Raw genomic sequence first — 229,643 nt, 5'->3', positions numbered from 1 at the left:
CACACACTGAACAAACCAGTTTGTCACTGGTTTTTCTTGGGCAGAAACGACAGTCAGTACACCTCGTTCAATCCCTCGCCTGGTCAGAGGTCTCAGGTCACATCGGAACGCCACTGCTGGTGGGGTCTCGTGAGCTCTGGACGGGAACAACACACTCACGAGCAGACGTGAGCCGCACACACACACCTCGGCTTGTCGCGGTGGTTGACGACCCTGTAGTATTCATGGGGAGACTCAGGGGAGGGGAGCGTGTCGTGGGGGGGGGTGGAGCCACGAAGCATCAAGTGCGTATTTTCATGCAGAAAGTTCCCAAATTCACCAGTTTCACACACCAACAGTCAATTATGCACTCCCCAAGACCAAAAAAATCAACCATTAACTCAAATTGTAAAACCAATTCATTGAATTCTGTGAACTGTCCATTTTAAAAAGTACAGTCGTAGTTGTTGGTGAAATATCTGAACTTTTGCAGGAAGTTCCTGCAGGTAGAAAACCAATTTCTTTCCTGTGAAGGGCTGGAGCAGCGTGTCCGTTGGTCTTTTCGCTGGTATCTCCTTCAGAAAATGGGATTTCTCTGGGCAGGAACATCAGTCAAGCTCTGCCAAAAGACAGAGGCAAAAACAGGAGCGTCCACAGCCAAAGATGACTTGACAAATTTCACTCGAGCGTTTCTGGGACTCAAAAACCAGGACTTTCTTTTGAGAAAGTTCTCGCTGGCATGTGCACGAGTCTTCGGTCCTTCCTTTGACTATCATCCGTCTCTCTGTTTTGTGTTTAGTCAGTCGTCGTTTTTTTTTTATGAAGATGATTAATAATTCATCATTAAACGTCTGCTTGCACTGTCTCTGGGCTTAAATCACACCATGTCCCCGTTTCTTCCTCTCGGGACATTCAGGACTTATTCACGCCTCTTTGATGTTCCAGAAAGCATGTAAATTCGGCTGGCGAGGATTTCTACTTTTACGTCTCTCGTCCAGAGCCGCATTTCCTGTGCAAGTCGTATGTACCCATTGGACAAAGCATTCATTACGGAATATGCCCAGACTTCAATAATATCTGGTCTCTTACGAAAGGCAGGTAGCATAAATTGACCTGCTTAATTTTATTATTGCCAATCGTAAGCATCAGCCAACGTTATTAATATCTAATATCTATTGGAAACAGCACTTTGCAGCATGACCTCAATAGTTGCTGCAAACGACTTTAAATTAGATGCTTTGTAGGAGTTCATCAGCGTGACACTGGGTCAGAACCCTTGAAGGTGTTTGCATGTATCACGCCCAGAGGCCATTGGGCGCTCACGGCAGTCAATCATGCGCCTGGTTAGAAGGTCCTGATGGCTTTCAGATGGTTCCAGTGGAGGAGCAGGAGGGACCAGGAGCCATCAGTAGGCTGCCACCAGACATGGCGGCGACACTGACGTGGAGAGACTGACTCAGCCTTCTGTTTGTTCTGACGACATTAGGTTTAGGTTTGATTTAAGTTCCTGTTCTGTTCTCCTTTGTCCTGGCCCTTGAGTTGGTTTATGTTGTACTTTTGTAATAAAACTATCAGCCACAATGTCCGGTTTCTGCACCTTCGTCCCTCACCGACCCTGAGACGTGACAGCATGTTTGTGTCGATGATTCTATTGTGTGCACTGCATAGAAATCCTGACTGGACGGAGAGAAGTTTAGGGATAGAGCTTGTGTTGAACTTTTTTGTATTACACACACACACACACACACACACACACACACACAATTACATTATTGGTTTATCAAGCAGCAATGGAGTCGTCCTTTGGGCAGTCAGACCGAGCAGGGAGCATATTGTCAGCTTACTGTACCATTTAAATTGGATGTTGTCAGCCTAGTCACACACACACACACACACACACACACACACACACACACATATAAACACAATGAACTTGTGTGCTGCTTCCCATGGTCTATGACAGATGGGTGGGAAAAACAAACACTGGGCTGGAACATGGCAGAAATATGAGTATGGTGGTGACACCGTGACATTTCTACATTTCAGCTTTTTTTTTTTTTTTTTTGTCTTTCATATTTTGCAGTCCTTTAGAACCCCGAGCACTGTTCCCTGTTCTTTTAATTCCGTTCCCTCCTTCACGCAGAGAGTGTTCTCCTTCCAGCCAGGAAGAAGACACCAAATTGTGTTTTGTGATATATGAGGAGAGCTGGTAATATTGGGTACTGTAGCTTACAGTAGAGGCTGATGGGAGGATTAGGGCGTGGCTCTGCTTTCTCTGAATCTGCTTTAAAGGGTCATTGGCTAACTTTTTCCCAACATGCTTTGCACTAAGCTGTGCTGGAAGTTATTGCTCTTGTCATTCCGAATGGAGATGCCATTTAACACACAACACCACCAGTGTTTCTTATAAATATTATTTTGATAAAATATTGTGTATTAAAAAAAAAAAAAAGTAGCTTTCAAGTTAAAGCATGAGTTAAATAAGGGGGAAGATGAAAGATAGACATTTGTGTGTGGGTGTTGAGGACCATGCTGAAAGACACTGTGTAAACCATTCACACATGAAACTCATATCGCTCTCATTTAGTCAGGCTGACAGTTTGTCTCTTTCTCAGTGACAGACGCTAAATATATTACCTCTCAACGCGTCAAGCGATATCCATTTTAATTCTTGCCAGGGAGCTCAATCAATCCAAAAAGTCCTGTTTTAATTTGACAACACACCTTTGTGAAATGTGCCACCGTTGTCTTGCCTCCCCTGCCTGTCATTATCGTCCTCTAACACAGCAGGGATCTATAACTAAAGTTGGTGACATTTCCCCACCGGCACCTACACACTGTACACATGTAATTGGATGCCGTTTGGCTTGACGTATTGACCGTGTCTGTCAGGAGGGCGATGCCAGATCTGGCGTGCCGCATCAGTGTATACTGACGGTAGACTGTCGGTCTACAGAACGTTGGCGAGAGAACGGGTGAATGTGAGGACCTGTTTAGACGAGTGCCATACCTGGATCCCCATACACAAACATGGCTGCCATGTTCCCGTCTAGGGGGAAGGAACGTGGACAATTTGTACAAGCTCACTCCCACTGCTCACTCAGGGTGATGGGTTAAATGCAGAGGACAAATTTCACTGTGTGCACCGTGTGCTGTGCTGTTGTGTATCACATGTGACAATCACTTCACTTTATTTATTACTTTAGCTGGACAGTGGAAAGGAGCAACACACAGGCCAAGCAAAGGTGCAAAACGTGATCTATACAAGGAAACCAACTAGTGCTACATACCCCACCACAAAAACTTCAACCAAACACACACACAAACTACATACAACATTGGCACAGAGACAAACATGCTGGCAGAGGGGAATCCGCAGACATACGAATACACCCACGGGCATATGGGGGTTCACACAGGGGGAACCAACACTGGAGACGAGAACAAAGCGCACCAAACTAGGACTATAGCACTATCCTTCTCTCTGTACCACACACCTCCACTCCAAACTCTAGTCCAGTTTCAGTCGACTAGGAGTTTGAGAATTTTCGTCTTAGTTTAGTCAGATTTATTTATGACTTTATTCATCAACAAAAATACATGATATATTTCGGTATAGTTATTGTCACATTTACGTTGCATTTACGCTCTCGTGTCTCGTCTCATTTCCATCACGTTAAAAAGATTTGTTGGCAAGGATATTTTGTCGGAAATTTTGTGCTTTTTAAAGTAAGCTTTTTTTTATTTAATGTAAATCTACTGATAGTAGGTTTGTTAAGATTACTTACATTCCGGCAATGCTAAAGTTTGAGTTGTGACAGATTATACAATTTTTGAGCTTTTTTCAAGCTGGTAACAGACAAAGGTGGGTTAATATTATGAATCCTGAATAACACTTGATTGTCGGCTGTGTGATGGTACACACAATATTTGGATCAGAATCTTAATGAGCATCTGTGGGAGGTGGTGGGAAAATGGTGGTCCCATCTGAGGTCCCATTGCACAATTTGTAAGGCAGATACAACAAGACACCCTCAGCAGTGCTCCAGCGCTTTCAAGTAAGTTTAACAGCCAGCTATGGTAAATTTTCATGGAATGAGCTCTCCGGCAGACTCCATCAGACACACTGATTTGACACAGAAAGCACAGCAGCCGGGTCTTCCGCGGCTTTTGCCTGGAGCCAGAGTGCTCAGTTCCGTTTCTATAAAGCATGGGCGACTTTTTATCATAATTGCACCGAAAAAGAGAGGGCGCATTAAACTAACCTGTCTGTTTTCATTTACAGAGTCAGCTCCTGTTCCAGCAGCTATCTCTATCTGTCTCGCACTGGCCTTGTGATGTTGTACATCTCTCGGAATTGAATGTTGCCAACAGAGGCAAAGAAAGCATACAAAGTACTGCTAAAATTGCAGAAAAGATGGATTCTTTTCAATTCCATGTCCCGTGGTCAAGGTAAACTAATCCATACATCTTTTATTTGGTTGTAGGTTTATTGTCTAGATGGATGGCAACCTAATATTCATTCCCATAAAATTGAGTTAAAAATCTGTAAAAATGCAGCATGTCATGGTATCTTTTTGGTGTAAGTTGATGGATAACGTATTTAAAGTACTTTCTGGGCCATCGATGTCATTTTGGGAAGGTCACATTAAGCCAGTACCAGCCTGATTTATGGTGTCTCCAAAGCTTTACCATTCAACTGCTCTGTTTGCATAGCCTTTTGCCCCTTGATGGTTGTGTTTTTGGTGCTTTCTACAATTTTGGGATATTTCTAAAATTAAAAATAACAAAAATAACGTTATTTCAGCAGTCATGCAATCCTTACTCATTCTGTGAGACTTTTTTGATGTGACCATAATTGACTGTACACAGTATAGATCGATCCATAGATGGCAGGGGTGGAAATTATGGGTAGAAATGGCCCAACCTTGACATCAAAACGTCACCATCTAACAGCAAATGACATGGATGTCTCCTGAGACCTTTGTGTAAAGCCTTCAGCAAACATTGTTTTCAAGGTGTTACATCAGACCAGGATTTGGAAAGTCTGGGACAGTTTTAGTACTGTTCCTGACCATGACAAGGACACAATCTGTCTTTGGGAAAACTAAAAAGACAAAACAAAATTTTCCTCATCAGATTATAACTAATAAAATAACATTTGAGACTAAAAAATTGTATAGCTATACCGCTATAGACAACCTTAAAAAACGTTTTCTTGTCTCTGCCACAGAGATTCCACGTGCTGCTACTTGAACATCAGTTCTGTGTTTGCATGTGCACAGTGAGGACAAACTTCACGAGGGGTGACAAGCTTCAAACAGGTTTGATATTCTCACGACTGGCTGATTGTGTTGCGGTGAACTTCTTTCTCAACTTCTAAAAGTTTGATTTATAGGGGCAGGACGTTTGAGTAAGGGGGGGCGTTGCCCCCTCTTGCCCCATCTGCGCCTAAAATCCATGCTCTTCACTGATGAGTCATGTTCTAATGCTACTATATTAGTAGCCGTAAAAGCCTCTCTCATCTTCACGGATATTTGTTTCACATTATCGCGTCTTCTCTCCATCACGGCCCAGTATATACCAATTAAGACATGCGTGCTGTGATTGACACAGCAATGAGGCTGTCATTAGCTACATTGTCGGCGAACGTGTGTGTGCAAATTGAGCGCATACATCTGCTGTCTGACAGCTATTTCGAGACGGCTCCTTCGTGCATGATCAGGGAGACAGCTGGAACGCATCGCGCCCCGCCCGGCAGAGGCTATAGCGAGCCGATTTGTTCAATTTCAGCCCGGAGAGGCGCCATTCAGTGCGACTATTCACAATTCATCGGCAATTACACACCACGCGCTGAAATCCCTCCACTCTGGCAATGCCAGCTGCTTTCCCATTCACATTTGCATGAAAGAGAGAGGTTTTGAGAGCCTCGTGAGAACAGAGGCAAAGTGAGCCCAAGGGATATCAAGGTGTAGTGCTGGGATCACCTAAGATTTGCCAGAGAGTGGGAAATCATTACATCTGATTGTACACATGCCGCTGGCGCTGACCTCCTTCTCTCCAATGAGTTCATCAGTCCTTGATCCTGTTCTTGAAGAGCCTTGCGGTTTTCAGATCAGCACCACTGAAGTCTGGTAAACCAGCTTTGTTAATGAGATTTCATATTACGATGGCCAGGATGCTCTCCTGATGCTACCAAGTGATTCCACCATTGTTTTGGTTATGTTTATGTTGGTTATGTTTCTCAGTCTGCCCACCTCACCCAATCGCAGCTCTACGGGAGACTAAATTCTTCTGTGAAGGATGTTTTTTTCTGGGTTTTCAGTTTTTACCCATTCAGTAAGCCCTGGAAGAAGGACTGGTAGCAGGTCCACCTCTATTTTCCATCCATCCATCCACCCATCTATCCCATCTAATCCCACATCTAATCCGGTTTTTCGCTGGATGCCCTTCCTGACACAACCTTTACCATTTTTCCCGGGATTGGGACCAACACCAAGAAACACACTGTCACCTGCTGAACAGCCTTATTCCAAAATGTATTAAATTAATTTTCACCTCTGAATTTTACACACAACAGCCCATTATGACAATGTGGGAACAGTTTTGTCAAATTTATACCATCCCTTCTCCGATGCTGATGGGTCCCCTTCCTGAAATCTAGAATAACTTCCTTTGTTTTCTTAGAGTTCAGGACAATATCGTTGTCATGGCTCCAGCACTCCAGATTCCTGCCTCTTGTCTGTAAGCCATCTCGTTGTTGTTGGAGATGAAACCAATTAGAGTTGTATCATTTGCAAACTTAGACTAGAGAAGCACAAATCAAGCATCAAAGTACCTGATGTGCTGATACGTATGTAGGTCCCGTACGGCTATTGTCTGTTTTTTTGTGCACATACTCAAAAATGTACAAGACGTATACGGATACGGATGCAATACCTACATTTTATAGGGGCAGTGTTGCAAGACCTGCACTCAACAGATAACAATTTTAATGGGCTCATTAAATCTCATTGTGTGACTGGCTAAAATGGGCTGTTATTCTGCATCAATTCTGAAATTCTAAAATAGACCTCAGATACTGTATTAGTGTCATGACCCGGTCCGGAAGGGGTTTCACGTCAGTCCTGTGTAATGTTTCTTAATCGTTTTCACCCGTGTCTAATGTATAAAGCTGCCCTGTTTGTTTCTGTTCTCCGTCGGGTCTTGGTTATGTTACATCCGATAACTGGTTATCGATGTCTTCCCTGTCCTGTTCTTCACCCATTAAACCCCGGTTTCGTGACGTTGTGCGAACGCGTCCTTCTTCCTCGTCATCATCTCCGTTCACCTGCCTTGCCATGTCAGATGGTTCTGACAATTTGGGGACCACTAAGACTTACATACAAGCAAATAAAAAAGGCTTGTGGCATCATAATCAAAAACACTGGCTATATTTGCTCCCAAAGGTGTATGAATATGTATGTGCTTTCTCTGTTTTTGTATTTTTAATACATTTGCAGACACCTCAAGTTAACTTTTTTACATTGGGGTGTTGTGTGTAGAACTGAGGAAAAATGGATGAATTTAATACATTTTGGAATAAGGCTGTAACATAAAAAAAATATGGAAAAAGTGATGCGCTGTGAATACTTTTCTGGATGTTCTGTACCTGCTATGAAAATCGTAAAAATCGTAACTCTGTAAAGCATTATGCTTTATTAATGTTCTATTGATGGATTCACGGTGAAAGTGACGGACACATGTCTCCTAGAACGGCGCTAATAGGAGCTCAAATATAGAAAAATTCTCTGCTCTCTCCTCTGACTCGTTAGTGTGGTGAAATGAGGCCACTGGGCCTCAGAGCTACCTTTGTGAGGAGGGAGGAGAGTTCAGTGACTGAGGGAGACAGACTGAGGCGTCGGCTTTGATGTGGTAACACTTCAAAGGCCCTTGGCCCCCATTCCTAAATATGGTATGAAAAACCTCATCATAGTGCTCTTCATTCAATCTTTCTTGCTTTCTTATTACATATGTCCAATGCTGCACGCCTTTGTTCCACAATCACATCCTCAGGGGGATTTGTTCTGTTCTTGTTCGCCATCATTGTGCCGAAGTTGTGTTCGTGTTCGGTGTTTGATGTTCCCCCTTATTTCATATTGCTTGCAATCGTTTTAAGACACCCGTCATTTGGAGAACCAAAGTTTGTGCAGGGGATTCCTGCTCAACACTTCAAATGCAAATAGTGAATGTAAGACAAACTAACCCTTTAGAAGAAAGAACAAAGTAAAGAGCTTCAAATGGTGGTGAAGTGAAGTCTCAAAGATACAGTGATGCTTTTCAGCACTTTTCAGTAGTTACCTCTTGGCCAAATGGACAGCCCTGCAATGTTTTTTTTTTTGTAGTTGGGCTTTACAGTACCTCACACATTTAACAAATTCGTCCACTAATGATTTACAACATTGTTTAACTGGCACATTGGTAGCAGTAAGATTTTGAATAACTGATTTAATCTAAACATCAATATTGTATTGTCCGCTAGATCTTGCTGTGCAAAAAGTCCATGCTAAAAGCAAGGCACCAGAAGCAGAGCGCAGCTCTGTGGGAGCCTATCTATGTCAGGCTGGTGCAGTTTAATGGGAATTAGAGACTTTGGCCTGAGGCAAATGTACAGCAGGTCTGATTGGCTGAGACAGATGACGTTGGATTAGGCGCAAAATCAAATGAGCATACAGGCCTTTAATCCTCTGGTACTCGAGGCTTAGACACCATTGAACATTCCTTATCCACTCATTAATCGATCGACTAATTAAAACACTGAGCAACTGTTACATGTGACACACCGTAACTACCAACGACAACAGCTAAAATGACTGTTAATGACTGGCTATTATAGCTAGCTAACAAGCTAGCTAGTAAACCAGCTACGTAGATAGATAGATGCTGTGTTAGCTAATGAGATCCCTCAAGACACAGTCTGCCTAAAAGTTAGACAGATACAGGACTCCATCAGGGCTCATACATACACACTCACATACAGACACTAGGAGACAAAGGCGATTCGTTTTAAACGGCGTCATTTCATGCACACGCACACACCAGCACAACACACACAGACTGTGTTGTGTATTCATTAGAGAAATGAGTCTCCCACTAACTTTAAACAACAATAAAGCAATAAAGTAATTTCTCTCACACTGACAGTGTAATTTTTTATTGGTTTCTTTTCAAATTTCACCCACTCACTTTTTTATTGCTGTCTTTTGTGTAGAAATAAAAAATATGGTGAGGCAGATTAACTTTATTTTTAGACACAAGAACGGCATTTAATTGCCTACCTCTATGTACCATCCGACCTCTACAACTCATATAAAATGCAGCAGCACGACTGATCTTCAACCTTCCCAAATTCTCCCACACCACCCCTCTACTACATTCCCTCCACTGGCTCCCAGTAGCTGCACGCATCAGGTTCAACATACTGATGCTGGCCTACAAAGCCAAACATGGAGTAGCACCATCCTACCTCACAGCCCTTATTACACCTTGCACTGCACCTCGTATACTCCGAGCCTCCAGTACTGCTCGCCTGGTCCCTCCATCTCTGAAGGTAAAAGGAAGACGCTCATCTAGACTCTTCTCCCTCTTGGCCCCTCGGTGGTGGAATGAACTTCCCCTCGAGGTCAGAACAACTCAGTCACTGAGTATTTTCAAACGGCCGCTCAAGACCTTCCTCTTTAGAGAATATTTAGATTAACTTGTAACCTTCTTATTGTCGAACTTTTGTATAGAAACTACAACAGAGTGAATAAAAATTGTTATATTCATGTTGTATTCATAGCACGTTGTAAGTCGCTCTGGATAAGGGCATCTGCCAAATGCCTTAAATGTAAATGCCTAGTTTAGGAAAACCATGTCCAGTTTTACAAAAAACTGTACTGGTGAATTTGTTGATAGATCTTGCCATTTTTCAGACACCTTTTGTACCTTGAATTGTGACACGACACACACATCTGTATTGGGTACACCCTTGGCAGAACACAAACACTGTTGATGACATCATGGGTATGTGTACCATAAGTGTACCAATGTTAACTTTGAAAACATTTTCATGCATTTTGATTGGCTGAGAGAGCCAGATTTATTTATCATTTTGCCCCATTTTCTTCATTTTACTGGGGCAGACATGTATCATCTACCTGACAGATGACTAGTTGCTAAGCAACCACTTCAACAGTTCATCAAGGAATGAAGGATTGTATAGTTCTAAACTTTACAATTCTAAACAGTCATTATTTAGGAATTATCAATGGAATGTACTGATGATTTAATTGAATGGCTCAGTGCTTTGGATGATGCATTTCATATCAAAATATAATTTTGTTGTGTTCCTTTCTCTGTGGGTTCCAGCTGAGCTCAAATGGCGATGAATCCCTCAGCAATACAGCAATGTCTGTACACCAATTTTCTATACTGTCTGAGTGTGTGTGTGTGTGGTTATTACAGTTCCATGGTTGAGTTGTGTGGATTGGGTATTGTTAAGTGTGTGTATTTATATCTATGTGTGTTTTCCTTTGTTTCCATGACAACCATGGAGACAAAGGATCACACTTATAGGTATATACAAAGGAGCACACCTTTAGCAAGTATTGAAATGTGTACAGTGCAGCTGCCAGATGTGGCAGTTTATATTTGTATATATTTTTGTTTTAGTGGCGTGTACAATATGCACTTTTCATAATTTATGTTTGAGTAGTGTATTTGCAGGTCATGGTGCCGAGCACCACGGTGCAAGGTAAGCGTCATGGCAACTCATTCCTGCACAAGGAGGCATCTCTCTTTGGTTACCACAGTGATTGTTTCCACAACGACACCTAACGCCGCTAACACCCATGACTCCTTTCTTTCTCTTGTTCAGTGGGCTTTACGTAAACTGTAACTGGCGCAAATGGGACCAAGCAAAACCAGACGCATTTCTTCTGGTTTTTAAGCTATGGAGACAGAGGCAACGAAATGCTGGCCTGGCAGTTAGCCGTAAGCTCAAGAGGAGGAGCTAAGTATACAGTCAATACTTTGTTATGTGGTTTATGGTACGTACAATGAAATGTACAAGGGAATGTACTGTGGATTGGCCTCAGAGCTGGGGGGGCAACAGTCGAGTGGTAAATAAGCTGACCCAGGCGACCCAAAATCATTGTTTCAAATACCACAGTGTCACCAAGCCCTGCGTTGCCCCAGGGCAATTGAACCAGTCATCTGATCCAAATACATGTTTGTGTCAACCGCCAAAGCCGACATTTTTGAGTCAGCCTAAAAACACTGATATTCAATTAATCCTTTCTGCATTAATTGGCCCAATAAAATATTGTCCATTTAAATGTACTATTAATTCATTTATGATGTGGCATTTAGACATTTTGAAATGACACATTTATCCCTGCATGTAAATCTGAAACTGTTAGATAAGACACGTGAAGCAGACAGGAGATCCAGTGGTTTCCAATTCCAATTTTCTGAAGCTGTGTCAGACAATTACCTCTAATGTTACCAGGTTGCACGGGGACAGATCAATGGATCAACTTTACAGATTTTCTCCCATTCCCACATGGCCAGACGACCCCCATAATGACAAAATGGCGGCTTTCGCTCCTGACGGGAAGGGGCCGTTTTCTGTTATTAATCCCCTGTGTGCGACAACATATCTATTTTGCACTCTGCGCTGCTTGCTGTGCCTGTATTATTACCGTTATTTTTCTTGTGCTGTACCGGACATTTTAAGGTGATTCCCTCTCTCTCACTCTCGCCCATGTTCGACTGTATTTTCTGGCCCGCCCTTCCCCTCCTGCCTTGCGCCGGCAGATTCTGAGGCCTGTGCAAATAAAACTAATCAGCTGCTTTAATGAAAAGCTCTGGAGCATTGAGACGGACGAGAGGCCGGCTTAGCGTATCACCGCTCCTCCCTCACCTGAAACGCACACACAGACGTCTCCTGTCCTCCACCGCCTCCTGTTCCCAGTGGGAGATTCACAAATTGTTCAAGCCGTTGTTACGCGTCGGTAATATACAGTGGAGAGTTTCTATTGCATTTCAGATTTACCGTGATCACTAGTGCTCGTTAACTTCATAGTATGTGAAAGTGAAGTGATTGTCATTGTGAAACACTGCAGCACAGCACACGGTGACACAACGAAATGTGTCCTCTGCTTTTAAACATCACCCTTGGCGAACAGTGGGCAGCCATGACAGGCTCGTGGGGAGCAGTGTGTGGGGACGGTGTCTCAGTGGCACCTTGGCGGCTTGAGATTTGAAACGGCAGCCTTCTGATTACGGGTCCGTTTCCATACCAGGCCACCACTGTCCCAATATGTGATAGCACTGTGACATGTTGTGTTATTGTGACAAATCTCTTCATTTAAATATAAGAAAGAGAATGCCAGTACAAGAACTAATGCAACAAAAGCGTTGGTGGACTAATTATGACATGAAATTAAAGTCATATATTAAAGTCATAAAGTCATATTGTCTAAACCCAGGTCACAGTGACAGAAAGCATGCGGACTGGGACTTAAACCAGTAAAGCAGCAGTCACAGCTCAGTGTGTGACTGTTGCAGTGGTGGCAAAGTACCCCGGGCACCTTTCATGGCTGCCAACTGCACACTAAGGTGCTGGGTTGAAAGCAGAGGACTGTGTTGTGTGCTGTGTTTCGTAATGACAATCACTTCACTTTCACTTTTATTGCGTAGAATTGGGATTGCACTACATTGCCAAAAATGCTTTGATACATCTGCCTTTAATGTGGAGTTGGCCAGCCGTTTGCAGCCATAACAGCTTCAGTTCATCTGGGAAGGCTTGCCACAAGGTTTAGGAGTGTGATCATGGGAACTTTTGACCATTCTTCCAGAAGAGCTTTTGTGAGGCCAAGCATGTTGGTCGAGAAGGACTGGCTCGCAGTCTCCACTCTAATTAATCTCAAAGGTATTCTACTGGTTTTAGGTCAGGGTTCTGCTCAGGCTAGTCAGGTTCCTCTACACCAGACTTGCTCATCATGTCTTTATGGACCTTACTTTGTGCACTGGTGCACAGATATGTTGGAACAGGAAAGGGCCATCCACAAACTGTTGCAAAAAAGATGGCCGCGTAAAATTGTCCAAAATTGTATCAAAATTTCTTTCACTGGAACTAAAGCAGCCAAACCCAGGTAACCTTTCTCCTGGCGTCTGCCAAACTCCAATTGATGCTCCTGAGAGCAAAGGCCTGTTTAAGCATTATGCATGCATAGGAGCTTGAATTTTTACACCTGTGGGCAGAGTTATTAATGGCTTGAATCTTATATACAGTATGCTAATTACATGTGTTAACATTGATATCATGAATAAAAAAAGCTTAATTATAACACTAATTCATTAATCTACAGAAAAAGAATAGAGGTCCACTTAGCTTATGGCACCATTCAACAGGTTTGTGCTGAGTTGCCAGGGTTTGTGTGTGGTCATGTGGTTAATGAAGCAGCTCCGTAATCAGAAGGTTGCCAGTTCGAATCCCGGTCTGCCAAGGTGCCACTGAAGTGCCACTGAGCAAAGCACCGTCCCCACACATTGCTCCCCGGGCGCCTGTCATGGCTGCCCACTGCTCACTCAGGGTGATGGTACTATCCACCTCTGCTTGTGACCATGGATGTGATGGGAACACCTGAATTCAATGTTCTGGAGGGAATGTCCCAATGTAGTGACCAGGGGTGGTAGTAGCCTAGTGGGTAACACACTCGCCTATGAACCGGAAGACCCAGGTTCAAATCCCACTTACTACCATTGTGTCCCTGAGCAAGACACTTAACCCCGAGCCTCTCCAGGGGGGGACTGTCCCTGTAAATACTGAGTTGCTTTGTATAAGGGCGTCTGGTAGTAATGCAGTAAATGTTAACGTGTATCGTGTGCACACTGCTTTGCATGGAGGATGGAGGAGTGAGTACGGGGAGTGGACTGTGCTGTTGTAATACTATTGGAAGTCTATAATAATTGAGTGCTTTACTGTTTGGTGCCCCGGCTGCCCTGTGTGTGTTGGAAGAGCCGACAGAGGCATTTAATGAGAATGTCAGCCTCCACTCACTATGTCTACCTGCCAAAACACACATACACACACACACACACACACACACTGGCCAGTATTGATCCGATCAGGTTCAAGCAGTTCAGCTTGTTGTGTGTGTCTTTGTTTGCTTGCTGTGCTCTAAAAATACTCTTGTGATAAATGGCTAAGGGGGTATCCAGTATCTCAAAAGGACGCTAATCTCTGTACCACAGGCCTGCTTTGCCAGTGTGTGTGTGTGTGTGTGTTTAATATAGCAGACATATACACGTACAACCATTCCAATCTGCATCCTTTTCTCTTAAAAGGGATGTGTTCTGTTTTTTCTATTCTTAAGCAGCTAAAAGTGCTAAATAGATACAAAATGTTGCATGGTTCCTGCAGCAGAAAAAGCTGAAAACTCACATCAGTAACATCGTCCATGAACCAACCTCAGCCCAGGCCTCGACTGAAAATTGCTGTGGATTTTTTTTTTACAATTCGAGCATTTTCATCCGAATTCAACATAACAAAACAGAGAGAAGGAAAATCCACCTTGTCAGTCGCAAGCTCAGACCTCCCCCACCCACTAGCAATATCAGCGTGATTTCCTCCTCCCGGAAATTTCTTTCTAAACCAATTCTCTGGGGCTCATTGACTAAACACACACGCACACACACACACATATAAACAAACAAATAAATATATATATATACATTCACACACACATGTACCTACTCTGTGGAGGTTATGGAATCTAGGAGGAAAATAATGCAGGAAAGATAGCTTTGGTTCTTTTAACATGAGGAAACGGAGTGCTTCAGATGAATCCGATTGCCTCTCTTCACCCTTTACGACTGTTCTGCACAATATAGTCACCATCCATCTTCTTCCCTCTTGCTCTACAGCCCTGATGTATGCATTTAAGTAATGATATATTTGTATCATGACAGGTGACACTGCTAACTGCTGGTGTGTAAAGTGCCTGGTCTATCTTTATCACACAGCTGCTGTTTGAGACCCACGAGTCTCAGTGGCATTTTTTTAAAAATTTTTATTAGAGGCAGAAATCACCACAGCTCTTCTGCCGAGTTTATGAGGGAAACATACTGCAGAGGAGGAAAGGATGGCGTAGAAGCTGGGAACCTAAACTAAACGCCGATCCACATTTACGCGCTGATAAAAAAAAGGAGACCTCGTCTCTGAGGGTTTTACGGGAGGTGAGAAGTGCTGTTAAGGTGCGCAGGTGCTCTCTGCCGAGAGAGCGCCGCCGTGCCGGGTTTTGTTGGCCTCTTCACTTCAGCATGTTCAGTGTTCGTTGAGACTCACTGCTCTCCCTCTTCCTGACACCGAGCTAATTAGCCTGCGCTCTGAAACTACAGCACGGGCTCTCTACAGAGACTCCAGCCCTTTCCCTCCTACACACACACACGTTCTCTCCTATAAGTACCAGTTCGAGAGCAATTTCAGCACATTTCCTATATACAGCATATTCATCGTTATATTCAAACTCGTGAAGCGTTTTTTGTCATCTCTACTGCTCTATAACAATATACAATACAATATAATAACATCCATTCATATTATATCACATTATACATACTGAATATACTAAATATATGGGGCAGTGGTGGCCTAGCGGTTAAGGAAGCGGCCCTGTAATCAGCAGGTTGACGGTTCGAATCCCGATCCGCCAAGGTGCCACTGAGGTGTGACTGAGCAAAGCACCGTCCCGACACACTGCTCCCCGGGTGCCTGTCATGGCTGCCCACTGCTCACTCAGGGTGATGGGTTAAATGCAGAGGACAAATTTCACTGTGTGCATCGTGTGCTGTGCTGCTGTGTATCACATGTGACAATCACTTCACTTTAAATATACCCCTTTACTGATATACTTTCATATTGCTGATACCTGTCTGTCTGGTATACACCATGTTTTTGTGTTGTGTGTCATTTAAAATTTTCATTTGCTTTGTGTCTTTTTGTGCACTAGATCCCGCAGCTTTGCAATCTCGCCTCTCTGCGTACTTTGTACAGTATATGGTGAGATTACAAAGTTCACTACAGCAGTGTTTCCCAACCCTGGTCCTGATGGAACGTCCGCCAGCAAGTTTGGCTTCACAACCTGCCCCACTCATTATTAGGCCGTACTCTTAGGTCATAATCCCTGAGGGTTGTAGTGTAGACGTTTCGGCAGACGTTCCTCCTGGACCAGGGTTGGGAAACACTGCACTATTAAGTCAAGTGCTGGCGTGTTCACACCGCCGTGTTTTTTGTGGCTGTGTTGCTGTTGTTTCCAACTTCGTTATAACAAGGTGGACCCCTGTCATGGTACCGTGCTGGAATTCAGAAGCATTCTGCATGACCAGGTACTGGATTTTATACACCTGTATGTAATACACCTGTATATGCCTGGTCATTTTGGTGTTTTGGTTGGTTGCCCCTCCAACCAGACTATCTACATGAATGGGGCCAGCCACCAGACCCTGAAAAATAGGGTTCAGAAACAGATTTCTAATGTCCATGTACAGTTGTTCAGCATCATGGGCTTTTCCTATAGATTTCTTCTCAGGACTCGCATCTTAGTCCAGCTCTGTTTAAAATATCAGCTTTTTTTTATGCATGAGAGACCTTTTTTGGATAAAACATATTTACATATTTTTTTTGTTGTTGTGGGACTGGCTTATTAGAGACCAGTATTTACTCCTTTGGAATAGGTAGCACTACACAGCTATTATAAGGGACGTGCTATTATTGGAAGGTATGACATTATTCTTTTTTTTTTTTTTTTTTTTTGAGACGTGCAGGACTTGTTGACATTTCTTTGAACTGTGACTTTAAATGCGCCCCACTCAGGCCGAGCAGTTTAAGTGCTCGGTCAGAAGGGCTGGTCTGTAATGGACCTGTTTTCAGAGATGAAAGGTCTCAATCACAGCCCCGGCTGGGAAGAAGGTGCCTGTTTGTACAGATGCTGCTTAATTAATTTCTGTAATATCAGTCATCATGAAAAACACAGGCCCCCTTCTCCTGGCAGACAGATTGTAGCCTTGCGTTGAACCCTGATTACGTACACACTGTCGGGAGTATGTGTGTGTGTGTGTGTGTATGTGAGAGAAAGTTAAATAAGAGACGATAAAAAAAGGAAAACGAAGGGCTTATAAAACACTCCTTCATTCCTTGTGGGTGCACAGGGGGGTGTCCTAGTATGTGTGTGTGTTTGTGTGTGACCTTGATCATGCTCTTTAATACACACCACAGTGCACTCTCTCAGGGCTTTCTCACCATAATTGTAATTTCTTTTAGAGGGTGTGAAGGACAGTGGACCACAGGGAACCGTGTGCTTCAGCGCGCGTCCCATGGGGTGTATGTGAGCATGTGTGTGTCCGTGCGGGAGGCACATGCGACTCAAAACACGTCCATTTGCATGTGTGTAGCGGTAGCGCGTGTGAACTGGCGTGTGAAGCGGTGGCTATTTTTAGCACACAATGCCCCCCCAGGTAACTCTGCCCCAGTGCGAGGCGGCCTACCCTTGCTATGAGGACACACACATTCACACACTCACACACACACACAGGTGGCGATGCATCGCTCAGAACGAGGGAGATCAATAATCGTATCATCCCGTCCACAACACAGCTGCTCCCGGCAGGCCGTAAACGCCCAGCGCCTTGGCGCACGAGCGCAGTTGGCCTCTAACCGCCCGGCCCAATCCGCTCTTCATTAATAATGCACTGCAGTTGTTCGGCTTACGGTCCCCCGGTGCCATTTCCTGCTGTATCTGTCTATTTGTCTGCTCTCGTGCGGAGCGGGGCTGGCGTGCCGCATCGAGACGGGCGCCAGGGCAGTAAAAAATAGGGCCCGTCAAAAGCAATGCATTAAAACGGTGTTAACGGGATGCGTGCGCGGTTCGCCACGCGTCCGCCGAACGAGGAGACGCGTTAATCGGGGTGTGCTAACTCTGACACCAATAATCAGCCATGTTTTCACACCAAGCCAGCCCCTGGCTGAACTGCATGTAGCGTCCCTTTTAGGTGGGTGATTTAGTGCGAGAGATTTTGACAAAAGTAACGTAAACCAAATTGAGATGCAAAGATTTCGTAAATGTTCCGTTCAGTCATTGGCTTCGTGGGGTCTTAAGCATGGATTTGTTTGGCTATTCATCTGGACAACATCTATACCTATTAGAGCAGGGTCTCCCGAACTGAGCGATTCTCCCCAGTACGAAGCAGCATCGTAACGCATGCAGTGCTCTTCAATATGTGCTTCACGTCTAGCTGATGGCCTGAATATAACTGGCTTGCTTTTTCTGTGTTGTTTTCCCGCCGTTATTCTGAGGGCAGTACCATACCGCAGAGTGAAGTCATAATAGAATTTTTTCGGCCTGTGAATGATTTCCTTGGCTTCTGGATTGAAACCTGTGATAAGCGTGTTCTGCGCTATTGGATTCTCGGCCTGAGCTTGGCTGCGGGATGTTATTGGGGGGGGGGGGAAGAAAATTAGAGCGCAGTTAAAGCACAGCTTACGTCTCCACAGGCCGGCAGCTGCTGCTGAGAAGAGCCCTCCGGCTCTTCTCCAATCAGACGCTGGCTAGTATCTCCACAGCAACAAAATGAGAGCGCGCGTGCAGGGCCAAGCTGTGCGTATCTGGGGGCTTTCCACACGCAGGTGCATTTCCCCGGAATGCTGAGGAATGCACAATTTTTTTCCCGAAATCTGCCATTGTCTAGGGACCGTGGTATTTGCTGTGAGAAACCTAACTTTCTTGGGTGACTTATTTATGTTTGATGTCGCCCTGATTGCATGATGGGCCTCCGTGTTCATCTGTATAACTGTATCCTGATGTGTCATGTCCGTGTCCGGTCATTGATGTCTTAACACTGTTTTGTACCGCTGCTTCACTTCACGGTAAGTCTGTGCATTTTTTATTTCTTTTGTTGGTTTCTCCGGCCCTGATGAATGTCTGACAGTATTTGTGGACCGGACTGAGATTATGGGCGTTCTTGACCCGGAGATTATGGGCGTTCTTAACTACACTGCACAAAAAAATTAAGGGAACACAAAAATAAAGACATCCTAGATCTGAGGCTCAGTAGTGTGTGTGGCCTCCATGTGCCTGTATGACCTTCCTACAACGTCTGATTAGGTGGCGGATGGTCTCCTGAGGGATAACCTCCCAAACCTGGACTAAAACATCTGCCAACTCCTGGACAGTCTGTGGTTCAACGTGCTGTTGGTAGATGGAGGGAGACATTATGTCCCAGATGTGCTTAATTGGATTTGTCAATGCCTTCATCTTGCAGGAACTGCTGACTGACTCCAGCCACATGAGGTGTAGCATTGTCTTGCGTTAGCAGGAACCCATGGCCAACATGGGGTCATGTGCACTTCTGCAGGTAAATTTGTACATTGGTGGAAGTAGCTGTCCTGTTACCCTCCTTCAGCCTCATCATTGTCTCCTTCTTGCCACAGCTCGCATTTATGTGCCATCCTGGATGAGCTGCACTACCTGAGCCACTTGTGTGGGTTGTCAAATGCCTTAAATGTAAATGTAAATGTTGTCTAGTCCATCTCATGCTACCACTAGAGTGAAAGCACCGCAAGCATTCAGAAGTGACCAAAACATCAGCCATAAAGCATAGGAACTGAGAAGTGGCCACCTCCTGCAGAACCACGCCTTTGGGGACGTCTCTTGGGGACGCCTGTAATTTCCACCTGATATCTGTTCCATTTGCACAACAGGATGTGAAATTGATTGAATCAGTGTTGCTTCCTGAGTGGACAGTTTGATTTTACAGAAGTATTCCCTTTATTTTTTTGGAGCAATGTATTTAATAGGACTGCTGGATTTGTCACGTGTGCACCATAGGAACTAGTTCTGGGAAAAGCAGTTTTGGAGTTCTTCTCTACCACCACTGAAGTAAGTGTAAGTTATAAAAAGCCTTGTAAATGCACAGTTTATGTGCTAATGTGTTGACATTCTCTGCATTGTAGAATTCCATTTTACAGAACCCACTGTGGTCTGAATGCAGCCAGAGGAACAGACCTAGGAAGAGGTTAGTTCTCATTAGCTCCACAGATGACTGGAATGAATACAGTAACTGCATTTCTATTATTACTCACCTTATATGACTTAATGGCATCTAAGAAAAGTCAGTGTGAGACAGCAATAATAGTGAAAAGGTCACAGCCTGTGTAAATACCATTGGCTGGGAGGTCTCCTACCTGTCAGTTTGTCATTGTTTGCCCTTCAGCTGTGACAGAAGTCAAGATATTATAAACAGTGTACATTCTTGAAATAGGACTGTAGGAACATTTTTGACAAATTTGGTCTCTTTGCATAGTATTTCTTTGCTTATATTTCTCGACTTCTGAAGCCTTTTTGCCTGAGAATTTCAGGGTAGCTCACTCTCATCCTATAGCTTGCTGATGAAAACCCGCAGTTGTAGGTTTTGAGACGCAATGCCTTAAAGTGATACTTAATATACTAACGGTCTGACATCAAGCATTATTTCCAAAGTAATTCTTCTCATATTGTTCCTTTTTGGAGAACCCCTTCATTGATAATAGGACACTTGACCATATATTATGAGATTTTTTTTTAGTTTTTTAGGTCCTTATAAATAAAACAGAGCAATATTGAATGGTCGGCCTTTTTCAGAGTGGCGCACCTTTGGCCTTTCTGTTCCTCTGCTCACCTATCTGCCTCTTTCCAGATCAATTGTGTGGCATTTAAGCATTACTAAATGCCAGTGCAACATAGAGTAGGGCACATTGTGACGAACTCATCAGCACATTCTATCTGTGAAACCGCTCACTCAATACAGTTAAATCGAAGCGAAGTGGACAGAGCTGGATTAGTGATCCTCAGAGGGGAAAGTAGTAGATGACTGACTTAATGAAGACTTTCCATACACCGAAAGTTCATTGACATGCCACTTGAACCAAAGGATGTTAAAGCCACCTTTCTAAGCCCCTTAAGTCCATTTTACAGCAATTGGTGTACAGCATTTTCGACCTAAAATGTTATTTAGTGTACATGTGTCAAGACAGTATGATAAGATTTTAGTTTTTCCTTTCCTTCCTGTAAGGTCCTGAGGAAGCCCATCAACACTAACTGTGTGTGATTTGGGGATAAATAAGAAATGAATGTTATTATGGCTGTCATCAACATTGACACCCTCACCCTCATTGACTAGCCTCTTGATTCAAAGGATGTTTAACCCACCATTCTGAGCCTGTCTGCACTGAGTCAATGAACATATTCAACCTAATGAATATCAAGTCCCTGTCGCATTTGCACACACAGCGACGTTTTTGTGTCATTTGTTGAAACTTGTATAAATTATTTTTTCCACAATGTTGTTTAAATACAGTACGTAATAAAATCATAAGGATCATAATGTATACGTAGTTAAATTATATTGACCGTAACACCGGAATTAATATATCTTGACTAAAGGTTACCATCGATCCATACATTCTCTTTCCAAAGGTCCTTCTTTGTCTCCACATCAGTCTGATTGAACAAAAGTTTTGTTAAAACATTATTACATTGTGTGTGAAATATTTAATAGAAATTGACAAACCAACCTTTTCTCTTTCCCCTCTTTTTCTGTCAGATTTCTTTCATGACCAAAATCCCTCTACAGCAAACAGGAGTGGAGTGATCCCTCACTTGACCCAGAAGGTCAACCTGACATGCAGGGAGCCTCTCCGGCTCTTTCCTCAAATCAAATCCGCTTGGATTTAATAGAGAATCAGATTGGAAGCCCTTGCTTTCCCCCCCAGACACGGTTTGGTTATTATGACGAGCCGGGGGGGTTGTGAGTCTGGGAGAATTGTCTTTAAGCCGAGAGCCTTAGTGTTGAGGGGTTTGAATATGGCCGTTCAGTTGAGTTGAAAAATCCAGTGAGCCTGAGGAAAGTCTTGATCTGTCTTTCCGAAACAGCGCTTCCTGTCAGGGCCCAAATTAGATTGTGCGCCGCGTGTTGGACACTTTGAATTGCACCTCCTGCCAAAACCAAATGGCCAAATAAGTACCCCCTACCCCTAACCTAACTGCCCCCGGCAAACCCCTGTCGGGTCCAAAAATGCGTCAGGATTAGACCTCTGGCTCTGATTGAGCTGGAACGTTCCAGAAATAAACCGGTTCTCCGCGGGACCCTTCTTTCTTTGTTCTCGATGCCTTCCTGTCTCTCTCTTTCACTCTCGCTTTCTGTGCTCAGTCTCTGTGGGTCATGGCAGTGGGCCAGTAGCACTTCTCCTCAGCAAATTGCCCGTGATTACATCGGCTCCAGAAATTCACAGACCGACTTCACAATCAATAAGTTCTCAGCAAAAAGCACAGAAAGGACACCACCGTCTATTTGGTTTATGGTTTATGCATTTCCTTTTTTTCCATAATTATTGCTCATTATCGTCCTTTGTATTTTTCTGCATGTTCGCCAGACATGAGATCACTGGCTGGAAACTTCTTTCGTTTGTTGACTCGCCTGTCATCCAATGTTTCGTTCTTGTTGAAGGTAAATTCCAGGTGAGGAACAGAACAGTGGGATCAATAAGAGATTATGGCACAATGTTTTCCCAGAGTTTAATACAGTGTGGAAGGCCCTGCAGGCTGTCCTGCTCTAATACTGCAGGGCCGGTGGGAGATAGAGCCCCCCAACCCCCCCCCAAAAAAAAATCGATACCAGGATATGAGCATACCAATTTTAATACGGTGAGAATCAGTCTATAACCAATCTAAAGCCTTAATAGCATCAAATCTAAGAAGAAACCATTTTCTTGCATTTTAGTAGACATATGTACAGTTCTATAGATTTTATGTTCCTTAAATAGTGGATATTATGATAAATATAATAAGTAAGTAAACTAAGTAAGTAAAATGTATTTATAAAGGGCATGTAATGAAGACACAAAATGCTGAATATAATTTTTTTTTTTAAATATAAATGTATGCGGAACGCATGTGTAATGGAATGCAAGTAATTCTAATTGAAACAAACAAAAAAAATTGTTTTGTTTTAGGTCTCAGAGACATTAAATATCACAAACCTGCAAGTTTCTGAATGCTTTCTTGTTACGATTCAGGCAAACCAAGTGTTATTTTCTCCCCCATCTTTGAGAGCCAGAAGTGTCACCATGGGAACGTGTCGAACGCAATGGGTGGAGTCTGTAGTTGTCTCCTCACTCCTCACGGCCCGGAAGCACATCTGCACGTCCCCACACCTTGTACTTGCTCTGATCTGTCACCTTATTAGGTCCCATTCGCAACAAAGCAGTGGCACTGACATGATCGTGGAATATCGGTGGTGATAGACGTTACTGACCAAGGATTAAGGCCCGAGAGACGTCAACACAAACTAGACATGGCACAAAGGTGGTACTAGTCTAGTGGATAACGCCTACTTGCCTATGAACCACAAGATCCAGGTTCAAACCCCACTTGCTACCATTGTGTCCCTGAGCAAGACACTTAACCCTGATTGTCTCCAGGGCGGGGGACTGTCCCTGTGACTACTGATCGTAAGTCGCTCTGGACAAGGGCGTCTGATAAATGCAGTAGATGGAAATGGAAGCAGGTATAATAACTGAGTAAGTGGTGGGTGAGTGCGAGTTTGTCTTTAACTTTCACCGCACCGAGAGACCTTTCCATGTACAGATGCATGATTGTGATTGTGCAGTTCTCTGGAAAGGTCACCAGCAAAAGGCTGAAGATGATTGTGACTGAGATGTAATGGAGGGCTTTTCCGCTTGCCTATGTGAAGCATCAATATTCAAGAGTTTTAATCACAGTCTGATCACATTTGCATTTCAATTTGCACCCCCGCGAACGTGTGGCCCACGAGAGCCACGGAGAAGCGGCAGAGCAAGGATCTTACCTCTCTACCCCCCCTCTCTCTAGCTCATTATCTGTTTTTCTGCTCTTCTCTCACTCTTGTCTGCTCCTCTCGTTCTTCATGTCATTTGCAATCTCCAGCATTTTTTCTTTTGTCTTTCATCTCACCTCAGTGTGTCGACCCTCATTTGCTGGTTTTGCCTTTCTTTTGTGTGCAGAGTTTGGTTCTCTTCATCTATTCTTTTTGTGTGGTCCATGTGTCGTGAATATGATAAAAATGCTCATTGGGACTGTTTGCACAGTACATTAAATAAACCAGTAAATCAGTATGAACACATATGTACTTGGGGGATTAACGCTGACCATTTCCACAGTCCCCGGCTTGAGGGTCAATTTTGAAATCCAAGGTAATTTCTTAGAATTAACAGAATTTGGAACATGACAGGAATCCATATCTTACTTCTGTACTTAACCTATGAATGTGTGGCTAGTCAATTGTTGTAAGAGTTAAACAGGCCTGGGCCGCCTATTGCTTAGCATTAGTTAATGCCCAGCTCTTCAATGCCCTAGTGTAGCAATTTTTGAGAGGCAATTTCCGATTAATTCATATCTTGCACCCACAAGCAAGTAGACCATTAACAATTAAACAAGAAAAAAAAAAAAAACGATGGTTAAATCCTGTAGCCTGTTTACCAACCTGTCTTCACTGCCAGTAACAAAGACCATTTTTGATGTCCATAGCAAGCCCTTGTTTGACCCATGTATGGCTGAATGAGATGTAAGTTCTTTTGTAAATCTTTAGAATTATAATTTTGCATTATAACAGGGACGTTGATGTTGAATGGGATTTTGTTTCACCCTGTATGGGCTCCACCCAACAGTTGTATGAGATGAGGTCAAAATCTATTCTTATTACTAGTAAAATTGATGTCTAATTTAGATATATGTTTTTCTAGAAAAGATTTCTGCCTAGAAAACATTGCCCCAAAGTCCCGACAAAAAAAAAAAACATTTAATTAAATGGTATTTCACAAAACCCTCAGTTCTTAAATGGACTGAAGCCAATCCCCTTTCGCAAATTAACAAGCCAAGACACAATGGACTCGTTTCAGCGAGGGACGTTCAAACAAACTCCAACCGCCTGTTATATCGGTTGGTACTTCGCATGCTTCGTATTCCTGGAAATTAATTAGCGCTGCGAACGTGCTCCGTTGGAACCGAGTCCCTCCGAACTGGCAAATCATCTTGATTAGAAACGATTTTAACCATCAAAAATGCAAGCGATAGAAATACCGCTCGCCAAAGAGTCTTTTAAAGAACAGACACACACACACACACACACACACACACACACGCGATGGCGGAAAGTGTCTGTGTCTGCATTTTGTTCTTCTTCGGTAGTAAATTGACTTTGATTGTGCCTGGCATTTTCCTGTAACAGCGGAGTGTAAGAGTCGACATAATGTGCCGCCTAATTAGTTTCTCCTCGTCCCCGCACCCCCCGCCTTGTCCGCCGAGCGACGTGCCCCGTCTCTCTTGTCGCCGCTCCCTCCCACGTAGCACCGTGTAATAAAAATGTAAGAAAAGAAAAGGAGCTGTGCCATTTTCTGGCGGCCCGACACCGACGCCATCGTCAGTGTGGCGCCCGCGACCCGCTGAACTTGCGAAAAACGCGAGGGCGACGGGGGGGGGGGCAAAAGTGACAGAGTACACGGGTGGGAAATGTTATGAATTAATTTGGAGATTAAATAATTCATCGGCTTCAATCAGCATAAAGGTCGCACACCGTGACTTCCGGTGTTCGGCGGCGATGAGGGATTAATGAGGAGCGAGAACCGCACAGCCCACACGAAACCGTTCCACGATTCCACAGCCTCGGGACACAGCCTCGGGACACAGCCTCGGGAAAAATAAGTGATTCTTGTTTTTTTTTTTCCGTACGTGTGGATGTGTTTGCTTTTAAAAAAAATACTTTGCAGGAATGAGGTCTTTTTAAAAAAAATGTGAATATTAAAAAACAACGAAAGTGAAAGTGAAGTGATTGTCACTTGTGATACACAGAAGCACAGCACACATGGCGCAACAAAATGTGTTCTCTGCTTTTAACCATCACCCTTGGTGAGCAGTGGGCAGCCATGACAGGCGCCCGGGGAGCAGTGTGTGGGGACGGTGCTTTGCTCAGTGGCACCTTGGAGAGTCGGGATTCGAACCGGCGACCTTCTGATTACGGGGCCGCTTCCTTAACCACTAGGCCACCACTGCCCAAACACACTCTGTTAACACAACTGTTAGTGGAGTGTTGGCCTAATTGTCTGGCTGAAATGTACACCTAAATCTGTATCACAGACACACACACACACACACAGCAGGCCACAGGTGCATTTTTATTGCCTCCTGTCCATACAGGAGTGTGTTCATGTCGTCAACTACATGAAAGCAAGTGTGCCTTCAATGCTTTTTGTGGCCGTGTGTGCGTGAGTGCGTGTGTGCGTGTGTGTGTGTGAGCCCTTGCTGAGCCTTAGCAGATGAGCGAGAAGTGGCACAGACCTCAGGCGTGGAGGAGCTGCACATCCAGCCAGACACAGAACTGTCACAGCGCCTCAACTCAACGCACCACGCCGCCCAGAGAGAGCGGGCGAGAGGCGGAGGAATCGGGCGAGAGAGCCGGTACCCTGCGAAGGAGAGCGAGAGAGAGAGAGAGAGGGGGGGGGAGGAGGAAGGGAAACAGAGAATGTTAGGAAGACTGAAGGACAAAGGGGACGCGAAAGAGAGGGCGAAGGAGTCGATAAAGGAGGCCGACTGCCTTCGGGCACGAAGGCCCTCTGGGAGACGAGGCCGTGTCAGCACCGTACAGTCGCCGCTCGCCCCTCCCCTGTGTTCCTAGCTGTGTTGTGTGGCGAGGCCTGCCAGCGTTATCTACTCCGGTTATTTCAGGGCCGCGCAGCAAATCAGAGATCCGCCGCTCTGACAGCCGCACGCTCGGTTAAATCGGAGATGCGCTGCGGAGGGCGGGGGGGCGCCGTCTCTCTCCCTCCTCCATTGTGCTGCAACAAAGGCGCCGCCATCCATCCGGTCGTGTGTGTGTGTGTGTGTGTGAAATAAAAACGAGGTGGGACGGTTTATCTCTCACACACCCACACGTGGCCACGTAATCCGGGTCAAACTGGGTTTGATCTGAGCTTCGGTCCCGAGAGGGGGGGGGCAGCTCCGGATTTGCTGCAGCTACTTCCAGAGAGCTCCGACTTCAGCCTGCAGTAATGAGGTCTTTCCACTCCCTACTTGAAGTATCTATTTCCTTTGGCCATCAGGAGGGAGCCGAATCAATTACGATCTTCCAGATTTCTGCTCTTTCTCACCTGACAGGCTTTTCCGGAGTCCGTTTCTTTTTTCTTTTTTTTTTACTCGCTTTCTTCCTGCCCAGCACTTGATGCAACTCGCAAGTCTGTTAACTGTATCTTCAAAATGCAAAAGATCAAAGTGGGTTGTGTCACAGCACTTGGCCTGGAGACTGAGCATGACAGAGATGTGAGGCAGCGCGCATTTCAAAGAGTCAGATTAGAAATCTATTAAGACAGTAAAGTGTTGCCAGACGACGATCGTGGTTGTGTGCTGGAGGTTCGACGTGTAATGCGAAATTTCGTGAAAAAAGGCAATGCAGAATCTTTCACCCACAACTGGTCCATTGCGGCCCTCCAAAACAGCACCCGGCGCCTCATGAAAACGTAAAGTGACAGAAAGTGATGGCGGCCTTTCGCAGAAGAGGAGATCTGCAGGTCACTCTCGCGCGACGGAGTGGATTGGGAAAAGTCAAACGTGGCTCGTGACCATGCACGTGCACCATGTCTTCATTTGCCTCTGACCTCCAGCAACCTCAAGGTCGGCTTTGAAATCGTATTGTGAGTTTTTAAAACCGAAAGAACACCTATATTAATAAATATAACACGAGTTTGACCTTGTGACGAAGACGTCTGTGCAATGTCCTTTTTTGTCCGGCCTCGGTTTCAAAAGTTAACCCGAAGCAACATTGGCTAGAGTGCGCTCTGAAATGGAAACCGAAACAGATAAACCGCACCGCAGACCAACAATCAGCTCTAATTGCCGAAGAGAAATGCTAATGCCCAGCGCAATAAACGTAAAGCACGGAGCGAGTTCCTGAGCTGGTTCGCGTGGGTTATCCTCCGCCCGTCGTCCCCGATTCCTCCCTCCGCCCCTCTCCGTGTCGGGGGAATACCCAGCCGGTGCGTGCCGTGACGGAGTTGCTTCCGGGCGCTTGTCTCTTCGCGTCCCTGTCACGGGTTTGGCCGCATGGCGTGCGCTCCCACGGCGTGCTTTTTAAAAGCGCCGCTGTGGGATCGCTCGCTGTTTACCCAGCACTCTTCACCGGTACATTTTATGTATAATTCCCACGAAAACAAACCCAGCGGTGTTATTATCACGAATTATCACTGACAGTGTCCACTAAAGGCTTCTCAGCATTTAGCGTCTCCAACCCAACATTTAAGCAAATTAATTTGTCACATTAAATGAAACGACGATGGTCCACGGTACAAAATTCTCTCCAAATCAGGAAACCACCGTCTTAAGTGGGGTTTATGCTGAGCACTTCCTTATCATTCACTCGCGTTAATGCAAACGTGCCAGGCCTCACAGGTAATGGGTTCTTCAGGTAATGGGGGAATGGAGAGTGACACATTCCAATGGGCCACCCATTTACAAATGAATGGTGATTGAGTTTCTAGGTTCAAATCAAGGTGCCATTTGGCCTACCTCTGGAAAACCTGGGCATTCTAGGCTTTTGATGATGACAATAGTGAACAAAGCAGCCATGAAGGTAAAAAGACGTGACTCTGAGCAAAACAGATTCATCAAACATACTTTCGACTGGTATTGTAATTAATTAGATGGCTACTTTTGTGAGGTGATTTGGTGCGGGTGACGGATTTGCGGAGGTATAAATGTGAGAAAAAAGCTGCTGTTGCGTGAAGGTCAGGGAACACACGGATCTACAGGCCGCAGATGAACAGATGGACCTTTGGCTCGCTCTTGTTCATTATTTCCCGTCCCCTGTTTTCCTCGCTCCGCCAGTGCTCTCAAGAATTCGAGATTAATCACCTTTTCAGGAAGGGCTAAGTGCGGTAATAGCCAAAGCTGCCACAGCAAATGAGACAATCTGATTTCAAACGAGGAAAGAGTCACATTTTAAAAAAAAGCAATTGTGAGAGAAGAGCGTGGAAGTCACACATTAGAGATGAACGGAGTGCACTCAATGGCGGGAGAGACTTGACTCTGGCTGTAATTAGATGTTGGACTATGGTGGAAGAGTCTGATGTGAGGAGATGGACATTGGGGCCGTGTGCACTCGCTGCCAGATGTCTGAACTCCATCCGGGCCGATTCTTGTTCGCCCTCAACATTTAGTTAAACCACTCGCGGTGAGGCTGGTGCAGATGCAGCCATTGTTCATTCAATGCAGCCCCCAACTTCCCGTGAGTTTCATTTTTCCTACAGGGACTTGCACAATTGTAAGTGAGCCATGTTTCAGCGTTTGATTACATGTAATCCAACGAGGTGAACAACACCTAACAGAATTCATACATACATGTTTCACTTTAACTACATTATTACTAAATCCGTCATTCTTTTTTACTACATTATTACGTAGTGACAACTGTTGCATAACTCTTTCTTATCTTATAATCAGCTGGGCGACATAATAACATCAAAATAACATTGTTTTTTACTGTGCAGACACACTGTTTCAATATTTAAAACCTAAAATCCAATAATTAGAACCATAACAAATCATTGTGATTTTAGGAAAATACCTTTGTAATTTTGTGGTATTTTAAAGGGAGGACTTTTACTAATACTGGAGTAAAATTTTATATTATGTATCTCAAAACTAATAGATAATTTTAAGGGGGCTTTTGATTCTTGAACGATTTGGCAGAAGATAGCACCCAAACATGGGAGCTTTAACAGCACCCAGTTCTGAATCTGCTGTAGACACATTCAACAAACTCCGCAATAATGAGGTCTTTTCACCCACCCCCCCCCCCCCCCCCCCCCCCAGTGCATGAATGATCCCTTTCCCTTCCACATCAGTAGAAAGACAGATTGGCTGTGATTGGTATGGCTCAGGCATTGTATGACCTGTCTGGATTTTGTGCTCCATTTGGCAGGACTTATTATTGTTATCATTAATATTATTGCCTTAAAATATATAGGAAATATTGGGCAACATCAAAAACAGCATAGGTGTCACGATCACGGGCTGAACGGGGAAGGAAGCACAGGTGAAGGACATTTGGGCAAATGAGATTTTATTAAAGAACACAAAGAAAATTGCACGAGGGCCAAAAACAGGGGAAACAAAGGGAGAACAAAAGAAAAAAGCCTCAGGCATGAGGTGATTGCCAGGAAACTGAAAACACGCATAAAGGTAACAATGAGAGTCCACATTAATGTAACCGCATCCTCCAGCGGAGTCTCTTCCTCCTTTTATGGAGGCCTGACTGATCAGGCCTGATGATGCTCAGCTGTAATCGATCAGGGCTCCCCAATCAGGTGAAGGTGAAGTGATTGTCATTTTGATACACTGCAGCACAGCACTCTGCTTTTAACCATCACCCTTGGTGAGCAGTGGGCAGCCATGACAGCCGGCCGGAGAGCAGCGTGAGGGGATGGTGCTTTGCTCAGTGGCACCTTTAGCAGTTTCAACCTTCCTCTGCCGGATGCCTGGTGTCCTGCTGTAATGATCCAATGGCCTTGGGTGTTGCAACAGGAATGTTTGGAATGCATTAAACTTAAACTAAACATTAAATCTGGCGTCAATGCCATGTCAGTTTTTTATGAATAATTATTAATTCTCATTTACTGTTTTCCATACAGTAAAGCAGGGTATTACCCCCCCCCCCCCCACCCCCCTTATATCACCAATTAACATCTATATCCACTATGTATCCACCACTGAAAGGATGTGACTCGGATATGTTTTTGCAAATTGAAATGAGAGAAGGAGGAGTTAAAGGGTCGTGCATGTGTCCGTTATGTGTGTAGATGTATGCAATCCTACATACTAATCACACGTGAGGAAGCATACATGCAGAAGGCAGTTTTCTTTCTCCGGAAAAGTGCCTTCTAGGAAATTTTGATCTTTACGCTGAATTCACCCTGAAGAAATGTCAAAGTTCCCCCCCCAGCGCTTTGGCGAGTACAATGTAACGTCTCTCACTGTATATCAGGCTTTGCATAATTATGTAATAAATTTCCTCTAGGCACATCATGCTGTCAAAACATTGTAGTTATCTTCAGTTGGATATGGACCATTGACTAACACTACGCATTTACTGAGATATCAAAGGCTCAAAGGGAAATGTGAGTTTTTATACCATTTCCAAAACCCCCAAAATTCACTACAACCTCAATGTGCTCAAACTTACACTTTAACGCCCTGATAACAGTATATTAAGACGGATTACGGTTCTAAATTGTAGTAATTGCTCAAACTCGTTTTTGTGCATGGTTGTTAAAACCCCAATCATGTCTTTGTAACCATTCAGTTGAATTCTTTTGAAAAAGCACAAACTATTCCAGTTTGGAGTGTCACAAAGGGTCTCCAAAGATAATTGGCTGCACCGGCGCTTGTGCCGTCATAACACGGTTAAATGGGATTTCTTTAATTAGTCACGAAAAAGCATACTTCTTCACCATCATAGGTCGCATTCAGAAAGCTCAGAATTTGGGTCTATTTTGGGTCTATTTTGATTTTCACGTCATACTACATTAAAACGAGCGTTTCTTGGTACATGCTTCTGCTCATTACATCGCTTGATGATTTGTGTGGCCTGTGTTCTGTGCTGATGTGCTGGGTACAGAGAGGCATCCTGAAAGGCCAATCATAATTAACTCGGTAGCGATGATGAGGGAACGTGCACGCAGAGAAAGCTGTGGTTGTACAACAGATCTTGGTACACTGCACAATTCCGAATGCCACTTAACGATAAGGTCATTCTCTCTCTCTCTCTCTCTCTGTCTGTCTGTCTCGTTTTCCCTCCTGTGCCCTTTAGATTCTTTAAGACACCCATTAAATCCCTTACCGCAGCCACCATCTTCACGATAAATGCATGTTTTGCTGTAAAGACTTCATGGAAAAATAACGTGACACCAAACCTGTATTAGTTGCTCATCTTCAGTGACACTAGACCGGTGAATTTCACGCTGAGCAGCACGGACGACCGTAAAGCAGACAAAAACGGGTGGCCTTACATCCTTTTCACAGTGAAATGCTTTTGTGGCAACGAGCCTCTTGTCAAGAATCATAACAGATTTATTAGCCAGCCCAACCCCCACTTCTCTGACCCCATTTGTGTAATCTCTCACAGTGGCAATGGTTGACAAAGGAAACATTTAGACCTCCAGCCAACGCCTTTGCCGTTGCACAGAGAGCTAAGTGGTAATCCAACAAGAGGTGAAAGTCAACATAACATATTCCCACAAAGGTGTGTTAATCCAAAGCACATTTCAATCTGAAAATGAGAAGCCAAGCCAAAGCCCAGGAGTCAGTAATCTAAATAGCAGAACTTGATGGATGTCATCACCTGAGGCCGGAGCTGGTTATGCTGCACTTGGGCTCCACCTGGTGGCTGGGAGGCCGAGCAGTCCCTGCTGTTAACCTTTTTATAGCATTGGTACAAACAAGACCCCGAAGGTACTTGGGGTGTGTCTAGCATCCCTTTCATCCTCTTGCAGTATGTTATATAAAACCCCACATGCAACGGAAGCAAACACACATACACACATCATTCACTTGCACACAAATACCTATGGCCAATTTAGAATGACCTAGCTTGCATGCATTTGGGTGGTGGGAGGAAGCTGAGGATCTAAGAGGAAACACAAGCAAACTGCAACCCACCACCGAGCCAACAATTTAAAGTTAATGTGATTAAAAAACTCTGGAGTCACGAATAAAGGAAATAAAAGCAAAGTTCATCTTCCTCCGAGAGGCTGAGAGCAGAATTACAGACAAACAGGCATGATTTTGTCTAAAATGTTAAGTGCATGACAGATCAAGACCACATTTAAATCTTGGTGGAAAAAGTACTACAGATAGAACCTGAAGTACTTTTACTTTTTTTTTTATTTTTTATGTGCATTCTAAAAGCACCTTTTATGAGTGTATTCTGCCAAGGGACTAATGCTGATCCAGAAATCCCACACAAAAGAGAAATGAAGGTCTGACTGAACACACTTTGTGAGTTGATGTTTTCCCCGTTGGTCTGCACTTCAGAGGAAACCTTTTTTTTTTTTATTATGGCTGAGGTGTCAAAAGCATTCAGCCAGCCGGGCAGCTGTCAGGCCGATTTAATTAAGTGCTTATTTGCCAATTGGCTATGAATGCGGCATTTGCAAAGCTCCATGCAGAATGCTAGGCATTTAGAAGTAATCAGCTTTTTAAAAAAATGGAAACGGAACGAAATATTTCTGAAAAGTCTCTTTTCGAGACCGTGTCGGGAGACCTCAGCCTTGCCGCCTCCTATTAATAAATCGTGTAATTTAAGATGTACAGATTGCCATTATTATTTCACCTCTCCAGACTCGAGCTTTGTCGAGCATTCATCTATTTCCCTCATGTATGAAATGATCTCCTTCCAAGCCAGGTCCAACTATTAGGTTTGGACTTGCTCTGATGCGATAAGGGAACTGTTATTAAATGATCTCTAAAGCTTCCTTTCTTTCCTTTCGCACTGAGCTTTTCAGCTCGTCCTTATTCAGAACGAACACTAAAGTGCTTCTGGACCAGAGGAAGGCTGGTCTTTGAATACAGGGGGGAAGTCTCCGAAAATTAAAAATATTCACAGCCAACTTGTGGGCCCCTGAATAAGCCCATAATTTGATGCGGCCGCTTGTTTCTTGACGTTTCCTGTTAGCGAATGGATTCGGTTCAGAGGCTACGGCTGCCCAAGCAGATGGTATTCACGCTGTCACGGATTGAGAAATCATGCTAATGCCTTCCCTATTCTTCTTCTTTCTTTGCCCCTCTTCCTTTCCGTTTCCTGCTAGATTGTTAGGGCGAACAGGAATAAAATGAAGTCCCATACATCAAGAAGAAGACCAGTTTGGCAATTTTTAGTTCACAAAGGGATCTTTTGCATTATTCAAACACTACGAACACTGACAAGCGGCCATTTATTTCAAGTATAACATTAACGTCTGTGATCTCCGCTGGCCAAGATCGAACCCCCAAGAGGCCGGAAAGAGCCGTGGTGGACCGGACCTCAGAGCTCATCAGTAAAATGTGTTGATTCGCTGTGCTGGAGTCTGCCGATCAAATGGCGAGAGAAAATGAGTCTCATTGATTTTAAAAGGAGGCCTTAATCTCCTCCTACGCGGAGTAAAAGCGTAATTTACTCGGCCAGCTCATTAGTAAATGAGAGATGGCTTTGAGTGCCATACCTCAGCAAATTCTAAAATCCAAACCACCCCCTTGGGTTCAAGAGGGTATGTCTTCATTCTCTATGCAGCGGTTGTGTCCCTTTGTTACATGCACTCTTCAAGTCAATTTTTTTGCTTGCACTCTGTGAAGTCCTGTCAGTCCTGTAGCACGTTACACGACAGTCCTGGTCGAACCATTGAAATGACAATTAAAACATACATTATTGTACACAGAGCACCCCATACAAAAGATTGCTGTGGCCTCCATAAGCCTTAAATGGAAGATTTTTGGGACGACCAGAACATTTCCTAGAGCTTGCCGGATGGCCAAACTGAGCTATCAGGGGAGAAGAGTCTGGGTGAGAGAAGTAAAGAACCAAAAGATCCCCGAGGCTGAGCTCCAGAGATGCATTCGGGAGATAGGAGAAAGTTGTAGAAAGTCAACCATCACTGCAGCCCTCCACCAATCGGAATGGCCAGACGGAAGCATCTCCTCAGTGGAGTTGGAGTCCTTGACATTAAAAACCTGAAGGACTCAAACATGGTGAGAAATAAAATTCTATGGTCTGATGAGTCCAAAATATAACTGTTTGGTCTTAATTCTACACGGTATGTGTGGAGAAAACCAGGCACTGCTCATAACCTGCTCATCACCTGTCCAATACAGTCCCAACAGTGAAGCATGGTGGTGGCAGCATCATGCTGGTGAGGATGTTTTGCAGCTGCAGGGAAAGGACGACTGGTTGCAATAGAGGGAAAGATGAATGCGGCCAAGTACAGGAACCTTCTCCGGAGTGCTGTGGACCTCAGACTGGTCCAAAGGTTTACCTTCCGACAAGACAAGAACACAAAATAACAAAGGAGTGGCTTCACAACAACTCAATGACTGTTTGTCTACTAAATACTGAGCAAAGGGTCTGAATACTTAGGACCACGTGATATTTCAGTTTGTCTTTGTTAATAAATATGTAAAAATTCTATCCAATTCTGTGTTTAACTGTCAATATAGGGTGCTGTGTGTACATTAATGAGGGAAAGAAATAACTTGTAATAATGATTTTAGCAAATGTTTACAATATAGCAAAGAGTGAAAAATGTAATGGGGTCTGAATACTTTTTGTACCCACTGTACATGTGTAACATTTTGTGCAGTAACTAAAATGGCTCATTGTTATACAGCAATAACCACTGATCAGTCAAGTTTGATTGGCTGTGAGCTCTTCTTGACCACACTGCTGATCAGGATTGTTGTGGCTGGAGGCCATCCTGGGACATTGGGACCCAGGTAGGGGCGCCTTCAACTTCTCATACACTCACATCTTTGGTCAGTTCACCTAGTGCACGTGCCATTGTACAGTGGGAGGAAACTGGAGAACCTATAATTATAATAATGGAGAACATGCAACAGACAAAGCCAGAGTCTGGAGTCGAACTGCATTCAGAGGTGTAGTCACCACGCCACCCTAAATACAATTCTATGTTGTTTTACTGGTTTTTGATCCCTGCTTGACTGCTGGCTGAATCAGGTTGCTTGGCAACGATACCAGCCGACAATTCAGTGCAAAAGTTCTCATTAAGATGTTCTGTTCGTGTAATTATTTATCATATTAACATCTCATATTGCAAATGTTGTTGCAATTGCACTGATGCATCGGCTATGTGAATATGGTGCTCAGTATTCTGTTTACATGACGATATTTTTATGTCAATGCCAAAACAGCCCGAGAGCAGGCTGAGGTCAGAGTGCATGGTCAGCCATCCCATGATGCCCGTGGCGCACTGAGGCGTTAAGGGCTTGCCCAAGGCAATGGTCACCCATGGGAACTCCTGACCTTCTGCCGCACAAACTGCTTTTAGATTGTGCTTGTGAGAATCATTGTGTCATCTTTTGCCTAACCAAACCATATTTGCGTTTAACAATAAACATGATTCTTGAATGCAACTTGTCTTAATGCAGCTTGTTTTAGGAAGGGATTATAATTTAAGATGAAAGCAAACTTCTTCCTCCTCTTCTCGCTTTCTGAAACAAAATGTGCCAATTAGTCAGGATTCAGACATCAGCATCCCAGGCCAGAGCCTCACGCTCCAGTCGTTCATCACTCTGACAGCCAGGCATTAGCTCCGGCCGCAGCCACAGGGTCGGGAAAAATGAACATAGCCACAGAAAACAAACAATAATGAGCTGTCCAGTGAGGCCTGCCCTAATTCCCCCACTGGTCAATACGTCTGCTGCTGCAGCAGCAGATCTGAGGATGGGTCAGCGCATCCCCGCTTTTTGGCTCCGGTTGGACAGGGGGACCTCGCCTTTCTTCTGGACCCGGGAGCGGGAGAGTAAATCACGTCACCCACCTGGGTCACTTGACGCAGAAATAAAGGAGGATTTCAGCAGATGCGCTTCAGTTCCATTCACAGTGTGACTCCAGTAGCCCAGATTTCAGGTCCAGGTGAGAGAATGATGAAATTCATGGGAAACCCATGAAAGTTCGGGCTTGCGCGATCTGAAGATTGTGGTTTATCATAGCAATTGTGTTATCGAATAAATTCATTGATAAAAAACGCATACATTACAAATCACACCGAATCAGGCACACTTAGATTAGCTAATTGGAGTGATCCCAGGGCCAATCAGGGTTAAGTGTTTTGCTGAGAATTCCCATCTTGGACTTTGCTGGTTGGTTCCGTGGACGTCTGCAGGTCAGGGCGACTCTTAACCGCTGAAACTGCAAATCACCTTCAACATTGCACACTGCACTTTATGTACACTTCGTATTTAGTTTTTTGCCTATTTATTTCAGTAGATATAGTTATTTATAAACAGCACAAACAAATCCCACAATTTGTACAATAACACTTTTGCACATCTTTGTTGTCTGTTGTTGTTGTTGTTGTCTTGAGAGACACATCTACCAGAATCAAATTCCTTGTATGTGCTTGCACTTACTTGGCCAATAAATACGATTCTGATTAACGTTTCACCTGGTTTATTGAAACAGTCCGTTTCATTGCTGGTTAAATCAATATGCAGCTTGTACGGGATTTGTTGTATATAACGAAAACAACAAATGTCCATTATCCATTCGAGGTCTCTGGGATCACGAGAAGGCAGTGTTCATTCAAAACAGTGGATGGCTGTCTAATTTTCAACACTACACGTCCTTCGTGGATCCGTCAAACAGCAATGGAGCAGAAAACAAATCCAATTTTGATTGGTGAGCAGAAACCCGTGGTTTGATGGATTCTTTGTTTTTCTTTCCTTTAACCTTGTCTTGCTGTTCACCTTCTACAAAGTCTGCACTTTTGTGACAACACCCTGTCTCACACCGTCCCGCCACGGGGACTTGTTTACTGCCAGGTTCTTCCGGAGCAAGCAGGTCGGGAAGTAGCGGCGAAAGCCGCGAGACACAATCTCACCCGTCCTGGCCTGCAGCCGGCCGCGGTGAGAGACGCGCTGCAATTTCGCACCTGCGCCGAGAGGACGTGGGACGTGGGACGGGGGGTTGTCTTCTGAACGAGAGCCAGCAGGAACAAAGAGACGAGCTGTCTCCGGGGCCTTCGGGGTTGAACTAGCAGCCGCTGTCTATGGAAACCCGACCTTCACCCTGAATACGTTTTTTTCCCGTTCTTCTCAGTCTCTGTTTTCAATTGGGCCTCTAAACGCGAATCGTGAATTTTTCATTAGGTCGGTTTAATAACGTAAGTGAGAAGAAAACATTTGCCGTGCGTGCGAGAACAACAGCAAATAACAAGCTAGATACGCTTCCTCTGGATATTTACGCTTCTCTTCGCCCTCCTCTCCCCTCCCTTGTGCAAAATGGTGGGTTTTTTCGTGCCGCACAGTAGCTGCCGGGGGCTGACTTGACCTATCGGTTAATGAGCGCCCGATTTCCCGTAGCCTCTTTTTGGCGTTCAGCGCGGTTATTACGCAGGTTCCCGAAAGGAGTTAGCGAGGAGCCAAGAACGCGGGGAAGCTAATTAAGCGCCGCCGTGAAGCCAAACACGCAGGAGGTAAAGGTATTCACTAAATGCCAGCAGCAGCGGGGCCTTGTAACGCCGCGCTTTGGTGACCCTTCCGCCGGACTGATTGAATTCCGCCGACAGACGCGCTCCATTTACAATTCATGGCCTTTTTATTAGGAACACCGACCATTGAACCGTCCGGTGTTGTACAACGGGGAAAAATAAGTCCTTGTAAGCAGTCACACTACCTTCTCGTGCGTAGGTTTTATGACTTAATGATGCTCCGTTGTGTGTTGTCTTGTAAAAAAAAAACGGAAAAGTGTGTGAAGAAGATTTCGGTTGCCGTCTAAAGGCATGTACACTGGGCAAATCGGCTAAATGTCAACGGTGTGCTTTCCCGGCGACCAGTTAGTGACCGAGTATTTATGGAGGGTGCGCGAGTGAGTGTATCATCATTACACGTATTCTGTTATTACCCACCACCCACCACCATGTCCAGACAGCAGCGGATCTCCTGGGGTTTCTGTTCCCTGTGGGTTGCCTGCGTAAGCTATAAACCATCAGCAGCATTCAAAATCTTTACGGTCATTTAGAAAGGAAATTTAGAACGAAAAAACAAGAAAATTCAATCTATTGAATGAACTGTAAAAGACTGCACCTGAATAAGAAATGATCCTTGACAAACGAAACCAATTCTACTTTTGGCTGAGAACCCCTCCTTGCAGCAATTAGAGCCTGGGCAGACCTTGGACATGCTAGGTGTTTAAGTGACAGACCTGAAATCTCAGGAAGAAATTCTCGACAGTTGTAGATAATGGTAGACAACGGTAAATGTCACACACAAGTTTAATACAAAGTTTAATACAAAAAACACAGGCACCTAACGAACAGGCTATGGGCACAAATGTATACTACTAGACAGATGCAAACAATCAGGACAATCAGGAAGACAACATTGGCAATACGAAACTGTGGACCGAACCGCGGGGCCGGAGTCAGACAGTACCACCGGTCCTAGGCGTGACTGCCTGCACGCCTCCGAAGTAGAACTAGACATACCACATACAATGAGCCGACAACCATGTCATACAGACGAGGCCGTTTTATACAAGGTCGACACAATTACGAATCAGGGAAAGATGGGGCTCCAGAGTACCCCACAAGGTCTGTTCATGACAGTACCCTCCCCTCGGGGCAAAACTCCTGGCTCGCCTACGTCAACACCAGGGTCCAGAAGACAAGCGATGGCATCTGACGACAACAAAACACTAAACAACACAAACAAAGACAAGGAAGTGACACGACAAAGATGCAATGCTGCAGGCGTCAGATCATGACACTTTAACAATGTCTGGGCGAGATTTTTTTTTATCAATTTGATGGACCAACATTGTTTTCAATCAGAAGAGGGTCATTGTAGTGTACTGCATATTGACGGTCTAAAGCCATGGCTTTCAAGAGTCGGGCTAATCTAGTTAATGAAGAGTTAACGAAGAGTTCAGGACTATTGGGGAGCCGTGCTGTAACTTGACACGTGGAAATAGACGTCACCAACGTCATGACATCAGTCCATGTTTCACGTTCAGTTTTCACTCCCGGTTCGATTTGCCATTTTCATCTCTTCCTCTGCCTCGACCTCACCATCCCTTCATCTCTTCCCTCCATCAAGCGTCAGCTGCGTATTCATGTGTGTGTTTTATGGAGCTCTTTGTGACATATAAATATTAATGGCGGCGCCGGTGGAGGTAACGACACCGTATGAATTTAGCCCACGTAACCGCGGGTCACCAGCCGCGCCAGGGCTGTGCGCTTGCCTCTTCTGTGGGGGGTCTGAGCCGCACCCCTGCTTACCTGCCGCCCAGCGGCGCCCGGTGCCACGGCGACATTTCTGTATTGAAGAACGCGGGTGAACGGAGTAAGTAGCGGAGTAAGTAGCGGAGTAAGTAGCGGAGTGCGCGCTGCGCCACAGAGAGCAACAGAGCGCGCTCTGACTCATTCGTTTAAGCCGCTCTCATTACTCAGCACTACTACTGGAAGCCGTAGGAGCAGGAAACGCACACACACACACACACACACACACACCCAGGCTGCAACAAGACTTCTCCGTCTCGTACTCGGCCTACAGTGGAGAGAGAGAGAGAGAGAGAGAGAGGGCGCGCTTGTCTGTCCTGAAGATGTTTCGTCTCCTCTGGCAGATGTTGGGCAGCAGATGAGAGGAAACGAGAGCGACGGAAGGGAGGGAGAGAGCTTTAGAGCTCACCTCGGGAACTTTAACCGTTCACGCCGTCGTTTCTTAATCAACAGAGGCACACACACACACACAAAAATAATTTTTAAAACGAAATGAAAACAGGACGGCGTGAGACGTAAAAGGGGCTGCAATCTAATCATCTGTCAGCCGGAGACGGGTAGACGGGAAAGAAGATGTCGGAGCAGCTCAGCCGGAAACGCTGCAGCCCCGCCGAAACGTCGGATCTCTGCCTTGACGCTCGGTAATAAGGAGACCCCAACAACACCCTTCCCCCAACACTCAAACTGATAAACTCTTTTCTATCTGTGATTTTCTTATTCCATGATTATTACCTTGTTATTAATATGTTATAGTTCCCATTTTGGGGACCACTGTCCAAACATCCGTGGAATGGTTCTCAACACAAGACTGACACTGGCGCGGTTGTAGGATGCCGCTTTAAAACAAAAACGTCGAACAAAAATGAAGGCTGCAGTTTTCCCGATGTCACAAAATGAGTGCCAATGAACATCCTCGTCTTTATGGAGCTCTTTGTGATAAAAACATATTAATGGCAGTGCCGGTAGAGATAATGACACCATGAATTCAGCACACGTGACCGTGGGTTACCAGCCGCCATGCGATGCTCCCCGTCAGAGCTCCCCACAGACGTCTGGACCCTGAGAGTAAAACCACAGTATTCAACTCTTATTCCATGTAATTATTACAGCAGTTATTGAATGATAAACTGGAACAGTATAAATGCGGCTAATTGCAACAGTGAACCCTTAGAAATGATGATGATCATAATATTATAGAATGCCACCCTTTAATGTCTCAACGTCCTGAGACTGGTTTGCTTTAACGTCCTGACACTTTCAAATTTTGGATATTTAAACAAACTTATTACGATCAGCCAGAGTTTTGTGGTTATAACCCCTTGAACATGAAGGGCATGTTATTAAATTCACAGCTAGTTATTATTCTGCAACCAAAATTAAACAATCAAGAACCTGGACGCTGACCTGCAGTATCATATCGCCTCCCTCTCTCCTCCTTTTTCCTTCAATGCTTAAAACAAAACAGACATCATACAAAGGGTTTTAATCATATGTAGTCTTCGAAATGCATCAGCTTTTATGTGTGTAGAATTTATTAAGTGATGTACATGTTTTTTGGGGTACAGCCCCCCCCCCCCCCCCCCCCCCCCCATTTCTGTCTGTGTTTCTGTATCTCTGTATCTGTATTCCAGTTTAACAGTAACATATGAACATAAGAGGAATAATGGAACCAACGCAGCAACCAGCATGGCCGCTGGTGCGGTACGGCGTGTACTTTTTGTTTAATTCTCTGAATAGAGTAAATACCCTAAGACCAAGAGATATATTCTTGCATTGGACATCTGCTGGGGAGAGTTTGAACTGAGCGAGCAATACAATTTAGCTCCGGAGAGTGGGAAGGAGGCAGAGAGAAAGTTCCAGATTGAGTAAGCAGTCGGCTTTAACACTCTGCATTATTCTGGGCCTGAACGTCAGCAGGGCGCTGCCCTGACTCCGGCGTAAGCAGCTTTTACAGTCAGACTAAGAGCCTGTCGCTCTCCCTCCCCTGCTCCCTCTCCACCCCCTCCGGCTCTATTCTTTTGCATCTCTTAAGTATCTCAAAGAATGGCAGCTGAGGGCTGCCACCATGCAATGAAGGAACTGTGATGTCCTTATTTTGCGATAGTGAAATAGTTTTTGGGCGCAGCTCAGTTACTGAGGACAGGATAGCTGGTGGCTGGATGTCTTTAGATGGTCCTCCACCCAGCAGTAACGCTCACGTCCTGATTCAACAATCAAAACGTGGATAATGAAGCGGCCATTTACACACGAATTGATCACGAGCCACGGCCTACAGAAGGAAGGCGATTTGCTGTATCTGATGATGACGTAGGGGCTGGTGTGCATTCTGGCCACGCCCACTCCCATCCAATCATCGCTGTCCCCCGCGCCTTGTCTCGTTTCACAAATGAATCTAGCTGTATCGACCCGTGCTTGCAGTTATACAATCCCGCCTCATTTGTCTTGTCTTTGTTCTGTGTTTTGTCTAACCGGGTCTTCTCAAGGTAAAGGTTGCTTTCTTTTTACTTGCGTGTCTGTGGTCTGACCCTAGCGCCCTTTTGTTTTGTTAATGATGTATGTAAATGAACACAATTAGAATACAAAAATTTGTGCTTCCTGTGTCAATCTTGCTAAAAACAAACAGATATGTTTCTTTCATGTCTTCCTTGATGCCATCGTCAGAGAGAAAGGCAGGAAATGTCACGTCCATGCGGGCATGACGAGGCGGGTGCACGGAGAGCAGGACGAAGAGACGAGGAATGAAGGACGCTATCACCTGACATCACGGAACAGGGGTTTAATGGTGAATCACAGGACAGGGGAGACATCCGAGACGTAGACACTGGTGAACACGGAACATAACGTTAAAGACCTGACGGCAAACAGAAACGAACAGGGCAGCTTTATACAATTAACACAGGTGAAAACGATTAGGGAACATTACACAGGACAACAATTAAACTCCGGTCCGGATCTGGATCAAAAGCATGCGGACCGGAGTAACCCCTTTTCGGACCGGATCGTGACAGGAAAAAGTTGTAAAATGGAAAGGTATAAAACGGGCACCCCCAGATAACGCTAATCTACGGCTACATAGCTGGTGTCTCGAAACTAAACTATACAAAAGATCAAATGGTTTGCAAAGGGTGGCGCTGACCGCTTGTTTTTCATCCCCCCTGTCTTATCGACATTGGCATGTATTGACGAAAGAGGGGTTGGATAACCTTGATCGCACCCTGACTGCTCGCAGCTAATTACTATGGCGAGGCGCTGTCCGTTCGGCCTGTTGAGGCAGGGTAATGCAAGGAAGGTCACTTTCTCCAGTCTGTCTGGCCTGACATGTGTTCCCGTCTCTGTATCCGGGCCTGCTGGTGACTCATCCTCTTCCTCCCCCCGCTTTCTTCCTCCCTCTCTCTCTGTTCCCTTTCACTTCATTAGTTTGGACTGAGGCGATGCGGTCTTGGCTTGTGAGTAACTCTGACTCCTGGCATGAGTGATATATCCCCTACTTCAGCCTTTCCAAGGCAGAACAAGCTAGGGAAGAACACAGGACGGGAACATGGAAGACATTGATAAAGGAGCGAGGTTCCCCGTGGTACAGTCTACCCTCAGAAGCGTGGTTCACTGTTAATCAGGGAGAATACTGCAGCAAAAAAAAATACAGAAATAAAAAAAAAAAACGCATCAAGGGATGTGGTTTATTAGAAAAAAGGAAGACTGTGCCAACGCTTGACAGTCCATGGCACATCCTGCAGTAAATCAGTCTAGTTCTGACCCGCACAGCTCTTGGCAGCGTGTGCTTATTGGTAATGGCTTGTAAACGTCGGTGTGGCTGAATCCGTACAAAGTGACCCCTCCTCACCCCTCCCGGTTGTCATGCTGGTTATAAATTTATTGGTTATATATCTGGGCAAATTTGTAACTGGTGCCAGAGGATGGGTGCTATGAACATTTGCCCACCAGTGTGCGCTTACAGTCAATAGGGACAAAGGTGTGATCTCACTGATAAGGTATTCCAGGTAAAAAAATATATATAAAAAAAATAGTGCTGCGTTAACGTGAGACTCTTATGGGGCGATAAAAAAAATATCGCTGTTAATCTATTCACAAAGTTGGGTTGGGAGCTGAGTCTATACCACGCAAGCTATTGTGCCAGAGATAAATGGTTACACTAGATTTATAAGTATATTTCTTCTTTCTTGTGTCTTTTATGTTCTTATTTTCTAAAGACTTTTATTTTGTTTTTGAGACCCGGTTTAGTTCTCTTGGACACATGGCGTGAGCTGTGAGAGGTGCGTGGGGTTTGTGTGCAAAAGGTTATTTCTTTCATTTTAATTTATGTACATATTAGGAATATTTTGCATGTGTGTTATTTTGTGAATATTTTTTAATGTTCTTTTAATACTGTATATTGTAGAGAGAGGTGCGGAAAGCTACGATGTGTGACGCAATGTTCTGACGCGACCTTGCTTTTTGTACAGGAATGCAGTATTGTAAATTGTGAATGCTTTATGTTAATGTTCAGTTCTCTTGGACACATGGCGTGAGTTGTGAGAGAGAGAGGTGCAGAAAGACGCGATGTGTGACGCAATGTTCTGACGCGACCTTGCTTTTTGTACAGAATACACTTTGCACAGAAAATCTCTTGGGTGTCAGCTCATCATTTGTGGTTCAAGAAACGGAATCAAAAAGTTACACAACGCAGAAGAAGAACCGCTACACTATGATGACTTTCACCTTGATATTTTAGCGTGGATGTATACCTAGCCGAATTGCACTGTAGGGGGCGAGAACGAGTCTTCGAACTGTGAAATTACCACATCAAACGTGACGTGGTAACATGGATGCAGCTATTTAACTGAATAAACAGTTGGTAAACACAAGTACATCTTATTGAACATAATTTATTTTCATCACCATTTATCATAGTAGAACAGCTTTCTCAAGCAGTTTGTGATGCATTTTGGAAACAGGAGATGAGCCCCTGGTCTAATGCGCCACCTGGCTTGAGAAACCCGTTCTCAAAGACTTACTTTTAGTCATTATTTGGGTAGCACACATATTCTGAATGCCTTCGGCAGAATTCAAATGAGCCATTTTAATCTAGATTAATTCCACGATTACAGTGAGATTAATCTAGATTAAGAAAATTTATCTATGCCCACCTCTAATAAAAAAACAAGCCCAGGGCTGTCAGGTTTATCAGTATTCATCGTATTTTGTCACCAGGACTTGGCAGTATGCACAAGACTCACAAAAGACTGTAGGTAAGGCAGTAGCATGAAGTAACAAAGTTAGGCACACTTAAGCACAAATGAACTTAAAATAAATTTTAAGGCATTCTAAAGTAAAATACAAGTGGAGACAATTCCAAACCAGATGGAATAAAAACGAACCGATTTAATGGATCTGTTAACAGTGCACGGAACAAGTAAAGTGCTTTATCACTTCTTTGCAAGTTAATAAGCAAAATTATGCATCAATCATTCTGCCTTGCTGAGACACTGATAAAAAATCTTATTGTATTGGAGATGTTACCCAGGTTAGAAGTTATGTCCTAGAAGAACATAGAAGTTATGCGATGCAGAGTGTTCTGAATGAAGCATTTTTGCTCCCTTTTGTGACATTCCTTCACTTTTTATGTGCGCTGGAGAACAGGCCTCATTAAAACATGATAGCTAAATCAGAAACCAGAGGAAAGTGCAGACTCTGGTCTATTATGGCAAGTAGCGGCCACTAGTGGCAAAGGGATGCCATGGCAGGAACAGTTGCCGTATTTAACACACTTCATTATGTGCACAGTGGGCTGTGCTGCAGTGTATCACAATGACAATCACTTCACTTTCACTATTGTCAAGTTTATATTTAATATTTAAACAAAATACCACATGACACATAAAATCCTGTGAATGATTTACTAATGAATTACTGTAATACATAAATGTCTTGTATTATAAGTTGTGATGTTTCAGCATTAAGGGTTTCATATATGAGCCCAACTCGGTGTTTTAGATTCTTATGAGCCCACAGGCTTCTTATGCTTACTAGAGGAAAAGCGGGCTTTTGTGGGTGGTGAAGAGTTGTGACATGAGCTAATGCCTCCCTGGGTCAGATTTCACCACCGTCACCTATTAAAAACGGCCCTGCTTCACTATGACAATATTGTGACATTAATGCCAGCTGTGAGCTTAAAAAATACAATTGCACCACACCGTTTGCTGCTGTGCAGGTTTAATATGCACAAATCCATGGCTTCAGCGCCCATGCAGAGATTTCTGTAGTGGCTCTGGCAGTGTGTGGGGGGTGGCTCTCGCAATAAACGCATGTTCTGTGTGCACAGGTGAGTGTGGGTAAGTTTTCCTTCTGTGTTTCTAGGGGTGTGCAGGCTTCTTGTGGTTTATTGCTTTATTGGATCAACGAGGCATTACTGACGTCATGTAAGACACCATGGCGGTCTCTGTATCAGCTCTAAAGGGCCCTGAACCCGGGTCTTCCCCCGTCCCATCTCCCGGAGGGCCGGTTGTCCAGGTGGCATTCGTTCCCGCTGAGCACCTGCAGAAGGCAGCTGACTCCTGTAATTAGCCTGGCTAATTGAAACAATGAGATCTCATTAGAGCTCTCCGCGGTCAATCCGAATCCACCAGCCCTTCAGACAGGCAGAGTAAAAACCAAAATGGCAACTTCCCCACCGCGCGTACGGACGGCCTAGGGTTCACACGCCAGCCATCGTGTTTCAGATACGAGTTCAGCAGTCTCGGCTCAGTGAAGGGGGTCCCTGACATTTCCAGGTCACATTTGGTGAAATCAATTTAAATGTTAAACAAAAAAAAAATTGAAAAATGCCCAATTATCTTTTGACATTTTCCAAAACAGAGATAAGTCACCACCCTGATTTATTCAGGTCCTTCTAATCACTTATTATAATTAGTAATATGTATATATATGTGTGTGCGTTTGTGTATATCTATGCGTGCACACATATACATACACTTTCTGGCAGCCCATCACAGATCAATCAATATCAATAATAGGTTTAATAAAACTTTAATTCAAGTGTAGTAAGCAACACCGGCATCTTTTGCTCTATGTGACGTAATGTACATAAAATAATCTATAGCATTGCATCCTTTTCAAATTATTCAATATCTGTAATATTATTTGATTCTTTTGCCAGAGGGGTCTGCATGTTTTCTGGCTGTCTCTTTAATTGGGTGTTCTAGTGTTCTCCCTCCAGGGTCACGGGGACAGGGTCTCATACAGACGTCCTCTTTCTCCGTCTGGCCAGAACTGATTTTGGATGGGTGGGTGGTTGAGGTCAGCTGTCTGTCAGACTTCTGCTTCTGTCTTTGATGCAGGCCTTATGGCCAGTGAAACAGCAGGAGAGAAAATGAGGCAAACAAAATGGCAGCAAAGCGACAAGAGAGGAGGGATGTAATTGCACGGCGCTGCCAGCTCGCTAATTGAACAACCACAGCGGTCGTCCCCGAGTGGTAACGCTACAAGATTGGATGGATGGATGCACAGTACAATTCTCAAAGACACACACACACACACACACACACACACACACACACACACACACACACACAGAGTGCTTAAATCACAGCATTTACATGCTGTACACACATAACACGAAAGTGAAGTGATTGTCATTGCGAAATACTGCAGCAGAGCACAAGGTTGACACATGTGTTCACCCATAGAGAGCAGTGGGCAGCCATGAAAGATGCTCGGGGAGCAGTGTGTGGGGATGGTGCTTTGCTCAAGGGGACCTCAGTGGCACCTTGGGGTTCAAGATTCAGACCCACAACCTTCCGATTATGGGATTATACCCTCTAGGCCATCACTGCCCCTCCAATATCAGTCATAGTCATAACATTAGGGCCAGCTTGTTGATATAGAGCAGACCAAACCTTAACCACCAAAACAGCTCTGACCAGCTGAGGTTTGGACACCACCAGACCTCTCAACGTTCCATGTGGCATCTAGAACCAAGCCGTCAGTACCATTTTCTGTACGTCCTGTCACCAGTTCAGCACGGGCCAATGGACCAAATTTGGAAGGTCCTCACTGCAACAGACATGGAAAGCAGTGATGGCCTAGCAGCTGTTTAACATGTGTGTGGATTTTGGCAGAAATTGGCAGAAGAAAACATTGCATGCAACATTATTTGACGTCATCCGAACGTGCAGCCGATGCTTTGAGGGTCCGTGAGGATGCTTTGATTTGCTCCAATGATTAGAAAAATGGCCGCCGTTCACTCACCTGACAACATTAACGGCAGAAAAACACAGTGTGAACGAGACCTTAGCTCTCATCTCACTGATGTATTTCAAAACATAATGCGAAGTAATGTAGAAAGTGAAAGTGTACACCTCTGGTGTATTATGTCCACTTACAGTAGAGGCCAAAAGTTTGGACACACCTTCTCATTCAATGTGTTTTCTTTATTTCCATGAACATTTACGTTGGTAGATTCTCACTGAAGGCATCAAAACTATGAATGAACACATGTGGAGTTATGTGAAATAACTGAAAACATGTTTTATATTCTAGTTTCTTCAAAATAGTCACCCTTTGCTCTGATTACTACTTTGCACACTGTTAGCGTTCTCTCGATGAGCTTCAAGAGGTCTGCCACAACACTCCATCACTCTTCATAGTTTTGATGCCTTCAGTGAGATTCTACCAATGTAAATGGTCATGAAAATAAAGAAAACACATTGAATGAGAAGGCGTGTCCAAACTTTTGGCCTGCACTGTACGTGCACGTATACACATCTGGACACAGGGGTAAATAATAGCAGTAATCAGCTTTCCCTCTCCAAATTCGATTATCCTCCTGCCAGGATGCTCACAGATGCTCCAGGTCGAGAGCCTTGACTCCAAAACCACCTTTGAAAGAATATAGAAAGCGGAATGTGTTTCCCAGCTGTTTGAGCACCGATAGCCTCGCGGAAAATCATGTATATTTCATGTGTGTGCTCAAGGACAGATGGCCCAATTAAAAAAAAATAAAAGGCTGGGCAGAACTTCAAACGTGCCTGGTGAGGGGAAAGGCGGGGGGTTGAGATAGTCACTCTCCAAACCTGATTAATCCGCAACCGCAGAGAATTTAAGGCGGAGTAGCAGGCGGAAGGAAGCAAGTAAATCGCAAGGCGTCCAGGCTGATAATCCCACATCAAGTGAGACTACCTCTGAAGTGCGCCTCCACGACTCTCCTGGACCCAGATTAGCATATTAGTCCTGTGACTTGTGACTTTAAATGACAGCCTAAAGACTCTATCCTTCCCCCGTTCACCTCTATGGGTCTGCCGGAAAGGCCATTTTGTCATTTTACTGCATTTCACGTGGTGCAGAAGGGGTCTTGAAGTGGCCAGTTGGCTTGAGTTCAAACGCTTAGCCTGGCTCCCGCTGAACCCCCACAAGCTGGTGAACTTGCAAGGCAAAAAGTGCAAGAGGAGCACTTTGCCCCAGCAGGAGGCAAATCGGTGGAGCAAACGGTCGGTTTATGAATAATAGAAAAAAAAAAAGACAAGCGTGTGCGTCTCATCAGAGTTAAACTAAAACACAGACACACAAAACTTCTTTTCACAGGAAAACGTAGGTGGCTGCATTTGTCGCCTAAATCCCCTTCATTGTTATTTTAAGGGGGATTGTCCGTCCATTCCCATGATCCTGCGCTTTCGGCCTGTGCTCTCGGTGGATTGATCCTCAAAGACAAGTGTCACCTCAAACTCAATCAGGGCGCCGTTAAAGGAAATCACAGCGTGACACTCGCCTTATATGTGTCACTCCCCATTAAACAGGACAAACTGCCTGTCCTCTTGCAATACCAGACGGAAAAAAAAGACTACGCTAATCTCACCCTAAAGGTTGGGCTAAAGCGTCCGACAGAAGCGCCAGGAAAGTTTTTTTTTTCTCTTTTTCCTAATTCCCTTTAAAAACTGATGACCGGTCCTTTAGTAGGATTAGGGATCTGTAGGACAAAAAAATATTACAGACGGGGTTTGTGCGGCATAAAATTGAAGTCGTGAGGCAATGAATAAATGAAGTAGGCTGTATTTAAGTGATAATATGCTAATGGGAATGCCTTGCTCTGTGTGCTGTAGCTAAGCTGTGTTTCTATTTACGAATGGCTGTTGCAGCAATAAAGTGATTAAAAAAATGGTAGTTGGTACTGGAGCAATGAAAACCCATTATATATCAGCAACCCTGGTATGCCTTGCAGCCAATCAGAATGCAATGTAAAGCATTAATGGAGTGTTTTAATTAGAGAAACACAAATTGGCATCAAAGGAATTGAATATAAAATGATAATATTAAATAATATTAATGATGAGCTCAAAAAATGCTAACTACCTAATCAAATTATTGTGTTTTTGAGACACAAACCCATTTTGGGCCCCACTCTTGGGAACCAACTACCAAAATCTCACATATTTTACCTGAATACATCGTCGTTTAGGCCTTCATGACACGCCTTTGTGACACATTATTTGATGTTAGTCAAACTAGACTTTTTTATTGGACTGTATCCTGTGGCTCAGCAGTTAATAAATTATGAGCGTCTGAGTTGCACACTGACACTATCTGTGCACTTCTCTGGGGGGGGGGGCAAAAAACACAAAATGACATTTCAAATGGTCACCTTGCACATTCGGGCCCCTCCCCTGCATTGTAGGACTCGGAGACACGAACGCAGAGAAATGGGAACAGTGGTGGGGAGAACGCTCAACCTTCAGTAGCAGTCAGCTCAAATGAAGGCTGTCCTTCTTTCACCAAAACCACGCAGGATTGTCTTAAACTCCAACTTCATGTCTTTCCATTAATGGGATGAAGCCCAGGGAAATGTTTTGGTCTACAACGATCTTCCTGTGCTCACTTTGACCTCCTGTTATGTAGCATATGCATCTGTTTTTTTGATTGTGAGGTTTATTTTCATTTTTTTCATATTCAGTGAACCAAAAGAAAAGTTGCTGCCTAGTTCTTGCTCATTAGCGCAACTGTTTTTAACAAACACGCTCCTCATTAAAATGTCTAGTGTCTGGCTCTAATCGATGTAAGCGAATCTCTATCTCCTGGGAGTCATTAATCAGAGTTTCTCACAAGTAGTGACGATTAAAGTCTTTTTCACCGGAGTGATGAAAGGCAAGGATGGCCGCATCTGTCCAACAGCCAAAAGAAGCTGTCATACCATTTCTGCCGTTTCTTCATCTCTACACAGTGTTCTATCTATCTATCTATCTATCTATCTATCTATCTATCTATCTATCTATCTATCTATCTATCTATCTATCTATCCTTCTATCTATCTATAATTCAATGGATAAAATGCTGATCCAGTTAATTCAGTTAATTGGATCATGAACACAACATATTGACGGCACCATTGACTAAAGATGAGTACACATTTGAAGGTTCAGTGGTGCTGAAAAAAATAAACTGATCAGATGAATTGTGCTTCAAATTTCCATGACATTAACCCAGCAAATGGTACAGGCCTGAGCAATAGAGCCCTGCAGTGAAGTGCTATTGCTGCTTTAAAGGGAACAATCTCTTGCCATGGTTGGGTCTTCTTATCGACTGAGAGGTAAAGGTCACTGCAAATTGGTGACAGCGATTGATCACCTTTGCACTATGATGACACATTTCTCTCATGATGGACGGGGGATTTCCCAGGGTAATAGTCATCAACACAACAAGTCCTGAGCATCAGTGGAGGTGTGAACATTCACTGGTCTCACAATTCGATTCGAATTATGATTATCAATGCCTCAATTATTTTTTTACATACATTTTTCTACATTACTTCACATTTCAAATACAAGACTTAAGCTGTTGTTCACCCACGTGGATCCTTAGATATGCATCAATGAGCAGAAACAAATTGACGTTCAGTCCGTGCACACCCTTCAGTCCGTGCACACCTGACGTTATAAAAACACCTGGTCCAGATGTCCATGCCGTCAGGTGAGCACGGAATGAACTGCAACTTTTTTCTGCTCATTGGAGCAAGTCTAAGCGTCCACACGAGTGTTCAGCACCAGCGATTGGACGGTGCTGTACTCATATCAGGCAGCCACAGTCACAACCAAAAACATTCTTTAACTAGAATGTTTATGCCGCTGCCAGAAAATCACCAAGCATGGTCATCATGATACAATCGATCATGTTTTGCACAGCATCAATGCACAATTGTCCAAGTGACTTTGGAGCAACATCTTAGACAGCGTCTCCACCACCACCATCAAAACATGAATAATATCCATGCCAACAACAGAGGTCAGCAGAAGCTATTTTTTTTTTCTCTCCAGAGAATCAGGTCAGGACATTGTCAATTGTGGCCCTTCCGCTCACAACATTAGATTGATATGTTCTGACCTTATGCTACATTTGGTTTAGTTAGATTGGTTTGAGAGAAGAGGGTGGTGTGCACTAGACACAATATGATGCATGAGAAATTGTGGAGATCAGCTCTCTTTCTCGACATTCCCTGAGCTTCCTGATCTATACCATAGTACACCTCTAGTAGCTCTAGGCTATTTCTCAATGAAGATAATCTGTGTTTTAATTAATATTGATTAGTCGATTTAGTGGATGTCTTTAGCAGCAGGGAAATATTCTCTTTCAAGACATCTCCTCACCAATTCTTTCGCTGACAGTTGGCACGGATGTCCTTCTGTACAATTATCACCTTTAGTCGTGGCACCTCATGAGACATCGGGCAGCTGAGCTCACATTCGCATGTCACCAACCCTTACATAACACACCCGAGGCTCTATTCAGGGGTCATGCTGCCTCTGCTTCTATGACTATTTTGTTGTTCGCCTATTTTATTAGATTCCCGTTTCCATTCCATCCTCTTCTTTCCTTCCTTTCCTTTCCTTTCCTTTCCTTTCCATGCTGCTTTTTTACATGTGCTGCGTTCTGTGTTTTACACACAGTAAATTGGGCCGGTGTTTGGGCTAACAGGTAAAGGAACGGACTCATAATCGGATGGTTGCAAGGTGCCACTGAGGTGCCCCTGAGATGGGCACCGTCCCCACACGCTGCTCCCCGGGCACCAGTCATGGCTGCCCACTGCTCACAAAGGGTGATGGTTAAAAGCAAAGGACACATTTCGTTGTGTCACTGTGTGCTGTGCTTGCTGTCTAGCATAATGACAATCACTTCATTTTCACTTTCAGTAATCAAATGTGGTCCATATGTCCATCTTCTTGATCTCTCCTTCTCTCTCTCACACACACAGAGCTATGACAAACTTTGAGCTCCATTTTCTACGAAATATTATTATTTTCCATTCATCAACAACCCTTTTCTCTTCTCAGTATTTCTCTCAGGCTGCACACACACATACAGACACACATTCAAAATACAGACAGGCACAAGCATTATAAATAAATGGAGGTCCCGCTAATCTCTCTGTTGAAACCTCACATGTATAAATTTATGAAATGTTGCTTTATAATGTATTCATCATATTCACTAGCTGCGTAACCGCTTCATTTATAATTCATAAGCACATGCACAGTGTTATGCAGGGTGACACGAGATGCTTATGTATTTTGTTGGGCTATGTGAAGCAGGGTCCTTTACGAAGGGCCATGTAAATAATGCTTTCTGGCAAGTGACAGGGCCATTATAATATTATGCAAGCTGTGACGTGGTACCATCTGAGATGAAGCTGAAACAGATGTTCTGGAACTCTCCACAGTCTTGTTCAAGATCTGCCATGTGTCGTTAAGTACAGGACCCCCAGAACATACTAGCAATTGAATTTTTCTATTACAAATCCCCTTACTGCCACTGACACAGCACTGACTTGAGCCTGTCTTGCTCCAGGGGGCTGAATCTGTAATTAGTGAATGGAACACGAGCTGGATAAGAGCCTCGGAACATAAAAGCCTGTATAATGCACCGAATATGTTGCCATGTTGGAGTCTGTAAACACGCAAGTGGATGGCAAAAGCCCAGGGCAACATTAAAAAAGAAAAATTTGGTGGTCATTTGGAGACAAGAAGCATTATTAACTTGTTTTACATGTGCATTTACATGTGCATTCTGAGATCATGTAACTCATCTACATCTGCATTTGGTTGTGAATGATGCATCGTTTGTGATGACGTGCCATATAAGTAAATTCTAAAGGGCTGAGATGCTTTAGCACCCATTTGTGGTACTTCGCGTGATCAGCCTCTTTGCGTGAGGTCAGACGTCTGAGATGAACAATGTTTGTGACTCTTTCTGCTCAGAGAAGCTTGGTCCGAGGCTTTATCCCACTCCCAGAGTGCATCGGGGCCGTGATGAAGCCGTGTTGGCAGGCGTGCGAGAGCTGATCACATTAACGGCAACAAGCTGGCAGCTTTAGAGACACCGCATTGCTAATGAGGTGAGTCACTCAGACCAGCATCAACACACACACACACACACACACACACACACACACACACACACACACTATTTAATGACTGTATTCCTGGCATCCAAATCCCATAAACATTTTTACTGTATATTTGATTGAATGTATAAAAATGCATTATGAAATACATTGACATAATCAATAAAAATGATTATTTTTCCTGTAAGTAGTACCCTTGAGGTTGATTTAAATAAATAGCAAGTTAGTTTTCTGTATGTTCAAGATGAAAAACTAACCTTTTTGTTGCCGTCAACCGGAACAGTTTACAATGGCAGGGGCCTGGTGATTGACAACTCTCACGTGCGCTACTTGCTCATTCTGGATGATGGACAAGTTCCTGAGGACATCTTTGCGTCTGCAGACATGGTGGATTGTGGATGAGACACAAGGATAGGAGGCCGAGGCACTGAAAGACTGGGTCTAGAGACCGGGGCGCTTGGAACGGCGGGCGTGGGCGACTCCGGGACAGGATGAGTCTGGTTGAGGGGAAAGGGCACGGGCGCTGAGAAGGGTCTGAAGACTGGGACTGACAGGTGACAAATCAAACACAAGGGCGGCAGGCTTAATCAACGTCCGAGAGCGTGGAGAGTCAGGTTTGTCAGAGGGCTGGCGTTAGGAGCAGAAGCAAGGTTTGGCAACAAATGATTTAACATTAATACGAGTTCCCCTAGCCAGTCTATGGTCCTGCAGTGGCTAGAAATGGCGATAGGTGTAAAGAGTGCTTTTGCAATTCTGCTTTGGAATTTGTCCCATTGTGTCGTTTCTCATGCTTTTTCCGCCCAGAGAATTTCCCACTAAAAACATTATCTCAACTGACCGTCATGGCTTCCTAACGTGTGAAGCGTTGCAGTTGTTCCGTGATTGGATGTAAAAATGAGCACAAATGTATATTTTTACTTCCATCACACGAGCCTCTGAAGAACCAGAGGGTTTTCTGGGGAAAAGACTTGTTTGCGGACATCATTTCCACGAATGCCCGCGCATTTAAAGCTTCCTCGCCAAGGCTGATGACTAGGGAATGACTATGACCTATATTTGCAACACGGCCTCCCCCCTGGTGCATTAAAAACCCGACGCTTGGCCAGCGCCCTTCGCCATCTATTGGCAGCAAAAGTAAAAAGAAATTCAATGTCAGGGGACCTTTAATGTAAAATATGCGTTCTAAATGTGAAGCTACCTGTCCCCCAAAATTTTCCTTTTTTTATGAAAGTAAAGGTTTGACACACACCACCGAAAATAAATGTGGCTTCTGTGCACAAGCTGTGTTCTAGGGAGACACCGACTGGAGCAATTAACCAATTGTCTGAGGCTTTTTCGCTCAGAAAATTTTAGGACTCTAATGAGGAGAAAGAGATGTGAAGAAAGAGAGTGAGAGAGAGAGAGGGAGGCGGCAAAATGGCAGAGACTTCCGGAAGGAACAGCACACTTCACGAGAAAACGTTGTATTTAATGAGCAGAGGGGAGAGACTTTAGCCTCTTCAGAACACAGAGAGGGCAAGGACGTCTGGTAGCAGCCCAATTTCCTGCACCACTGGCATTTCATGCTAACAGATACGAGCGTATGTCTGTTTGTCTTCTTACCTCACCTATAACTGAATATAAATTCCACTTATTTATTCAAGCGTTTGATTCCAGCTCAAGAGTTTGAGTTTGGTACACCACTAGTCAAATGTCATGAAGAAGAAGAAGAAGTCAAATAATTGTCATTGTTAAATACTGCAGCACAGCGCATGGTGCACACTCTGCATTTAACCCATCGCCCTTAGTGAGCAGTAGGCGCAAGGTGTGTGGGGATGGTACCTTGATCAAGGTGACCTCAGTGGTTTTGAACCCAAAACCTTCCGTTGCTTTGCATTCGTGTGTAATGACAGGGAAGTGAAGGACCAGGATGCAGAAACAGGCAGTTTATTAGAAATCCCAAAACAACAAAATAACAACCAGGACGTGGCCCGTAAACACTCTATGTGAAAGTGAAGTGATTGTCATTGTGAAGCACAGAACACTGTTCACACAACGAAATGCGAGCTCTGCATTTAACCCATCAAACTTAGTGAGCAGCAGCGCCCGGGGAGCAGTGTGTGGGGACGGTACTTTTTTTCTCAGCGGCACCTTGGCGGATCGGGATTCGAACCGGCCACCTTCCGATTAAGCAGAAGGCCACCACTGCCACGTAAACGATTTTAGATTGACCACACAGGGATTCAAACTTCTACAATAGGACAACAGTAGGAGAGTTCAGTTACGAAAGGCTGGCAATGGCGACGAGGAACTGGTGATGTCAGTGAAAAGAAGTTGGTGAGCGAAACGGACAGACCCAACTGTGTTTACATTTGCATGATGTGGCACCTTGGCGGCTCGGGATTCGAATCGGCAACCTTCTGATTATGGGGGCCGCTTCCTTAACTGCTAGGCCACCACTGCCCCTGGTCTGTTGGAGAGAGTTGCGAAGCACAGAGGAGTTGAGTGTTGGTTCCGTGGTTGCTGCTGATTTAATAATACAGAACTCACCAGCTGCTCACCTTCCTGTCCCATGACACTCCTGACGTTATGGGAAAGGTGGTCTCGGAACGAAGACTGGACTACTAGTACTGGGAGAGGCTTTATACTGTGGGTGATCGAGTAGTACACGAGTGCTCCATGGAGCTGCAGGGAAGGTGCAGAGAGTAACAACATGTTAATGAGCTGATAATAAACAATGGCAAGCAATTCAGGCACAAAGCATGGTGAGAATGGTGGAACGCTGAAGGATCGCTATAAAAATAGTTTCACACATAACCAGCCGTGTGTCAAATGTGCCAAACATTTGATGTGTGTCAAAAATAAGCTTGTGGCACTGCGCGCAGTGCAATTTCAAAAATAGCACCTATTGCCTGTCAATGTATGAGAAGGGCTCCAGAGTATAGGATACACACTCTTTTGTCATAATGATATAAATTAAGTATTAAAATATGTAGCTTCCTCTATTCAAATGTTTTCCTCTCTCATGAAAATAAAGATTTCCCACAACCTTCATCATAGAACCTTAATTTTCTCTGTAATAAAATTATTTATATGAAAGAATTGCAATATTACACTCAATATGGTTGTATGCTATGACTTGTTGTACTTGTGAGATGATCTTCTGAATACCACAGCTCAACATTATCAAATATCCTGCAGTTTATCACTACCTCTTGTTCATTATTGCTTAATTATGTCTGTCACTTGAGCTGTAATTATTAACAATCTTGATCATCATGTCCACATAATTGATCATTAAGTATGTCATTTGCTAGATTAAGGAAGCACCCCCGGTAATGAGAAGCTTGCCAGTTTGAATCCCGATCCGCCAAGGTGCCACCCTTGGTGAGCCACTGAGCAAAGCACCGTCCCCACACACTGCTCCCTGGCCTGTCATGGCTGCCCACTGCTCATTGGCACCTCAGTGGCACGTGGCAAATCGGGATTCAAACCAGCAACCTTCTGAAGTGTTTGTCATTGTGAAATGCAACAAAGTGTGTCCTCTGGTTTTTAACCATCACCCTTGGTGAGCAGTGGGCAGACATGACAGGCGCCCGGGGAGCAGTGTGTGTGGACGTTGATTTGCTCAGTTTCTGATGGTCAAAAGCAGAGGACATATTTCGTTGTGTCACCGTGTGCTGTGCTGTAGTTTTTCACAATGACAATCACTTCACTTTCACTTTTGGAGTAGCCTGCTTTGTTAAGTTTTGTTTTTAACAACATAATTTGCACTAAGATTGTTTTGACTGAAAATAAACATCATGGAATAAGATCCTACCCAGAATCTGACATAAATATTTAAAGGGTCTGTGATTCGATAACTGGCTGGAGGATGTGGTTGTTAAGTAGTTCTAAATACAGCATATGCATAAATACAACAACTTTTACCAGTGGAAGACAACTGCACTCTTTTGAGCATCTGTTCTTTTAGCATCTATCATTAGCTCATTGAGGACACTTCTTTACAAATAAGTGCTTTTTTGAAATCCAAACGTTTCCTTCTTGCTGTGAAATGTATGCCCTGTTCATGTCCTTTCTATGTCCTTCTCACTTTCACTCTCTAGTGATGTGCGAAAGGCAGAGTGGCCAAAAATTTGACTCAAGTAGCATTACTTCAAAAAGAAAAAAGTAGTCATCCAAAAAACTACTCATGTAAGAGTACAAAGGTATCTAGTGATAAAACTACTTGTCACGTCCGGCGGCTGATGGGGGGAAGGTAGTGCAGAGATGGGACATCTGATCAAGCGATTTATTGAACATAAACAAAAAGGAAACGCGACAAAAAAAACAAAACAAAGGAACCAACATAAACCAGCCGCGCTGGCGTGTGGCAATTGCCAGAACTAAGGACGAAACACAGGGTTAGTCATTCGGTGCATGTTGATGCTGCTAAAAGGTTGATTTTAACAAGGCCCTAACCATGGACGCCCAACCAGCGGCACCTATCCATGATCAGAGCCCTGCTGTCAGGCTGACTGGTGCAGGCTGTGGTCCCATCTCTGCACCCAGCCGTGACACTACTCAAGTACAGAGTAACTTTCTGGTATTTTTGAACAGTAATAATAACATTAATTACTTATTATGAAGTAATTCATGGACCAATTCTGATCATACAAACTATCTTTCATTACTCACTTACTTACTCACTTTGTACATTGATATATTATATAAAACAGCTAAACCCTGATCATCACTATTGTCAAGTGGGTTGCATGTGTCTGCTCCCCTGTCAGAATTTCTTTGAAGCAGCCCCTTAAATTATACATTTTGTGGAAATAAATGAACAATATTCAGACACAACAAACCCAGTATATTTACAGCAGCATTTGTGGGCAGAGGACCAGAGCTGATGAGACCCTGGGCCTTGTAGGCCTGCTCCGTAATCCATCTCTGCTTTTAACTGATCACTTACCTGCCCAGCTATTGAGATACTACAGCCATAGCAAGAAAGGTCAGCACGTAGTAATCCACAGCAAACTAGGAATTGATTAGTAGCCATTGAGTAAAGGACACGACAACACTAAAGTTTATTCAGAACAAGATGCTATTAAATAATTGATAGATCGTCAATACAAAAAAAAACTGAGCTTTCTTTAGCTTCTCAGACAGAGTTTTTTTTAAAACGTGAGATGCTCTTTGTAGCTAGACAGCTCACATGCTGCCTCCAGATGGACAGATGCACGAAGGTGAGGTTATCATCTGATAATTTCTTATATAAAGTGACAAGTGGATGAGCGATACTAAATGACAGGTCATGCTCAGCAATGAAGGACGAATTTTTAAATTAGACACCCAATCGGTCAAATTAACATTTGGTTAAAGAACTGACACTTATTATAACTAATTTACCTCCCATTCATTTCTGACCCAACTAAAATGATAAAAATAGAGCCTGAGCCCAGACTTACAGCTCTAACATGAGGTTGACAGAATTTTTCCCCACTAGTTCCAAAGAGCAGCTTCCTTGCGCACAAAGTGCAAAAGCCTGCTCCTGATTACCGGAGCTGTTGGCACCAGCTTCCAGAGGGCTTTTCGCCACCCAGTGCCATTTATTCCTTATGCCCTTATCGACATCTTTGGTGTCTTCCCTGGCTTTACAAACGTGCTGTACATGAAGTTGCCAGTGTGCAAAAGACAAAAACACATTCGCCGGTGGAGCGACTGCTGGATCTGTATCTGTTTGGCAAAGACCAAATGCCCGACCCCCCTTCCCTATTTCTGATTGGCCTCTGATTGCACCTCTAAGATCACTGGACGAACGTGATTGTTATTTATCAATTGACTCATTTTCACAGCCACATTGATACACGGGCAAACCGGCGTGCCGCCTGAATGCTATCAGCCCTGTTGGTGAAACAGTGTCATGTGATTAATGTTGCTGCGTCTGAATGGTGAAACGTGTTAGATCAACTGGCACCAACAAGTCGAGTGTTGCCCAGTGTAGTAAAGTAAGATTCAAGTTTGCTATTCACAAATGTACTCAAGTAAAAGGAAAAATTATTGTGTTGTAGACCTACTCATCAAGTACCTTTTTTTCAAAAAGTTACTCAAGTAAATGTAACAGAGTAAATGTAACTTGTTACTACCCACCTCTGGCAATTGGACTGATTTCAAATTAATTAATTCATAAGGAATGAGGGGTGTTATAATACAGTGAACCCGTCTCTCTCTTGTCCTACTTTTCTCTCCTCACCTGTGCCTCTCTTTTCCTACAACACTCCTTTTCTTCTCTGCCATTGCGCTTTCCTCCGTGTTGTGTGTGTAAGTGCCGCTCGTTTCATTAGTGCTGCTTAGTCACGTTATAGTACAACCTCAAGAGGGGGAGGAGGATCATACTCACGGCAGCAATTACACAAACACACACACACGTGTCGGCTCAGCACTGTGGTGAGCAGATGACATGGTGGGTCCCATCACCAAGAGTGATGAGTCAGTATTACAGAGAGGAGGCGCAACGATTGGTGTAAGGTCAACAGTCAGAACATGGAAAAAACGGAAAGGAAAGAGATGACTGTTGACTTCAGAAGAGAACAGAGAGACCACTCTTCACTGAACGTCAACGGATCTTGTGTGGAGATTGTCAAGAACACAAAGTTCCTCTGTGTTCATCTAGAATAGAATCTCTCCTGGGCTCCCAACATTAGCTCAACAGCCGAGAAGGCCCAGCAGCATCTCTACTTCCTGCGAAGGCTGAGGAAAGCCCTTCTCCCACCACCCATCCTCACCACCTTCTATAGAGGGACTATTGAGAGCATTCTGATCAGCTGACTCTTCCTTGGCCTTGTAGGAAAGCATCAGTATTTTGAATCTGATGTGGGCACCTACAGGAAGCCAGTGGAGGAAACACAGAAATGGAGGGAAGGCTGAAAAGAAGTGTTGCAGTATTCTGGATCAACTAGAGATGTTGAGTAGAGCTTAGAGACAGACCAGCCAGTGAGTTACAGTAGTTGTTGAAGGGTCACTAGAGGCAAGCTGGAAGTGCAAGGTTTCGCCCATCCTCCCACTGCTCTGGCGCCACGACAGCCAGAGTGAACACCACTCGCTGGAAGGCACACACCACCCCCGATGCTGTGTCTGATGCCCCGGCCAAAGCTTGCTCTGACTCTCCTCTTTCCCTTCTCCTCAGGCAGGTAATGGCCGACCTTGCTGCTGTCACCATTGACCAGCTGCAACACAGCATGGCTGAATTAACCACTGTGGTCAAGCAGCTGGCTGAATGGGTCGGACAGTTGCCCCGGACCAGACCTGAGAGGACCCATTATTTTGTTTGTCCCCAACGGGCTGGGAATCGATCCCAGGTCCTTCAGTAAAGGCTCCCCTGATAAAGGGTCCTTATGACCCTCGGGTGCATATGTTTTGTTTGGGTTAGTTAGGACTGACGTTTCAGTTGCCCTTTAACTGCACTCCCCCCCCGTCGGTCCTTCACCCACGTTAAGCTCTGATGCTGTGGGTCTTTAGCTTTGTTGGTGTGTGTATCTGGTCGTCAGGCTTGTTTATTTTCATATATGATGTCGTGCTCCTGTTCCTCCTTATTCATCCGACATTGCAGGACCCAAAGTATCTATGTGGTATTGCTAAATTTTTTTGCTGGGAAAGTGCAATACAGCATTTTGTACAGCGGACTTTGAGTGATTGGAGAAGTGTGGATAAACAGATCAAAGTAAAGGAAAAGTACACGACGATGTCCCAGAGGCGTTTAGGATAAGAACGTGCCTGAAGCACCGTCTGGAGCATTCAACCGTTATTTTAACAACCCTATACGTGCTGCTTGTGTGGTTATATATGGCAGCATGAGTAATTTGTATTACAACTGTGCTGTAACTCAGTTATACTAGTTCACAGCATAGTGTTCTCTGATTCAGCGTCATGGTTCCAAACAAGTTAAGCTGATACAAAAATGTAATGCGTCAGAGAGTATCATCACGTTTGTTAAGTCTGACTGGTCCTCACTTAATACCGTTTGTCACTCCCTCACTCAAAATTACTGACAGCTTCCAATTATAGTGAACGATGATGAAACTCGAGAGCAGTTTTTCTGCAATCTGTGTCCCGAATGTGCAGAAATAAAGAAATGAGAAGGAAACAAAGAAACACAGAGTAAAAGACACTCTGAGAAATGAATTTTGGTCAGGCAATCATGCCACCTATCTCGAAATGACATCTCTGAATTGCCCCCTCCCTTAGCGCAAGCGGAGGGCCTTGAAACACAGCAGTTGTTCCTTGGCTTTTTGGAGGAGTAACACCCTCCCCACATCTCAGATCCATACGTAATGGAAATGACTCAGGGATTAACTGCGAGCGCTGGGGAGGGCAGCCTGATCTGAGTTGCTGCCTCGGCAGAAAAGCCCCCACCCGGCACGCACCCCCGCTCCCAATCCATTTAATTACAGTAATGGCTCAGCCGTCCTTGGGGATTGCCTAGAGGTCGAAGGCCGCCTCGACAGGAAATATACAGCCACCCAAAGTACCCAGGGATAAGGAGAGAGTTTAGCAATGAAATCAGTGCTATATTGAACAGTAGGAAAGCAGCGCTACTCTGTAAAATGATCTTTTCTAGAAAGCCTGTCATTGCAATGGTAAAATGTGATAAAATACCCCTCATTCCTAATTCCACAGAAGAATGGTTATAACAACAGATTCAGTATAAGAACAGTTCCGTGTAAATAGGCCTTGGCACACAAGTCCCCACCTGGTGCCTGTTCAATGATCCTCTTAATTAGAATTATTAGAATAATAACAATTAGAATAAGATATTAGACAATTACAATAAGAAAAAAGTAGCAGTTCCAAGGTTCACTGACCAGATCCTAAAGCCACAGCCCTTCAGGAAAATGGCACAAACTCATGGCTTTGCTAGTCCCTCCCAAAATGAACAGTTCACAGGGAACTACGGTGCCACAAACACAACATAAACAGAAAAATTAGATAAAGAAAACCAAATAAGATTAAAAAAAAAACAGATATATGCCTAATTACTCAGCTTCTACCCAATTTGCAAGGTCCAGCCCAACGATGTAAAAATGGTGCATCAATCAATACTGCTACTGTTCTTCCTTTTTCTTGCGCCACACACCTCCTTCTCTTCCATTCACCATGGCGAAGCATTGGGTGTACGCGATTACGTGTATGTGGCAGAAACATAATTTTCAAGCATTTTGCCAAGAGTCATGTGATGATGTTCACTTTTCATGTATTCTATACCCAATATGGACAATGCTATATTTTAACACAGCTCAGGGGGGCAAAAAAAAAAGATCCGGTCAGGAAGGGGTTTCATGTTTGTCCTGTGTCTGATCGTATAAAGCTGCCCTGTTTGTGTCTGTTCAATGTGTCATGTTACCTGTTAGTGTATGTCTTCCCTGTCCTGTTTATCACAGATCACCCTGTTTCGTGACGTCGTGCGAATGCGTCCTTCTTCCTCGTCATGTCTTGTAATCATTTCAGATCACCTGACTCACCATGCCAAACGCCATGCCGTGACATAAACTTGAAGTTTGCTGGGTCTCGCTGGGCAGCTTTGCCATTTACAGCTTATTTTCTGTTAGCTGCCTAGCTAACTAGCTAGCAATGCTTTCCAGTTTATTCGTATTTATTTCCAAAAATATAGGTAATTGCACATAGTCCTAGCACCATTAATGATGCGGCCTAAAGAGAGAGGGCTAAACTGAAGTCAAGCTTGTTCAGCCAGCATTGACGTGAATGTGCACTTTACTTCTCTCTTTTTCCTGACAATGCGCACTGGCTAGCACACGCCAGATGGAGCATATCGCTAACATGCAGAATCAGGAACTTTCAGCCTCTCAAGCATAAAGTGATTACACAACAGTCCACGCATATTGCACACACACACACACACACACACTCACACTGAGACGACACAGAGATTGACTCAATTACTGAGCACTGTGCTGAAGTCTGCAGCCTTTTTTTTACGTCTGGGGAATCGCCTACTGCCACCTTACCATTGCGATCATATGGCCGGGACGTGCAAAAGGACCCCCTTACCCTCCAGGACCAGCGAAGGTGGTCAGTGATCAAAGACAGATCCAGGATGACGCTGCCCTGGACCCCAGAACGGTCCTCATGACCGTAGACCTCCCAGTGCACAAGGTACTAGAAGACAGGGTGTGGATCCAAGGTGACTGTGGGAGGCTCAGACGGTAAGCGAATGGTTTGAGACGATGGAGAATCAAGGGGGGAAGGGCGGTGAGTTTCCAGGATTCCGAGGCAAAGGTGTTCAATGTGTTTACAACGTTTGTGGTGTTGATAATGTGGACAATGTCCATGGCGGACGGTTGAAAACGCTGTCAAAAGGAAGAGAATAGACACCATTTTTACACATCAGTGAAAGCGTTATCCAGAGTAAAGGATTTGTAAGCGTTACACCATGCTTGTTTAACTGTTTAGCTTGGTAGATGGAGAGGAGGTTTTGGTAGTCTGTCCAAACCAGAAATTAAGCCACTGTCGGCACTCCCGCAGAGCCCAGGTGATGGCCAGCGTTTACATTTACATTTACATTTACAGCATTTATCAGACGCCCTTATCCAGAGCGACTTACAAATCAGTAGTTACAGGGACAGTCCCCCCTGGAGCAACATAGGGTTAAGTGTCTTGCTCAGGGACACAATGGTAGTAAGTGGGATTTGAACCCGGGTCTTCTGGTTCATAGGCGAGTTTGCTACCCACTAGGCTACTACCACCCTTTCACAGATGGGAGTGGTTTGATAGGTGATGAGGCCAGGCGCTGGCCAACCACAGTGGTGATGGAGATGGGCTGGAAGCATGGTTCCATCGCTACCCCCAACCAACATGAAAAGCCCATGTCTATGAAATTCCCTGCTGCTCCGGAGTCCACAAAAGCAGCAACCAGAACCCACCTGGACCCCAGCAGAAGGTTGGTCTGCAAGGTGATATGGGAAGAGGTCAGCAAGGTGCCATGTGCTGGCTTGGATCGGGACAACAGCTTACGGATATAAGGATTTGATCTTTGAACATATGTTAACAACAATGGGTATTCCAGCTTTTCTATGTATGCATTCAAAGATCAAAAGCGAGATTCACCTCCACGATTGTGACGTGCAGATGGGTTCACCATCTCACGACATTAATTCCTGCCGTCATATTCACCATGCTTGTCATGACAAAAGTCCTCCTAGAACGATGCAATGACATTGATATCTGTTAGACCCCTACATCAGCAGTGGCGCAATGAGTGTTAAGGAGGTGACCTTCAGCTGACCTCTCAAAGGCTTTACCCAGCGTGTGTTACCACTGGACTGAAAGGGTGTGAGAGAGAGGGATGGCAGGGAAGGTGGAGGACAGCAGTCATGGACAGGCAAGTCTGGGGCTCATTACTCGGAGCAGCAGTGAAGTCCACCAAGCAAATCAAATTTATTAACTGAGCGAAGGAGCAGGGTGGGGAGTGCACGAGTATGTGCCCACACACCCCCATTCACATTGTGTTTCACCTACACACCCACGCACCAAGATCCAATCATCTGCATCCAAGACATATACTACATTTACATATACAGCATTTATCAGACGCCCTTATGGTTAAGTGTCCTGCTCAGGGACACAATGGTAGTAAGTCGCTTTGGTTAAAAGTGTCTGCTAAATAAAGTAAAGTAAAGTAAAGTAAAGTAAAGTGCAATTTGAACCAGTGTCTTCTGGTTCATAGGCGAGTGTGTTACCTACTAGGATACTACCCACCCTAATCACCCTACTCACACGTACATGTACATGCAGAAACATACAAAACAGAACCCTCTATTGCTCAAACATATAAACAATGGCTCACACATCTCAATCCCCATTCTGAATATCAGAAGACACACACACACACTGACAATGGGCCTAATTTAGCGATCAAAAACGGAAAAAAAACTGAATACGATCATTCTTCCGTACATTTCGGAATTTCTGAAATTTCAGCGTACTACTGTATACACAATACTAATTCTACACGTACTATACAGCTGCTCTCAGATCGCATACACACGTTCCTGTGCTGCAGCAGAAGAAATCAAGCTGTGACAGGAAATGTTACATCATAGTTAGTTTTAAATCATGTTGACCAGCCAGGATTTCAGGTGCAGTGTGTCATGGGCTATATATGACTAATGAGCCTTTTTGATCGACTTATATAATTGTGTTAGTTTTAGTTAGTTTCGTTATTACAGACATACACATTCAGGATAAATGAAACCATTGTTTAATTGAGGTCACATTAAAAGCTTAAATAAGAGCAACGACAGTCATCATATTCACCCGTGGCAGATCTGTTTCAGTCGCCACGGAGTAGCTAGAGGAACTCAGTAGGATGGTAGTAGCCAAGTTGGTAACACACTCGCCTATGAACCAGAAGACCCAGGTTCAAATCCCACTTACTACCATTGTGTACCTGGGTAAGACACTTAACCCTAAGTGTCTCCAGGGTGGGACTGTCCCTGTAAATACTGATTGTAAGTCGCTCTGGATAAGGGCGTCTGGTAAATGCTGTAAATGTAAATGTTCCATAAGCCTGAAAAAGTGTGTGACATCATTTTGGCCTGGCGTTTCTGTACAAGGCAGCTCTGGAGAACCAGGTTCCATTTAAAGTGCTCCAGCATGCTTGACAGAACATCATTCAGCAGTCCTAAAATGTGTGCGATAATTACTTTTCGTTGCCTTGTTAATATTCGTAGAGTATTCGTTTTCATTATCTCCACTAATTAACCACACATCAACAATTGCCTCTCTGGAACACACGGTCGTGGTGGCTATCTTGAATGGCCACTGGTGCTTGGTGCTGAATCATCTGGTTTAATAAAATTCAAAAAGATCAATGTTACATTTGTCTGTGTCTAATGAAAGAAACACATTAAAATGTATTTTATACTTTTAAGTGCTTCTTATGCTTATGTTTTATTTAAATGTAAATCATTTTGAATTTAGTTCAACTAAGCTAAACACATTACCTGCATTTCAGTTAAACATGTTACCAGGAAATTGTAAACTGCATTTTAATACCTCAGCTGGAGTTTGGCAAATTACGGTGCGATGATCTGCTTCCATACACGCAATTTATCGCCTTTTATTCCGCTTATTAAGCTGCCAAACTGCACAATTTTTTCCTCTCTACCTGAATAAATTAACATCTTCATTCTTCACATCTTCATGGACACACCTTCTCATTCAATGTGTTTTCTTTATTTTCATGACATTTACGTTGGTAGATTCTCACTGAAGGCATCAAAACTATGAATGAACACATGTGGAGTTATGTACCAGTACTGGCCTGTACTGTATGCATACACATATTCACATACTGGCACATATCAATGCAAACAATCATAGTCTTTCTCTGACTGACTGACTGATTGACTGACTGACTGACACACACACAAAATTCAACCTGTCAATTTTCAATCAGTGTTCAGAGCTGTTCCGGCTGTTGTCACCCACTTACTCCAGTGCAGCATAGCTGGAATGTTAAACCAATAAGCAAATAGATCTTAAAACCCAAAACAGTAGATATATTGTGAACATAAATAAGTAATAAATCAATAGTCCCACAAACGTCAGTAAAACAGACTAAAAGAAACTTTCTAGGGGTCACCACAGCCGGGCCCTTGGAATTTCATTCCGAACTGGCTGTTGCAGGTGGTGGGGAGGGACGAGCGGGGATCCCGCGTGACTCGTTTTTTGGCCCCTGAATCAAAGGTGTGATACTGCCATTGCATGATGGGTGATGACAACTGGAGTGCATACTTGTGCAGACAGCGTCAGCACTGCTGTCTCAGACTCGCCTCATGCCCAGTCACGATGTCCCCAGCTCCTGTGGAGGCCTGTTACCGTGGCGACCACCAAGGCCAAGGGATTATGCCGGCAGGTTGTTATTCCCAAGATGTATACACTGATCAGCCATACTATTATGACTGGTCAAGTGAATAACATTGATTATCTTGTAATAAATTGGGAGAGGGATGTATTTAAGTCGCTTTAAGATGATGTGTTAGAAGCAGAAAAAAGAATTGAGGTCCACGTTTTGAAGGATTGCTGTCTGGGACGCCAACTGCAGCAGTCAGGACCTACCTAAAGTAGTCCAATGAAGGACAGTGCATTGCAGCTTCTTGCATATGGGACTGCATAAGCACAGACTAGTCAGGTTTTACATGCTGACCACCACCAAAGGCACCTACAATGCTGCTGCTGCAAAAAAAAAAACATTTCAACAATGGTTTGAGGACCACACCAATGCAGCCTGAGGTGTTGACTTCAAATTCAAGCATAAAGTGTTGCATAAAGTGTTTTATTACTATTATAGTAACAGCACTATTATGTTATTTATCAATAACCTAATAATGAGCAAAACAGTGATGGAATGGTATCGTTTGTCATCGGGATGTATATTGTATATTTACTTTACTGCTTTGTGCGGATGCTGACATGAGATTTGTGATTATGACTCTTTTCTGGTAGGGTAGTAAGGCGCGGTAATGCTTGTACTACTACAGTACTACTGCTGGACCCTAGACATCGATTTTAACGGTTAATTGGAGCACCAGTCGGCTGATCGGACTGACGAATGCTCTGTTGCCTTTTAAGGGAATCACTCATGAAGATGAATGTTCCAGCCATGCAGTGTGTTGAAAGGGCTAGTGACCCATGCCTGATTTCTCTCTTAAGGCTAAATCAGTTTTGACGTGTCTTTGTGCTTGCAATGTGCACGGTTGTGTGCGAGTGTATGTGCAACATCTGGTTTCGCTTGGGCGTCCTTCTTTTACCCCATGGAAATCTACCTGACATCACCCATCCTATTTTAAATCCCATCAGTCTCATAGCTCTAGAGACACAACATTGGCTCTCGTCGTCTTTGTTGGTTTTGCCTTAGTTCTAGTGTTAAATGCAGCCCCGATCACACATTTGTCACAATTTTCAATTTACTGCTCATTATTAGCTAGATGCATAGACTGTGGCATGTTGCATTAATTGACTTATTCTGATTTATTCTTTCACAGGGGCACAAGTAGTATTATTCTTTTTTACACCCCCTTTTGTTCACACTGACATGTTCTGTAAACAATTGTTTTAATTGCTGTAATTCTTGCCATTATTGTTAAGAGATTTTTTTTTGTGTGTGATTAAAAGTGAGTTTTCCCACTTTCCCTCCACTCAGCAGTGAATTGCATGAAACACCAGACCAGCTAAATGATCCCGGAAGTAATCATCATGTCTGTGAGACCATCTGGAGGTTTGCAGATGTTGGATTCTCAGAGGCAAAACACAGGCATCTGCCTGTAGCCATTTTGGCTCAGAACTGTCACTGCATCTACTCCCGAAGTCATTGCAGCTTCACAATGGAAGCCACTTCATCTCCATTGGAGGCCATAACGGCTCAACAGAGACACAGCCTCTTGTTCTGGGTGAAATATTGTGCTTGCCATTGCAGTCCTCCAGATTACGATGGAGCATAAAACTTTGACCATACATTTGACAGTTAATGTGTGTGTTTGTGAGTGTGTGTGTCTAGAGTGGCCTTTTTAAATTATGGAAAGGCTGAGAGAGCACCCTGCTGGCAGAAAATGATTGTGTGTGTGTGTGTGTGTATGTGTACACATGGAGGCCTATGACATTTAGCATCTGCTGCTGTGTCTGTTTTGCTCTACCTCTGGCTATTGAACACTCTCTCTCTCAGACACACACACATACACACACACACACACCCACCCCTTCTGGGAGGTATCATCAGTAAATGTCTATGTGCATATAATAATAATGTAATGTAATCAGAGACAAAATGTGTTTTTTCGTCTGTTCTTATTAAAATTAAATTCGGTCCAATTTACAGATCAAAATAAACTTTCAAAACTGTATTTTAACACATTTTCTGTGCAATTACATGCAGGTTTTCCCCTTTGGAATTATGATCTTGTAGTAAAAATGTAAAAGCAAGTAATGACAGTTGGATTTATCAGGTGTGTACATTTCTGTGGACTTTTGGCCTTCAAGACACATAGCAGTAATGTAGTGTGAACTGATGCTAAATGGGGTATCTGGGTGTGATTTCTATGCTTAGACATTTATTAGAAAAGAAAAAAAACACTCATTTTCTGTTTCTTATTTCTTGAACATATTTCTTATTTCTTGATAGAAAAGTAATAATAAAAAATTATAAGAAATAGAAAAGAAAAACATTTCTACAACATGATAGTCAGATCATCTAAATCTCAGCAATCAAGAAAAGATTTTGAGAACAACTGCTTTACCCTTATAGTTAATCCTGTTTTATGTTTATTTGGGTTATTATTGTAATTATTTCATTATTATTATAATATTAATGTTATTGTAACATTATTCTATTTTTAATTGCATTTTACACTGCATTTACACATCTGAGCTTATGACAATCACTAACTGAATGAAAGGTCCAGGGCGAGACAGCAACAGGGTCTGTGGTGAAAGGTGCTTAGACACTCAGATACTCAGTCAGTCTCAGTTTAATTCTTCATTAACCTTTCCCTTTCGTTGACTCGGTAATGCTGGCGGTCCCACTTTCTCAACAGGGGACAGACAGTGGTCTCCAACATCTGATGTGTCTCATTTCCCCTCTGTCACCCAGGGGTCTCATTAATGTCAGCCGAACAGAGAGAGAGAGATCGGGAAAGATCGAATAAATGAATAATAAAATATTGCATATATATTTTAAATGGTAGGTTATGAAATGGAAGGTAACGAAGATGTAATGTTCCTATGTGTATTTTACATGTTGACATTGGTTCTTGTATAATAGATAAACAATTATATTTTAAATCAGTTGAATTAACTGTAGTGAAATATATATATATATATTCTGATTAATTGACCTGTCTAATAATGGCCAGAAGGACCTAGTTTTCCAGAGAAGCTGTATGTCATTGTTAAGCAATGGTTAATTTCTGGCATGCATGGTTATCTGTATCAAGACAACAGCAGCCAGACAAGAAAAAGGAAACAGAAATGGTTCATGTTCATGAATTTTATTTGCAATCATCTTTATCTGTATTCATGAAGATCACAGCATGTGCTGGAAAAAGTTTAGTTCGGGTTGCGTTTTTCCTGCACTGACCTTACAGCAATGTTGCCAGATACAAGACTATTTCCAAGCCGAAAAACGTCAATAGAACTGACAGTGTAATTCCAAGACTACATACTATAGTAAACCATCTTTCATATATATTTTTTTAATGTTTTTTAGTTTAGATTATTATTTGCACATTTTTGATCCCATAACTGTTAATACATCATTTGGGTAGTTGCAAAATGATTTTTTTTATTCCAACTGTCGTGCATTTAAGTGATTTAAGATTTTATTACTGAGATCATTTAAAGGTATTATGCTGCCACTCCGTGGCCAGTAATAGGTAAGACAAGAATTAGAGCGCCAACATTTGTACCTCACCTCTGGTTTTTGGCAAATTAGTGAATAGTTATGATCTAGTACAATACATGAAATATTCATACAGTCAATAATTATAATATAATATAATATTTATAATATAATAGACTCAAGAAATTTGACTCAGCTCAGCTTCTCCGCGTCCTTCTCTGACCAGAAGCTCTTTGGCCAGGTCCGGGCGTCCAGCGAGGGTGAGGCCGTGGGCCAGAAGGGGCACTTTAGGAGTGTGGGAGGGGAGGCCTCTCCTCCAAAGGCCCAGGATGTGGTAGGCCTGGCGCGGCAGGCTGACGGGGGCCCTGAGGCGGCCCAGCTGCACCGAACTCCTCTTCACCTGCAGGGCCGACAGCAGCCGAGCGGCTTCCTCGGCACACAGCTCCTCACTCAGCCAGCACAGAGCCTCGTCCGAGGGTAGAGGGTCTGAGAGAGACAGAGGTCAGTTCAATGACAACCGCAGCTGCAACATTTCAGCGCGCATCTGTCAGCAAATCTACTTTTTTTTTTGATTTTCGGTTTACCTGACCCATTTTTTGATGTGACCTTTGCACTCTCTGGTCGGCAGGTGACTCTTACTTCCTGAAACCAGGAACCAGTTAAGGAGTAAAACACACGCACTTTTCCACATTGCTTCATCATTCTGCATCTGGTTGCATACCTTTGGCAGTGTGAGGCACAACTTGCAGACAGACCCCTCAGGGGGGCGCTGTGCCGAGACAACAGCTGCGTCGCCCACCCGCACCAGTTGGGCTCTCCTGATCCGGTGGAAGATGGCCGTTCCTTTGTAATGGGGTGAGCTGTAGTTCCCGAACGGGTCCTTCACGGTCAGGCGCAGGTACACTCTACTGCTGCGCTGGCTGTGGAAGGTGATCCGGTCCGCTGTTCCTCCAAGGCGGCCTACACGCGCACACATGAAAATTAACACTTGTGACATTGTGATTCAAGGAACGTAAATTTGCATTTAACCATTTACCCTTAGTGAGCAGTGGGAATCCACGAAACCTTCAGCAGTCTCACAACTCTAATACAATTACGTTTACAGCATTTATCAGACGCCCTTATCCAGAGCGACTTACAATCAGTAGTTACAGGGACAGTCCCCCCCTGGAGACACTCAGGGTTAAGTGTCTTGCTCAGGGACACAATGGTAGTAAGTGGGATTTGAACCTGGGTCTTCTGGTTTTTACTTTTTTTTTCAGATTATGTTTTCAGATATGTTTGATATGAGGGTTTTCTGGTGTTCGTGGCATCAGATGAGCACAGACTGAACGCAACCGTTTTTATGCTCATTGGAGCAAATAAGAGCGTCCACACGGGCGTTCAGCACCAGCGTTCAGTGGGCTGCACGTCTGAATTGCGATGCATCGGTTATGAGATTCATTTCAACACCGCTTGTGGGGACTTCAGTGGTACCTTGGCGGTACCTTGGCCCGCAACCCTTCACTTCCTTACACTCTAGGCCACCGCTGCCCCACTACCCACACCTACCCTACCCCTACCCCACTACCTCACGCCTCTACTGAGACCAGAACAGGCCTCGGGTACAACACTAACGCTATCACAAAATGAAAGCCATGCGTTTAAATCACACGTGGGAGGGGCTCTCGCGCCACATCATTTCTCTCTTTCTACTCCAGGCTGTATGTATGTGCGTGGTAAATCAGTGCAGATTTTGCAAGTCTGTTGTCAAGAATACACAATCCATGGAATGCATACACAAGTATGAACATGATTAATGATCCATTAGAATGCATAAAACGTCCCTGGAGGGGCTTTTTCCACAAGGCTTGGTAGCGTCAGGAGATGCTGCCAGATGCGGACCGGAAAGGTTTCATGCATTATTAACTATCTATTGACATTATTAAAGTTTTTTTGTGACTTATGGACTTCGTTTGATGGACTTTGAGGGTCGGGGAAGGTGGTGGCCTAGCGGTTAAGGAAGTTCCCCCATTATCAGAAGGTTGCAGGTTTGAATCCAGATCACAGCTATGCTTTGTATCACAATGACAATCACTTCACTTATGTATTTAATTTGATTTTCAGAGTGATGTAATGATGTAAATTGGTATAAATGAGTGAGAATTAATATCGGTTGAAATAAAAATGAATTGTGATATAAAGCAAATTTCTCAACCTCTCACTCAAAACCTCTCACTAGAAACGTTCGCGATATTTGTGACCGTGTGTACCTGTGGCCGTGAGGTTCCCGCTGAAACTCAGCAGTAGCAGCTCCCCTTCACACATGAAGATCTCACCACAGGCCTCAGGGGGACTCCAGCGCTCCAGGGCCTGAAGCCTGTTCATCTCCCAGCTCAGGTCCCTGCTGGGCAGAAGTGCCACCATCACGCTGCGAGGGTCGTCCCTCTCGTGCTGGAAGATAAGGGTTGCCATGACGTCCTGGACTGTGTTCTCAAGCTCTTGCACCAGGCCAGCCAGACCGGAGGGACTGCTTGAGGAACGGAGACGCACTGCTATAAGCCTGCAAAGACATGTAGAGGGAGGTTGGGAATCTCAAATAGACTCATTCATTAATTTTCATTGGCACATTTTTTTGCCAATTTTATGTTTTTAATCATTTTGCACTTTTCCCTTCCTGAATCATAATGTTCTACTGGAATTTCTTTGGTTTACTTAACCTCTCAAAGTTCTCCAGCAGCTCAAAGGAGACAAGTCCATTCTGCAGGTTCCTCACAGAGACCCTGTTCAGAACCTCCCACTGTTCCTTCCTCCAGACCAGCACAGCCAGATGCTCACTGGCTGATTTCACTGAAGAGCTCACCGCCCTAAAAAAAAGACATTTTAACCAGAGCAGGGCAGCGTTTGTTACGTTTATTATTCTTATTCTCCTCCCTGCTTTTCAGAGAGGAGGCGCCAACGTGCCAGCATTCAGAGGCCTCTTCTCCCGCCCTTCGCTGGTCAGGGCTCGGGGGACAGGGCAGGGTAAAGGTCATAGGTCGGCGGAAAGGATGGTTGCAGGGGTGAGTGAGGTACACCAGTGGGCTGGTGGATTGGACCGGTCCGAGCTTCGCAGTCACTCTAGACAGCAGGCTGCCATCTAGTGGCTGAACCTGACAAAATGAAGAAACATACTGTACATTCACTCCAGTGAGCTTTTAAATATACTAGAGTCTCAAGATTGAAAGAATCACAGAGAAAAACAGAACTGAAACCAAAACATTTCTGCAGGTTTTTCAAGTCATGCAAAGCTGCGAAAATTCATATAGTAACATTATGGCATTAAATAAAATTTATTTAATCAGAAAAAGCAAATAATGTAACCAAGATTCAAGAAAGGTTTATTGTCAATACCACAACATACAGAGTATACAGTCTTTTTAAAAGTGTATTGTTTCACTAAAATAGCCATAAAATTGAAAATCATATGGTAAAATAAATAAAAAACCTGTACAAACATGGGAAGAGGGTGTAAAGTCACACACACACACACACACACACACACACAAAGATGGAGCAGGATTCGGAAGAATAGGCTTAATAACTGGATTATAAGTTTTCAACTGATGTAATAAGATATGGTTGTATTAAATACAAGCATTGGAAACATTGAAAAATTTTATCACAAGAAACAAAATCAGTGGACTTATAATGAATACATTTCTATAAGTAGATGCAAGAATACTATCTTATAACCTATAACAACTGTATAAAAAAAAAGTCAAATAAAAATGTCAAAGCTGTGCTATAAAGTAGATTTCTGTACCATAGCTTGTACAACCACTGGTGTGGTGAAGGTTCCAGGCAGGTAGTCCACGCAGATCCGGGAGTCCATGTCAAGCTTGTGTGACAGGCCTCTCTTCGGGACAGTGTAGGTCTCCCTCCTCGGACACGACACGACCGCAAACACGCCCAGAGCGTATACCCGGACCTCTGCAAAGGATCCCTGAGACATGGGGTCACAAGGGGTACAGATAACAAATGTGACAAAGTTCCACACAAGAATGTGTTCCAAAATATACCAGTGAAAACTGGTGATGTGTAATGAAATCCAGCTTGTGTTAAATATCGATTTTCCATATTTTCATTAAACAATGACATTATGTGTATAGAGAATTAGACTCTGTTATCCTATTATTCTTTGTGCAGTAATACAATACTGTTTCTCGTCTTCAGACTTTTAACGTAGGAGATTATTTATTAGTTTTCTGAGTTGGGAGAGACCGACACCCAGTTCTTCTCTGCATGAGAAGGACAGACAGCCACCTTTAAGTGTTTCTAATTTCTATAAATGCACTTGACTTCAAGGTAGATTTCAAGGTCCTTAAAAAATGGATCAATCCAGCTGTAACGTCTTAACAAATGTCATGGTTTTCAAGTAGACCCCCTGTCCTCTGAGCATTTTTTTATCGCACTGTGTTGCCACAAAATATGCTATATAGAAAAATTTGAAGTGATTAAATGATTGATTGGTTGATATTTGACCTCTGTTGACACAGGGCTGATGTAGCTGACCCTTGACAGGCTGTCAACCACCTTCACTTTAACATCCCTGTAGTTGCCACGGTAGCAGGCCGTAAAGAAAACGGATATGGTGAGCGGGAAGGGACATCTGACGTCACCGGGCACAGAGATCTTCAGGACGCTGCTGAGCAGCTCCTCGCGGTCAGACACCATCAGGGGGCTCAGCTCGTCCACCAGGTCGCAGGCCACAACCTGTTCCACCTCTGCTGGAGCTGTGATGTAGCACACTGTGGGGCTTTGGGTTGACGGGTGCACCAGCTGAGCCTTGAACCTGGGACAAAATGACATGGGACCATGTTCTGAATTGATGAACAAATTCTATGCTTGTTATCCAATCTATACAACCACAGAAAGCACTTTATTGCAGGTCTAGATATATAATTTAACCGCCATTAACACAGAGAAGGTGTAAGAAATTGTTCAGCTAAAGATGTTTTATGAATTGTGGCAAGGCTATGGCATAAGTTATTATAACACCACCTGTCAGTGAGTGGTCAATACTGGTTCAGATACAGTGGAGTAATAAGTCATATTTAATGGTGTAATGGATTTAAATTGAGCAAACAACACTCACGCCCTGGTGGCCCAACCACATTTGACTTCCTGCGACCTTCCTGCTGACCTCACGTCCGTCTCCACATCTCCTCCTTCCTGTCTGTCCGTAGAGGTGCAGGGTACAGAGTCATGGCCGGTGGTGCCAGGCCCTACCGTTTCGACTCGTTGCATAACTGGGGTGTGTGTCTGGGCCGGTCCAAGTGTGTCAGCAGAGGCCGTGACCTGCTTATCCTCCACGTTGGGGAGCAAGGCATTCTGGGCGTCTGTTGCATCATGGGAGCTCTCACCCTCCACATGTACAGGTGTGCCTGCTGGATCCTTGCTCCTCATCTCAGACGCAATGTGAGCACTAATGAGTCCAGGTTTAACATCCCTCGGTGGGTCATCGGGCGTCCCACTCGAGAACTTTTCCCCACCCAGTGCGGCAATGGCCACATCCAGTTTATGGCTCATGCCCTTTAGACAGTTCTCTGCACCCCCAACAGCCTCCACAATGATCTGTACCGTTTCACTGAAGAGGCCGAGACTCTGACCGCAGTCCTCACAGGGATCTGGACATGACAGCGAAAGATTCACGTGTCATATGACCATATGAAATGTCCCCTGACATTTTGCTTTTATGTCTTTGTGTCACGATCCGGTCCAAAATGGGGTTAATGTGTTAATTGTATAAAGCTGCCCTGTTCGCCGTCAGGTCTTTAACGATATGTTCTGTGTTCACCAATGTCAACATCTCGGATGTCTCCCCTGTCTTGTGATTCACCAGTAAACCCCTGTTTCATGATGTCAGGTGAAAGTGTCCTTCATTCCACGTCTTCTCGTCACTCTTCGTCCTCCTCTCCGTTCACCCGCCGCGTCATGCCCGCATGGACATAATGTCAAAGACCTGACCGCGAACAGAAACGAACAGGGCAGCTTTATACAATTAACACAGGTGAAAACGATTAGGGAACATTTCACATGACAACAATGAAACTCCGGTCCGGATCCCAATCCAGACCGGAGTAACCCCATTTCGGACCGGATCGTGACACTTTGTGGTCCCCTAATACTGTATCTGAAGACACTTTGAGTCAGTTCCACAATGAGATTTCCCCAGGACAGCTTTAAATTCTAATGAGGCAAAATTAATTTCCAGTTTACAAGAAACAACTACCTTGTACATAACATGCCTTGGACAATTTATTAAAAACACTTCTCTTTTACATGTAGGTATGACAAGGTCCTCTAAATTGATTTTTTTTGTCTACAATGTTGTTACTGTGATCCTAGCATTTGCTGTATATACCATATTCAATAAACTTCTAATCTGAGCAATATTTATGCAATTGGTCTCCAAATCTATTTTCAATTAAAAATGCATTATTGTGTAAATAACATACATTTAACCATTCTCATTTTTTTTCTTACTGGTTCTACAAATTTCTGAATTCTCAAAAAAAAATATATATATATACACACACACACACACACACACACACATACAAGCTTGAACACACTTTCTCAGTCAATGTGCTTTATTTTCTTGACCATTTACTTCTCACTGAGAGCTTCAAAACTACGAATGAACACATGTGGAGTTATGTACTTAACAAAAAAGGTGAAATAACGGAAAATATGTTTTATATTCTAGTTTCTTTGCTCTGATTACTGTTTTGCACACTCTTGGCATTCTCTCGATGAGCTTCAAGAGGTTTTTAACAGTCGTCAAGGAGTTCCCAGAGGTGTTTAGCACTTGTTGGCCCCTTTGCCTTCACTCTGTGGTCCAGCTCACCCCAAACCATCTGAATTGGGTTCAGGTCCAGTGACTGTGGAGGCCTCTACTTTTTGTTAAGTACATAACTCCACATGAGTTCATTCATAGTTTTGATACCTTCAATGAGAATCTACCAATGTAAATGGTCATGAATATAAAGAGAACACATTGAATGAGAAGGTGTGTCCAAATTTTTGGCCTTACATATATACACACACATACATAAATATATATATTAGTGGTGAGCCGTTATAGGCGTTAACGTGAGACTCTTATCGGGCAATAAAAAAAATATTGCCGTTAATCTATTCACAAAGTTGGGTTGGGAGCTAAGTCTATACCACGCAAGCTATTGTGCAGGAGTTAAATGGTTACACTAGATTTATAAGTATATTTCTTCTTTCTTGTGTCTTTTATTTTCTTATTTTCTAAAGACTTTTATTTTGTTTTTGAGACACGGTTTAGTCTCTTGGACACATGGCATGAGTTGTGAAGTGCGTGGGGTTTGTGTGCAAAAAGTTATTTCTTTCAATTTAATTTATGTACATATAAGGAATATTTTGCATGTGTGTTATTTTGTGAGTATTTTTTTTATGTTCTTTTAATACTGTATATAGTAGAGAGAGGTGCAGAAAGACACGATGTTCTGACGCGACCTTGCTTTTTGTACAGGAATGCAGTATTGTAAATTGTGAATGCTTTATGTTAATGTTCAGTTCTCTTGGACACATGGCGTGAGTTGAGAGAGAGAGAGGTGCAGATAGACGCGACATGTGACGCAATGTTCTGACACTTTGCACAGAAAATTTCTTGGGTTTCAGCTCATCATTTGTGGTTCAAGAAACGAAATCAAAAAGTTACACAACGCAGAAGAAGAACCGCTACACTATGATGACTTGCACCTTGATATTTTAGCGTGGATGTATACCTAGCCGAATTGCACTGAAGGGGGCGAGAACGAGTCTTCGAACTGTGAAATGACCACATCAAACGTGACGTGGTAACATGGATGCAGCTATTTAACTGAATAAACAGTTGGTAAACACAAGTACATCTTATTGAACATAATTTATTTTCATCACCAATTATCATAGTAGAACAGCTTTCTCAAGCAGTTTGTGATGCATTTTGGAAACAGGAGATGAGCCCCTGGTCTAATGCGCCACCTGGCTTGAGAAACCCATTCTCAAATACTTACTTTTAGTCATTATTTGGGTAGCACACGTATTCTGAATGCCTTCGGCAGAATTCAAATGAGCCATTTTAATCTAGATTAATGTAGATTAATCTGAAATATAGATTAATCTAGATTAATTACATGATTACAGTGAGATTAATCTAGATTAAGAAAATTTATCTATGCCCACCTCTAGTATATATGTACCTATATATATACACACACACACACACACAAATACACACAAACTCACACATATACATATATATCACTTTCATACATACCTATATATACTTAGGTATGTATATAACCCTAGGTATATATAGGTATGTATTAAAGTGATTGTCATTGTGAAACACTGCAGCACAGCACACGGTGACACAACAAAATGTGTCCACTGCTTTTAACCATCACCCTTGGTGAGCAGTTGGCAGCCATGACAGGCGCCCGGGGAGCAGTGTGTGGGGACGGTGCTTTGCTCAGTGGCACATCAGTGGCACCTTGGCGGATCAGGATTTGAACCAGCAACCTTCTGATTACGGGGCCGCTTCCTTAATCGCTAGACATTGACAATAAATACTTTTAGGTGCTCATTTTCTTGGCCCACCACTCTATTTACCAGACACAGTCTGGCCTCTTACTACACCATGTCTTATTTAATGGCACAGAGAAGATAGTATAATGTCCTTTTTACCTGTTGCCAGCTGCATGTGTGCCCCTGTGTAGTTCTGCACCTCTAGCCTCTCTGCTGTCCTCCTCACTGCTCCTCCCCAAGCTGAGACCCTGTGTACGTACAGCCGCCCCAAATCCTTCAGGACCCCCAACACCCGGAGCTGGGCGTCGGATGTGCCCCCGATCCTCATGCCAGGTGTCTGGCCCTGCTGCAAGAGTCCAGTTCGACTTCTCACTATGATGGTCTGGTCCAGCTGATCTCGCAAGGAGCGTGTGGAGACCTCCAGCAGCTGCAGAAGGTGGTCTTCAGTGAGCAGGTCATTCCTGGGGTCCATGCGTGGTTCTGAATCTGCCAGACAAATCTAAAAAGAAATAAATGTTCCTTCTTCTTCTATTACCCTCCTCTGTCTAGAGCTGGATTTTGTAGATCTCTCCCTCTATTCCCCCACCTCTGACCGCATTGGTCACGCTGGTGCAGTAAAAGTGTCCATGGAGACAGGTGGGTGTGCCTGGACACAAAAGGGACCGTTTTACAGCAAAGAGGAATGTCTGCGGTGCAGAATAAAAAAACACTGGCCATGTCCTGGTTTAAATAACACCCAAACAGGCCAAAAAAGCACAGATTAATATAATGTCTACACTCACACATATAAACTCAACAGAAGTTCTCAACCGGAAGCTCAGCGCCGCTGGAGCTACACTGGGTTGAGTTACAGCTGAAGCTGCGGCACTGCCTGTGAGGGTGGGGTTCACGAGTATCTAGGGGCGACAGCACCCACTTTGTTTCATTTCTGCACTCCACTCGGACGCTTGTTGGCCGCTATATGATCAAGGCCAGCCCTCACACCCCCACCTAGATACGCGCACACACAAACACACAAGATTTACAGTTTTGTTTCTCCACTTTCCAGCACACATTCCAGCCATCTCACATTCTCACCCACTGCCACTGCGTCTCGCCCCTGTTACGAAGCACAGACTAATTCAGGTTTATGTAATTATTAACAGAGCACACACAACACTACGTTTGATTGTATGGCTCACGGCAATGACCTCACAGTTCCACACAAGATATAAATGCATATATATGCAATGCAAATAATTTTTTTTTTTGATCAAGCCGCTTTCATTATCTCTACATACTAATAAATACAAACTCCATCTGTATGGGAGAGTGAAAAGTTGAATTGCAGTAAATGTAATGTAGCAGCAGCAGAGCAGATGCAATGTGCATGTTTGCAGTGTATGTGTTAATGAGTTAATGAGTGATATTGCCTGGTTGTAAAAACCGCCCCTCATGCTGTTGCAGGTGGGCGATGGAAGTGTGGAAGCTTTTTTTATGCAATGGTGCCGTTCAAGTCTGGGTGAGACCAATTTTTCAAAACACTTATGACCGGTGTAAGTGTGACAGGTCGGTAGACTTTGAGGCTGCTGATGGTGACCTTTTTGGGCAGTGGGACGTGTTGAAAATCCTGGTGACTGCCCCGGCCAGCTGGTCACTCCGCCCGCCTTCCTAGGGTTAGCTGCCCTCAGTTCACCCTTCACCTCGCGCTCCTACAGTGTGAAGCCGGGACTGCTGCAGCCTGATGTTCGGGGCAGTGGCCACGCTGGGTCCAGCGACCTTGAAGCGTGCGAAGAAGTGGTTTGTTTCTTCAGCAAGTGTGCCATCGCCCTCAGCTGCCATGGTGTTGTGTTCCCTGCCACATCTGGCATGTATTGTTGTTGTCATAGTGACCCTCAGTCCTCCTCTTATATGCAGCCTTGGCCTCTTTTCACATTGGCTACAATCTGAAAGCGCCATTAGCAGATGGCCTTGTCCAGTGCAACTTACAATCAGTAGTTACTTGTCCTTGTCCTTACACGCACTGCAGGCTGTCATGTGTGTGTGTGTTTCACTGGTGGCGAAAATGAACAATCGCCGCTCTATTGTGGTCAAAGTCTAAAACATTTATTAGAATAAATTGGATAAGGGCATGTGTTAAAAGATTTTTCATTCTAGTCTAGGTACAAATGATGAGTAATCATGATGAATAATGCATTAGAGAATAAAAAAATTAAAACATACATAGTTAAAAAGGTGTTCTATCTGTGTAAAACGTTGCCATTTTGAATGTCAAGAGCAATTCGATTGATAAAGCATAAATTGTTCAGACTTCCCAAGAACCAACGGAACATTACGACATCATGGACATTCATTCTGCAACAAAAGCTGATTTTGTTTAACCTTTACAGTGTATCTGGAAAGTATTCGATTTTCTCACATTTTACATTACAGCCGTACGTCAAATAGCTATTTTTTTCCCTCAGAATTCCTTATTACACCTCGCACTGCACCTCGTTTACTCCAAGCCTCCAGTACTGCTCGCCTGGTCCCTCCATCTCTGAAGGTAAAAGGAAAACATTCATCTAGACTCTTCTCCGTCTTGGCCCCTCGGTGGTGGAATGAACTTCCCCTCGAGGTCAGAACAGCTCAGTCACTGAGCACCTTCAAACGACAGCTCAAGACCTTCCTCTTTAAAGAATATTTAGATTAAATTGTAATTTTCTTGTTGTCAAACTTTGTGTACAGAATCTACAACAGAGTGAATAAAATAGATGTTTTCATAGTTGGGGTCCTTGTGAACAGGAATTGATCTCTTCATCGATGGTAACTTAAGCACGTTTTAAGTCGCTCTGGATAAGGGCCAATGCCAAATGCCGTAAATGTAAATTCCTGAGACAACACCCCATAATGACAACAAACTTTATTAAAAATGAAATACTGAGAAAGCACATGTACACAAGTATTCACAGCCTATAAGTATTCAAAATCGAGCTCAGGTGCATCCTTTTTCCCCTGATCATCCTTGAGATGTTTCTGCATCGGAGTCCATCTTTGGAAGACATGGACATTTGACAGTTCATGTCAGAGAACAAACCAAGTATGAAGTGAAAGGAATTGTCTGTAGACCTCCGAGACAGGATTGTCTCAAAGCACAAACCTGGCAAAGGTTACAGAAAAACATACTGCTGCTTTTAAGGTCCAAATGAACACTGTGGCCTCCATGGAAGAAGTTCCATGCTGACTGGCCACCTAACCTGAGCAATCAAGGAAGAAGGCCTTAGTCCGGGAGGTCACCAAAAATCCAATGGTCACTCTGTCAGAGCTCTAGAGGTCCTCTGTGGACAGAGGAGCACTTTCTAGAAGGACAACCATGTATGCAGCAATCAACCGTCCAGGCTTGTATGGTAGTGTGGCCAGACGGAAGCCTTAGTAAAAGGCACATGGCAGCCCGTCTGGAGTTCGACAAAGGAAGCCTGAAGGACTCTTTCTGGTCTGATGTCACAAAATTTTAACTCTTTGGTGTGAATGTCAGGTGTCACGTTTGGAGGAAACCAGGCACCGCTCATCATCAGGCCAGTACCATACCTACAGTGAAGCATGGTGGTGGCAGCATCATGCTGTGTGGATGTTTTTCCATTCATATCCTGGATGAAAATCTGCTCCAGAGTGCTCTTGAACTTTGACTGTGGCAATGGCTAATTTTTCCGCAGGACAACGACCCTCAGCGCACAGCCAAGATATCACAGGAGTGGCTTCAGGAAACCTCTGTGAATGTCCTTCAGCGGCCCTGTCAGAGTCCAGACTTGAATCTGATTTTAAAATGTCTGTGCACCAACCCTTCCCATCCAACCTGATGGAGCTTGAGATGTGCTGCAAAAGAGGAATAGGTGAAACTGGCCAAGCTTGTGGCCTCGTAATCAAAAACACTTGAGGCTGTTATTGCTGACAAAGGTGTATGAACAAAGTATTGAGCAGAGAATACTAATGTACACGTGTTTTCTCTCTCTTTTTTTTTTTTAATTTGCCAAAACCTCAAGTAAACTTTTATTGTACGTTGTCATTACTGGGTGTTGTGTGTAGAATTCTGAGGTAAAATGCATTTACTCCACAATGGAATAAAGCTGTAACATAACAGATGTAACATTACAGATGCACTGCATTGTTAATAATGTGATAACTATGTAGATGGTCCCAACAAGCAGGAGAAAGGGAATTATGTTTGGGTTTTTTTCTTTTTATCTTCTTAGCTGCTTTGTTCACTATTGTCACCATCAAAAGCCGCTTCTTGAGATGCTCATCAACATCATTTCATAGTCCTTTGTCTTCATCTAGCAGTGAATGCTTGTGGAACTCCTCCCACCCACAATCCTCTGATGACAAGGACTACTGCAAATCACTCACTCCTCCATCCATTGTACATTTACCAGACGCCCTTATCCAGAGCGACTTACAATCAGTAGTTACAGGGACAGTCCCCCCCCTGGAGACGCTGAGGGTTAAGTGTCTTGCTCAGGGACACAATGGTAGTAAGTGGGATTTGAAACTGGGTCTTCTGGTTCATGTTAACCACTAGGCTACTACCACCCATCCAGGTGGAGATGGTAATTAACAACATCTACCCTGCCCTGCCGTGACCTCCCGAACCCCTAGCACACAGACTCAATCTTATCAAATATGGCACCAACCAGCTCCTCAGCTCCCTGACAAGGACTCACATGACTGGTAAGAGTAACACAGTTGGCCTGTTCAGCAATGTCAACATTTATTTTTGGATTATCTTTACTTTGGTTCCATGGTGTAAATGGGAGACATGGGTGTTATAAACCATGCGTAGAATGTTTTCATCAACATTTATTAACTTCAACACAAACACTTAATACATTAACATTAACCCTAGCAACCGCCTTAGCAACCCTGACCTACAATCCACTTCATTAGGATTCCTGCTCCTGTGGCTAGATAGACCCATTAATATTTCCTCAGGAAATTTGGTCACGTTTTTTTTTATTTTTTTTTATCATTATCGGTTGAAATAGACGTAAAATTTCATTTTCTTAAAAACACTTGGTCATGTTAAGGAAGTGGCCCCGTAATCAGAAGGTTACTGGTTCGAATCCTGGTCCGCCAAGGTGCCACATACACTGCTCCCCTTTCAGGGCTGCCCACTGTTCACCAAGGGTGATGGTTAAAAGCAGAGGACACATTACGTTGTGTCACCATGTGCTGTGCTGCAGTGTTTCACAATGACAATCACTTCACTTTCACTTTAAAGCAAGCGCCTCCTGCACGCGCCTGTCCTCTGGTGTCGTTTTAATGTTGATGATAGTGAAAAACTCTTCCCACAGTCTACACACTGGTAGGGCTTCTCTCCTGTATGTACCATGTAGTGTTTATTACGCTGCGATACTTCTGTAAAACTCTTCCCACACTGCGCACACTGGTAAGGCTTCTCTCCAGTATGTATCCTCTGGTGTGATTTGAGGGTTGATGTTTGTGAGAAACTCTTCCCACACTCTACACACTGGTAAGGCTTCTCTCCAGTATGCGTCCTCTGGTGGGATTTAAGAGTAGATTTTTGTGAAAAACTCACGCCACATGCTACACACCTGTAAGGCTTCTCTCCAGTATGTATCATCTGGTGCGATTTAAGGGTTGACGCTTGTGAAAAACTCATACCACATGAACCACACTTGTAGGGCTTCTCTCCAGTATGTATCATTTGGTGTCTATTAAGGAGCGATACTATTGAAAAACTCCTACCACACAGTGCACACCGGTAGGGTTTCTCTCCAGTGTGTGTCCTCTGGTGTGCAGTAAGGTGTGACGCTTGTGAAAAGCTCTGGCCACACTGTACACAGAGGAAGGGATTCCCTCCAGTATGTATCATCTCATGTACTTTAAGGGTTGATGATTTTGAAAATCTCTTCCCACAGTGTCCACACTGGTGGGGCTTCTCTCCAGTATGTTTCCGCTGGTGTTCCTGAAAATCTTCTACTTGTCCAAAACCCTTGTAACAATGCTTGCATTGGAACATCTCTTCAGTTGATACTTTGTCTTCGCCTGATGATTTTGCTTCCATCTATAACAAAAGTACAATATTTTAAATAAAAAAATTACTACATTAATTTGAGACAAAGAATGATTATCATTATCTTCGGATGTAAGTAATTGCCAATATTAGCAATTAATCAGTAATTATTTTGGTTTCCAGGATAAATTATTATTAAATATTTTTGATCACCACATTGAAGGAAATATGCTTTCAAATCCTGCTGATACTTCTTGTTGGGCAGAGCTAATAGATGTAAGTGTGAAATATGTGTGAATTGAGGACCGGGGTTGGGGAGTAATGAGTTACATGTAAAAGTGTAAAAATTCATTACAGTTGCAAAAGGAAAAGGTGAAATAAAATTTACTAATTGAAAAATTCATCTTTTTTTTTTTTTTTTAGATTTGCCGATAAGTTTTATAATTGTAAAAAGTAAAGTGGTGCAGTGGGAATCAGCCAGTCAGTGCTCAGCAGTACAAATCACTATGAAGCGGACGTGGTTAGGTGAATGTGGCGAGTCGGATGTGGAACCGGATTTTTTGCAATTCGTTGCGATTTTCAAATGGCATTTATTCAAATATCCGATTTCGGTTACATTCAATTAATCATTCAGCCCTACTTTTGAATGTCAAATATTTGCTTTAGCAATGGTTTATAACTGTATGAACTTAAGAGTAGAATAAGGCCTGAAGTGTGACCTTGTTGTTGGGAATACTTTCACATGGAACAATATTTGCTAACACATTATGCTAGCTTTAATGCAAAAAAATCCCTAATTACACTAAACTAATGGAGATGGAACCATGCATCCTTGCTGCTGCCAGACAGGAGTGGACAGGTTCACAGTCCATATCGACTGGGTCTAAATGAGAGAATAATTTGCTGCTCTTTCTAAACCATTTAGAAAACATATTTGGATTTTGGAATTTGCAATGTTATTGGAATGAAATCAAGTGAGATTAGTTGGGACACTTCAAAATGACATTTTGTCACAGCAAATACATCCTTCAAAGAAATGGCACAATGGTTTACTTTCCATGGTCCCCAGTAAAATGATTTTACTAGGTCAGTTATTGGTAGTAGCGAGGTAAATGTATTATTTCACAAATCACAAATAGAAACATGAGGTGGTAGAAGCCTAGTGGGTAACACACTCACTATAAGGTTCAAATCCCTGTCCCAGAAACTAAGTCAATCTGGCTAAGGGAGTCTGCAAAGTGCCATAAACGTAAACGTTAGGAAATATTAACATGTGTATTTTATAGGCCCTTCCAAAAGGGTATTCTGGCCCATATGGTGTCATATTAAGGTTGATTGTGAAAAACTCTTCACACACTGTTGGGGCTTCTGTCCAGTATGTATCCACTAGTGTCCTATAAGATGTCTTTCATCTGAAAAACTCTTCCCACTATACACTACGGCTGCATTATGAAACTAATCGCAATCATGATGTTGGATCGCACACATCTGCTATTCTCTCGAAACTGGCTGCTCAGTCTCACTTCAGTCTATTAAGCGTTCCTACCAGGACTGTCAGGCTGGGCCAGGTCGAGCTTGTACGGTAAATGAGCAAGTAAGTCCTCAAACACAAACTTCTGGTCTATAATATGTATGCTTCCCGTATGATTCGCTGCTTGTAAATTTGTTTTCGTTTGTGATGGCTGGAGCCGAAAAAGGTATACTATATATACAATATACATCTTTCGTTAATTGTTTAATTTTGAGAAAATGCTTATTGAATTACTTATAACATATTTTACTAAGCTGCAGTATGGGGGCAAATAACATTTTAAGTGATGAAAAGATTTAGCAAGTAGTCATTTTATGCGGGTTCCAATCAGACCAAAAATAAACGGACTGTTCACAACATAACATGGCAAACAATTCCAAGCATATCAGGTCCATACTCCCAGCCAAACGTATTAGAACTGTAGAATAAAACCGGAAAGCAACACAATTAACATAAAACATAACTGTTGTCACCGAGGCAGCATCAGATTCCTCGTGTTAATTAAAAGTAGCATACATTCAACTGCTGTAATTTTGAGCCTGTTCATGTTAATTGGAAAAATGAGGTGTCTTGAATTTGCTATTTCAACATAGTTTGGTCCATACTGGGCCAGTACATTTATCGCACATGTAATGTGTTTTATCAATGCAAATCAATCCGTGCATATTTGATCTGATCTATTAGTATTTAGAAAATTGTGGTACTTTAATTGTAACAATTACAATGCTATATAGTTAAATTATAGTAATAAATCGCTATAATCACCCAAACAAGCCCAAAATCACAGGTTGGATTCCAAATAGATTTTGTCCTCTCATGTCTCCTTTTTAGCAATATTTTTTTGGATCGGGTAATGGTTTTTGCTATTTCCAATATTTCCTAAAAGCCTGATTCAGATGGCGGAATCACTGTAGAAGTGTTCTTTTTGTAATGTTCATAATGTTGTAAAATTAGACTAAAAAGCCCAACAGTAGCTGAGATCTTCTCAGTATATTTAGGGTAGGTAATTTCAATTACTGGACTTACTGGCAAGTAGTATGACAAAACACTTCCTTCTTGCACTTTCCCAAACTCTGAATCAACCAAAGGCACATCTGAGGACACAGCCATTGTTGTTATGAGTGGAGCAGCATCAGGGGGAAGGCCACCGTAGATCTCGTCCACTTGGAGCACGGAAAGGTCAGGCAGGGGTGATGTTACTCCCTTATACAGGGAGTGCAGAATTATTAGGCAAGTTGTATTTTTGAGGAATAATTTTATTATTGAACAACAACCATGTTCTCAATGAACCCAAAAAACTCATTAATATCAAAGCTGAATATTTTTGGAAGTAGTTTTTAGTTTGTTTTTATTTTTAGCTATGTTAGGGGGATATCTGTGTGTGCGCAGGTGACTATTACTATGCCTAATTATTAGGCAACTTAGCAAAAAACAAATATATACCCATTTCAATTATTTATTTTTACCAGTGAAACCAATATAACATCTCCACATTCACAAATATACATTTCTGACATTCAAAAACAAAACAAAAACAAATCAGTGACCAGTATAGCCACCTTTCTTTGCAAGGACACTCAAAAGCCTGCCATCCATGGATTCTGTCAGTGTTTTGATCTGTTCACCATCAACATTGCGTGCAGCAGCAACCACAGCCTCCCAGACACTGTTCAGAGAGGTGTACTGTTTTCCCTCCTTGTAAATCTCACATTTGATGATGGACCACAGGTTCTCAATGGGGTTCAGATCAGGTGAACAAGGAGGCCATGTCATTAGTTTTTCTTCTTTTATACCCTTTCTTGCCAGCCACGCTGTGGAGTACTTGGACGCTGTGATGGAGCAATTGTCCTGCATGAAAATCATGTTTTTCTTGAAGGATGCAGACTTCTTCCTGAACCACTGCTTGAAGAAGGTGTCTTCCAGAAACTGGCAGTAGGACTGGGAGTTGAGCTTGACTCCATCCTCAACCCGAAAAGGCCCCACAAGCTCATCTTTGATGATACCAGCCCAAACCAGTACTCCACCTCCACCTTGCTGGTGTCTGAGTCGGACTGGAGCTCTCTGCCCTTTACCAATCCAGCCACGGGCCCATCCATCTGGCCCATCAAGACTCACTCTCATTTCATCAGTCCATAAAACCTTAGAAAAATCAGTCTCGAGATATTTCTTGGCCCAGTCTTGATGTTTCAGATTGTGTGTCTTGTTCAGTGGTGGTCGTCTTTCAGCCTTTCTTACCTTGGCCATGTCTCTGAGTATTGCACACCTTGTGCTTTTGGGCAATCCAGTGATGTTGCAGCTCTGAAATATGGCCAAACTGGTGGCAAGTGGCATCTTGGCAGCTGCACGCTTGACTTTTCTCAGTTCATGGGCAGTTATTTTGCGCCTTGGTTTTTCCACACGCTTCTTGCGACCCTGTTGACTATTTTGAATGAAACGCTTGATTGTTCGATGATCACGCTTCAGAAGCTTTGCAATTTTGAGAGGGCTGCATCCCTCTGCAAGATATCTCACTATTTTTGACTTTTCTGAGCCTGTCAAGTCCTTCTTTTGACCCATTTTGCCAAAGGAAAGGAAGTTGCCTAATAATTATGCACACCTGATATAGGGTGTTGATGTCATTAGACCACACCCCTTCTCATTACAGAGATGCACATCATGTAATATGCTTAATTGGTAGTAGGCTTTCAAGCCTATACAGCTTGGAGTAAGACAACATGCATGAAGAGGATGATGTGGACAAAATACTCATTTGCCTAATAATTCTGCACTCCCTGTACAAGTTGGTCCTAGGAGGGCGGAGAAAAAATAAATAAATGGGGGATGATGGGGGAACTTTTTTTTGTACTGTTGTATTGTATATGTATCTGTTAATTTTATGAAGACATTTAATTAATTTTACTAGATTAGCTATTTAAACGACTTAAACCCAAACAAAAGCATTGACTATAAAAATTAAATAATGAAACAAGGAACCTGACACCGTCTGCCAGTCTTCTTTTTTTGGATGAAAGAACCACCATGCCATTCACCAAACCAGGTTTGATACCCTGCAATGAACAAAAAAGATTATTTATGAACATCAACAAAACTGATATATACTTGGTATGTATAAATATAGGCATGATAGGTTTCGTGCTAATAAAATTACTGACCACGGTTGTAGGTTTATGGAATTGTTGAGTCTCTGTGCAGCTTTGTAACAGGGAACAACAGTGAAAATAAATCAAATAAATATATATAGTATATGTTCTAAGTGCTACACAGGGACTGTTAAATATAACTTATTGACTTTTAATTTTACTTTACTCATTCTATACTAAAAATAAGTGAATGGAAGAACTCATAGCTCTATTACAAGTCCCCTGACACAAACATTTCAGTTTGTGAGCCTGTCTATGGTCCCGAAGTGGCTAAAAGGTGTTAAGAGTGGCCATTCCAAGAGCAGCAGCTCAGACGGCCGGATCTGGAGTGTCTCCCCTTATGTTGACAAAAGTGGCTTCCTGTCTGTGACAAACATTGTGGTTGGTAAATGGTGTTGATGCTTTAATTTCCGTGAATGTCCCCTCAACTTCTATAACCACTCTCCTCCTTGTCCCACTTCTCTCCTCCCCAATAGCATTTGAAGCTACAGACACTGAAAATAGCACTTCCTGGGGCTGTAATTCTGCAGTTTTGATGCCTTCAGTGAGAACCTACCAATGTAAATGGTCATGAAAATAACGAAAACACATTGAATGAGAAGGCGTGTCCGAACTTTTGACCTGTACTGTATATGCTATGGCAGTTGTGACCTTACTCGCTGTTTTTTCAGGAGCCTGAACAAGCCTAGTGGGTAAGACACTAGTCTACAAACCAGAAGACCCAGGTTCAAATCCCATGCACTACTATTGTGTCCCTGAGCAAGACACTTAACCCTAAGTTGTTTCAGGGGGGACGGTCCCTGAAACTAATAACTGTAAGTCGCTCTGGATAAATGTAAATGCCATAATACTTGGATACGAGTACATACCACAGGCCTGGTAGAAACACGAGCAACAAGCAGCCGAGAGCAGGTTAAAAACGCGGGCTTGGCTACTTCGGCAGAATATATATAAAAAAAAAAAAAAAAAAAAAACACTCGGAGGCTCGCAACGTGGACGAGAGGAGGAGACGCGCTTACGAGACGCAGGTTCGCCTCCAGATGAGCGGCGCCCGGCGCTCCATGCAGCGGTCGCGAAACGAAACCGGATGTCGCGGCTTGTTTCCGGTGCGCGGCGTCACGTGACCACCGCTACTACTACTACTACTAATAATAATAATAGTAATTATTAACAACAAAATTAGAGCTTTGTTGAAAATTTGATGGACCAGTCAGTACCCGAATGGTGAAGGCAGTTCCGCTGTGGGTTTTTTTCAGCAGATCCTTGGTGGTGGGAAGGTACAAGCTTTAAAATGTCGCGGGAAAACGCCACTTCTCGTCTTCCAGAAGGCCGCTGGGTCTCCTTTAAATTGCGCAGTTTATGCGTTCCTCTGTGCGGCGAACAGAATACTTTCTCAGCGTGAGAAATGTGGATGGAGGAGGAGGAGGACCTGATGTTCCACACCCTCCTGGCCTTATTCGTGATGAATTGTATCTCTGGTGTATAGACTTGGGTGCATAAAAGTTTCCTAAAGTAACATAAAGTAATAACCTAGTGGGTAACAAACTCGCCTATGAACCAGAAGACCCAGGTACATACCCCACTTACTACCATTGTGTCCCTGAGCAAGACACTTAACGCTGAGTGTCTCCTGGGGGGGACTGTCCCTGTAACTACTGATTATAAGTCGCTCTGGATAAGGGTGCCTGATAAATGCTGTAAATGTAAGTAATGTTAATAATAAATGATTCATAATTATGAATTATTAGTGTACTGCTGGCTCCATCTGAAGACTTTACTACAAACCCAACAATATAACCAAACATGATCAACACGTGCAAGAATCTCTAAAACAGGAAGCCCACACTAAGGAACGAGACCAAAAAGTCTATTTTTAGTTTACAGTAGCAGAAAAATACATGGGGGGTTTCAGCTTACATACTTACAGTACGAGAAACACTAACGTATAAAATCTGCGAATTCTGGTTCACTAGCACAGATGCAGGCGAGCAGTACTGGAGTCTCTGCGTATACGAGGTATAACGGCTGTGAGGTAGGATGGTTCCAATATTACAGAAAGAATGAGAAAGCTCCATAGAGCAGAAACAAGAGAAAGACATTGTTCTCCAAAAAAAAAAAAAGTCTCCACAAGCTAATTGGATAGTCCTTGTTTCTGCCCCTGACACAGATAGGCAGGACTGTTCATATCCAATGGTGGCCTGGTGGTTAAGGAAGTGGCCCTGAGGTGAGCACTGTCCCCACACGCTGCTCCCTGGGCGCCTGTCGTGGCTGCCCACTGCTCACCAAGGGTGATGGTTAAAAGCAGAGGACACGTTTCGTTGTGTCACCGTGTGCTGCGCTGCAGTGTTTCACAGTGACAATCACTTCAATTTTGTTTTTCGGGGGCCATAGTTTACATTTACGGCATTGACGGAGGCAGTGTGTGTGGTTAAATGATCACATGGTAAGTCAAGGATCTGAGATTTCATGCCTTGCCCCAGTATGTGTCCTCTGGTGCAGTTTAAGGCGCGCTGATAGTGAAAAACTTTTCCCGCACTCTAGACATTTGTGGGGCTTCTCTCCGGTATGTAGCATCTGATGTGCTTTAAGGCTTGACGCTTGTGAAAAACTCTTCCCGCACGCACCACACTGGAAGGGCTTCTCTCCAGTATGTGTCCTCTGGTGTGCTTTAAGGGTTGACACTTGTGAAAATCTCATACCACATGCTACACAGTGGTGGGGCTTTTCTCCAGTGTGTATCATCTGGTGCCTTTTGAGGTCCGATGCTTGCGAGAAACTTCCACCACACTGTTCACACCAGTGGGCCTTCTCTCCAGTATGCGTCCTCTGGTGTGCTTTAAGAGTCGATGATAGTGAAAATCTCTTACCACACGCTGCACACTGGTGGGGCTTTTCTCCAGTGTGTATCATCTGGTGTCTTCTGAGGAGCGATGCTTGCGAGAAACTTTCACCACAATGTTCACACCAGTGGGGCTTATCCCCAGTATGCGTCCTCTGGTGGTACTTGAGAGTAGATTTTTTGGAAAAACTCATGCCACACGCCACGCACTTGTAAGGCTTCTCTCCAGTGTGTATCATCTGGTGCCTTTTAAGGTCCGATGCTCGAGCGAAACTTCCACCGCACTGTTCACACGAGTGGGGCTTCTCCCCGCTATGTGTCATCTGGTGGGACTTAAGAATAGATTTTTTAAAGAACCTCAGGCCACATGCCGCACACTTGTAAGGCTTCTCTCCAGCATGTTTCATCTGGTGCGATTTAAAGTTTGCCGCTTTTGAAAAACTCTTCCCGCACTCTACACATTTGTGGGGCTTCTCTCCGGTATGTAGCATCCGGTGTGTTCTAAGGGTTGACGCGTGTGCAAAACTCTTCCCGCACGCACCACACTGGTAGGGCTTCTCGCCAGTATGTGTCCTCTGGTGTGATCGAAGGGTTGCCGCTTCAGAAAAACTCATACCACATGCTGCACAGTGGTGGGGCTTCTCTCCAGTGTGCGTCCTCTGGTGTCTTTTAAGGTCCGACGCTTGCGTGAAACTTCCACCACACTGTTCACACCGGTAGGGCTTCTCTCCAGTATGTGTCCTCTGGTGTGCAATAAGGTTGGACACTTGCAAAAAACTCTGCCAACACTGTACGCACTGGTAGGGCTTCACTCCAGTATGTTTCTTCTGGTGGAGTTTAAGGGTTGATGCCTGGGAAAAACGCTTCCCACACTCTACGCACTCGTAGGGCTTCTCTCCGGTGTGTATCCTCTGGTGTTGTTTAAGGAGCGTTGGTCGTGAAAAACCCTTTCCACACTCTGCGCACTGGTGGGGCTTCTCTCCAGTATGTGTCCTCTGGTGCGCTTTAAGGGACGATGCCTTTGAAAAACTCTTCCCACAGTGTCCACACTGGTGGGGCTTCTCTCCAGAATGTATCATCTGGTGTTGTTTAAGGAGTGATGCTTGCGAGAAACTGCTACCACACAGTGCACACCGAAAGGGCTTCTCTCCAGCATGTGTCCTCTGGTGTTCCTGAAGGTCTTCTAATTGTCCAAAACTCTTGTAACAATGTTTGCATTGGAACATCTCTTCAGTTGTTTTGGTGTCTTCTTCAGATGATTTTGCTTCCATCTATAACAAAGGTACAATATTTTTAACTATTTAATTACAAAATAACTGCCACTGATTAGTTAATTACTTACATTTTAAATTCATGATTACAATTCTAGGTACATTTCAATATTGTATATAAAATCTTGTCAATTTGTTTGGCAATATACATTTTGTCACTCAAAAATAATCAGCTTTACTTACATGTTATCGAACATGCAGACACATGCGACAGGAACACTGCTAATTTACCATCAAAAATTTTATTTATCTTTATTGAGGACGAGGAACTAGAGAGGACCTCACCTGGTCTACCACTGTGTCACACCAGGCCGGTGAGTCTCCTGGCCTAATGCTGCACAACAGAGGACAGGAAGACCAAAAATGATTAAATCATCCTTAATTATGGATTTAGCTGGAATCCTTACCCTTTTAGGATGAATGTATGTGACCGTGGCCATAACAAGTTACAGTTTGATGGGACGATCGTATTTTGTGTGGTAGTCTAAGTTGGTAGAGTGAGACGAACAATAATAATAAAACGACATAAAAATTGGCATGTGCATATGTATTTCACCCCATTTGACATGAAGCCCCCAAAAGGCTCTGGTAGAAACGATTAACTTCAAAAAAGCAAATTGTGCCTGCTGTTGTTTTGTCCTAGTTGTTGTTTGCTTCACAGAAAAAGTAACTTTCATTCTAGCAGCAGGGCTGTGCAAAGATGCAGAACAGAGTTGATGCGCGCGTTTTAGAACAGCAATAAATATAAACCGAGTGCACTCATTTAACCCACCTGTTATGTTGTGGGTCAAATTGACCCATTTTAAATTTCAAATATCTAAAAAAAAAAATAGTTAAAAGTATTTTTTCAGTATGAAACTACTTGTGCTTGGCTTAATAAGAGTAATCAACATATAAAATAAAAATGGTTCATTTCACATATGTGCAATATGTGAGTTCCCGTAGGCAAACTCCACCCACACTGAGTGGGCACTTAGTAGGGGAAGAGCCAAACATATAAAGATTCTCTGCAAGGGGGTCCTACAACATTACACTCGGCAGCTACATATGATCTAGTCTCTGTCAGAGCACAGGAGGCTCTGGAACTAATCTTTGATCACGACAGTGAAATAGAGGAGGATGTGTCTGAAATGTGTCTGAAGATGAAGACCATCTTGAGGTCAATTCTGAGCCTGATGATTCTGATTATGAGCCAACTGAGGAAGCTTCTATTCATATTCCTCCTAGCAAGGAATTTACATCAAAAAATGGTGAAATACAGTGGTCTTCATCCCCAAATATGTGTCAGGCAAAACTGTCTGCAGAAAACATAATAAAGACAGTGCCAGGGCCCACTAGGATGGCAGTGACTCGTGTAATAGACATCAAGTCAGCTTTTGAGCTTGTCATGCTCAACTCAATACAGAAAATCATTCTTGAAATGACAAATTTAGAAGGCAGGCGTGTTTTGGGGGAGAAGTGCATACATGCATATTTGGGAGTCCTCATCCTGGCTGGGGTCTATAAATCAAAGGATGAATCAACAGCCAGTCTGTGGGATGCAGAGACAGGCAGGGCTATATTTCGTGCCACAATGTCTCTGGAGACTTTTCACATTTTCTCCAGAGTAATCCGATTCGATAATCGAGAGACAAGGACTGTCAGATGTGAGAGAGACAAGCTGGCAGCTGTTAGGACAGTGTGGGACAAGTGGGAAGAGCAACTTCCTCTACTCTATAACCCAGGCCCTAATGTCACAGTGGATGAAAGGCTAGTGGCATTCAGAGGTTGCTGCCCTTTTAGGCAACATATGCCTTCCAAACCAGCCAAATATGGCATAAAAATCTGGGCAGCATGTGATGCAAACACCAGCTATGCATTAAACATGCATAAAAATAATTTTTTTAAATCATCAATGTCGTGTAAAACTATTTTGTTTTATAAGTAGGTATTTCCAACATACATTTAAAAAGTTTAAAAATGCAGTTTTTATGAAAAAAAAGTGAATTATCCTCATTGAACCATGATTACACCAAATATTGATTGAAATGGTTAGTAATGGAGTTAATAATGAAATATAAACGATGTTTATTGGGATTTTTTGGTTTCTGACACTTTTGGATAAGTAAACATGTCCCGGGTCAAATTGACCCAGGAACATTATTGGTGTTCCTAAGAAACGAACATAACAGGAGGGTTAAGACACCCCAGAAGAATAAAAAAACTGCGATATGGACACAATGGAAAGATGCACTTACCACGCGTTGCAGCGACGAATCTTGACCGGATGTTGAAGCTCGTTTCCGGTGTTACACCAAATTATGTGGCCGTCGTATCTAGTCACCCTAGGGGCTCTGTTTTGGTGCATTTGTCGCATTTTAGACGGTTATCTCCTTGTTATTTCCGGTCCGTGCTGTGTGGTTTGTAAAACGGGCTAGGTATAAATATATTGTCAGAAAGTGACGCGTTACAGTCGGCAGATTCGCCGCGCGTGTTAACGCGTTAAAAGCATATACACTCGTGTAAAACGGAGACCACTTTCCTAAATATGTGTAACGGAGGAAGGCAAAGGCTGACTAAGAAAAAACGAAAATAATAGCGTTAATAGCATCGGATTTGTCCGATCAAATCAACGAATTAGCGCCCCCAGGGGTCACAAGATACGACGGTCACAGAATATGGCGTCACACCGGGCCTCGGCGTCACGTGACTGTCGCGTCGCTGATTCGCGTCTCTGTCATGATTTGTAACACTGGTAAAACTATTGCTATTATTAATACTGCTTGTACCTCTACAACTACTAATAAAAATAATGAAGAGGAAGAAATCCCCGTTCCGTTTTAGTTTAAATGTTTAAAAAATATATGTTTATTCGGTCAACAAAAGTAGATCTTGTTGCATTGTGCCCAGTTTGCTTCCCTCTTCAACCATGCAAATACTGAGAATTTCACCTATCTATTTCACAAGTTCACAATCTATTTGTATAGATTTGTATAAATTTTAAATGGATGACTGGTAAAGGCATGGGACTAGAGAAAAAAAAATGCACAGATCTTTGTTGCATTGTGCCCAGTGTGCTTCCCTCTTCAACCATGCAAATACTGAGAATTTCACCTATCTATTTCACAAGTTCACAATCTATTTGTATAGATTGCTTACTGCAGAAATTTTAAATGGATGACTGGTAAAGGCATGGGACTAGAGAAAAAAAAATGCACAGATCACTTCTCAGCCTTTTTGCCAGCCGAAAGTTTATATATGCAGGAATTTTTACAGAAGTTGATCTTGCATAATGAGTACAAACAGCAGCAGGCATAATCTGTAACAATCTCTTCATCTTTTCCAACCATTTGCTAACAAATCTAAAAAGATGGAGGTCAGGCCAAGAGAAAGCCAAAGGAGACAAGGCTGGAAGGGCGGAGTCTGTGGTTTTGTAGGGAAAGAGCTGGAAGAAAAGCATGTAATGATGAGTATGGACTGAGCAAAGAAAGCAAAGGCGTTGAAATGGCTTAAAACTTAGACAAAGGAATGGGAGGACACAATGGCAAAGTTCCCAAATGCTCGGGATCTAAAAGACCCACTGGGTCTCCCCTGGAAACAATGTAGAAAGAGATGATCCTGTCATGAGGAGTCTTTTTTAAGAGGACAGAGCTGAAGTCATAAGTGAAATTCAAGTGAATGTGAAACACTGCAGCACAGCACACGGTGACACAACAAAATGTGTCCTCTACTGTTAACCATCCCCCTTGGTGCTTTGCTCTGGATTCGAACCGGCAACCGTCTGATTACGGGGCAGCTTCCTTAACCGCTAGGCCACCACTGCCCCTTTAGGCCACCGCTGCCATGCCAAAGACCCAGCGAGAGCAGAACTCATTGATAATAAGAGGTGTCACAGGAGATGTTTAAACTAACCATTTATTCTTCGTAGTGCTGCAAATATTATGTATTATATTATCTCTCCTTTTAGTTTCCCCCCATACCATCAGCATCACCAACAGTTGACCTGTACATCATCTTTACATTTACTATTAATACTCTAATAACTAATCCACTATTCTTTAAATCGGACTCTTTTGTCACTAGCACTTCACGTTGTCTCGTTGTCTTTTTAATTTATTGTAATGTATACGCTAATGCCACTGTGTATTGTCTACACTGACTTTCCACGGTTTCTGCATATCATGTTGCTGGAAAGTCACCAGCTGCCGGAACCAAATTCCTTGTGTGTGTTACACACTTGGCCAATAAATATGATTCAGATTTTAGCACGAAGGAGCCCAGAGGAGTCTCATTAAGGCAATCAAGATATCTCCGGCTATGGAACTACTTCTCAAAAGGCCCCCGAACTACATCTGGCACCTGGACTCGTATGACAAATTTAAGCTCTATGGCATTTTGGTTAAGGGAAGCATTGGTGACCCCATTCATACGCAACCAATAGTGACCAACAATTAATTGGGGTGCCACCAGGCTGTGACAGGAGATCTTGGAACAGAAAATGGCTTTGTCAGATACCCTCGTATCTACACAGCAAGACAGCACCCTTAGCAGGGCCAGCACTGCAAATCAAAGTACTGAATACTGGTGGGGTCACTGGTGCAGAGTCACAGGGTCACAACACCATTTTGGTGTCATTTCTACTCTCCAGTTGGCTGCTATAGGCTCAAGGCCAATCCTCACACCCCCACCTAGATACACAAACACACAGTTTTGATTGACAGTTTTGTCATCTACTTTGCACATATTCCAGTCATCACACCAGCTGCCACTGTGGTTCTCCCCTGTAATGAAGCACAGACTATTTCAGTTCAATGTAATATATTAAATAAATATATTTTCGTGCGAGTAGCAACGTTCATTATTTCTACAAGTTTAGCTGATAAAGCTTGAATGAGCATGTAAGAGTTGTAATAAAAGCTCATATGCTCTGTATGCATCAGCATGCTGTGCGCTTACCTGACTTGTACAATATCAGACGGATCCGCCCTTACCTGTCAACCCAGGCCACCCAACTACTGGTTCAGTCCTTAGTAATCTCAAGACTGGACTACTGTAACTCCCTTCTAGCTGGTCTACCACTATGTACCATCCGACCTCTACAACTAATACAAAATGCAGCAGCACGACTGATCTTCAACCTTCCCAAATTCTCCCATACCACCCCTCTGCTACGTTCCCTCCACTGGCTCCCAGTAGCTGCACGCATCAGGTTCAAAATACTGATGCTGGCCTACAAAGCCAAACATGGAGTAGCACCATCCTACCTCACAGCCCTTATTACACCTCACACTGCACCTCGTATACTCCGAGCCTCCAGTACTGCTCGCCTGGTCCCTCCATCTCTGAAGGTAAAAGGAAGACATTCATCTAGACTCTTCTCCGTCTTGGCCCCTCGGTGGTGGAATGAACTTCCCCTCGAGGTCAGAACAGCTCAGTCACTGAGCACCTTCAAACGACAGCTCAAGACCTTCCTCTTTAAAGAATATTTAGATTAAATTGTAATTTTCTTGTTGTCGAACTTTGTGTACAGAATCTACAACAGAGTGAATAAAATAGATGTATTCATAGTTGGGGTCCTAGTGAACCGGAATTGATCTCTTCATCGATGGTAATTTAAGCACGTTGTAAGTCGCTCTGGATAAGGGCGTCTGCCAAATGCTGTAAATGTAAATATAAATGTTGTCCCTACATGTACCAGGGTGGTAGTGGCCTAGTGGGTAACACACTCGCTTATGAACCAGAAGACCCAGGTTCAAATCCCACTTACATTTACATTTACAGCATTTAGCAGACGCCCTTATCCAGAGCGACTTACAATCAGTAGTTACAGGGACAGTGTCCCTGGAGCAATTTAGGGTTAAGTGTCTTGCTTAATGGTAGTAAGTGGGATTTGAACCTGGGTCTTCTGGTTCATAAGCGAGTGTGTTACCCACTAAGCCACTACCACCCTGGTACATGTAGGCCACTACCACCCACCACTTACTACCATTGTGTCCCTGAGCAAGACACTTAACCCTAAATTGCTCCACGGGGGACTGTCCCTGGAACTACTGATTGTAAGTCGCTCTGGATAAGGGCGTCTGACAAATACTGTAAATGTAAATGTACATGCACTGCCGACTGTCAAGCATAGTGAATGTGTGCCAGTATGAAAATGAACAAATGCTGCCCTCTTGTGGTCAAAAGCAAAATAGAAATTCTGAAAGCCTGTTACTTATTTAACGAATTAAACTAAACTTTTGTATAAAAATACCTTTAATAAATGTTTTTAAGAGGTGCTAATTAACAAGAGTAAATTGTGTTCAGCGTAAACCTGCCTGTCCAAGAGAAGACGAGAGTGTGAAATGCTCCCCGATTTGGAGAGACGCAAATCTTCAACTTTTTGCTTTGTTTACTGTATTATTATATTTTTTTCTACATAACCTCACGTGTGTTATAAAAAAAACAAAACAGCAAGAATGCATCCAGACTTTTGACCGTTAGAGTATTAAAAAGTAATGAAATAATCACAGGAAGAAAAGAAACGAGGAGAGGAGGCAGGATGTCCGTGCAGCCGCATTCCTGCCGTCAGAAAGCGCAGCCTCGGGGCCTGTAGCGCGCTGTAACTTGCACACACACACACACACACACACACACACACACACACACACACACACACACACACATTTATAAAGTTAAAACACGCACAACCCGGGATTAATGTAACACGGTCCGACCAGCGAACCCACAGCCGCGTGGGCAGCGTGACGTCACGGCTCGTCGCTGCGCGCAGGTCGCGGCGGACGCCCGAACTCGGGCCGCTTGAAAGCGTGTAAAAGCGGGACCGATCCACGGCGGGAGCGCCGGGAGGAGCGGAGCGGCGCGGACGCGGAGACCCGGAGGTAAGACCCACCCAAAATCATCCGGGGGACCGTTCCACGCCGGGCAGAGACGTCTACCAACAACATCAACCAAATATGCATAAAAAAAAAATTCATTGTCCTAAAAACCGAGTTAAATTGTGCATTTTTACAGCAACAAAGCTATAGTCAGATTGATCTTTAATAAAGAGCAGTTCGGTATAAAACGTCAAATTCCAAAAACTATTCCCATCTATGTAATTTGCATCAGTTTTTTTTTTTAACTTTGAATTCAAGTAAATTTTCTGTGCAAGTTTACAGTTTAATGGGTGGAAAAGTTTAGTTCCTGACCTATGAACTCCGCGTAGCATCCCTGTGTTTCCTCGCTGCTCCATCAACCTGCTGGCCACCCTGGGCGCTTTCGGTATGGGGTTGGGGTTGGGGTTGGGGGATTGTGGTTGGGGGGTGACGGGCCCGGTCCGACCCACCTCTGCGGTTGGGCCGATCGACGGCGCGTGAGGTTGGACTTTGCTCTGGTGGCCACCTGATGAGGTCCTCCACGCATGCGTCTCACACGCCCACACACATCCAGACTGCCTACCACTCCTAGAAAACCATGTTTGCAAAGTGACTGGCCTTGTGTGTGTGTGTGTGTGTGTGTGGAGGCATGCGAGCATGCTTGCACTTGTTTTATGGGCGTTTATTGCCACACAGCATCCAGAAAAGCTCTCGCCGACTCCGTAATCAGCGCTACGCTTCGGGAAATGTGTCATTTTGTCAAACGGGTCAAACGGGTCCTAATCCACCAGATTCCACTGGCGGAACGTGACTGTGTCTGACGACCTCTGACCTTCAGTCTGTGCGATAGGAGGGATCTGTGTGACGGTAGAGGAGTGAGTACTTGAAGACTCTCTTCTGCCTCCGATCGAAGGTCCTTGCGTGTTGGGCCGAGAGGAACGCCTTCCACTGCTGCTGCTCCTGCGGACGTCCACTAAGGATCTGGTTCTAAGAAAAGTGTGTACGTAACGTCTGTGTTGTCTTTTGACGCTGTGAAACTGTCCTTAGCCTGATCTTTTGAACGAGACTCAAAGATCTGGTTGGAAGTGTTCTGATTTGGTACCGAACCTCCTGGGTTGAAGCCATTTTGACGCTGCTTACTATTCATTACTGTGGTTCCAGTGTGAGGCTGGTTCCAGAAGATTGTGGCCCATGGTGAGGCCTGACCTTTCAATGAAGTGAAAGTGATCGTTTTTGTCATAGTGACGCACAGCACGCGGTGCACGCAGTGAAATGTGTCTTTGGCTTTTAACCCGTCACACGTAGTGGGCAGCCGTGACAGGCGCCCGGGAGCAGTGTGTGGGGACGGAACCTTCCTCCAGAGCACCTCAGTGGCACCTTTGAATTAGAGTGAATTGACAGTTTGGGATTTGGCAGTCGCGAAGAAATTCGGTAATAAATCCCATTTGCTGTGGGACCAGTAAGATAATAAATATGTTTCACATGGCAAATGTGGTGAGAATTATTGCAGGACTCCCATGAGTATGATAAGTGTACAGTAAAATGGCGGTAACGGGTGAAATGACAGGACATCTGATCAGTTTTAATATGCAAAGATTGTCATCCATCACGTGTGTGTGTGGTGTGTGTGTGGTGTGTGTGTGTGTGTGTGTGTGTGTGTGTGTGTGTGTGTGTGTGTGTATATATATATATATTCTCCCTCGAATGTCACGTTTCTTCTATATGAAGAAACATTGTCCCAAGCTTCCATGCAAGTGAGTTACCCGTCCCACAAACACAGAAGCCACGCCCCCATTTTCACTTTTTAAATGTAGCAAAGCTATCAAAAGAACACTCAGATGATGTGCATTAAGTGAGGTGGTCAGTAATTTTGGTGCTACTTTACCTTCACTGTAACTCAAGTTTACAAGCATTTACATAACTATGAAAATTTATAGACAATTATGTAAAAAATATATAAATTGTGAAACATTTGGGTGCACCTAAAAAAAAAAAAGCCATGGGTGGTAGTAGCCTAGTGGGTAACACACTCGCCTATGAACCAGAAGACCCAGGTTCAAACACCACTTACTACCATTGTGTCCCTGAGCAAGACACTTAACCCTAAGTTGCTCCAGGGGGGGGCTGTCCCTGTAACTATTGATTGTAAGTCGCTCTGGATAAGGGCGTCTGATGAATGGTGTAAATGTAAATGAAAGCCGACTGGAGGTTGATGACTTGTTCTGAAGGGCAGACTGCGCTATTTTAAGATCTAGTTTCTGCTGGCCAGGATATTCTGCAAGTCGAATCTATAATTATTCTGATGGTTTATCAAATTATCCATACTATGCATCGTTTAACCGTTCTAGTTCCGTATGTGCAATGGTTCGTCTATTGATGAAGTGGAAATAAGATCCATATATCTCGGAAATCATGGAACAGACAGGGCAATGATATTTACTCCTTTTCTCAGTTGGAAGTCTCTAAGATTACGTTCTCACCCTTGAAAGGAAACACCAACCCCATAAAGTGTCTTTTTCAGTCTTTGTGTGTGTTTTTAGTCTTCACCGCCATGTGGAAGAAGGCATTGAAGTTTGCAGGACCACAAAACAGGAAGTTCTTCCATTAAATGCAGAAGCAAAACCCTCATCATTTCAGAGATGTCTGCAGAGTACCGTGTTGTGCATTCGGTTTACGCAGATTACAAAGGTTTACTACATTAGTAAGTGGGGGGTGGTAATTTTTTTTCCACCCGACCTTCGGTGTTCCCAGCCTGTTACATGTTCATGGGCCTATTAAGGATGAAGGGATGTGCGATGATGGACCTGTAGGGAAGGGGTGCTGAACGGGATCGCCTCATGAAGTGAGGGGAAACTCGTTGAGGGCACCAGAACTCAAGCGTTTCCTGGCATAGAAAGGAAGCTAGTCAGCTGTTAAGCTGCACAACCTAGGGTGTTTCACAAATCCGGTTCCTCAGCTCAGTTCGGACGTTGTGTGCAGCTTTTAATTGTGGTTGGTGGTGAGAAAGAACAAGGTTAGAAGGATGAAAAGCAGGCTGGGTGTGGCGGGGGCCATTGTAAAATTCGGCCGTAGCATAATACGCTTTATTCTCTGACAGCAACGACTCAAGAACATCTGAAAGGGGTTGGTTAAGAGGTAAAGTGACCCAGCTGAACCACACGTTCTTTCCGCCCACCCACACACGCATTCATGCAAATCTACAAGCACGGCATGCTTGGAGCTCAGGCCACAAAGAACTTCATCCAAAAAAAACATAACAACATCGCAACTTTGAAAGATGAACACCGTTGGGTTGGGTTGTTGTCTCCGTCTTCTGCATCCAGCGCCGAGGTTTCCCACAAAGTCTTCCACTTTATCAGAAATGAAAGCATGGGCAGGTTCCTCTCTGGCCGCACTGTTCATTTCCAAACGCCCGAGGACTGTCTGTGGTTAGATTCAATTCATTCAATTAGCTTTAGTCATCAGCTACGTGGTTTCACTGTGACGTAAGTTAATTGGCGTATTGGGGGAAATCGGATTTGTAACGATCCACTCCCAGTCTGCTGGATTTGACGTCAGTCAGTGGTACTTTCTAATAGAGCTGTGCTCACTGTATCAGTATGAGAACATTTGTTTAATAATTAAATGTTTTATAGGATGAAAAACTAGTTTATTTTTTATATATATTTACATTTACAGCATTTATCAGACGTCCTTATCCAGAGCGACTTACAATCAGTAGTTACAGGGACAGTCGCCCCCAGGAGACACTCAGGGTTAAGTGTCTTGCTCAGGGACACAATGGTAGTAAGTGGGGTTTGAACCTGGGTCTTCTGGTTCATAGGCGAGTGTGTTGCCCACTAGGCTACTACCGCTGCATTTTTTTTCTTGATTCAGGATATAGTTATCTTTTTTTTTTTTTTTTATAGAACCAGAATCCAGGATCCCTAGCTAGGGCTGTAAGTTAACATTAACTGACCGTTTAGTAAAATTAAATTTTTTTTTTTTTAATCAGAGCATAAACACAATTTCGCATCCTGTTGTTTACACGTTTTTCTCGTTACTTGGCCCGTCCTTTTAGCCAGATGTGCCAAAATAATTTTTTTATCTGAATGCTTTTGAGATACTGTCTGACTCGTAATTACAGCCTCATTGCGGTAACAAAACGAACGTTTAAATTTCACACTGGATCCTTACTGAGGGGAATGAACATGAACAAAGTGTCTTTTTCGCAGCCAAGGCCAGGGGTTTTATTTCAGCCTAATGACTGCTAAGTGCTGAGCTGGGGCCAAGTTAATGCCCGACGCTATGGACGCCACCCCATTTTGTGTTAGTGCAAAAGTGTGTCTGTTTTTGTGTGAGAGCAATACAAGAGAAGGCTTGAAACTTAGAACGGGGGCTACATTTTGCTTTTTTTTTTTCCCCAGCTGCATTTGTCTGATCAGGACTGACACCCTCAGATTGGTACCGAAGGAAAGTCTCAGAAAAAGTGGTCAAGCTTGGAGAGTTTGTTTGTGTGTGTGTGAGCGATGTATGCAATCTTGTTTTTCGGAGCCAGCGGGTTGCCGCCGGGACTTGCCTCGCAGGGTTAGTGATGGAGAAAATGGAAATGGAGGGAGGGGAGATAAATAGTTTAGAAAGAGCCGCCGTTTCCCCTTGTGTCTGTCCGTCCATAAACAAGCACACAACGGACTTGCATTGCCGTAGCTTTCATTCTGATCTGTCTTCTGTTGAATAGAGGGACGGTCTGTCTACTAATTTTCAAAAATTCTCCTCAGTAGTTAGGTAATAGCAAGAGGCAGTACTAAAAAGTAGTCTGGCAAGAAGTATATCTGGATCAGGCATCAGTGAGAATAGAGGCCGGCTTGCTGTATTGTTCGGTATATTGAGTTTTGGTGACATTTATTCGTTTAGTTGAGGCTCATGTGGAGCGACTGCTACATTCACTAACAAGAACCACATTCAGAGACTGCAAAGCACCACCATTGCCTAAATAAATGCGTATGAAACACTAACCTACCACTTGAAGAGAAACTAACTATTTTTTCACCAAGAACACGATTCTTACTCTAATGGGAAGAGCCAGATGATTGACAGCCCTCGCTCATGCTACTTCTTCATTCTGGATGATTTAAACTTGTGCTTGTATATCACATTGGTAATCATCATTTGAATATCTTCTTTCTTTTTGCTTTTTCTCTTCATTTTATGTAAACCCTTAGGACATCTTTGACTTTGCACGTGAAAGAATTCTACTAAGGGAAATGCTGTTTACTGCTAAAGTGGAACTATAAAGGTCTGCCCAGAGCCTTTAGATTTTCATCAGAATTATTTTTTTCTAGGCCCAAAACCAAATTTTATTGGAATAATCATTCAGTCATTTGGTTTTGGTAAGCTTCCCTTGGCTTCTACGCTTGTCTAGAAGATACAAGGATCCAAATAGAGTTAAACCATATACGATGCATTGAGCAGAAACCCGACGAAACAGTTTTGAGATACACTGACATGCCAAAGCATTTTGCACTGTAAACCAGACCTTTCGGATACCCTAACACAGAGCTATGGTATACATGATGTGATGGAAGTCAGTAAATGACACCCCAATTTTTCGTTTTCTAGCTCTTTATTAAATTGTTTTAATAATCCGTTTAAACATTTGATAATGTTCTACACAACACTGTCTTAAAGATGACAAACTTTTTTTTTTGCTTTTTGTATCGGTCTCCCTTAATACTGTATCTGAAGTATCTTTCCAAAATTCAGCCTTAGTGCAGAATTATAGGGACTTTGATCAAGTCCCACAATGTGATTTCCCCAGGACGTGCAGTTTCGGTGTCTATAGCTTTAAATGCAAATGAGGAGGAGCGAGGCGCGACGAGGCATATACTCATTCACCAACCATAATGTTTGGTGGTGGAGTTCCCTTTTTAGGTGAGGGATGACAGCATGAGAAACAGGAAGTTTCTCTTAGGACAACATAAAGGGACAAATTCCAGATCTGACCGTCTGAGCTGTCGCTCTCTGAGCGGTGAAGTGGAATGACGAAAACACTCTTTACACCTATCGCCATTTCTAGCCACTGCAGGACCATAGACTGGTTGGGGGAACTCATATTAATGTTAAATAATCCCAGAAAGTGAAATTCTCATTACAGAGGACCTTTAAGGGCTCAGTACCAAAACCTGTAGGTGGCTGTGTGTGAAGTGATCTGAAAGAGCTGTGTTCTATTTATATAGGTCACAGTTGACTTGTGGTCTACTTCCGCGGCTTTAGCCACCATTAGACTGTTCACATGAGCATGAGAGGTACCTCAACCAAGGACATGTTTCATTCTATCTGACTTGGTCTGCTGGTTTGGAACGTATTGACTTATGCTCCTTTTTGCAGTATTTCTTTGATGTTTCTCTTCTCAGTTGTCATCATCCAATGACAAGTCACATTGACTTGTCAGTATTTTTTCAGACAAAGAATGCATAAATACGGTCTAATTAATGCACGTTTATTTTCTTCTGTAGAATAATTTCTTTGAGACCTCCCCGTTACTGCTTCTCTCTCCTCAGCCGTTCTCAGTCATGGATCGCAGCCTGGTGGGCTCTCCTCCGGCCTCTCCTCTGCCCACAGAGGATATTATAGATTGGCTCACCAGCATCCACCTTTCCCAGTACGCCGCTGTCTTCGCCCAGGCGGGGATTCAGAGCTTGGGGGACCTTAACGGCTTGACTGAAGAGAACCTGCGGCAGGTGGGGGAGTTTCCTACGGGCCATTGGAAGAGGATCCTTCATAGCTTGGAGGTCCTGGGACTGGATGGTTCGAATCGGTTAAGGAGGCCGCCTGTTCCCTTTCCCCGGCACGCGTTTCCAAGACGCGGTACGTCCTGCCCAGATGCACAATTGTGTGGGGATGCGGAGATGCAAAGCGGGGCTGTAACTGGATGGGGAACGAAGTCACTTCCTGCAAAGTGTCACATGCCCATCTCTGACAGTGAAAACCCGGCTCCACGCAACTTGACAAAGACGGATTCTTCGACCTCTGACCCCGCCTCCTCGTCCGGAAGTGAATGCCTTTCAGAATCCTCCCGCTCACAATCCTCCGATAACGAGGAAGACTACGAAGTGCCCGCGCCATCCACCTCAATCCCTCTTGCTTCGATGGATGTAACGTCCCCTTCGGAAAGGGCGCAGTCCTTCCGGGGGGAGATGGTAATTAACGACATCTATGAGTCCACGCCCTGCCACGACCTCCCGAACCCCTTCGGTACCCGCACCACCCGATCCTATAAACTACGGCACCGACCAGTTCCTGAGCTCCCTGACCAGAACTCACATGACTGGTAAGTGTAACCTAGTCCTAAATAAGACATAGGGCATTTTGGGCGTGTTCAGTAACGTCACTGCATTGATTAATCTCTGTTTTGGTGAGAAGGTGTTTGTCACCCAGAAGACATGTTTTAATAATTCTTTAAATAAACAAAGTTTAAAATGATAGGAGTCCACAGGGTTGACTGACTGCTCTCAGAAACCGTAGCTTTTATTCTGGACGATGTAACAAACCTGTAAATCCTTGTTTTAAAAAATCTACGATGCAGTTTCACCATTTACCTTTTAGCCATTAACAGTCTTCTCAAATGCAGTCTGAAAATTAAGTGATTTGCCATTGTGAAACAGTGCAGCACAGCACACGGTGCACACAATGAAACGTGTCTTCTTGGTGATGATCACCTCAGCCCTCAGCCACGAAAGGCGCCCGGGAGCAGTGTGTGAGGACGGCGCTCTGCTCAGTGGCACCTCAGTCCGTTTCCTCACCTTCCAGGGCACCACTGCCTTACAGAGTTTTCACATTTTGTTAAACACTCAAACCCATGCACATTGGGGCAAACCCACCACCCCTAGTGTGATTGGAACGGTCTGGGCTGTTTCGTTCTCTTCATTGAAATATTAGTAATTTTAAAGTCACTTTTGTTTCTGTATATAAATATATTTTATTGCTTGATTGTACAGTCCCTGACAAAAGTCTTGTCGCTTGTGTACAAATTGACTTCAAATGCCTTTACAAGCTAATTTCGTTCCCAACATTTGTAATAATGTTTCAGTGCAAAACAAAACTGTCAAAAAGTATTCTAATATTCAAATCTCTGTAAAGCCCATTGAGTCCATTTTTTTCAAAGACATAAGTGTTGTCGCCTTGTCATATGAGCTTCACCAGTGACTAATAATGGATCAATTAGGTCTCAGGTGGGTATAAAATGTTCCCCAGTACACTAGACCTTCACATCTACTGCAACTAGACCTCTGCAAACATGCCTGAGATTCACCCTGAGGCGAAAGTGTTGATTATCAAGAGGCTGAAGACCAGATCCACTGCTGATGTGGCAGAAACCTTCAATGTCTCAGCGTCAAGTACAGAGGATAAAAAAAAAAAATATTTGAAGAGACTGAACAACAGACATGAACATCTTTGAGCATGTGTGGGGTAGGATGAAAGAGGAAGCGTACAAAACCCAAAGAATATTGATGAACTCTGGGAGGCATGCAAGACCGCTTTCTTTGCTCTTCCTGATGACTTAATCAATAAATTGTATGAATCCTTGCCAAACCACATGGATGCAGTCCTTCAAGCTCATGGAAGTCATGCAAGATATTAAATTTGGAGCTCACAGCACCACTACTTAATTTGCTGACATATTTTAGTATTTGCAGTAAATTTGTTCAATATAGGTGACAACTTTTGTCTTGCCAAAATTTGACCTTGCTGTTTTGATTAAATTATAAATCTTTTTTTTTTTTTCAGTGAAACTAATTCATTTCAATGCATTAAACATCATTTGGTAGGGTTTTAGCTTTTCATACGAGCTATTTCTAACACCAATTGATTAATAAAAAATCAGGTTCATAGCAGAAAATAGATAAGCGACAAGCCTTTTGTCAGGGACTGTAGTGTGCATGTGTGTATGAGAGACAGACAGACAGAAACGCACACACACCACCCCCCCAATTCTTTACTCAGGAGTGTGAATAGGAAAAGCGCTGAGCTCCCAGCAGCACCGAAAGCCGATGACTCCCAGAGTCCCAGTGGTGGCAGCAGGCAGAAAGGTACCCCCCTCCCATCCACATTCCCCTCTCCCTCGCTCTTTTTTAATGTGAATATTTCATTTCCTACATTGTGGGTTGGCTGATTCAGAGCTGGTTGTAAGTTTTGTAACACGTTTCAGGGCCTGCTCTGTTTGGGCAGGGGGTGCGATTTCCCATCAGGAAGCAGTCGCTGTGAGTTTGTCTCCCTCCATCATTCGATCGGACAGTGGCGAATCGGTGTAGGGGCTGTCTTCTAGGCGGCCGAATGCGGTCTGTGTTAATAACGCTCCTGTGTGGACTGCAGATGGCCGCAAGAGGAAGAGTTATATGGAAGAAGATGGATGGTGGAATTGGGGCGGGGGGGTGTCGGGCGAGCGAGGGGCGGGGCTTTTGAGGAAAGAGGCGGAGCGAGGCGATGTGCGCGTCTATGTGTGCTACGAAGGTCGGCTATAGATACTGATAAATGGCGGCGGTCTTTCTAAATGAGTCCTGTGGCCGTTAGAGGCCCCGCGATTTGCGGTGGTGTGGGCTGCGCCCGAGAACCGCAGTACGCCGGTACTTCAACTGGTGAATGATCTCCCCTGCAGGGTGGCCTGTCCGGTCAGTCCAGATCTATGTGCCTCTCTGTCTGGCGGGAGCGCGACGGAGCGTGCGCTGGTCCTCATTGTTCCCGTGGCGATGTGAGGCTCATTTTTCACCCTGACAGCCCATCTCCATGCCGGGAAGCAGCGCTTCCTCTCCTCTTCTCTGTAAATGTCCTTGCCGAGAGCCTCTGTCCGTCGCCGACGCCACGTAGATAAAACTTTCGAAACTTTAATTAGTCCTGCGCATCTCATTTTAATGCGGGGGCTCGATATATATCAAAGCTGCTTTGAGCAAGATATCGGCTGTAGATATCTGCTAAAAGGTTTCTGTATGTGTGTGCGTGTCTTATCTAGCTCCTCTACAAAGGAAAGTGTCTTCCATTACTCCCTACGGAGAAGTCTTTCTCTATAACAACCCCGAAAGCAGCCCGGTGAGTAGACAAACTAAGTGAACACCCTTGATTTTTGCGTCTCAATTTCATATCCAGGCGTCTTCAGCGAGCTTTGGCTCTGAAACCCTTTAATTAGACGCCACTTAGAGTTATATTGAGCTTTATGGAGCAAGTGCACCGTGCTGTGTTTTCTCTCTTAAACTCTCCAGCTAAAAAGCTTGTACCATTCAAGTACAGTGGAAGATCACACAAATGTCCCTCTGGGATCATTAAAGTATCGATCTAAAATTTTAGTAATGCGATATTCTTTCATATACACTACAGGCCAAAAGTTAGGACACACCTTCTCATTCAATGTGTTTTCTTTATTTTCATGACCATTTACATTGGTAGATTCTCACTGAAGGCATCAAAACTATGAATGAACACATGTGGAGTTATGTACTTAACAAAAAGTGGAGACCTGGCCTCCACAGTCACCGGACCTGAACCCAATCCAGATGGTTTGGGGTGAGCTGGACCGCAGAGTGAAGGCAAAGGGGCCAACAAGTGCTAAACACCTCTGGGAACTCCTTCAAGACTGTTAAGTCCATAACTCCACATGTGTTCATTCATAGTTTTGATGCCTTCAGTGAGAATCTACCAACGTAAATGGTCATGAAAAAAAAGGTGTGTCCAAAAGGTGTGTCCAAACTTTATGCTTTATCTGAGATGTACTGTACAATGTACTGTGCATAGACTCTATGTAGTCAAACGTTTCAACCAGCATATAATGGCCAAAAATTGAGCTGTCCTAAGTCGAAGTCTGTGACTGTGTCTTCAGTCTGAGCAGATATTTATGATTGTGTCACAGCATTTAGCCCGTGGCCCTCATAGATAAGCGCAGCCGCTCAAGCCAACAGCACTGATAACAAGAAAGGACTTGTAGTTTTGGGGAATTCATTTCTGGCATAGCTGAAATGTAAAGCAGCGTTCCGCTGTCGTAGTCAACATGGTGAAGGGGAAAAAAAGCACTAAAAGCACACTTAGAAATGTTTTTTTTTTTTTTTAAGTAGACCCTATTTTTATCAAGTCATCAAGTAATCATTCACTATAAAAAATATTTTATGTTTTAAATCACCCCCCCATTACCTCAAATCAGGGTTGTGCAACTACTTTCAGTCTTACACAAAAATGACACAGAGAGGCAAAACGAAAACTGCGAATGATCTCCAGTGAGAATTGACATGAGGAACTGCTGAACCGCATTACAGTAAATTGCATCTTATTCCACGCAGGACGGAGGTGGCAAGGACAAGCCAGAAGAGGACACTGGCAATCTTAAGAAAAAGAAGAAGAGGAAGAAGAAAACACGGTAAAACAAAGTACAATGAGATGTCCACCCAAAATTCATTGGCTTCAGCTTTTTTTTTTTTAAATCCACTTGTACGCGGAAGGTGCTGTCAATAGACCAGAGTGTTCTCACTCAAACATACCTATAAATACACTATCATACGATCAGATCAGGAAAACGTAGGAGGTTAGAGCTGTTGCTTTGCTGGTGTAACAGTGTGCGGCCTGTAGATTAGAGAAAGTCAAAGGTGGCACAACTGCATAAAAGAATTCCAAAAATGGGCAACAAACACAAAGTTTGTCCAATATAAAAATAATAACATGAACATTTACCATTCAGTCATTTATTCGGTTCCAATTCTAGATAACCAGCAAATAATAAAACACAACTGTAAGCACAGGGGTGGGATGCATGATTCACTGATGTGAATATTGATTTGATCTGCTGTGAGTTGGTGTGAAAAGGGTAAAGCCAGTAATACAGTTTCTAAATATACCTTGCATTTAATATGTCCTACCAGAAAGGACCGTTGACTGTTAAAGGGACATTTTGGATGTTCGGGTGCTGTAATTTAGCACAAAGTCCCTAAAACCTGGAAAGCTTGTTTTAACAATGCATGTTCTGGTGATGCACTTCTGCAGTATATAGCTCTGGGGTGAAGGCTTCGTTTTCACTCACTACACCTCTCTTCGGAAACAGTAAGAAAGATGCCAAACAGGAGGAAGAGAGACGGCAAAGCAAGGACCCAAGAGAAGATCTTTTCATGGTGTCTTCCCTTGTGGACAATGAGATATACTCCACCGTACAGGCATTCAGCTCCAATCTGGATTCCACCACTGAGAGCAGTCCCCATGCTTCCTGGACCAAGTCTCCTGGACCTCAAGTCCAGTCATCATTGGTGACTTCAATGTTGCCCTTAGCGAGGAGTGAAGTGCACTCTGAACCCATGGAAACCATTGGGGACTTGGTACAAAATACACTCCCCTTCAAGAAACAGCTGGATATATCTCCCTACGCTTGCTTCTATGGAGCCCCAAAGTCAACTGTCAAGACGGGCTGGCTGGACAAACTTTCTCCCCAAGGGTATGGTTTGCTTTTTCAATAATTGCATCCATCTAAAGCTCACGCTAGTATATTGGGGTACACGCATATATATTGGGATAAGCTTATTGTACACTGGTTGGGTTCACTACCTCTTTAATGAAAGTGCTGAAAATCATTATGCATGTTTGGTTTAGTAAAGGGTGGGGTCCTGACATGACAGAGCTCGTGGCACCAGATTATACAGCTCTATGTTTGGTAGCAAGACATTGCTTGTCAGAATAGGTTTGGAGGAGAGACCAGTTTATAGTATAAGTAGTTAAATAAATATTGTGTGTGTTCTGGTGCATTTTTGGAAAAAATGTAAGGTAATGTAGTGAGCGGCGTGGGTTTAAGTCGTTCAGAATGCATGAGAGACATTTTAAACTCTGTTTCTAACCTCTTTCAAATACACCACCATTTGTTTCATTTGTTCATTCATGTAAATCCTGAGGGCGCCTTTGACCTTACGCTAGTGAACAAGCCCCGCGATCAACGTCTGGTATATCACTTTGAAAACAGGGCTCATTGTGTTCTGATTTGGTGTGGTAACAACGACTTTCTTACTTCTACTTGAAACTTGAGTAAAGTCCAGTGCTGCCCAGAGATAACATGGTGTTAAAATATGGTGAACCGGAAGTAGGTGTGAATTAATTTTTTTATATTAACATGGTGGATGTTTGCTGTGCATGGGTATATAGAAAACCATGTTATCTGTCAGTGCTCTCTTCTCGTTGTCAGTGGACTCAAACTCAAGGCCTTAACGCTTCACAGATTAAGTTAAAGCATCTTCTGCGCTTTCAGAGGGATTGGGCTAACTTTAGAGAGGCCTGTGGAGAACGGATGATGGCGCTTGAGTGACTTGACTTGAGTCCTACAAACACTAGTCATTGTGAGACACTGCAGCACAGCACACGCTGACACAACAAAACGTGTCCTCTGCTTTTAACCATCACCCTTGGTGAGCAGTGGGCAGCCATGACAGGCGCCCGGCGGACCGGGATTTGAACCGGCGACCTTCTGATTACGGGGCCGCTTCCTTAACTGTAAGGCCACCACTGCCTCAAGATGAGGTGGTCTCAGAAAGGAGTTGGACATGGAGTTGAAGTCAAACGAAGGCCGCAATTCATATCCGTTATGTTGTACAAGTTTATATATGGCATGGATTAAGTGAAACATCACTATGACATCTCTGTATCACTATGACATCTCTATATCGCTTCTTCTACATTCCCTTTAGGCCACGGTGTTCGGTTTTGATTGCAGTTGATGTTCCAGCCCCAGCTGAAGAGGGAGAGGTTCTTTGTGGCGAGTTGACTTTCGCAGTTCTCGTCTTTGTTTTTCCACCTTGTGATAAGAGCTCGGGGTTTGTTTCGACAGGGCCCACAAGTTGTTCACACCTCTGGATTCACACCGGTTCTGCTGAGAGAGTGGTGTGAAGCTCGTTGCTGTTGTGTTGTGTATGTGGGTTTCATGCAGTGTCCGTATGTTTGCTATTAAACGAGATGCAGAAAATTGTGAATTGAAAGTGAAGTGGTTGTCATTGTGAAACAGCGCACATAGTGCACACAATAAAATGTGAAATAGAAAGTAAAACCCGCCGATTCTAGTCTTGCTGAGAGCTTCATAATAAACATAACAATCACTCAATTACCAGGTTCAAAGGAGGGGTGAAATGTTCTTCTCCTAGTCCATCCAAGAACTGGCCTGGCCCGAACCTTAACTTAAAGTGTGATCCAGAACAGCTGCAATAATAATTGTTATTTTAAGTATTATACACTAATTAGAGCAAGAACATCCCACACAATCTGCAGTTTTGTCTTACTTGAATCCTTTAATTTGCCATTTGTTGTAAACAGCTTGAAGGAGAAAAGGTTAAGGTTAATCGGCTGCCTAATATATCCCACATGCATACTGGTGCCACCATTGTTACAAGATAATCAATGATGTTCACTTCACCTGTCAATGGTCAGAATGTTAATCAGTTAATGCCTTTAATCAACTTTATCAACTTTTGATTCACATGTCAAGTGATTCTACGTTCTGCTGTAGAACCTCTCTTTGTTGTGTGACTGTCGCACTCTCTTGATCGACTCCAGTCGTTTTGGCAGAACAGGGCGGCCTCCTTTGAAACCTTTGACCTCGCATATAGGGGAGCATTTCAGTCGGAGGACAGATGCTGCATAGTGCTGTTACCAGCTGGCCAGCGTGAGAAATCCTGCCTCTATTACTGTGTGCGTTACTATGTTTGTTACATCTGTGGCCTGAACGTCAGAGCTGATCCTGGATCAGCAGTGCAGGGACACCTTGGCTTGTGACGGGAACGTGGACTCATGGATGAACACCTGTGTTGTTTGCAGGAACTGCGTCTTTCAGAGAAGATGGGTGAAGTTTGATGGAGAAAATCTCACTTACTTCAACAACGACAAGGTCAGTAGACACACACACACACACACACACACACACACAAAATCCTCATTTCTGTCATGCTTGCACATTTTCTATTATTTCTATTATAAGTTCACAGTTCAGGGGGACATCATATCAGCCTCGCCCTGACACAGAGCACTACAGTGACAAGGACTTTCACAAGGTTGCTTTTGAATGGTTTTTAAAGTGCACACAAGTATGGATTGTGTTGTGTTGTGTGTGTGTGTGTTTCTGTGTGTAAAGGTATGTCTTTCCTTGTGGGTTAGCGAGCACAGGGAATGCGGCGAATATCATCAAATATCTCACTCACACGCATTTTTTTCATTCCCTATCCGGCATGAAGGTTTCAATTATTCAGACCACTAACTCCTTATAAAAAAAAAAGTGACAGAAGGGATGAGAAAAGGTGACAATAATGACATAATGACCAAATTCTTCACTCAACGCCCCAAGTAGCTCCTGGTTGTGGGACCTTCATAACCAAAGTTTCATATCACTCATTTTTATAATTACAAACACACCCATTGTGGTAATTTTACGAAACGAGTTCTTGAATTATTAGTATTTTTTAGGTAACCTCGCTGTGAGCTTTTCTTTTTTTTTTTTTTTTTGCTGCAACAGCATCACAATCAATGCTGCTGGCTGATGGGCGCTTGTTAATCACCTACTAATTATAGCTCATCCCTGGTTCTGCTCGCGTATGGTTTCCATTTTCTGGGTCACGCCGGCCTGTGTCTGTATTTTGTGCGTGCAGAAGGAGATGAAGCATTGGAGTTTGTCACCATGCTCTGTCTGCTGTCTATTGATAACGCAGCAGGGGCTGGGTTATAGGAAACAAACACTTACCTGTCCCACAAATTACGGACTTTCCCCTTACTTACGTTTGCTAATGAACTGCTTCTCAATCTGTGGTCCTTCAGTCTTGACAGTGGATGGGTCAAACCAAATTCTCCCACACTACCCCTCTGCTACGTTCCCTTCACTGGCTCCCAGTAGCTGCACGCATCAGGTTCAAAATACTGATGCTGGCCTACAAAGCCAAACATGGAGCAGCACCATCCTACCTCACAACCCTTATTACACCCCGCACTGCACCTCGTCTACTCCGAGCCTCCAGTACTGCTCGCCTGGTCCCTCCATCTCTGAAGGTAAAAGGAAGACATTCATCTAGACTCTTCTCCGTCTTGGCCCCTCGGTGGTGGAATGAACTTCCCCTCGAGGTCAGAACAGCTCAGTCACTGAGCACCTTCAAACGACAGCTCAAGACCTTCCTCTTTAAAGAATATTTAGATTAAATTGTAATTTTCTTGTCAAACTTTGTGTACAGAATCTACAACAGAGTGAATTAAATAGATGTATTCATAGTTGGGGTCCTAGTGAACCGGAATTGATCTCTTCATCGATGGTAACTTGAAAGCACGTTGTAAGTCGCTCTGGATAAGGGCGTCTGCCAAATGCCGTAAATGTAAATGTAAATGTAAATGATATTCACATTAGGAATATAATTACCTCTTATAATAATATATATTTTTTTATCATAATAATTCCATAATTATACTGCTGTACAATTATGCATTAAGGGCTGATATTTATGTATTTAAGTATAAAAGCATTTGTGTAGGTGCTGTTTGTAAAGTCTGAGGAGACGTTTCATATGGCACCAGACACAGCAGATTTCCGTCCATTAACCCAAATAAGGAATGTTCAATTTCATTGTAACGGCCGGGCGGGTCCTTGAATAAATCGCTAAAAAAATAGTTGGCAGCAAATTTCAGTATGGATTAGCTGGTCTGTGTCATTATGCATGCTGCGGTGCACCATCATTGACATTTTATTGGACTAGGACAGCATTCAGGGAACATGGAACACCTCCACAGGACGTTTTGTTGAAAACCATTTGCAAGATCCTGAAGAGCCACTGTATTTGTAACACTTGCTGTGTTTCTTCACAATTGAACTGTACTGCCACCTACATGTGAAGAAAAGTCTTGCACTGTGAAGGCCCCGTCCACACGGGAAGAAAACCGGAAAATTACGACCTGGCCTCGAAGATGAAGATGGCAGTTACAGCGCCGCTTATAGGTGTGGAGGGGGGTAAAAAGAGTGTTTTGGTCTTTTCTCTGCATCTCCATGTGGATGACAACCTTTCAGATAACGCTACAAACCGAAAGCAAGTTTTAGAGAAAAGCGATCTCGTGTGGACGGGGCCTTAGTGGCCATTTCCTTGCTTCATTCTTGTTCCATATTTCATGGACGCTTTCCTTGTAGGTTTTGTTTTTTCCTGCACACAGACAATTAGGCATAGTTGTTGGCCTAGAAATTTTGATGTGTCACAGACTGTGAGAGATCAATACTTGTCCAATCAATATGATTTGTGACCATGTCCGGTTTAAATTTTATAAAACGTATTGAGTTTCAATTGTCCATTCATGAACTAAGCCTAGTCCTAGAGTAAAAGAGAGAGGAAGTTAATCTAGGACTAGGCTTAACCCATGAACTGGCTATTGGCCTGAAACAAATGGCCCTTATTCCAGTGTGGTCCAATGTAGTGGCTGATGTAGAAGCAGCTCATGGGGCGCTGAACCCCCGTTCCTTGCGTTGCTACAATTTTTTTTTTTTTCTCCCCCCACTGGTCTCTGCCATCGTACAGTCTCTCACATTCCGGCTTCATCAGAATCCATGGACTCTGTCTGGTTCTCAGACCTTAAACACACACACACACAAAAAAAAAAGGTTTTAACTGATGCAAGATCCCAGACAAAGGTTAATCGCTCCTAATCACGACATTGAATCCTGTCCTTGTCATCAGGCGCGGGTTTGGCCCCAGGTGGCCCCTGGTGGGGTGGGAAAATGGGTAAAGCGCCGCTCTCACTCAGCCCTCGGCGAGACCCTAGAGGCCTTTGCGCGCCTTACTGCCGATTTCGTCAACCCGCAGAGAGTGTCTTTCGCAAGGGGACTTCTACCTTCTCCCAGGGCCCCTCTGGAGCATTAGCGTTCAAGGACGAAGCTTTTGTTTGTGTAGCTGTGTGACGGGCTTGCCCGTCTGTGTGGTTATGTGCTCCGTCAGCGGCGCTTTCAAGGGTAGTTTGATGGGGAGGATCGGTGGTGTGCCTGCCGCTTCTCCGAGCTCTTCCGCACATTTTCCCCTCTCATCCATGCGTCCTCTTGAAGACCCCCCCCCCCCCCCCCCCCCACCACCACCCCGGTTTCTCTTCCTCTGTCATGTCTTCATCGCTCTTCCAATCCCTGACCTGTTCATGTTTTCGTTAGACCTGGCTTGATGGTTACGGTGATTGTTACCCGCCCGGCAGACTCCAGAAACAAACATGTGGGGAATGTACATTTATTCAGAAGTGCCTGTATGTTTTTTTTCATACAGATTAATATCTTTTGAAGAGCGAGGGAAAGGGGGGGATTTTATTCGTTTTCTTTTCAGCTGCAGTTTCAACCCCTGACCAGCAGGTGTCCCTGTGGCTCCATCATAAGAAGAGCTTTAAGACTAAGCTTTAAAACTCATTCACTCGTCTCTCTCTCAAAATGCAACCTTCATCAATGAGGGCTTTTAACTCCATAGCACTTAATTGCCTCCTGACGTGTGTGTGTGTGTGTGTGTGTGTGTGTGTGTGCATGCGTTATATAGTGGAACACACAACAAACCCTAATGGACACGTAAACACAATAACCTGAGAGCACACGGGACCATACCCTTCATACTAAATGGCCTACAGAATGCTGAGATGACTTGTGAGTATAACGTTGAGTGTACGTGTGTGCGTGCACGTCCATTAGTGTCTTTTAGTTTTGTGCGTCTGCAAGGAAATGGCGTGAAAGAATCTCGGGAACGCGGAACAAGGTTATCTACGGCCTAATGACGTTGAAATAAACTGCACTACGCTGGCTCACACGGACGTTTCATTGTCCCGTTGAATTGGGGGGGGGCACTGTGCGAATGTTGGCACGTAAACGTGCTCTTTTTGTGGCTTGGTTCGATCGAGCCATTTTGCATTTACAGATAAACTCGCTATTAAAACGCAGGGGGACAAAACGGAAGAAAAAAAAAAAACTCCTTCGCCTGAAAAATTGCAAATAAAACGGTCATTAAATCTGCTCCAGATTGAGCTCAATTACCAGCGCATGGTTTCTCGTTTCGACTCTCCGCCACCTTCCTTGGCCGCGGTCCCCCCTTCCAAATTTAGACAGAGGGGCCGAGTCGTGGGAGAAAAAAGAAAAAAAGTATTGATGTTCGCCTTCCTATCGCAGCCTCATCACGCTGGTGAGGTGGCGGTTTTCCAAGCAGCGCGTGTGTGCAACCCAATTTAGGCCTAGATGTTTGCCGCGAGTCTCATTTGAGGGGATCGTCCATCACTTAAAACGGTCCACATCGTGATATATTTAACCAGTTCGCTGCTATGAAAAGGCCAACATCGGACGTGTTTGCATTAACAATATTCACATTTTACATTTACGGCGTTTACCAGACGTCCGAGTGTGTTACCCACTAGGCTACTACCGCCCTATAATATATATTATAGGGTGGTAGTGGCCAATGTAGATTGCGGTGTGTGTGAATGTAATACGGTGCGTTCGGATTCGTATTCAAACAGTTAGGACGAAGGGGAAAGAAACCGGAGACTGTGGTAGCCGCGGGCTTATTCATGGTCGTAACTCTGGAATTACCTGGGGGAGTCGGGCTTAACGCTCGGCGGCCAGGTGTTATTTGTTTGGCTTATGCTGATTTTAAAGGTGTTGTGGGAGAGCTTAGTAACCTGTGTGTGTGTGTGCGCGTGTGTGTGTGTGCGCTATTGTTTATGTTGCCGATCCTGCATCGGTTCAGTGTTCCCTGAACGTTTCTTCCTTTCCTTTTCTCTTCCTCGCCTTTGCTGTAGGCCGCCGCCCTGCCCGCGCGCCCCTCCCTGTAAACACGAGCGGCCGATTCTTGACCCCGGTCAGCTCGGCCTTCTACCGCGTGCGCAGCGTGTTGTGCGATGGGAACCACTGGGTGTGCACTTTCAAGTACGTGGCAGAGAACGGGGGGGGGAATTTCCTTCAAGTGAACCCTCGCGCCACGTAGAGTCGAGGGGCTCCAGTCCGCTCGCTGGGGATTGGTTCAGTAAGGCTTCACTACCCAGCTCCGATGTCGTCAGTTTGGCTTTTGTTGCCGTGGATATGTGCTCAGCGTGGGACCTCTGATTTTAACCTCTGGATTGTCATTGTGAGCACAGCACACGGTGACACAGCGAAATGTGTCCTCTGCATTTAACCCATCACCCTTGGTGAGCAGTGGGCAGCCACGACAGGCGCCCGGGGAGCAGTGTGTGGGGACGGTACCTTGCTCAAGAGGACCTCAGTGGCACCTTGGCGGCTCGGGTTTGGAACCAGCAACCTTGTGATTACGAGGCTTCCTTACATGCCAGGCTAACAGCGGCCCGAAAATTGATAAAACAGGAAAAAAAAAGACGATTTACCTAAAATGTCCTTACTTTCAGTAAACATTTAGCAGAAATATAATGTTGTTTTCCATCTGTTGACAATCAGTACAGTTACATTTACCAGACGCCCTTATCCAGAGCGCCTTACGATCAGTAGTTACAGGGACACAATGGTAGTAAGTGGGATTTGAACCTGGGTCTTCTGGTTCATAGGCGAGTGTGTTACCCACTAGGCTACTACCACCCAATAACTATTTTTTTTAACTATTGTGGAGCAAGCTGTGTGAAATATGTTCATTGCAATAATTCTAGTTTTCACAGCTAACACTCCAGGAATCAGCACCGCTCTTTGTTCTTCAGTAACTACATATTTCAATTAATATGCAATTAATTTTCCTGCCCTTCTGCCCACGCTACCTGTGTGATCAATGTCCCTGAGTGGTTGTCTCTGCACGTGTGACTGAAAATTTGCAAATGAAATTTGGAGCTGTGTGTGTGTGTGTGTGTGTGGACATGGTTTGGTTATATAACCACCGCTGTAAAATGTGTGTATTTCATGGTGTGAGATTTGTGTGTGTGTGTGTCCCACAGGAGATGTATTCTAAAGGCCTGATCACCGTGTGTGCAGTGAAGCAGGTCCGAGCTCAGGGAGACAACAGGCTGGAGGTCGTGACGTCTCTCAGGACCTACGTGTTTCGCGCGGAGAGAGAGGGTAAGGAGAGCATCCTGCTCACCCCCTGCAGATGTCATGAATAGCAGGTGTCATGTCGTATTTTTAGTCATTTGTGATGCTATCACGATGTGAGAATCAAGAGTGTGATATTTGAAAGTGGAAAAAAGTGGAAGCGTGACACACTGCAGCACAGCACAGTTGTACATTGTGTTATTGTTGTGTTATACTGTGCTGTATTTGTGTGGTTGGGTAATGCTGTGTTGTAGTTTGTGTTTGGTCTGTGTGGATTGTGTTATGCTGTGTTGTAGAGTGTGTTGTGTTATGCTGTGCTGTATTTGTGTGGCTGTGTAATGGTGTGTTGTAGTTTGTGTTTGGTCTGTGTGGATTGTGTTATGCTGTGTTGTATTTGTATGGTTGGGTAATGCTGTGTTGCAGTTTGTGTTTGGTCTGTGTGGATTGTGTTATACTGTGTTGTATTTGTATGGTTGGGTAATGCTGTGTTGTAGTTTGTGTTTGGTCTGTGTGGATTGTGTTGTATTTGTATGGTTGGGTAATGCTGTGTTGTAGTTTGTGTTTGGTCTGTCTGGATTGTGTTATGCTGTGCTGTAGGGTGTGTTACTGTTGTGTTATGCTGTGCTGTATTTGTGTGGTTGTGTAATGGTGTGTTGTAGTTTGTGTTTGGTCTGTGTGGATTTTGCTATGCTGTGTTCTAGAGTGTGTTGTGTTATGCTGTGTTGTATTTGTATGGTTGGGTCATTCTGGATTGTGTTATGCTGTGCTGTAGAGTGTGTTATTGTTGTGTTATGCTGTGTTGTATTTGTATGGTTGGGTAATGCTGTGTTGTAGTTTGTGTTTGGTCTGTGTGGATTGTGTTATGCTGTGCTGTAGAGTGTGTTATTGCTGTGTTATGCTGTGTTGTATTTGTATGGTTGGGTAATGCTGTGTTGTAGTTTGTGTTTGGTCTGTGTGGATTGTGTTATGCTGTGCTGTACAGTGTGGTTGTGTAATGGTGTGTTGTAGTTTGTGTTTGGTCTGTGTGGATTGTGTTATGCTGTCCTGTATTTGTGTGGTTGTGTAATGGTGTGTTGTAGTTTTTGTTTGGTCTGTGTGTGTCGTGTTATGCTGTGTTATATTCATATGGTCGCGTAATGCTGCATCGTAGTTTGCGTTTAGGCTGTAAATTGGCGTCTTGAAATGCCTGTGCCCGTTGTGCTATTGTGTCTTGCTCGTGTAGCGCGTGTCTGTCCTGTGCATCTGCGTTGTGGACTTGGATGTGTTTACCTGCGCTGTATAGTGCTGCTCCCGCTGTTCTGGCACGCGGTGCTTCCCCAGGCAGGGTGGTGTTTATCCAGCTGGCAGCGTGCCTGCATCTCTCTCTCTCTCTCTCTCTCTCTCTCTCTCTCTCCCTCTCCCTCTCCCTCGCTCGCTCTCTCTCTGGCCGCAATCAAACAGAATAAAGGAAGACTTGCTCCATGTAAACATCTCCTTCAATTAGAGCGGTCTCTCGTCTTCCTTTAACAAGGCAGAGCACCGGCGTCTGCCGCCCCTCCCCCACCGCCAGCTTCTGATGTTGGTCGGCGAGGTCAGACTAATGCAGGCCGCTGCCGTGCCAAAACACTGCAAATGGAAAGTTTAAAGCGCTAATTATTCCGTGCTTAGTCGCTGCACTCGCGTTGCGATTGGCTGAGAGGCGTTCCGAGGGCGAAGGCTGAATCGCACGGTACTCTGGGCTTCGCATCGCGGGGAGCCGCTTTTTTTGTGGATCCTGCATTCCCACATTCGAAAGGTCCGAGGTCCCATTAGCAGCCTGCTTACCGACGCGCTTCGCATCAGAACCTGAGCGCGAGCATCGCCGTTGAATGGGGGGCATCGCCACGATGGGGACCGGTCCTGTTGAACTCACGCCGACAGACTAGGCAGCCCGACTCCCCGGATTGATGAGTCCTGCAAATGTGTCATTCTCCCCGATACAGCGGCAGGGATTGATCGGTGTTGTCGGAAGTATTGCCTATCAGCTCTGAACTAATGACTCCTGATCCTGAGAGCCTCCGACTGTGGGCGAATGCAGCGGTGAGGGGCGGGCGGGGCGGGCGGGGCTCACGGGTGCGGGCCGGGTCTTCGTCTGGCCGGCTCATGCATTCTTAAACAGCCTTACGCCAGACTGAAGGAGTCATCAATCTTTGGGCAAACATGGGCGGGACAGAGGTGGAGGGTGCGAATGGGCAGGGGAAGGAGAGAGAGAGAGAGAGAGAGAGAGAGAGAGCAGATATTGTTAATAATTCAGGCAGTGAGAGTTCGGAGGGGGGGGGTGGCAGGTATCTGGGCGAGGCAAATCTACTGAGCAGCTATTACAAGGAAGGACAGCCATTGCCGTGGTGGCCACCGGATTGGTAACAGTAGGAATAAAAGACAATGTTTTCATGCGGCCCAGCCCTACATGTCTGGATATATTCAGAAATCGATATTAAGAAGTGGCCCAGGGTGACTGCTTTTCATAAGTTTGATTTAAAAAAAAAAAAAAAATGTCAAACTACATTTGTGACTTAATCTGAAACCATATTCATCTTTCAATCCATCATGCAAGACACTGGTGTTCTTTGAATAAAGGAGGGGAATAGGGCAAACAGTGGTTCATTTATCTCTGAAAACAAAATGAATTGCCCCACTGACGATTTAGTGATAATTCAATTTAGTGATGACCTTTATCTTAAGTCATTTTTATCAATATCTTGTTATTTTTTTATTGATGACCACAATACATAAAAAAACAGAAGCGTGTTCTCTACGATCCAGCAGTGTCAAGGCCTACAAATCATTTGCCCTGATTGGCTGTGTAAGCTGTCACTCATAATGTTAAACCGGAAAGAGAGCCACAGCTTAAATTGGAAAGCAAGCTGCTTTAAGTGCCAGGATGGGTTGGCATGAACCAGCTAATCACCTGCGACTGCCATGACGGCCACTCACCAGCCTGACCACCAAAACGTGTCCAACGAGGTGGGAAAGGCTCTGTTGCACAGTAATGAGAGTGAATATCCCACCTTTGTGTGTGTGTGTGTGTGTGAGTGTGTGTCGTGCATTGGCACAGCTGCTCTTATTTCCTGGGCAGGATAATTAAAGTTAAACTGGAGTCAGAGCCAGTGTGTGTGAGAGAGAGAGTGGGGGGCAGAGGAGCTGGGGTCTGTTGAGAGTGGTGGGTACAGTCTGTTTGCACGACAGATCAGGTCAGTGCATTTACAACAACTTTTCTTTCTCATTTAGTCAAATATCACAAGAGTTGTGTCTCAATGGGCTTTGACAGGCCCTATTGTTGATACTCCGCACACTTAATGAATGATGGCGAGGGTGCACGTTATTATGGATCTGAACCGGCAACTTTCCGATGACCTAACAGAGTTTTAACATTTTGCATTTTGACAAGTTCAGCCCTTACAAACACAAACCCATGAAAATAGTTCATTGGCAACACATATACCCATGCACGTACACTACAATAACACATACACGACATACGTTTATGCTCATACACTTTCTGTGAAACATTTACAGTTACTCAGAGCCCTGCCACGTCAAAGATGTATACACTTTTGCAGTGATGACAGACAGACAAGTCACACATATTTGATTTGTGGGGACCAATATATAGACACATTTACAGCAATTACCAGACGTCCTTATCCAGATCGACTTACAGTCAGTAACTACAGGGACAGTCCCCCCCTGGAGACACTCAGGGTTAAGTGTCTTGCTCAGGGACATGATGGTAGTAAGTGGGATTTGAACCTGGATCTTCTGGTTCATAGGCGAGTGTGTTACCCACTAAAAAAAAAAAAAAAAAAAACTAGACTACTACCACCCATGTAGAATGTCAATTTTTATATAGTAATTCCCTGAAAATGCCCTTTGTAATAAGAAGCCTACGCTTAATACAGGTAAGAACAACAAACTAATTTGTGTTTTTAAGCATAATGAAATTTCATTAATTCTTCCTATAAAGACCTTCTATGAGGACATCTGATATACACAACACACACGCACAAACTCAAACTCCAGACAAGGCCAGGAGCTCAACAATAGATAAAGAAGCACATAAATAATACACACACACGCACATTCACACCACCCGCACTGCCCCTCTACTCTCTCCTCTACTTGCCACATGCACGGCTGTTTGCTTAATCTTCAATTCAGCCACACCCCCTCTCTGTCTCTGCGTCTCTGCTGGACAGACAGCAGTTCAGCGTGTCGAACGTTCTGAAATTCCCAAACACTCCATTCGCCAGGTCAACAACTCAGGCAGAGAGGTATGTGTGTGTGTGTACATGTGAAAGTGAAGTGCTGCAGCACAGCACACGGTGACACAACGAAACGTGTCCTCTGCTTTTAACCATCAACCTTGGTGGGCAGTGGGCAGCCATGACAAGGGACCTGGGAGCAGCGTGTGGGGCCTGACTGCGCTAGTGGATTGTTTACACAAAACTGGTGTTCAGTTTAAAAAATAAAAATAAAAAAAAATCATATTTTACGCCACTCTTTTAGGTAACACGTTAAATGAGTGGTGAACTGTGGCAGCTTTGTTGTTCCCTACAGTCAACCCATCGTCACCCACACCCCCACCCACCTTTTTGGTCCTTGGTGTTAGCTGACACATTGACACGTGGAATGGGAGTGTGTGGGTGAAGCTGCGCATTGTCTATTGGTGCTTGTATATATTTGTATGTAATATGTAAGTGTGTCAGTGTGTTTGTGCGCTTGGCAAAAGTGTGAGCTCCTCTTATCTCTCCGTCTGTTGTTTTTACATTTACATTTACAGCATTTACCAGACGCCCTTATCCAGAGCAACTCACAATCAGTAGTTACAGGGACAGTCCCACTGGGGACACTCAGGGTTAAGTGTCCTGCTCAGGGACACAATGGTAAGTAGTAAGTGGGATTTGAACCTGGGTCTTCTGGTTCATAGGCGAGTGTGTTACCCACTAGGCTACTACCACCCCTCTTTCCACTTTGTCTTCCTCCTCCTCCTCACGCGGATGAGCCTCAGAGCGGTTGCCAGGTTGTGTGCCCCGCCCCTTCTCCCCAGTTGCGGCGCTGCTCTCTCAGTAGGGTTGCCAGTTGTGGTCGGACCTGCAGCGGGCCGCCGTTAGCAGCTGTCATCTGTGGCTGTAACCCCCGGAGACTCTTCCTGCACGCAAGCTAGATTCCCCCCGGTATCCGTGTGGGAGTCCGGGGGGGCAGCTTTTTAATGCACCGCACTTTGTTTTTGAACGTGGAAAGTGCGCGAACGGCGGAGGAAAAGTACACAGCGAGGCAGAGGGAGGGCTTTTGTTCCAAGCTGAATTCCCATCTGCTGCTCTTTTGTTGTACATAAATACGCACTGACGGCCCCAATAAGTGTAACTATGCATACATACACCCACTTTCAGAGTTTTGTGTGTTGCTTTAATCTTACACAAAGCCCATATGCGCTCAGTAACTCGAGCAAGACCTGGGCATTTATTTCATGGTATTATACTGAATGTTTTTGGTTTAAATCATCTGTTCTGTTATAAACTATATTTTGGTTGTAGAGACATGTATTATGCATACAAATATTGGGAAAAAATGTCTACATAAAATAAAGTTTATTGGACAACAAAGGTTGATGCAAATAGCCAATGCAATAGCTCTGTTAAGTGAATTCTGTGAATTTTGACAATTCTTTTTTTTTTTTTTTTTAAATACAGTATTACATTAGGCAATAGCATGCTATTGAACATAGTACTTAACAGTGTAGCAGATTAAATAGCAAACTGATATCTTGGTAACTTTATAACATACTACTACAATTATTAATACTGTTCGAGACATATCTATTTAGAATGATATTTTGGAGACAGTCCTACAGAAGTAGATGAATTTCTCATTCTACCAGGCTGAAGCATAATCTCCTTCTCAGCCCCCCCCCCTCTATATCTCCCTCTCTCTCTCTCTCTGGCTCTCCGTTTAATTAAAATGTGCTTTACTGGCTGGTATAAATTTACATGCATATGGAGTATACAGTCCGTATCTGTTCATAGAGAGAGATTCAATAACAAAGCTACATTAATAACCAAGTGGGCCGCTCGTAAACAGATGGTAGTAACGTATATGCAACTGTGTGTGTGTGTGTGTGTGTCATCTCTCTCAGGAGAGAGGCAGGAGTGGCTCGATGTTCTACAGGCAGCGCTCGGCTCCCAATCCTCGATTTCCCAGAAGCCCCTGAAGAGCAACACAAACAAGTGCGGCTACGTGGAGCTGCGCGGCTACAAAGGCAAAGTCTGTGTAGCTCTGCAGGGAACCAAAGTCAGGCTGTGCAAAACAGAACAGGTAACTTTTTCTCCCCACCTCCACCTTTATTTTGGTTTCTCGTATTACGCCTGTTCAGACTTCACACCCGGTCGGCACCTGTTACACTGGAGCTAATAAAAGCCCGAGATGGGAAGCGGGGACGGGAGAACGGAACGGCGGGAAGGAAGCTACGGGCATGATAATGTGCGAATCAGAGCGTCCCCGTGGATCGTCTTCAGGATTTTTTTTTTTTTTTTTTTTTTTTACCCACATGCTGACCTGAGGCGTCAATGCCTTCGGTCGTGGTTTTGTGTCCCCCGTGGGAACACAATGGGATGCTAGCAGTGCACACGCAATTTAAAATGAACCGATTCGGAAACTGCTCCACTACTGTGCATGCGTTCACGCACATTGATTAGTGTGCACACACACCGGAACATGCATGAATGCATGCATGCACACAAGTTTGAATTCATTTCAAATGTATTGATACTTTGCAAGCCGGCAGGGCAATTGCTCTCACGCAAACACGCGGATGCATGCATGCATGCACGAACAAGTCGATTCAAATATATTCCCACTACGCAAACTCACACACACACACACACACGCACACACACACACACACACAAGTTGATTAAATTGAAATGTATTGATACTGTGCAAGCAGCGAAAACACAGACACACACAAACACACAAATTCTGTCTCTGTCTATTTCCCCTCAAAGCTTTTCGCTCTCGCCCTGTTTGTCTTTCATCATTTTGTTCATTAGTGTGTGCAAACCCCTTTCAAAATTGTGCCGGGGAAAATATCTACGCGTCAGCCCTTTCTGCTTTTTGGCTGGCGTGTTGGAGAGAGTGAGTGAGAGAGCGAGAGAGAGAGAGAGAGAGAGTGAGCGAGACAGAAGTGGCAGAGGGGGAGAAGAGCAGTGGGGAAATTGTAATGAATCGTATTATTTTTTATTTATTTTTTTGCCTCCCTCCCCGAACCCCCCGCATAACAAATGAATTGGTGACGGCACGAGAGCGAAAGGAGGCGGAGGACGGCGGCGGTGATGGAGGGATGGAGAACAAGGCGAGGACAAGCAGAGGGAGCGATAAAGAAAGCGCAGAAGAGAGAGAGAGAGAGGGAGAGAGTGCAGGTCGTCTGCACCGCAGTTCATGTTCAGTGGAGTGGAGTATTTAATTTAACAAGATGAACGACCTGCTCAAAAGATGTCACCGTTTTTCTTTTCTTTTACCTGCAGAGGGGGTACGTTCTTTGGGGACAATAAAGTGTGACGCCGAGCTGAGTGCTGAGTGCTGAGGTCGTTTCACCATTGTTTTCCAAGTTCAGAAGCAGGGACGTGATGTTTTACCAATATTTAGCCTGCGCAGGCTTCTCTGAGCATCAGTCGCCAGTCAGGGTTCACAGTTCCGACGTTCAAGGAGCTCCCGGGGCCACCGGTGAAGGCTGACCAATCCCAACACTGGCCCTGTCGTGATAGCCACTCTTTACCCAGACTTACGCAACTGGGAACTAGCACTTCATTTACATTTACAGCATTTACCAGACGCCCTTATCCAGAGCGACTTACAATCAGTAGTTACAGGGACAGTCCCCCCCTGGAGCATCTTAGGATTAAGTGTCTTGCTCAGGGACACAATGGTAGTAAGCGGGATTTGAACCCGGGTCTTCTGGTTCGCAGACGAGTGTGTTACCCACTAGGCTACTACCACCCCCATTCGGTTTAACGAACTTGTTGCTGACGAGGGCGTGCAAGTCGATGCCGGCCTCCATTTCTTTTCATTTCTGCGGTATTATGAAGTGCGGCACTTGTCACGTCTAACTTCAATGCCTTTTATGCAGCTATTACTGGCCGCAGTCATTTCTAGCTCCACCCCCCCCAACCGTGTGTTCCAATGACAAAGCACTAGCTTTTATTATTTATTATCCTCCTCTTGTCTGTCTGTCTGTCTGCATGGAATGGACAGTATCCATGTTTTTTTGTACGGTGATTAATGCAGTTCTCTGTCCATTAAAAAATTCGCAATCTGTGATGTGCGATGTCATGCGTTACATTTATATTTGTCATTTACCAGACGCTCTTGTCCAGAGCGGCACACAATTGCCGTAGTATTTACATGGACAGTCCCCTAGGAGACACTCAGGGTTAAGTGTCTCGCTCAGGGACACACTGGTAATAAGTGGGGCTTGAACCTGGGACTTTGTGGTCCTCTGCCTGGCAACACGGGTCTCCTTTAGCCCTACTCCTGATTGAACAGAAATACGTTGGGTGTCAATCACACGCAGGCGAGTTGGACACGCTTACTTCATACCCACTTAGGTGGAGTTGGCGTGAATTAGTGGCATGTTTGGAACCGCGATTCACCGCGCTGCTTACCGCAGTTTGACGGTGGTTTTACAAGAGAGAGCGTTAAACTGGCCTCTGGGACGCCTCTTTAAAAATGGCTTCGCTCTTATCGCCACCCAAGGAAGAAAAAATCACTTTCAGTAACAGATCCAAAGCTCACTTCCATGTCCCCGGGGACTCGGCCATTTTGCGCCGGAACGATAAGACAAGGGAAGTCCTGCCTGACGTTTTTCTTTTTGTACATTTTTAATTCCAACACAAAGTTTGATGGCAACAGAGGTTCAGGGCTCTTCCTGCGCCAGTCGCTGTGCAGGTGACTCGGCGGCGGCGGCGCCTCGCCTCTCGCCTTGAGGGAACCGGCTTAATTCATCTCTAGCTTCATTAGGTTCTTTTCACCGCTTTAGCCCTGCAGTCGCCACGGTAACAATAGATTGTTTCCCAGGGTGACGCGGTGCTTGTTTCAGAGTGTCGCGAGTGACACGGTGGATTAATGACACTTAGCGAGTGTGTCTGGCCCCTCCGCTCCCCTCCACTCTCGCCGCTCCTCTTCGCCATGTAAGGCTTTATCATCTCCTTGTTCTTGAGGTTTAAGTGGGGCCTTTTATGTGCTGGCGAGTGAGTGATGGAGCGTGTCTTTGTGTGAGAGGTGGAGTAGGATGGAGCAGCGTGGACATTGTGAGGGGGCGTAATAAAAATAAAAGCCTCAGAGAGTAGAGATCATACCGTGGGGAATTATGGGAAAAGCCGGGCCGCAGTCCTTCAGGGCTTCTCTGCCAACCAGGACGTCTCAGGGTGAATGGCCAAATATGCAGATGATTTGATCCTGGTGTTTTAGTGTACTTCTCAGTGCCAGAGCGCATTAATAAATGACAGCTCCTCTGGTGGAGCCAGCATGCCAGTGTGGGTAAAGGCCAAAGGCCACACTGATCTCCTGAGAATGGGGTCCATACATGTTTAGCTGGGTCTATAGGTCTGTATGCAGGTTCTCAACAGGACCGGCTTTACAGTATACATTTCAGCCACAGCAAATTCCAAAATTTTGAATTACAACCAAAAATATGTTGAATGTTGGTGACGGTCCTTTTCTTAACGGTGTCATTAAAATATTGATAATCCAGTGATATATAGTGTTTTAGAAACATTAATTTATTAATCACAACCAACATTAAATTCAATTGGGCCAAATATATTGTTGTCTTATAGAGACCACAAGAGGTCAGTATGAAATCTACATGGCTTATATAATACGTTAGCTTGCTTTCCTTGTTTTTTTAAGTGACTCTTAGTGCCAGTTAATACAAATGATAAGGTTTGTCTTTAAAAGTTTTAAAAATGTAGCCATATCACTTTAGTTATTCTCCAATTGCAAATTTGTAATGTTGTGATTCCAGTAGATCCAAACAAATCAGGGGGACGGCGAATTTTATCGTTTATCAGACATATTTTGTGCTTATGACAGTGCACATGGTGGGAGACCAACTGTGTACCGTTTTTATTGCTTAAGCAAAAATATGCTGATTATTAGCTCTGTTGGTTTGCAGTAGTGAAGGTGGAAGGGCCACAGTGACCTCATAGTAAATTCACGTATTATTATTATTATCACTACTACTACTACTATGTAATAGGCTTTGCTATACAGGTAAAGTCATGTGGGCTTGTTCTTTTCACAGCGCAGTCGATCTAGTTTAGTCTGAAGATCACAACTGTGCAGTTGAAACACACCGCATACTGCTCTGCAAGAACAAAGTTACTTCTGAACTTCGGGGATGGTTTGCAGAGATAAATAAAGCAGCCCTTCATCTGACACTGGACCTCTATGGTTCCAAAAGGCTCTGAAAATTTCAGATATTCAATGGCCTGTGCGGAAGGCTTCCGCCTTAATTAGCTTGGGTGCATTTCTCTGGGCATGACCTGTCTTCTGACCCTAAGGGGACATCATCTACCTGAGGCTCCAGTGGTCTCTCCTAATGGCTGTGTGAAAATGCTGGACCAGTTTCTCACTTTTAATAAGGCATGTCATGCAAAAAACAAGGGTTTTAAAATGCGACGTGCCATGTTATTCATAAGGTAAATCAGTGTTGCATCATGGTCCGTATCTGGTGTAATTGGGCGAGCTCAAGTAAACATTAAATATTAAAACTTGGCGCAATCCCACATACCCCCCACCTCCACCATGTGTCATAATTGAATGGGGCGTAGGAGCGCGCGGCAGATCTGCGCGGTAACTTGCGGTGAGCAGCTCGCCGGTGGGCTGTAATTGGCTGCCAGGAGAGATGAGGGGCATTAGCACCATGGCAGGTCGTAACCCAGCATCTCGGCTGACGCGGCGTTCCTCCGCACGCGGCCACTTATCAGGAGGCTTTTATTGTTGTGCTGCCCTGTGATGGTTTTCAGCCAAGCAGCTGTAAAAAAAAATATATATATATATAATAAAAACTACATTAATAATAGCAGTAATAACTGTATTTGGGACACATATATGAAGAACAACCAAAAGGGGAAATTGGACGTGTGAAATCCAGCAGTTAGGTTGCAGAAAGAAGATCTCAAAATTCACATTTCGGAACTTCAGAACCAATAAACACGAGTCGAAAGGACGGACACACCTGGTCATTTATGTTTTTTTTTTTTTTAGTTTTTTTTTTCCTCCATGAAAATGACCATTAAAGGGCTCTAGAGTGCGACAAAAACGGAGGTCGCACCATTGAGAAATTAGGTAGCGCTCCAGAGCCCTGGAATGGTCATTACAGTGCATCCAGCCGCTCAGGGGGCGAGTCCACATTCATAATAAAAAGCTAGCCTCCGTTTCACCGCTTCAGCATTCATTTTTGCGCTAATCGAAACACATAACCCGACTGCTCATTTACCACGCAAGCCAGAACCCGGGTAAAATGCTAGAAATTAAACATTGAAAAAGCACAATGATTCTACAAAATGCATTACATTGCAGCGATAAATGTGCTGGCGCAGTGTCCCCTCTCCCTGCTGCAGCAAAGCAGCAAGCAAATAATCAGGTTGAGTTCAAGCCCTTAAAACAAAATTTCAGCTCAGTGAAGCACTTTAAGCACCAACACATTTTCAGTAAGTCCCCCATAATCAGAAGGTTGCCGGTTCGCATCCCGACCTGCCAAGGTGCCATTGAGGTGCTACTGAGCAAAGCATCGTCCCCACACACTGCTCCCCGGGCGCCTGTCATGGCTGCCTACTGCTCACTCAGGGTGATGGGTTAAATACTGAGGACAAGTTTCACTGTGTGCACCGTGTGCTGCTGTGTATCACATGTGACAATCACTTCACTTTATCAAATAAAGACGGCAACCAGATTGTTATTTAATCATTTACAAGTCAGTATTGCCTATATGCAATATCCAGGGTGGTAGTAGCCTAGTGGGTAACACGCTCATCTATGAACCAGAAGACCCAGGTTCAAATCCCACTTACTACCATTGTGTCCCTGAACAAGACACTTAACCCTGAGTGTCTCCAGGGGGGACTGTCCCTGTAACGACTGATTGTAAGTCGCTCTGGATAAGGGCGTCTGATAAATGCTGTTAATGTAAATGTAAATATGCACCAGTGCAACAAGTTAGTCTAGAGCCCATCATTCACATGAAGTTTATCTTATTTTACAAAAGAAATACTCTCTAAATAACAATGTCCATGATATTTTTTTGATCCACTGAGTAGAAACGAAAAAATGTAGACATCCAAAATAATTAGCCCCCTGGCCAGTAATTATCAATTGTGTACCCTTTCTGAGCAACATCAGACACCAATCTCTCAGAGCAGTTCTTTACTAAGTCTGTACCGGTGTCCTGCAGGATTTTTCATTTGCAAATTGGCCTAGCTGGTCCAAATTGCATGGTGTCCAAGCATGGACATTCACTTTGAGCACCCGCCACAAATTCTCAATAGCGTTGAGGTCTTTGCTCTGTGCGGGCCACTGCAGGATCTTGGTTTCTGTATCTTTGAAGATGTACTGGTATCAGAGCGTGGGATGTGGGGCGCACCGGCGTCTGACGACGTGGGGGAGTCGAGGGCGCCCTGGAGTGCAGTGAGGGCCGTGGCATCGCTGGGCTGGGCGAGAGAGATGTGAAGCAGGAGGTGAGAGTGTAGCACCAGCCTATGCGTACTGGTGGATAAAGCCTGGGGACGGATACGTCATCCGAGAGAGAGCAGAAAACCGTGTCGTGGTTGGAAGAAGATGTCGGCAACATCAGAATCAATCAATGGCAAAGTCCAAAAGGCATAGTCAGGAAACAAAGATAGTTTGCGTGAGGCAGTTGATGAACTGATAGAGAGATGTGGGTGCCTGTGTTTTTGGGGTGTGCTCATGTGTGAGGATACATGTTCGTCGCCAGTATTTTTCACCGATCCTTCCCCCCAAAAATGTCTCATTTATAGAAAGAAAGGAAATAATGTACAAGACAAAATGTATTCGTTTTGATGCTGACGCTATGTTTAGGGGTTCTCTCTGACAGGGGCAGTGGTGGCCTAGCGGTTAAGGAAGCGGCCCTGTAATCAGAAGGTTGCTGGTTCGAATCCCGAGCCGGCAAGGTGCCACTGAGGTGCCACTGAGCAAAGCACCGTCCCCACACACTGCTCCCCGGGCGCTTGTCATGGCTGCCCACTGCTCACTCAGGGTGATGGGTTAAATGCAGAGGACAAATTTCACTGTGTGCACTGTGTGCTGTGCTGCTGTGTATCACATGTGACAATCACTTCACTTTTTTTTTTTTTTTTTTTTTTGACTGTTATAATACATTTGTTATGCTGATATTACTACAGTTATTACGAATGAAAGGTGATAATTGTGTGTTGTGAGTAAGCTGATGAAATGAGAGGCCTGGTTTTGATGCTCTTTTTTTTTTTTGTAGGACTTCAGCGCCGGACTGGCAGTTACCATCATTGATCTGTACGCAGCCAGCGTAAAACATGTGGATAAGAAGGGTTTCGAGATCAACACGCCATTCAAGAGCTTCTGGTGAGTCTGATGCTTTTGTGTTGCAGGATCCAACAATCCAAGGTTATGCTGACTTTTTCTTTCGTTTTTTTGATCAATTATTCATCACGTTTCACTCTGTGCCTCTGAAAGTCGGTCATAAAGGCAGAACAAGGGTTGAAGTTACATAAAGATGCATTAAAAATGCTTAATGTCTCCCTCATCTTGTACTGCCTTAAATTTGAAGTGCAAACACCCTGTTTTTGATTCCCTTTACATTGAAGCTGCTTATCCACCTGCTCTTCAGACGCGTTCAAATGATTTGTGTTGTAACCCCAGGCTACTGTCTGCTCGCTACATGGAGGTGCAGATCTTGCCTTTAAATAGGACCTGGTGATAATAGATGCATCTCAGCACCTTTTAAAACCCCCATTCATTTAAAAAGCCTGAAGGAGGATTTTTTTTTCCTAAAGGATGTAATGCTCAGTTTTAAAATAATTACCATGTAGGTGGTGCAAAATGTGAATTAAAACCACAGAGCTGAGCTTTCCATGTAACACACACACACACACACACACACACACACACACTGTTACTGCTGCCATGGGCTACTGGACTGTAAATCCTGGTTTTGATTTCAAAAATTAAATAAATAAAATATATAACTATTTGACGTTGTGGTATGGTGTAATAAATATTGCACCATAATGATATGTCACTAACAGTGCAGTGGATTGAGTATAACCTATTTATATAATAATATGAATAGAATAGAGAACGTAATCAATAGTGCTGTACAGTACTGAAAGGCAGTGTTTGTTTAAAAATACATTCATGTTAAAAATTCTGTCCTTTTCAAGATTATTTAAACTTCAGTTTGATTGTTGATCGGCCATATGGATTGGTTTCTATTTTTCAGAAAATGGGTCTGACTAACGCTGTAATAAAAAGTAAATAATATTTCATACTGGATATATTCATGTCATTCTTTCCCACTTCTGTCACCTCCACGGGAAGTTGGGTGCAGTGTCAAATTTATATATAAAATAAAATTAGTAAGCATACGCCTTCAATAAACTGGACTTGGTCAGTCCGGAGTTTCAGGGGTTGAGTGAGTTAACTTTGGATATAATTTTTTTTTATGTGATATTCTATTCAAAATCACAGGACAAAATTGACAGAAGACTGTTGCTGTGACAGAAATGAGCCTATCGCACAATTAATGAATTTAAGTAAAACTTGTTCAGGTAGAAATGGAGTGAATATGAAACTGGGAGGGGGTGGGGGTGACTGTGGCAGTTACTGTCTGGTCGTGTCCCAGCGACACGTAACAGCTTGACTATTAATGTAAATCAGCGAGAAATCCCGTGGGCTGCGGGCATGTGAGGGAGAACAGCTGCACTGCAGCAGTCTGCAGGTAAGAACGCTGGAGCTGAGGATGGCAAGTTAGAAGTTAGAGTGTTGGAAGAAGCCCGTCTCTCTTCAGAATGCCTTCATTCCAAATGGCCATCAAGAATCGGTGCTGCGCTACAGCTGCCAGGAGAAAACGTCATATTGATTGATATTGGTATTGACTGACTTTGGTGCAGCATTTGGCTCCTCTGCACCAAGGGTACATGGGATCTTACTGTGGTTCAGATCTCAAAAGTCACGCAGGTTATATGAAATGATGACATTACATTGGCCCAGGTGGGTGTCTGCCTAGGACATACAGTAACAGTCAAAAGTTTGGATGCACCTACTCTGTGTTGGTTATGGTGAAGCCGTTTTGACGAATCCAATGCAAGAAACCTATGTTTTTTTTTTTTTGTTGCTTCTCAGTCGCCTCTTTTTACCTTTGTGGCTGCTTTGTTCACCATTGTCATCATCAAAAGCTGCTTGATGAGATGCTAATTAACAAGGGTGAATGATAAGAATGTTGGAAACCATCCCCGTTGTCTAACTGAAGGTGGTAGGGACAGGCCAAGAGTGTGAAATGCTGACAGCAGAGCAAAAGCACCCTGCTTTGGAGAGGCTGTTTGCAATTGTTTTTTGTTTATTACATAACCTCACGTGAGGTTTTTTTCAGTTTTGTTGTACAACATAAAAAAATCCAAGACCAATAAATGTCTCCAAATATGTCCAAATTTTTGACTGGTAGTACAGCTTCAGGTTTCTCAGCAACCCTAACCTTAATGGTGGGTTAGAACAGGGGTCCCACATTCCAAACTTCATCATCGGGTTGTTAATGATAACCAGATCTCAAGGGAAACTTCCTGGAGAAATGTTAAGAGCCCCATGGAGGAAATGGGTAGATTTGTATGGATTCTATACTTAACAGACTAATACAAGCATTAGTTACAGTTACTGAATAGTTACATCCTTATATTCAGTTTATTTTGTAAGTGCCTGTGTTTTTATGTTTTATTGACGTGTCTCCCACCGAGTTTCCCCTCAACAGTTTGTAATGACCGCCCTGTCAGGCTGGAAGGAATAATTATCGATCGATGTTTTTCTATATCCTCCCAAGATATCCGGCCAGCTGCTGTACCCATCTTCCCTCAGCGCGCGTACGCATTCGGCCGACTCGCTCAGACGCCGACCCCTTGCCACCGCACCCACCGCGAGGCCCTCATCGACGACAACGTTCTGCCTTTGTTGGTACCTTTCAGCCTCTTCTGAGTCATTGAGACGCCGTCGCGTTGTTTGTTGCGGCGCATGACCCTTGAGGCTCTGTAAAGATTTTGGCTTTCTCTCCATCCAGTTGATGGCGATGCTGCCCAGCATCGATTTGCTTGGTTTGCCCATTAAGCGTCTGCGTTTTGTGCCTTCATGTGTAAATTCGTTGAACATAATTGGGGATGTTTTTTTTTTTTTTTAAGGATAAACTCCAACAAATGGGAGTGGTGGGTTTTTTGCAAATGGAATCGATTTGAAGGCCTGTGGTTCCTCTGTATGGTGATTTGGGGGTTTAAGAAAGCCCATTTGGATGGTGTCTGCAGTAAGGACCCGTGTTATGTGGAATGTACTACTTTCCTTGCTGCACCAGAATGGAGCAAATCAAACATTCGTCACTGCGCTTTTTCTCCCATTTCAGCAGAAATTGAACAGATTGGGAGTCATTTCAACTGCATCAGAATGCAATCTTTTGCTGATGCGTAGAGAATAGTAATACATATTGAATTTTCAAGGTGTTTGTTAAAATTACTTTGCTCCCATTCCTTGGAAAATCACCAAGGGAACAGACTAATGAAGACACCATTTGTCCAACTAGATTATAGGGCCATATAAAGCTGAATTATGTTTTGGAGCAGTTTAGGATGATTAGGTCCCCTCATGGACCTCCAGGCTGAGACCCATGCTAGGCTGCTTTGCAACTACTTGATATGTATATTTAAGCGGCTCTGCAGCTATGGTAATGTCAGCTGTTTCGGTGCCGCAGAAGAGGAGGCCATCTCCGCAATGAGCACCAGAGCCTGTTAAGCTGTAATGTCATTCCCATGAGTTAATGTCCAATCACTGGACATTTCTGGACCCATTTCAACATGAACTGCAAAACCGAAATCCCACGGTCCATAAGGGCATGTTGGACTATGCTGGGCAGAAGGTGTGTGTGTATATGATATTTTATATAAAAAAATCTTCAACATTGATCTGGGTAACAGCCCAGTTGAGTAAATGAAACAAAAAAGGTGTTGCAGGGTCTCATCATGCAGCTCAAAGCTGAGGCCCTTGGTGAGCTTTTCTAAAAGATCTTGCAGATCTGTTTGATTGTTAGAGGAGATAATTTGACCGTGCTGTACAGGGATAAGTCCAAATGGACAGTTAAGCCATAGCTTGTTTTTTGGATGTCTTCATTCTCTGTAGACATTTGGCCCATTAAGGCGTTGGTATTTTTCCAGGGTCTGATTGTCTTTCCTTTTAAAAAAATTGTAGTGGGTATTGATCAAGACATCAGTCTTTTACCAAGATTGACAACTTTTTGGTGTGACAGCTACCCTCATGTAGCACCGAGAATGGTCTTTGGTAGGCAGTTAAGAGGACTAGTTGATGCCAGTTTTGTTCAAAAGGTTGAGTTTATCAACCTTGTACAATACAGGAATAAGCCCACACCAACAGGTGAGCAGCGAGGCATCGGTGTAGTCTGTTGCCTCATGCGTCTCTTTGCTGCAACCATATCCCTCCAAAATTCACAAAGAAGACTGATTGACCCTTTAACGGCTTCCCATTGAAAGCACACAAACAGCTGAACAATAGTTCATGTGGTCTTGCAGATCTTTTGTTGTGCTGGGTCCCCTGGTGCAGCTCTGAACTGAGACCCTCTGTAGCCTGTTATGAAGTAGTTGATGCCACTGGAGCAAGGTTACTATGGACACCATTGAAGTTTATCACTCACTGTTATCTTATCCTTCACAGTTATCCTTCGCTGGCCACTTTTAGAAGGTCCTAACCTCTGAATACCAAGAGCAACTCACAACACGTGCTGTTCAAATAGGTTTACTGGCTGTAACCTCAAGGAAGTTCAGCCTTAGATGCTCAGGCCTATTAAATCATGTTAAATAAGATCCCAAACCATTTAGGGAATGACTGAAAAATAATATGTCACTTTGCAAAATTACCCACGATTCATTGCGTCTTTCTGTGGCATTTGATAAATGCCATTAATGTGAATGCAAGCGCCAGAACGAAACTAAAAATGAACTGGTGTCGTTGCAACTATCGCAATGTTCTGGACTTTACCTGTTGGTGAGTTTTAATGTTTTGGATTCTTAACACAGACTGACTGACAGATACAGTGGTCCACTTCAACCTCTTAAGGTCGTCTGACCAGCATATTTACGATTCGAATGACTCACACTGTTTAATTGGTGTTTAAAGCTAAATCGATAGCACAAATGTTGCTGAATAAATGAATAAGTGCACAAATAAAGAAAATAAAATAAAATAATCGCAGCTGTGAAAATCAATGCCCGCAGCTTCACAGCAGAGTCGGAGCGCGAGCGCGAGGACTGGATCGAGGCACTGCAGGAATCGATTGTGGAGACGCTGTCCGATTACGAAGTGGCCGAGAAGATCTGGTACAACGAAGCCAACAGCAGCTGCGCCGACTGCCGAGCGCCACACCCCGAGTGGGCATCCATCAACCTGGTGGTTGTCATCTGCAAGAAGTGTGCAGGTAACCCCGGAGACCACGTTAGGGTGTTCTAATCCCACATGCCACAGAGCTGTCCTGACCCGAGGCTCTGCTACGTTTATTTATCCTTCATTCATTTCTTCAACTTGTTCCTTTCAGTTCTACACAATTTTCTTCTTGTTTGTATTACGTTAATATTGAAGCCATACAAGTCTAGTGTGCCTGCTGGCTGGCCGCAGTACTATTGTTCAAACCCCACTTACTACCAGGTTCAAATCCTACTTACTACCATTGTGTCCCTGAGCAAGACACTTAACCCTAAATTGCTCCAGGGAGACTGTCCCTGTAACTACTGATTGTAAGTCGCTCTGGATAAGGGCATCTGATAAATGCTGTAAATGTAAATGTATTGTTATTGACTGCCCGGATGTGCCTAGGATGTTATTAGCGGTACCAACTGTCCACTCAATTTTTTTTTTTTGTTAAACTTTATTAATCCTGAAGGAATTTGCTTCTCTGCTTTTAACCATCACCCTTGGTGAGACGTGGGCAGCCATGACAGGCACCCGGAGAGCAGTGTGTCTGGACGCTCAGTGGCACCTCGGCGTATCGGGATTCGAACAGGGAACCTTCTGATTACGGGGCCGATTCCTTCCTGCATTGTGCATTGAGCATTAAATGAAACGACGTGGCAATGGGATTATGCCTTCAGTTCTGTAGTATGGAAGGCACCGCAGCCATGGCGGTTTTGATCCATGATCCATGGTCCCAGCCTTTACCACGGGAACACTGTGCATGCGGAACATGGTTCTGAGCAGAACCATGTTCTTGTGTGCGTCTCGGGCGGCAGGGCCACAGATGCAAGACAATGCAGCACTCGCCTCCGTTACACACACATGTCTCATAAATAACCTGACCCAGAATAGAACGCATCGCTTCTGGCCTGAAATTGGGTTCAAACTGCATCCGGCTCTGAGCCTCCGTCCCGTGGGGGAAGTCCGGGCCGACCTCAGCTGCTGGAGCCCCTGACATTTCCCTCCTTCTGATTCGCAGATTCACCTTTCATACCCGCCGTTCATACAAAGGCGGTCTCGCTCTCTCTCTTTCACTTTCTTCTACGTTCTCACCGCCGTTCTTTTATCTTTAATTCGCACGTGCATGGTTTACCGCAAGTCGCTTCTTTCACGGTGTGCCCGAGCGGCCCTCCTCAAATTTCCCCGGCAGCTTTTATCCGTCGCGAGCAGCGTCGTTTGGGTTATTCCGTACATGCTGTTCAGCCGATTAAATGAACGAGATCGGCGGCGCCCGAGTATCAGTGGCGCTCAGTGTATTTAATTAGGCTTCCCCTCTGTCGGAGACAATACGGGCAGCGGGCGAGAGGGATTCTAATGAGAGGACTAATCATTAAATGATTCCAGATTGCCTTTCTTCTTTTGGAACGGTGTGCTGGATTTTGCAGGAAGGAGAGCACTGTTGAAATATTAATGGTTCTAATGTGACTGGTGTTTTTTTTTTTTTTTTTTTTTGGATGCTGCGACCGGATGGTCGGGGCATAGCTGCGGCGCGGAGCCCACGTTCGCCCGCCCTCCTTCCTCTCGCTGCGGGGGAATGTTATTTTCATGACTTGCCAAGTACCCAACTTCACAATTTATAAGAGTTATCAGATAATCCCTCGCTCTCGGTCTCCATCTCCATCTCACACTGTCTCTCCCCGCCCCCTCCTCCCACTCCGCCCTCCCACCCTCGCTCCGCTATCAAAAGGAACGGCCTGGATGAATGACATATATATTTTAGTCGGACCGTCTCCCTACACATGTAATTGCTGTAAGCCCTTTAAATCAAACACTCTTTCAGAGACATCCCTCTTGCACTGGCATCCGTTGCCATGGAGACGGCCAGCCGCCGGCTCCCCCTTCCCTTTTGCCATTTTCCCTCTGTGCCATTTGTTAAGAAGCTAAAAAGGTAACATCAGCTTTTATTTGGTCTTAGGGGGTAGTTATCGACGCGTCGCCGGCCTATCACGCTTAGTTTTAATTGGCTGTGAACGCGTCGGGCTTAAAATGTTAATGCAACCGGAGGCCGGCCGGCACCGAGAAGACTGAGAGGGCTCTTTAAAAAAAAAAAACTCAATAGGGAAGGCGAAAGCGACAAGATTACATCAAAAGACTCGAGCTCACTGGTTTGGCTTTGGGACGTGTAAGGAAATAAATCAATGCAAGAGCAGAGACAAATGCCACAGCGTTTCCAAGGCTGGCAGGAAGACGTCGGAGGACCATTTATTTATTTTCTGTAATAGAGAAAGGAAGGAATAAAAATAATGAAATAAAACACCCTGTCTCAGCAAAGCCTGATAAATAATAGTAATAGACGAAATAAAATAAGAACTGGAACGGATTTAGCACTGTGTACTCATGAGTCGTGCTGTGACCTGGACACCATTTATTTTTTCATGCAAATTGCAAAATATAATTTAAAAATATATTTTATATAAATGTATGGAAGAGATGATTAGGTATTTTGCCCCATTTAATGATAAATGTGGACCTTATAGGACATTACTGGGGCAATGCAACTGGATATGTCTGGGTTAGTAAGGGGAAACTATAAGAAAAGACTGCCAAACAATAATCATATTTAGTAAAGTCGGTTTTTTTTTGTGCATAAAATGTTGTCCCTTCAGAATTAAATTATTGCCATATTAGATAACTGAAGTCCGACTTATTTCTCCGGAGGTCAGCTGTGTCTAGGAGAAACAGGCTGGACCGAGACTTCAAGCTTGTCCTTGCCTTGTCCCACATACCATTCTTCTTGTGATGACTATAATGATGTCTGATGGAGAACCAGTCCAGCACATTAGCACTAATTACACAGGGGACCCTGCGGTCCATATTCATGCGACTGCGTCCTTTTTTCCCTTCTGATGTTTAATTCATGAACGACTTCAACTAAAAAGTTCATCAAAATAAACAGAGAAACCAACACAATTAATTACTTATGAGTCATTAGCAATTAATGCCCCCCCCCCCCCCCCCCCCCCCCATAACACAGACGCACACAATCACATTACGTCCCCAATTAGCAGCGGGACGTGGTGTAAATGAGGATTTGAAATAGGGGTTATATCTTGCGCGTTTCATTCGCAGTTTTTAGGTTTATGGAATGCAAAGTCTTAATCATGCATGCATACACACACACACACACACCATATTTAAAGAGAGCCTGACAGACACTTTATTACAACTTTTTATAAATGCGTTGAATTAGCAACTCTGTGAGTTTTATTTGTGCTTTTGCCTTCTATATACCTTTGTTTCTCAAATGGTGGTTAATATTCACACTTGCTGTATTTTTAAAGACACTTTAGTCATTATTCTAAATGTAGTCCAGTTAATATCCTGACTTGCAGTGTGTTTGGCTGCACTATTGACAGTAGATGGAACTGTCTGTAATAAAAAACTGGTGTCATCCTCCATTTCTCCTTTTTACATGCAGGTCAGCACAGGTTTCTGGGTCCCGGCATCTCTCAGGTCCGGAGTATGAAGCTGGACAGCAGCATCTGGAGCAATGAACTGGTGGAGGTACAGTGCAATTGCGCGTGAGGAAATCAGTGCCTGGTTTAAGCTTAGCTGTAAGGCTGTTGTCCACCTATTAATTTATGCTAGTTTAGAGTTTCCTACATTAGAATCGAGTCCTGGCTAGTTTACTTTTATATCTGATGGCCTTGGGTAATACAGTGTCCTTTCAGTAACCTCAGAATCTAATCCATGAGAATGGAGACAGTTTCAACTCTTTCCTTTGAAGGGTTTGATCACCTTTAGAGCTGGGTTACATTAATGAGGAGCTAGATCCGAGGTCTCGTAAGATGTTACGTTATGGCTACTCTTCGACAGAATATTAAAATCCCCCAATTAGTCAAAATGATTAATGCCATATGAATTGTATTGTTAATTTGCACAACCCGATGAATGAAACCCTTACACTGTTGATGACACTCACGCACAGTTACATGCTATAGCCCATTTGCCACTGTTTGTTGGTCAGGCTGTTTGTAGAAACTTAACTTAAAGTTTCTTTCCCCTTCCAGCTCTTTTTAGAGGTGGGCAATAAAAATGCCAACAGCTTTTGGGCAGCCAATCTGCCTGTCGAGGAAGAGCTTCACGTTGGTGCGTCACCAGAGCAGAGGGCAACTTTCCACCGCAGGAAATATAGGGAGAGGAAGTACAGGAGAGTGTTGCATGGCCTTGATGACCAAAACAAACTAAACCAGGTGAACTTTTTTTTTTTTTTTTTTTTTTCGCGTGTGTTTGGGTGATTTTTGCTTCTTGTAGATTTTATTCCTCATGATCAAATAGGTGTGACTCACAACCGAACTCCCTATAGCCAAGGTGATGTAGTCAACCCCGAATTGCAACTCTTTTATATTTCATATAAAATATATTCTTTTATATTATATTTGTTTATACACAACAAAACTACAAAATACACATTCATTCTGGGCACTTATCGATGTGTATGTCATTTGTCAATGTGTTATAGATACCACTGGATCTGTAACCTAATCTTAATTAGGAAAAATGTAGAGGCAGCACCATATTATTGGCTTAGGGGGAAGTCCTCATATGCTTTCTGTTATTATGGGGACAGTTGGTGCTCAACAGGTTATAACTAAATACATGGAAGAGGTGTGTTGTGTGTGTGTGTGTGTGTGTGTGTGTTTTTTTTTTTTTTTTCTCTCAGCAGCAGTGTCCTTCAAATGTTGTCTGATACAGAGATACAGAAAAAAATCATGCTGGACACATCTTTCCTTTCACTGTGCACATGTTACATTTTTATTATCCTATGTCCACATAGACCCGCATGGACCGAAGTGGATTAAGAGGCTCCTCACGAGTTCTTAGGGTCTGTAGTGAGTGGGTGTACATGTGTGAGAGAAGCACATGGATCTTCTGCTCTGTGTGAACGTGTGGTGGAGAAAAAAATAGCCTTTTTTTTTTAGCTCTCAGATTTACTGTGTGTGTGTGATGTGATTAAGATAAATAAGATGAATCCAGGGTTTTTGTGTTCTTCGATGTGTCTGATTCCTTTCTTTTTCTTTGTTCCTGTGTGAGGATGAGGATATGTACAAAATTCATATAAATGTATGTCTTCATGTTCATCTCTCTCTCTCTCTGTATATATATATATATATACACAGTGAGTTTATTCCTTTCAAAGTCTGTCCTTTCAAGTTCTCTCAGTTTCCACGGTACACTGATATTCCCTGAGTCGTCTTCACCCTGTCATGTCACAGAAACCTCCACAAGGTCTTTTCTGACAGTGACCTAGAGGACACACACACACACACACACACACACACACACACACACACACACACACAAAGGCCCCAAGTGGTTTCTGTCATATCACAGAAGGCTTGGAGTTCATTATCTGACACAGTGTGAGTGTGTACTACTGACACAGAGCATGGACTTCATTCAATCATTGTTTCATTGAGGTCCTGGTTACCGTTGCACCCTAAGTGACTATATGAAGTCGTAATTTGTCTGTCCGAGTGCGCGCACGTGATCTTGTGTCGCCTGCCTCTGTGTGTTTTTGCTTCGCTTTATAGTGCTGAGGTTGTGTTTTGACAAGTACTCCTTGACTGCTCTGTGTACAGCTGTGTGTGTGGGTGTGTGTATACACACTGCGTGCTGTGTGACAGGAGCGTCTTCAAGCTCTGTTTGTGGATGCGTGGGTTGAGGGATACTGTCTGCCTGCTTTGTTCTTAGGCGGATCTTGTCTGTTTCTATTGGATCAATAGAGCGCGCTCTGTGTGTGTGTGTGTGTGTGTGTGTGTGTTTGTGGTAAAGGAGACCTAGAGAAATGAAGCAAGAGGGATGAAAGCTGTATATGGTGAAATGACTCCATCGTCTCTGCTGTGCGGTTTGTGTGTGTGTGTGTGTGTGTGTGTGCGCGCGCGCAAATGTGTGTTTGCTCTATAGTGTTTATCGACTGGCCAGTAAAAGATCAGGTTTTAATTGGTTGAGTTGAACGCTTTCCCACGGTGCCTGATGTGCAGCAGCAGAGAAACCCTCTCCTCCAGCAGCCAAAACGTTTCCCTCTCATTGGCTCCATTCCTCATCTTTTTCCTGTCTTGTGTGTGTGTGTGTGTGTTTTCTGGAGATGTATGTGTGCATGAGTGTGAGAGAAACAAAACTAATCCTCAGTAGCTGGTGTCTGGTCGATAGTTGCAGTAAAGGTCCCGTTGTTCAGGTTCTCTCATGAGAAGTGATGACACAACACAACAAAAATGCTGGGACAACAGAATGGGGAACCTGGGGAACTTCTGTGCACTTTAATAACAGCAGTTTTGTCTGTGTTTTGTGTTGGTTATTGTGTGTGTCCAACAGTGTAGGTGTTTTGCAAATGCAAGCAAAAATGTGTTTTGGGTTTGTTGCATACGTGAGGTTTTTTACATGCTTACATTCCTTTACCCGCTAGGCCACCACTGCCCCCAAAGTAACAATGAGATTTGAAGGCTTCGGCGAGGTCTCGTTGTAACTTTAGGGGCAGTGTAACAATGTAATGTAATATAATGTAATGTAACAATAATTACGTTACGTGATCATGGTGTCATGGTTTTGAAGTCGTAAATGCTACATATATAGGATCTCTACCACATTGTTGATGATAAAGATGTGTTGTACATCTACACCTGTAACCTAGACCTAGCTTTATGTTGGCCAACATGTACTGAAACGAGAAGATTTCATATAATGGGGACGTTGTGCAAGTCCCCATACGTTTGATGCTCATGTGGTTGGATCTAAGTACATGACGCAGTTTTGTATGTGAGATGTCCTCAAAAGTGTTGGATAAAGATTCTTAAAAAAATTCTTACAAGGCTAGACGAAAACATAGAAAATCATGCTACGCACATCTATTCATTATACTTTTTAAGCCTTTAATTCCCCCGTCCACATTGACTGTCTGTATATGTTAGAGTTGCAGTTTTCTCTGGCACAAGCCTAATCCACTTTTGTAAGTGGATTAATAGGCACCTCACGAGTTCCTCTGGTCTCTAGTGAGCGCGTGCACGTGTGTGAGAGCAGCACATGAACCTGATGCTTTTTGAACGTGTGGTGGAGGTGTGTGTAGATTGTGTGTACGCATGTGTGAGTGAGCACATATTACATTCATTTCAATGCACGGCCTAGCACTATGCAGAAAAAAAAACTGATAAAAGTTATGGTGTCACCAAGAAACACGGCGAGAAAACGGTTCCCTTGAGCCTGCATCACACAAGCTGGTGTAGCAGATAGTATTAGATTTACATGAGTTCCCCGTGTGTTATTTAGCCTCTAATGATCTGTTGCACCGGCTCATCAAAGTTTCTGCAGGAGAAACTTTTCTCCCCATTAATATTATGCACACACACCAATTTTAATAGCTCGTTTCCTGTCTCCGATTGCTGTGAACATAAAACCTTATCTGCTAGACCTGTTTAGCTCATCTGCACTGGTTGAGAAATTGTCGGTTTTAAAACCATTCAGGGAAAGTGAGAGTGATTTCGTCATTGCGATACACAGCAAGCACCGCACACGGAGAACAAAACGGAGTGTGTCCTCTGCATTGGTGAGCAGTGGGCAGCCATTACAGGCGCCCGGGGAGCAGTGTGTGGGGACACAGGGATTCAAACTCACAGCCTTTCGGTTACAAGTCTGCTTCCTCACCCCTGTGTGTAATGTGCCTGTGTGTCCACTAATTTCTGTGTTTTAACCAGTATGTGTGTGTTTTAACACCTGTGTGTATGTTTGCAGGCCCTGTGTTTAGCTGTACTCCTCCCCGACGTTCTGGAGACCATGGCTCTGGTGTTCAGTGGTGCTGATGTCATGTGTGCTACTGGTGACCCCGTCTACTCCACCCCCTACCTGCTGGCCCAGAAAGCTGGACACAGACTGCAGATGGAGTTTCTCTACCACAACAAGCTCTCAGGTGTGTGTCTTGCCGTTTAATAATGAAATTGTGTGTGTGCGTGATGAATAAGTTAGAGTTGATGTACAGCTGTTGCGTGCAGCACTGGGAGTTTTTCCAGGGACCTTGTTTTGCATAATTTATGCGTGGCATCTGTGTGTGCTCTCCTGCACAAGGCTCTTAGCTGGGACCTAATTGCAGTCACAGGGTCACACACAATGGCGACACACACACAAGCAGTCTCTCTCTCTCTCTCTCTCTGTGTCTCTCTCACTCACACACACGTGTACACACACACACATACACACACTCTCACTTTGGGGTACCCAGACAGGACTTAAAACATCTGTGTGTGTTTGCATATAGCTGTTCCAAATATATAAAATGTTGAGAGTCTCCTTACTTTTGTTGCTTAAAAACAATCATTTGAATATTTGGAATTGTGAGAGCATAATTCTAAAATTGCTATAGAATGGGGTGCACGGGAATATAAAGCAGCTTTTTGATCAATAAATGCACATTTCTGCATGTTAAATAGGCATTAAGAAGATATGTGTTGTGGCCCTTTTCATTATTACTGTGAAGTTAAATAGTATTTACCATTGAGCCGCAGACTTCCAAAGCCTGAAATAACATCATTATTTCTGTCAAAGTCCAGATTAAAAAAAAAAAAAAAAAGCACAATTGAAATGCACACTTCCCAATCTCATTAGGCAATATCTTCCTTTCTTCTTCTTTTTTCCTTGGCAAAGGATGTCTGAGACCACGTGGACATGCAGTCCTTCAATTAAAAGGGATTTCTATTAAAGTTATTTTAACTTTCTCCATGAGAAGGCTCGATAATATCTCCAAGGTATAGCCAGGTCCTCCTGTAGAAAATTGAACCCGAGCCTTGAAGCTAATTGAATTTGAGAATGATAAGGTTGAGGGAAGGGAGGGTAGGGGGTTGGGCACTTTAAAAAGTGTAGGAGGAAGCAGACAGAAGAAGAGCGAACAGGCAGATGAGGCGATTTCTCTGTTTCAAACACAGCCTTGTGGAAATAGAAAAGGGACGAATACATACATATATTAATGCATCTGTAATGCACAAAATGCAAATGAATTTTATTAGAGATGCTGAGACTGGCCATTTTATTAGACACATACACTCTAGCTCCCTTTCTGGTTGATTGTGTTTTTCTAATAATTGCACTAAATTTCTAATAAAAAATAAGAATAGATAAGAAGTTCTTGTCAATAAAAGTTATCTGCTGGCTTATAAACAGTGTGTGTGTATATATATGTAAAAATATGTGTGTCTATATATATACACACACACACACACCCACACACACACACATACATACATACATACATGTAAACATACATACATGTAAATATAATCTTATGATAAGATTTAAAATTCTGTTGATTCTCTTAAGTATTTTGGGACATGTTTAGTGTACAGTTACCAATGTTAATGCTACTGTTTTGTTTTATTCTTCCATTTTGTACCAGAAGGAATGTCATGTTCTTTCTTGTTCTCTGTTGGTTCTGCCCGTTCTCTCTTAGACTTTCCAAAACTGGACCAGATGAGTGAAAGCAGTCTTGTGACTGGCATTCCATCTTTCATGGATGGCTTCCTCTACTGCTCTACAATCAACTTAGGGAAGGGCACCCTGGACAGGAGAGGGAAAGATGGTGAGTTCTCCCAAACGGGAATTTTTCTCACTCTCCCTTCTTTATCACATGGTGAAACCTTTTGAAACAGTCTTCCAAGTTAACAATAACCCCATCCACAGTTCAAGTTGTTAGAAAATATTGCAAATCCTAAGATGTCACATTTGGCCACCGGATGTTTGAACATAAACCGAATTTCACCACCAGCAGGAGGCGCCGTGAGGAAAGTGGCCGTGGTTCAGTCCCAGCGCTCGCCTGCTGGTGCATTGCTCTTCAGGGGGTGTTTAAAACTTTTAATCAGTGTTCCTTTCTTTCGTTACTTCCCCCCCCCATTCCTCTGCACCATGTTGCCTCGCTGAGCGCTCATGTCGTCCTTCCATCCAACATCTGGAGTGGAGCAGTGGGCCGGGCGGTAATTAGCGGTAGGGAGCCGACTCTGGATGTTCCCCAAGAGAGAGGAGCACAGGGAGGGCCCACACCCGGCTTTCCAAAGCTGAGCTGAGGTGAGGGGACCAGCTGGATCCCCCCCGTCCCCGGAGGCCCCTGCCGGATACGGCAACGGGGTGGGGGCGTTCGCACCAGCTATCCCCGAGTCTCCGCCGCTGACTTCCTGCCTCGCTGCGTGGGTGTGCGCATGTGTCCGCACGGCAGTGTATAATCGAGTCGGCTGGATGTATACTGTGTGCGCTTGTGTATACCCCCACTGGGCTGAAGCCGAGCTTTTCAAACTCCCCCAGCTGCTGAAGCTTCAGAGAGCTAAATCTTTTAGGCGTCTGTGCTTTGTAGATCTGCATCTGGCGGATTTAAGGCTGACTCTCTAGATAGTTTATATCAGGAGAATTTGTGTGCTTCCAATGCAAAAGTCATTTAAAATAAACTTTTTTTTTTTTATTGTTTTAATTAATTCATTAAGTAATTAATACGATTTTAAGGTGTTTCCTTGAGTTCTTTTTTCAGGGCTCTCGTAGGTTAAGGCTGCTCCAGAAATTATTACATTATTGTAAATTACTAGCTCTAGCACAACCTGAAAGTGAAGGTGAAGTGATTGTCATTGTGATACACAGCAGCACAGCACTTGGTGACACAGCAAAATGTGTCCTGTGCTTTTAACCCATCACCCTTGGTGAGCAGGGTGCAGCCATGACAGGCGCCCCCAGGGAAAAGTGTGTGGGGACGGTGCTTTGCTCAGTGGTACCTCAGTTGCATCTTGGCGGATCGGGATTCGAACCGGCAACCTTCTGATTACGGGGCCGCTTCCTTAACCACTAGGCCTCCACTGCCACTGCCCAACCTGACACAATTCCCATGACACCTCTCTGTATGTCAAAATACATCTAACTTCAGTGATGTGTCCATCTTCTTTGGTGTTACCACAGTTTATTGGGGCTTCTCAATGCGTGATTTGTTTTAACGGCAGTGGCATGAAAGCGAATTACAGTCTGAAACTCACATTATTTTTGAACTGAATTTTTGAGCAAATTCTGTTAATCATCCTGGATGAGAGATGCTCATAACTGAAGGATATTCCGTGGCGACTGCATTTGGTCAGGAGACTGCCCGTCTGGCTGACAGTGCTGCTTTCCGGCCAAAACCCTCGTTGCTGTTATTTTGACTCATTTATTTATTCATCTATCCGCTGACTCATGCATCTTTTTTTTTTTTTTTGTCCTCCTGGGACGCATGGTCTTAAAAACATTCTGAAAAAGTTCTCCCGTAAAAGCATTGTAATGCTCATGGCCGATTACCGGCTTGTTATTTCATCCATAATAAAAGCTGTGTGAGTTTGTTGTTATTAATGGGGTTTTAAGAGTTGCAAAGTTGCTGAAAAATTCAAAGGACCCTTTGCTTAAGTGATGTTCTTTAAACTCCTTGAATCAAGACGGAATGTTGAGATAGTGTACAGGGACTTTTTAAGTGTGCGCCTCAGTTTCTTGCTAATGGTCGGAAGCATCTATAGATAACCCCAGGCCTTAATAATTTATCCAGCCTCCACCGTGGATTTTAATAAAAGCTGGATATTGCTTGTTTTACACCAGAACCTTTTCTACTCTGAAAGGTCTCTGGCGCACTGCTTTTCTTCGAGATGTGATTCCTCTTTTGGTTTGTAACAGCAAAACGACAGCAGAGAACAGTGTATATGTTTTTAGTGTTTCTGTGGTTCACAGTGATTAGGCCATTAGGCTGTTTGGTGTTAACATGGTCAAGTGAGGCAGAAAAAAATTCGATATCTGTTCTCAACTGCCATATAAATGTGCTCCCCAGTTCAATACTCCTAAAGAGGCTCTGCCCCCAGACCAAAATATACCGTATGGGTGAGCACAAAAACAGAACTAACCAAAAGTGAACTATGACATAATCAAGAGCAAGCAATCTTGTCTGCTTGAAACTTTATATATATATATAGTTTCAAGCAGACAAGTTTGCTTGATTGAGAAGTTGTCTTGATTATGGTATAGTTAATTTGTGTGTGTATATATATATATATATATATATATGTGTGTGTGTGTGTGTGTGTGTGTGTGTGTGTGTGTGTGTGTGTGTGTGTGTGTGTATATATATATATATACACACACACACACACACACACACACACACAGGGAGTGCAGAATTATTAGGCAAGTTGTATTTTTGAGGAATAATTTTTATTATTGAACAACAACCATGTTCTCAATGAACCCAAAAAACTCATTAATATCAAAGCTGAATGTTTTTGGAAGTAGTTTTTAGTTTGTTTTTATTTTTAGCTATTTTAGGGGGATATCTGTGTGTGCAGGCGACTATTACTGTGCATAATTATTATTACTGTGCATAATTACTGTGCATTATACATTCAAAAACAAAACAAAAAGAAATCAGTGGGGCAGTGGTGGCCTAGTGGTTAAGGAAGCGGCCCCGTAATCAGAAGGTTGCTGGTTCGAATCCCGATCTGCCAACGTACCACTGAGGTGCCACTGAGCAAAGCACCGTCGCCACACACTGCTCCCCGGGCGCCTGTCATGGCTGCCCACTGCTCACTCAGGGTGATGGGTTAAATGCAGAGGACAAATTTCACTGTGTGCACTGTGTGCTGTGCTGCTGTGTATCACGTGTTACAATCACTTCACTTTCACGACAATCACTTCACTTTCAATATAGCCACCTTTCTTTGCAAGGACACTCAAAAACCTGCCATCCATGGATTCTGTCAGTGTTTTGATCTGTTCACCATCAACATTGCGTGCAGCAGCAACCACAGCCTCCCAGACACTGTTCAGAGAGGTGTACTGTTTTCCCTCCTTGTAAATCTCACATTTGATGATGGACCACAGGTTCTCAATGGGGTTCAGATCAGGTGAACAAGGAGGCCATGTCATTAGGTTTTCTTCTTTTATACCCTTTCTTGCCAGCCACGCTGTGGAGTACTTGGACGCGTGTGATCGAGCATTGTCCTGCATGAAAATCATGTTTTTCTTGAAGGATGCAGACTTCTTCCTGTACCACTGCTTTAAGAAGGTGTCTTCCAGAAACTGGCAGTAGGACTGGGAGTTGAGCTTGACTCCATCCTCAACCCAAAAAGGCCCCACAAGCTCATCTTTGATGATACCAGCCCAAACCAGTACTCCACCTCCACCTTGCTGGCGTCTGAGTCGGACTGGAGCTCTCTGCCCTTTACCAATCCGGCCACGGGCCCATCCATCTGGCCCATCAAGACTCACTCTCATTTCATCAGTCCATAAAACCTTAGAAAAATCAGTCTTGAGATATTTCTTGGCCCAGTCTTGATGTTTCAGCTTGTGTGTCTTACCTTGGCCATGTCTCTGAGTATTGCACACCTTATGCTTTTGGGCACTCCAGTGATGTTGCAGCTCTGAAATATAGCCAAACTGGTGACAAGTGGCATCTTGGCAGCTGCACGCTTGACTTTTCTCAGTTCATGGGCAGTTATTTTGCGCCTTGGTTTTTCCACACGCCTCTTGCGATCCTGTTGACTATTTTGAATGAAACTCTTGATTGTTCGATGATCACGCTTCAGAAGCTTTGTCATTTTAAGAGTGCTGCATCCCTCTGCAAGATATCTCACTATTTTTTTTACTTTTCTGAGCCTGTCAAGTCCTTCTTTTGACCCATTTTGCCAAAGGAAAGGAAGTTGCCTAATAATTATGCACACCTGATATAGGGTGTTGATGTCATTAGACCACACCCCTTCTCATTACAGAGATGCACATCACCTAATATGCTTAATTGGTAGTAGGCTTTCGAGCCTATACAGCTTGGAGTAAGACAACATGCATGAAGAGGATGATGTGGACAAAATACTCATTTGCCTAATAATTCTGCACTCCCTGTATAAAATCACACACACACAGTACAGGCCAAAAGTTTGGACACACCTTCTCATTCAATGTGTGTTCTTTATTTTCATGACCATTTACATTGGTAGATTCTCACTGAAGGCATCAAAACTATGAATGAACACGTGTGGAGTTATGTACTTAACAAAAAGTGGAGACCTGACCTCCACAGTCACCGGACCTGAACCCAATCCAGATGGTTTGGAGTGAAGGCAAAAGGGCCAACAAGTGCTAAACACCTCTGGGAACTCCTTCAAGACTGTTGGAAAACCATTTCAGGTGACGACCTCTTGAAGCTCATCGAGAGAATGCCAAAGCAGTAATCAGAGCAAAGAAACTAGAATATAAAACATGTTTTTAGTTATTTCACCTTTTTTTTGTTAAGTACATAACTTAACAAGTTTTATATTTACTGTATATAAAAAACATTTTAGTTGTTCCATTTGGGCTGTAATTAGATATCTAGAGGGTATTGCATAATATTCCTCAGTAAATACATTTTTAATATTTTTCTCATTTGCTCTTTATCTATTTTTGAGACTTGCCTGGTATCGTGCTACTTTTGCACAGTTCAGTATATAGTCTCCAAATAATTTATTTCACCTTTAGATACGTAAATAAAGTACTTTTCAGGTGCTCATCATTTATGTGCATCAAGACCTGATTTGAATATAGAGAGACGTATATCTTGTGTACAGGAGGACTTCATCTTGCGTCTACACAGGCACACACACACTTGCACATGTGACTGTGACTGTCCTGACAAGGTCAGACATATAAAGGGAGCACATTTTTCATCTGATCAAGGTTGAGATATCAGCTCAGAAGTCACAACTGAGGCTGTGCCATTGGCTTGAGTTACTGCTTTGTCCTTTAACCTCTCAGGACACTCGGCCACGAATGATACGACTTGATCTTGTTCAGCGTGTAGCAAGAAACTCACATCTTCATCTGCTAAAACCAACAGAGCGTAATGACTGATATGTTTCATTTTTGCAAGTCTGAATGAGGGCACAGGTTCAGGTTATTCATTTGAATGATACCCATGTCCACCTAACAGATGATTGATAAGAAAAAGTGTCTCAGCTTGGACTGTGATCACGCTCTCAATTCTGTTGGATCAGACACAGTCTGTAAGCCTGATGGATGTGAAATGTCTTTTATACAAGATTTTCTTTCAGATCAAATGCATGGAAATGAAGTGAAAGCAAATGTGAACATTATTGAGTTAACTTGAGTCAGGCAGCGTGGTTAATACTGTGTGCGTTTTTACAAGAACAGACATGACACACACTGACTGCAAAACAGTCCATTTAAGGTTACACAATAAAAAAATTATATTGCTTTATATTTATTATATTGAGACCGAGGTGTTTTTAAACTGGTAAAATGAATGACTTTGTAATAAAAAAGCCCAACTATTTCTATGTGTGTGTGTGTGTGTGTGTACCTAGAGTTGGACAGGCACACCATCCAGTGTTTCTACATTGTACTGTAGGCTCCAGGCAAGCAGAATGGATGGGCGGTTAGGTGGGTGGTGATAAACTAAATATCGACCATTTTGCCTAGTTGCTCAAGTCACAAAAATGGTGCAAAGTTGGTTTTAAAATGCAGCTTAGATAAGCAAATGTGGTAAAACCAGTCGTTCAGAGCAGAGCTGATCAACATAATGAACAACAACAAAAAAAAAAAGATTTATGTCTTGTTTCTTTCCACAAATCAGTGGGCTTGTTAAACCACCCACCAAGGTCACATAACTTCTATTTAAACATCAGAGGGAAAATTCTGTGAATGTTTAATAAAGGCATTTAATTTAAGTCTTAATTGAAATTTTCAAGGTTATGAACCGGCACACAGATGTTTGTTTCTCGATCTCCTGGCTCGACCACCGCAATGAGTGGCCCATGCAGTCTTTCTTGCATCCAGGCAGCGGGAACAGCTGGAGATGTCGCATCTGCAACCCCCCCCACCCATCCATGAATTATTAAGTGGCATTTTCCACTTCTCCGTGTGGGCGAAAGTGAATGAGAGTCTTGTAGAGTATTCGAGAAAACAAACACAAGCAGCTTGTCTCCTGCTGAAGTCGTTGCAATGCTGTCCTCAAACCTGATGACATACATGGGCCTGTAGGAAAAGGTCATACTTTCCTGAATCACTTAATGCCCGTTTTTGTATATATTTTGTAACAGAGTCATAATTTGTAGAATTTTAATCAGGTTTTCTTATGAACAGGGCAATTTATGTGTGTTTTCCAGAATTTGATATTGGTCTGGAAATGCCCAGAAGTGCCATTATAAAACTGAAATGGGTAACTCTGTAGGTGACATTTCACTCATGTGAGAAAAAAAAAAAAAAAAAAAAATTTCTACTGAATTTCAGCCCTGCCACAAAAGGACCTTCCAAAAAAGGACTGCTTACTCAGGGTGATGGGTTAAATGCAGAGGACAAATTTCACTGTGTGCACCATGTGCTGTGCTGCTGTGTATCATCACTTCACACTTTCACTTTCATAATTTCAGTGATCCTCTCATTAACACGAGTGAGAGTGTTGACGAGCACAAGGCTGGAGATCATTCTGTCATGCTGACTGAGTTAGAATAGAAGACTGGAAGATGATGCTTGAAATCATTGGTTACCTGCAGGTAACCATGGTTACCTGCAGGGAAACACATGCAGCTATCAAGTACGTCACAGGCAAGGATGTTGCGGCTACTAAGATTGAACCTAAATCAATTATTTGTTGGATTATCAAAAACTTTCCAGGAGAGTGTTGTGAAGAAGACTTCAGGGTAAAATCTTTACCCCAGCCTTTAGCCCTTTTTTGGGGTAAAATGATTGTCCGGAGAAATGGTGAGCGCCGTCTTAGGTGACCAGCACCCATTGCACAGAGTGAAATGTGGTCTCTGCATTTAACCCATCCACTGAGGGAGTAGTGGGCAGCCATGAGCTCCTGGGGGAGCAGTGTGTGGGCTCATAATGCCTCTATAGATAGTCATAAAAATGACAAATGGAAAGAAAAACCTCTGTAGGAGGCTGGTAATAGAAAGGGTCTTATTCAAATGCTCTCCGGCTCTGCAATGCATTAGATAGCAAAGGACAAGGAAGGCCTGCCAGTGCAACCGAGGGAATTCTTTCACAGGGAAACGTTTGGGCGAGGTTTTAAAGAACATCTACAGTGGCCCACCAAACACGAGGAAGAATAAGAATTTCAAAGTGAAGATGTTTCTCTCTTTTGTTTCCCTCTTGCCTCCATTTATTCAAGCCTGCGGTAATTTATCCCATTAATTCACAGCGCAGAGATCCCCGCCTTACATCCATTTACTCAAAGCCTCGGTTTCACTCGTTCTCCACGGAGCCTCTGCGGCTCCTTTTTTTTTTTTTTTTTTTTTTTTTCCCTCTCCTCTCGTTATTCATCACTGCTGTGTTGCTCCCTGGATCTCTGCAGGGTGATGACCGTCTCGGGTCCCGCTCTCTGCACCAGCCTCATTTCACTTTCATAGGCAGGGAGGTGTGTGATGTGTGACTGTAGTGAACGTCTAATTAAAGGTTAACATCTGAACATGCCACAGTCTGGTCACCTGTCACGTATCGTTGACAGGGTGTCTTAGAAATGGCGTATCATTATCGAACACTGTGATTATGGTTATTATAGTTTTACCCTTGAGGTATGGTTTGCTCAGAGGTACCATATCACCATCCCATTATACCTATACGTATACACACTTACACACGTACTAATTTTCATTGGAGAAGCTGAAACAAATGCACTTTTCACATATTCTATCTAAATTCTATCTAAACCCAACCCAACCATTTGGAAAAAAAAAAAAAAAGACTATAAAAGAAGTTCTGGTGGACCACCATGCTGGAAAATACTGGATTGCTGGTTATCGTCCTTAAACCTTTCATTTTCATGCGTCAATTCCCCTGTAGCTTCTAACTTCTACTATTTTGGACATTGCACAAGAAATGTAGATGTATAGCCGGAGCAGTGGTGGCCTAGCGGTTGAGGTGCCACTGAGCAAAGCACCGTCCCCACACACTGCTCCCCAGGCGCCTGTCATGTGATGTGCAACAGGTCTTCGAGGGAAGACCACAGTCCATTCTGTTTCAGTGGAATACTTTTTTTTTTAATGGAAGTTTTTTTTTGTCTCTAGACAAAATTGCAAGAAAAAAAAACTCAAGGCAAATGCCATATGTGTAATACGCACTCATGTACGTTATGAGATGTCTGGTGATACTCAGGCTACAGATAATTGGCAACTACGGTTGTCCTCTTTCAAAGTGCAAGTGATTGTCATTGTGAAACTCTGCAGCACAGCACACGGTGACACGAAAATGTGTCCTCTGCTTTTAACCACCTCAGTGGCTGGGATTCAAACCGGAAACCTTCTGATTACGGGTTTGCTTCTTTACGTCTGAACCCCTGAATGTAGTTCACACTTCCAAATGTTTTCTACCCGTGTTTTAATCAATCATTTTGATTCAGCAAGGCTTATTGCGTCCGTGTTGCAGTGTGCGGTGGTAGGCGACTCTGAATTAATTACGCCTGTTCACGTTTAATGCCTCGTTGAGGTGTTGAATGTATGCGTTATCCCCTATTTGAACATGTATCATAAAATACTGTTCCTAAATTATTCCCCACTGGTCTTAAAATATATGAGAGGATATTAGAAAGTCATGTAGGTTAATGTGGGTTAATATTGTGCTAATGCAGGTCAAGTAAGGATCAAGTGCATGGCTCCTCGGTAGGTCGCTGACCTTCACAACTAGCAGAGCCTTTGTCTGTGTGCTGTATTAACTGGGAAGTGAACTTCAGAGTCTGTCCAGATGTGGTATGAGGTGTTTGTGGTTGGGTGGAACTGGAAAGCTGCAGGGCCACATTCATCAGTAGGTTTTTCGGATAATTATGAAAAAGGTGTTGTAACCTGTACTAATTGTGTATGTGTCTTCCATACAGTGTCTTAATTACTGGCTGCCTTTAAGGTCATCCCAAAAATACAAGAAAAGCCCACTCTGCCCACTCACCACATCGTGGTGCAACACAAGTGTACAGGAGAGCTCACAGGACAGTACATGGTGCGAAAGACAAAACAGATGATACACGTGAACAAGTACAGCAGTGTAAGATGGGGCTGACTAAGCTTACGCAACAGGACCATTTTGGTTGAACAATATGAGTACAATACAGTAGGTGCAATGAAGACATAATAAGTTGTTCAGGTTGTGCACTAATATTGTGTTGAGAGCGAAATATATATAACATAAGGAAAACAACAGGATTATGAACAGAAAATAAACACAGTATTATAGAGTATTATGAAAATTGTTTAATTGAAATGATGGGCAGGTATCAGTTCAGATCGGTGTTGTGTGTTTATTTCTACATATACAGCATTTATCAGACGCCCTTATCCAGGGGGACAGTCCCCCTGGAGACACTCGGGGTTAAGTGACTTTTTCAGGGATAAAATGGTTTGAACCTGGGACTTTGTGGTCTTCTGGTTCATAGGCGAGTGTCTAACCCAGTAGGCTACTAAAAGTTTGATGGCTTATGGGAAGAAACTTTTGCCAAAGCTCATGTGGAACAGAGCCCTTTTCTGCTAAGACAGGTGGGAGGAGAGATAGTGAGATGGATGAGCGGGGTCCTTCACAACGTTTGTGACCTTACAAAGTGGCTCTTTTTTTAGATGAGATTGGACACCATGTCCTGGACACTTGACTTTTGGTAACACTGATATTTCCTGATGTCAAGAATTAGGCTGCAGTTGCAATATGACAATTAAGTCAAATTAAAATAACTGAGAGCAGTGTAACTTCCTCCGAAACGAGTGACCGGTGGTGGCATTTCAGTTGATCCAGGGCAGTGTCTGGCACTGTGCGGTAAATACCATGAGAGAGTCCCACAGCTGCACTGTCATTAAGGACGTCTCCGAGATTAAACGGAAGGCAAAACGAAATACCAGCTGTCTGGGAAGTAAGTGAGGCGGGTGTCGGGGCTCTTCTTTGGGAGGGGGTGCGTTGCAGCGGTGGCGGCGCTGCCGAAATGTCACCTCTGTCAACGGCTGCTGCCCATCGAACTCTTCAACTCATTAGCAGCGCGAGCAGCAGAGACATACAACTGTATCAGTTCTTCTCTTCCTTCTCTATCTTTTTTTTTTTTTTTTTCCCTGTTTGTTTCTCTTTTTTCTTTTTTTGTTGAAGTAATTCAGTTCACCACAGCTGGCCGGAGTATGGATAATGAGTGTATGCTTGGTGAATGGTGTGAGAAGCTGTGATGATGATGGAGGGATGATGGTGAAGGTAGGGTATAGTGTGTGTGTGTGTGTGTGTGTGTGTGTGTGTGTGTGCTGGAGGGGGTGGGGTCTTTTGAATGAAAGCAGATGGCTGCTTGACTTTGAAACCTCAACTTGAAGTGTGTTTTGCCTGAACTTCATGCTTGTTAAGTATGTAAATCCAGCCGCGGTAGATGACAGATCTGTCTCCCCCTCAGTGGCCCTGTCTGTCTTCCTCATTCTGCTTTTTTTTTCCCCTTCCTCCTTTCATCTTGTCTTTTTCATCGTACTGTGAATGTCCCCGTCATTGTGACAGGTTGCATGTAGAACTGACAACCTATTAATGCAATGTATAAATGCACAGCCCTTCACTACATATAACGCATATCTGCATGTGTGTGTTTGTGTGGCAGACATGGTCCGACGATGGTTCACCCTGGAAGGTGGCTTCCTCAGTTACTATGAGAGCAAGAGGGTTGCCATAGCGACTGGTCGGGTAAACATCAGCGAGGTTGTGAGCCTGGCCATCAACCACAACGAAACCATGACTGGATCAGGGTAGGAACGTCTTCTTCTGAAGAAAATATAATTTCAGCAATTAATGTGTATTCTGTATGTCCTCATCAATGGGAGAAACCACAAATTCCCTCAGACCTGGGCCTTTATCCCAGTTAATTACCACTTTCTATGCAGTAATGAAGCCTTTAATGAAGCAGAACTGTCAATAGAGCTACACTGCTACATATACCCAGCCCTGGAATTACACAGTTTCGGGGAGAAACCTACACTCCTCTGCCCTGTAGGATGCGATTGGCTCAGGCCAATCAGTCCATTTTAAAATAAGTCACCTGATACTGGCACACCAGGGTATGTGGTCAGGAACATATTGCATCTCCTAAAGGAAAATGTCACAATAAAAAAAAAAGTGTTTTTGGTTGACATGATCAATTTTTTTTTGTACACTGCGATCCACCCTCAGAATGTAAAGATTTACTTAGGATTATAATGTTAGCAATTGATTTGATATCAGCTGTGGGCGGGGTCTGTGTTTCATTTAGCCTTTTTACTTTCCTCTTGCCCTCTGTCTGAACGGCTCCAATTAGTATTAATGAATTAGTAAAGGAATGTTTCTCCCTTTCGTTTCTCTCATCTAGCTGTATATAGACATCCTGCTTCTCTCTGTGAATGGTGTCCTTTTTTCTTTTTCGTTTTCCAATTCTTTTGTTTCGGTCCAACTACCCCCTCCCTCCACCCCTTCCCTCGGGATTCTCTCTAACGAGCGCTTGCACACCTGTCAGGGGGTCACAGGTCACCCACGAACCCCCCGTGCCGACGCACCGCCGAACACCACCTACCGACACGCATGAAATGCCTCCGACACACTCTATCCCACAATCCTCTCAGCTGACCTGCTGCGACCCCTCCTGGGTTTCATACGATGCGGAGTTCAGCCGTGAACAGCGATTCCGGACCCTTTGGAAGAGATGCAGTGGAGGGGAGGGAGGTTGGGGATAGACCGCGCTGCTGCAGCCAATCGGAGAGCGGCTCACTGACCCATCTGCCTGCACCATCCTGTCTGATGGACAAAGTGAAAAAAAGACTAACAGAGATTAATAGCTGGCTTTTGCACTTTTGCACTGAGATACGCACGTGTTTATATGCACACACACACACACACACACACACACACACACACACACACACACACACACACACACCTTTATGCCCTGACTGAGCCTTTTTGGGGTTGTGCATGAGATTATTTATTGTCTGTGGTCCTGCAGTGGCTAGAAATGGATAGTGGATAGAAATTCTGCTTTGCCATTCAGAGAGCGGCAGCTCAAACGGTCTGATCTAGAATTTGTCCCCTTATGACATCATAAGGGGGAAGGTTACCTCTCCTTTCTAATGCTTTGTCCACCCAGAGACCCAAATAAAAGAAAAAAAATGTCATGTCGGGACCATTAATCGGACCTTTTATCTGGGTGTGTGTGTGTGAGAGAGAGAGAGGGAGACAATTAATGAATGTTACATTTTTAAAAAAAAGTTTATTTGTGTCCCACGTTCCAGCAGGGCCGTGTTTACATTTGAGATGTACCTGCTGAGTGAGAGAGTGCAGGTGTTTGGAGCGGAAACCGCGGAGACACACCGAGATTGGGCCCGCGCTGTCACTAAGGTAACACACACACACACTCTCTCTCTCTCTCTCTCTCTCTCTCCCGCTCCCTCTGTTTCACACACAGGCCCTCCCACACACACCTAACACACGCAAGTGTTAAAATATGTAGTTGTTGTCCAGGCCATGGTTGGCCACATTTAGTCCACATTAAAACCATCTGTAGGGAGTGCAGAATGAACATTTACACACACACACACACACACACACATCACACTCACCGACAAGGCCGTGCGACGTGTCCTCAGTCCCATTTTATTTGGTCTCAGCCCCGCTCCTATTAATCCCAGCCGACGCGGGGCTGTGGGTATGTGTGACGGATGGACGGGCAGGTGGAGGATTTGTCCTTCTGTCTGTGTCAGGGGCCCGGGACGCCCCCCCCCCCCCCCCCTCGCTATCAGTCAAACCGACGGATGGAGAGAAAGGAGAGAGGGAGGGGGTTATTAAGATGGTAGCTGTGACTCTTTCTCCTCGCTTCTACTCGTTTCTCTGTCTGTTTGTTTTATTTCTCAGCCTCTCCCCTGTCTTTTCCTTTTCTTTTCTCATCACAAAGCAGGTCAGGGCGGGCGCAAGTGCAAGTGAGTGACGTTTTTATTAACTTAGAAAGCTAACAAACAGCACTCGCATCCATTGTTTCTGAAAATAACAATGGATGTAGCATGTAGCAGAAACCAACAGTTTCTAATTTATTAACACCAGTAGAGATAACTATTGTATTTTGCAAATATTGTATGTAAAAACGGTACCAAAGCTACAGAGAGAGCCAAAATAAAAGAAAGGAGAAAGGGATAGAGGAAGTTAAGAGGAAAGCAAGGAACCAAGCTGCAGAGTGGCCCTTGAGAAACAGGGAGAGCAAGCAAGAGGAAAGTCAGAAGCCCCCAAGAAAATATTCATTTATACATTTGACTCCCGAACAGTTCCCACAGTCCAATCAGGATTTGTTCTTTGATGTTTCTGCCCTCTCTCTCGTCACAACACCACAAGCCATTTGACGGCCCTTGACACCTCCTGCTTGGGGGGGGTGTCACAGCCCGACAAATACACAGTCCTCCACACAGGACAAAAGCAAAGTGCAATGGACCTGGGATTTCCCATCTTACACATGCATGTGGAGGAGATTGGTTTAACCAGAACAGAAAACATAAAGTGCTATCATTTTGCAAATGTCAGATCAAGATATATAAAATAAGATAAGACAAGGGGAATTTTTTTAGTTCCACAAGTGGGAAATTTACATAGTCATGGAAGGAATGGACAGTACAAGATAAGAGCAGCAAAGTCAATAGCAAAAGACACTATGTTGACTGTATAATATAAAAGTTCACTGTAGAAATAAGCAGATGAATAGTCCTAGAATAGCAAAATAAATTAGTGAATGTGAGTTGTGAAAATAAAAATATGCCGATATATGCATAAAATATATATTTGTAAGATTTTACATATGTACAGAGTGGGTAGATATAGACATATTGCACTTAAGAGAAGTGCAGATGGTGTACTGGATGTTTGTATTTGTGGTCAGCTGTTGTCGAGCCCACATCGTGGGTGCTGCAGCCTGCCACTGAAGGAGCTGCTCAGTGCTGTCAGGGTCTCCTGCATGGGGTGGGAGATGTTGTCCAGCAGGGATGACAGCTTAGCCACCATTCTCCTGTCACTCACCACCTCCACTGGGTCCAGAGGGCATCCTAGAACAGAGCTGGCCCTCCGGATCAGCCTGTTTAGTCTCTTTATATAAAAATGAATCAAAATCATGTTATCTGCATTTTGAAGAGAAAGGAATCCTTAGCCTTGACCTTCACCAATATGTCTCAATAGCGCAGTGTTGCCAGTCTCACCTCAGAAATGTGCCAAAACACACCCTCTGATAAGTGTTTAACTGCTGCATGACACACCTACTGAGACACCTATTATAGTTGTATCAGGATCATATCCGCTACCAAACCAGGCATGCAGACGTATTTTACTAGTGCATTTTTGGTGAACGAGTGAATCGGATCCAATGCAAGTGGACATGGTTTTAATAAATGCCTTGAAAATATATCTAAAAAAAAAATGTGACTGAATGCAATGGGTGGATGTAATGCAGTAAACTCAAAATCGAAAAGCAAAGACAAAAGAGGTAAGCATGAACATCAAATAAACACCATTTTGAATAATTAGTTTATCTAGTGAATTGTTTATCTAGTCCCATCCCTTTTCTCCACTTCATTGGTGTATTATATAGTCCATTGGGCTATAACCAGTGTCCATTACCAACGTTTAATGACCAACTTTCTTTAATTTCTCTGTTAATCAGTATTTATTTGTGGAGCACTTCTGGTTATGAACAAATTGTGAATGAGATGCAGCAGGAAAGAACGCATCCTCCTTTGGTCAACAGTGGCTTGTTTTAATGGCAAATGCTGCAGCATCCAATAATTGTGCATGTGACATTTGTTACATGATGACATTTTCACTTCAGGTGAACTGTGTGTGAAACGATCCATTAAAACAAAAATATTCTGTATCTCTCATCTGCCTCTCTCTCTCTCTCTCTCTCTCTTTCCCCCTATCCTGTAGTGTTTAGTACCAGCTGAAGCAGAGGTCATGCTCAGGCGGGATTTCGAGTTGATTGGGCGGCTGTATTATAAGGAAGGTCACGACCTCTACCACTGGCGGGTGGGCTGGTTCGGCCTGGAGGGATCTGACCTGCACTTCTGCTCGCCTGAGAACCAAGGAGAGGAGGGAGTGATGCAACTGAAGCGCTTGCAGGAACTCAGTAAGAGCGCACGAGAAATACACACACAGAGACGTACACCGATCAATTAAAACATGATGACCGCCTGCCTTCTGCTGGGTAGGTCTGCTTTTTGCCACCAAAGTTGAGTGATTGTCATTGTGAAACGCAGCATGCACAGTACGCGGTGACACAACGAAACGTGTCCTCTGCATTTAACCATCACCCTTGGTGAGCAGTGGGCAGCCATGACAGGCGTCCGGGGAGCAGTGTGTGGGGACGGTGCTTTACTCAGTGGCACCTCAGTGACACCTTGGCGGTTCGGGAGCCTTCTGATTACTGCCCCAAAACAGAAAAAGTAGTGCCTCCATGGTTTTCAAGCACATCCCAGATGGGCCCACATGGCTTTTACATCAGAGATGAAGTCAACACTTTGAACTTGTTTTGTTTCTCAGTTCTTTCTTGAATAATTTTTGCAGTGTGGCAGGGAATGTAGTGTTTCCATGAAGAAGGGGTGTATTTGGTCAGCAACTGTAGAACATGCCAAAGTAACATTCACATGAATGCAGGAACCAGCAGATCCAACACACACACACACACACACACACACACACACGACAGTCCACATGACCAGGACATATGATCTTTGTAGGCACCCTGTCTGATGTTCAGCTTCACAGACCAATCCGTTATCCACAAGTGTTCTGAAATCTTCCTATAGGGACCAGTATTGCTTTTCTTTTCTTTTATTAATTTGAGTGACTGTAGATTTTCTATTGGACATCATTGACGTTTGGCCCCTTTCCTTCTCTGGACCATTTTTTGTCCACAGCTGTGTAGCGTTTACAGTTTATAAAATCCTCATATGATTTTTTGGACCCCCAAGAAAGTACTTCACCCACTGCTACTGAAACATTATATACATTATACATATACATTATATAAATGTGTGTGTGTGTGTGTGTGTAGTTTTGGGAAGAGAGTTTGGAAATGTATCCTAGATGCAGAACTCTATTCTGGGACATCAAGCAGGTTAACCATTGTCTAGTTGTCCATGTGGGACGTTAGCCTCGTGTCGGGTTTGAGAACTTTTACAATCGATTGCACCAGAACAGTCTGGAAAAAAATCAATGAACACGCCCTTTTCTTTCTTTTGGCTTAATCCGTTTCGGCCCAACCACGGATCAAATCCAAGCTCTCCGGCACCTTAGGCAGGATTAAAGATCTGTCACCTCTACTCATAATGACATCAGTCACGCTAACAAGGCACACATGCACTCACACATACACACACATACACACACACACTTACACATGCACTGGAAATTAAACAGCAAATTTAACACCACAGGTGTCAGAATAAGACCAAATTGGGTGTGGATGTGGGAAACTGTGTTGAAAGAACTCATCCTGTAGTGAAGAAATGTCATATTTCTTTTGCCACAGGCACAAAGATTTAGCACTTTTAACTGTTCTATCTACGTGAATCTTGATTGGTTAGCATTCTGCTCTGCATCTGTTAAAAAAAAAAGTCCTTCAATCTTAATTACACAACATGACAGCTTTTTTTAGTGATGAACTTTGAAATCTGTTTTTTGCTATGAATAAATGAATCAAGTTAATGTTAATTGCCGCAATTGGGCATTTTGATTGCTGTATGTTCTCATGGATGTGGTGCATGATGAGCAGCAACCAGTCATTGCTATTCAAACTGCATACATGGATTAAATTGATTTATTTATTTTTCAACATTATGTTTGTCTCTGTAATAGTTTTAAATATTATAGCAAACTCGTGATGATTAATCGCAATTAGTCATGAATATTTTTTGGCAAAATTTGTGATTGATTTGTTAATCTATTGTGAATCATTGACTGACCTAGATGCTGGTAGGTGTCTGGGCTGGAACTGCTTTTCATGACCGAAGCTAAATTGAAAGTTTTTGGTTGTGTTCGTTATTAATAGTGACTTGTTTGTTTTACTTACACCGAAAACCTGAAGATTAGATTCGATTCAACTTTATTGTCATTACACATGTACAAGTACAGGGCAACGAAATGCAGTTTAGGTCTAAGTGCAATAAGCAGCAAGTGCAGGATACAGGTCAAATAAGTTATGTATATACATAAGGTGATATGTGCAGGAGATGGATAAATATGATCATATTTATAAAAACAAAGTGTATAGTCAGTGCAATGATTATGTGCAAAAATGTGCAAGATTAGGTAGTACAGTGATTTACCAGGAGTGTATGGGGGGGGCAGAGGAGTTCAGCAAGGAGACAGCTCTGGGGAAAAAAGCTGTTCCTAAGTCTGCTGGTTCTTGTCCGTGGTAGCCTAAAGCGTCTGCCTGAAGGCAGGAGAGAAAACAGTCCGTGGGCCGGGTGGGAGGAGTCCTTAAGAATACTGCGAGCGCGATGCAGACAGTGCTTCCTCTGGATGTCCTCAATGGACGGAAGTCCCTGTGATGCGCTGGGCGGTTTTCACCACCCGCTACTTTGCCTTACGCTCGGCAACAGTGCAGCTTCCATACAACACTGTGAGACAGCTGGTTAGGATGCTCTCTATTGTAGAGCGGTAGAAGTTCACCAGGATGGTAGTGGGTAGCCGGTTCTTCTTTAATGTTCTCAAGAAGAAGAGGCGCTGGTGAGCCTTCTTGACCAGGCTGGAGGTGTTAATGATCCAGGACAGGTCCTCTGAGGCACTGTTTTCTTAGGCACTTGGCCATGGTAAGAGCAGGATTATCCACCCTGGGCTGTGTACTGGGTGCTTCTTTTCCTTGTGGATTATCCCCTGCTCACAACGCCTTCAAAAATGTTAAACTGTTGTCCTTGGACACATTTAAATGGCAGCATTTGCAGTCGGGGGAAGTGGCCCGGCCTGTAATGACTTTAAGTGTTGGTGTTAGTCCTGAAGTGGCAGCATTGATTGCTTGCCATTATCCCTGGTGTTATTGTCCACTCATGTTTTATTGTGCAGCATACTGCTGGCACCGAATCCAGATTGAGACAGAGGGGCTAAATAAATAGGCATACAGGGTAGAGTAAATTGCCCAATGTGATTATGATTGACCCACAGAGGTAGGGCGAGTCTGCCCGCGTAATCCTCCATCAGACTCTTAAGTAAACTAGATTGGCTTTGATCAATGTGAAGTAAAGCGCCGTTTGTAACATTTTCGGCACAATTTGTTACAGTTCTGCGAATGAAGTTCCACTGTTCTCACGCAGCAGTTAATACCTCAGTCATTACGACCCCATCTAAATGCTCTGTGGACGGCCTTTTAATGGACATGTCGCTGTCCATGGTCCTGAAATTGTCACATGTCACATTCAAAAGGCTAACAAACCCAGACAGTAGGAGCCCTCTGTAGAGACTTGGGCTATTTGAGCATTAAAAGTTTTAGGTGGAGCCATTTGGCTCTTTACTTCAAGGTAATGGACACAACAATGTGTAAGAAAAACCCGTGGTCTGGTGTATTGGGGAAACCTGTGACAGGCTATTTTATGCTCTACATTAACTATGCTTACCGATTGAGAAATCAAGGGGCCGTTGTAACCAAAATTAAAAAATGGTAAAATTGGACTTTCAATGTGCTGGATGACTACATATCTGCATAACCAGTAAAAGATAGTTTTGAAAGGATGTAAAAATTATTATTATTGTTGTTGTTATTTTTTTTTGCAGATAAAGTAGCATGAATGAGCCTTTAGTGTCTCACAGCTACGGCTGCATAATAGATTGTTATTGTATTCGAATAATCCTCCATATGCAGGTCTTACATTTCTGAATATGTTATATAGAACGTCTTTGAATCGTAGAGCAATCTTAAAATTGCTCTACATCAAGTTTGTACGCTTTTGGGCTATGAAGAGTGTAAAGATTTACATAAAATATTTTAAAATAAAAACTCGGCAAATTCATAGCCTGATTGCCTTCAGCACTTCAAAAAAACGGAACAGTGTTCCACATTTCCCTTCCCAGATAAGCACTTCTCCTGAAACAAAGGGCCTGTTTATGTTCTGCCCTTAATGCATCTCCAGATGGTGGCAGCGGTGGTCTCGCTACGCCACATGAAAAGGGTCTTTCTCATAGGTAGACACAGCAATCCCAGCTCTGATTGTGGAAGTACTGTGTTGTTCCTTCAGAACCGAAATAAAGAAATAAATCATAAAGTTTTTTTGATGGTAAAGCCTTTTTTCCCCCCCTTCCCGTCTGTTCGAAAGCTGATAGGAGGTGTTTGCATTCAGCCGATAAGAGCTTCTTTAATAAACGATTGTATAGTCAATCAAACTGTGAGGAATTGCTGTTATTTTTTTTATTTTTTTTTTTGAAGACTCCTGTGAAATCTAGTGAGCAGTTTTTCCATCAACCTTGAAAGTTTTGCAGCGGCGCTGTCGTGGTTCGAGAGCGCCTCACCTCCAGGCAGCACCTTTTTATATCACCTTCGCCGCAGCAGAACATTGCTGTTTAGTCAAAGCGTGAAATTGCTACATAGCCTCCTCTCCTAAGGTCTGAGGTGGGTCCGATACGAGAAGTGTAACATATTTGACCTTTTTTTGATCAAGCAAAAGGTGTGTATGTGTGTGTGTGTGTGTGTGTGTTTGTCTTGTTTGGTGGAAAAAAAAGCCTGCTGTCATTAAATTCTCTGTTCTAACAGTAAGCCGTGAGAGGCCTTGAGCCACAGTAGTATTGTCAGGATAAGGGGATGCAGTTTGGCATCGAAATAACGATGAGATTGTTTTCTCCAAGATCTGCTCAGTTTTAGAGTATTACCGCAGGTGTATGTCTTTGTGTAATTTTATGAAAAATTATCATGCAGCTATGTTTAGATGGGCATATGACAACAACAACATTTATCTTTTTTATTAATCCTAAAATGACATTGATTATGTGTGTGGGCTTTGCCAGGCCCGTACAAATGCCACCTCTCACACCCTTTCTGAACAAAAGGAAGAAAAGTCTAATGAACTTGAAAACTAGAAAACATTCCAATTGACATTTGTTAATTTGATTCGAAATGTATTGTCTGACAGGAACTTACTGGATTACATAGATTTGAGCATATGACTGCTTTTGGAATAAATATTTTGTGTTGTAGATTAAAAAAATACATTCGAATATATTCTCTGAAGCCACAGCGTACTCTGTTTTTGTGTAGTGTTGTGTGGTTTTCTAAGACACTTTTAACAAAGATACATTTGCCTCAAGTCACACCAGTTTTATACATGGCTTTACAGACATTTCTATTTATATAAGAGTATAAATTCCTGAATAGTAATTTGGTTCAATAGACCATTTATGGCCATAGAATAACATAATATTGACCATCAACATGGCAGTAATTTTTTCATAAAATAAATAAATAAATATATATATAATATATATAATATATTCTGCAACTACATCTGCGATAATGCTGTCACCATGTCATTTGTGCATGATTTAGCTGTTGTGTTTTTGCCCATTGTAATAAGGATTTATTCTTTTTTTTTTCTCTCTCTATCTCTCACCAGCTGTCTCTACACATGTCGAAGGTGAAGAAAGGATTCAGGTGCTGCTGATGGTAGAAGGTGGGAGGTAAATTGTCTGCATGAGATCTCGTTTGATTTCCTAACAGAGTCTCTAAACACACACACACACACACACACACACTTTAACTGTATCTTTGTCATGCTCTGTTTGTTTGGTCTTTGTTAATTGGAAGTGTTCATCTGTATAAACTGTGTGTGTGTGGTGACCTCTCAGAACCCTGTACATCCATGGCAACAACAAGATGGACTTTGCGTTGTGGCACTCTGCCATCCAGCTTGCGGCCGGGACGGACGGACAGGCGCTGAGCAACCAGCAGCTCAGCAAACATGACATCCCCATCGCAGTGGACAGCTGCATCGCTTTCGTCACGCAATACGGTGACGCCCTCTGTCTTTCTGTAACCTCGGCCTCTCATTGGCTACATTGCATAGGTTCAGCTCTGTGCATTGCTATAGTGAACATTTTTTTTTTATTTTTTATAATTAAAAGGAGTTATGAGTTTCTCCCATCCTGCACTGACCCGCTGCTTAATTTTTTTTTCCATTTTTAACACTGTGTCATTTCACTCAAAACGGCAAAATGGAAAAATGGCAGGACAATGCGGTAGATTCTGAATACTCTGAATGTTCAGACCATGCTGCCATGTATTAAACTAACCTCTTCTGTACCGCTGCACATGCAGGTCTGTGTAAGGAGGGGATCTACCAGAGGAACGGGGACCCGGCGAGGACAGCGCTGCTGCTGCAGGAGTTCAGGCGAGACGCCCGCAACGTCAAGCTCCGTCTACAGGACCACCGGCTGGAGGACATCACCGACACCCTCAAAGCTTTTCTGTCCGAGAGCGAAGACGCACTGCTGGCCAAAGAGCTCTACCCATACTGGGTGTTGGCCCTGGGTACCCAAAACCTTAGTATTTTTTATAATTGAACAATATTTTTTGCACAAAGGGTGATATCTGAGAAGATCAATAGCCTTTAATGAAGCAGAGAAGCACTTGAAACAGATTAAATGACACATGCATTTCAACAATGTTTTAAAAAATGTAGAATTCAGAACTGTTGAAAACAAAGACAAAAAATGGGTTAACTAGAGAGGGTTAACAAAAGTGTGAATCCATTCAATGATCTCCTCCCTTTCTATCCCTCAGATTATTTAGAATTTTTCTGGAATTGAGTAGTATAAGAATCATAGTCCACTGTGGCTTCAGTCATGCGGTACTGGTCCCAGCACAGAATCCCAGGATGTGCTTTGGCTGCTGTATATGGGCTGAGATTTGAGCCAGCAGAATCTGAACTTGAATTGATCTAAATTGCACAAACTTTAATTGAATTGTGCAAATTGAATCTGGGCGTATTACTTTTAATCCGAATCCCGATTCAATTGAAACTTCTTCTCCAAATTCAATTTCGGGTTAAGAAAAAGCAGTGGAGCGTGCATTTCCATGTTTGCGCCAGCTCTGCAGTTTGCAGTAAAAGTGTAACTTCTCATGGGAGAACGTTCATATGTTCACCATTCAAATGAAACGAAATTCGGATTCAAATTCTCTTTCTCCTGGCACAAATTTCAGTCCATCGCTGTGCCAAAGTGAATTTGCCCCTAGGCAACGAACGCGCTCTGCTTCCGTTCTCACCAGATGAGGACGACAGGAAGGCGCGGGTGGAGAAATACTCCACCCTGATCCACAGCCTGCCGCCCATCAACCGCTCCACCCTGGCAGCCCTGCTGCAGCACCTGTACAGGTACGAACGCGAACGCACGTACGAGCACGGTTTTAAAGCCAGCGGGAAGCCCAAGCCACTGCCGCATCTAATAATAAAGTGTAGTGATTGTCACATGTGATACACAGCAGCACAGCACACGGTGCACACAGTGAAATTTGTCCTCTGCATTTAACCCATCACTCTGAGTGAGCAGTGGGCAGCCATGACAGGCGCCCGGGGAGCAGTGTGGCACCTTGGCACCTTGGCAGATCGGGATTCGAATTGGCAACCTTCTGATTACGGGGCCGCTTCCTTAACCGCTAGGCCACCACTGCCCCATCTCCCCGGTTAAAACGTGTTCGGCGCATGAGGGGCCGGTGATGACGGAGCTCGGCTGGAATCCTGCAGCGGACGCCCAAGATTGCAGCGCATACGGCACTAATGACTCGGATTGTTTGGAGAACACTTAATTGGCCCTTTTACCGAATTTGGACGCGGGCCTAATTTCCCTTTTTTGTGGGTTTTTATTTCCTCCTCAATTTTCTGTGGCTGCGTGTGAATGTTAAACCAATTAAATACGCACATTTATGTAGTGTAGTAGATCTTGTGTGTGCGTGTTTGTATGCATAAATTAACGCTCCCCCGCCCGTTCTCTATGCATGCGTGTGTACGGTTGTTTGTTGCAGGCATGGTTTTCTCTGCTTTTAGAGATCCGTAAAATCTGTGCATGCGTTTGTGTGCGTGCGTGTTGCAGGATCCAGCGATGTGGCCACATCAACCAGATGCATGCCCACAGCCTGGCGTGTGTGTTCTCGCCATGTCTGTTCCAGACCAAGGGCCACAGTGAGCAGGAGGCCCGTGTTGTCCAGGACCTCATCTCCAACTACGTGGAGCTCTTCTCTGTATGCGACCCATATTTACACACACACACACACACACACACAACATGGACGCACGCTCTCCACTTTCATTCTCCAGATTTGTCTTTTTGACCTATGTGGCAAGTAAATGACATGATATTGAAATATTGATTTTAAAGCCCAAAGCACAGTGCTCCACATACCACCGCTCACTCTGCAATAAAAGAATGGAGCTGGCGATAACGGATGGCTACAGTAGCTGTCTTTACATGAGATATGGACAGAGCTCCAACATCACCAGACAACCTTCGGGAGGGGGCGGGATTTGATTTGAGAGAGGATTGATTCCTTCAATGGGTGCTGTGCTTTGACCTACATTAGCAGCTAAATTGCTTTAAATTATCTTTAACGCCTACCAGTAACACTCAGGAGGAAATTGCAGAGACGCATTTGAGACGTCTGCAAGGCGTCGGAAATTTTCATGGATTTCAGATTCACCAGCTCGACAGAATGAAGAAGTTGTACAGAATGAGGAAGAGTGAGATGAGCACTTTGTTCATTAAAACATCATTAGAGTTCATCCTATGATATTCGGAAACAAGTACAGAATTGCTAGTTGGGTTCTGCACGATGCACCTAACTAGTAAGCAACCTTTACTTGTCTATCGGATATAAATTGCTGTAAATCCTGAAGACAGACTTGATGTGACATAATTGAAAGATTGCCATGAAAATAGGGCCCCGAAAGAGCACCTTATTAAACCCTGGGACCTTTTTCAAATGTCGTTTTGCACACCCCTGTATAACGTTAGCGAAGCGACGCCGCAGAACTGTCGGCTGCTTCATTCGATTGGAGGTTCTAATGGGATTTCCCGCTGGCGACGCCGCTGTCACCCCGCCGCGCCAAGCGCTCAGCCAGTAATCAGTTAGCGACGGCGGCGTTAGCATGACGAGGGAGAAGGGGGACCTGCGGGTTGAGTGATCCGCGCAGGAGACGCTCATTAGCACACCGCATCAACGAGGACAAGCGGCCCGGCGCCTTTATCAGCAAACAAACGCGCGTGTCCTCCCCGTCCCTCTGTTATTAACACAGTCGCCTTCGCTGACCGAGCGGAAAGGCAAATGCAAAACTTTTTTTTGTTCTTTTTGTCCTGTTCTCTTTCCCATTGAGCTGCAGGTTAAAGTATTCGGCACTGAAAATTTGGAACAGGGGTTCCTGTAACCCCCATCTGCTTTTGTCCCATCTAAAGTCAGTTGCTGAAAAGTCACAGAATATGTAAAACTTAGTTTAAAAAAAAAATAAAAAAGTGAAGTGATTGTCACATGCGATACACAGCAGCACAGCACACGGTGCACACAGTGAAATTTGTCCTCTGCATTTATCCCATCACCCTGCGTAAGCAGTGGGCAGCCATGACAGGCGCCCGGGGAGCAGTGTGTGGGGACGGTGCTTTGCTCAGTGGCACCTTGGCGGATCGGGATTCAAACCAGCAACCTCCTGATTACGGGGCCACTTCCTTAACCGCTAGGCCACCACTGCCCCAGTTGAGGATCCTGCTGAAAAATACACAGGATGATTGAGTTGGATAAGGTGGTAGACTAGCTAGTTGACCGCATTAGTCGGGACAATCTGCCTGAACGAATTGAGCAGAAGGGAGAATGAAAGTTCCTGGCATCCAGAGCTCGTTACAATCAGTAGTTACAGGGACAGTCCCCCCTGGAGACACTCAGGGTTATGTGTCTTGCTCAAGGACACAATGGTAGTAGCTGGGGTTTGAACCTGTGAGTTTGTGGTCTTCTTTTTCATAAGAGAGTAAAACACAAGATTATGGACATTCATTGGATTTATTGTGATATATGGCATGTGGTCCATATTAATTAAAACGATGGTCTTCACTTTCAGAATAATTTGTTAATCGTTAATCAGAAAATCCTAAAAACACAGTCATTTTTATGCATGCAAATTATACAAATGAGTGAAGCGGCAATAGTATCATTATGTTATTTGGGCAATAACAGGTTGTGCACTACTGTAACGTCTTTAAAATGCTTTAGATGGTGGGTTTATGCACCACTATTTAATATTTTGATTAATGTTCAGAGTGCAGGTTCGTTGATGTAACGTTGGGTGATGTGTGTGTATGTGTTGTTTATTACTTCCTCTTTGCTGCTGTTTGCATGCACAGATTAATGAGGAGCAAGTGCGGCAGATGGAGAAAGAAGACAGCTTCATCACAAGGTGGAGAGATGCAGCTACTGTAAGCTTCCCCACCATCCTCCACACTTTTATTTTTGGTGTGTGTGTGTGTGTGTGTGTGTGCGCGCTTGTTTGACTGTCCAATTGGGCATTTAGGTCAGAAACTCATTTAGACAGGAGCGAGAAATAATTTGTTTGCCAGTTAACCTTTGTGCCCGGCACTTCATGCCTGGACAGTGGTGCTGTAAGAAAGCATTTATTCCGAAGAAAATAGCTTCTGTACAATAGCTTCTTATCACACATGCCAGATAAACGAATTGTTAGGCTTTTGATGGGGGATGTTCAGAATTTTTACTAACACCTATTTGTACTCTGGATATTAATAATCTTGCATAAATTAACACCCATTGAAATATAATTACACACCCTTTGTCTTCGTGAGGATCTGGGGTAGTAAAATATGTGTGTAATATCTAATGCATATTCAGTATATATGTGTATCTTGTATCATGGTTTGTTATCCTTTGTTAAAAAATATTTTTCCTAGTGTCGCAAAAATGTCCCCACTTTTTTCTGAAACTTCTGAGGACATTTAAAGGTACAGTCATAAACTGCAAAGTGTACTCAGAGAACATAAAGCCTTTTAAAATACAGACTTCCCTGTTCTCTTTCTTTTTTTATTTTATTTTTTTTATTTCTCACTCTCGCTATGCTTTTACCGCTAACCTGTCTGAAAGTAAAGGGCCGTGAACGTGTAGAGGGGAAGGGGTGGCTTGGAGGGCTTATCCAGCAGAGTAAATGGCAGGAGAAGCTGATTGGCTGTTCCCCAAAGTCCCTACAATTACACCTACAGTAGGGCGTTCGCGGCTGAGGCCTGCAATTTACAGCTATTTGCGGAGTTAAGTAAGTCTGCCCCTCTCATTCCCACAGACACTTCCACGGCAGGGTGGAGTAGCGTGTGTGTGTGTGTGTGTGTGTGTGTGTGTGTGTGTGTGTGTTTGTGTGTTAGCCTTTTTTCTTTTACGCTACGATTTTACTTGCATTCAGACAGAAAAGCATATCTTCAAGATAATATATTCCAAGAAACATAATATGAGGAGGAGATTGTGCTTTATTGCTGATTTTAGTATTGTCTGTGTGCTTAAAAAGGTGAACGGACAGGAAGTTCCAGGCAGGTTTATTCAGAATTCTGGATTAATGTGCTGCAACAGGGTAGTGAAATAGAATTCCATTTAATGGCTAGTCATGATGTATACAGCTTTCTATGAGAGGTGAGTTAACATTTAAGCAGCAAAATGACTATAAAGTACTTAAAAATTTTGATCTAAAGTTGTGGGCTGCACATATATGCTCTGACAAAATACTAGTTTTTTTTTTAATATCACATGAAATAATTTTAGCATGCCACTGTGAAGCTCAATGTCATTATTAGTATTTCTTCTGTAAAAATTCTGGGTGGTGAATCAGTTACCTTGTGCATAGCAGAAAAAAAATATTCTTGATGCTTTACTACAAAATATTTGCACATATTGCACAAACGTAATAACTTTTTAATGGACTTCTCTTTTTATATACAATAACTGCATTCTGAATATCGCCTTGTAAAATCTAACATGGGTTTAAGACAGATACTTCATTTACTACAGATGCGAAATTGCAGAGACACCTTTGCTTTGACTTTTCAACCATCCATAGTAAAACCGCATATGTCCCTGTGTGTTTTTAGTAATTATTTTAACAAATTAACCAGTTTCTTTGTTTAAACTGTTTTGGCCAGATATCTGGAAGACACTTTGAAGTTCTCTGTGACTTAGCAGCCAAGTTTGCATTTTTTGGGGGGTTTCTGCAAGCTTCTGGGAGGTTATTTCTTTGTTGTTGCTGTTTGTTAATATGAATGCAGAAGTTGTTTGGGAACAATGTTCCCACCGCCACCCCCTGAGAGTCCCAGCTGTAGCCCCGTCCAGATGCATCCGTGCACTTCAGTATGCTCACGCACACCTCCCATGATGCCGCGCTGCGGGTCTGAATGGGGTCCTGATTGCTCGTTGTGAGAGGGCTGTAATCTGTGTTTGCCGATGGGCTCGGCGCCGCACGGCGTTGGGCTTTTATTTTTTTTTATATTTTTTTTTAACAGCGGTACTGCCGCACCCTCCCTGCTTGCAAACTTATTTTTCCCCTCTCTTCTATTCTTCTGCCTTTCTTTTCCCCGCTGAAGCGACACACGAAGAAAGGTTTGGCCTAGGTGGTCTACAATAGTGCTCTGAAAGCACTTTTCTGTTGCCATGGCATTGTCTTGGCTTAACAACCCCATTGTTGGAGGAGCTCCTGGCGCCAAGTGTCAGGACGTAACAAAAGCAGAGAAATAAATGGTCTTATTCCACACGGAGGCTTGCGAAAAGGAAGCGAGAAAGAGTCACTCTTTTGTTTCTTTGGCTTCTCTGAAGTTGAAGCGAAAACTGAGGTGAAATAGGATCAGCCGTCCAGGGGGACGTCATCTACTGTTTCCTGCGCCCTGAGGATAGGGTTCATTCTGCCATTTCTGGTGCATTATAATAGCGCTGCTCACAAAGAGGCATGTGAAAGGTGAACGTGAAGCCACCTCAGACATGGTCGCTTGCCCTAAATGAAAGGAATAGGCTTGCCAAATTGACTTGATTGATTCTCCAAAATGTTTGGAGTCGGGAAGATATTGTTTTCCTTTTTGCTGTGTTGCAGTTCTCTCCTGCAGGAGACTTGATCTTCGAGGTGTACCTGGAGAAGAAGGAGCCAGAAAGTTGCTGTCTTATCAAGGTATGGCAGGAGGTATGCTGAAGAGAATAAGATTGACCTGATGCAGGACTTGGTGAAGGACTGGAGGTACTAGGCATTGGATTAATAATAGTTCAGCTGGTTAATTGGAAGGCAGGTCTAAGATTTTAAATGATACTGACATTGTTAGATAACCTTCAATTTCATACCAAATGAGATCCAAGGCTCCTGTCTAGCTACAGGAGCACACTTTTTTGAAGGCATTTAGAGCATGGAGAGTCTGTTGGGTTTTGTAAGAAGGTGGCCTGGTCTGATTGATCATTTATCTCGGGAAGCACTGTCAACACAATGCACTATGGGAAGGCAGTGTGAGGTTCTGGTCAGTGTTCTTTTGGTCCTGCATTCATCCTGCAAAAGCTGGGGCAGTGGTGACCTAGCGGTTAAGGAAGCTGCCCCGTAATCAGAAGGTTGCCGGTTCGAATCCCGAGCCGCCAAGATGCCACTGAGGTCCCACGCACTGCTCACCAAGGGTGCTTGTTAAATGCAGAGGACTCAGTTCGTTGTGTCACCGTGTGCTGTGCTGCAGCCTTTCACAATGACAATCACTTCACTTCCACACTTTCACAGTTGTGTTACGAGGTCTCTTCTCCACGGCAGGTTTCTCCCACCATGAGCTCAGCAGAGTTGGCCAGCTGCACTCTGAGCATGAGACACTTGCCTGCGAGGCCAGAAGACCTCTGGACCACCTTTGAAGTCATAGAGAACGGAGAGCTGGGTATGTCTTTTTTTTTTTTTTTCATTTTAATTAGTAATGGAAGTTCAAAGCCAAGACTTTGAACCGAAAGTGACCATGTTTGAAAGTTGCCTATTACCGCATATATCTGTTAAAAATCAAACCGAACGTACATCAATCAGCCATATTATTATAACCAGTTAAAGTGAAAAACATCAATTATCCCGTTACCATGGCATCTGGCAGTGGGTGGGAAATATTACACAGCGGTGTAATATAATGTCATGCCTGATTGGTGTGTATCTTTGGGCCTTCCCTTTTGAATTGCTAATTGCCATTCTCTGGTTGTCTCATTCTTAATAAGTTCTCTTTTCAAAAAAAGGAAAAGATTCCTGGGTATGAAAAACTATTACATGAACGCATTGAACTTGATGAATGCGAGTGTGTCCTGAGAGAGGCATTCAGCTGAATTCTTACCAGCAGCATGCACCGCATTACCTTGTTCACAAATGAAGGCGTGATAATAGCTCTATTTTGCACATGACTGTGTTTTCTAATCATGTTCAGATTTGCTCAGGATAATTGCAAAATTGAACTACATAATTATAAAGTGATGGGGGAAAAACAGCCAGTGATTTATAATGGTATTTTCATTTTTAATTTTTTTATTTAATGGGATTCCCAGTTGACACAAACTATTACGCTGAAGTGTTTTGGACGATAAGCACAGTTTGGGGAAAATATGGTTCTAAAGCAGTTGCATAAAAAATAATCTGAAACAGTTCACTGCTATGCTCTTATGAGCTCCAAAGAATGTTTGCAGTAGTATATTAGTCTGTATTTATTAACATAATTTGCAGGATTAGGGCTTTTAAAAGGTCTTTAGCATAATCATCTTTTAAGGGGGTCCGTTGTCACAGTCGTTCCATTAGAATCACCTTGAGGGCAGCGGTGGCCTAGCAGGTAAGGAAGTGGAGTCATAATCAAAAGGTTTAAATTTCGAAGCACCAAGATGCCACTGAGGTGCCACTGGGCAAAGTACCGTCCCCACACATTTCTCCCGGGCGCCTGTCATGGGTTAAATACAGACACCTCATTTCACTGTATGCACTTTACATGTTAAAATGATTTACATTTTCTTTACACATATGCATCACAGAGAGCACACAAGCAGCCGCCGGCAATAAATCTGACTGACCGGCCAACTTGTTTGGGGAAATTGCATAAATGGACTTGATTTTGAACTCTGGTGAAAGCAATATTCAGTACAGTCCCACCATTCAGAGTGAATGGGAAGCACCTACATTGATGTATTCAGTGTGTATTTGTCTCTTTGTAATAATATTAAATATTATAGCATGCTTTAGTTTTAAAAATGTATCACAATTAACCACAATTAACTAATTTCAGATGTACAACTAATAAGTTATGTTTGTTTTTTTTGACAGACTTAGACCATCTATAGTCAGAATAATGAGAGTAATCATTGAATAATCACTGGCCACTTTTTGATTTAATGTATATACTTTTTAGCAATAGGTTACGGTTGATAACCTTTTTTTTTTTTTTTTTTTGCTCAGAACGTCCTCTACACTACAAAGAGAAAGTTCTAGAACAAGTTTTACAATGGAGTGCACTAGATGACCCCGGCTCAGCTTTTCTAATCATAAAAAGGTTTGCAGGAGTAGCCATGGAAGACACTCAATCAGGTAAAAAATCTTTGCAATAATAATTATTAAGATTTATATGATTTTTATATTAGTGTTAATTCATTTAGTAGTGACCTGCATTTAGAGCCCTCCATCAACAGCTAATTTGCTCATTTGCAAATCAAAGTAGAATGAATTTCGTTGTGAATGAGCATTCCAGACAAGTTCTGCATGTGAATAGGAATTTTAATTTGCAGTCAACGTGGCGCTTCAAACTATATGCCATATTATGGATTAACTAAAAAACTTTTTTTGACCATAGTAGATTTATGCAATCCTGCACTAAAAACATGACTCTAGATCATTTCTAGTTATGTACCAGGTCATTTTTGATTTGTAATTATACCTTATAAGTACTTAATAAAGATTCTTGTGAATTTATCGACTTGCTCAGACAAGCTTTTCGGTTTATTTCTGTTCTTTCCATTTCCAGCATCCCAATCATCTGGAGCAGAATAAAACTGTATTCCGCTATCCTGCAGAGGCGTTTCTTGTGCATTACTGAAATTGTTGTGCCTTTTGCCAAATCGTCTGGCAATTTATGACCTCGGTATTAAGATGAAAGAGGAAGTGTGTGCTGCCATAATGGTCTATTATTGAACAGTAATATCAGAGGTAACCTTTCCCCAGAAGTGAATAATGGCTTTCTGCTGAGCTTCCCAAACGGAATTAATATCTATTAGTCCTTCCGCAGCGCCGCGGTGAATTCTAGCGGAGCTCCCTGAGGCGCACTGTAAGTGCGGATGCTTTGTTTTCTGCTTTTACTCACTCATCTTCTTTGGCTTTGTGTTTGACTGTACGGAAACCTGCGACTCCCACCCGCCGGTGTTTGTGGACGGGGGCGTGTTGCGTTCGGCAGGGCAGCAGGTGAAAGGGGCGCAACTGAAGTTCAGAGACGGCTCCTCCAAACTGCTCGCCGGCCACAGGTTCCAGGAGCGATACCTGATGCTGAAAGACAAGAAGCTGCTGCTCTACAAAGATATAAAAGTGAGTTGAATCTTGCTGTATGTGTGTGCTGTTTTTTTTTTTTTTTCTTGCTTCAAGAGTTAAACATGCCAACCATAGAGCCGCAGCAGAATTACAAAATTGTTGCGAACTTTCAAGACAATGGATCGAATTCTGCTTTCCCCTCTGAAGCATTTAACATTAGCATACAGCAGGAAAGGGGTCAAGGGTCATGAGCTGCATGCAGCCTTGCTTGAGAATTTTGGACCGATGAAAAGTACTTGATGTCCTTGATTTTTAGCATTTAGACAAATTCAGCCAGAAGATTTATTTGAATGTAAGATGTATAATTTTTTCCACACCTTTAAACATACAACTCGGGTAGCATGCAACACCCCAGAGAGGTGTGTGTGAGATATAGATGGAAAGGCATATGCACCCATAGAACAATCTGCTGATGATCTGTGCTTATGAATGTCCTTTTCTAAAGAACTGTATGCAGTTCAGAACTCTGCCCTGTTTTGATAGATGCACTCAAGGCAAAAGACACACTCACACACACACATGTTCCTCTCAGGGGTATTTGAGGCATGCCACACTAGCTGAGATGTGGTTTTCAGTGGTGAGTGAAGCAGTGTTAATAATTGATTTGGGGAGGGAGGCAGGAGAAAACACTGAGAATGAAGGCATTTCTTTTTCTTAATTAGGCTACAGTAGGCCTGTGGCTAATTATCACACAGAGGAGGTGGAAATTAGCAGTTCCGTGCAAATGCAAAAACTAATTAATTTCATTTTTAAACTTAATTGTGACAAGATATCAGGTTGGAAAGAGTGTGTGTGTGCATACTTGTGTTAAGGAAGTGGTTTGTCTTGATGCACATCTCTATCTAAGGGGGGAGGAGGGGGTAGATGGGAAAAATATTTTTTAAAAAAGGAAATGAGAAAAGGGTCTGTCTGAAATGATGGGGTGAAAATCAATTTTCTCACGCCGGCTGCTACACGGAGTGCTGGGATGTGACGACACCGCTGTCACCGGCTGTCAACATCACTGCTGAAGTTAACACGCGCTGGTGGCTGCGGTTGAGGGGGGGAAAGCGTGTCAAAGATGTAAAAAAATAAATAAATGAATGCAGCAGTAACAAGAAGACAAATGAAACTCATGAACGAATGATAAAAATATTTATTTTACTACTTTTTTTATTTAAAAATATTGCAATCCAAGAAAAAAAAATCCATATTGCTCCCATAACGATACAGATTTTATCACAAACATAGTATGACTAGAAAAGTAAAAAAAAAATGTAATGAAAAAAAAAGATTTTATAAAAAACAACGAATAAAGATTTCAATTGACTCATGTTCACTTTATTATGTGTAAATAAATGACTTTGGTATTTTGTTCACGGTGTATGAGTGTACTTTGAGTGCAATAAAACATAAAATTCTATGGGTAATTTATATTCCATACAAAGAATAGGATATAATTTTGAGTGGTGAGAACCAGTTGAGCAGCTCTTGATCAGACCATTCTTCTGACAAAAGGATATGAATAAATTTGTAATAATGTAATCTATCTACCAAACTTGTGATAATCTGTTCATTCACTATGAATATGACATTCACCAAGAATATGATGTGGTAGTGGATAGCCTAGTGGGTAAAACACTCGCCTATGAACCAGAAGTCCCAGGTTCAAATCCCACTTACTACCATTGTGTCCCTGAGCAAGACACTTAACCCTAAGTGTCTCCAGGGGGGGGGACTGTCCCTGTAACTACTGATTGTAAGTCGCTCTGGATAAGGGCGTCTGATAAATGCTGTAAATGCTGCAAATAAATGACACAGGGTAGGGTTACTTGTTTACAATGAATTGCGCCACTGATGGCAGTAGAGTAGTGAAAGGCGTGGTAGAAGGAGAGAAGCGCAGCACCATTATTTTCCACTTTACATACTTTACCGTTTTTTTCTGCCCCTGCGGTTCACGGCCTATGTTCGGTTCTACTGACACTTGAGTATTTGTTTTTTTTATGGATTCTGTGTCTCCTTACTCTACGTTGCAGAGCGCTAAACCTGAGAGAGACGTATCCATCAGCCTGGTGCAGTGCTACCTGGGCCTGAGGAAAAAGATGAAGCCACCAACGAGGTGCCGTCATTGCCATCACGCTCCCTGCATTCACACTGACATCATCTAATGGACAACTAGGGCCTTGGCATTTATTTAAAAAAATGGTAGCAAAGCGTACATTAAAATGAATTCGGAAAGGGCCGGAGTAAGGCCTCATTAGTCAGGATTAGTTTGGCCAAACTGAGAGACGTACTGACATTTCTTAATGCAATATTAAGATAGATTCGTAATTATTTGCGCATTACTGGCCTTCCTCATTAATATCGCTCGCCTTTGCTGTCGCCCTTCTCTCCTCTTCCCCGAAGAGGCACAGCCTCGACTCTGGAGCGGGCCGCCATCATCAACCGCGCCACGGCGGTCGTTTTTTTCCCCCACAATTGATTAAATGGAATTTGTTTTTATTAAATACAGATTCTTTTTATTTTCGCCCGATGCTGCAGTGTCATTGTAATTCATGGGCCTTGTCATCAGTCGCGAGTGTGGAGGGAGAGTGCGTCAGCCCAATTATCACCCGTCACAATACTTTACGTGTGCTAATTAGAATTTAAATGTTTATTGTTGTATGGAATGTTGATGCAATAAAACAGATTAAATTATTATTTTATTTACCTTACCATTATGCGTGTACAATGGTAAGAAGCAATACATAATAATAAACTTGATCAAATAATCGTCTCAACCACAACAACAAACAATAATAATGATAATAATAATAATTATTATTATTATTTATTTTTTTTGTTGTTGTTATTGTTTGTCGTCAGACAAACACCAGTGTTTTTTTTGTTTTTTTTACATATTCTCCCCTGTGTTTTACACAACAGCTGTGGCTTCACTGTGTCCATGGAAAAGCAGCAGTGGTGAGTACAACAGCGTCAGCTCATAAATCAGATAGTCGATGACCCTTTTTACTCCGCCGTTTCCCTGGTAAACAGACTCAGGAAGGGGAGGAATGAAGAAAATATCTGATCCATTAAGTTTAGGAAATGAGTCAATCAGGCAAGGAAATTGTATTTCAGAGTGTCCCTGGCCCGTAAGGCGCCGCTTTTGTGCCCGTTGATCTGGCGATAGGCGGAGAATATGTCTCTGACTTCGGAGATAATGATGGCGCGCTGCTGTTATGAACATTGTACGTCATTTCTGCTGCTGTGCTTGATTGTCTTGCTAGCGTGTTCTGTTCTGACCAATCATGCAAGCATTCATTCACCACCCCCCCCTCCCCGCCTCTCTCGCTCGTTCTTTTTAAACAACCTTCAGGTATTTCTGCTGCGAGGGTAGCGAGTCCCAGCTGGACTGGGTGACCTCCATTATCAGAGCTAAGGTGAGTAACAGGTTACGGATTTCAAGATCTTCTACATCGGGGCGCAGCTCGCCATCATCCAGGCTGTGCAGTGGAGCAGGGGGTAGAGCGGCATGTTTGGTGGTGCTCTGCACCAGCTGTGCCTCTCGGCCCTCTCTGACAGGGCACATCTAGGAATGTAATGGGCTCAGGTAAACTTCATGTCACGGCAGCAGTGGCTCCTGGAGGGTCGTGGACTTCTCTTTCTAAGATACGCAAATCTAGAAGGTGAAAAAAAGGTGCAGTTATGTGGACAGTTCGTGTAGGTCCTGCTTGTTAGTGATTTGGTTCTAATGCAGCTCCCATTTTAATTTATTACGTTAAATCCAGAATGATGTTTACACGGCATATGGATATTCTATTGTCATCTAAAGGATATTGTTCCATCCTAAATTAAACCGAAAGGGACATGAATGACTAGGATACAACTGATGCATCTAATTTGGCTGTAACTGTAATATAGTGATTTGCTTAAAAATGTAACCATAAAATAATACACTGATCATGATTTTGACATATACATACATACATACATACATACATACATATATGAGAAACTCAAATAAGAAGAGATGTTTTAAAAGCTATTGTAGTCTAACATAAATCACATTATCTGGGAAAGATATTTTCCGAGAAGAAATAAGGTGGTTTAGACTCGCAAACTGTTTTTCTAAAAAAAAAAAGAAAAGAAATTAAAGTGAGTCCAGGCAAACACACAAAAACTCGGCACAGTGGAGCAGGCATTGTTTTGATCTCCGCTCCTCCCCGCCTGCCCTTAAACTCTTATCTACAACTTTCAGCTTCTGTTCAGCTCCAAGTTTTTTTATTTTACATAACTTATTTCCAGTTATATGGAAGCTCATTTTCTCTCATGTTGCTTGTGTATAAGTGGATCAGTAGATCTCCATGTCTCCATCGTAGGTGCAAAAGGTTCATGTCCCTAACCTGAACCCTTCTGGAACCATATTGTGCATTAATCCTTTTTTTTGCAAACTCATAATTTGGTTTTATTATGAAATAATTTATAATGCCCCTTTTTAATTAAAATGTCAATCAGCTCAAACCCGATTGGCTTGTTTTCCACACAGAGCTAATTCAGTGGTGTTATTAAACCATGCAAAACTGCTGTGGAACAGTTTAGCCTCTTACCGCCCACTTTTTTTCATACGGCTTTTAACTGGCTTGCGTGTTGACGAAAATAAATATGCGAGACTCTGTGACATGGTTGGCTTAGAAGGATACCACATGTAGAGAACCCTTCAAGAGCCCTCCAAAGAGACACAGAGCAGAACAGGAGACTCGTCATTACGGGCTATGAGTTTAAGGCGTTCGACAACAGGATTCTTCTGATGATTTCAGAAGTACAGAACAAGAATGGGGGGGGGGAAAGTCCCATATATGAACTATTGCCGAAAGCCCCAGAGATGCTTTCAAGTTTTCATACCTTCTGTCAAAAAGGAGTTATTTACATAGCGGTGTGAAACATGCTCCCTCTCACCCGCGAGTTCTGCCTGGTCCCTGAGAACCTGATGTAACGAAACCAAACTTCTCCATCAACAGACACTTGAAACTTGAAAAAGTGTTTTTCAAATGGAGATATGTAGATATGGGTGACAAAAGGAGCTAGTTTTGGCCCAGTATGGTTAATTAATCTCAGAACATACTCTTCTTATTTGATTTTATGATTATATTGTCCAAGACATCTGTCAAAAGTCCTCCTTACCGGTTTGCTTTGGTTTATGTTCTGCTAGATAAAGGTTTTGTATGATTAACATACTATTCATTAGAATTCAGCATTTACTGACCTTTGGTCATCATGGGAGACCATTGGGGCTGAAAAGATCCATTACAGGACAATATTGATCACTCACTGTACTTTTTTTTTTGTTTAAGCATGGTTGTGACCTTTGGCCTAAAGAAAATGAAGAGTGGAAAGGTGTTGGTCACTGTGTGCGACAGAGGACCGTGTCGACCATCTGCAGAACCCCCAAAAGCCACCTGGAGGTGAGCGTCACCCATTTCGTATGATCTTTCATGATATCGGTGCCATCTGGGACATCTACGCTGATTTTTTTCCCCCAACAGAACAACAGGATTTCATCAAGGAACACGTACGTTGGAGAGATGAAGGCAAGAGGTGACGAGGAAAGCATCCACCAGCGCAACGCCACCCTGATCGCTAACAGCCTGATTAAAAAGGAACAGTCCAGTCTTCCCAAAACGGCTGACCAGCACGAGTTAAGAGGCAAACCCGCATCTCCTGAAACAAACCAGCCACACAGTGCGCCGTTCCCGCTCTCGGCCACGAGGCCTCAGGGTAAAGTGTCGCAGAGGAAAGGACTGCCGGGGGCTTGCGGCGTACAGCTGCCCCCCAGCCTCATCAGAGAACTCAACGCCGTCCTCAACAAGGCAGGGCGGAGGAGTCCAAAACTGGAAGAGAGCTGATTGTGCCTGGTGACGGATGACAATGATGGGTGGATGAATGAACAATCTGTTTTTTTTTTGTTTTTTTTTTATTATTTTATACAATACATGCGTTGAGTTTTTATAGGAAAACATCGGATGGAGTCACAGGATTAGGATTGTTTAACAGATATTATCAATAATTTGACACAAGTCATTTTTAACATCATTAATAAAACTGTTTTAATCCTTCAATTTATGCAACAATTGCATTGCATTTCATATTAAAGTAAAAAAATTGCCTTTTTAAGGGTTAAAGTATTATTCCAACAGCGCAATGCACTTTGATGAAACACACACTCAAGTCATGCAGTAATTCTATAACTTTTCAGAGCCTGTCATTTTCTCCAGGATCCACATGTGAAAGTGTTTGGCCATGGAAATATGTCTGCTAAGGACGGTTTAAAGTACCGGACTAGGAAATGTGCTATGAGCTGGGAGGAAACTAGTGGTGTTAAATATTTATTGTGTTATTTTACCAGTGAACCTTGACAGCTATATTATTATATTATATTGTAATTTTTTATATATATATATATTTTTTTTTTTGTGCCTTTCACCATGTGTGTGTGTATTTATGGATTTTTGGCTTTCTATTATGTATTAGTATTAAAATACTGTAACACCTCAGGTTATACACTACAGCCAGCAGTTACAGTCTAAAGTTTTTATATATATACAGTATATGGGGCATTCTGCATTCTGCATGTCCCATGCAACACTGATGCTTCATGGAACTCTTCATAAACGCTTGTGAGCTTTCATATTCACCATTTTGCCTTCCTTCAGTGTTAGTTTTGTCTCTGCCATGAAACTTTATTTTTTAGCAATAATTACGGTTTTTAATGCACTTTTCAATAAAACTGAAAGTCTCAGACCATTCCTGCACTGTGGGACTGCCTTTTGTAAATATGCGTGACACTTTTCATTTAATTAGTATTCTGTTGTTAATGGTGAATGGCTGCAATTACTATTGCTCCTGACAGCCATCATACCAAAATCGATCTCTGCTCTTCACCTCAGCCGGTCGTTTCACGTCAGTGTGTGGCAGAAGGGCTCCTCTGGGGCCGTTAATGAGGGTGACGGCAGGGGGAGAGGTGTGGCACATGTACGTGGTGCATTGTAAAGTGACGGTGCCGCCGTGCATGGCGTGCGACAGCGTCAGCTTCGCCTAGGCGCTGGTTCCTGTGTGGGTTTCGACGCTTTATTCAGTGAAGGTCACCATATGGCAGAGTGAATGGGAATTTGAACGATAATTAAAGCAATAATGCGCTCCGTGCTGACTTTGCTAGACGAGAGAGGAAGGTTGAGTTGTGTTTGAATAAGCATGTTTTTTTTTGTTTTTTTTACAAATGCCTATAGGCCAAACATATATAGATAGAAACTGAATGACAGCTAGCACTGACCACTCTTACTTTTACATATAGTAGGAGTAATAACTGTTACTTTTAGTTCTAGCATCTGACTATCCAAGAAATAACTTGAAGAAATAAGCCAATAATTAATACATTTTTATGGTTAGCTCATGCTGATTTCACAGCCGTTTTGGAAAATTAATAGGACTTTTTGCTTTGAGCCTAAGAGTCACTGCAGCACAGGCTTCTCATGGCTTGTTGATTAATTTATGAGACGTCATATTTGCACTGAATAACTTGGTAACTGAGTATTAATCTATATAAATTGCAAACTTGACTGATCTAAAAGCAAAAAGCCAATTATGGTAATTTGGGACTAACCCGTATCATTATATCAATAAGTTACTGCCTTACTACATTATACTACATGAATTGGTTGAATAATTATTGGGGAAAAAATGATGCTGATTCCATAGCCATAAAAAAAAATAGCAATCACATTGCTTTGTGACATTTGCTTTGTGCCTAAGAGTGGCCCTTAATCAGAATCGTTCCTTATTACTTTATTAATGCTTTTGAGTCCATGGCTGAATCAAGTCATATTTGCACTGTGTACCAGTAGAATGGCCCTATCAGGTTTGGGGGGGCTTAATTTAAAAGGAAACACAAAGAGGGAAATGACACAAATATTTACCCATAAAAGATTTAGAAGCTTCCGGAGCTGCAGACGTCTCTGCCGATAAGAGCTTCCTGTTCTCTATTGCGAAGCCAATGGCCGTTGCTCCATACGAGAAAGGAAACAATCAGTGAGGGCTCAGGACTCATTATTAATGCATAGATGATATTATCGTCCAGTAAATATGGGGTATTCAGCAGGATTAACTGTAAATAAAGTTTTGTAATTACAGTGGAAAGTAAGGCCGGGGGGCTCGAGACTGCGTCGAGTGAGTTGTGATTCACCATCTTGGAATTGGCAGCACTTTTAACAACTGATACTTAAAGCTGCACGTATAATAGCCCAATCTTAAAAAGAAAAAGATGAGGGTGGCCTTTCAGGAGATTTGCTTGTGCATTTAGAGACAATTGCATGGATGGTGTGCAGAGAACGGCAAGAGGCTCAATTGTCTCATTTGTTGCCAAGATTGGAAATGCAGGGGAATGACTGTCCCTTTTAAGCTTCTCACCTCCCATCAGCACATAATTTGGCATTTGAACATTGAAGAGGAAGATGTCTGCATTGGCCCTTTGGGCCTCCATCTCATCTTTAGCGGGACCATTCTAGGAGAATGCCTGTAGGTAACAAATGATGGAAGTTTCTCTTTTTCTTCATCACTCCCAGATGGCCCAGCACTTAACCAGCGATAATTAAATAAATGAATATAGAAAATAGGAATAAGTTGCTGGGCCTCACAGTGTCCACTGATCCAAGAGAGAAAAGTGACCATCTGCTGTCCATTTGAGTAGAAGTTTTAAGGGACAAGTGGCCATTGGACTCCCCAGTTAAGGTGGGCTACAGCCATCTGTCTAAAAGCTAAGACCAAATAGCTACCCGTGTCATGTGACCTACTTCCTATGTGGCTCTTGTGACACTTTTGATCACTTTCACCTTATTTGGTCCCTTGGTGACATATATAAATACCAAAAGCCCTTCTTCTACAATCAATTAAATATTAGATGAGTTCCAAGACAAAATGGGACAGTCAGACAAAGAGAAAAAATGTAAATGTATTTATTTTTTAGTCAAAGTGAACTTTATTGTCATCTTAGCTAGTGTATATACAGTCCTGCATATTTACTTGAAGTAGGTATATTTAAAAAGAATTTTAAGATAGTAGTGGGATATGCTTTTAACTTTTCCTGAGAATGAGGTAGTTGTCTATAAAGCATGTTCACCATTTGAACACATAAGCTAGCTCCGTAGCTTTTCTTCTTTAAAAAAGCATCACTTGGTGCATTTCTAATGTATTTTTGTGATTACACCACAGCCTAGCATAGCATAGCTTGAATTCTGTGATTACCTAGATTTCTTCATCCACTTGTGCAGGATTGCAAGAGATTACACGTTTTAAAATCTTACATAAACCATTTTTTAAAATATTTGGCTCATTTGTATTCAAGCTGGCCTCGTGGTAAAATCATAGACTGGCAATGCATAACTGCATGTGGCAGATATCCTCAGAATTGTAGGCATGACTTAATGTTTCAATTCCGTCTTGATCTATTAAATCAACAAGACGGGTAGTATTTGTAGTCAATTCTCAGCTGTGTTAACATATTGACCCAAATGAGTGGTTAAGTTTGTACGGCAGCAGTCATTTTCATAAAATCTCAAGTGAGCAAAAGCCAGAGGCGACTGTGACAAGGAGAGTTGTCACAGAGAAACTTTGAATAAAAAATAATAATGGTCCAGTCCGGTAATTAACACTTCTGCACCTAGACTGTTGCATATGTAGAAGAAACGTTACGTTTGTGAGTTGGGTTCCAGGTTCAAACCCCTTTCACCACCATTCTAAACCAGGCAAAGATACTTAGGCCTGAGGGGTTCCCAGGGGACCAACACGTATGACCACTAAATGTAATCTTCTCTAGGTAGTGTAGCTTCCAGCCACATCCATACAAGATCTACTGGTTAGGTGAGCTGATGAATCTGATTGTGCGCTGGTAGGTACTCTGCTTCTCCAAAAAAACACCTGGAAAAACCCACCTAGATTTAATAAAGCCAGCAACCAGCAGTGAGTATCTTCTCATAAACTAAAGAAACATCCACATGGTCACCACAGATTCCAGACATTTTTCAGCTTTAGAAAGTGCTGGAGAAGAATTTGTGAAGCGTTCAGACTGTACCATCATTAACCTCTGACTTCAGCTGCTCCTGTTAGGGGTTGCAACAGCAGATCATTCGCTCTGGTTGTCTGTACAATTGATTTGGCAAAGGTTTCATGCTGGACGCCCTTCCTGATGCAACCCCCCCCCATTTAACTGGGTCTGGGCCCGGCATCCACAGTGCTGTATTTTTTGGCCAATTAAAATGATTCAAAATGAATTTAAATTGTTTCGATTTGTATTTTAGCTTGTTCAGTCGATTAAAATTGAAGAATGAGGCCTTGAAATGTCTAGTACATGAACTATACAAATCTAACCATAGGAAGCAGTAGCACCAACTACACAATATGTTTAGCAATTTTGTGTCCTGTTTGATTTGAGCTGAGGTCGGCTCACCTAAAACTACATTTTGCATTTGCTTCTACCGTTTACGAAGACCCTTGTTTATTAAAACTAAAGCTCTTTGCATTTATTCTCCTTTTTCAGCCCACGTGACGGCCTCGTCGAATCGCAAGCTCTGCTCTGTGTTCACCTGGAAACGGGCCACTCAAGTCCAGCCAGCGAACAATATCGCAGTCTGTCTGCTCGAACGAGTCCAAATTACCGCGGCACCGTGGCCAAAAACAAGAGCGCAAGCAGATGAGTTTTGCCGCCCCGCATGTAGGCGACTTTCTTGCATGCCGTCCCAAATCCACCATGCAGCGTTTGTTTGTTTGTTTGTTTGTCTGTCATTTTAGCGACTATAATTCCGCTCTGTTAATTCAGCGCCGATGGGGTTCCCGCTCAGATTTGTTCCCAATCCCCGTTGCCGCTGACTCTGTTTGAAGAGGTCAAGCACGCTCGTCATGTGACTTGAACAACCGACTCCATCTGATACGCGTACTTCTTGGCGCATGGGTTTTTATTTTTTGGCGCGAACAATTGCATCAAAACTCGTGTCTCCATTTGGACCTCCGGCTCTTCTCTTTTCCCTCCGCTTTCGCCGTTTATCTGATGTAAATATAATGGCCGTTGTTGGCGCAGGAGATTTCTGAGTAACCACAGAGCTACAAAAGCACCTAATTACCCCACTGGAAGACAATGGGGGTCTGATAAGAGATAATTCCAGCGCTCGCTCACAAGAAAGAGGGGTGGGAGGGGCGTTCCTGTGAAACCCTGGGATACCACACTCGGATACCCTGACATAAGCCAGAGAATAACACTCTGAGTGATGCTATGTACAGATAAAGGGGGGGAAGAAATCTATAGGTGGCCTTATGCCTTGGCCATTGTGTTTGCATGCTCCGTTGTGCTTATATAAAAATAGAATCCATCCTCTCACAGAACAACGATGCTGCACAGAACATAATCCCTCGCTGCAGCCCTTAGACTCACATTGATTAACGGCAAGGGCGGGCAGACCTGGTAGCTGGCCAGACTCGTCCCATCAGCCCCTCCGAGCGGCACATCGGTCCCATCCAGGACAGGACTGATGGAATATTTAACAAGCCATAATTAGTCTGTTGTCTTGGTCAATGTGGCATGTATTATTGAGGGGAGACCGGCACGGCTCATACTCAATCACAGAACTCGGCTTCGCTCCTGTCTCTAGATTAGCCGCAGTGTGCTTAAAACGGCCATTTCATTCTTCTTCGCATGAGACTTCATTGACGCTACAGATTATGAAGGGTTGCATTGGGACAGGTGACTTGACTGATTCCCCGGTTAGTTCTGGGTTATTAAGAAGGCCAGGCTGCTCATTGGCTTCCATTTACCAAACTCACTCTGTATATATACTGTATGTAAAAAGAACACTCGATTAACCAACCCTTCCGTTGTTCATTGCACATTGCAGGAGCTTTTGCCAGCGGACACAGGTAAGCATGATCTTACGCAGCCCCATACTCAACAATCTCTGATGCACTGTGTGTTCTCACATCTTGCTCTCTTTTAAGATACTGCAGCAAGTCTTTTTGATCGGTGAACACAACAGAGCTCACATGCATTGGTGAGTTTTCCTTCCTTGGATTATTTTTCGGTAGACCCTGACGACTTATAGATAGTGACCCAGCTGTCTAGTCATAAAAAAAAATGGTCCTTTGGTCAAAGTCACTGAAAACTTTAAGCCATTTGTTATGCTCCTAACTTCAACAGCAGCTACTGTACATTCACCTGCTGCCAAATATATCCCACCAACATAGTAACATTCAGTGGTGCTAATGTTATGGCTTTTCAGTGTAAAATTATTCACATACACCTTGTGCACCCATGTATTTTCCTAGCATCCCCCTAAAATGTTGATGTCCACATATCTATCTGGTCATCTCATGTCAATGACTTCTCTAAGCTCTGCTCTTCATACAACCTTAGGACTTATTATTATTCATATCATGTCGATACTACACGCATTTAATGTGGAGTGTATGTTGTATGTGTGTGTGATGTTCACTGAGCAAATCCGCTGTACACTCTGGTGTCAGTAATGTGCCCTAATGAAGAAAAGAAGACAGCAATAGACGAATGGGAGTGGAGAAGGAAGAAAAGTGGATCATGGGTAATTGATGGCAGTAAAGGCTGGTAAATAAGTGATGAAGGAGGTCTTGCCATTGCCTCGGTGATTGCTCATACTTGACATCTTTGCTTTGCCACATTAGGCCACAAAGGGTGTGAGGGTGGGCATGAGAACATTGGTTTTCACTGCGTTTGGAACCTATTCCCAAACAAACATCATCTGGAGCCACTTATCCAAGCCAGGGTTACTGTCCCAGCAATCTCAATGTGGGATAAAGCATGATTAAAATTTAAAGAGACGCATCCCAGCCAATCAGAATGCGAGGTGAAAGAAATGTAAGAGTTTGAAAGACAGGAAAAAAAATAAAATGGAACACACAGAGTGAAAAATGGAGGGAAGTGATGGTGAAAAGAGAGAGTACAGCCGTGGTGATGGAGCGTGGGGGTGAAAATGGCCGTGCCGTCGCGGACTCTGCATTCATCAGTGCGGCCCGCTGTTCTTTATCTTAATGAGAAATGCTGTTTACACATCCATCCTCGCATCCCTCCCTCATCCCTCGCTCCCCTCCATAACTTCAGCGCTGGTGAGTAAATACATAAATAAATGAGTGTGGGAATAGACAGAGGCGAAGGTAAGGGTGCTGGAGTCATAAAACATGCAAGGCTGTGGGTCAGTATATCAAACTGGTTTTCATTTCTCTTGTCAGAGGAGCTAAAATGGCTGCCCTGGTACACTGTTGTCTTTGTGACACGTAATCAAGCTCTTGGTCTCAAATAAATAACTAAACCCTAATTAAAAGACAGTTATGGATGATAGCGATGATCAATCGTAAAACATATATTTTTTAAAGCAGCAATTGACTGCTATGGTTGAATCCATACCCGACGCAAAAATAACATAATCAGCATTTAAACAAATATGGATGTGGGTGACACACAATAATAAATTATGATCATTACGATGTTTTATTAATGTTACAGGTGTTCCTGTTTATAGCTTGTTTCTTGAACAGTCATGCACCGGGGCTGGGAAGGAAGAGAAGGACACGGAGGCACAACTAACAGACAAGGGACTCACGTCAAGTCGGATGACAAATACTCCAAACCGGTGACACACAGGAACAACACAGTGCTAAAACTTTAATGACTTGACACAGCAGTGGAACACAAAAGTGGAAGGGATTGTCATTGTGAAACACTGCAGCGCAGCACACGGTGACACAATGAAATGTGTCCTCTGCATTTAACCCATCACCCTTGGTGAGCAGTGGGCAGCCACGACAGGCGCCCGGGGAGCAGTGTGTGGGGACGGTGCTCTGCTCGGTGGCACCTCAGTGGCACCTTGGCGATTCGGGATTCGAACCGGGGACCTTCTGATTACGGGGGCCGCTTCCTTAACCGATAAGCCGACCACTGCCCCAAAACAAAATGCAGGTTCCTTACAGAAACAATATGCAGAATTACCCATAAATAGCAGCTAAATGTCCTGACCTGTAGTATAAGCGCAACGCTATGGGTGAAGCATTCAAAAATTCCCATTATGGTCACATGTTAATGCAGTCAGACGATGACAAATAAAACTTTTGGCTGTTTTTCCAGTCACGTTTGACGAGTGAAATTTTCTACCAAAATTTTTTTCCCCGCCAACCCAGTACGCACGGGCCCCGGCCTGCCGGCGGGTAAAAGCCGGTGTCCCACTGTAACGGCAGGCTTATCTGACGCAGTAATGCTAATTCGTCTGGCCGTTACGCTCCTTTCCAAACGCTCCCGATGGCTAATTGATAGCCGCGCGAGCTTCCAGGGGCGTCCGTCTCTGTTAGCCTCCCGTCTCTGAGTGATATGAAGACCATTCGCCCGGAGCTGTAGTTTTGAGTGGCGTTCAGATTAAGACTCTTTATCTATGAATGCCACTTTGTGTGTGTGTGTGTGTGTGTATAAGCGGAGGAGAATCAGAGGAGAGATCAGAATGAACACTCTTCACCGCTGTAATGCATTCGGGGATGAGACGGGAGACTAAACACTCTCAGCAGACAGCACCCAGCAGAGATCGTCTCATTTAAAATTATTATAACAGTGTGTTGCCGAGGCCCGGCGTGCACACACACACACACACACACACACATTCACAATAGGCAGGAATGAAAAGGGTTGTTAAAGCATCTTGAAAATCCTTTACTTGACATTACACACACTGACTCCAGCGAGTTACAGGCTTTTCCTTCTCGGGGTTGGTAAACACGGGGACAGGCACAGAAGCTTCACGAACACTTCGCCACTTATCGTCACGGAACCACGCGACAATAACAATGCTCGTTCCGAGGCGTTCCTGCCACGTTTCCTGCCGCTTGTGCAATTGAACACGGGGGGGGTTTGAAGGCAGCAGGGGCCGGCGGGAAACCAAGGGCCAAGAACGGATCTCCGAATTGTCCGACCCAAATTTAACACACGCCGCTGGTAACGCGCTACCAGCTAATTATGAAACGCATCGTACGTTTATCACCACGTTAATTGTCCGGCAGTAAGTCGCATCCACCAGAGACGCGTTCAAAAATCTGAACGTCAGCAGTTATTTGAAAGTACGCTAAATCAGACTTATGACTTCAAATGAGATGTCTGTGTACACGCATATTAAATAGGCCTTAATCAGCTATGCAGCCCTTGAGAGACATATTTTTCATGCACTGTGTGAATGCCGAAATGAAATTGCTGATGATCTACTCGTCTGGTTCGGCAGTGGGCGTGGTCCTGAGGTCTGAGGTCAGCAGAGTTTGGTGATGTCCTTCCCCTTCCCAATTTCTGATTCCTAAAAATGATTAAACCATAGTCCTTGAACAAAAAAGGGCTGGGTTGGAGGTAACAGCCCATCCTCTCTTGGGTGAATTTATTTAAATTCGGACCTGAAAAAGTGACCATTTTGCCGTCAAACCCGTCCGCTTGTGGAGCAGCGGGCGTTTATCTACTGTACACGGGGAGCAGTGCACTTTGCTAAAAGGCACCAAATGTAGTAACTTTGCTGGACCAACGACCCTTCCAACCACAAGGTCTCTTAACCAGCAGGCTACCACCAACCTTCTATGTTCAGATGAGGAACACACATTTTAAACATTCTGATCACATAGATAGATAAAACAAGATGCATATGGTAGTGAAGTGAAAGTGAAGTGAAGTGATTGTTATTGTGATGCACAGCACAGCACACGGTGACACAACGAAACGTGTCCGCTGCTTTTGACCCATCACCCTTGGTGAGCAGTGGGCAGCCGTGACAGGCGCCCGGGGAGCAGCGTGTGGGGACGGTGCTTTTGCTCAGGATTTGAACCGGCAACCTTATGATCACGGGTGTGTCTCCTTACCCGGAAGGCCAGCACTGCCCCAGGCCACCACGGTTATCTGCGTCTTGCAGAGGAGAAATTGTGCATCCATTTTAATGCTGTGTTATTATTTCTATCATCCAGAACTTCTATTTATTTGTCCTCATTAATCCTTATTATTTATAAAACCTGAAGACAGCGTTGACCTTACGCTAGTAAAACGTCCCCAAGCTTAGCACATAGCACCGCACTGCACTGCCAGCTCAAAAATAGCCCCCCGTGTGCCGTGTTCCTTGCTTGTGGCATCATTCCACCTACTAAATGTATTTATTTGATGCCGTTATGGCATTAGTAGCACAGGTTTATTTATTGACTGGTATCAGAGGAGCATCCTGTGAATGGCAGGAAAGGAACAAGGAACGAGGGGGAGAGGGAAGGGACAACAACGGCGTCGGGCGACAGCGAGGCGAGCTTTTCGGCCTTGTCAGGGCCGGATTTGAACTGAGCCAACAGCTTCTCGCTCAAAAGGCAGGACAGTTGGCCAGAGAGTGACGGGATTACCGTAACAGGGACCGACACATGCTCGGACTCGGGCGGCGCAACAATCGGGGAGCCGAGATCTAACGCCAGCCAACGCTGTTCGCTCTGATGGTGACAGGCGCTGGCAGTCGCCTCCGTCGCGGCAGAGCGAGAGAGACGGCGGGAACCGAGAGAGAGAGAGAGAGAGAGAGAGAAGCCCCCCGTCCGCGGCGGGAATTCATCTAGACAGCGTAGCTGTCAGAAGCGCAGCGGTGAACCTGCATGGCGGCCCTGAAGTGACCCCTCTCGTGAAGGGGGGGTGCGCTTCTCTGATCCAGCGTGACAGCAAGGAAAACAGCTCAGGGCCAAAACAGAGCTGATATCCGATCGGAGGCGATATTCCAGTCCAGCCGTTGTGGTTGTGCATCATGCCCCGCTTTCGTTGCGACATTCGCCGGCCCACCTCGGCCCATAACTCATCTCGCCTAACTTACATTTAAGAAGTTAAAAGCGAACGTTCGCGGCGTGTTATTGATGCACGGTGCTTTTAAGTGCGCCCCGATCCATTTGTCAAGGGGGGGCTTTCAGCTCCGGATGTGGTGTGTTTGTGTGCGTTTTATTGCCGCTTGTGTTGGCTGCACTGTTATTGGAACATATTAATGAAACGCTGGTGGGTGGCGTAGTAACGGGCGTGGCTCCGCCGAACGCCGCACACCGGTGGCTGTTAGTTAGCGTCCTGTGATCTGCTGAGGGAATGCCAGTAAGAGCGAACATTGAAGGCAGAATACGAATTTCAAGCATCAGAATCAGACTCCGCTTGTTAAGAGCACAACTAATATTAGCGTCTGAAGGAGAGATGCGACACATTTCTTCATATTTATTCGCTTAAATCCTTAATAACTTTTTTTTATTATTATTTATGTTAGCTTTCGACTCTGGTACATTGGAAAACAAACCAAATAACTTTTTTTTAAAAGAAACGCTTTATCCAAGAAATAATATTCATTAGTCCCAACTATGCTGTGGGACACAATCATGGCAGGCAAAAATTCTGACCAGAACAACGACTTCGTTACTGTCCGGCACCAAAGCGCATTCTGTGTGCTCTTCCATCTCGTTCCAACAAAACAGTCCATTTTGTGGCCCTTGTGCTCAACACCTTTCAAAAGTGAAGTGATTGTCACATGTGATACACAGCAGCACAGCACACGGTGCACACAGTGAAATTTGTCCTCTGCATTTATCCCATCACCCTGAGTGAGCAGTGGGCAGCCATGACAGGCGCCCGGGGAGCAGTGATTCGAACCGGCGACCTTCTGATTACGGCTCCGCTTCCTTAACCACTAGGCCACCACTGCCCCAGAACCAGTCTAGATTCCTCAACTATTTGCACTCTTCCAACACACGTCCTCCTTTATCTTATAAACACACCCCTAAGAACCTTAAGAACCTCTCCAATTTACATCACACAGAGTGACGTTTTACTTTCACGCCTTTGCGTGCGCACATTTACGCTCTTGATTAAATATTTCGAGCGGGGACACTCAAGCTCTGGCAGTCGCAGTGGTGAAACGAGAGATGATCCGGCGTCCGAATCGGTTGCAGTTGGGAGGTCTTTGTGCCTCCGGGCCTCTGAAGGTCGACATGGAAGCGACGTTGACGCAGAGCGGTTCTCGCCGCGTGATGCTGGTGTTCGTACGCGTCTCCGTCCCGGCCTTTTCACCAGTGAGGGCTACGTGTCGGCGTCAGATGTGATCACTGGGGCATCGCGCTCGTGCGAGAGGCACGCGGCTTTGATGCGAGATGCTGGATATGTTGCGCGCATTCTTTTTCACGGTGAGGTTTGATGCGGAGTGAAAAGCCGACCTACATTTCCATTGACGTGCGTTTCTACGGCAATCGCCGCCAGACCCCCCCCACATTCTGAAACCCACCAGCTTCTTTTTACAAGCAAATGCACAGATTATATTCTGATTCTATGCAGTATGTATGGTATATTCTAGTAATTGTGTTTGAGTTTATATGCACCAGTTATGTGAAACTACTACTTATTTGTGTTGTATGTGAATAAAGTTTGGATCACAAATAATAATGTAATAAATGAAATTGATTCTACGCAACACTTAACTTCATGCCTCCAAGGACATGGATTTGATTCCTGGCATGTAAATTAGGTGGATTGGTGACTCTTAAATTGGCCATAGATCTGAGTGTGTTGAGTCAATGGTGTGTGTGTGTGTGTGTGTGTGTGTGTGGTTGAGCTTGATATAGATTAAGCGGTTATGCATAGTGAGTTAGTCTTTAATCTGTTAACTTGCCTTTTTTGAGTCTCTGCATGACCAAATGCATGACTCTGCATTTCCCTGTCCATGACACTGCCGTCTATGTCTTATTTTCCACAGATACACTGTCTTGTGCATCATCACTCACAACTTTTTATATGCAGGTATAGGTATGTGGAGAACTTTTTTTTTCTTCTGTGCAGCACATGTTGTCAATGTGACAAAGGAGGCCCTGCTGCTGACTTTCAGAAAAGGACGTTCTTGATGGTCCCTCGTCTAATCTGATGAGCTTTGGCACCCGCTGGAAGTCCTGTTGAAGGTAACAGCTACTGTTTTTCTTGGACGTACTCCAGAGTGAAGACTGTGTCGATACTGCTTCTGTTCTTTGCCATGCTGCGCTGTCCCATGAGGATGTTTTTGGTGTGGAGCTCTATGGCTTCTGTGAGCGTTTATGTCCAAGAAGCTGGATGGAGCCACCCCTGCTGTTGCTGCATGCTGTTAAGTTGCAGCTTCTTGTCATGTTTTAGGCCCTGAACGGCGCTACGGCCCATGTAACGTTTCAAGCTTCGGTTCCGACTTCTATGATAGCAGGCATCCAGGCCTTGCCAAACTCTTCCCCGTCTCCCTTGATTACGTGCGCCTCTTATTAGGTACCGTAGCAGCATGCTGTTAGAACCTTTGAAATTTGCAGACAAAGAACAAACGGCAATTAAAATACACACGGAAAAACTTTCTCTCCTTTGTTGTGAAGAAAGCGAAGCACATGAAAGGCTAAGAGAAACATCTGGCTCTTTCGGATGAGGTTGAATTGAATGGCTGCCAGGCATACGCGCAGAACGTTATTAAGCCGGATCTCTTTTTTGTTTTTTTCGGGTGGGGTGGGGGTGGGGGGGGGGGGGGGTGGTGGTATGGATGTGGGGGGGGGTAACGAAGGACTGTTTCTTTTGTACTTCACCCGATGAGTGTGAGCGCTGGTGGAGACTCTCGGCACGGGGCCTGACTAAGGGTTTTGAGTGGGACGTGCGGGGTGGCATGGGCGCCGATAGGATAATTAGGAGGAGTGAATTAAATGCGACAGATACGGTCCGCATGCCCTGGGGCTTCCCTCTCATTTTCTCAGTGTGAGAGCTCCCTCTCCGTTTTTTTTTCCGTCTCGGTGCCCTGCGCTCCTATTTTTTGGAGTGCTTCTCGTGTCTGGACAGGTGTCTTTCCTACCTGTGTGGCTTTAGGAACTGACTTGTGTTTATGTGTAAATGATTTTAAACTAAAGCTTCTGCAGCTTTGTGAGAATTCTGTTATACTGTGAAGTTTAGCACTTTTCTCATTTTGTGAAAGAGAAATAAAAAGAAGCTGCATCTTGATATTCATCTTGATATCAGTAATGGTTTTGATGATTCCGAGGTACGGTGTTTTACTGGTAGCAGTAATAGTAGTAGCAGTGGTGGTCCAGCGGGTAAGGAAGTGGACCCGTATTCTGAAGGTTACCGATTCGAATCCTGAACGGGGAGGAGTCAGCACACACTGCTGATTATTAATCCAGATCGCTAGATTATTACTACTATTATTTAAATATTATTATTATTTCGACATGGCAAATTAGCTAAATTAGCTAAAGTTCCAGTAAAGCGTATTTAATTAAGTAATAAGTAATAAAATACCAGTGTATACTAACCTGCCATACTGGTTTGGTATTTGTGATCAAATGCCTCTCCTTTTGTCATTCATTGAAACGCATCACTTGCCATTAGACCATTTTATGTTAAAATATCGCTGATGGTAAATAAGCAGAGTTAAAAGGTATGGGTCTGGAACAGGCGCTCTCATTCCCAAGGAGATATAAGGTCATCTATATGTATACATGGTCTTGTTTTACCCCTTCTGCTCTATAAAAGCCACATTGTTTCAGGACGCGTTCTGTGCCTGGGATTAGCCCAGTTGGCTTTCGAGTTGAGCTAACTTTCCCCAGGCCCCAGAAGACCCTCACACAACAGCAGCTATAGGATTCGACTGCCACTGCCAAGGGTCACGTTGGAGCCTTTATAAACAGCAATAAATATGCACACACATGGGTAAACAGCTTTGTGCACCACAGGCCGCTGATAAAACTGTCTTCGGGGGCCTGGGCCAAAATCTGCACCCGCGTGTCTTCAGCGCGTTCCCGAGCTTTGGTTAGCAGCCTTCCCTCCAGCGCGTGTTCCAGAAGCAAAGCGCAACCCGACCTCCTTTCAGCCACCGTAGAACCTGAGGCCGCGGGCAAGCCGGTGTCTGTTTGTGTATCTGTCTGCGCTTTACTTACCACTTTCTGATGACATTTGAGGTTGACCTTTATAATAAAAAAAAAAAGGGGAGGGGCTGCTGGCAAATCTGGGGTACATGTTAATGAGCGTTTTGGTCCCCACTGCCGATTTTATAGTCCATTAACTCGAGCCGAGTCGCCCGCATACCAAATTCTGACATTGTTTTTCCTCCCCAGTCTTTGCGGCCTAATTACCATGCTGAGAGGAGCTGCCATTAATGGTGCTGCTTTGAAAATATACGGCAAACGAGTTTTCATTATTTACTGTATTTATCTGCTGCCCCCCTCCCATACTCAGTATGGACCAGGGGCAGCTGATGGTTGCAGGCCAGATAAGGACCATGTGTGTTTAACGTTTGAGGGTAAACCTTCCCTTTACACTCCTAATCAATCTTTTCCTCTTTTAGGTTTCCAATATATGATAACGTATTACACTGCAAAGGTTCACATGTCATTTCAGGGTCATTTTCATTAATACTGAGGGTGGAATGTAAAAACTGTCAATGACACAGCTATTAAATTAAAAATGAGACACTTTAAGACAATAAAACTGTAAATGTTGCAATGCGAGACACTTATCATCCCAGCATCAATTTGACTATAATCATGGATGTCATTAAGATTACACAAAGTCCATTATAATGTGTCATGAATAGCAAATTTTCTTTTGTAAGGGGGCTCATTGGGATAATTAAATGAGATAATTCATTTATATTTGCTATAGTTGTATTGACGCCAACTGATCAGATGCACGAAGAGATGGATTTACTGTAAAAAAAGGCAGTTAAAAAGGGCAGTTTTTTTTCTGAAATCAAGGCTTGTGCAAAATTTGCAAAAATTTAAAGAAACCAATATTTCACCTTATAAATGTGTATTTCCTGTGATGGTGTCGATCTATAGAATATATTGCCTCTGGAAGTTAACTGAATGAGTTTCTTTCTCAGGGAATGTTTTGCAGGGCTTGCAATGGTTTGCGGCCCATTATTCGGTAGAGGTAGCTGAGACATACACTGAATGCACTTCACCTCACTTGTTTTCCAATAAAAATCCAATTTCTAACAGGTTAATGGTTGTAGTTTAAGAACACAATAAGCTATTCTGAGGTCTTGCCTTTTGGTTCAGAACCTTGGACAGTTTCAGTCAGATTGTATTGACAATTGTAATAACAATCCCTGAAATGATCACCATCTCAATGTAATGACTTTATCTGTTAAATGTGTTATATATTTTACACATTACAAAGACAAACAGGCTGGTGTAAAATGTTGGAAATGTCATCTTGATCAATGTACAATAGGGTATCAATGGTGTGTAGGGTACCAAAATCCAGTGTTCCAGTTCCCGTGGAATCTTCAATGGGAATAAATGTGGTTCAGATGAAAATTTTAATGGGAGCCACTGATGACATATTACTGTGATAGTCAGAAACTTTTCTCTGTGCATCGTCGATGTCACTCAAACGGTATCCGATTACAGTTATTTTGGTTCTTTGTGCCCCTTCACCCTTTCCATCAATCTCTCCCTGCCCCCCTTGATCCTCTGATCCAGCAAGGGTCACATTCGCATATCTCTCCACTTCCTGCCCCAGCGAGACGAGTGACATGTGCAAAACTGTATAATTTTCTGCCACTTTAACCGCATATTAACAAATGAGTCACTCAAGGAAATGGCGCTCGCCGGTCATCGCCAGCCGAGACCCTCCCCTGCTTCCTCCTGCCCGGCTGTACTTATCTCAAGAGAAAGAGGCAGCGGGGCCAATCTGATGCTGTGCTCCGACGTCTCGTTATCTAATTGCAGTCTGGGGAAGGTAGAACGCCAGACAACTGGGTCCATATGGTAGTTTGCGGGTGATTTGGGGTCCTTTTCTTCCAGTGGAAAAGGGGAGCAGTCGCTTTGACTGCTTCAAGGGACCCTGTGGTTTTAGTGGGCGAGATGAAAGATGTATGATCTGGACAAAAAGGAAAAAAATTGCACCCATGGTGCTGACGTTTTGTATAATTTTTGCATTGAAATATGTTGCAACAGTAATCTTGTAAATTGATTTTTAAGTAGATGAATTCAATCCAACAGTTGCAAAGCCATCTTTAATTCTGTGTTTTAATGTTGTTTATGAGCTTCCATTAAATCCGGAATACAATTTATTTTCATGTTAACCCTTAAATGAAGACGTCTATAAATTACGAATCCATTTAATACAGCAATAAATTAAATGAATAAGTTAAAGCGGCGTCGTTGGCTTCTCTTTATTGCTTTTATCTGAGAAGGGTCGTGGCCCCATGCATCAGGCTGGCCTTGTGGAGCGCTAATAAGACTCTCGCGTCGGGAGGCCTTATTGAGTTGCGGCGTGAATTGAGCGACTTACATTACTGCCGAGGGAGCGCTGAATGCCACCCAATCAGGGTCCGTGCGCCATGCCAGCTGAACGGGGCGCCGTTCAAAGAGGTGCGCGCAGACCCCACACAGGAAGACATTCGGCTCGGGGAAGCGGATGGCAATCACCTTTAGATAGCAGAACAGTGGGAGGTGCCCGCTGATTGGAGATCTTTGGAGTGTGCCCTCTGGAGGGAGTGGAGGAGCGGAAGGGGACGAAACAAACAGAAAATTGCTGTGATTTCACTCGCGGGACGACCTGCAGTGCACTGAAATCCAATTCTGCCTCTGAGTCGCCGTCCAAACAAACTGGGGACGAGTGGAGCGTGGGAGAACATCTCTCTCTTTCTCACTCAGCAGTGAAGTCATTTACGACCCTGGGGCGTTTGTAGTGGACCTGGTGACATCACTTTGAAATGCAGCTGGTACCTGACGTCTCCATTCTTCTTATTTTCTTTTCTTCTGTCTTTTGCTCCCTTCTCCCTCTGTTTTCTCTCACCTCCCCTCTTTCCCTCAACCTCCGGGCCAGATTTTCGAGGCACAATACAAGATGTCGGGCATAGGGCATGTTCACTAATATCGCAACATGGATTTTACAGGCATAGACACATAACACAATGCTCTCTACATAAAGGGGCAGGGCAGGCTGTACCTGCTGCGCAGGCTCAGGTCTTTTGGAGTACAGGGGCCACTCCTGAAGACTTTTTATGACTCTGTAGTGGCATCAGCCATCTTTTACAGTGTGGTCTGCTGGGGCAGCAGCATCTCCGCTGGGGACAGGAAGAGGCTGAACAGGCTGATCCGGAGGGCCAGCTCTGTTCTAGGATGCCCTCTGGACCCAGTGGAGGTGGTGAGTGACAGGAGAATGTTGGACATCATCCCTGTTGGACAACATCTCCCACCCCATGCAGGAAACTCTGACAGGCTACTGCACCCACGATGTGGGAAGGAGAGGTTCAGAAAGTCTTTTCTTCCATAGACCTCACAGTTGACCACACTCACACAGACAAACAAACATACACTTCAAATACATCACGGTAATTACCAACTGCACAGGTGTACCCTTTGCACTTTGCACTTTACCCATTTTACCCATTACTTTCCCCATTGCACACGTGTAGATCTCAATTGTACATTTGTAGAAATATACATATACATATTTATTTTTTTGCTGCTATTACTTCTGTTTCTATCCACTTTCTGCCATAAAAAAAATGCAATTTCCCACTTGTGGGACTAATAAAGGTTGATCTTATCTTATCTCTTATCTTAAAAAGGAACTTAATAGTCACCGGAGGACTTAACTGCCCAGCCAGAGCATCAATAGCTCTGAAACCCACAGATTGCCTGAGTCTGGGGCAGTGGTGGCCTAGCGGTTAAGGAAGCGGCCCCATAATCAGAAGGTTGCCGGTTCAAATCCCGATCTGAGCAAAGCACCGTCCCCACACACTGCTTCCCGGGCGCCTGTCATGGCTGCCCACTGCTCACTCAGGGTGATGGGTTAAATGCAGAGGACAAATTTCACTGTGTGCACCATGTGCTGTGCTGCTGTGTATCACAAGGGACAATCAATTCAATCACTTCACGTCTACAGATGGGTCAGAGTCCAATTAAAGCTAACCCTTTCAAAATGGCTGAAATTACTTGATCAATATTCAATGGAATAAATATTAAACCTCCTGTGTGGTGTCTTGAGAAATGACTGAAATTCAGATGGACAGTGAAGGAGATTTAAGGCTCAAACAGGGGAGCAACATGGTGGCGGTGTACTTCTGGTGCTCCCTGCATGTTCTGCCGAGGCTTCAACCCTCACCCCCACCTTTCCAGTGGGTGACATTGTGCCCGCTGCTCCTTCTGTATTTGTCCTTTCATTCTTTAGCCTCGTTTCCGCTCTTCACGATCTCTGTCTTGCTCTCACTCTGCATGTTCCACGTCTCTCGTTCCCATCCCTGCTCCTGCTTTCTTCGTCTCCCCCTGCTTCACACTTCATGTCTCTCTTTTGCTTTGACACACACACACACACACACACACACACACACACACACACACACACACACTCTGTATCTTCCCCGTTGGGTTTATTGATCTTTCTGTTGGAAATCAGCTTCCCTGAATAAATAATCTTTGACTCACAGCAAGTGTGTTTTTCTCTGTGTTCATCATCATCATCAGTTCAACCCTGGAATCAGAGAGAAAGTGGAGAAAATGAAGAAGACGCCGTGTGTTTGCATCATTTGTGTTTGAATACTATGTGTAGTCCTATTAAGAAAGTTACTTATTAAACATGTTAGACTGTTCTGTTGGAGACAAATCCATTATTTTCTGCCTATCTGTAAAAAAAACCCATTTATTTCTATCAATTGTATACTAGCTCAGTTACTAATAATCAGAAAATGATGTCCGTCATACTGTAGTTGCTTGGCCTTTTTTGAAGTTAGGGGGGTGTCCGCTGGTCATTACCCTGCAAAGGTTAATCTTGCCAGGCCTTAGTGTCTGTCTCTCTCTTTCTAAAAAAAAAATGCAATCCTTTCAACCTCGAACAGGGATTAAACAAAAAGCGAAATGTTGTGTGCACATGCATATGCAATGTGAATGGGATTCTCAGAGCACGCTAGGCTGAAGATATTCAATACCGAACGTGCTCATCTAGCTCAGTAATACGTTTCTCTTCTTTTAAAAACACGATTTAATTTAGGCATCGCTCCGACTTTCATTCTCTTGTTAGCTTAAGGGGTTGGGAAGGAAATGAATTTAGATTATTATTATTATTAACCTTGTTAGTACACATTTAGTTATATGTATTTAAATTAAATTATTGACATATTTAAATATTTATTTTTAAAATCTTCTTCATTCGGCTGCTCATGATGGGGCTCGCCACAGCGGATCATCTGGTCTGGTTGTCTGCACAGTTGACGCCATCCCTCCCCATTTACCCAGGCTCGAGCCCGCCACCGAGACACACACGGTGGCCCGCATCTCCAGTGTCAAGTTGTTAAAATTAATGAGCACAATTAATGCAGATGTGTTTTGTTTGCTTCATGTGTGAGGTCTGACGTATGACACGTGGCCGCTGAGCTGCTTAAACACGGGGGAAAAGTGTGAGCTAATAAGTCAGATCCTTCACTCGGGCCAATGGTTGGCGGGTAAGGAAACAGGCTCGTAATCAGAAGGTTGCCAAATACCGAGCCGACCAAAGTGCCACTGATCAAGATACCGTCCCCACACGCTGCTCCCCGGGCGCCTGTCATGGCTGCCCGCTGCTCACCGAGGGCGATGGTCAAAAGCAGGGGGCGCGTTTCGTTGTGTCACCGTGTGCTGCGCTGCAGCGGCGCACAATGACAATCACTTTCACTTTCATGAGACCAGACCTCTGCAATTCCGCAGGAAACCAGGAGTGACAACTTTCCGGTGTCATGCCGGTGTCATGTCGAGTGTCTGATGTGTTGACAGAGGCTACGGCAGCAGTGAGCCCCAAAGACAAGGAGAGAAGGGGAGGGTGGAAGGAGTCGAGACAATGGAGAGTGGCGCGAGGACGCTGAGGCAGCACTTCTCAGACCCGGCTCCCTGGGAGATGATCCGGCTCTCTACCTCCGGGATGCTCCGAGGGACCTGGAGAGCCAAGGGCCTTTCGTGCCAAACACGAAATCAGTCAAATGATAAGAATCTGGAAAGACTGTGAATGCTAAGCTTTGTCATGCGCTAAGCTGACCCCTACCACTTATGTGTTTCGTCCTTTACCAGCTCCATAGGGGATGTTTCTATTTAGTCGTGTTGTGACAGCCGTAGAAGGGCAAACGTTCACGAGGAAGCGGACTTGCTCGGTCAAATTAAAATTGGAGATGTGGTGGCTTCTACACTCGTCTCAGTAACCCTCCTGGAACAACAGTTCTCAGAGATGGAGAGCAACAGCATGACACATTGGTCCTGGTTTTTCCAAAGGGCCAAAGGCCTTTTGCATGCACCAGGGTGCCAGAGTTGCGAGATATTGTCACTCGTAGGATTTCTCTTATCCTACCAAAAAAAAAAAAGAAAAATTAGATAACCTTTCGATACGAGTGCAGACAAGCGAGATAACCTTTAGATAGAGCTGCAGATAAGCCAGATAACCTTTAAATGGTTCACAGATGCACTAGATGCTCTATCGCACTGCATGAATACACAGTTCCTGACCGCAGGGCAGATGCCGGCTGGCTGTCTCTTTGGGTTCTGGACCGCTCTGTGCTCTGCAGTGACCCTGATACGATGTTCTTGGTGTTGCAAGGCACCGTTGCATCATGCCACCTGTAGACGAATACACAAATTTATACACAAAATACCGCGGATGATGCAAACTCTGGCTGGATGGATGGATCTTGTCAGGGAGCCTTTATTGGCCCCCAAACTTTCCATTTATGTTTTTGAGCCCTTTGTTATGTTTATCGCCGCGCTCCGTAACTGACAGCTCATGCTCGAATCAGTCGGAGTGGAAACTAAACAGTCTCTGTGTGATGAATGATTGTGCTGATGTGTCTACAAAGCAGGTAGAACTTTCCAGAGAATTCACAGCCGGCGGCTGTTGATGGCATTGTACGGCTGATGATAAGCCAGGATGTAGAAGGGTTACGTCGATGAAGAAATCAACTGGCTAGGCAAGAGAGATTTCAAGACTGCTAAATTCTGAACTGTCAGACAAACTTAGTGAACAGTAAGGGCAGTTTATGACCAAATTGTGAAGTTACAAGACATTGTTTTTTTCTCTTTCACAGTAGCCACCATTTCTTGTCTATTACGCGCTCACTAGGAAGAAGTTCACATATCCGTTGCCAATGTTTGCGGTCACAGTAAACATACCGGTCCTTCCTTATCTCCCACCGTAGTCATAATGAAGCCAAGTGATACATACTCCTCGTCGCATTTCCTCATCTAAGCTTTTTGGGAGACTTTGTCTGGCTTGTTCATTGCACTTCATATATCCTGCGTGCTCTTGTTGGGTTGCAAAAGCTCCCTGCTCCCTGCAGCAACGATGTTCAGCCAGGCAACGTGCCCCGCCAGCATTTCTCCACCCCCCTAGGGGGCACGCTCCACTTTTTGAGAAGCACTGGATTAGACAATCACAAAACCATAAACTTGTGAAGTATCTAGGTTGTGTCTTTGTGTATCATTGCGCAGGAGTGCAAAGAAAAGTTACATCGTGGTCGTTACTTTATAACTTTCGACAAATTCTCAAATTATGCCAGACTATTCTTTAATTTCAAAATCGGGGCTGATGATGGGATGGACAGGGACAAAATTGATCTAAGCACAAGAAACAGTATATTTTTGAGACTGTGTCTAGCATTCTTAAAACTATGCACTGAACTATGCACTATACCACCCCCTCCCCCTTCTGCTCTCTAGCTCACTTGATCCCCCGGTGACTGTTTCCCCGGAGACGGTGTGCCTTAATACATCAATTAAAGCTATCAGTGCATCTTCAGAGTCTGTCATTAGGCTGCATGTCAACATGTGAGTACAAGCAGAAGCCCACATCTGAGAAGAGCTGGTTCTAACAATTGTCCATTTTCCCCCGGGCCCTGGACTCTCCTGATTCTTCCTACATTGAAGAATGACTGTTAGTTGGATATTTTTTTCGGTGGTGGACTTGTCTCTCCTAGCTTCTACATATAGCTACCATCAATGTTTCACTGTATAGGTGCACCAAATGTAGATTATGGATCAACTGTTCTGTCACAATTTTGTATGTGCTATGTTCACAAAGAATAGGCATTAGGCATCAGAGCCTATAAGGGACAAAAAAATGAAATTTACATTAAATTACACAAATGAATCACAAATGTAATAAACTGGACATGGCCAGAGATCACTGGAAACACCAAGAAATCTTATATGGACAGGCAAATGCAAGGTAAAAGGTGGAAATACCAATCAGACCAGTGGTGGCCTAGCGGGTAAGGAAGTGGACCCCTAATTGTAAGGGTGCTTGTTCAAGTCCCGAACTGCCACTGAGCAAAGTACTGTCCCCACACTGCACAGGACACATTCTGTTGTATCTTGCTGTGCCTCACAATGACAATTTCACTTTCACTTCAAACACTGCAGGGAAAGCAGCTCAAAAGTATCATGCCTAATAGCGGCCCCTAGTGGCCGAGGACTGCTAATGTGAAGTCCAGAATAGTCTTTATGTCTCACCTATAAACCACAAGTTGCTACCGCTTAGTCCACTTAGTAATATCTAAAGAACACCCCACTGCACATGCAGACACACACATGCACGTAAATGAGATTGAGAAAAACGATGCCCATCCAGGCTGTGCAAACTCTCGCCGCAGGAGGCGCGCCGCCATCTCCCGGCGAAGGGGTCATCAATATTTCAGAGTTGCTCCCACTCTGCGCGTCGGCTGCCAAACACGCAGGCTAATTGAAAAGGAAGGGGCTACACAGATTGTGGAGAAAAGGGCCCGCCTTTGATGTGCTTTCCGTTGCTTTAAATGTTTAAGCGACCCCCCCCGCTCTCGTCACTTCGCACACGCACCAGTCGGCTGAGGAGGCGCCATCCGTTCCGTGGCCCACCAGACGGCATACAGGGGAGCGGAGTGAAAAGGCGTTGACGTACGTTCCTAATGGAGGCACAAAAGGGGGCTAAAGCGAAATTTGCATGCATGTTGAAGCATGTTCGGCCAGAGAACGAGAAGAAACTCGAATGGGCGATTTGGCCGCTCAGCTGTTGTGTCGGTGAAATAGGGAGCGCGTGAGAAGGTGGAGGAGAAGAGTGCCCGTGGGGGGGGGGGGGAGATGTGAGGAAGGAGGAGGGCCGGCAGCGGCTGTAAATCTTGTGCAAGATGGCTGCTGCCCACACCTCTATGCGCTCATGCCATCTCTCTCTCTCTCTCTCTCTCTTTCTTTACTGTCATTCTCTAATCCTTTCTTCTTTTCTGTCTTCGGTTATCCCTCCTCTCCCCTACCCCGTCCATCCATTCTCCTGCACCGTACCGCGGTTGCGCCAGCTTAGTCCTGCTGTATATCGGTCTCCCTCCGTTTCTTTCCCTCTCTGGGGTGATGGAGGGAATAGGAGAGCGCAAGGTAACTTTGGTGGGGAGGATTTGGTGCAGCCGACTCCCCGATAGCCGCAGTCTTTAGGCGTCTTTTGGAAGTTGAGCCACGGGATTAGAACTCTGCTTCCTCAGCACAGGCCAGTCGTTTTTTTTTGGCACACCTTGGAGACAAGAGCTCAAATCCCAACACACACACACACACACACACACACACACATAGGCCCCCTGTAGATGATAGGAAGGGAGAGCTTAAACCCCGGCGCTTGCACAGGCACACATACAAATGGAATTCCAAATCCTAGCGGCCACATAGCCAACAAATCGTCAAAGTGCTGGTTCGTGGGATGGCTGGTGAGTCTTGTCCCAGCGAGGGACAGAAAAACAGGAATAAATGATGGACATTGTGCGACTTCTGCAACTTGTCTTGTTCTCAGTTGCTTGTCTCTTTTAAGCCATCTGGTGCGTGATGAATCACGCTCAGCGTGCCGGTATGACCGAAATCCCGTGGGGCCGGAATCCTCCTTCATCCAGGCCCCACTTCACAAGGTTTGCCCCGCCCACTTGCCCCATCAGTAGCCTAAGAACCAGCCAGTCGCTATCGTACAGTATCGATCTGGGCAGGCAAATGGGAGAGAGAGAGAGAGAGAGAGAGAGAGAGAGATGGAGTGAATGAAGGAGTGGGCAGCGGAGAGATGAGACCCATCCATACCGCCCACGGCCCTGCACCAAAACAAAGCGTGATGGGAGAGCGTGGCCATCCGTGACTGCACAGAGCAGGGCTGGGGGAGGCAGTGGTGAAGACTGCCCATAAGTCACACACACCCAGGGGCCTGGTAGAGAGGGAGGGAGAGGGTGGATAAAACACTGCAATGAAAGTGCAAAATGCCTTCTGTCCCCTAGACTCCACTTTCAGGCAGGATGAATCGGAATCTCTTACAAAGTAACTCGAAAATAAGCATAAATCCTAATAGGAGAAACCGCATCTTTCTTGTTTGTCCTGATTGCGCTTAATACATGTGCAAAATTTTAATTCTTTTTGGTTGGATATTGATGTCAAGGCGAACCATTACACTGAAACAACCCTTTTTGCAGTTTCCCATTTTCACCAGAAGAGGGTAGTAATGATACACAGAAGAGCGTACAGTCGCTTTTTTTTTATATCCAGGGTTTGTATATATATATATATATATATATATATATATATATATATATATGTGTGTGTGTGTGTGTGTGTGTGTGTGTGCCCTGTGTACATCACAGCTCTTTTTCTCTCTCAGCTTCGTGCTGTTGGTCTCTATTTGGCTATGTGGTTTTGAAGTTCCACAGATTGCTCTGTTTGTGTACAACGTTGACTCGTGTGCAAACAGGAATTTATTAGTCATTAATATAGAGGGGGTGGGGACAGAGTCAAGTTGAGAGGCACAGCGGTAACGTTCTCATATTCACATTCAGCGTTGTAACATCGCTGGGATGTAACATTCCTCCCCTGCATTGTCACTAAAGTGGGTTTTTACTTCTCTCCCGACTACAGTTTTTTTGCAAGCATGCATCCCTTCCTCAATTCTGTCTTTCTATTTCTGAAGAAACCCAGAAGACAATCTCGATGTGATTAAAGCCCTTATAAAGCCACGTGTTATGCTTTACAAAATAACGACTCCCCCAGACCCCAACCCTTCACCTGACCTGAACCCCGAGTCCGTCCCGGCTTTACCTCGCGCGCCGCATGCTCACCAGAGGGGCCACGGAGGAGGCCCAGCGCATCCGATTAAACTCATTTCATTTGATTAGGTGGAGATCTCACTCGGAGCAGGAACGTGCCTTGCTCGCCGGCAGCTCTGTCTCTCGCCGGCTCGCGTATTGAACACCGAGCGGCTCTGTGCACATCTCTCTTCCCACCGCTGTCAGTCTGCTGCAGGCCTTTCCTCCAGCTTCCATGATCACTTTAATTGTTTACAATAAAAAAAAATACAAAAAATGCATTACCGCTTTCCTCCGGCTCAACGCCTTGACATTCTGATATTCTGTATTTATGTCCTTTTGTACACTCTTCTACATGCATAGCAATGAGAATTTTGAATATACAATAATTATCACACGTAAACTTACTATTTCAAAGCACAATCATTTTGTGATTGGATGCGATGGACCCAGCACATTGCAATGTCTGTTGCATACGTTTTAGCATCATCGCGTGACATAGCGCTGCTACAGTGATGGCGCTCGGGAACGGAGAAGCCAAACCTAAACCTGAAATGGGCAAACGCTGACGTAGCGGCCAGTGATGCGATATACCATGAGATATCCAACCAGTAGAACTGGCAAAACCCATTCATGAACCCCAGTAACGAGACGTAACCGACTGTACTCACACGTCAAACTCATGGGGCGGGGCAGTGTGATTCGCATCCTTTTTGCATTTGCTGCGCCCCCCCCCACCACCACTCTCAGTACGAAACCCATTATTTAGCTGTCAATTAAAATGCTCGTACGAGAGCAATCATGCAATATAACGCGGCCATTATTATAAGCGGTGATCGGCGCTTCGCAGACAATGCGTTGCTGTACGTTCTCGGGCCCGCTGATTACCGGATGCATGTTATAATGATAGAGCGGGGCTAATTAGTATGATCAGAAATGCGCAAGCATCTCATTCCTCCGGAGCCAAAGAGGACGGACGCTGCCATTTCGCTGCGGGACGCAGGGTAATTAGCTCGCGCCTTCAGCTAGTCTGGCTGGGCTCAATCGACCAAGGCAATGTGGTAAGGGGTGTGGTCACTTTTTACCATTCGGGGGAAACCGGAAAGAGACATAGTGCTACAGACTTAGGAGAGTCTCACAGGGAATGGTGAGGGAGACTGCCGGAATCATTGCCACTCTGGTTTTATGGTCTCGGTGACACCTGTTTCCACTGCTGTAATAATGTTGCCTCCAACACATTTATATTTATGCATGATTACGCCGATGGACCAGCTAATGTCATCATGGTAAGTTTTCAGACCAGTTGAAACCTTCTTTGACCAGCAACTTCGATCATGCTCTTCATATTTGCTAAATAGGCAATAACATTGTTCATTAGTTTTCTTCTTCAGACATCTTCAGATAGACAGGGTGGTGGTAGCCTAGTGGGTAACACACTCGCCTATGAACCAGAAGACCCAGGTTCAAACCCCACTTACTACCATTGTGTCCCTGAGCAAGACACTTAACCCTAATTTGCTCCAGGGGGGGACTGTCCCTGTAACTACTGAGAAGGGCGTCTGTTAAAGGCTGTAAATGTAATGTAAATATTTCATTACTGGCTGGATGGTGATTCCACAAATTCCTGCAGGATGTTAGCATTGGCATTAGCATTTGATAAAGGTATCCAAATGGAAGCCGACGTCATTTGAAGCCGATAACTATATGGGATAAATGGTATGAATGCCTGGCAAAAAGGGTCGGAATTACCCAGCAGCCTTTTCGGGGACTCAGACGTGCAATTCATTGCAGATGGAGGGCAATTGCAGCTCCAGGCTGACAGAGTGTCTGAACCAAGATAAATGAGTCAACCTCCCTTAATTAGAATTAACTAACACTGTTGTTTTTCTCACTTACACACACACACAAAAAAAAAAAAGAAATATAAAATATCTTCAGACTTGCCATGGTTGTGCTTCATGGTTACCATGACCGCACTGTATGCGTTACTGTGGTTACGGTGGGTGAGGTGTTGTGGGACGTGTGCTTGCTTGGATGATAACCAGAGAAGGACCCGTTTCATCAAATGTCCAAGCTGTCGTCCTGTTTTGTCTCTAACCTTTGGTTCCAAAGCAGCTGGAGAGGCACAGGAAGTACAAAAAAAAATTAAACATGCATCTAACCTGCTGTTGTGTGCTACAAGACATCAAATTAATTAGCATCTATGCTATGTTCCATTGCACCGATGCAATGCTAGTAAAACACCTCTGGCCTCTTGAATGGCTACAGCCAAGCGGTGCAAAAATGGCCTTCAAAAATACATTAAAAATAAGATTCACTTAGACCATTACTGAAGAAAATTCAATTTTAGTCAAGGGTTTGATTACTTAAACTCAGAAAACCTTTTTTCAAAAGGCTCTTTCTGTGATTAGAGTTGTTAATTCATAACCTTAAATATATTTTTTGCCTACCTCTAGGCGAGCGTTTAATCAGCCTGCTCATCCTTGTACAATCATTGGGCACTTCGTTCTATTACCAGCCTTTAATTGGGCACAATGAATATTTCAGCTCCCTTCTTTCCGGGACTTTCCAGATGGCAACGAAAGGAAAATTAAAGTTAAATTACAGTCGCTACCCCACAAAACTCACCAAAAAAACGTGCTTTATCCTCTGTGAAGCCACCCAAAGCTTGGCTCGTAGCTGTCAGATTCCCATTGATTTTTTTTTTTGTACTTATACGAACTCTACAAAGCCATAACAAGGAAAACATTGTACATTTGAGGAGGAGATACCTGCTTCCTGTCATCCAACCAATTCCCAAAGCCTACTGCCTTCTGCACATCCCCAACTCTTTGTCTCGAAAGCAGCGCAGTATAGAGCGGTGTCCCCCCTTTCTGTGAAAAGAACACATGTCGGGGACCGCAACATCCGCGTGGATCTCCTGTGACCCAGTCGCAGATGAATTGTGAGAATGGCGCACCGCACATCGGCAAATCGCTTGTCAAAGGAGGCACGTCTCCACGTGTGTCAAAACTTTTGCTTTTCCATCAGACATTGAAATAATTGCATGGGTAGCTTCTGGAAACTTTGCCCGGGATCGCTAAACAACCGCAAGAGTTTAGCGGTGGGCTACAGGAGAGGGGGGGACAACAGACAGATGTTTTTTTTTTATTTTACTTTATTCCCTTTCACTCCTGCACTGTAGTGGTGTCTGCGAAAGACGGTAGATAAGCTGTCTCGCAGAATGAAGTAGTAATGAAAGTGTTGCAGCTTGGGCAAAAAAAAAAAAAAAAAAAAAGTTTTCCTGAAGACTTTGACAGGTTGCCAGAAAGTGGCTGAATTAATTGAATGGCACTGTAGTGTGAAACTAATAGGAACAGTCTGGAATGTTTGAGCCACAGTAGATGAGTGACACGCCAATGTCACAAACGATCATCTCAAATATTGTATTCCGGCTGTGATTTAACAGCCTATTGGCTTGATTTTCCTCTCAACCAATCATGTCACAGTTGCAGTCTTTCTATTTACTGTATATATTGACAATTCATGTATAACATTGCAGCAACAATAAATAATTGTCACACTCTGATGTCATTTTAAAGCATTTTAATTGTTGTTTTACATGAATCAATGTTCATTATTTTACAGAGACAAACTTCATATAGTGGAAAATAATTTCTCTAATCAAAGTTTGCCGAAATGCTTAATTATACATGCATCCTTCCCAAAAGGTAATTGAGAACTATGCCCACATGCACATAATTAACTTGATAAAGTGACATAATTAAATATCATTACATTAATTTATTCACATGGTTGTGTTTATTTTTTCTCTCCCCCACACATCTACATTTTTTAAAATTATTTTGCCTCCACTGAAATATAATATTTATTTCCTCTGGATTTGTAAACCTATAATAACTACTTAATTTCACCAATTCTAAATAACAATTAACGAATACATAACTTAAATGATTAATACATAGATTATGACAAAACCTGGTTATTAATAATGATTATAGTAAACTAGATTGTAAAATTGTTATTTGCTCGATGAGAGCCACATCTAACGCAGACGTAATTAATTGACGTCGAGTGGCTGAATGGGCTTCGGGTGATTGAGCGCCAAGTCCATATGTTGACTCTGCTGGGCCTGCAGGGGACGAGAGCGTGTCACTGTACCGACGGCGATAAGCCGCCTCGTGCTTGGACAGCTGGCTGAGGACGGGGCTGCAGACAGACAGGGGCACGGAAGTTTTAAGGTCAGCTGACATGGTCGCGATCCTCTTCCTGCTCCTGGAGGTGTCTGCTGGCATGGCCAAGTGTTGCTCTTTGACCAGGTGTCAAGATGAAAGCGGGGGAGAAGAGGAACATGTAAATTGATAGTCGACCAACAGGTTCTATTTGTCTTGGAATGTTGTAGTGCTCAAGCAATATTTTTGACCCAAATCCACATCTGTTCACTAAAAATGTACTTTTTGTGGAGATTTTAATAATAATAAAATATGCTAAACATTTTACATAGACTTTAAGGGATTGGGTTTGAAGTGTAAAGGGGGTGAGATATTGCCAATATTATTAAGATGCCAGATGCCAGCCTGGATACCAGCAGACCCCCCCAAACCTGGTTTATAGTCTGAAGGATCATACATTTTTACCACACAGTATCACACCATTGCACCAGGCCACGGGAATCCATGCAGCATTAACTAAAGTTTTCAAGGAGGTCAGCCATCCGAGTACTGGTCAAGCCCAAACCTTCTAGCTTCAGGGGATTTTCTGCTTCCTTCACGTGCATCCTCTGCTGGTCCACATCTGCATGGAAGGAGCAAGTGAGACAAGCCATGCTCTTCACTACTTTTCCTCTTGTACAACACTATGTGAATTAGAGGACAAAGAGAGATGGGGGGGACTAAAGGGGAAAAGCAGGGGGAAACAAAGACTAAACTCTCTGACAGTCCAGTTATTACACTCGTCCCTGCATCCCTGTCCTGAAGGGGTCAGCAGTCAGATTTAGTCATGGTGGGCTGTGTATGGCCTCCCGCTGTAGAAATATTGACCTCTGGCTCTCTGGGTGAATCCAATTATCAGTGCGTGAAAGCAGCATCTCGCCGCCTGATTTGCCTCATCTGTCCCGCAGGGTCCGTCTGCCATCGGTATCGGACCAGGCACGACAGAGGACACCTATGGGCTGTACCCCTTCCTCTTCTGCCTCTCTAATCTCTCTCATCGGCTTTGATAGAAATGCTGTTTGAGGCTGGGGGCGGAGGGGGAATAAATGTGACTTTGATTTCCTAAACAGCTACAAGTTATATGTGGCTTTGTTTGCACCAAAGGAAATGATTTTTTAAAACTTGAGTTACACAAGAGAAACCGAGAGATAGTTGATAATCTAAAAATTTTAACAAAGCTTCATCAGAGCGAGCGTACACAATTCAGACACACACACTCGAAGCGAGGCAATAGTTTTCTCTGCTGCAATAAACACATTTTATTTAAGTATGTTTATTGCATACATCAGAACCTAAAAACTAAATGTTCCAGACAGCAGAAAGATGAACAGAACTTTTGGTTCGCCTGGCTGCACAAAAAAGTTTCTAGACTGTCTCTAAAGTTTAAAGCAAACAATATGATTTCCACCTCAGTACCCAACAGCAACAGTCCAACCAACAAAACACCAAATGTTCTACTATTTTCATTTTTAGTTTTTAGATTTCTGCTTCATATCTGCTCAGCGTTTGGTCCCTTGGCCAATAAATGACCCTGTATTTGATAGGCAGGTGCTTGGTCTGCGCTTGAACAAAAAAATTTTTTTGAGAGCTTGAAGTGATGTGACGAACCCTATTTGGCCTCTCAGTTTCACTGAACTCGATTGGAAGCGTCTCAATTGACTCCCAACTCAACTGACAACTTTACTGTGAACCTAAACTTCTAACCCACAGTAATACATTCATTGAGGCTTAAGAGTGGATTGTGATTCATTTTTTGCCAAAATTTGGTAATTTGCAGCAAAGTCCAACTCAAGGAACCCCAAACTTTTATTTGCTAGTTTAAGGTATCCTGTTTCACAGCAGATACTTGCTGAATCCAGCTACCACTAGATTTCAGTAAGGACATTTCCCCTAAGTTTAGTTCAAATACAAATAACAAATTTATTTTTTATGTTCCTTCCATTCATCTGACCATGAATTATTTTATTCTTGTGGTAAATGCACAGTAACAGTGGTTTGGAGGCTCAGGGGAAATGTCCAAATGTGTAACTGCGGGTAAAAATAGTCTTGCAGTCTTTCATGTGCATGGGTTCTGGTCTTGCCGCCTTTCCTGGCTAATGGCTTTTTGCTATTGGCTTTTTTATGCCCTTTGCTTCTGCCTTCTCTCTCTTTTTTCTCACTCTTCTGTCTCCCCGCTGGATGCTCTCCCACTTGTTTGCAGGCGTCTCTGCTCACCAGGCACAATTACATTTGTTCAGCTTGACCAGTAAGTAGGGGTGGGAGTGGTGTTGAGAGCTGTGCAGCTGTCTGGCTCTGGCGTTAGCGTTAAAGCGAGAGGGGGCTGTTATGGCAGGCTCTTCCAGGCAGCCATTAACGAGGCCGACCCAGGAGGCCGCTGGCATGGTGCGAGCGTCACTCGACTGCGCAACTCTCAGGTTTACGGGTCACGGCGTGGCCTCTTTAAAACGCCTCCCTAGCGAACACATTAAACGAGTGGCAGCGGTGATCTTTCGCAGTGGGAGCATCTTATAAAAAAATCACTTAACTGCTAACATTAGAGATACCGTTGAAGAACATCTTTAAATGTTTGCTTTGCCGGTGGTCGGCCTCTTTAGCAAGATTGCACTTGCACAACGCTCTTTTCTCATCCATTCATTTTCGAAGTCCACTTATCTAGGTGGGGAGTTGTTGGAAGGTTGGAAACAATCCCAGCAATTTCCAGAGCAACTGGGACAAACAACAGGGCACCTGTCCACCACGTGGTCAAATACGTCTTAATACATGCATAAGACCTTTACTATAGTAAGCCCTGGCAGTTGCAATCGTATATCAAGGCATTCTTCAATATTTTTATACAGACGGATAACTTTAGCATATGCAAATGTATTACTTTTAAGCAGTCTCTAAAAGGTTGGGAGCCCTCTGAACTCTTGGAGAGGATATGTGTACATGATTGCCAATACATTTTAATCTCCAGTTCTTGACCCTTTAAATATTTATTTTGAGAGGTGACATTCTCTTCTTCAGTTTTTTTTGTACAATTCCGTTCAATGATATGCTAAAGGCTCAGGCTAGACTGGAGTTCTTTGGTACCAGGGGCACTAGCCATCATGTATGCCAAGTACCAAAATGTACAGCTGTCAAGTTTATCTTTTTTTTTTCTTTTTAATGCTTTTAATTAACACATAGAAGTCTACACATCTGTTACTGCAATAGGTCCTCATAATGCCAGACAAAATTCTAAGTTAATGTCTATAATGAGCCAAAAACTAATAGGCAATCTTGAGATTTGGATTACATTAGTACTGCATTTAGCACAGGTAGAACTCAAACCACTGGATTACTATGGAGAGAAAAAATCTCTATAATTGGATTGGTTGCATTTGAAGCCTAGGTACATTTTGTGCCATTGTTTTTTTTTTTTTTTTTTAATCTTTATTATATATGAATTTTTTTAAAACTTCATTATTGTTGTCTCAATTCCATAACAAATACACAAAATCTGATTTATTTAATCCCACTGACAATCATTAAAATTACAATTTCTAATCCTAAATGTATCTTTATGTAAATTGGTGGCCTAGTGGTTAAGGAAGACCTAAGACCCCACACACTGCCCCCCCAGGCGCCTGTCATGGCTGCCCACTGTTCAAGGGTGATGGTTAAAAGCAGAGGACACATTTCATTGTGTCACCGTGTGCTGTGCTGCAGTGTTTCACAATGACAATCATTTCACTTTATATTTTATGGTGAAACGTCAGTACTTTCCAACTTCTTATAATTATAATCAAATAGTTTATTTGGTTTATTTTTCCTTTTAATATGAAACAATTTGAAGTTATGTCACCATGCTGTCCTTTAAAGGGTGACAAAAAAAAGATATTTGAATATTTATGTTTCAGGCTGAATTGTAGAAAATAATTTGGAAGGTGATCCAATACGCCAGGATATTAAGTGATCCGTCAAGGGTTAATCTAGGGGACCAAGGGGTAGAATCCCCAAATCACATTTGGGGACTATATAATACCATTTTTTTTTGCATTGACGGCTTGCCAATCCCTGGTGGAACGAACATCTGAAACTGGTTTGGCAGCTTTTTTGACCAACTTCATGCGTGTTTCTTGCTGGTCATAGCACCCAAGACTATGTGTGAGGGACCGAGCAGGCAGGCACAAGGCCACAAGTGGGGTTTACAAAAAAGGGTGGGTTTGTCCAAAAATGTTTCTAAACCATAAACCAAGATAAAAGTGCTTAGTGTATATGGTTACCACCATTTGGATGACTGTGTGGCAGGAGGGTGGCCATCATACCAAGTGACACCAGATAAATCTTAACATATCTGCCAGTCGGTGACACTAGCCTCAGGTATGTTTTCACAATTACCAACAAAAGATGAAAGAAAATCTCCTTATTTCTCACAACCAGTGCGTTGAACTGCAATCTGGAAACTTCTATAGTGCTGACGTGCAATGAGAACACCTACGACAGTTCCGTAGAGGTCAGACTGAAGTGCCCGTGAGCAGAAACAGAATCATCGCATAGTGGAAAAAAAAAAATCTGATCTGATCTGTACCTAATCCCCCATCACATTTCAGTGTTATTTTTAAACCACACGTTTTAGGAAAATGAGCGGGACAGAGCCCACAGATGTCATTATTTCAGCAGCAAATTATATCTAATAACACTCATCTCACAGATTAGCCTCCTTGGACTCTGCGCTGGTACGAATTAAAAAGCAAAAAAAAAAAAAAAAAAAAGAAAGGAAAAAGGTCACCATGGTCACCTGTGATTTGGCTGCCTTTTCTGCCAGGATCCAATCCCATCATTTGGATTTTTTGAAGGTCCTTAACTTTTCGCCAATCAGCTGTGGCTGTCAGCTCTGCTTCAGTGGGGATACACTCTAATTGGACTCTTCAGAGCACCTCGCTCCCCTGTGTCTCCGGGCTTTTGACACAGACTCTCGGCAGATTCCACGATAATAGAACAGCCTCTGTGAGTGTGTGTGTGTGTGTGTGTGTGTGGCAGAGCTCACTATTTCAACTCACACACTACAACCCCACGACACACCTCTCGTTAGTGAGAGAAACGCGCATTCGCCCAGATTCTTACCTGCCACCACATTCTGCTGCACTTTTCCGGTCAGCTGCATGTGCCGGGCTTTTAATATTCATCCCAAACGCAGGTGTCAAATCTCCCTTCTCCGCGGTGGAGGCCGAGCTCTGACGAATTAGAGGAGCGAGTGCAAAAGTCGATGCAGAACTTTCTCTCCCTCTCTCTCTCTTTTTTTTTTAACGACGAGGGAAACGAAGATGAGCTTGGGAGTGAGGTGGGAGCAGCTTTCTCTAAACCAAACACCTGTGTCCCACACCTAGATTTCAAAGTACTCTGTGTGTGGGTGCGTGTACCACTAGTGGCTTCCGGAGTTGAAAAGAAACATGATGAAAACAGGATGAAAAGTCACTGTGCTGCTGCAGCCAGATCCCATTGAATATTGATCCCCTGAAGCTTTTACCCTGTTCTTTTTCGATAACTATTTATGCTGGCAAATTTATACGGGGTGGGGGGGGGGAGGGCGGCATATCGGCGGAAAGCTGAGCTGCGATAAAAGAAAAAAACGCAGTTTATGCCCCGTGCATCTTCTGATAAGCAAAATATGACTTTTTATAATGCACCAACATATACTGCAAGACCAAACCAAACTTGCGATGGTGATGCGTTACGCTCAAGGACTTTTACAAGACATGATAGGCCGCTGCTTGCACTCTTGGCTTGTTAGCACGCTAGCTTGGGTAAATATTATAGCTACACAATGCATAGAAATTTTTAGAAGTGATTGTGTTGTGTCACAGCACACAGTGACACAACAAAATGTGTCCTCTGCATTTAACGATCACCCTGAGTGAGCATTGGGCAGCCATGACAGGCTGCCCGGGGAGCAGTGTGTGGGGACGGTCCTTTGCTCATCGGCACCTCAGTGCTTCAGGATTCGAACCGGCAACCTTCTGATTACGGGGCCGCTTCCTTGACCGCTGGGCCAGGATTGTTGGTGGCAGCGGCAGGCGAGCCAAGAGCATCTGGCTGCATCCGCTGCGAGGCCATAACCCGGAACCTCACCCTAACCATGGACAAACCATGGACAAAGCTCCGGACAGGACAGACCTGTCCGTTTCTGAGCGTGAGAAATGCCATGTCGTGTCCCTTGAGAGCCCTGCCATTGGGAGCACTTTTGAACGACCCCATGCATGTTAAAAATATGCTCAGTGATCTTGACTCGCCACAGGCTGTCTGAACTGCATTAATTAAAGTTACGGCATTAAATGGTCATGGTTATGAGGGACCGGTGTGTAAGGCAGTTGGGATATTATTGATTTCAACAGTTTCCTGACTTGTTTTGACAGAACTGTGCATCTTGCCGTGTTTTTCTTGCCGGTTTCCCACCTTGCCTGTGTTTATTTCCCAATGAAACGTAACTAATGCCGGAAACTGACATGCCTCCTCCTCACACTCACTTTCTGTGCCTCTCGCCGCCCTGGCCTGGGGAGAGAGTGAGGAGAAAAACGAGAGAGGAAGGAGAACGGGAGAGGAACAAAAGGAAAAGAAAGAAAATCCAAAACAAAGTGCTTTGATCACAGTCGAAATACATTTCGCCCCCTTTTATCTTTGGAAGGGAATTGATTTTATGGCATCTATAACCTTCTATAACATTGAACTTTGAAAAGAACCTCGGCGGCAGGGAGAGAGCCTCTTGTCGGCGAAATTCCAAAAGGCTTTCGTCTGACATTTTTATTCCTCCCTTTTCACTCTCTCCCGTCCCTTCTATTCTGCCCACAGGGAGTAATGGTAATTCTCTCGGAAGAGCGCTGGAATTCTGCTTGCCTCAGTGACTTCTGCCTCAGCAGCATCGCGTATTATCCATAAGGGAGTGGCTCGGGCTCAGAGCGCAATTTAAATCCCGTACACAAAGCAGACCCCGGGAGTCGGCCGGACTGAAGGCTGTCTGTTTGTGATACAGATGTACGGAAGTGTCCTTTCCCTCCCCCGACCCGCCCCGCCCTGCCACCAGCTCCCTCCCTCCCTCCCTCCCTCCGTTTTTCATGTCCGTTTTTTGGCACTAATGGGTGCCTGGCCAACGAGCTGTGAAGGACAACCCGAACCTTTGGCCGAGACAAATCACTTCAGAGCGGCCCGGGCCCCCGCTTCCTGCTCCCACGGTAACGAGCGAGCCATCGGAGGGGCTGCTGTGAAAGTAGCAGGCTGGCGAAGGGAGCTGCCATGTAATTCGACCGCAACCCCCCCTCAGCTACCTTCCAGTTACACCATTTACAGGTGGTCTTCTACCCTTGACCCCCAGGGTCACCTGCACATTCAACATGGTAGTAAAGACCTGGTTGTGGAACAGGGCTGCAATGATTGTAGATATAGATATGTATTACACCCAAAAGGCCAATGGGCAGGAGATGGAATGAATACAGAGGGAGCACTAAACAAGACGAAGACAAAGATTTCAATCTGACATAATAAAGAATAAAAATAATAATAACAAAAAAAAATTATAGCTTCATCGCTTAATAGCTTTCTTCTAAGTTGTGACTCCCCTGTGAATTAGATAAAGTGATCTTGTACCCGCTGGGGTTGAATCATGCATATTAAAAAGAGTTAATTGTATATTTTTTTGGGGTGTTGAACAATTCTGAAATTAATCGATGCAAATCAGAAATGAAGGGCTGTAAATGCTCGTTTATAATGCCATGCAAATCACTAAAACCTGAATCCTTCATTTTCCCTTAGGTAGGCTATCTGGAAACCAGCTGTAAATAGTAATTTTACAACACGGAGATGGGTTAATAACTATAAAATGGCCAATCAGAGAAAGCCCTGTTGGCCACCTTGTTAACCGCATATATCTGAATACACATGACTGAATTAGTAAACTTGTTAGATGTTATATTAGAAATATATCCTTCCTTTCACTTAAGCTTGTGTACACAAAATAAAGAGCAGACATTTTTATATTTAATTAGCTTACTAATAAAAATATAATTAACTTAACTATACACAATTGTTAAATATACTGTTGTTTCATATATATTTTGCTGATTTTGAAGAATTGTCTCCATGACAATTACTATTCTCTATGAATAACACACAAAAAAAAAAGATTTCATTTGGCTGAGACAAAATAATAAATGGAACTTTAAGTTCTCATAAGAAATTGAAGATTTAACTAATCAACCTTCTCTAACACCTATGCTGGGCATAGTCACCAATGGAACGAGATCAGTTCATTTTTTGACTTAAAATACATCTTTATTACAAAGTAGATTTTAAGCGTCTGGCCACACGTTCTCAAAACTGCGTACAGTATACAGTGGTGGCCTGGCGAGTAAAGAAGCGGACTCCTATCCGGAAGATTGTGGGTCCGAATCCTGAACCGCCAAGGTGCCACTGAGCAAGGTATCGTCCCTAAACACACTAAATGCAGAGGACACATTTTGCTGAGTGCACCGTGTACTGTGCTGTGTGTATATCACAATGACAAAATCCCTTTCACTTTTTCAGTATACACACACTTGGCCGACACACACACTTTGTAGCACTTTTTTAAAAATTTTATTTATACATAATTTTCATACACTTGTAACTCTGGCTATGTCCCTTTAAGCCACTTGACGCAGGTACCGCAGCCCATCTGGGTGTGTGTTGTTGTTTGTGCCTTTGGTCTATGTGCGTTCAGGGTCAGTGGGAAAATGCTGCACACACTGTAACCTCCTCTGTGACTTGCTCTGAAGTACACTGCAAATAAAATGTTAATGGAATGTTAATGAAATGGATAATTGCGGATTCTGAGCATTCAAGCGCTTCGCACTCTGGGCAGCACAGTTATCAACTTCATCTGCATACGGCGCCCGGCAGCGAGGATGGCGTTATATCCCCCGACTGGAAGAAGAAAAAATTAAGAAAATAACACATGCAAAAATTTTAATTCATGATAAAATAAGAGTTTACATTATTAAAACTAGACGCCACGCTGCCTCTAAGCTGGTCATCCCCTGAACGGTGGGTGCAGTAATATTAGCTACACACTGACATAATAGAGCTAAGATGTAGAGTAACATTTCAATTATGGATATTGTTTGTCCCAAAGGGTGTAGTTAATAGTGTCAATGAGTCATAAATTTATAATATAAGAGAACAAATGTGTGATGGTTAACTGATTAAAGCAGAAACACGCAAAGATTTTTACCTAATTCCAGCATTACATTTAACCTCAGTGTCAGGGACTGGTGCAGAGCAGCAAGGAAAGGTCACAAATGCATGAAGTGGCGGTGTAGTTATAGTAGCCTGGGAGAACATTCCGGACAGCAAGTACTACCTCTCTCTTCACTGAGACGCCATCCTCGACTTAAAATTTTGCTCACAAATAATCTCTTCCTATGCCGCTGCCGCTCCCATGTTTTTTGACCCGAGTTTGAGGCCCGACCACCAGACCGCTTTCACATGCGCAATGTCAGATAGATGCTGCGTGCACTGTGTAGAGGAAGCGATGCATCTTGGGAGAGGAGAAGGGTGACTAAAGGGAGGCAGGGATCTTTGTTCCGTCTGATAGTACACCTCCCTCGCCGCAATCCTTATCGCTGCAAAAGGAAACAACACATCAAACATCCTATTCAAACAGAGCCCCAAAGTAATAAAGCTCACTGCTGATAGGCCGTGCCGCAGAATTTAGGGCGGCGAATAAACAAAATTACCGCAGGAGAAGGTTTGTCTGGGGAAATGTTTGAACATGGTCTGGGTGACCTTGCTGATGTTCAGGTTCTTTGGTCGTTTGTTCTTCTTTGGCAAGACTTTTTTTCCCTGTCCATTTCCACATGCCTCTATCTGAAATTATATCAGCCCTAAAACTCCCTCTTTTAAAAGGAAGAATGTAAGTTGTATCTTCATACACCGGTCACATGATCATTCGTGAACAATAAACATGGTGCTACGAACAAGGGACAGTAAAACCCAAATTGTCTTTACTTAGACCAATTAGCCTGTAAGCTAAGACTGTCTCCTGCAGGACAGAAAGTCACTAGTTGATGTCTTATGCTAATTTGCATACCTATGA

General features: G+C 43.8%; 4 protein-coding genes and 1 long non-coding RNA gene across 10 annotated transcripts; 1 reads left to right on the top strand and 4 right to left on the bottom strand.

Moving 5' to 3' along the window:
- Positions 1 to 72,034: 72,034 nt before the first annotated feature.
- Positions 72,035 to 82,242, bottom strand: dthd1 (death domain containing 1). Its single transcript, XM_028971504.1, has 12 exons — positions 82,104 to 82,242; positions 81,008 to 81,067; positions 80,581 to 80,907; positions 77,021 to 77,504; positions 76,360 to 76,669; positions 75,641 to 75,820; positions 74,804 to 74,987; positions 74,556 to 74,769; positions 74,109 to 74,398; positions 72,578 to 72,816; positions 72,441 to 72,498; positions 72,035 to 72,342 (listed from the first exon to the last, which is right to left on the bottom strand). Exons 1-12 carry the CDS (start codon positions 82,240 to 82,242, stop codon positions 72,035 to 72,037), a joined length of 2,793 nt encoding a protein of 930 aa, XP_028827337.1.
- A 2,881-nt stretch (positions 82,243 to 85,123) lies between these two features.
- LOC114801677 (zinc finger protein 239-like) lies at positions 85,124 to 89,271 on the bottom strand. Its single transcript, XM_028999853.1, has 2 exons — positions 88,968 to 89,271; positions 85,124 to 86,461 (listed from the first exon to the last, which is right to left on the bottom strand). The coding sequence occupies exons 1-2, from the start codon at positions 89,049 to 89,051 to the stop codon at positions 85,649 to 85,651; spliced, it is 897 nt and encodes a 298-aa protein (XP_028855686.1). The 5' UTR covers positions 89,052 to 89,271; the 3' UTR covers positions 85,124 to 85,648.
- Positions 89,272 to 90,597: 1,326 nt separating this feature from the next.
- LOC114801722 (uncharacterized) lies at positions 90,598 to 92,045 on the bottom strand. The gene is made up of 3 exons (XR_003751611.1): positions 91,951 to 92,045; positions 91,094 to 91,133; positions 90,598 to 90,988 (listed from the first exon to the last, which is right to left on the bottom strand). It is a non-coding gene; the product is annotated as an uncharacterized LOC114801722 (long non-coding RNA).
- Positions 92,046 to 93,403: 1,358 nt separating this feature from the next.
- Positions 93,404 to 102,408, bottom strand: LOC114801601 (zinc finger protein 420-like). Of its 2 annotated transcripts, none has more exons than XM_028999686.1 (3): positions 102,361 to 102,408; positions 95,477 to 95,525; positions 93,404 to 95,191 (listed from the first exon to the last, which is right to left on the bottom strand). In XM_028999686.1, exons 1-3 carry the CDS (start codon positions 102,402 to 102,404, stop codon positions 93,530 to 93,532), a joined length of 1,755 nt encoding a protein of 584 aa, XP_028855519.1. In that variant the 5' UTR covers positions 102,405 to 102,408; the 3' UTR covers positions 93,404 to 93,529. The 2 variants fall into 2 exon arrangements, with proteins under 2 accessions (XP_028855519.1, XP_028855511.1); XM_028999678.1 differs by lacking the exon at positions 102,361 to 102,408 and adding an exon at positions 97,429 to 97,745.
- On the top strand, positions 101,719 to 190,050 carry arap2 (ArfGAP with RhoGAP domain, ankyrin repeat and PH domain 2). Of its 5 annotated transcripts, none has more exons than XM_028999609.1 (33): positions 101,719 to 102,051; positions 108,567 to 109,336; positions 111,010 to 111,095; positions 112,013 to 112,089; positions 113,328 to 113,404; positions 114,083 to 114,466; positions 116,824 to 116,893; positions 122,914 to 123,034; positions 129,159 to 129,337; positions 136,530 to 136,636; positions 141,550 to 141,749; positions 145,200 to 145,285; positions 145,792 to 145,974; positions 149,507 to 149,681; positions 151,212 to 151,340; positions 162,339 to 162,483; positions 163,996 to 164,101; positions 166,661 to 166,859; positions 172,330 to 172,393; positions 172,562 to 172,725; positions 173,031 to 173,243; positions 173,982 to 174,087; positions 174,803 to 174,950; positions 177,095 to 177,166; positions 179,821 to 179,895; positions 180,511 to 180,628; positions 182,167 to 182,295; positions 183,155 to 183,282; positions 185,301 to 185,383; positions 186,190 to 186,225; positions 186,623 to 186,686; positions 188,598 to 188,708; positions 188,790 to 190,050. In XM_028999609.1, exons 2-33 carry the CDS (start codon positions 108,579 to 108,581, stop codon positions 189,147 to 189,149), a joined length of 4,953 nt encoding a protein of 1,650 aa, XP_028855442.1. In that variant the 5' UTR covers positions 101,719 to 102,051; positions 108,567 to 108,578; the 3' UTR covers positions 189,150 to 190,050. The 5 variants fall into 5 exon arrangements, with proteins under 5 accessions (XP_028855442.1, XP_028855443.1, XP_028855445.1 ...); XM_028999610.1 differs by lacking the exon at positions 101,719 to 102,051 and adding an exon at positions 102,712 to 103,023; XM_028999612.1 differs by lacking the exon at positions 101,719 to 102,051 and adding an exon at positions 102,712 to 103,027 and having other exon boundaries at positions 163,999 to 164,101.
- The last annotated feature ends 39,593 nt before the right edge of the window (positions 190,051 to 229,643 follow it).

Source organism: Denticeps clupeoides, chromosome 1 (assembly GCF_900700375.1).
Source record: "Denticeps clupeoides chromosome 1, fDenClu1.1, whole genome shotgun sequence".
Classification (NCBI taxonomy): Eukaryota; Metazoa; Chordata; class Actinopteri; order Clupeiformes; family Denticipitidae; genus Denticeps; species Denticeps clupeoides.
This window is presented reverse-complemented; position numbering and strand designations above follow the sequence as displayed.

What these genes read in the sequence shown, in the direction of transcription:
- dthd1 (XM_028971504.1), bottom strand. Translation starts at nt 82,242, where the DNA reads ATGGCAGCTGAGGGCGATGGCACACTTGCTGAAGAAACAAACCACTTC. An exon ending in GATGTGGAGACGGACGTGAG is followed by an intron (nt 76,670 to 77,020) that starts GTCAGCAGGAAG and finishes ATTTTGTCCCAG; the next exon opens with GTTCAAGGCTCAGCTGGTGC. An exon ending in CTGCTGGAGAACTTTGAGAG is followed by an intron (nt 74,399 to 74,555) that starts GTTAAGTAAACC and finishes ATGTCTTTGCAG; the next exon opens with GCTTATAGCAGTGCGTCTCC.
- LOC114801601 (XM_028999678.1), bottom strand. Translation starts at nt 97,547, where the DNA reads ATGCGACAAATGCACCAAAACAGAGCCCCTAGGGTGACTAGATACGAC. An exon ending in ATTCGTCGCTGCAACGCGTG is followed by an intron (nt 95,526 to 97,428) that starts GTAAGTGCATCT and finishes TCTGTTGTGCAG; the next exon opens with CATTAGGCCAGGAGACTCAC. An exon ending in GTGACACAGTGGTAGACCAG is followed by an intron (nt 95,192 to 95,476) that starts GTGAGGTCCTCT and finishes CCTTTGTTATAG; the next exon opens with ATGGAAGCAAAATCATCTGA.
- arap2 (XM_028999609.1), top strand. Translation starts at nt 108,579, where the DNA reads ATGGATCGCAGCCTGGTGGGCTCTCCTCCGGCCTCTCCTCTGCCCACA. An exon ending in ACGCCATTCAAGAGCTTCTG is followed by an intron (nt 136,637 to 141,549) that starts GTGAGTCTGATG and finishes CAATGCCCGCAG; the next exon opens with CTTCACAGCAGAGTCGGAGC. An exon ending in CATAGAGAACGGAGAGCTGG is followed by an intron (nt 180,629 to 182,166) that starts GTATGTCTTTTT and finishes TTTTTTGCTCAG; the next exon opens with AACGTCCTCTACACTACAAA.
- LOC114801677 (XM_028999853.1), bottom strand. Translation starts at nt 89,051, where the DNA reads ATGGCTGTGTCCTCAGATGTGCCTTTGGTTGATTCAGAGTTTGGGAAA. An exon ending in TTTTGTCATACTACTTGCCA is followed by an intron (nt 86,462 to 88,967) that starts GTAAGTCCAGTA and finishes CTTTTGTTATAG; the next exon opens with ATGGAAGCAAAATCATCAGG.